Below are 279,780 nucleotides of genomic sequence, written 5' to 3'. Positions count from 1 at the left end.
TTCAGAGTTTCACTTGCATTTCTCTAGTTTGTTATTGAGGTGGTTGAGTCTGCTCATATATGATGCAATGAAATATTGTTATTGTGAAGTTGTGTTTGCTATTGTTGAGTTTGTTGTGTTTGTGCTCTGGTTTTTTTTGTTGTGGCCATGCTTATAATGTGTCTAATGTCTGTAATAAAATAAGAGCTTTTGTCTCATAAGACCTTTATTTGCATAATATACCCATACTACTATATATAGTAATACAAAAGCAGAAACACTTCTGTCACTTAATCACAGTATAGCATCTCATTGATACAGATGCTTTTTAATACTTCACTGTACTGTATGTACTTTAATTCATTATGTTTTATAAGATCAGGATACAGTACAAAAAGCCCACTATTCATGTCAGAAGAAATGTCAAGCCCCTTGGAAAACAGTTTCTTGTAGATAAACACGCACAATGCAAAAGTTGCACACACCCTATGCACACACACCCTGTGCAGCATGTAACTGGTCAGTAGATGTTCTGATGCCTGACGTCAAACACACACACACAAACACACCCACACACACACACCCACACACACACACACACACAAACACACACACACCACTGATAATGTCCAGGGCCAAATCTGAAGCTGCTTTTAACTAAAAGGACAAAGATGAAAAGTCTCTACACCACTGTCCACTTTTCAAAGTATCACTAGAATAACAACACACACTCTCTTAAACACACATGTAAAAACTCAAGAATGCAAGTAAAACTATGTATGCTTGGTGAATAGGATCAGAATCTGGTCTCGTGGGATTTGGCCACGTTGAGGTCCTGCTCGGTGGATGGTCGCTTCGCTTCCCCAGATTTGCGGTGCATCCTGTCGAAGTCTGCGGCGATTTCCAGCGCTGTCTTGTGCCTGGTCTCTGGGACATTGAACCACACAAACAGGCCACAGCCGGTGCAGCAGAACAGGAAGATGAGGAAGCAAAAATAACCCATAGAGTCCTGGAGAGGAAAGGTGTTGACAAGACACTTGTGAGCGAAGCATTTGATCTCAATTCACATTTTCCAGTTAAAAGATATACAAATTTCTACCAGGAAAAGAAAGTGCCTACCACTAAGATAGGGAAGAGCATCCCCAGCAGAAACAGGCCTGTCCAGTTGAGAGTGCAGGCCAGGGTGTATGCAGCTGATTTAAATGGCTGGGTGAAGAGTTCCCCTGGAAGAGGAGCTATTATTCCAGCTGAAGGACAAGAACATTAGAGAGATTTATGCAGCTCATTGTTGATTCAAAGAGGAAATGCTTAAAAGTGAAACCCTTGATAAATAGCTGAGAGCTCCAGTGGGAAACGCACATGGTCCACTGGCGAAACAAAAGATGAAGAGGAAAACGAGGAGCATGCTGCAGTACGGCATCCAGAAGATGTGAGTCTGAGGGGAAAAGAAGGACATTCATGAGTAATGTCAGTGGCTGTCAGTCGTCATCCACCTCTGCAGAGATGAGCTAAGATCAGCGGCTGATTTAGAGGCGACTCACTTGCAGGAACAGAGTGATGGTGAGGAGAACCAGCGTCGCTGACATCGCCAGGTATCCTCTATACAGCAGCACTTTCTTCCCGGTGCTTTCAATAAACATGAACTGCAACATCAAACACAATTTCACCAGCCGACCACACGAGGAAGCTATAACTGCACATTGGAACAGGTTGTCACAGAGGAGTCCCATTACAGCAGAACCCGGAGGGAGCACAGGAACGGGCCTTTTCTTAGAACAGTTCCCCTAAATCACCGAAGCATCCATGTGAGGACGTGAGAGGGATATTTCATAGACCATAAAACTGATGTGGGACATGATGTGAGATCAGAGAAATGAGACTCACGCAGGCGATGGAGGTGCACACCTCGCACAGCCCCGTTCCCAGAGCAGCGTAACGTAACTGCCCTTCTTGAATTCCTGCTGCACGAAACACATCAAAAGAATAAAAGTAGACCTGGAGAATAAAAGCAAGAAAGAAAAGATAACAGGTCCGATCTGCACACAGTCTTTGTTTGGTTTTAGCAAGCAAGGCAAGAGATTCTCTAGTTTTTAAACTTAATCAGTATCAAGCTCTGGAAACTGACGATGGTCATTTTAAAATATGTGAAAATGCTAATTTACTCTGCTTTGTATTTTTTTACTTATAAATCACCCTGCTTGTGTGTGAGGGTTTATTTTTTATGTTTTCTTGATTTCAAGTGTTTTCCCTTGTTCCTTGAACACATCACTTACCAACTTCACTTAAACTAATGCTTACAAATGTAAATAGTATACTGAGAAAAAAGTGTCGGTCGAGATTTGTGATCGAACACGGATCAACAAGTTCTGTCTTTAGCTTCTTTTGACATGTCCCAACTAAATATATCAAATAACTTAATCAAATATCATAAATATCAAAATATATTTGAATTAAGTCAGAAGGAAAAAACATAAAAGTGATTATTAATTCTTCACCCCACATTTCCTTGAACAAGAGGTCAAATGTCAGAAAGTGCAGAAGGATGCTGTAAGTTCACTTTATCATCCACATCTGTATATTACATGTAACTCACTGCATTGATCCCACAGAGCTGCAGTCCAGTGAAGGTAATGAGGATGGTGATCAGCTGCCAGCGGACATTTTTGTTCTGAATCAGCTCCATCACTGAGTGGTTGCGGACGCCCTGGATGGCAGCTTTCTCCTTCATCATCTCCTCCACCTCCCAGGTGTAGTCCTTATCGCCCCAGAGCCTCTTTAAAGCTGAGGGGGGAAACAAATTTAGTTGGTGATAACACAACAAACGTGGAAAAGCTTTTATTTGTAGAAAGGATCCCCCCTGAGGTAAAAAAAAAAGAAGCTCTCTCACACCTTTGTCACAGGCCTCGCGGTCGCCTCTGTTCAGGAGCAGGAAGCTGGGAGACTCCGGCAGGAAGGGCAGGGTGGCGAGCTGGAGTAACGCAGTGAAACCGTTGAAACCGAGCAGCCAGGGCCACCTCTGCTCTGTTCCAAGTAACTCGCTGCAAGAGAGACATCAGCTCGTGTCTTCTCCCTTTATTGTTCATCAACTAGAATATCTGAACACATTTTCAATGCAATCTTTGATATAGTTGACTGATCTGACCACGGCCCTATGAATTGGGAGTCCTCCCCTAACCCACCCATTCAGTAGAACCCCTGAGCTGTTATCTAAACTGACCACCACCTGCTCCCATGGTGATCGACCTCACCTGATCCCCAGCAGCTGACCACTGAACTTGCCGAAAGAGACGAAGGTGGCGACGGTCACTCCCACCATCCCTCGCAGCTTCTTGGGGGCGCACTCAACAAGGTACAGGGTGTGAGCCGAGAGACTCACTCCTGGAGGCGTCCACGAGAGGGAATCATACATTTTCAGGGGGAGTTAATACCGATCAATAACTGGGTGACAAATGGCTGAGAGAATTTCGAAATATAACAGTCGCAGGTATAAATAGAAATGGATTGTTTGAGAGTGATGTAGAGAAAAGGAAAGAAAGAAAGGGCTGTAATGGCTTTCTCCACATAGTAGATTTACCTGCGTTGATGCCGTAGAGTAATCGTCCCACCATGATCATCTCAAAGGACATGGCTTTCTGGCTGGAGAGCATCAACACGGCTCCGGAAATAGCCGTAAAATTGTTGAACAGGAGACATTGTTTTCTGATGGATGAGGAGAAAGAGACGTTTGAGCCAAAAAAATCCGGAAAACAAAGCTAAAAACTGAATTTAGTTTATTCTTCGATGTGACATTAGCAGAAGTTGTGTTTTTTTCTGCTTGTCCCCACTAACCTGCCGTACTTCGACATCAACGGCCCGGCCACCAGTGCCCCCAGTAACCCCCCAATGCAGAAAATGGAGACAGTGAAGGACCAGATGAGAGACACCTGCCCCTGGTCCAGCGAGATGCCATATCTTTGCAGACACGTCTGGTTCACCAGCTCCTTTATAAACTGAACAAACCACAAGTGCATTAAATATGGCTTTGCTCTAAAAGCAGCATTTATCAGGTTTTCTTTCCACAGAAGTGCAATGCAGTTGTGTTTAAGGGTCCAGTGTGTGAGGATAAGGTGAAAGGGATCTATTGGCAGAAATTGATTATTAAATAATCCTAGTGATGTTTTCACTAGTGTGTTTCATCCCAAATTGTACAAATTATTGTAGAATGGTCCTCTCTATGGTGGCCGCCATGTTTTTTACAGGAGCCCAGACTGGACAAACTAAACCATTTGAGTTTTTATGGCAACTGATGGCTCTCTCGCATGTTTGAAAGGGGAGGGGGAGGTAAGGGGTATTCAGCTGCAACACACACCTTCAACACTAGAGGTCACCAGATTCCAAACACTGATTCTTTAAAACCTTTTTCAAAAGAACTTAATGGATGTCTCTTAATTTGTGGACATTAAATCGTGATTCTTGAAAATATTAGTTCTACTTACCTCAGAGGGGGAGGTCAACACAGAAACACTGAATCCATACTGGAACGTTCCTCCAATGCCAGTGATAAAAATGGCAGCGATCACCACAGGGCAGTCCAGCTGCAGAGATGGAGCGTGCGTACGTATGTTCAGAAATGACAAAGCTTCGTACATTCTTATTTGATGTAAAACAAAAGTTCTCCATTTCTATTAACACATTGCCCAAAGCTTAATCACTCGTCAGCGATGGTGTTAAATTATTCAATGTTGATTCAGCAAGTTGTACTACAGCAATCACTCAGAGCATTTAATTTTAATTAGGTGTATTTTTTGCTATTTGTCTACATAATGAAGCGTTCTCCAAACCTGGGCTTTCACACGCTAAACAAATGCAATGTTGAGACCCAAAAAAACGATATTAAAGGCGACTTACCAGGAGCGATAAGTACTGTGACATAGCTGGAGTCTGGTCGTTGTGATCTTTGGAGTGTTTTCAAATCCTTCACATTTTAAACTGACAAACAGGAATTATTAACTTTCTGCATAGACCACATGCAAACGAAGGGCTCAACGCAACCGCCTGGTCCTAGCTCATGTCATCATGAGTGGAAACTGCTTTTTTGAGAGTTAATCTTTGATTTCAGGTTTAGAATTAGAGTTTGGTTAACATAAAGCATTATGTCATTGTACTTGTACTTCTATCTGTGTAAGGATCAGTTTGACAATTTTTTTGACTTGAGTTGAGGTTAGGGTCTGGGTTAGGCATTTAGTTATATTGCTTAAGCTTAGTTTCAGGGGCCAGGAAGTATATTACGTCATTTAGCAAAAGCATCTGTGGATCTGTGGATCTGGGATCTGTTTTCCGGCTGTACTAAAAGAAAGTTATTTATTGTCATGCAATTTATTTAAAAGCTTGGGAAACCAACAAAACAGTAACCACATCCTGCTGGAAAACTCAAATTACTAAGACAATGTCCTCCCTTCCCTTTCCTAAAAATCGAACAGCCTTTCACAAGTTAACTGATCTCTAGGTTCACAGATGAGAAGAATCAGGATTTTTTTATTTTGCGTAGATCACAACAGGAAGGAGTTGATGGATCCAATCGTTCTACATCTATTATAATCTACGCCTATTATACAAAATGTCAAACTGATCCTTTAAGATGCATAAATTCCCCTGATAACCTTGCACATGTCACCATTAGCTGGAAACCTTTGTTGGAGTTTGTCCTTGTACCAAGTTGATGCAACTCTGATTCTAATGAGGGTTTCACTGAACTAAAAACAGGGACTTGCTCAGGTTTATTTCTGCACCGAGCAGAGTGCACCCTGTCACAGAGCTGACCTCCAGGAAGGAGCTGGTGACGGCTGTCCTGCATCGTTCCGCGGGAGGTGGCGGCTTTAAATGACAACATGCCCCAGATACTGAGACACTGAGATACTGAAAGATCTAAAAAGCCAGTAGGGGGAACGATTCCTGCAGGAGATGAAAGTTCCTTGAAGGAGCCAGAGGGGCTCTATTTACAGCTCTACGCGAGCAGGGACGACTGATGATGTAACAACGGAAGCATTTATTCTATCATCTGTATCAGTGTTTACAAAAAAAAAAACCTTTCCTCAAATCAAAGTGGCTGACACTACACAAACATAAGTGCCCTGTGTTACTGAATGAATCAGTTATCCGTAAGCTGTACATAAAGATGTCTCCACTTCTCATTATTTTCACGTCATGTAAAGAGCTATTAAAAAGTTTAACTTACTTTCATATTGTCCATCTTCATATAAAGTCTACAGAGTAATCGCTGATGTATCCACAAAGGCATCAATGACAAGAAACCTAAATGATATCATTATGTAGCAAAATCATATTGCTATATTGTGAAAATATTGTTAAGTTATATTGTTAAGGTAAAAGACAACGCAATAATCACCAGACAAACAATATTAATAATTGAGGATGAATACATGACGAAGTAATCAGCTAATTTCAATAGCTCTCTTGTGTAAACACTTGAATAATTTATTGTGATTAAGAATCAGAGGAAGACCAATTGTGCATCGTCCTTTACTGAGGAGACAATCAATCTTTAATCTGACGGGATATCGAAGACATCCTGGAGAACGAGTGTCACCCGGTTCCTGCAGAGAAAACAAGAGGGGAGGAAGAGAGAAAATTGGGGCACTGCGACAGAGATGCACCTCATTGTGTTTGATGATGGAAAAGTGGACCCAGATAATGTGTTATGAATTGGAGCTGACAAAGGCAGAGGAGTAGCGTGACTGGTTAACAGCCACTGAGATCAGATAGGAGATAGAACAGCCTGAAATTGTATCAGAAAAGAGACAAACTAAATCTCATGGCAGTAGAACTGAGATATAAAACTCCAATCATATCTTTGAAAGACAAAAACAGATGAAGTACATCTGCTAACTGCAGGGTGACATCACGGCTCTGGTATCAAACTTCTTACCCTGCACATGTTACGAAGGTCACTTCAGCAACACCAACGCACACCAGCTGTTCGACTGCAAACCAGCTGAACGCTGTGGACTTTATTGCTGGATAGAAGTTATTTTGAGCAGCTGTGAGTCTATTTGTCAGAGCACACACTGTGAGAGGGTTGTGCTCCCCTCTCGAATGCTCTAATTGCAGCTTCAGCCACAAAACAACAAACAACCCTGTGTGGAAGACACTGAGAGCTGTGATGATCACTGGATTTAAGGCTAAAGTACACGACACAACCAATACTTTTCATGTAAAAAGAGTGAAAGGCTTTGCTGCTAAAGTGTTATTATATCTGATGGGATTGCAGAGGAACTGGGGCTGTGTGTAACTTTGAGTATGAACCCTGCTCATACTTGGCCGTAATCTGCATTACCAGTCTCATGTGAAGTATGAACAAAGTCAGACATCACTGAGTCACTTACCAAGTTTAATACTGTACCTGTGCTGCTGTAACACATTTACTACAGTAGAATACACGCTGAGTCATGAGCAACTTAGCTTTTTGCTCTAATTATAGTAACTGTGGTGAACATTTAGACTGCTAAGCTTAATATTGCCACTTTGACCATGTTAGCAAGTTGACTTTAGAAACATCAATGGCTTCCAAAGGATGATCCTTCATGACTTTGGCAACTTGAAAGTTCCTCACCCCTCACAAGAATATTTGTGAAATAAGTATAATAAGCAACAGTATGTTACATTATCATTTAGATTGTTTAGAATAAAAGTAAATAACAATAGTAACAACAATACTACTACTACCACTCCTACTACTATTAGTACAACTACACCACTACCACTTATATATATTGTTATGATATTTACTACTACTTCCACCACTAACAATAACAATAGTTTTTATTCACATTAAAAGCTTTTCCTGAGCTTCAAAACCCGGAAGTTTGTTGTTTTGACTAATCTGTTGCAAACTTGCAAAATACTGTGGGTGTGACTGTTAAAGGGGGTTGTCCACTGATTAGAAGGTCAGGGGTTTAACCTGTTTTAAGGGTCATTGGGGCAAGATACTGTGTGAAAGGGTGAATGTGACTTGTCCTATAAAGAACTTTGAGTGATCAACAACAGTGGAATAGCGTTGTATGTAAAATACAGTCCACTAAAGAATGAAATAAAACAGTTTCAATTAGTTTTTATCACTGTGGCATTTCAAAAGTATTTTATCCACAGCAGTATTCATATCCAACACAGTTTAATACGACTTGATAAAGGTTAACAGCACTTGGGAAACTTGCCATTCAAACCATTCTATATATATGATATTTGAACAGATTACTTTGTTGTGTTGTCATTTAGCTTTTAAAGGTTCAGTGTGTAGAATTAAGTGCCATCTAGTGGTGAAGTTGCAAGTTGCAGCTAAACACTCCTCACCTCCCACTCCCCTTCCAAACATGAAAGAGAACCTGTGGAAACCCTCAATTGTCATAAAAACTCAAAAGGTGTTTGGTTTGTCCAGTCTAGGCTACTGAAAAGAACATGTCAGCCTCCGTAGAGTAGACCCGCTCGGCGGTGGACTAGTGGCAGAAACTTGGACTATGGACAGAAAAGGTCTCTGGTTCGACTCCACGGAGACTCCACGGAGAAAAAACAAAAAGACGAACCTGGATTGATCTGTCCAAAAATCCAAGAGGATTCTCCCTACCCTGTCTAGTGCCCCTGAGCAAGGCACCTTACTCCCCCAACATCTGCACCCCGGTCGCCTTACATGGTCGCTCACTACTCTGTGTGTCTGCACCAGATGGGTTAACAGCAGAGGTTAAATTTCCCTACAATTGCATGAGTGTGCCTGTGCATGTGTTTGGGATAAATAAATGTATCTTAATCTTAAAGTATTTAAATATAAATGGCTCATTCTAGGGTAAAGGAAACAACAATTCTTACAACTTTAGATGAAACACATTAGTGAAAACATCTCTAGGATTATATTATCTTCACTTTCTGCTCATAGATCCCTTTCACCTTAATCTTACACACTGAACATTTAAATACTCTGTGAACTATGATGAGGTTCTGCATGAAGAACCCCCCAAAATGGAGCTTTGAGTAATGACTGAATCAAATAATCGACCTTGCGACATCGTCACTCTGATGAATTAACGTTAAATTTGCCATGAGGCGGCAGTGACAGTTGCATGTATCCTCTAACAAACGCTGCATGTATCTCTGAGTCTGGACTCTCCGTTACAGGCCATCAAACACTTGGCAGCAGAAACAGACACTTAAGGACCCGAGCCAAACTCCTAAGGTCCTCCCAAGCAGACAGAGAGTCATGGTAACGCTTTATCACAATGAATAATGAATGGCTCACAGGTTCACTTTACAAGGAGCTTTTCAAGCTCAGACACATACTCACTACATTCTCATTATCTGAGTGGGGGCTGCAGTCCGGCAGCAACGTTTACAACTTCTACTCTGATGATTGTGTCCTGTAAGACTATATAAGCTACACTGCACGCTCAGGACATTAGAAATGCAGGTGAAGATACATTTAGATAGAAATTAAGAAATTGTGTATTTTCCGAATCCAGAAAGGCCCATTGTAACAATTATTTCTATTCAATTCAATTTTATTTGTATATAACCTCATAATATACATTATCTTATGGCTCTTTACATAGAAGGTCAAGACCTTAAAAATAATAGAGAAACCCACAGTTTCCACAATGAGCAGCACTTTGTCGACTGTGGAGAGTAGAAATTGGGAGAAACCTCAAGCAGAACCAGACTCAGTGACGGGGGCCATCTGCCTCCACTGGTTTGGGTGAGTAGAGAAAATGAGTATGAAAGCAGAGATCTGTGGAAAAGAGGGGAGAGAGAGATAGGGGGGAGGAGAGGGGGAGAAAGAGGAGAGATGAATTACCGATCAAAACTGTGTATTTTCTGTTTTTACTGAGCATTATCGACTGGACAGGCCAGACATAAAATGTGCACCTGTACTCAAACTGATCTACTGTTATCTGGAGTGGCAAAAATGTTTGAAAGTTAGACTCTCTTCCTAAATACAAAGCTAGAGCCAGCTGGTCATTAGCTTAGTTTAGCAATAAGAAACACCAGGGGGAGAAACAGCTTGTCATAAAACTGGAAACAAGCACAAAACCAGTGTTGTTGAGATGAGATGGGAAAGATGGATGTGGAGGGAAAGGGAACAGGAAGCTCAGGCAAAAGGGCGGAGTCTATAAAGGGGGGTGGGGAGCTCACCTTGGCCTTACTTCCTAAGTCCCACCTGAGAGAGCAGGAGGCCAACTTTAGTTTGGTAGTTGAATTGGTAGGATCCCTTTTTATTTGTTTAAAAGCATGACTTCTATAATGAAACTGTGGAACGTGAAATATATCTTTTATCTCATTGTATCAAATTAAAGTTTTATAAGTGATTGAAATGTGATCTGTTAGATTCTTTCACTGAGACTTTAAGTGAAAGCTGCGGCCTATCAGCCAACAAGGAAATGCTTTCAAATAGATTTTAGACGTTTTAAGATAATACTAACATGTCTAGGTTTACATCCAAGTGGGGTTTTTTTTGTATAAAGGTTGTAACGTTTTCTTTTGTATATCAATGTGATTCGGTTCCTTTTTAGTTTTCAAACAAAAAAGCATTAGAGGAGCCAATTATTGTGGTGCAGCCGTCTCTGGTTTCAGTTTATTCTGGGTCTTGTGAATTGAGTAGCCAGTACTGTCCTGTACTTCGGTTTATGATCAACTTGCAAAACTAACGACATTCCCATGAGCGCTACCTTTAGATAATTAACAAATGTGAGCAAGCTAAAATGTTAAAATGAGATTGTCAACACTGCAAACATTACACAGTAAGTGCATAGTGTATGCTGATGGTTCTATAGCACGTTTGTAGTTTGTGTATGATCATATTTGCGTGCTTCTCCATTTCAGTCAAACAGAGCAACAAGCAGTGTCTGTGCACCTGTTGTCTTGTTATCTTACTGTTAAGCTAAGTCACCTTGAAGAGCATAATTTAACATTCATTGTTGAATCTGACTCTTCTGACAGATGCAGGAGGAATTCTCTTATTTCACCGAAACTGCATCCGGCTGCAGGAGTCAAGAGATCAAACGGGAGCTGAGGTGAGTGATGCAGCTGGTGTCAGACGTGGGGGTAAGCAGTCGTCGGTGTAGATTCACTCAAGGAAGCACAGTGCCAGACTCCTGGGTTCAAGTTGTCTTTGTTAGACGCACACATGACATTTAAGGATGAAACATGCAGAGCTCATCATAGTGCCAGTCACCAGGGTTACGTTTTTTCTAATTCCAGTGGCAGGAATCTGGTGTGGCTAAAACAAGTTTAATATAAGAAGGTTGCAAGCATTGAAGTCAGAGGTTTTTGTGAAATAACAAGTTATTCTTGACTTTGCAAAGTGACACCAGTTTGAAAACGCACTCCTGACTTCGTTCATCCAGAGTCTGAGACCAACGCACGTATAAGGTAACAAGACGGAGAGATGGAGCAATTACGCTGAGAATTCCTACCCGGGCACGCCAGCGTGTTGCACATGCCTCGTGTTACAAATGACAGATTTACAAATGAACCAGCGCAGCAGAAGTCTATCACTCCGCCTGTGGAAAATTGAAACCCGAGAGTCAAAATCCCACATTGTATATCGTGCCATCGTGCCCTTGAGCGGGGCACTTAAACCAGATTGCCAGTAAATCTCCAGCTCAACACAAATGGCTCCTCTGTCAGGTGAGACGCTGGTTAAAAGCCTTCTGGATTCAGGTGTCGGGGACATAAGAGGAGGAATTGGAGTAAAAAAACGGGCGTGGAATTCTGCCGGAGGGCGAGTTTCTAACTGAAGTCAGGTGTCCACTGTCCGTATGACTCAGATAAATCATGTTCAGTTGATTTTCCAGCACAATGGACACGGGTGACCTTGAAGTTTTTGGTGAAACCTGTAGGAAATGATGGATCTCAAAATGCAATTTCACAGTTATACTGAACTTTTGATATAATTTGGTAGTATTTTCTATTTTGGGATATTTCATTTCTTTTGTACCATTTTTGCTAGTGCTGTCCTTGTCAGGTGTTTCTTTGTTTTAAGGGTGAATTCATTTCTCAACAATCTGTCTGTGTCAAAGGAACAATGAACAGATATTGATCTCAGCAGACTCATTAATGCATATTGTATGAAGTGCTGAAGCATTATGAATAACATGGAAACCTTTCACAGTAGTCATTCCAGGTCACTTAGCGTTTAGGTTCTTGATCTCAATCATTGTTTTGATCTGCTCATGCGGAGTCTCATCTGTGCCCTCGGTCACCCGAGGCTTTTAAGTTATTAAAAAGTACTTGAACAAAATGAGACCTCTGCCTATCACAATATAATAAAAGCAATTTCACACCTTCATGGGAAACATGGGAATTCACAAGCAATCAGTGTTCTTCAAACAACTCGGCATTGGTGCAGACAGATACTGATAATTTCCTGAGCTACAGTACATGTGGGTGTGGGACTGAGTTCAATAGGCTGCAAAGGAACAGAGACGACCCTACTCAATACTGTGGACAACAAGTTATTCTGTCTTGTGTCAGTTTGATGAAAACAGTCCAGGATGTGAACACATGGATCAGTGAAGAAAAGTTATGCTGCCTATCTGATTGTGTTGAGGGTCTGTTGTGTTCCCCTTTCAAGGTACATCATAAGGAGAACTGGGCTGCATGGGCTCAAGTCTAACACAATTAAAACAAATTTCAGGAGCCCCAAAATCAACATTTTGATATACATTACCTTCTGAAGGATAAAAAACTATTTTAGTAATGGTAGATTTTAGATTTCTATCTGGCTTGGTTTGAAATAGGATAGAAAATTAAAAATGAAATCATCACGCTGGCCTTTTATGCACAAAAACCTCAGTAAAATGTTTTTCCACTTCTCTTTCAGGTGCTCTGTGATGTATCTTCATAACCGTTTCCACCACTAGGAGGAGCAATAACCAGGTCCACACACAATAACAGGGTATAAATGAATATTATGACACATGCCGTTGTACTAATTACAGTGCTTCGATCATAAGTCTGCAGCTGAAATACATCTATTAAGACATAGTCCAATAGCAGAAGCTCATCACCCATCCTCCTCATTCAGATTCTTCTTTTTGAAACAATTACCTAATTTAATAATCACAATTACCTCTATCAGCATGATTGTATGGTAATTGTATTATGCAATATTGCAGGTCTTTCCCATGGGAGACTGATCCCAGATTTTGGATCCTCCTGAATATTCTGCTCTTTATACTGTTTTTACTTTCAATGCATATTACTGTTCTCCAGTATCCTATATTATTTTTACATGTACTCTTGTATACCTTGAAAATAAAAGTTCCATCTTGTGGAGGCCTTGTACGAGAAATTTGACTTTGAAATGCCATTTTTACAGACTACAGGCAGTGCAAATTATGTCACATATCAAACAGACAAATTTGTAAATCTTATCCAAATGTGACAAGTTTGAAAAGTGCTCCACAGAATATGAAACATCTTTTAATAAAGTTTTGTATTCCATGATGAGGTAGGGAATACTGTGAGCTTGTCACTGATGTATTGTGTTCTAAAAGAAAGAATCCATTCATTCCATTTAAAAAACTACAGATACGATTACAAAGGTGGGGATTAAGGAGCATCTGATTAAATTACCAGCACAATCACGACAAGGAACAGCTCAATAGATAAATCCGGGGGGGGGGGGACTTGTTGCCCCCCCCCCCCCCAGATTGTTGGTGCAGATCCAGATTAACCAGGATCTGCAAGAGAAGGGTCTCATGCTTCCGGCTAATACAATATAGTATGATCACCATTCAGTTTAAATCGAACAGCTCTCCCGTGGTGTCTCCTCGGTTTCCCTCGGACCGGATTGGATACCGTGTCCATCCTGTGGGCGATATGTGCCTTGAATTTATTAGACTGGCGTTCATTCACCAGACTCCACACATACACACAGAAAAAAAAAGAAAAAGAGGAGAGGGCTTCCGAGTGGAGACGGTGTGGGGGGGGGAGGTGTCACGTGGTCCTTGACTCCAGCCAATGAGGAGTAAGTGCGCATTGCGATCCTGTGCAGGAGGATCGTTTTATTAAAGGCTCGCTGGTGATCAATGGGAGAGTGGAGCTGTCCGCGGTGCTGAAAGTTACTCCATGACGGACTGCCCTTCAGCACCGGGGACAGCTCCGTCACCGGAAACAAAAACAAGTGATCCTGTTTGCATCCTGAAATACTGCATTTATGCATTAACTCCAGTCAAAGGAGGGACACAACTTTACTACTTCAATGCAGCTGGAGCGAACTGCACCTCTTACTAGAACCCCACATGCTCAACAAACACAAATACACAACCCAGATTTAGCCCCAACACTGAATTTGTTGCTGCTGTAACGCCGGGACGGGTGGGTGATTGGGTCCCAGCCTTTGGTTTATGCCCCCGAGGCTGCTCTATCCCGGGCAGTTGGCTGGACGTCCTCGGGGTGATATAACTCTTGTGCTCCGTTAATAACGCAGCCACCAGCGGTCACATCAATCTGCGGCTGCAGGGAGTCATATAGGTGCGTGAGACGGGCCCTGCATGCATGCTTGGTCACATGGTCAGCTGCCAATGGGCTGAATGGAAAGGTGCAACTCTGTAAATCAGTGGATGCAGCCGTGTACCGTGTGTGCGTTTCATGTGAAGTCAATACATGGGGAATCAGTCAGGGATTTATGAAATGGGGTTGGCTGATAAAGTTGATTTACATGGGGGAGAAGGGAGCCTCAAAGTGCAGAGGTGGTGAAATGACAGAATACACATGTAGTGAGTTTTAACTCGTATAAGTTTTATTTGAGTGCAATTTGGCAGCAGTTTCTGAAAAGTGATTTTATTGGACATGGCAGCTCAATCAGGTGTAGAAGTGCAGGTAGAGATCAATGTATACAAGAAGCAATGATTGTGTAGTTTTTGTTGATCCTGATGGAACGAGGCTGGGCTTCACGTCCCGTGGTTGCAACCTTTTCATGACGTCGAGCCAGTTGTTTTGGTCCTGCCTGCCCAATCGGAGGCTCCTCTCACATTCTACCGGAGCCGAAATGGGTCTGTCGGTGCAGCAGCGGCTCCGTCCTCCCGTAAGCACCACAACGCCCTTCGTCGGGTGCCGTGTGGTGCCCGACTGCTGCTGCTTTGAACGGCAGCACTGACATGGAAACCCCCCTGCAGCTGCACAACGATTTCTTCCCAGAGCGGCAGCAGTTCCAGCACTGTAAGTACCAGCACTACTGCGGGCGGGAGGATCGTCTCGGCAAGCAGCCGCACGACCGATGCTGCACCTGCAGTAGCTGCACCTGTGACGCGCGGAAAAGCCTCATCTTTCGCGGGACGTCGCCGACCACTGTGGGAACTTTGAGGACACCTTCGGAGACGTCTTCCAAGCAAGGTTGCCAGTACAGCGTGTGCGAGTTCACACCTTCTAGTCATGGTAGTTCATCCAGACACCATCCTCCGCCTCCTCCTCCTCCTCCTCCTCACCACCATCAGCAGCAGCAGCAGCAGCAGCAGCAGCAGCAGCAGTGCCGCGGTCGGGGCAGCCTGGGCAGCGGCCACAAAGACAGTAACTCCTACAATGAAATAGCCATGAGCAGCTGCAGATACAACGGCGGCGTCATGCGTCCGCTGAGCAACTTGAGCTCGTCCCGCAGAAACATACACGAGTTTGATTCCGAGTCCCAGCCACTGCAGCCCATCTCACCCGCGGATGCGTCGGAACCTCTGTCGTCCAAGCCGGATAACAATTCCACCACCCTGATGCCTTACGCATCGGGGGACGCGGGGGGAGGCTGCGGCCACAGCGGCGGCAAATCGGGGAAGAAGAAGAACCAGAACATTGGGGAGAAGCTGGGGCACCGGAGGGCCCTGTTCGAGAAGAGGAAGCGTCTCAGCGACTATGCTTTAATCTTTGGGATGTTTGGGATCGTTGTTATGGTTATAGAGACTGAACTCTCATGGGGAGCCTATGGAAAGGTGCGTATCTTCTCCGAGCTCATGCTGTGCAGTCCAGAGTTAATTTAGTGGCATGTGACTGAGGGAGCACATAACAACTTCTGACTCCAAAGTGTTAAGGAAAAGCCGGCTGTCACTTTTGCAGCAGGAGTCGTTAGAAACTGCATTTAGTCACATGTAGGCCAAAGGGCCCACTGCTGTCCAACCATGAATGGGAACCCCACAGTAGAAGATGTCATGTCAGAATTTGTTGCAAAAGCTAAATTTCTCAACCACTTTTGTGTATTCTTTCCATATTATTGCATATTTTGAAGATTTGTCATGATGCTGTGTGTTGTTTGGCTATAGTGTTATTGCTCTTTTCCAGGAGTCCCTGTATTCATTAGCTCTAAAATGCCTGATAAGCCTTTCTACAATCATCCTCCTGGGGCTGATTATCATTTACCACGCCAGAGAGATACAGGTAATGAAGCACCACTCTCATCTTTCCTCTCTCCACGACTCCTAACATTTAATAAACACTCATATTTCTACATAGCTATAAAAGTGCAACCAAAAAAAAGATATTGATTTGACAATGTAACAAAGTGAAGTGTTGAATTGCAGATTCTCCGCAGTATGGGACAGTGTAATTGTTCAATGAATTTATCTTTACAGCAGGGACACAGTTTTATTTTCATTCCCATCGCTCTTAAGATTGAATGTCTTGTGTTTGTTCCAGTCTCAATCAAGAGGCGGGGGGGGGGGGGGTTTGCTCTGTGCCTTGATCACCTTTTGATTTATTGCCACATTAACGCTTTCTTATGCATTTTTGATACGATTTAGAAACTCCTCACTGTGTTTGGGGGATGAATATGGATTGTCAGCCTCCCCTGAGATGCTCCAACTCTCGGACAGTTTTATGATCCTGCCTCAGAGCACTGCAATACTTACAGTTCTTTCTGCTCAGCACTCGTGTCTTTGTTGAGCAGTCACAATAGTAATTGCACCACTTTCTGCAAGGTGGATGTATGTTACCCTCTCTTTTTCAAATCGTGCTGAACGATTTTCTTACTTTAAAACAAGATGAGGCTTTTTTTAGCTATATCCAATGAGCGGTTTCCTCTGTTTTGATCTCAATTCTTCACTCGGGATGTGGAAGAGGTTTTTGTGAAGCAGAAAAAACATTCAATTTGGATAAAGAAAATTAAAAGGTGGCCTCAGCAACAGCATATATTCATCAGCCTTGTTGGTATATTCAGGATTTGCACGTCTCGGGGGAGTATCAATCATGGAAATAGCCCAACAGTAAAATGTGTCGCCCCCTTCAGATGTCTCATTGTAAACCTTTCTTTTATGAGGAATGTTAGAAAATGCACAGGCATCATTACCATATTTCAATGCATAACAAAAGTGTTTCCATTTTGCTCGCAGTCAGCTCCCAGTAGCCGTTTGTAAATTAGAGAGCCTATACTGTAAGTTTGCATGAGAGTATCGTATTCTTTCTTGCCTCCCTCGGCCTCCGCACCTTTTCCTCTAATCCCGTGTAAATTATTCAGTTCATAAACCCTGTTTTTTCACCTCTTGTTTGGACAAACTTTCCTTGACGCTAAATAATGGAATGATTATAGTTGTGACTTTTAGATAGAAAAGGTGCATTGTTCTCTTCAGTGTATTTTTTATTAATTTAATGAGTTTTATAACAGATTGTGTTCAATTCAGACAAATATTTATGTCCACAATAAACCCCTTAAATTGATAATTGTGATACACACTAAAGGCCACCACGACAGTACATTCTTATACTGGGACACTGAATCACAGGTGAATATATCCACTTTTAAAAAGCTCAGATCATCTTTTTTTACACAGTAAAAATGTGGGTGAAATAGGTGAAATGTTAATTTCCGCTCTAGAACAAGCTTCTTTTCTTTCTGTTTCTTTCATTGTCAGTTGCTGCAGATTTAACTCACAGGAAGGCTGTTCAAACCTCTTTGATCCAAACTCCTCTGACAGTCACGTCAATATCCAAAACATTTTTCGAGAGATAGCTCCCTCCTCCCAATAAAGGCATTTCCTCCTCTGCTGACCTAGAAAACTTAATTTGAAGCCATTGTTTGCCTCAGAGTTGATTACCGCAATAGACTTTTCATTCTCTTCACAATCATTTACATACGATTTATTCAGATGTGGAAAGCCCGAGCACTTGAATGGATCAGAAAACGTTGTCGCGTCACCACAGCCTCGCTCACTTCCTGCTGCATCTCACTAAAGTTGATTATAACGGCCGTCTTCTAGATCATTAAGTCTTTTGACACAAACTATAATCCAGATCCTGGAAACTGACTGTGTCTCACTATTTAACTTCACTTCCTAGTGTTTATATTTCAACTTCCAGCACCAGCTGCTCCTTCGGTCTCCTGCCTCAGGGGCTTCTGTGCCTGTTGTTGCTAATCTGTCATTACTTGGTTCTTACAGACTGACATATACCCACAAAGACACACACAGACACACACAAGCACATTGGCTAATGACCCACACATGCACACACAAAGGTGATAAAAGGGATGTCCCTAACAATTTCTGAGCTTATGCTTGTTGCTGCTGAATTCAGACTTTAAACTGATCCAGAATGTTTGAAAAATTTGTTTTGACGTGACGTGAAAATGTGATTCGACACACATTTCATTTGACTTTGAAGACTGATGTGTCAAATTTAAAGACCAGAACATCGGCTCAAGACCTAAAATACACTGTAACCTGAAGGTAATTTGATTTAGAACCTCAAATTCAAGTCACTGCGGTACAAAACAGAGAAAAGCAGCTTATTCAAACAGACCAAATCCTCAGAGAAGCTTAAAGAAGGGAGAGTTTTGTATTTTATATTAAGCAGTCATAAGAATAGTTGTCAATTCATTTTCTGTTGATTGCCTCATCACTTAATGGACCAATTGTTTAATCCTTTCTCTTTTATCTCCCTGCCTGGTAAACAGTGTCCTTCAAAGCTGCATGCCCCTCAGTCCATAACATCAGTCATTAGTCCGAGTGATGTCGGCTGAGGAGTAATTGAAGTCCTTTTTATCTAAAGAGCCTCAAACATCAATGTTTTTTCATTACGGATTAATCTACTGGGTATTTTCTAAAAGGACCGATTTTGTAAAACATAAGTAAATGGTGAGATAACTGACTCCTCACAAGTCCTGAAATAGACATATCCAAATGGTTGTACATGAACTATAAACTTAAGTACACTTGAGTTCTTTTACTGCATGTTAATCAGATGATACGCCTCTTAAACATTGAAATATCTCTAGTTAGATTCTGTTTCTACCCCTGTTTAAAGGGGGTTTTGTACTTGCTCCTCACTATAGTCGAGGGTTGAAGACAGAGGATGTCTCACGTTGTAGCTCTGTGAATACAGGCAATGCAAATACATTCTGATCGATTGATTTATTCCGCCACTGAATATTTTTTTGTACATTGAATTCCTCTTAACCAAACACAAACCCAATGACTCCTTATTTCATCTCATCACCTGGATGCATTATTGCACCGTCCTCTGAGTTATTCAGTATAAAGTAGCTTGTTTGTGAACCCCCCACAAGGTTTAAAAAAAGAAAGGCACTTTAGAGTTGTTTCCAAAGTGCTCTCCTCCATGTGGAAAATTTTGCCCCTGCAGTGAAATAGATTATGCATGCACATCCATGTGTACTCACAGATGCCTGTCAGACGCACTGTCGAGGCATGAGTCGAGATGATGAAATATTTCCCCAGCACTCCGGGACCCTTACAACTGATTTACTTGTCAAACTCAGTAAAGACTGCCCTCTCATTTTTTCTGGGCTACAACAACAGAACGTTTTTTCTCCTCAGAGTGACTGAAGACTCCAAAGGTCAGGTCACACACGATAGTTGAATTGTTGAGGGATCTTCTGTGCTACGATGGCAGTGACGGCTGACCCAGAGACAAATGCGTTTACACACATAGACGGCGCTTACACAATTTTTTAAAGTTTTGTATCAGCATCTACAATCGAGATACTAAATAAAGTGATGATTTATACTTAAATGTGTTTTGGAGCTGTAATCTAAATTAGATATATTCTTTGATTACATTAACGATGGTTTTAAAATCACATTTAATACAAACTTTATCTCATTGCTCATAATGCCACCTAGTGGCCAATGCTTGCGTAGAGTCAACCGTCTCTACATCTTGAAATTTATATTTTAAAAGTGTGACACCCTCTTATCAAAGGTTGGAGCTGCCCTGGCACCAGTGACCGCTCATGAGTGGGAATCTCAGATCTATGCTGGAACTAAACCCTAGAACCATCACATCGTCCAGCATTCAGAGATATCCCCCATCCTCCCCCTGCCCCCCGGCTGTCTTCACACACACACACACACACACACATGCACACGCACACGCACACGCACACACACAGTGAACCACCACCCACCTGAGCCAGTGGTTCAAATACTTCATTTCTGTCGCAAAAGTGTGTGTGCTGCTGCTGGAGTCGTTCCTCAAGATAAATTTGCTTTATTGAGCTAATGGGTTTGTTGGACGTGTGTGTTTAAGATGTCTTTGTGTTTTTATGTGGGACCGATGGTGGTGTCTCAGCCCGGCCTCCCAGCATTGCGTTCTCAAGGTATTTTTTGAATTTCCAGGGATACTTCAGCCCCTTTAATGTTTAATCCTCCTTTGCATTGTTCGGGAGTCTGAAGCCCATTTCTCTTTATACGTCTTGAAATGTCATCGGCCTGTTATAGTCCCAGTAATGTCGACTGTTGGCAGCTGGCGATCCGCCCAAGGAGGTTCCAGACTTTTGAGCTTTGGTAGAGTCGCTGCGTTGGCAGACAGGAACTTCGGAGTGGAAATGGAGAGGTTAGAGTCTGAAGCTCCTTCCTGACTTTGTTGTGTCATTGTCAGAGTCTGACAGGAGCTTTGAGCCGGAAGCGTCTTGCTGCTCTCACTGCTTAGATGGTTGATGAGTTCACCTTATTTTCCCCCCCGAGCAGACAGAAACTGATATTTTCAAAGTTTTCTCCTCTTCTCACATCAAAGGTTGTTTTGCTGGGGGGGAGGGTGGGGGGGCATTTGTGCTCAGGCCATTACTCTGCTGCTGTGCATTGTGACGACAGTTCTGCAGAGATTCCTCAGACTAATGGGAAATGCTTTGGGGGCCACTCTGTCTTCGATGTGTACTTTTGTGATAAAAACCCTCGCTGATGTTTCACACTCGCACAGTATTACACTTGACAATCTGCGCAAAAGATAAAATAACAACACACTGCTCCGAAGTGTGCCAGTGGATCCTGCCAAAGCCAAACTTGGCCGTGCGCTTCAGACCGCCCCTGGGTGGTGTGTTTGTGTCAGAGATATGGTGTAACTGCAGGAGACGCTCTGCATTCCTCACAGTGAAATCTGTCCTCTACCTGGGACTCCAGATCGGAGTCAGATAACCACCACTGGCTGGTGACCTCAGCGTTTTCACTGAACATGCAGGCATTCAAGGGCAGACACACTCCGCCCCCCCAAGAGCTGGGAATCTTAAAGAATATTTATTGATGGCATTTAGTATATTGTGCCCGGCACGTGGCTTTAAACATGAAGATGATTTTAGTTTATTACCTTGGCTGCAACAGCGATGGTCAAAAGAGAGATTTATACGAGGCCTTTCTTTGGCTCGGAGAGGTTTCACTCTCCCTGAAGAGATGAAACTATTCAAGCAAAGTGAAAACGCAATTTCACAAACAAAGGCAAAGAAAATCTGCAACAGCTTCAGATTTACTCAGCAGATTGGCCTCTTACAGGCTCGCTTTGATATCATAAATAAAGCATTGCATTAATGTCTAATTGCATGGAACCTCTCAACCTATTTCACTAATGAGATTGAGCGATTTCATTCTCAGTGACAAGATATATGCTCCCATCTCCACATTACACAGATTAAATATTGAGCTGGACTCCATTAGTTATATTGAGCCTGGTGAAACCAGTAACCAACCCAGCTGGCGTGGCAGGTGAGCTCCTCGGAGACCGGGCGGTTTAGACGCAGGACGGCGGCGGGCGGGGGAAGACCTCAGGAGAGACTCAGCCGCATTATCTCTCACCCTGACGTGAATGAAGCTTTCACATGCTGAGCGAATGCCATGCACTCCGACTGATAAGACTGTATATACATCCAGAAATAAGCTGCATTTCAAAGCCTGTGACAAGTGGATCTGTCCTCATTTAGAAGTGATTACCAGGATGTTGGCTCTCTGAGATGTGTTTATTGTGTGTGCTCTTGTTCTTATGTTGTCACTGTGAGGATACAGAGGAGAACTGTTTCTAGTTCAGGGGTCCGTTAAATGGTTAAGTTTTAGGGGTGAGTTGAGGACATGTCCCCGTGTGTGCTGAGTCACAAATGTGTCTGAGCATGGCCACGTAATAAATCATGTGTTCTAAAGGCCACATGGGAAACATAAATAGAAAAATAACCTCAAGGGTAAAATAATATGCTATTAGTTCAACATTTTCCTTTATCGGTACCTGATCAAGCAGATAAGTTTTGATTTATTAGGGCCCGAGCACCGAATGGGGAGAGGCCCTATTGAAATTGTTTTACCTGTGTTTGGTTTTAACCACCTCGGTTTTTGTTTGAACTTTTCCAGAGCACCATGTCTGGAAACACACGTTACCCCTGCAGCTGCACGTTTCAAATGAGGAATCTACTTCTGTGGCTTTAGGATTTGGATAATAGGATTATTTAGGATGATAGTTATATCACAGCTCTCGGGTGATTTAGCATGAAATGTAAAGAAATTCTTGTTCCCCAGAGGATGAAGCTCTGCGACTTTGCTGATCCCCTGATGTTTCCTCTGTAGCGCTGCTGTTAGGTTGACCCCGCAGATGAAACTCCATTCAGGCTCAGGTTAGGGAGGAAATATCAGAGACATATTTGTTTGTTACCTTCACCAAGGAGTTTGTATTTTCATAATCTATTAGGGAGCAGAAATACTCGAGATGGTGCATTTTGTCTGTTTCCCAGGGAATAATTAATGGGTCTTGATAAAAAAAACATGCACATTTAGGGGACTGATAAAATCAGTGTGTTTAATTTGGTTTAGCTTGATTTAATTTAAAGGACTAATGGGCCTTATTGGTGGGATGTGCTCTACTAAGTGCCATAATACATGTGAGTGGTGTTATTCACCTGTGTTATTGTTCTGTGGGAACATGAGTTCTGTACAAGGACATTTATGTCTGAAAATAACCCACAATACCTAATATTCTTGCTTTGTAGCTTCAGGAATATTACAGCTCTTGGATGAGTTGCCATGTAATGTCGTGAAGATATACATGTTCCCCAGAGGATGAAGCCCAGATCCCTTTATACTTTTGGTGCATATAGTGCTTGGATGACGCCACAGATAAAACTCTTAATACGAATGCTTCTTTTATAATGTAATCGTTCTTTTCTTTCATAATTTGCTTAAGAACTGGTGTATTGATGCAGTTTTTCAGGTTTTGACAGATGGGATTTTCTCCTCTTTCTTGACCTGTTTTTCTTTTACCTGTCTTTATTATTTATTTATAGTTTCTAGGTTATCTATATATAGTTTGGAAAATCTGCCTAGGATTAAGGTGGAAACTGAATGGGTTTCTGTGAACATCATTTATTGATTTAATAAATTTGAATCGAGCAGAATATCCACAGATTATCACATAAACCTGATTATGATCATAATACTGTAGTTGTTCAAGTTGATTTAAAATCTCACATATCAAAGGACTGGTTACAAGACTGCAGACCTGAATCATTGTAGACATGTGATAAATTCTCATTAATTTGGCTCAATTAAAATGTGACTAATTTAAAAGTTTCCTGGCTCGTCAGCTGCCTGTTTTAATGTCCTGACTCTGCAGTGTCTGTTTCTGACACGGTCCTAACCGCACAGTTTAATGTTTTTCCACCGGAGACGCTCTCTCCTCCACCTCTCCGTCATAACTGCTGCTTCTGTTGCTAGCATGGAATATTTGATGCTCTGAGGTAAAGGGCCCTTGAGTATTGTATTTCAGGTCACCCATTACCATAATTGCTTTTACCCACCAAGTAGGCTTTCCTCATGCAACCCAGCCGCTTAAATGTTTAATTACATTGTTTTGAGGTAACAAACTTTGTAACTGCTTTTGACAGGACGCGTTTGTTGTTTAAAATGTCAGATAAACTGTGCGCTTGTGCTCTGTCTAAACAATAGCTTTAGCCGCGTTCAGAGGCCTGACTCTGGAAGTAAGCAACCGCAGCAGAGTGGAGCCCCAGCTTGCGTTTCCATGTCTACATTACACTCGGCTGGAAAGCAGAACAAGACGAGCTGTGGTTAGGGTTACACACTTCTCTGACAGATGTCAGTTTGTTAAAGGAGCTCGGTGTCGCTCATTTGATATGAACAACTGCCCCTGAAAGTTTAATTCCTGTGTCTTTCTGTGTTTGGGGGAAACTGATTGTGGCTTTTGAATAAATATAAATGAGGCTTTTGTGGGGCAGTGGTGCTGTTTGTCCGGGGACATGTGTTCACTGCTGCTGCTGCTGCTGCTAAGTGCCAGCTTGTTGAGAGTTGATGTTTCTCGTACAGTAGCTGTTGGACACATAATTGGCTCAGAGGCTCTAATGAGTGCACAGTGTTAGCTGTTGTGTGTCCGGGGAAGTTTGTGCGGAGTCTTCAGAGCTGTCAGACTGTAGCATGTGGAGCGTTCATGTATGTCTGTGAGGAAAGTGACAGCACAGCGGAGCGTTATTGATTATTCTCTGCCGCTGTCTTTGTCCTTGAATACACGTTTCTCTTCAATGCGAGAAATGTGACTTTTCCATTTTGTAACATATCGTGGCTAAATTTACAATCTGGGTCACAGATCCCATTAGCCCTCAAGGATTGGGACTTTTTTTTTTGTTTTACTGCTATAATGCGAAAACCTCAAATTAAAGTAAACGGAGACTATTTGGCAAGAAGCCGAGGCATGTTCTGCGCCTCCAGCATTTTATGTCTCATTGAATCAAAACTGCCCTTTGACTGATGAATCAACATAAACAGCATATTTCAGATTTAGATGGTTGGGGGGTTTTAATTGGGAGGAGAGGAGGTTTAAAGGTCGGTGCAGTGGTCCGCCTCACAGCAAGAAGGTTCCTAGTTCGAATCCCAAATCCAAAGACATGATCTTAATAGTCAGTGTGAATGTTTCTGTCTCCATATGTTTGCCCTGCAATACTCTGGCGACCTGTCCTGGTGCCATACCACGCTTCTCACCCAATCAAGCGTGAGCCTCAAAGAAGGATGGATGGAGGGATGTGGCTTAAAACTTATATTTGCCCTATTTTTTAAGTCCCAAGTTATTAATCTTTGGTTTGGATTCTGCCTTTGTCACAGAAAATAGCTTTCTTAATTTAAACCTAAATTTAAACCCAATCTTAATGGAACAATCATTTTTACGAATCCAAATCACAAGTTAGACATTGAGTCCCATTTTCCAAACTTAATAAAAAAACGTATATAAAATAAATTGTTCATTTTGTTATCATACATAATGGAACAGTCATTTTAAACAGACCCAAGTCCGAGTTAGACATTGAATCCCTATTTTCAGAATTAATAAAAACATAATAAATAAATGATGGTTCTTTTTTTTGCCATGTGTTCCAGCTGCTCTCTATTTTTGAACCAGTAGCTATAAAAGCAGATATTGCCATTGCACTAAATAAGTCAAAGGGGCAAAGGTGAGCAGCTTCAGGTCCGTAATATTCTTTGCTTCATCCATTAGTAAAGCAGGTTGGGTGGGGCTGAAACTGCATTATTATATCGCAGGTTAATGCTTTGTAACTTCACCACATGGTGCAGATCAAAGGGAAGGCAACTGCTGGTTAATGTTGTATTCTGCATGTGGCAGGTCTGCTCCTACAGTAAATCCTGCAAGACAAGAAAGAAAGAAAATATAAATCCAGGGCATCAAAAATTTAAAGAGGCCATTTTGCTCTCAATACTTTCACCAAAAGAGCTTGACCCCGTTTCCTGTCAACTCCTGCCCCTAGAAACTAGAAAAGGCATATTAAATTCCCTCTCATGCAATGTAATGCAGGCAGGTATTTGTGCAGAGGACAAAACTGCACACTCTAAAAATGAGCTGAGCTGACGGATGGACAAACCTGAGTAACAATGTTGTTCACAATGAGGCTTTGGAAACATCATGCGTGCATATTTTCTTCACAGGACATCATACACTTCTTTACCCAAGCGTGCGAGGGAGGTTGGTGACGAAATGTAATCATGTGCAGCGTTTCCTTCTTCTCTCCGTTTGAGAGACTTCTGCTCTCACGGCAGAAAAAAAAAAAAAAAACGCAGCATCCAGGAAACCTCGCATGAATTTGCTGACAGCAGCATTTTGTGAAATATCTACTGCCAGTCGTGACGGTCCGTACACAGGCAGAGGACCTCGAGGTGATTGAGTGGAGAGAACACGAGCAGCTGTGGAGGGAAATCAGTGGCGGGATGTCAGAGGGTGGAAATATTTGACAAATGCAGGGGGAAGCTATTACAGTTTCATGGCATATAATCTGCAACTGGTAAATATAGAGTGTAGGGTTGAGAGGCAGCCATGAGCGTGATCAGGGGTCACCGCGAATGAGCTGCTGATGGTGGTCCTGGCCTCAGCCCGTTAGTTCAGGGTGAATGCACCCAGCAGTGAATCTTCTGGCCACAAGATGACTGTGTATTGGAATGAAAGTGATGAAGAGGAGGGAGGGGAAGAGCGAAAGGGACGAACAGCAGAGGTGACTATGTGAGGAGGCTACGGCGTATGACAGAGGACACGGTGCAGAAGAGTGATGAGGGGGTGTTGAAATCCACCCACGCTGAAATCCCCCGTGAGATGAGCTACCTTCTGGTCAGGGCGGCCAGGTGATTGGAAGCTAATGCAAATGTGGAGGCGGCAGATGTTCTCGTCTTTACGACACTTTGAAGTTAAAGACGCTTCTGAGAGCTGATAATACATGAGACTTTTTTTAATGCAGGAAGTGAGAACGTAAAGCAAAACAGAGTGAGGGGTGAATATGTGAATGTGAAATAAGACTATTTAGCTATTAATTAGATTATTTTGAATTATTTTTGAATTAGACTGCTAGTGTTTTTTCATTATCTATTAATTTACAGATTCATTTTTTAGTCTATTTAGTGGTTTGACAATAAATAGTGAAAATATGACTATATCAAAACTCGTCATAGCCCAAGATGACATCTTCATAAGGGTCGTTTTGTTGACAAGAAGCAAATCATCAGTTTTTTCACAATTTTTACCAGAAATTTTTTTATTCTTGTGATGTTTAAAGTAACTAATCAATTGATTCAAATAACTGACTTTTGCTCCCCAGACATCTTTTGTGCCAAATTATTAAAATAAACATGCAGATTTAAGGCTTGAAATAATTAATACTTTTAAATACTTACAGGCATTAATAGTTGTAAATGGTCCCTGCTAGGTAGGAAAGGAACATGTGAATTTAATCGAAATTAATCACACAGCCAGTAATTGTATGATTTTTGGATTTGTTATTGTTTTAAATAACAACTTGTTTATATTATCCATGAATGTACTGATTCATTGTTTAATCTATCCAGTGACATATTAATACAAATTATGACTTCCAAGAGCCGAGGATGACATCCTTTTATGGCTGGTCCTGTTAAACCCAAAGATTCAAATTTTGCTCATTATCTTTTCATTGTTTTTACTTTAAAGATTATTCGTATTGTGCTGATAAGAGAAATTAATCAAAAAACAACATGAAAACTTACAGTGATATTCTTTGGAGAATTTATTCTATAAAAACACTGGTGTGATATTTCAGTCTTATAACCTTCATCAGATAACCTTCAGCACTATATATCATTGGGCATTTTTGGCCTTGAAAAAGCGTTTTGTCCTTTCCTTATCATAGCAGTTATTTATTATATAGGTGGCGAAGGTCTTTATATAAATGTGGCCCAAGAACGTGAGGTAATGACTCCGGGCGATATGTGACTTATTGTTTAATGGGTTTAATGATTTCCTGTAGCGGCCTGTGTCACCGTGATGAAAGTGTTAGCCTGCTTCCTCCCTCCATCAGCCTCACCCTGCCCTTTCCTTGCAGTTATTTATGGTGGACAACGCCGCCGATGACTGGAGGATAGCCATGACGTATGAGCGCATCTTCTTCATCTGCCTGGAGATCCTGGTGTGCGCCATCCACCCTATCCCAGGGAACTACACCTTCACCTGGACCGCGCGCCTGGCCTACTCCTACGTGCCATCCAAGACAGATGCGGACGTGGACATCATCCTGTCCATACCCATGTTCCTGCGGCTGTACCTCATCGCCCGTGTCATGCTGCTGCACAGCAAGCTCTTCACGGACGCCTCCTCCCGCAGCATCGGGGCACTCAACAAGATTAACTTTAACACACGCTTCGTGATGAAGACCCTCATGACCATCTGTCCTGGCACTGTGCTGCTGGTCTTCACCATCTCGCTGTGGATCATTGCTGCATGGACTGTGAGAGCTTGCGAGAGGTGCCTGGATCCGTTTCTCACGTTATGCTGCGCTGCCCGCCATGAAACATAGATAAGGCATAAAAATAGATAATGTACACAGTCCTGAGCTCTTTCTATTCTGAGCGTTAAGATAGAAAGGTTTACACATGCTGCAGTAAAAGATTGGAGCCCCGCAGTTTTCATTTAGTCTTATGCACATTGGATTAAATCTCTATTCAAACATTTAGCACTCCTGAGTTTAACACAAGTAATAAGTATAGTAGGAAGCTGGAGTGCATCAGTTTCTGCAGGTACATGAATGTTCGTCAACCTATTCCATTTATTATTTATTACAGGTACCATGACAACCAGGACATAACCAGCAACTTTCTAGGAGCCATGTGGTTGATCTCAATCACGTTTCTTACCATTGGATACGGGGATATGGTCCCAAACACATACTGTGGGAAAGGAGTCTGCCTGCTGACTGGCATCATGGTGAGAAACTCCGACTGAGCGCTTCAGGGTTTGAATTATTCTTTTTGCTGACAGACTGACAGGAGGCTTCATCACCTTTGTGACTAATATGTTGTTAATGTTTTATGACAAGCAAATGAAATGTGTGAAGATCCACGTTGTACATTTGTTTGGGTCAATTCTTGTTATTCCACAGGGTGCTGGCTGCACTGCTCTGGTGGTCGCTGTGGTGGCAAAGAAACTGGAATTAACCAAAGCGGAAAAACACGTCCACAATTTTATGATGGACACCCAGCTATCAAAAAGAGTACGTGAGCAGTCCACGCTCGGTAAAGTGACTTCGCAGATCTTTCCCCTGTCTGCGTTCTTGACCCGTGTCTTCTTCTTCTTGTCGCCTTAGGTGAAAAACACAGCTGCGAATGTTCTCAGGGAGACGTGGCTCATCTACAAGAACACTAAACTGGTGAGGAAGATGGACCACGCCAGAGTCAGGAAGCACCAGAGGAAATTCCTCCAAGCCATTCACCAGTAGGTACCCCCCCCCCCCCCCCCCCCCCCCCCCCCCCCTCCCCGGCTACTAACCGACCTCCGCTACTCTCGGTTGGTTACAAACCTTCTTCCCCTGCAGCGTGTTCGTATGACTCACCAATGCAGCACAAAGCTGAAATCTGAATTGTTTGACACCTGTAGCAAAAAACATGTGCTTGTACTGTTGAAAGATGTTGTTGCCTCATGACCATGTTTCAAGCTGACGTGACTAACTTTGAATTTTGCAGATGTGGTAAAGAGTTGGCCTCTTTACTCAGCATCATAGGGAATGCTAAGATTTGCGAGGAGCTAAATCCATGTTAATATTAATCCCTGAAACACAAGAAATTCTTGTGATTCTCTCTTTCCTCTGTATGAAGGAGACATACTTAATCTGTGTAAAATGGCTCTTTCTTTGAACGAGGGTTTCTGTCTCCCAGCAGCCTCAGTTTTACAGAAGTACTGAAAAGAAAAAACAATTTAATCTATCTCAAGTTACGGCATTCACAGAGCAGTATGATATTGATCTCTCTCCCTCTCTCTCTCTCTCCTTCTCTCTCTCTCTCCTTCTCTCTCTCTCTCTCTCTCCTCTCTCTCTCACTCTCTCACCTTTTGCTGTCAGATCGGCTTTTGCGTGACTCTTTCGCTGTGAGTCAGATGTCAGGCTGCCCTCAGGGCCGATACATCTGGGTGCCTACTTTTCTAGCTGCTGCTCGGACACTTACCTGTCAGCCAGTCTTCGGCGGGTCCCTGGTGACCCCCTGAGTGCTATCTAACTCCAAAACAGTATTGATTTTAGTCTCACCTCACACTTGTTTTTCTTCCACCTACAGTGCTCACACGCGCGTCTAATTTGTGGCGTGTTTCCTGCGGTAAAGAACTCGATGCACAGTGACTGTTATTATACAAAAAGAAAATGTCCCCTTTTTTGTGTGTTTGGTTTTGTGGTTTTCTGTACGTATATGGGTCGAACATATATATATATATATATATGTGGTCTCCAGTGTACAACTTTGATTTGTTCATGAATCTTTTGAACAGACATTTATGTTTTACAAACATGAAGATTTTAGCTTACAAGTTAGAGAAGCACACAAACCGTCTGCTGATGCCACCCGCATCCAAATTTGTGTCATTTAAAAAGCCTTTTGTCGTGGTTGCTTTGTCGCATCATTTTGTCCTTGCTGATGTATTGTGGCGATTTGTAGCGGTGGTGACAGCGTGTCAGGTCCACCTCCTGTTTTCTAGCACAGCCTGTAAATGAAAATCCCTCTGAGCTCCAGTTAAATCCATGAAGAACTAGATTCAATGAGAAAAAATCACGTCCCGCTCTTTGTGCAAGGACGACGACTCTGCATGGTGCCCACATGCTCCTGTCACAGCTTTATCTTATAAAGATTTATTTGGCTTGTGAGGAATTGTGCTACCAAGTTATCTGACAGAGATAAATCTGTTGTGTAGACTGGGTTATAAAACACCCTGGATTGAGATGAGCGCAGGACAGGAAGTTGCCTGACAGCGAGCAGGAAGTGGATGGCCGGATAAGGACTAGAGCTCGCCTTGACTGGTCATGAGGCGATAGCAGACATCAAATTAGATTTGATTCTTACCTGTTTCCTCTGGTCAAAGCGGGAAGAGAGTGAAGAACGTGAGGTGCTAAATGGAAACGTAGGTGATGTGATCCGCCGTGTGTGTCGGCGGATGTTTACAGATGTTTACAGGAAGGTTGGACTGTGATAACCAGCATTTGTGTGGGGGAGAAAAAGGGATAAGACTTAGAGAGTGAGCTAAGCTGCAGCTTCGAGAAGCACAAACACATGGAGATAAGGCAGCGGTCACAGGAAGAAGCGAGTCCAGGGATAATAGTTGCTGGCGTTCAGAGTTGAGGGGAAAGCGTTAGAGACGAGGGTCACAGCAGCCAGACTTGATCGTGAAGAGATTTCTACCATCTGAATATGTGATCTGATGTTGTAATAATTCATTTGTCTACTTCATGTTTCCTTTTTTTTCCTGTTTGTGTCTACACAATGCAATAGAGCTCGAAAGTAAGTCTTCGCCTCACATGTATAGATATAGACCTGTTGTGTGCATGCCAACGAGAGCTTGTCCTCGAACCCAATAATGTGACCAAAAATTACACTCCCTCATTTGATAAGTGAAATTCATGCCACTTTAAAAAAGGAGTAGTCTGCAATAATAAGTTCCACAGATGTTTCCAGATTAATTAATTTAAACTGCAACAAAGTATTTATTTTTCTAGGAGACGACGAGTATCATGTAAATCTGATGAAAACACACTAGAATCTCACATTCACTCTCATACATGGTGCTTGCAACCAAACAACTTTAAATAACCAGCGCCAACACCTCTCACGCCTTTTCATTGAGTAGACCAATGCCTCGCTTTTAAAATACGCCCACAGATGCTTAATAAGTGAATTTCAATTATCGGTGATGGAGGGTGTTTTTCTTTCCATTTCTGCATGGATGTGATGAGAATTTGATCTTTAATCAGAAAGCCACTGATTAAACTCCAACCAACTGTGCTTTCACGTACCGAAGGATGACGACTAGAGCTCTACAGGAGACAGACCTGCAGTATAGCTCAAGTACATGATTTACAACTATCCCTCAAGTCATGTTACACACTCTTAGCGGTCATGCTCATGCAGATAAGGGCTCAGGGTCGTCTTTCGGCGTGTGGAACCATTGTTACGCCTGTTTACTACATTTGCAGCCGCATTTCCTCCATTTCTCTGTTGGATGACACAGAAGCGAAGACGCTGATCCGGTGTTATCACAGCTTGTAAACAGCATAATAATGAAGGACACGGAGCTGTCATGCATCTCTGCGCTAAGAGGACTTTTGCAGAATTAGTGACAGAAACACTTGAAGCACTCCTGAGGTTATCTGGATTGCGTGATTTACCACACCACTGGCCAGACGTTGCAACGTGTTTTAGGCCACGACAGCTGCTAAGTCAAGCGTCTCAGTGAGTAGAGTTTAACTATCCCCTGCCCCGTGGGAGTGCTGTCCCTTCCCATCCACAAGGTTAAAGTGGGGGAATAACAGGGAGAGGCAGGAGAGTGAGGGCTTGTTAGCGCCGAGATCAGTGGATTGAAACAGGAAAGTGACCTGAGAGGAAGGTCAGCGGAAAGCCTCCGAGCAATCCTGTTGGTGCCCGAGAGGCTGCGACTGTAACCGGCAGCGTGAAGCTGTCACAGCGGGGCAAGGTGGGGGCTGCAGCACGTTCACCCTGTCCATAACACTGAGGAGGAATTAGCATTTCCTTCCCCGGTGAGGTAAAAGGAGGTCACCACAAAGAAAGCAAGACGTGGGGGTAGTAAATATGGCATAGCACTAACTGAGATTGCCATAACAGATTTAGTGAGGTAGTGAAAAGCTTAGCGTTGCGGTTTTCCCCCCTGATGAATAGCGAGCAGATTTAGAGCGCCCATTCAAAAGCACAACTGCCCACGAGGAGTGATTGACCGAGGGAGGGAGACTCACAGAACATAAAAGACACAGAGCATGGTGGACCTTCCTCCCCTTGACCTCCAGCTGCCCTCTGCTTTGACCCCATTCGACAGCTATTGGTCATCCAACTATGAAATGTATAATTCTAACTAAGGTCTCACATCAACTCAAAAAACCATCTAACATTGAATATCTATTATCTCCCTTCATTTTAGATCGAGTACCTCCTTCTTTTCTTTTTCTTGCATCCAACTGATGAATTGAGAAAAGTGATATTTTGCTTTAGCATTCTGCACTTGTCTTCAGAGTCTGCTCGGTGTGAAGCATCTCTGTCCTCAGTTGTCAGGACACATGTTCCTCTGCCTGTAGTTTTCCGTTAGCGCCTCCTGTGGCACCCTCTGTTGGTCTGACCTGTCATCTTCGCTCCACATCTGCCTGTCACCAGGAGACTGAGAAATGATCCTGCATTGCATGAGAATGGGTGAATCACGGCGAATCAGCCGACTCGCCCAGGGGTCCCTCAAATCCCCCCCCCCCCCCCCCCCCGCTCATCATTACTGTAACCCACACGACCTGATGATCACCTCACACTGCATTATTGGCTCCATTAGTCATCGAGTTGTATTATTAGTAGCCGTGTTTTCAAAAGATCTGAAATGTTTGCAACCCTGCCATCATGATGATATTTTGTTTTTGTGCCCAGTGTAATTTAGCATGTGTGGGCGAGGAGCGGAAAAAACCCTCTGCTATTTTGAAACCATTTGTGGTCGACGCTGTTAACAATATGCACAGTTGCTGTTTTTTGTCCCCCTGAGAGAAAAGGTAAAACAGGCTTTAGAAGCCTAATTAACAGGAGATGTTAATTATTAAAGCCTGTTGTATGGATTATTTTATGTAGAAGTTAAAAGTAGAATTTTGGGCTGATGAAAAAGAATAAGTGACGAGGGGGGTGCATATTATCATTTTACCTCACACGTGAACAGCTACTAAAAATTACGTCCTTTTTAAAACAAGCTTTGATTAAAGGGATTAGTGAAGCCCTTGGGATTTTTGTGATTTATTTCATGTTTGTACTTGACAGTCTCAGAGAGAAAATGGTTCATTTAAAAGTGTTTGATATCTGTTGATAAAATATTCATTAACTTTAGATAAAAGAGCCAGGTTGATTTAACCAGTAGGAGAAGTTTAAAGATACAAAAGCCATTTTTGTTTGTTTTATAATCGGACGTGTCGTGCAGCTATTGTGCTTCATATATGCAATTGACATTACATAGGTGAGCTGATAGAACATCTCCTCATTCCTTTAGGTTATGTATGGGTTGAGTAAGATGTAGAGCTGTTCTCATTCTCCCTCCAGTGGCAGCTCCCCCTGCTCCTCCTCCTCCTCTTCCTCCTCCTCCTCCGTGGTCTCCTTTCCACTTGCATGCAGCTCAACCAAACAGACCGACCCCTGCAATCCCTGCATTCTCTATACACACATCTTGTGCATGTCCTGGGAGTGTCCTCCATGTGTATGCCTTTGTGTGTGCACACATTTTTCCAAAAATAAGCAAAGTGTAAAATAAAACCTCTGATAGCGCTAATTCATTGGGTTCTGAATGGTCTTGTGTTCAGATTGAGAAGTGTTAAAATGGAGCAACGCAAGCTGAATGACCAAGCAAACTCTCTAGTGGACCTTGCTAAGGTAAGCTAGACTAACTAACAGTCTACTGCTGCACTGTGCACGAGGACAGAGTAACTATCCTGACAAGCTTCTTTCCTGTGTGTGACTGAATTCAATGCATGCTTGTCCACCCGCTTAACTAGCTGTGCTTTCTACTATAATCAAAGTCTACAGGTGTCAAATAAACAGACAGGCTTTCCAAAGGGTGTCAGAGATACATCTGTGTGATGATTCTGTGGTTGCACTGCACTCGTCTCCACTTTGGATCCTGTGGGTGTGAAATAACATCATTTTTATTCTACAGTTAAAATTACTATCCCCAGGACATGTTCCCCTAGAAAAATTACCAAATGAGGAATAAATATTTTGTGTTTGCGAAAATAAAAAGACCCAGTGCAGTTTTTCCCCTTTTAATACATTCTCTGATATTCGTCTCCAGATGCACTAAACAGAAGTTGACAAACCTTAGGGAAAGACCAGGCACTGCGCCAGCCTGACACAGCAGAAACAGTAACCTGGGAAGGGAGACACTCTGATGTGATGATTCAGCCAGAATTACAGGCAGAGACAGAAGGGGAGAAAGGAGGAGAGGGGAGACGGGCAGGGGGCTGTGACATTCACAAGAACGCCGCAGTCAAACTGGAGTCAGGCCAGCGTGTCACGAAAGGTAGTAGTTAATATTGCCCAGTCGCCTCGTGCTGTAAAACAGTGGCGAGAGGCGGAGGATGTGACATTAGATGAGGTGGCATGCGGCCCAGTGCCACTCAGCTGGCTCTGTAATCGCTGTTGTGAGAGTGTGAAGCCATGAGAGGGCAGTGTAGCTTCAGTCGCCTCCTGCTCGCACTGGGAAGATGGAGCTAAATGGGGTCCAGCATATCACTGGCAGCTGCACCGCCACTGCAGTGCAATGTCAAAATGGTTCTGGCGTGGCCCCCGCCTTTCGGAGGCTGGAAGAAACCTCACGCCCCACAATACTTATCCGTTATTAACAATGACAGGAGAAGCAGCGAATAAAATATGATTCCAAGTTAGATTTTAGTGAAATAAAGGAGAAATTCCGGTTATTTTCCCACCATATTTCTCCCCCGGACAATCGTGTAAATGAAGTGATGCAGAATTTGGTTGAATGCTGTTTCTCTCCACAGATTTTTTCTTCTTTTTCACCTTTCGGGATGAACTTCATGGCCTAAAATTGCATAAATGCCCACAAGCTGCTCCACTCTCCTTTCCCCTCCTTCTTTATAGGTTGATAATGTCCATCATTGGCTTTATTGTAGGGCTGCAGTGGAACAATATAGATTCTTGCTCCAACAGCCGATCCTCTATGTATATTTGCTTCCTCAGTGTGCAAGGTCTCTTTTCATGCTCTGTATTGTTTTGTTTCATGATTTACAGATGAGGTATTTGTTACATTTAACCCAGTGCTACATGTAGACCTTTGCCTGGTTGCTGTAGAGCTCAAAAGGAGGGAAAAATAACATTCATTTTCTGAATAAAGATTTTGATTACCAGCCGTAATGTTGTTACCATCCGAGGTAGACCTGCTACAAGCTACGTCATTGGGACACAATGTTATATGCTCCTGTTGTAGTAACAAGCTTGCATGATAACTGCAAACTACAGTATATTGTAACATTAACGTTACATTTAAGATGAAGCACTGGAAGTCGTGGGAAAGTGGTAATTCGCCTGGGATTAAGGGATATGTAGTTCCTTCCTTCTTTTATCCTTCTATCCATTTTATGGTCAAGGTCATTTTATGGATTAAACTCTTTCTTTATGGATCTTTTGACACCTGATTGGAGAAATGAATGGGAAATCTACTTCCAGAACCAGAGCTGCTCTAATATTGGGCGATCACTGGTATACTGTATTGAGTTCCTAGTAATAAGAAGACATCCATACATCATGTATTATTTGTTCATACATGGCCGCTTTAAATGCTGAATTCCATTTCGAATCCACCGAGTAATCTTCACAGAAACAAAGGATTAGATTAACTGTCAGGTTGAGCTGCGTCGGTGCAACTTCAGCACTCGTGGATTCACATAAACAACCCATCCCATTATTAAAGCCTTAAATCAGAGCAGGACGAGGTAAGTGATGGATTACGGCGTCGCCTCCGCACCGTGAGGAATTATTAGTCCTCCACTGAATAATACTTAAGAGACCGCCCTCCGGAAGCAACACTCCCACTCCTCATTCTCAGTGTGACAGATTTTCAGTGTACTGTTGAAAATTTTGGAATGCTGTACTTTGGAAGTTACAAAACTGCAGTTACGGCGTGTTTTTTCAAAAGTCTGTGAGCAGATGGTTGATGATTCAAAAGAGGAAAAAAGGTGTTGTGCAACGTGAGCAGGCTCCTTTGCTGTCAGCTCCAGGCCTGCGTCATAGAAACATGCACTCTTGAGACATGTTCAATTATTAGCCTACAGACAATGTGTTGGTTCTCATCCTAACATAAAAAATTAACTTATCCCGATGTTCCTCCGGTCCTTTTAAAACATGTAACCAACTTCTTTGCTCAACTCAGTGGAGGAGAATGGACCAGCCACTGGGAAACAGATAACATAGACTCAATGACAGCACTATAGTAAAAGCCAATTTGGACGACTTTTTGCCGGTAACCTGAGGTTCACATTCTCGTCAGCTCTGTCTCCAATGAATACCTGCCCACCTGCCTGTTCTTACACTGTAAGGGCCCTTGTTTGCGGTCATTTTCTGTCCATGATGAGGACAAAATGAGATTTACAATATTACAGCAGCTGCAACAGTCACAAATAGGCATCAGTACGTAATATTAACAGTCTTAAGTGTAAAGATAATACTACTTAAGTGTAAGGAAATATACAAAGTATAGGGAAATATGATTGGAATAAAAAATATATATATATACAGTGTAAAAACAAGATAAATATGTGCAGTGTGAGAATATGTACAGTGGTGAGTGGATTGCACATGACCGATTGCAAGGTCCTGCAACATTGCAATTAAAATTTCCCTCAAAGTTGGTGTGAAGACTCAACAGTCTGGTGTAATCAAATATTGTGGATATCTTTAAAAGCAGTGGTTTTGTTGTTATGTTTTTATTATGTGTTACCTCAGGTGAATTTCTTCAAATCTGGTACAAAACTTCAGTTGACTCAAAAATAAACTCATTAGAATGTTGAGGTCAAAGTTAAAAAATCAAGATCACTGTGCTTTTTTCCCTTTTGTACCAGTTGTCACTTAGAGATTAATTTATTTGATTTCAGTGGTGAGAGGTCAAAGGTCACAGTGACCTGATATGAGTGAATGAAATACCTTGCATTAAACTGGTTGGTGGCGGAAAACAACCGCAGGGGAACAAACTCTAGTTGCCTTTATTACATTCTGTCCTGGTGTAGAAAGCCTTTTCATAGTAACTTTTAAATGCATTTAACACATTATGAAGACTGTGGCTTCTGTCCCCCATCACTATCTGAAATTGTTTCAGACATTGACCTCTGTAAGGCCTGAACATGTGAGTATTGTCTTGAGACAGAGCTGAAAAAAACCTGAACGCTTCCTGTAATATTTGTGTCAGTTGTTGTTGGTATCTCTAAACACATTTATCTTCATCTTTACATTTCTCTGCCGTCTGAACAGGATGTTTTTTGAATGCGAACCTTCTCTTTCCTCTCAGAATGATCTGATAACGCTGAGCACTATCAACTGTACATTTACTAAGGAATTGAAGAAGCTTGTGTTTTTAGTCTTTATTCTTTTTGCTACTAATATACAAATAAGGAAATGCTGTGTTAAGCGTGTTTCCTCTCCCTCATTCCAGACTCAGAACATCATGTATGACATGATATCGGACTTGAACGAGCGAGGCGAGGACATGGAGAAGAGGATTGCCTTGCTGGAGACAAAGCTGGAGACTCTATTGAGTAACTTGCAGGCTCTGCCAGGACTCATCAGCCAGGTCATCAGCCAGCAGCACAGGGACTTCCTGGAGGTGCAGCTCCAGCCTTATGACAAACACAGCCCTGAGCGCTCACAGTCAGTGTCCCGACGGAGGTCGTCCTCCACTGCACCGCCCACCTCCTCCGAGAGCAGCTAGAGTCCAAGGGGAATGCCTCCACTGAAGACTTTTGCCATCATATGGCAAAGTTGCATTTATCGTAAAGCCTTATGGTTTCAATACGTATTATCCAAAATTCTGATGACAGAATCCAAGATACTGGGGACAGATGGATTTTAATGGATAACTTCATGCTGTTATTTGTTTTTTATTACCTCAAAAGATGTTGTTATCCTTGCTCTGGTGACAAGACCTCAAATAATGGCGCTTCCCTCAGTAGAAAAGGCCTATCGATGGGGCTGCGATAAGGACTCTACTCCATCTCTATGCAGAGGTAGCCAGTTTTAGGTGGCAAGGTTTAACAAGTGTGAAACTATTGCACTAAAATAGTGCTTCTCACAGACTTTGTGCTTCAGCGGGCTTGATTCAGTTTCTGATCTCCTCAAAGCAAACCAGTGAGAAATCAGTCAGGGAGAATGATGATGTTGAGGAAAAGTGCTGTGTTTGACGGTCTGGAGTGAACTGATAGCAGGAGAAGATGAAAATCACTCCTGCACACTGTCACTCAGAGATAACTTAAAAAGCTTGAAATGAGGGGGAAAAGAGCATATATCTTTTAGGTTAGAAACAGCATCAACTATAGTGGTTTTCTTTTTGCAGAGTGCCCCTGTAGAATGACTATTTTTGGGGCAAACTTGCAAATAATTTAATCCTCTAGTCGAAATGAATGCATTAAATCTGTACTTGCACTTACTTTTTAATCAATGCACTTCAATGCTGACTGACATATGATATAAAGATGCGTTGCTCATTAAAAAGAAGAACATTTGAGATGTTTGGGCATGGGTTTATTACTGTCAGTTCTCAAGTCGTGGCTATAACGTTGATGATTCAAGTCAAAGCCCTTTTCTGTTGTTTGTTTTTTTTACTAAGAAGCATCAACTTAGACCTGCAGAAGTCAACAGAAATGTATTGAGTGATCACATAATCTGTAATTACCCCTTGTCTTGCCGTGTCTCACCTCCTGTTCCTCCCTCCTGTGCTATTTATGCTCGCTGTCATCCCAGCCGGATGACAACAAATGCTGAACAACAACCCGCAGAGACCGTATCTACCTTTTAAAAAGAAAATGCCTATTTTTATATATTTTGATGAGGACAAGCACACCTCCTACAACCAAGCAGACAACAACAGAGATGTGAGAAGTGACAGATTCAGCATATCTAGCATTTGGTTTCATATTTCCTGGACTGGAGATAAGATACATACATTAAATTGCTGATTTGGTCTTTCCTGAATTATTCATATCTTTAATTAGATTATTAAGTTTGCATTCTTTTTAACATAAGCTTTAGAAGGGCTGAGCTGGATGAGCAGTATCCAAAGGCTGAACAGGTAAATCTACCTATAGTGGCTGGCGTGTTTTAGGTTGAAAGGTTTTACTGTCATAAAATACATCCATATCAACTGTGTGGCCAATAAAGCCCCTGGACATCATGGACATGTAGTTATAATGTAACCTCTTCACAGAGCATATAGAGTGAGTCAAAGAGGATGTGGTGGTCACTCACCAAATCAGCAGCACTGATCCATTTCAACCAGCCCACCCACCATCCCACCAATAAGCCAATTAGATGGTCCAAAAAATGTCCGATGTTCAGTCCACAAACTTCTGCAAATATAGAAACCAATGAGAGATTACACTGTATGCGACTTAAACAATAAAAATATACAATTTGACAGGCCTGTATCCTTTTCTTTAAAATTGGTTGAGAATTTGTACCGAATAGGAAAAAGTGTTTTCGGGTAAGAAACCAACGTTATGTAAATCAAACTATAATATGTATAATGTGTGGTCCAAATCCAGTTTGACCTGGTGTAGCATAATGTAATTTTAGAGATGTTAAAGAGGTGCAGCAATTTTTTTTATCTCATATGCAATTCGGTAGAGTAGCTTGGACACTTGTCTATTTTATTGAACACCTTGCAATATTTATTACGGAGTTTATTAAACGTGTGATTATTCATGATTCTGTTTCATAAAGGTTCATGTCCTCTTATTATATTAAATGTAAGCTTGTATTATTATGGCTCTGTTTTGTGTTAGGTGGAATTGTTGCTGTTAAGAAATATGAACAGCAGGTGGCAGTCGTCTCTCTGATGAGATCTTATAAATGTTATTTCATTATTTAAATAGACTTAAAATCAGCTGATTATTTTTGCTGAATTTATTTGAGCTATCACACATCATGAACAAACATCTGAAATATTATCTTGCAGAATGCACACACAACAAAACCATTGTTAATGTTTAATTTTATTTACAGATATAGCTCATAGCACAGTTGAGTAAAATCCATTCAAAAAAATCAGGCAGATCTTTTACCTTATTTCTTGTCTTACTGTCATCTTTCCTCCTGTGAGTCCACGCACTGGGCGCAGCGTGACGTATGCAAGCCGTGTTATCGCGAGGTTTCTCGCGAACCGGCGCTCGGCGGGTCAACGTGTGCTCGGCAGACGCAACCTAGCTTTTGCTAACTCTTCATGTAAAGAAACCTCCCCAGATTCCCTCGGCAGCGTTGGTCGTCGACACGAATCACCGCCACCATGACTATCCTCGAGAAAATAGCGGAGATTGAGAGCGAGGTGAGTTATAAAAGCAGAGAGAGAAGAAGAAGAAGCGGAGGCCCGGTGAATCAGTCACGTTTTAGCTAGCCGCTAGCTGCTAGCATACGATGCTCCCACAGCTGGGCCTCACACACATATCTCTGTATTCAATTCACTAACACGTCACAGCGTGTATCTGAATGAGCTCATTTAACTTGTAGCTGCATTGTATAAAGAATAAAACTGATTGAATGTTTGTGCTAACCCTCGAGTTGCTGGCTTAGATCAGGTTTAACCGGCTCACAGCTAAACCACTGTTAGTAACTAACTGCACATTAATATGTAACTTGTGGCTTATAAATCGTGTTACCCATGATAAAAGTCAGTGGAATATGAATATTAATCAGTAGCCTGCGTTTTATATCAGTTTCTGGATGTTTCCTTTCAAGGGTGGTTTCCATATAGGGACATTAGAATGAGATCAGACTGTTAGTCCCTTTTATGTGTTGCAGCAGCAGTGGATAGAACTCAGTCAAAGTAATAAACGAGTGAACATGCAATGGAATACAGAAATGAATAGAATTTAAATAACAAATACGCTGTTAAAAGATTATAGTGTGAGCAGAATATGTAATTTTATATATATATATATAGTGTGAAAGCATTTAGCCATTTAATTGCACAGATAGAGATTAGTGTAGCAGATTTAAATGACCTGAACCTGGGTCAGTTTATAGTAATGTAATGTATAAGGTTTTTAAGTGTCTCTGAACAAAAATATTTTCAAAATAGAAATACGTTGTCTATGGTAAGATACGATTCTCCTTTAGAGGTAATTAACAAAAATGACAACCGCACCAGAAAGTAGCAGCACAAGGAGAAAATGTAAGAATAAAAGTATTAATTAAAATAGAAATATTAAAGATGTAGAGGAGTATTCTTCCTTTGAGTAGCTTGATCATTTGAGCAGAAATAGAACAGGAAACTGTATGAGTCAGTCATAAAAGGTAGTACTTTAGTCCATTTACAATTAGCTGTTATGAAAACCAACAGATCCTTGGACCAGCTTTCTTTGTTATATAACACTCATCTGCTCTGTTAATGTCAGATGCAGTTTAAGGAGCAGTCATGTCTCTGAGACATTTCAGAGCAACCCATTCATTGATTAATTGTCAACATAATTGACAAATTTAAAATAATCATTACTCTCAGCCAAAGTTACCGTATTGGTCGCCATTAGCTTTATTATGCAGTAAAAAGTATAGTTTCTGTGCTGCTCACTGGTTATTACAAAACTGTCGTGCAAAGAACAGGTTTGAAACCTCATGTTGTTGATTGTAGATGGCCAGGACGCAGAGGAACAAGGCCACAGCTCACCACTTGGGTCTGCTCAAAGCACGTCTCGCCAAACTGAGGAGGGAACTCATCACCCCAAAAGGAGGCAGCGGTGGTGGAACAGGAGAAGGTAAGACCATTTTTAAATGTTCAGTGTACTTGCAGTGGAAAGACAAGTAAGTGATCCATTAAGTATTAGCTGTAATTGTGTATATGATCAGATGTTCATCTAAGTGATAACAATCTTTTGAGCTGGTTGACCAAGTTAAAGCCTATTCTGCTATGTAAATTATCGTAGCGGGTATTTGATTATAGTATGATGATTATTTTTTTGTGTTTTAGGCTTCGATGTAGCAAAAACCGGGGATGCTCGTGTTGGCTTCGTTGGATTTCCTTCCGTAGGAAAGTCTACACTGCTTAGTAACCTTGCAGGCGTGTACTCTGAGGTTGCCGCCTATGAGTTCACCACTCTCACCACAGTACCTGGAGTCATTCGCTACAAAGGCGCCAAAATTCAGGTACAAGAATTTATTTGTTTAATACCTGTAATCTTTTTTGTATAGGATGTTTTAAGTTGCTTATTTTATGTTCCTGCTTTCCTCCTTTTCAGCTCCTCGATCTCCCAGGAATCATTGAGGGAGCCAAGGATGGCAAGGGCAGAGGCCGACAGGTCATCGCAGGTAAAGATTTGAGACCAATGAAGGTTTTTATTCGCCTGATACAAACGGGTGACCAAGTGTACTAGTAAGTGCGTCCATGGGCCTGTCGAACAAATGTAATATACCACATCATTTATTCTAAGTCTCTGGCCTCTATCGGAGTGATGAAACACTTTTCTTGCTAGTTAAATTCCCTTATTTGATGTTTTGATGATAGTGGAGGTGAGTGCTGTCTTTACATGTCATTCCTTTCTTTTTCAGTGGCTCGAACCTGCAACCTGATCCTCATCGTGCTCGATGTGTTGAAGCCTCTTCTCCATAAGAGACTCATAGAACATGAGCTGGAGGGCTTTGGCATCCGACTGAACAAGCAACCACCCAACATCGGTTTCAAGAGGAAGGACAAAGGAGGCATCAACTTCACAGCCACAGTAATTCTCACAAAGCACAACAGCAATTTAAAGTTTCACGTCTTTAAATCTCACTGAAATTAATAAAGTTCTGCAGGTCTGAGTTCCCTCTAGATTTCAGTGATGAGATTTGTGGCGTTGTTATAAAATGCTGAGTGTTTACTCGTCCTTTAACCAACTGAAAAGTGAGACTACCAGAGCGTGGGGGGATGCTGCCACTATTTCAGCCTGCAGGTGTCTGCAGTCAGGGATTTTTTCTGGCAACCAATTAATTAAAAATAAATGTATGGAATCCATTGGGAACAAATAAGTTGTTTAAAGTTTGTACCGATCTGCAGAAATAAATTAGGTAAATGTGATTTCACTCTGGTACCAAACCCTGATAACCCTCCGATGCTGTCGCCCGGTGGACATGCATGAGATTACACTTAATTTCTGTAACGTGCCAACATTTGGTTTGCAACCGATAAACAGTTATCATTGACTTAACATGTTTTTAGGTATAGATTTTCACGAGAGTACTAGAAGCGTGATGTTCGATGTACAATGTGAAAATATTCGATACTGTCTGTACCTAATATTAGAGCCCATCCCGCAATGGAGTATTGGATCCGATGCCTAAACCAATTTTAGATTTTATATATGTATTTGTTTGTGTGTATGTGTAGCCCAAGAGAATTCATGAATATGCATTCCCCCCAAAAAGGTGTTCTTAGCAAACACCGCCTCCACCTGATTTGCGCAGTCAATTCATTACATTATATGTGATATATATATATATATATATATATAATCTGTGTACATATTCTGCCTCTTTGATGGGTTAATATATATACTTCTATATCAGCTTGGTTTTATTCAACATATTGAACATGTGTCCTCTACCGCTCGTGTTAACAGCATCATACCCTCCCTCTCTGCCCCTCCCTCCCTCTTCCTCCTTAGTGTGTACAAACTGAGCTGGATTCTGAAACAGTGAAGTCTATCCTGTCCGAGTACAAGATCCACAACGCCGACATCACTCTGCGCAGCGACTCCACAGCCGATGACCTCATTGATGTAGTGGAGGGAAATCGGTAAGCTGCTGAAGTGCCAGAATGGGCCCGCCTTAGTCATCTCCAGTGGGTGTGGCCTGCTGGAGCCTTAAAAATCTCATCTGTTCCCACTACACAAATGCAGATACATTAGTAAATGTGTTATATGTCCCCTGCAGTGTTGTGTCTCCACGTCTGAGATATCTTTAGTTAATCATTATCATCACTATCCTAGAAACCTTAAATGTAAGAATACAACAATTGCATTTACATTTTTTTTGTATATGGATGATGTGAGTGTATGTAAAACCCAGAGGTGGGAATTCCTTTCCCACTGCTGAACACTGATAGTTGCGGATTGTGCAGTAATTTAATGGTCAGCAGCCACTTACAGTCTCTTGTCACGACAGGGTCTACGTCCCGTGCATTTATGTGCTCAACAAAATCGATCAAATCTCCATTGAGGAGCTGGACGTCATCTACAAGGTGCCCCACACTGTCCCCATCTCGGCCCACCACCATTGGAACTTCGATGACCTGCTGGAGAGGATGTGGGATTACCTAAGACTCGTGCGCATGTAAGAGATTTTAATCCAGTTTTCACAGGGGGTGTGAATGGAGGGGGGAAAAAACGTAGCAGAAGAATGTTGATATTTTAATTTGTCCAGATTCATTCGAAAATTTGACGAGTTACATACAAGTGCTGTAAAATACATTTGCTAAGATTTGACAGATGATTTTTTTAATTCGCAGCTACACCAAACCCAAAGGCCAGCTTCCTGACTACACGTCTCCTGTTGTCCTCCCTGATGGCCGAACTACAGTCGAGGATTTCTGCTTGAAGATTCACAAAAGCCTCATGAAAGAGTTGAAATAGTGAGTATCATTCTCCGTCTCTGAGCACCAGCTTAGATTTGATAATTTCTCCATTTCTCTTAAATGCAGCTCCCAGAGTGGTAACTGTTAATCTTTTTATTCCATAATTTTCATTTTTATAGTTTTATTATAAAATGCAGCTCAAGGTTAACATGATTAAGATGGTTAAAGAATTTATAAAGATGGTTTTATATTATAATTTATAATATTTTTTGAAAAGAGTTAAAGCAATGTCACATTAAAATAAAAGAATAGACGTGGTTGAATTAATTCAAAGCAAGACTAAGATTAATTTAAGAGCAGTTTTTAGAACATATTGGTGAGTTGTGTGCTTTGTTCTGCATTTCACATCAGTCATTTGCTTTTTTCTTGAAGGTTTTCTTAAGAACAGTCATTATTAGACCACCGTACAACAAAATGACTCGTGGTTATTGAAACAATACAGATTTTAATCACAGCCATTGCCTTGTTAGTGGTGAGATACGCCATATAAGCTTTAATTGGAGAGTTTGGATTAGGATCTCAGATGATGTGTGGCTCCACCATCTTCAAATGGGGGGGAGCCAAGATCGTCAATCAGTCAATACGTTAGTGCTACTAAGCATTAGCCGTCCTCCAGGGAATGAACAGGTCACATATGCGATTAGAGAGCCGAGGTAACTAAAGGATGACATTGTACCCTCTAGGTTCCTTTATAGCTGCAGATCCAGTGTTTCTGCAGCAGAGAAAGAATAAATAAATTTCTGTTTTCTATTTGCTTTGTTTATTAAATAGGACGCTCGCCGGACGAGCTTGCTCATTTTTTACTTCTCTTCAAAATGGTGTAAAATGAATTCATCCTTCACGTACTATAATTTTTTTTCAAATCTTCCTCTTTCAGTGCTCTTGTGTGGGGAGCTTCGGTGAAACATAACCCTCAAAAGGTGGGCAAGGACCACCTTATGGATGACGAAGACGTAATCCAGCTGGTGAAGAAGTAAAAAAGGAGTCTCCGTTTCCCTGCATGGCCGGCGTATCACAAAGTGTTCTGTACAGTTGCTGGGTAAATCGACAAACGGATCCATCAGACCAACTGCGTTGTGTGGTTCCCAGATTCTTTGCTGTAATTTAAAAGCAATGAAATGAATGCGATTGTCACCTTTAAAATAACCTACATTACTTTCCACCATGATTAGTTCATATTGAATATTGGTTTAAGACTTGCATTAAAATCTGTACAATAAAAACTTAAAGGAACGTTGCCTCTGACTTTTTATTAACCCGTCTTAAATTAGGTTTATTAATCACGTATGAATGCTAGCATGTATTGAATAAGAAGTATAACCAGGCACACTTCTTTACTTAAATTGATGTGATTTAATGTGCAACATGCAAACTGCTGCTTAGCACCACAGAAACGCATCATTGAATCTGCTCCCAGTTCGACAGCCCTCTCAGAATCACAGCAGTTCTAAGCAGCAGCGTAACCACGACCACTCAAGTCCGCCTCCGACAGGAAAGGAAAAAAGGTCTCTTTTGAAAGCCCTGTCCAGAGAAGTGATTTATGTGACATTGATGATGAAGGCAGTTATTCAGGCTGTTGGCCCACCCCCTCTCTCTCGTAAGGACGGCCACTCAGGTTAATCAGTTCATTCACTCAGACGCAGTCTGGGGACATCGTCCGCCAGCTGTTCACAACTAACAAGACTCCACAGAGTAAGAATCCAGAGCATTTCATCAGACCCAGGAGCACTGCTTGAGGCAAGCATTATCTTATGTCAATATGTTGCAACCTGTATGAAGTGGAGCAGCCATTTTGTGTCTGAGCAACTGATAGCAGCCAGTGACTGCAGGGGTTGGCGCCAGTGCAAAGCAGAGTAAATAGTACGATATTGTCCGAGTGGAAATGTGAAGAATAAAGACCAATGAGCCGAGCAAAGACTGTTGAGCTGAGCTTTTCCAAACGTGTGTGATTGTTGTACAGCATATTTGATACACTGCAAAGATGCGGTAACAGATTTGTCAGGTGAAATAAACTCACCTATAATTAAAAGATTATGCACAAAATATATAAAACTTGTCAGGGTAGGCATCTTCTTGGAGCAATACAGAATATTTTGTATATAAAAACTTTACCGATCTTGCATGTATCATTTATTAAAAAAGATATAATGGCAAAGAAAAGAATTATCTCAAATCCTGATCCCCAATTAACCTAATCCACAAAATTCATTAAAATGTGTAGTTGTCGAGAAAAACAGCCTTTCATGACCACAAAACCTTTTCCACTTATACAAAAGCAACCATCGATACACTCGGTTATTTTGTGGTTACAAAGGGTCTGATTCTGAACAACGTGGATAACGAACAAGACATTTGTTTTAATATTATTAATGTTATATGTGCAACAGGGTTTCTTTTCCAATGACTGTATGAATAAAAACTTTCTGTTGTAGCTCAATAGCAGTTGTTGAACCTCACTTTATTCTTCAGTGAGGCTGCTTTTGAGAGTGTATCTGATGTTATAGACGATAGTTCTTACTGAGAGAAGAGATGCTTTTTTTTTAGGGGAAAGCTGCAGTGGTGGAGGGTAATGCATGGCTGTCCAGCAGCAGCAGCAGCAGGATCAACCCTCCTCAGACACCGCCTCTTCCCCACCCCCTTTTACCTTGTAAATTATAGCAGCACTTTAGCTAATGAAAGAGTTGAAGACTGGGCACTAATAAAAGCCATTAAGTGAATAAAGCACTTCCCCCTCTAACAAAATTAAAGAATCTACCCATTTGGAGAGGGAGGACTTTGTATTAATATTTATGAAATGCGGAACCCAGCGGCCCCCCCAAACTCCCCAACCCACGTCCAATCCTTGCCTGACCAAGTCCTCCTTGCCATTGCACCTATCCCAAGAGAACATCACCAACCCCTCCTAGCTGGAAGGAGGGGCAGGAGACGGGGACTTGAAGGGTGCCGAGGACGCAGTCTGGACAGTCTGTCTCAAGTAGAGCAAGCTGGAGGACCCCTCCAAAGACTGCTCAGCATCCGACCGCCTTCAACTCTCCTCAGCCGGCAGCATCGACTTTGGGTCCAGCGGATTGAAAGGTGGGTTTCAAGGGAAGACCTTCTAAAGACAGCAGCTTGAGGTTGTCAGTAAAGCACAGTAAGGTATGACTTAAATCTCAAATTTTTATTAATTTCTTGGTGTGTAATTTTGTGTTTTAAATTATTTATTTCCAATGATCATTTATTGGAAACATTTAAACTTTTCTTCAGTCAAATTTAGAATCTGATTCTGAGAATTGTGCATTTTTGACGAATGAAAAAACCCACCAGACTCAAGGTAAGAGATCATCCTTATGTGTCACAATCATCCACGCATTAAAAACCATCTCACCATCCCATCAGCCATCACTTTAAAACATCCCCATTGTTGTGAAAAACAGAGAAATCTCTTCCCATGCCACCGTCCACCATCCTCACCCAACACGCTCCCATTTTCATGCCATTTGGTCGCCACCAAAGGCGGCATTTTTTTTCTTCCATGACACATACATATGCATCACGCTGTAATTTCATCACACAAAGTGGCTCAGTTGCCTGAGCTGTATAAGTTGATTATGGCACCATGCTTTCTCATTGTAGTAAGACGTCCCTTGGGAGCTGAAACAAAACAGGCAGGAGAAGGTAACGAGATTGTCAAAGCCTTTGGAGAAACCGCTCTCTAAGCTTGACCTGACTCTTTAGCATTGCGCCCAGTGACCGTTAACGCAGTTAGGGATAAAATGTCAGGAGTAGCCACGGCTTTAGTCCAAGGAGACGGTGAATGTCCTCAGATGGACAACGGCGATAAAGCTGTTACTGTCATCCTGGAGTTCATTGTGTCACTGGCCGCCAAGACTCTTCTTTATTTTAGTCAATTACAAGTAAAATTTCAGTGACTGGACTCTGCTGCAACGCTTAACAAGATCGCTGATGAATAACCCGAACTTAGTTTCCATCGATCCGTTGAAGAACACCCAACAGACTGATGGAGAACTGATTTGATTAAGCCACCCGTTCTGGGCCTTCTGGGGATCTTTCCTTGAAAATGTTTTTTTTTAAATTAATCGTTTGTATCAAAGGATTTCATTATTTTATTTTTTTCTTCGTGTCTAGTAGGGTTGGGCGCGGAGACCCGGAGGGAGGGGTTTGACGCAGTTTGTGCGCAGGAAGGGTGTAGCCCATTTTTCCGCATTGAGTGTGACCTATGACTAATCTTTTTTTTTTTTATTCTGCAGATGTTCTTAACTGCGACTTTGTTCATTTGCTTCGGTATTCACTGTGTAAACCAGCGTTGCCATTTTTTTTATTTTTTGACAATCAGTCTTAGAGTGCGGATCCCCGCCCTCACACCTTTAGACTTTTTGGTCTCTTGTCCTGCAGACGCCAGCGAACCACTGGACCTTCTTTCAACTGTTAGAACCCAGAAAATACTTCCATGTTTTATTTCTTTCAGATGTTTTGACACTGAACCACATTTACCAAGGATGACGAGCAAGTATAAACAATTTTTGGGTGTTTTACTGTTTATTTTCCTCTAACTTTACATCTTCAACGTAGCCTTCCAGTCTCTCGGATACCTCACACTAAGCTGGATCCTGTGTTGGGTTTTTCGTCTTCGCCCAGGACTCCATTGTGCTTGATCTAACCATGCAGTGTGTCTTCTGTCCATGGTTGTACCAAGCACCTTGGAGGCTTCGGAGCACAAGCTGCCGTCTGTCGTCAACTTACAAGCTATTAATAAAATTCAGATTTCTATTTTTAAGTCACTGATGTAATTGTGCATTTTTTTCTATATTTTTCTATATTAAAGAAATAAACCATCACTACGATAATGTTATAGTGCAAAATAAAGACTGAAGAGAACATAGGCACCAACCATGGACCAATAACCATGAGATATTTTATGTGTATTTGATGTTCTTCTTCTTTCTTCTTTCTTCTTTCTTCTTTTTTCTTTTTTCTTTGTTCTTTATTCTGTATTCTTTATGCTTTATTCTTTTATCATCTCATGATGTCATAAGATGTAGGAGTAGGACCAATAAATATTATCGCAACATCCTGCGTGTTTTACTGGCGCCAATTTCTTTTTTTTCAAGAGTGTGTGTGTTGTGTGCGTGTGTGTGTCGCTGGGTTTAAAGCGTTCACACAGATAAACCTGTCAATTCCTACAAGCAGGTTGGTTCCAAAATGGTCGATTTGTGGAAACGATCAATTACATTAAGTGCCCAGTGGCTTTTAACTAAGGCTGATAATTCCAGCTGGTGGAGGTCATATATTAAAGCAACGAGCTCTCAGTTCAGACCACGGGACACACCACACATCTATAAATCAAACTGTGAGACATTGCGCAATTCCTGAGACAGACAAGCCGACCGGGGTCAGACAGCGAGTTCTTGAAAAGATGATAAAATGATATTGCTCCTGTTTCCATAAAGTGCTTGGATACTTATTTTGAATTCAGTGTGTGGTGTTTCAAAACTTCAAATCCCAACAAGTGCATTCAACCAATAAATTTGAGATGATTAAACCAGACTTGTTTCTTTATGACCCAACTTTGTACTTAACTTTATACAACAATATATAAGATGTTGCCGCGGCAGTTTTTGGTTTGAATGATGAAGACCATTGCTGTCATCAAGTGCATCAAGAGATTGTTTTGTTGTGTTGTATGAGTCAATAAGCTTCCCCCTGGAAAATATATATATTCATACATGCATTCATCATATTTCCTGAAAAAGACGACCTACCTTGTTTGGGAAATACAGTCTGACCAACACCAGAGTTAAAAAGATGGATAGTGTAGTTGTTGGTTTCACCTTCATTTTGTCAAACCGCACTCTGACTACGAATAAGGTTGTTTGTTATACTTCAGCTGCCATTGTTATTATATTTTTGAAAAGGACAGTCGTGTCTAATTACATGAATGTGTTCTATTCTGGTGTCTCAATAAACTGTGACAGTGTGACAGTGAGTCTTCAGGACCTTGAAACTGAAGCAGCGAAATGGAATTCAACCTTTAATAACCTTAGACTGAGCACAAACTTAACCTGGACATAAAAATAGAACACATAAACTACATTTAGAGGAACCTTCCCACTGACAAAACAAAACCTGTGAATTTCATCTACAATAAAAAAAATACTGTAACTAAGTGAAAAATTGTCAAGCTATAGAAGGACAGAGCGGACATAATATGATATACTTGTATGTTTACAAAAAAATGTGATCATAATAGGTTTATTCTAAGGATTTTGTCCTATATCCAGAAAACATACATATATATTCTAAGCAGGTCTTTTAGTGTGTTGAAAATAAACTATCTTGGCAGTAACTATGATGACTTCATGTTAATATATTCCATGTTAATTATTTCATAGGTTTGTAGGTAGTGTTTTATTCTTAAACATAACAGTAACTTTGACTGACAACCAACGTCATGCACATTGCCCTTCATGCATTTAAACATGAATATTAAAATAATTTTGTATTTTTGCTGTATGGAGAGACCGTCAGAGGACAACCCATACCGTATAGAATAAGTATGTAGTGATGCAGCTGCAGTTTTATGTCATTATTTCATCTTCTAAGATCGAGCTGATCAGTTGAGCAGACAGAGCTTCCAGTAAAACCATTCAGCCAGTCACTGACCTCAGGCCCAGACAGGGAATCTAAGGTTTACAGATTATCCAATTAGGCTGCTCAACATCGGCTGCTTTGCACAAACACAAGGTTAGTCACCTTTTTTCTCTACCCTGACACGTTGACAACCAAGAGAGCTCTGCAGACAGTAGGACACACATGAAGGTCAGTTTATTTGATCTGATTAGTAGCACTTCCATTTCAGTAAATCTTTTGAAATCACAGGGTTACAAGTGCTCCAGCACAAAAGAATTATCCAAACGGTTTCTAAATTAATCCACAAACAGAGTAAGAAAATAAAAAACAGCAAAGAAAGGAAGAAACACACAAAAACATTAGACTGATGAAGGTGGCACGCAGGTGTCGACGTTTGACAGATCATCAAAATTCTACATTCTCAAGCTGAACATAGATAAATGTTGAGTCAATGAGATCTCATTAGTGAGTTAGCTTTTTGACAACACACAATTTAAATATCCCAAAACATTTCATTTCCTCCCTCACATGTTCGAGCACATCAAGCACACATTTAACTGCAAATTAATAAAAATCAAACAGCGGTAAAATACTTCACTACAGAACAGATTTGAACATTGTTTTGACAGTGGAGATATATTAATTCTTTATGTGGGACTCAAAGTGGAACCCTACATGCTGCTGACACGTGCAAGATGTATTACACAGATGTATTTCAAGATAATTGCACCCGATTGTCATGCTGTAAACGCTGTACTGTATTAGGCCTTTTTTTTTTATCCACAGCATGTGGTGCTTTTTGTGCATTCAAAAAAACACACCCTGCAAACAGTCGATGGTGAGTTATAATGGACTAAATCAAGGAAGAATTAAACAGAGTTTGAGATGGACCAACGAGTAAAAACCATACAAACACAGTGCAGGAGGAAAAAGTTTCAGAACAGAAAATAAGGACAGGGAGTTCCAGTGGAAGGGTTACAGTTTTATGAATTTCCAAGACCTATTGTAACACAGAGAAAACACAAACATATTTATGTGACCATTGATGTCAACACTGAAATAACACTTTTTTCTGAGTTGATAAATGGTGTGAAATGCAGGCGAATCATTATGTGGCACAAGTGTTCAATGTTTCTTTAACGAGGAGCTGGTTTATTAGAGTGTGTCTGTGAAGGTTTGCCTTGTTGGAAGTGCATTAGTACCATTGCATCAGAGGATTTATTTGGTTGTAATAAGACACTATGCCCCCCATGCTAAAGGACTGGTTTACCTTCAGAAGGCTGTTTTGTCAACACTGGCAGTTTCTAAACAGTTGCGCTGACACGACGAGGTGGACAGAGTGAAACCGCAACTGTGCCGACACCAAAACAATGCAAATCCCAAAGGAGTACTACAGTGGACATTTTCCACTTCGTAGACATGCGTTCCAATAACACCTTCATTTGGATAAAGAGTTTTTTCCAGTCGTGTGAAAAATCGAAACGCTCATGCTGCAAGCAAACAGGAAAGCACTTGCTTTAAATCCATGAAAAGCAGAAACATGTTAGAAAGGATCTCCTGTCCAGGCCTCAGTGCAGGACTTCATCTTGGCCATGGTTTTATGTTGTTGTGAAAATGTCAACCAGAAGCTGGTTGTAGTAACCATTCTACTGTATGTCCACTACTGTGCAACCATTTCCTTGATATCTAGCTGAAATCCCACCACAGAGGCTGATAAAGAGATGTGGCCGCCGCCGGTATGAACAACCTCAAGTAAAGCCTTGTTAAACAATGGAAGACAAGAACAAGAACATTAAATTGAGAGAAACAGTGCTTTTGCAGACAGCATCTCTACAATTGGCAATTTTGGCTCGACCTTACCAATGGTAGCAGGATACACATCATTATTAAAAGGAGGCAAAAATGTCCCGTGGCATTGGTTGTCCAAGGGCAGCAGTCTGGTTGACAATTTTCATGGCAACATTTGCTCCAAAGGACTGTGACAACTCATCTACAACCAATATAACCATGTCTATGGATGGACTTCCAGTGTACTTCTTTCACTGTTGGTTGCGACTTCCATTTGAGTTTCACAGTTTACACTATGTACCAAAGTAGTTGTTGTTGGAGGGTTTGATTTGGCTTCACCGCCCACACACCCCCTTGATCTACAAACTATCCATCTCAGGCATAGATCTGACCAGGGCGTGTGTTTTCTCCACCGTGGCGCTCCTGGCTCGGCTGGCGGTTGGTGTCGCTGGATTTAATGATCCCTACGTAGTCCTGGATCCCAACCTCCAAGTTTCTGGCCTTCAAGGCAGCAGTGTGCAGCTTCTGTAGGAAATCTGGCATACCTGTCAGGGGCAAAGATAAGACCTCATTATCAGAGAGAATACACACACACACACACACACACACGCTGTAGGCAAACATGAAATGTGTGTGAGGAAAGAAGTATATTCTAAGTGTAAAAAGATTTTTACAGGTAAAATGCAACTAATGAGAGGAGCTCACCACTTGACACCATCCAGCTCACACAGTAACGGGGGAAGACGGTCTGAGGGTCGTCACTGTAGGTCAACAGGTAATCAAAGCCATTCTGAGAAGAAAAAACAAAGTCAGACTCAGTGACGACAAAACTAGCTGCAACCTAAACTAATTATTATGTCGACACATTCATTACAAACCTCATCAAATGACTTGTGAGGACGGATGACCATCTTCGACTGGTATGAATGGACTCGCACAAAGTCCTGAGTCTCTGGGACTCTGGGATGCTGCACGGCTCTGTACAACAGAATAATATACAATTTAAATCAACAACAAAAAAATCGAAATTGTTCATTTAATAATGTATCAATCACTACAAAAGTCAGTTATTTATAAAGTCCCACCTGGACACTAAGATCATCAGGTTGTTGTCAACATCAACGTCATAGCGGCGTACGTAGACATAGTCCCTTGAGTACATGGGATACTGTGAGGGGAGATTAAAAACGATTAACAAGTGACTATCTGAAACACAATTTACTCTTGACCAAATGTTCTTCACACTGAACTTGAGTGTTGAGTGTTGTGTATACACATATTTTGGTAAAACAAACACACTAATCCCTTTATGCATGATATCAACCAATGCAAACTCACAGGAAACTGTGTTGCCCAGTGCACAATTTCAGAGCCTGTGCTGAGGTCTCTGTCCACCACTTCAAGCTTGATAACCAGAGAATCCCACTTCTTCCTGTACTCTGTATCCAACTGGGGCAAAGGGGAAAGCATAAGTCAAGGGCAAGGTGCTTAATATAGCGCATACTGTGTTGCAGTTGGTTTTGTACAGCATGTGTACCATGCAAACATGCAGGTTGTGCAAGAGCAGCTAGGTAATGGAATTCGAAAACAAGCCGCCCTATTTGTACAATAAAATCAATCGATAGTAATAAAATAATCATGTATGAAAGTCCCACTGCTATAAATATGAAACATTCAACCATTCATTAGCAGTTACATATACTTGCATAACTACAATTTTATACAATTATTACAAATATTTTATACGTTTCCTAAGTTTAAGAGTAAATTGCGATCTGGTCAATCTGTACCTGTACATTGAAGAACTGTCTCGGTGTGACATCGTTGTAGGAGCCGAACACTGCAAATGAAACACAAGGGAAGCTGACTCTCTGTCAGGAAAACCTTAAGAACGCAAAAAAGCTAAAACTGAATGTGTGACGCATGTGTGGGGAATGTGTGTTGGCTGACCTCTGTATTCAAAGAGGTGACTGTTAGGAATGGGCCGCTTCCACACTCTAAAGTCTTTCTTCTCAATCACAACTTCCCAGCATGATTCCTGCTGTCCAGTCACAGCGCCCAAAGATGCATTATAGTGTTTTGCATCCTCCAGCTCCAGTATCTCCAGCCCACACCTTCAGAAGGGACGCATATATCAGGAGAAGGTTTAGAATACTGCACAGTTTTAAATGCACAACTGCACAAGTCAAATTAATATGACAAACGAGGACTGCACACACAGATGAGTTACCAATTCCAACTTCGGGAAAGTGTCTAGATAGCTTCAGCAACCTTCTTCCGAATGTATGTAAAGCATGTAAATCCCAGCATTATCATACCTAAACTATTTAAGGATCCCTGCATGTGTCACCCAGCTGTATGTCGGAGCAATCAAATCAAACATCTGGAGAAACATTACCAACCTGCGAATTTCCTCTTCCTGAATCTTCTCGCTGTCCCACATGAAGACACCGGCCAGGGCGGCGAAGAGTCTCCCAGTGGGTGCATTCTTGTTCTGAAGTCTCCGCCATATCGACCCCACCAGGCTCCACCTGGTGCGCTCGGAGTACAGGTTGGAGTACAGCTCGCCGATTTGACAGGCACGTCGGAGCCTCTGCCCGGTCACGAAGCTGCAGTGGTCCGCGAATATGGAGAGGAGGCCCTTCCTCTTCTGGCCTGATCTGGTGGCGGCGGCGGCCTCGTCCGCACCTGCCCTCTGGAGCCAGGACAGCAGCAGGCCCACGTTCCTGCCCAGCCACGGCACCTTCTCCAGCTGCCTTCCGCCCTCAGCGACGCTCCGCCGGAACGAGCTGCTGCTGCTCCGGAGCCTCATGGCGCTCACGCCGATCTCGCAGATCGGCCGACGGGGCACGGAGTGGAACATGACGGCGTTGACCGTGACACAATCTTGAAAGGCAAAACAAGACAGCAGCTAGATGACGCTCGTAGCACCTACAGTTAGTTCACAGGCTCACACCCCGGCTGAAGCATGCATTGCCCGCGAACAAGTCTGAAACACGTTATGTCAGTGAGCAGGAGTCGTAGTTTCAATCCGTTCCTGACTTTATCACCGAGCTGCAGTGCTAGCTAATGCTAACGTTATCTCCGGCTAAGTGCCTGCTAGCCCGACCCGGACAAACACCCCCCACACACCACAGCACTGGTGGGCTGCTGATAATGTTCTGACCCAAATCTGACCCTCGGACACAGCGATCTACCTGAGAACCCGAGCTGGAGACGACCACACGCTTTCAAACTCAACCCGCAGGACGTTTGACCTCCCTTTCCTGCTGCCTCTCACACACCCACTCTTGACAGCCCGCCTCACTGCTTCCGGAGCGGCCGCTCATTGGACGACCGTCGTCTCGAGCTAAGTGGGATTGGTCGCGGCGGCAGTCTGTATTAAAACGCAGCAGCATGTACGCCTGTCTCGCTGCTAAAGCTCCCCTGTGCCCGTGTTTCTCCGCTGATTTGAGATCAGATTTCGGGTCTGAGCTGCTGCTGCGGCTCCGGGGGACACGGAGGGTTTAAAATCTTATCCCGGATCAGTGTGTGGAGCCACACCAGGGACAGGAAGTCGTCCTCGGCTGCAGATGTACGTGCACGCCGAGTCGGTGCATCACCACAACACGTGTTCGAGGCTGTTTCACAAGACAGCGGCTTCACTTTGAGTCCAAACAAACCTATATAATTTTCTGCTATTGACTGATTTGACAAAAACAATAATTAGGAATCAATACCTATTTGTTGTCATTGGGAGAGAAGCAGAATTGTCTTTTTTTTTCAGTCTTACAATTGAAACAAAACATTTGGAGGCAGAGGCTAATATATTCAGAAAAAAAGTACTATTAAAAGTTAAAATGTCAAAAAAAATGCAAGTAATATACACCAGGTGGCGCCATTCAACCATGTGGAGAATAGGAGTGTTCTCGTCGACCACTCTGCAAAACTGCAATGGGCGTACAAGCTACAAAATATCAAGTTTAAGACAACACAAAATGAACTCTACAAAAATAATGACATGAGAAATTTGGGATCAATGGTTCTCAACATTAGAGGCAGCATTTTATATCCAATACACTCAGCATAGAAAGTTTAACTTTTTTAACTGAGCAAAGTTATTGTACACTTCATATATTAGTTTTTATTCCAGTCATATTTTTCTATATTTTTTACATTTACTTACACTTAAGTATTATTATCCTTACACTTTAGTATTGCATGTTACTTATTACTAATTATAGATGCCTATTTTTTATTCTTGCTGCTGTAATATTGCAAATTTCCCTATTGTGGGACTGTAAGACAGTATTATCGTATTTTATTCATGGTATCATGACACTCCACAGGAATCAAGGAAGACAGAGGCCTATAGAGGTATCACATTTCCCTTTGTCCAACCCTGTCCCTTATTAAGCCACTCATTCAGTTATCTAATATAGCATAGCTTGTCAAACAACTTTACTCACTAAAACAGGTCTCGACTAAAGAAATAACTACTGACACATTTTTTTCTTACATCCAACTGCAGAAAATAGTTCAATCGAACCCTCCAGCTCTTGTGCTTCCACATGAGGTCATATGTGCCGCAGGTTTCAGGATCGCAAGATCATGGGACGAAGATGTTTTTGAAAACTCGTGCCTCTGAATGTATTTAGCTCTAAAGAAAATATCCAAACACAATCATCATTTTTTTGGACTGCTTGAGCAGAAGATTTGGATACAGGATATTGACAATATTACACTGAGAGAAAGTGCTGAACCCAAACTTAAGACTCTGAATTTGGTCTCTTATTGCCTATTGAAGCATGTTAGAGTGGAAACTATTAATGCAAACACCAGCAAGAGATTCTGAGTCCTTCTTTGACATTGACAGTCCCACCATAATCTAATCTGTGATTAAATTGAGGTCACGTTTTTGTAACTGACCTCCAGTTCCTGACAAGGGAGTAAACAAAGAGTCTGGCTGTTAGCGTGAGACAGTTAGAGTAGACACAGATGTGTTGGTGTTAGTGGTCTTTCTGGAAACTGCTGGTGTAAAACTCTGTTCTGGAAGAGCCATCAGACTGTTTAAAAAAAACAGAGACAATGAGGAGACAGGCCACAAGCAGCCACTCCTTTGTGGAATGCTGCCTTCAGGTGCAAGGATAAAAGTCGTTATTACACGCATCACTGCCTACACCCTGAACATTTCGCCACCGGTAGAGGGGAAGAGGGAATTTTCCATGATGTCCATGAAACGTGACGTCAAGTAGTGGGAGACAAGTGAGCTCGTGATAGAATAATAACAATACAGGCTGCTATTACAGCAATGTCCCATGTGACTGAATAACTGAAGTTTGTCTGGTCTGTTGAAAACTTTTTTTCCTCTCGACACATTTTGTCATTTTAAGCGCCCCCGTTCATTCAGTACAACACGTCTCTCTCAATGAACGCAACAAAAGAACAATCCCCCAAGAGAAAACGACTTTTGTTGGAAAGTGAATGTTGTTGTCATTTCCGTCTGAATGCACTTGAATGAATGGCAATCTTGTAACGCAGTCAACATCATCATCGCCGCCGGCGGCTGTTATTCTGTTTTGATGTGGCATTGTTTCCCTGTAAGCAGCAACTGGTTACTATGGGTAACTGTGACTGTCTGCAGCTTATGTCTATTTACCCACGAGTCTACGTTTGAAATGTGGTTGCATGACAGTTTAAACAGCGCGTAGAGACAATAACACAGGCCTGGATAGATGCCCTAATATGACACTGCGCGTTGTCCTGCACTGGTGTCGGTGAAAGTGTAAATCTGTGTGTTGAATAATCTATATATATATAACATTTAACCTCCTCCTCCTCCTACTCCTGCCTCTCCTACTAATAATAATATTCGTGATAATGATACATTAAAGATAAAGTTGGCATGTCAAACTTAAAAGTCGAAAATTGGTTCTGACAGTATTGTTATCTACATAATTATTACACAAGTATGTACAGATATAGTTAGATGATATACAGTTAACTCTCTTTATTTTTTTAACAAGTGTGCGAGTAAAGTGTATTTGTTCTAATTATAGAACTTAATAATAAACGTTATTTATATCGCACTAAAAAAAAGTTTACAATGTGCGTCACAAATGTAAAAAACCGAAAAAAATAAATGCTTCTCAGACATAAACAGAAACAAATTACACACAGACAGGAAAAAGAACAAGGTTTGATATCATTTTGTTGTCGTGACAGTGTATTTGAACGGATTAAATCGTATAGAGATATAGAGAAAATGAATGCTGTAAAAAAATAGAAAAAAAAAGAAGACACCCATGCACTTAGCGCGTGATGAGTAAAAACGAGATAGAGAGGGGGAGAGAAAGAGAGATAGGGAAAGGAAGGGAGAGAGACAGACAGAGAGAGGGAGTGAGTGAGGTAGAGATAGAGAGAAAGAGTGAGACAGAGAGGGAGAAAGGGGGGGATGATGACAGCTGTGTAGGGGGCGTGGCTTCCGGAAGGGTGTATCCAATAAAGTAGAACCTCCCCGCTCAGACCGGCACGAGCGAGTTCTACACATGCGGCAGCGCGAGGCTCCCATTCAAACTGAGACGCTCCTGAAAACGCGGATCTATTTCACATCGACTCTAACAACATCATTTTTATTTTAGTCTTTTAACTCGAGGCAGCTTTTGGTTTTGTGAGGGGATCAATCTCATAATCAGTTTAGGTCATTATCCCGCGCGCGCTAACGCCGTAACTCTGCGTGCCGCGCTCTCTCTAGCTTCCTGATTAGCACTCGCTCTTCATCCCGGGACCGACAACTGCAACGTGTGGTGAGTTTTTCATCTCTCGACATTTTTCCCGTCACTGTCAGAATTAAACTTCGCCTCCAGCTTCACCCGCCGAAGTTACTCAGGGGAACGTGGCCCCCTTCGAAGCTAATGCCAGCGCTAGCAAGAACAACAAACCTCTACGTCTTCAGAGGTAACAAGCTAGTTACGTTACATAGAAGCGGACACTTAAAGGTCAGACATCTTGCTTTGTCGATGATAGATAAAAGTGGTTTATCTGTAACTTCCCGCTAACGCAAAGGTCTCCGCAGCATTTGGTTCGTCCCAAGGTTAATGGCGCAGTGAAACCCTTTTATTTCATGTGAGCAGTATCGCTTGTGTGTCCACATTTGGCTTGACAACACGACGGAGGCTGCCCACCCGGTCAGTCCGTCCGTGGGAGCCTGGTGCTGCCTAAACCGAGTCACTTCCGGTCAGAAGTTACGGCCCCCTTTTAACGGAAGACCTTGGAAAACCGGCGCAATAAGAGTTGTAATGTGTGTTATTATCGCCTCGGGAGGGAAAGACGCTAAATCTAACCCGGGCCAGTTGTTTTATTTGCTGTTCAGTCGCGTGAGAGCGTGCGAACAGATGGGGCTCGTGCTAGGGGTTGTGTTCTTGAAAGTGATGACGACACGTGCGTGTCGTCAGCAATGCTCATCCAACAGATGAAACCCCCTAGTAGACGAGACACGCCTTCGTTCTTATAACGCGTTATGTTGTCAACGGCGATCCGGGAGATGACGGCAGGAGTAGAAGCGAAGTGTCCGAGATAGAACACAGGACTTTTGGTGTCCCGCGAGAAGCTGGTTGCTTCCTGCGACACACACAAAAGATGGCCACCAATTGCATTTCGAAACAAGGCATCTAATAAAAATCGTCCTTCCGGTACAGACGTTTACTATCTGTAACGTTGTTTTCTTACTTTAAAAAGGCCGAGCCCCCCCCCCCCCTCTGTATATTCTCCCTTACTCCTGAAGGAGGAATGAGGAGGAAGTTGATATTAAAGCAATTCTTCTCTGTCTTTTGTCTCACCAGGATGCACCCCGGCTCATCTGCAGCTACAGTTGCACAATGGCTGTCATGTCACTCTGCTTGATAGCCCAGCGCTCAAAGAACAGCAACAAATCCAGTTTAATTTTAGGATAACAATACGCCCTCATCACAACTGTTTACCTTAGTTGTTGTCTGGCCAGTCCCAGATATACCGTTTACAAGTTTGCACTGCTAAATCTCAGAAATACCCCGTGCAAGACGGTGGAACCTGAAAAGAATCAAATAATTTATTTTGACCGTGTACCTCTTTATTTTATTAGCTGCTGTCTAGAAATGGCATTATATTAATATATTTTTGACATTCATTCCCTTTAAGATTGTGAATCAATTCTTTATAAGCCTGCAATCATGGTTTCAACAACTGCAATGTCAATATTAATGGCCACCACTGCAGCCGTGGTAGTTCACACTCCTCTGACTGAGTACATGTGGCTGCTGATTGTCGGCTTCATCATCGCCTTCGTCTTAGCCTTTTCCGTGGGAGCAAATGATGTCGCCAACTCCTTTGGCACAGCTGTCGGATCTGGGGTGGTCACCTTGCGACAGGCTTGCATTCTGGCCACCGTGTTCGAGACCCTGGGCTCTGTGCTCCTTGGGGCCAAAGTGAGCGAAACCATCCGGAAGGGCATCATCGACGTGAACATGTACAATGGCTCCGAGCATGTGTTGATGGCTGGATCCGTCAGTGCCATGGTTGGTGAGTATCTTCAGCTGAACGTCAATGATCCCTGCAAGCAGAGGCACCTTGGGTTTAGCAGAATGTAGAGAATTGATCTTAAACGAAAATACCAAAAGTACTCTTACAATAACAGATTCCAGCTGATGTTAATGTTTTGGGAAATTGCGCTTTAGTTGTATTAGTTTGTTATGTTAGTCTGAGCCTTTTGTCAATGAGTCTCTTTTTAAGCCTATAAAAGTGTATGAAGTGGCGAGATCACGCCAGCCTGTCAAGTCTAATGTGATCAAATTATTCATTCTCATTAGGTTCTGCTGTGTGGCAGCTGGCAGCCTCCTTCCTTAAGCTACCAATCTCTGGAACACACTGTATTGTAGGTGCTACTATTGGCTATTCACTGGTCGCCAAAGGCCAGCAGGGAGTCAAGTGGATGGAACTCGTCCGTATCGGTAAGTGTGACACGGAAACCACATTACCTAGAAATTCAAAACTAGTTGTTTGGTTGAATTTGCATAATAAAATATAGACAGCGCTTAATCACCAGTGTTATTGTTAAACATTAACATGTGTTATTTTATCTGCAAGGATTTTATATCTAGGCCAACAATTCAATGATGTTATGAACAGGAGTTGTTTGCTCAGAGCTAAATAGTTAGAGGTAGAGACATCTGTCCTTATAATTTTACAGATAACTTTGTGAATGGCACTATACGGATGCACATTTAAAGATGAAACTTAATTCTTGGTGTGCAGTATTTTTCATATTCCTAAGTCGTAAACCAGGACTGTTAGAAAGATTACATAATAATGCTGACATCATTCTCTTTGGTTACATTTTACATTCAGGTCACAGGAAAAACCCGTATTGATTGTTTGAATGAAGTGTTGATGATTCCCTTTGACTCACCTGGGTCAAGAAGCTGAATTGCCAAAATAGCCAAAGTATTTCTAAATGGCAAAGTTGAGTTAGGATATCCTGTTTAGACCCCTACTGAAATAACTGCTTCCTAACAGGTATTGGAGTTCCCCAAAAAGATATGATATTGCAGTTCCCAGGAGATCATTTTCAAACAACATAATTTTAGTTTACAGTTAGATTACAACTAATGAGAGGGGATTTATAAGGGGATCTTACTGACTTGCTGTACTTTCTTTTAATTTGCAGTTGCTTCATGGTTCCTGAGTCCCCTTTTGTCTGGAATAATGTCAGGGATCGTTTTCTACTTTGTGCGTGTATTCATCCTACACAAGGTAAGCACAGCTCCTTCTAAATAGTACCTGTATTAGATTGAGTAAAGCGAGAACCTTCCAGGGCGACATGTCAGTTTCAACACTTTTATCCTGCACTCAAAATGAAATTTGGAAATGTTTGTAACCAGGCAAAAATACTGTTCTGTGATGCTGTTCCTTATCCTCATCTTAGGTTACAGAGAATGGCATCACAAGGGCACAGTAGTAAATAAAACTCCTAACAAAATTTGGTGTTTTTGTTGATACAACTTTTATATCTGACATTGGGCTTGGCTTTGTTTCTGTAGAAAGACCCTGTACCTAATGGACTGAAGGCCCTGCCTGTCTTCTATGGCGTGACTCTGGGAATCAACGTGTTCTCCATCATGTACACTGGAGCTCCGAGTGAGTATCATTGTTTCAGTCATTTTGCTCTGCATGCCTGCCCGCAGTCACAGCTTAAAATAAACTGCTCCCTCAGACAGCCGGAGGCCCACACGATTCCAGACCGAACCAGGCTGTGTTTACCATTTTCACCGAAGCTGTGTTTATTTTAACATGTTTTTTCGGACTGTCTTGCTTGTGGTTGTATGTGGGTCATAGCTGCAATAAAGTTTTAAGAGCAGAGCACAACAGGGAGCTGGAAATAAGATTTCACTTTACTTCTTTTCCTCCTCCATCTCTGAAGGGCACAGACAGTGATGTCAAGAGTTAACAGGGTATTTGAAATGTTCTTAGTTATCTGCTGCCAGTAGTTGTACTGCTACTCAGAATAAGCATAGTAATCCTCTGAATATTTGTCATCTTCCTTAAACAATTTTTTTCTAAACGAGCAACTTTTGCTCCTTTGTTTGTTTTTCTCTCTACAGGACCTAACAGTGCAAGATGTTAGCTGGCCTGGGTCAGTAAATGGCTGCTACAGGCCAGAGTTTGACCAGATATGGTGCGCTGATGTGTGCACGCACATCAGCGCACTCAAAAAGGAGATCACTTGCTGTTCCAGCATAGCCCATAACCTGGCTTAGCGAGGCACATTCTGTACAGTTGTGTGAAGTCCCTGACACCTCAACGTACTGTTCTCGAGGATCATATTTAGACCCATTAACAAACCACTGTCTGCTACATCAAAACATGCATACATTCTATATCCTGTCGATGAGGACAAGTAGTCACCATGTAAATAGTTAAAGCCTCAATCAGTGAAGTCAATTTAACCCATTCCCAACAATTACTGCACCATCAGCCTCTTAATGATTCCTCATCATAAAGTAACTCAGCAAAAAATGTTTAGTACATTTTTGTTTCAAAATACTTTTTCAAAGAATATTCTTCAAAATCAGACAGCCCTCGTTTATTTCATTGCTTGTTTTTTTATATTCAGGACAACATCAGTTTATTGTTGCTCTCTATTGCTGATCTATGCACTCTTATGCAGTATCTTCAGCCCACTGAGAACAGTATGTTTGACTTCCTCTGATGGGACTCCGTGTTCTCCATGGTCAGCATCCTATCATAGTGGTGCGATTGGACACCAGGCATCCCACAGCACATTCCAATACTCAATATATATACAGCAGTGCAAGAGACCTCATCCAGCATTGGGTCAAAGAATTTGAGGGTCAGCTGTTGACCCTATGCGAATGAGGTTTAGTGTGACCTGGGTTCTTCACACCTTATAAAACACTCTGCAGCCCCAGTCATTGTAAAGGGAAAATCAACCATGAATTAGAATTATGATCTTATTGTGAGCCCCTTCAAAATGTCCATCACCTGAATATGAAGATCTACAGCTTCCTAAATCAGTATGAAATCACACTTCTAGTCATCCCACAGATAAAACATCTGCCTTCACAGAGATGTGTCATAGAGGCGAATGAACAGCATGCCCCCGTTTGTTTCATAGAGCAGAATGTCATGGTGACTCTACAGTTTGACCCATTCACACCATTGACAAACTTCAATGTGTTAAGCTGGATGCCCATTTTCTGCCTGGGTAACTCTTTAAAAGAACAAACACCCGATGGCGTTGGTTGCTCTGGGGACATCAAACAATCAGCGATGTAACTAATACTCACATGACAGTCTCCGTTTAACCTGAGACATGGTCCTGAAACAGAATCCTGGACGCCTTCAGAGGCTGTTTTTGGTTACCTGGTATCCTGAGAAAATACTTAAACCTACAGCTTACAGATCCTTTCAGAACCTTTTCATTTATTGCAGCTGACACTAAATCTTAATACCCAAGGTAAATGCTCATCTAGAGCAGGTTCAAGACAAATAGTTAGAGGCTCCCTGACAAGTGAGTCACTTTATGTCATTGTAATTGAGGTTAGAGGAAAGTTGTACACATTAGAATAGGGGGGGAAAAACAACAACCATGTTATTGTGTAATGTAGGCAATGGGATACAGAGGTTTCAGGGAGGGGTGCGGAACGTGGTTAAATTCCATTTCCTGTGCAGACCAATTCATCCCACTGCATGGCTGTGGTATAAATCAACCCCTCTATGTGGGAGTGTTTATCAGACCTAGCCTAGGTTCTGGATTTAATTTTTTATTTTGTAAGACGTTCCCCACAAACAAGCCACAGTGGCAAAGAGTGGCAGTCGCGTTTAATTGTCATTTTCAGGCCTTTGTTCCCTTTACATATAGTGTTCAACCAAACTACACTTGTCTTTGGCCGTCTCCCTACATGTGTGCTGATGCACTCCAGTGAAGGCCCGGAGCCTCAGCTCTTGGGTCACCTTCAAGTTTTTCCTCCTATGCCTATCCTCTCCTGAAGGGAGTGAGCCATTGCATAACTAAATAAACATCAGTCAGGTGCTCCGCAGTCTCGTGCTGCAGCGTGACTCAGTGGAGAGAATGCACTGTGGACTCTGCCCTCAACTGAACATGGCAGATGAGACACTTATCTCTTAAGCCATGGCCCTCATTTCCTTTTTGTTTATCTTAAGCTTCTCAAACAGTCCAATTCTAGTAGACATGTTTTTTCAGTTATGCATGGCCAAAGTCAGCTCAGCAGAGGTCTTGCTGGAATTTTCAGCAGCTCCTCTTTTGTTTTCTCCTAACCACGCTTCTGTATGGTATACTCTGTATGACAAAGAAGACTGTGTCCCCAGGGGAATTTAAGTAGTTGCTTACTGTGCTGCATTGCTTCTACCTCTGCTACACTAGCTTTGCTGCAGTCTTGGCAAGAAGGTGCCTTATTTGCTATAGAAAAAGGCTCCGGTTTATGACTGCCCCTGTTCTCTCCCCCCTTTCTCTCTGATGTTACCTTTTTTAGGAACTCATTGTCCATGTGCAGTTGTTAGCGGGTTAGCCGGAGGTCATTGTGACTTTTTTTTGCTCTTTCACCTATCAGGTGTTGCATAACTGTTCAAATCTAGGGGTACTCATGCTTTCTGTATTTAGTCAATGCTGGCAGCCAATCATGTAATGCCAAAAGATGTCACTCCTGGTTCAGTGTCATTATACTGCATTTTATAAGCTTTAAGTACGGCACAACTTCAATTCAGTTGTGCCGCTATGTTTATAAGAATAAGGCTTCAGATTGACTTGTAAATATCAGCCCTACATTTTATAGATTTATTAAACTGCACATTTATAAACATTAGTTTCTTAGGTCTGTAAGGTAGCACCTGCTGCCTTGTTTTTTAAATTTGCTTTTCTCTCTGCATTTGTGTGTGTTTGTCTGTTTCTATCCATGGCTCATGGCGGTCCTTCAGTGCTGGGATTGGAAAAAATCCCTTGGTGGGTCGTCCTGCTCATCTCATTGGGCTGCTCCGTGCTCACTGGCCTTGTGGTCTGGTTCATTGTGTGCCCTCACCTCAAGAAGAAGATTGAACGTAAGTCACACATAACATTTGACATTTTAGGGCAACCGCATACCTCCGTTTTCAAATCCCAGTGTTCACCAGTTTCTGTTGACCACTGAAATGATGGGTTTGCTGTCTTAAAACACTAGACAATTGAGGGATTTAGCCCTGCACATGTAACCTGAAGCTATTCACACAGAGGGATCATATTAATCCAGCAAATGGAGCTCAGGGATACTTTGTCATTATGGGGTTTTGCTAATGGAAATCATCTGAAAATATTGTCACTAGTTTTGTCTTATAATCCTGGATTAAAGTCAAAAGTACAGAGTTTTCATTTGAATTTTTTCGCCACTGGTGTTGAGGGGAAGCACTTTTCAGTTTAGACATTCATGAATGTGTTGTACTTCCCTCTATTGTTAATAGAGGGAACGGCTGACCAGTCATAGTCCCACAAATTTAGTTTTCTATTTAATGTTACAGAACTCTATATATTAAAAAAATTGTTCAGAGTAGGCTTTCCAGTTTTCTCTGGGCAATGTGGATAAACCAGGAGTCAGAATCATTAACATATTCTTTGATAAATATTGACTTTTCTTATCATGTGTTCTTATACTAACAGAGAAACAGCAGGTTTATCTGTAAAGCATGGTCCATTCAGATCACTACGTCCGGTAGACAAGAAGCCTAATTGGGTCATAGTGATCCTCTAATTGGTCTTTACCTCCTTGACTAAAATAAGCATAGGTGGACCTAAGGCGGTGACTTGCTGTGCGTTTAATGGGAGATGGCCCAGGCTGAAGACGCCTCAGGCTCTGACCACTTAACATGACACAGTGATCGGCTGAGTAAGACTCCGCTTTAAACTCCCAACTGAATGTCTTGTGAGCCATCTCATCGTCTTTCATAAGTCAAGCTGTTGGCGGTTGTGTAAATATGTTCCTTGTAAGGTCGTGATCCATTTATCTGATCCCGTGAACACAGGCGCTCACCTAACCTGGATAACTTTGCAATTTTAGGACAAAAGGTTTTTGACTTTTGTTATGCAATTCTCACAACTCACTTCAGCTTTAGGTTGAAAGGAAACGCATGTTCTGTGCTTGTATTTCTCATGTATGTGTTTGGACAAAAGCCAACAATATCTCATTCCCTACTCCTCCCCTATTAGGAGACATGAAGTCCTCTAGCCCCTCTGAGAGCCCCCTGATGGAGAAGAGAGAGGTAAGAGAGGCCCAGTGTCCAATCCTGAAACAAACTGCCATGGAGACATCGACACCTCTCACCCCGGCTGCTAATCAAAACGGCTCTGATCAACCCCAAGCGCCTCCTGAGGAACGCAGGGTGGCTTTTGACATCGGAGATTCTGACGATGTCGACAATAATAAGGAGCGCCGGGTGGCCTTTGACATCGGAGATTCTGATGATACCGACGACAGCATTTCCAATGGGGGTATGTTTGCCAAGAAACATTGTTAGCACAGTCATGTAATTAAAACCTTAACCAATAAAACTTATATGGAAGTTACACACACTGAACAAGCTTTAATTAATCTTTTACTCTTTAATTAAGCCCTTAAACAGGTTCAGGAAAACACTCAAGTCCAGGTCCACAACCAGCAAACTCAGCTCAGCAATGGTTCAACAAACGCTGAACGCAATCAGGCCCAGTTCAACAGACCAGCACAGTTGCCAAATAACGGTTACAGCCAGTACCACACGGTCCACAAGGACTCCGGCCTCTACAAGGACCTCCTGCACAAGCTCCACCTGGCCAAAGTCGGTGACTGCATGGGCGAGGGGAATGACCGACCAATCCGGCGCAACAACAGCTACACCTCCTACACTATGGCCATCATCGGCATGCACAGTGACTTCAAGCATAAAGAAGCTGACTTCCGTGCCACTGAGGATGGCGACAAGGGCCCAGGGTCGGGCGGTCAGGAGAGGAAGCGGATACGTATGGACAGTTACACCAGCTACTGCAATGCTGTGGCAGAGCACACAACACCCGAGGGCCTGGGAGAGGGTGAGGTCACGGTAGAAATTGGGAAGGAGGATGCAGGTAGCAGCCAAAGTTCTCTGGATGATGACGGCCTGGAGGCCGACAAGCCAGAAGTCTCAACTCTCTTCCAGTTCCTGCAAATTCTCACTGCCTGCTTCGGATCCTTCGCCCATGGAGGAAACGACGTTAGGTATGCTGACTCCTTTTTTAAATGTCTTACTATCGGTAATCTGGAGGATGCATGTTTCTCAAGAATGCCATTATTGAGAATTTGACTTATCAAAGTTCATCTCAAAGTCAGAATCCTGTAATGACACAGTCTTTCCTTTGCAGTAATGCCATTGGACCACTGGTAGCTCTGTGGCTGGTTTACCAAACAAGCAGCGTGAATACAGATTTAGACACACCCATTTGGATCCTGCTGTATGGAGGCGTTGGCATCTGCGCAGGACTCTGGGTGTGGGGTCGCCGTGTGATTCAGACCATGGGCAAGGACCTCACCCCCATCACCCCCTCAAGGTAAAACCCTCAGACAGTGCAGATTCTGTTTCCTCTTCTTAGTCATAAGACCACATCCTCCACAGACATTACCAGTCTTTGAATTTAGCAGACATGCTCAGAGTGTTGTTTTAATTCCCCCACAGTGGTTTCAGCATTGAACTGGCCTCAGCTGTGACTGTCGTAGTGGCCTCTAACATTGGCCTGCCTGTCTCCACCACCCACTGCAAGGTAAGCTGGTCAAACACTGTGGTCTGGCAGGTTCACTGAGACTGTTGGTGTAGGAGAGGCTACAACCTGTCTGGTAGACGTTCCAAATGTGGAACGACTTTCTCCTCGTAACATTTCAAATATGCAGTGGAGGTTGTCTGACGGCGGCTGTGTTTCCAGGTGGGCTCCGTGGTTGCAGTTGGATGGCTACGTTCGAGAAAGGCAGTGGACTGGCGTCTGTTCAGAAACATCTTCGTGGCGTGGTTCGTGACTGTGCCCATCTCTGGCCTGATCAGTGCTGCCATTATGGCCATCTTCATCTACGGGATCCTGTGAAACATTCTGCTGCGCCCCAAGCAGGGGAGGAGAAACATGACGTTGGAAGGTCACAATACATTGCTTACCTCAAGCCAACAACTTTGGAAGAAAAAGGAGGAGAAGAAAAAAAGCGCGTTGAAAGGACTCGTGATATGGGCTTGTGGTTCTCGGCTGCATCATTTTCGATCTAGAATTTGCTCTTCGTTCCAATTGGCCCACATTATTTCCAGTGGGAATCTTGCTTTTTTTTTGTTTGTTCTGACTTGCTTTTCATATCATCATTCTGTAGAGAATATTCTAAAAGCATCTTCCTTTTTTTTTCTGTTTCTAATACTCATTCTTCCATTCTTTTTTTACATTGAATTTATGTATATACAATCATGCTGTTTTAATTTGTGTTACACGTTAGAAAGAATTGAACAACTAAAATGCAGTATTAGCTTTTTGCTGATGTAATTCCCATCATAACACATGTTGAAAGTAATGTAGATGCAAAAGGGGTATGTGTAGGTGGGGAAGAAAAAAAAAAACGAGGTTACTGGTGTGTATGTGTGTTTTACCAAATTCAAAGTGTTTGTTGTTAAATAATTCATATTTTGAATCTATCCCCCAAAAAGGGCATTGTTTCTCTGCTGTTGTAGAACTAAATTGATTTTACACAAAATTTCCAAGCTGGTGAAGATGTTTTTACCACACTCGGCCTGTATGATAGTTGTCCAAGTAATTTGCTGTGGTAGAAGCACTAACTTTAAACACTGGATACCCGGCGGCAGAATGCTATCAATGATCCTGCGTCAGTAGCGTGAAACAGTCGACACGCTTCTGTCAGGAAATGACGAGGCCCTAATTGTTCCAGTGAATGGATGATCTGCTCTCCACTTCTGAAATTAGAATCTCTTGAGGCTCTTCATTCCTGACCGGTGCAGAAATAACTGCCTGAAATATCTTGGTTACTTGAATTTGAGAAATGTAACCTCAGAATGACGACTTAAGCGAAAACGTGCTGTCAGACAAGACCTCAAGTCTCCTGTGAAAACTTGATTGCGTTGATGGTTTAATGCTTTAGACCTGCTTCAGCCTGGTTTGTCAAGCTCACCTCCCGTTGGCTTCTTCCCAGTTTGGTTTTTCTCTGTAGATGCTGCACCTGCCCAAGACAAACTGGGCGGCTCTCGGCCTTCCTCCTCCTCCAGCGGCTTCTTTAAACGCTGAATAAAAAAATGTTTCAAAGTGGAGGAAGAACAGGAACTTGAAACTGGAAGTAAACTGAGTGAGTGGTGTGGTGTGGAGCTGATCTGGTCCCTGTTTGAATAAGGGCAGACATGTTGCAGGCCACCAGTGTGGTGTCATCTGGCTGCAGAACTAAATGCATTTCAGACCTATAGATGCTGTAGTTGCCTTAATTGTTTTATTTTCCCTTAGATACCAAAGAGGTTATTTTTGTTTCCTTTTTTTTAATACACATCAACATACTTTGTTCCATATTGTTGGATTAAAAAAAACAAATGAAAAATAAAAATGGGAAAACTGATGTTGAACTTTTCTTTGATACTGAATTCAAATGTATGAAAAGTTCAGTATATATTGACAAATGTCGTGCAAGGTATTGGAACCTATGCTCAAACAGTTCAGCTGCTCAGGAAAAAACGAACTCATCAGTCCTGAAAGACTAATCCTGTACAACAAATATGTCCCTGTGATCCACACACAAAAGACTACACACAGCTTAAACAGATAGGTGGGATATTTCCCTTTTTATTGACAGTAGGTCCAGTGCTGCTCGGGCACGGGGTGACAAGTGCGTGCCAGGGTCCGCACGCTCCAGCGTTTTCTCACTCCAGCACATCTGTGACGCAGAGGACAGACAGAGAAGATTCCTTTACGCCAGCTTTACATCACAAACACCACAACTCAGTAGTTTTCCAGGGCGCTCAAAGCAAGTGTATGAATCACTTCTCTCCCAGTCTTTTCTGGTATGACTCACTTCCCCTACATTCACTCATGCAGCTGAATGGCGACTGCACCGGTGTGTGATTTTTTTTTTTTTTAAAGCTTTGAGGCTCAAAATGAGGCCTAGTCTCCCCAAAGGATTAGTATTTTCTACTACAGGTTGAATTCATATTCTTTTTTAGTTCTTTTAAACTCCATTATATGAAGGCTTCTCCTCTTGGGGGAATGTGGCTTCAATGATAAGGATGCCTTCTACGCTGCCTCCACAACCTTGGATCGAAAGAATGCGATCAATTTTAAAACAATCCTTTCAGCGTCAGGACAGGGAGAGTGCATCCATGCTCCTAAAATAACCAGAAGTCGATGATACCTCATAAATCAAGCACCATAAGCACCTTGGGACGTGTCAGGGTGCCCTGGATTCTTGTCCCAGATTTATTCGCATACAAAGAGGACTTTTTGAACAAATCATTCTTTAAAAAAAAGAAAAAATCCCTCCTTGCTCTTTTAAAAGCTGCCGGGTTGTAAATGTGTTTTTGCTCTTGAGTCTACTCACAGTTTTTTATGATTAAGGAAGCAAACTATAAAGGTTTTGACACTATTTAAAGCGAGCCGAGCCTGGCTGTGACTGGATCCTTTCACCATCTGATTGCATAACCTACAATTTACACTTTCACTGGGTCGCTTGAAAAACACTTTCACCACATCTTGCCTCAGCAGGTACTTTTGAGTCGGCCGCAAAAAAACGTTAACCACCGTCTGGATGATCCCAAGTAAACAGACACACTCACACTCAGCCCTGTAGGTGGATCTGTTTTTTGCTGCTGGGTGTGTATAAAGTTTTCACCTTGTTCCTTGGTTGAATCCTGACTGACTTCATCTGCAGAGGAGACATGAGAAACTTTACAGTGGGTAGTTAAACTGTGGGAGTTGTAAGATGTGGCCTGATTTAACTTGATCTTACCCAAACTGCTCACAGTCTCTGTAACTGCTTCCTGATGCCCTGGGAGCACAAATAAAATGTATCTTTAGACAGTTGTGTTCCTCCAGACTTTATTTAACTTGTTAATTCGTTTTAAGAAGTCAACGAAAAAGCCTAAATATGATTTGAAGTTCCTGAATATGTGGGAAACCATATTTTCTTAGTGTTTTTCATATGGTGGTTTTGTACATTTACTCACCCCTCCTCTGTCTCCCTGTCAAAAACAACAAAGACAGAAGTCATCTTAGAACGACTCAAGCTTAAATTCAAACTTTAATGTGCCGATAAAAAGTTTTAAAGTCACAATGTCTCACCATCTGCTTCCTCAGAGGACTCAGACTCTGACTCTGTGGTTAACAGAAGAGGGACATCAGTAAAAACAAAAAGCCCATACTCTAAATGTACACAATGTACTTTGAGGTACAGTCCTGGGCCCCAGTTCCTTTCTCATCTCAACTGTCCTCTGTTGCCCCCTACAGGCTGATATCTGAACATCTTACCCTCCTGAGCTGCTGCGTCAGAGTTGCCGCCTCCCTCTGCTGGAGGAGGATATCTCAGTTATGAAATGTTGGATATCAGATTTAACAAAAGAGAGATCATATGATGTCTGTTGAAGCCAGATGTTTTTACACACCTGTGTTGTCCTCGTCCGCAAACTCAACACGCTCCTCCTCTGTAGGGAAACATCTCGACAGCTGACTCTGACTTTTAACACACTGGTTTCAGATTTTCACGTGATCGCTAACTTACCAGATTCGTCCTGAGCAGCCTCTGTAAGTTAAAGGTGTGAAAGGTTTGATTACCAAATGAACCCAGATCTGCGTCAGTGGAGGTCAAAGGTCATAAAGTGCATCCCTCTCACCGAGGTAGTGGACGTCCTGACTCTGGTCCTCGGTCACTTGACAGGAAAAGGTCAAAAAGTTATTCTACATATTGTACATAACACAGTGGATTTTGTATTTTTCAATCTCATTGAGATGTTTGATCTTTTTCAAGGGAGACCTGGGAACAGCAGACATTTTACAAACTGCAATAAACACAATGAAACAAGGAGTTTAAACAATAACAAGAATCATGAGAAACATAAGTATCAAAGATTTAAAATCACTCTGGGGAATGTTAAACAGCAGTTTGCAGCTTGTTCCATTTAAAAGGTGCGTGATACCTGAACCCTGAATTATTAGTGTGGATGTAGGGGACATGTAGTGTGATGTAGTATCTGGATCGTGTACTGCAGTATACTGTGTATTCGTCACAGTGTTGCAGACTCACCATTCATCTCAGCCGCCTCGTTCTTCTGAGCTGCCTCAAACTCCATCTGATCTGGAAAGACAAAGAGGTAAAGTGACACATCGACAGTGTGTGTTATAATGAAAGAGATGATTGAGTCAGATAATTCACAGATAAAGTTTAAAATATATTCATGATTCATACCGTCTCCCTGTTTGTCATTAACTCAAAAATCACAGACCTTAATGTAAAATAAATTAAACATTAATTGAAATGGCGCCACTGCCCTTTACCTATTTTCAGCAGCTCAGTTAGTCCATCTGCATGAAAGAAAACACGACATTTGAATTGAATTATATCAGTTCTGACCCGTGCACGTATCATCACTCCTAAATATCTCCTCTTATTGTTGGTTCTCACCGTTATGAGTGGCTGTTTCCTCCTTCACTGCAGATTCCAAAGACGCTGAAAGAGCTGAAATCCATCGTAAACACATCAGTCAGGTTCATTCAAATCTAATTGGGTTTCTTTGTAAATGTATTTTAAATTATAGTGATGTTGTGATTCCCTTGCAAATAATGAACATATTGATGATTTCTTCATCTTACCGCTGTGAAATGCTGCCGCAGTGAGGAAAACAATCACCGGCCCCAGAGATCTCATCTTGGCTGCTGGTCTGTTGGTTGTGGAAAGTTTCGGGTGATGATCCAGTCTCTGGGTTGTGTTGTTGTCACTTCACCAGCTCCTTTATATCTCCAGCCCCATCACATGTTGTGCATGGACAGGCGGCTCTGGTACCATTGTCCCTCCCTACCTGAGAGGACAGCTGGGTGGCACATCAGCACACAGACGTGTCCTTATTCAGGCCGTCAATGACACCCATTGTTGGCCCCTCAGTCACACTGGCTTTTATTTGGGATGCTTCTGTTTGATTAAAGAGAAGGAGAAATAAATGAAAGCAATGTTTACTTCCTTTTCGGGAGTGGAAACGGTGATTTCACTGCACACAATACAAATGCATCCTGATCTCATTCATGTATCTGTCACGAGGCAGAAAACAGTCAGAAAAATCTGAATTTTAGATGATTATTTGAAATTTTATTGAATTTGAACTGAAAAATCAAGAGAACAGGTTGGATTCTCCTATATAGATAATATTTCCATCACATTGAAGTTTACACATTCAGGAGGCAGTTTCGTCTAAAGCAAATGATATAACTCACACTCCATCTATGAATAATATAAATACAATTTGAGTAGAACCTCTGCCAAGGCCCGACAGCTCCCTTAAATTCAATCAAGCTGCACTAAATTTCCCACACTAGTAAATATCAGTCCCCCGTATGCATCTGATTGTTTTCATCCAGATCCAATGAATTACTCACTTGGAAAACAGTGAAATGGTCAAAAAAACACACATACAGTGCCTTGCATAAGTATTCACCCCCTTTGGACTTTTCTACATTTTGTCATGGTATAACCACAGATTAAAATTTATTTCATCGTGAGTTTATGTAATGGACCAACACAAAATTGTGCATCATTTGGAAGTGGGGGGAAATATTACATGGATTTCACAATTATTTACAAATAAAAATCTGAAAAGTGTTGAGTGCATATGTATTCACCCCCTTTACTGTGAAACCCCTAACAAAGATCTGGTGCGACCAATTGCATTCACAAGTCACATTTGCAAGTCACATAATTAGTAAATAGGGTCCACCTGTCTACAATTTAATCTCAGTATAAATACACCTGTTCTGTGACGGACTCAGAGTTTGTTGGAGATCATTACTGAACAAACAGCATCATGAAGACCAAGGAGCTCACCAAACAGGTCAGGGATAAAGTTGTGGAGAAATATGAAGCAGGGTTAGGTTATAAAAAAATATCCAGAGCTTTGAACATCTCTCTGAGCACCATAAAATCCATCATAAGAAAATGGAAAGAATATGGCACAACCGCAAATCTACCAAGAGGAGGCCGTCCACCCAAACTGAAGAGTCGGACAAGGAGAAAATTAATCAGAGAAGCAACCAGGAGGCCCATGGTTACTCTGGAGGAGTTGCAGAGATCCACAGCTGAGGTGGGAGAATCTGTCCACAGGACAACTATTAGTCGTCTACTCCACAAATCTGGCCTTTATGGAAGAGTGGCAAGAAGAAAGCCATTGTTGAAAGGGATCCATAAAAAATCCCGTTTGGAGTTTGCCAGAAGCCATGTGGGAGACACAGCAAACATGTGGAAGAAGGTGCTCTGGTCAGATGAGACCAAAATTGAACTTTTTGGCCTCAATGCAAAACGCTATGTGTGGCGAAAACCCAACACTGCCCATCACCCTGAGCACACCATCCCAACAGTGAAACATGGTGGTGGTAGCATCATGCTGTGGGGATGCTTCTCTTCAGCAGGTACAGGGAAACTGGTCAGAATAGAGGGAAAGATGGATGGAGCCAAATACAGGGAAATCCTTGAAGAAAATCTGATGCAGTCTGCAAAAGACTTGAGACTGGGGCGGAGGTTCATCTTCCAGCAGGACAATGACCCTAAACATACAACCAGAGCTACAAAGGAATGGTTTGGATTCAGGGGTGGACTGGGACAAAAATTCAGCCCTGGCATTGTCTGTCCAGACCAGCCCACTACATTATCAACGGACACCACATAGAAGTCCACAAATCTCGCGGCGTCTTCTCTCATGCATACTACTGTTACCACCTAGCTCAAAGATGGCAACAAGAAGGGAGGCCACACACAAACCTCTCATGCCAAAAGTAAATTTATTTAACTCCAAATCAAGATAGCTCTAACTACGTAGTGGGATGTGTCAAATATGTTACGCGTCAGTGGTGTAAACAGTGTTTGGATGTGTGAAAATAAGGTGTGATGTATGTTGTAAGGTGCAGAAGCAAAGAAAAACAAAGGCTGAGGGCCCCATGCCCCTGGAAGCAGCCTTTAGATCTGCAGCTGAAGCCCAGCCCAAAAGGGCAGGCCCAGGGTGACGCCCCTGCCAGCTCTACCTGTGTCTGGAAAACAACTCTTCAGACTCTCACATGTCAAGTGGTCAACCTGAGAAGGACATGGATACATTATAATGTCTCTAATCATCACAAATTAAGTATGATTTCATAAAACATAAAACATGATAAACTCACCAGACTAGAGGAGACTCAACAGACAAACTTTGGTACAGTGAAGGCAGAGAGTGGAGGCAGACAGAGAGCAAGTCCTCGAACATGGACAGAGGGGGAACAACTCCTCAGGCTCTCACATGTCAAGTGGTCAACCTGAGAAGGACATGGATACATTATAATGTCTGAAAAATAAAGAAAATGTTTTCCTCTGTCCTGCACCTAGAGTTGAGCACTTTTTGGATGTGTGTTTCTTTTAAAACCTTTTGAAAATTATTATAATAATGAAGTATGAATTTATACATTAAAAAATACATGATAAACTTACAATTCTAACAGTGGTCCCAAATGTCCACATATAAAACAGAGGGAGAACGACTCCTCAAATATATCACAACAACCTGTAATAATTGATAATTTAGTGTACATGATCACACCATTAAGGATCAACACATAAGCACTCTCATCTCTATCTACAGCTCAGAAAGTTTACTGATGCTATGGCAACAGTAAACGACGTTAGTAGCTCTTAGCTAGCTTAGCTAAATCATCTGAACAACAATAACCCATAATATCACAATTCGGCATATTAAAACCAAATCAAAAACGTTTTCTACTCTGTTTTGGACATGTCTCAAAAATGTAGCCTAGCCAGCGCCAGGCCAGCGTTACTTACCATGTCTGCCTCCACTCGCTCATCATTGTCGAGTCCTCCTCGCTCGTCTCCCGGCGCACCTGCTGCTGCTGGGCTGGTGAACCCGGCACCAAACAGGTCCGTCAGTTTGGCACATTTAGCAGCCTCCACCTCCAGAGACTTAGGCTTTTTTTCCCGATGCTTCTCAGCGCCACCCGGGCGTTTTTTACTCTTATTATCCATTTTAAGTTTCTGTCTCAGCAGCAGCCCGTCCCGCGACCCCCCCCCCCAAAATGGAATGAGGTCCCGCCCCACCCTGGTTTGTGTTGTGATTGACAGCACTGTCAGGGCTCTCTGAGCCTGTCAGCCCATGACTGATTGACAATGACAAACAATAGACCAATAATATGTGTCGATACTGGCAACACACTGCTAGCCCTCTGTAGCCAATTGGCCGGCCCAATTGGAGGGAATTTAGAGAGGGCAGTCCACCCCTGGTCTCATGGAGCATGCCAGTGCAGCATCTCATTTTGGTGCTGTTTGGTTTCAGGGCAACAACAACCCCTTCATTGGTTTACATAACACCGACAGACACATCATCCACGTGAAGATTCTTCCACACGGGGCCACCAGGCAACACATGAGACGCATCCCATAATGAGCAGTTGTGAGGGGGCACAGGATTAATGACAGCGGGGCTCCCTGTGAGGCTGAGGGTCATTAGTCCCACCCAGGGGCGTCGTTAGGCCTGTTTTAGGGGGGCTGAAGCCCCCCTAAAATGTGCTTCAGCCCCCCAAAATAATTATTGTGATTTTTTTTTTTTTTTAATTAAACTATTGTTTTACACATGGACAAGTTATTTATAACTCTCACATGCTACATGTCATTTTAAATTGACTTCAGGGCCATGAACATGTCTTCTGATCTGATATTGACCTCAAACATGAATAAATTGAAAAAAATGTGTATATATACAGTAAATATATAAATGATAATGACTTGTTAGTGTGTGTGTGCGTGCGTGTGTGTGTATGCGTGTGTGTGTACGTGTATGTGTGTGTGTGTGTGTGTGTGCGTGAGTGTGTGTGCGTGTCAGATGGGCGTGGTCAGTGTGATGGGTGGGCCCTCAGATGAGATGATAGTATTATTATTGTATTGTTGTCATAATTAATATATAGATTTGACCAAATGTAAAAAAGTTAAGAAACATTGTTTGTCTATGTTCTGCTGTGTTCATATGAATAGTAGCAAACTAAATGAATCACACTGATTTGTTTCACTCAACACTGTGTTAATTGATCAATGAATCCTGTGTGTATATTCAGAAAGACAGAGGTAGATGTTACTATACTAGTTATTTTTATTCAAAAAGTTTAACATATTTACAACACATCATTAGATAATTTAAAATATGTACAAAGGGGGACAGGGGAGGGGTTTGTTTTGAGGAGTAGAAAAAGGGTGAGGGCGGGGGCTTCTCCACCTCTTCTCTCTCCTCCAGCTCATCTCGGCCTCCTCCTTTCTGTAGCTCAGTCCCATAGTTGGAGTTTTCTCCTGCTGCAGTTTCGTTTCCTTTCGGCCCTGAAGCAAGCACCTTCTCGTTCTCCTTCTCCATGTTGACCTCCACCTCACTGCTCACTTGTGCAGACTTGCTTCCAGAATTTTAGCCTTGGCCTGACATTCAGTGAGCTCGGCCAAGCAGTCAACATAGGCCCTGAGGCGAGCATGCCCTTTCTCTACCTCCTTCGTTATGACAACATCTTTGTCTTTCAACTGGTTTTCCAGCTGCTCCACCTTCTCCGTCAGGGCCTGGATCTCATTCTCCTTCTCCGTCTCCGTCTCCATCTCCCTCTCGGTCTCAGTCTCAATCTTAATCTCCTTCTCCTTCTCCTTCTCCTTCTCCTTCTCCTCCTCCTTCTCCTTCTCCACCGCCATCTTTATGATATCATCTCTGTCTTTAAGATGGTTTTCCAGCCGCCACACCTCCTCCTTAAGAATCAAAATGTTCCTGTTGGCTCGGAGGATTTCGACATTGTAGATCGTCACAAGTTTCTCCTTCTCCTTGTCCTTCTCCTTGTCCTTGTCCTTGTCCTTCTCCTTCTCTTTCTCCTTCTCTTTCTCCTTCTCCTTCTCTTTCTCCTTCTCTTTCTCTTTCTCTTTCTCCTTCTCCTTCTCTTTCTCCTTCTCCTTCTCCTTCTCTTTCTCCTTCTCCTTCTCCTTCTCCTTCTCTTTCTCCCTCTCCCTCTCCCTCTCCTTCTCCTTCTCCTTCTCCTTCTCCTTCTCCACCTCCACCTCCACCTCACTGCTACATCCTGTATCAGGCTGGGGTGGCTCCTGGTGCAGCCTTGCTTCCATCAGCTTAACCTTGGCCTGACAGTCAGTTAGCTCAGCAAGGCAGTCGAGATAGGCCCTGAGGCGAGCGCGCCGTTTCTTCACCTCCTTCGCTATGACAACATCTTTCTCTTTCAGCTGGTTTTCCAGCTGCTCCACCTTCTCCGTCAGGGCCTGGATCTCATTCTCCTTCTCGGTCTCAGTCTCAATCTCCTTCCTCTTCTCCTTCTCCTTCTCCTTCTCTTTCTCTTTCTCCTTCTCTTTCTCTTTCTCCTTCTCCTTCTCCTTCTCCTTCTCCTTCTCCACCGCCATCTTTATGAACTCATCTCTGTCTTGAAGCTGGTCTTGCAGCTGCCACACCTCCTCCTTAAGAGCATTAATCCTCCTGTAGGCTGTGAGGAGTTCGTCATTGAGGATCTTCAGAATATCTGGTTTCTCCATGGTTCACCACAGAGAGTAGATGTATCTTTTGAAGAAGCTGTTGGATGAGTTGATGCACTGTTTTCCGAAGAAGTTTCTGCTCTTGTCTGGAACTTGAAGTCAAAAGGCTTTATGTCTGCAGGTGACAGGATGAAATAGTGTGTAAGATTTAGGTGAATTTGATCAATCAAACATTCAATATAAAACAATTAACACAGATAGAGAGACACACGCAGAGAGAATGAGAGAGAGAGAGAGAGAGACAGACTGGCTGGTTTAAGCGAGAGATTGAGATTGAGAGAGAGAGAGAGAGAGAGAGAGAGAGAGAGAGAGAGAGAGAGAGAGAGAGAGAGTGAGAGAGAGAGAGAGAGAGAGTGAGAGAGAGAGAGAGAGAGAGAGAGAGAGAGAGTGAGAGAGAGAGAGACTCCCCTCCTGCTACGTGTGTATCTGGTTGCCATGGAAACTCAACTGAATGCAACTGCTCTCTCCTCACTGGGACAAGAGAGAAATCTAAACTCTGAGTGCACCACTCAAACAACTATAATTCAGAAACTATAAGTCCTATCTGTGAAATAAAGACATCGGGAGAATTCCAAGACTTTGCCGGACACACAGATATATTTGAAATTTGTGAGAGTAAAAAAATGGGGCCGTGTGAGCAAGTTATGCAAGTTGATGCTCCTTCCAGAAAAGTTTTCTCTGAAATAACATTAGACCCAATAGAGAGGGATTGTTTTTTTCCTTAAAGGAGCTACACACCTCATGTAATGTGCTCCTAGCATTAGCTTAAGCTTCCGTCAACTTGTCCTTCAACACATTCAAACTACACATTAACCAAAAAATCACCAGTAAATGTTTTTTTTAAATAAAACTTCCCTCATCAATCACCATGGCACCAAGCCCCTTTGATTTGAATTTGAATCTGAATTTGATTGGCAGTGATGGAAGCTGTTGTTTTTTTACTTTATCTTAAATACTAAAGTTAAACACCAAGGTTAATCTTCCCAATGTTACAAAACACATCGTTTGGTAGAATAAGCTGTGAAATGGGAACATTTCCTGGTGCTACAGGTGTTTTGTCCACAATGCCTCGCTCTGCCTGGCCTCGGCGACTTAAAGCTACTTAGCATCACGTTAACACATATCACTCATTAAGATAAGCAGCAGAAAACACAAAAGAAGCCAGCAACAATATTTTCACATTTGTCATAAAAGCAACAGAAAACCGCACATTATCAACATGTAACAGCAGAAGCTTCATATTATACAGTGGTTTAATTTCAAACTTGAATAATGAGCCTGAATTGTATTGGTTAGCATGCTGGGTAAATACAGAGAGAGGGTGAGACATGACTTACCTCAGTCAAGGTCAGAGTGCAATAGCAGCTGTCATAAAATTTAACAGTATTTAAAGCAATCAACAGCCAATCAGAGGTCTCCTATCAAAATACCAACTTTGATGCTGTTCATCAAAGCATCAAAGGAGGTATTGAGAGTGTCCCTGTCAATCAAAATAATCTTCTATTTCAAATCTTAGCATCTGGTTGCTATGGTGATATAACCACCTACTGATGAGGAAGTTTTGCGATCATTTATTTCTGTAAATAAAAACAGGACGTTTCATTTTGGTGGACTTCTAATTGCGTCATTCTTGCAGCATCTGATCTTTAATTTTTTTAATGGCTCCTGTCTTATCACCTTCTTGTCTTAGTATTTATATATATATATATATATATATTATATATATATACAATATATATTTACATATATGTTTATATACATTAACATATGCATGTAATAAATGAAACAAAATACATTGTTCATTTCGTCGTGTAACTCTTAGCCGCAGTATTTCATCACAAACGAACATGTGAACATTATACAACCCAGCATATCTCCAAACAAAATTCAGACTTAAATAGTTTAAATTTATTTTACCAAGAGGTTCATGTCACACTGTATGGAGAATATTTAAGATAAGACGATTTTCTACAACCACAAATTCCATTGCACGTGTTTTGCAGCAGAAAATACCTTCATAGGTGTCTATGGATGAGAGTAATACAACTCAGAGCTCAAACAAAACCTAAAGAATCACGGAGACGGATGACCAATTACAATACATATGATTAACTGGATATGAAATGACTTCTACAAGAGGATATGACATTTTGATCATTTTGCGCAGCCCTAGTTTTCATTGAAATGCTTGTTCTCTCACATGAAAATACTTTGTTCTTTAAAATGCACAACAATGTTTGTCAGTAGGACTTCCTGATATCTTCCTCAACGATGAATACACACATTCTGTTCATCCACCGACTGCCCTACCTTACACATGGCATGCAAGTATGATTTTGAAGGTCGGATTTCAAAAACATCTCAGAGTTAATTTTTACTGTTTTAGATTCTTAGTACTGGAGATTATTAACATCTTTCTGTCTAAAGTTGATTTTAGGTCTATTTAAGAAGAAGTGTACTGTTTGTAGTGATCTATTAATGCAAAATGCAACAAATTGGTAGCTAACATGGTCTATCAATGAGGCCTAACTGGTTTGACCGCTATAGAGGCTGTTGGAATATATGAACTTCATTTGTTTGGTTAATCTTTATAGTTATTTCTAGTTTCTTGGTAGTTGTTTGTTCTGCCTTAAAAGATATAAAACAAGCACGACGATTTCCATGACTTTTATAACTTCAGACGACAAGAAATAGCAAATAACGATTCAAAGGGAGCAAACAACATGGAACCTCGAACAAACACAGGAGAAATGATACATGTAAAATGATTTAGAACAGTCAATTATATTAATGATTAGATAATAAGATATAACAAATACGATTCTTAGTTTCAAAATGTACTCAAAGGAGAGACATTTAAATGTGCAAGAGTACTGACATTGACAAATGTGACAACTGAAACAATAACATTTGTATTGGAAGCTATCAAATCTGCACCATCAGCAAATGTAGTCATCCTTATAAATCCTAAACATCTCATTTAATTCAATTCAAAAATATATCAGGTAGCACTATTTTGACATGTGACCATCAAATACTACAAATTGCAGCACTGACTGAGCTTTCTCATAGGTTTGACCCAATAGTTAAGTCTCTGGGCTTCAGAAGAGAGTTTCCCTTTAAGTGCCACAATAAGAATCCTTTTCCAACAGGTTGGACATCTCCATCCATGACAGGTCCCACTGCACCTTCGTCACATCCAACTTGGTGGCAGGAAGCACCCCTGCTGGAACTTCCTGTTTGGAAACAGGCCAGCAGCTCCAAGTGCAGAACTTCTGGTACCTTCAAGAAAATACAACAGGCAGTGAATCATTTACTTCACCACCTGTTGGGCTTGTCGTTCATGCAGTAGAAAGTAGGAAGTCAAGACGGATGAAAATTTTATAAATACTAACCTGTAGTGACAAACGAGCCAAACAGTCAAAGGAATGACGATCAGAAGTAGAACCCCACATGAAGCAATGATCCATTTCCAGGAACCTGATCAAGACGACATAATACTTGTTTAAATAAATAAAACTGTTATAATAACAACAACAATTGGATTTCCAATCAACTTGGCAGACAGATGTAGTAAGTGTCAGGAAAGGGCCCACTGTATTTTGGTATTAAGCTGATCCAGTCATTTTTTAACTCTTTCTTTAACATTGTGCTTTTAAAACGTTTTCCTAGGGAATAATTCTTGGACCTTAATGAAAAAAATCTGCCGTATGTAGAGGACTGATATCTATGAGTGTGTGAAATTTGGTGCAGCTTGATTGTATTTAAGGGGACTGCTGGGCCTTGGTGAATATGCGCTCTACTGAGTCCCATTGTAGTTTCTTTCATCTCATTAGATCCTGAGGGATCTTCCTGATGAAATTAGACCTTGATGAAAAGACAGAGCAGGAGGAGAACCAGACAACCAAAAGGCTTCACTCAATAATGGAAAATGTGTTGATTAATATTGAGTATTTCCTCCAAAACAAGTAGATGTATATGAATAAGAAAAATACCAGTGGAGGCTGGAGTCTCCTCTGATGTGAAGTTTCCTAAAAGAAACAACAGTTGATATGTGACACTGATCCACTTCTATAGAACACACAGCAGAGTGGTGATGTTCAGCTGACCTCTGTCCGGTCTCACTGATGACCAGCTCTCTGGACTCTGCAGCTGTCTGTCGTGGGACGCACACCTGTAGAAGCCTTCATCTTCCCGTGTCACATTCTTAAGAGTCATCTTTATGACTCGGTCTGAACCGGACGAACTGTTAGAGTCAATCAATGCTCCGTTTTTAAAGAAGCTGGTTTGTTTGTGTTTGCCGCTCGGATGCTGATAACACAAGGTGACATCGTCATCCGTAAACACAGGGGAGGCTTGGGTCTTCAGAATGATGTCGCCATCTGTGGAAGAAAAATAGAAGGCAAGATTGAACTCCTACTTCTTTTAGCCCCTAAGGATGCTGAATTTTTAAGGGGGCAAACATTCAGCATCCTTAGGGGCTAAGCCCCCCCTTTCTTTCAACCCTAGAAACGCCCCTGGTCCCACCCTCACTAAACTCTCGCAATTAACCCAGACAGGCAGAGCCTCGATTAGCAGAGGACACGGGGGACGAGTCCCATCGCTCAGCGGGGCCACGTCACCCCACATGCACCGTCACAGGCCGGAAGAGGGAGAAGAGCTCTGCAGGTTGGTTCTGTAGGTAAAGTTTCGCACCAAGAATATTTAAGGTTGCATTTTTAGATCAGTATCAGAATAGTTCTTACACAAGCAGTGGATGTTCTCAACCTGCCTGTTTGGAAGGGGCTGTTTGGGCCGGTGCTGATGCTGGTTGCACGTTATCTTGCTGAAATTGAGAAAGAAAGAATGACCTGCAGGAATTGAGCTGTGGCAAGAAAAGTCCGACGAACACAAAGAGCAGTTCACCTGTTTACTCAACGTTCAGTGAATCTCAAACTGGAGTATCAGTTTTCATAAAGTAACAAACACAATCTTCAGACACAAGTTTTCAAAATAAAAGCTCTGTAATTCAGCTCGATATAAAGTATTTTAGCAACAAAATTAAGAATGTGCTTTTATTTTGTGGACAAATTGCTTAAGATAATGATTCTGTGAATGGTGTCGCCATGAGGGAGATCAGCATCTGCGACACACACGAACGCTCAGGTCAGTTTGATGTTGTTAAATAAAAAAAATTCATAATTATCAAAAGGATCTGGCAGAGCAGAAGATAAGTTCATCTCGGTCCACAGACTGAGGCACGCTGCCCAAGCCCCTCTGACCGCAAGGCGCTGTTTATACTGTTTATACTGAACCTACTGTGTGTGCTAATCACATCAAATTCAAAACTGCACATGTCAAGTGTGAAGCCTAAGACACGTGTTCCAAATACACACAGACTTCTGGAATCATCAGCTGAATACAATTGGAGTCGAAATTATATATTTTACTATCAGTTCTGGAAATCCAGAACAGAAAAGTTGAACCTCTGCACTAAAAATACCCAGGGCTGTTTCAGCAGATACTGAGAATCACCGCCCCAGGTTGTATTAGCTGCTGTTTGCCTCCCACACTGAGCAGCATTCAGTTGTGGTGTACTTTATAGACAGGGCATGCGAGTGCAATAGACAAAGGTCAAGCTATTTCATTAAAAACATCTCCTCCTCCTCCACAGGCCACTGGGAGCGCTGCCAAGAGCGAGCGAGTGGAATCCCTCCGACACAATCAGGGCAGGAGGGACAGCGGAGTTACAGCGTCCATATGCATGGCCACATTCATACGTCAGGGGCTGCATTATGACCGATGGACAAAGAAATGCGCTGAAAGAATGTTAATGTCTTAAAATGGCCCAGTCAAAGCCCAGACCTCAATCCAATAGAGAATCTATGGCAAGACTTGAAGATTGCGGTTCACAGACGGTCTCCATCCAATCTGACTGAGCTTCATCTTTTTTGCCAAGAAGAATGGACAAACCTTTCCATCTCTAGATGTGCAAAGCTGGTAGAGACATACCCCAAAAGACTTGCAGCTGTAATTGCAGCGAAAGGGGGTTCTACCAAGTATTGACACAGGGGGGTGAATACTTATGCACCCAACAGATGTCAACTTTTTTGTTCTCATTATTGTTTGTGTCACAATAAAATTTATTTTGCACCTCCAAAGTACTATGCATGTTTTGTTGATCAAACGGGAAAAAGTTTATTTAAGTCTATTTGAATTCCAGTTAGTAACAGTACATAATGGGAAAAAGTCCAAGGGGGGTGAATACTTATGCAAGGCACTGTATCTCCCATCTTATGGGTTCTTCCCGACCCGCAACACATCCTTTAACTAGGTTTAGTGGTAATCTGTACAGTTGTATTTGTGTTTTCTTACGTACAAACCAACAAACAAAGGGATAGGTGTGAAAAATCTGTCATGAGTCAAAATAACAAATAAAGAAACAAATAAGATGAGCTCTCATCCCTTTATTGTGATTGTAAACACTTTTAAAAGCATACAGTATGATCAGGGAGGTTTCAATTAATGTTTGAAATTAGATTCATTTCAAATTATAAAGTATCATTGTATTTGTGCAGCAGAATTTGGGTTTTATTTGGCAATTGCAGATGGCTCTGAAGATTTAAGGTTCAAATAAAGTGCACGATTAATAATCTTGCAATAGTACGACACATAAACACAACCCAAGAACTTCTTTATAAAAACATCTAGAAAAATACACGTTGAAAAGTGCTTAAGAATGAATCAGCAAACAGTAGCGGCCTTCCCGAAGAAGCTAAACAACACATAGGTAGTTTCTTTAAGTGACATCATTGGAATCTCAGGTACAGAACATGTTTCCATTCGTTACAGCAAAAACACAGAAAGGCATCGGCCCCAGTTTAAACTCTGATGGCATTTTGGACAATTATTTCTAAAATCAGAGGCGACTCTTTTAATAAACACGAGTCGATTGCTTCGATGAATTTAAGGCACCACAATAAAGTTGAAGTGGTCATTAGACTGTCTCCAATAGATAGGAATTTAAGAAAATACATAAATTTCAACATCATCCAGTTTGCAGAGAAAATATCTTAGTAGTAAACCTCTCTCGCTGACAGCTGCCTGAACTATAACAACATTTACAGTAGTGTGCTGCGGACTCAGAAAATCCTCTGAGTCTATCAATAAAGGGACAGCATCATGTTAGTCAGTTGTTGGTTTGTGTTATGTTAGCTTTGCTGTGTTTATAACAAAGGAAAAGACATTAAAAAATGTATTTAAAAAATCTACAAATTTGTTCAAGACACTCATATACAGACTGAGGAACGCAGTGCAGTGTAGTTCACAGTGATTACTCATTTCAGCACAGTACAAACCTAGTTCCACCTTTTACTGTGACGTTTGTGCTGTTGCTGGTGATGCCTTCAGGTCTCAGCCCTGACAGTGATGATGTGGCTGCTGATTAGAGCTATTAACAGAACATTTCCTCATTTATTACAACGTCGTTAAAGTAGCATTGCACTAAGTTTACTGCTTTGAATGGAGAGTCATCAATAAAGATGATTTCAGATAGGAAAAGAAATGTTAGAACTCTTAACAATGTGGTCATGTTACAGTCTGGTTCAGGTTTAAACTAAATCATCCTATTTGAAGCAGTTTGCCTGTGGACTAAGGATTATTATCAACTCACTTATTGATTTACACAAAACAACCGTTTCAATTGTTAAAGATTCAATTGTTAAAAACTTTTCTGAACACTTCCCGGTTTGTTTCCTTGTAGCAATGTCACCTGTCAATTATATCACTATGATAAAACTATTAATATATTATTGATTCATGTGAAGACTATTTTCTTGATCAATTGATTGGTCCACAACAGAAAGAGAGAAAACTGTCTAATTAGTGTAAACAACAGTTTTCTCTTTCTACAGACCAAACATAAAGATGGAAACATGAATGATTCCCAAAAGGTTCTTTTCACACTGGTGTTTGTTCCAATGCTCATGTTTCTGGTAAGTCTGGTAAGTGGTTTTAATTCAAATAGGACGAATTGACTGACAGCTGACACCCGATTGGTCGAGTGTGTTCGTATCAGGGATATTTTAGCTTAATTTCCGGATAATGGGAGGGAGTGGAGACGCGTTGTCCATTTTAATTAACCGTCTACAGCTGAAACTGTTGTATATGGAGCATATTTGTTTGAAAATTAACAAATGTTAACATCAAAAACTAATTTTGACTGTTTTTTTTTTTTTACTGAACACTCCTTAAATCGAGTAATGTTGTTGTTAATCTCAGCAACAGCACTTTACTTTCTAGAAATGAAGTTTTCAACAAACCAGGATCTAGGTTTAAGGAGGCCAGGGCACCACAGTCACCTGAAGGAGCATTGGGATTCACCCTGACTGGAGTGATTACAGTGCAGCAGACATGCCCTTGAGCGTCTCTACATACTCTACTCTATTGCTTTCTGTTCTCATCTCAAGTAGTGTTCCCGACTCAGAGTTCCCCTCTTAGTCGGGTGTGCAGGTCCTCCTGGTCGATTTTGTCGACCTGGCTGTGCCAGCGGTGGTGTGCCAGCAGGGCCACGTTCCTGCCGGAGATGGCGTTCATCTCCATGGTGCTCGCCGCCCACTCCACAGCGCTGAGGTAGTACAGCCGGTTGTGCAGGATGAAGGGAGGGGTCCTCCGATGTGCTGGGCGGTACGCAGGATAAGCCATCCGGGTCTCGGACACCGAATCCCATGAGAGGAACATGTTCTGCAGGTTCTCCTGAGACAGCGGCTGTAGCGAGGACACCCTCCAGACTTTGGCCTGGCTGGCGGGGGGGCGTTTGTAGCCAGCAGGGATGTGCACAGGGTCGAGAGAGGTCAGGCGGTGGATGAGTGAGCCCTTGGAGTCAGTGGTGAGGACGTCAGACACGGTGAAGCCAGAGGGCGGCTCTGTGGTGCCGAGGTAGGACATGTTAAGCAGACCGTGGACCAGAGTGGACACCGTCTGGTGGTAGCGCCCAGGGTAGTGAGACGGGATTGGAGGAGAGAAGCCTGAGAAGGTGATGTCAGACTTTCCCTGGTGAAGCGGCGTTGCTATTACCACGATGTCATACAGAGAGTGGGCGGAGCCTGACTCCCCGACATAACTGACCTCATAGTAACTGTTTGTGGGGCCTGAAAATACACGAGAGGCAAAACACACGTTACAGATCCACCAACAAGAGAAAATTTGATCTTTATGGGAACACGAGGTTGTTACCTGACTTGGAAGGTCGAACTTTGACTGAGATGGACGTCACTCTGGCCGGGATCAGAACACTTTTACTGTTGTACAACAGCCCTGAGCAAACTTTCTTGTTGCCTCCTTCCACGGCCCACTGACCTGAATCTGCTCCTGCTAACGACGAGGCCCCTGGAAGACGAGACGCACAAGTTTGAACTCTTATTTACAACTTCCCAACCAAAAAAAAGTATAATTATAAATCAAATAAACCAGCATAAACTTTCAAACATACCCGCAAACCCGTGAATGCGGACACTTTGACCATAGTTGACACGAGTCATGGGTGCAACAACATCATTGAGAAAGATCTGTGAGAATCCTTCACTCCTCATGGTTTCCTCCAGCGTCTGATTCATCAGGGTGAGAAAACTATCGCCGCCCATGGCGTGCAGGAGTTTCTCCACGCTGGAGAATGAGTAACCATACTGCTGGTACTGGTAGATCCTGAGGAAGACAGGGTTTCCACCATCAATGAGAACATGCAACAAAACAAGGAAGAGGAAATCAGAGGCGATATTCCTGGATCTCCCTCCGGAAAAATCTGATTCAAGTGCTGTGATAATTTCTCACCTCATAAATTTGTCCAAAATACTCTCCACCCACATCTGCATCCGAAGCATGTTGAAGCCGTATCGCCAGAGCATGCGTAGGAAATTAATTATGAACCAGTCGCTCTCTTCAAACGTCAGCTCCTTCCCGTCAAAGATCGCCATTTTAGACGAGACCTCTTTCCTTGGAGGGATACCTGAAATAATACAGGAAACCCAGTGAAATATGATGGAGTACATTCTGATGACAGTTTTCATTTTCAACTTGGTATAAATATGACGACATTACCTAATTTTTCAACAAAGTGCTTCATGTGTAGGTTTAGAGGATGGATCATTAAACCTCCCGTCTCATACTCGTGATCCCCGATCCTCACTGTCGCCAGCGGGCCACCGACATCCCCGGATTCAAACACATCGATCTTCACCGCGGCTCCGAACTCCTGCCTCAGGTAAAACGCTGCTGCCGTGCCACCGATGCCCGCTCCGACCACAGCTGTATGGAAGAAGGCAACGACAACAGAGTCAGGAAACGTGCTCCCAGTTGTCCACTTACAATAGGATGGCAGCTAAAACCCCATAGAGCCACAGATTTTCAACTAACCTTGAATCTAACTCTGATATTTTGAGAACCTGAAACCTGACACAATTTCCCAGCTCGAAAATTGATATAATTGATCAGTTTATTACTTGAATAATGTAACTATTCAAGTGTTAGTTTCTGGATAGAACCTCACCTATCTTTTTGGGCTGCTCCTGCAGATCTGGGGCTGAAGCTGAACTTCTGCCGCAGCTGGGACAGAGCCACAGGAAGCACAGAGCTGTCAGTGTCAGGGTGTGAAGACTCATTGTAGACATCTAGAGCTCTGCACCGAGGAACATCTGTGCGGGAGGGAAACAAACACAAGTTCAGCTGATTAGTTCTCATCAGTCTCGGTCAAAGGTCACAGGAGTTCAGGCTCGAGCAGCGAATAACAAAGGGAAATATAACTCTATCGTAAAGCTCATTTCCAGCAGTGATCACGTCTTGTTACTGGTTTTTAACTTTAAATCAAATCCAAACCTTCAATGACACAGAGTGAACTCACTGCTTTCAAAGTGACTGTGGTTGATCCAGAAGTGAAATTCACACAAGTCTCTTCACCGCGACTGATGAGTTAAAGTTTAAAGCTCAATAAAAACTCTTCTTCTCTTTTATTAAAGTCCGGACGAACAGAGCAGAAGTAGAAATAACTCACTGAACTGGTTTCAAGCTTGATTCATGCCGGAGCTCCGTGAACAGCCACAAATATTGAGACACACTTCCTGCTACACTGAAGTGTGCGTTTCACAATAAAAGCATCAAAATCCATTTGAGATTATACTTGAATAATTCCTTGAACACGCGTTATCCTCAGATTGCAGTTTACAAACAAAAGTCACAAGAGGACAGGGGAAAAATATTTGCCCCAGGTTTGTTATCCTTATAATAATAACATATAACTGGGGCTACGTTGTAGCACTAACAGGACCGATATTACAAGAACTTAATTATCATGCCAAATTGACCACTCTATCCAAAATAGTAGACTTCCTGTTGCCTTTTTCATTTGTACATCTGGTTATGTTACACAACTGTCCTCATTTTCGTGAGGATCGGTGAAAGCTAACTGAGGAGCGTTTCCGTAGGTGGCACTGTTGAGCCATTTTGCCACGCCCAATTCAAATTTCTCCAGAATACAGTTACTTTTTGAGGTTTTGAATTTCCTCGCAAACTTTGGTCGGAATTTGAACATGTCCAGGTCCTGAAAAAACACCGTAGGTGATCGGGCCCTAATTATTAGGGCCCGATTAACAGGCTAGTACTATTAAATGACTCCTTTTACTTTTAATATTTTAGCAACGAGTTACTGCTCATAGTTTTGCCAGTTTTGATTAATTTAAGAATATGGTGTTTCCATTTTACAGGAACTGAGTTTTTCTTCCACTACTGTTTAAAGATTATAACCCTGTATAACTATGCCTTTTAAATCAAGATCTCGTGGGACTTATTTTGAAGCCCGACTAACCAAACCGGAAATAGTTTTTTTCTCTCCCTAAAACCGGTTGCGGAAGTAAAGCGGAAATGACGCAATCATCTCTCATCTTGAAGCATGCTTGAATGGAGGTGACCTTAGTTATTGTCAGACAGTAACGTGGAGTGTTGACGGCTTCCGGCGGGTAGATCTCGGTAGTTTGGTGTAGATGCTGCAAGAGTTGACGTTTCCCTGAAGCAGGACGAGCAAACATGGCGGAGGGGCATCAGACACGCGTGCAGAATGTGGTGGAGGAGATGGTGCAAAGCCTGGAGAGAGACAACATCCGGAAAATGCAGGTCGGTGTATCTCAAGCATGAAGAAGTGTGTGATTGTGTGTTTGTGGGTGTGTGAGAGAGTCCTCCGTGTCCCTCACCTGTCACCTCCCTCTCTCCCTCCCCCCTGCAGGGTCGCATGTTCCTGTGCAGCGCAGACTGCTGTGACCGCCCCACCGACTCCATGTCCCAGGTGCATCAGTGCATCGACAAGTGTCACACGCCGCTGGCCAGAGCTCAGGGTCTGGTCACCTCAGAGCTGGAGAAGTTCCAGGTGAGAAGTCCCCCCCCTTTGAGACAACACACTGCACGGTCAGGTCACATGTGAGAAAGACCAGGAACAGTCTCTGACTAGTTGTTATAATGAAAACACTAAGAGTGATAACTATGGACGTAAAGATGTTATTAATGATAGGCGTTGGATACAGCTACATTGACATTGCACACATGAGATCATGTCTGAGAACAGAGCCTGAAACTAGACGACGAATAAGAAAAGAGCTCTACTTTACTGTTCTCTAATATTTTGGGTTTTTACTTTGAAACCTTTCTTTACTTGCAGATATTTATTATTCTTACATGTTGTAGTCATAGAGAAAAATGAGGGGTTGCGTTTTCTTGGATACCTAGAGAGACAAAGAAAGAAACCAACGCAACAATAAAGTTTTTCGAAACTGTACAAATGTAGAACTCCCACATAAAAATCCATATCATCACCTCGTCCTTTTTCATTATGCATTTATAAAAAGAAATGAATATACAGGCCTCAGTTGGAGAAATAATTTTCCGTCATGTCAGGTTATGGAGTGAATAATAATTAGTTTTAGCCTCTTAAACGTGCTCACTAGCAGTTTAAACTCATACTGAACCATGTTTTATCTGGTCTTTGCCATCCCTCCCCCCCCCAGGATCGACTGACCAGATGCACGATGCACTGTAACGATAAGGCCAAGGATCTGTTCGACTCCGGCGCCAAGGACACGGCGGTTCGATCTCTGATGGACCGCTGCGTGGGCAGTTGTGTGGACGACCATCTTAGCCTGATCCCCAGCATGACCCGAAGAATCAAAGAGAATCTGGACTCTTTAGAGCAGTGATGAGGGGGAAGGACGGCGGAGGTCACATCCTGGAGACACACACACACACACTGTCGTCTCAGCCAGTTCGAGTTGTCTGAGTTTCAGTCATGTTTAGAACAGAGGTTTATAATTGTGCTCTATGGGGCATAACAACAGAAGCCCGTCTGGAGACTTGGCGCTGAAAAGAGAGAAATAAATCCTGTGATAATTGTGTGTGATATCAAGAATTTAGCTCGGAAATGCTTGAAGTGTGTTCTTTTAAGAATTGTTTAACAGCCATATTTAACCTCTGAAGTTACGACCATGAGCCTCCTCCTACTGTTTGATTTTGTTTTATTGTGACATGTTCTGTGATTGTCTGATCTCCTCTGGTGAGATGTGTTCATTAAAAGTTCTGTAGATGTCCCGGTTCTATGATTGCATTACTTCCATAGCAACAACACAAGCTCTAGCAATGATTAACACCAGTTTGTTACGTGTATTTTAACGACAGCAAAATGATCAAAGTGAGAAATGACAGCACAGGAAAGGCTGGACTGAGGTGACAGCAGGAGGAAGCTGAGCGCACCGTCATCCCACTACCTGTCCAGTTGATACAAATCCAAAGCACTGCCAATGTTCATTTAGAAAAAGGTTTTACTTCACATCTGCTGAATTGAACAGGACATCAGCAACATATTACATCAAGCCTGTGAGTGAAAGTCAGCCGATGATAGAATTGAAATTCTACACTTCAGTAATGAGGGAACGATGGCATAGTTTTATTACCAGTTTAAAAGGTAAACAGGTAACGTGATTTTGAACATCTCTGATAGAAAATTGATATTATAGGTCCCAGATTAATAAGGGAGAGACTTCAGAGGCTCAAGTCTTAGATAACAACAGTACTCTGGAATACCACATAGAAAGTTATAAATTCTTTAGCAACCAGGAACTGTTTTACATTTAGTGAGGGAAATGACAGGAGCTCTGAATTCTGGAGATGAGCCAAGTGAAAACCGCATTGGTGCCACCTACACACCGATCTTTGAGCCACGCTGACAGGAGGGTGCTGTAAAACAGAGTCTAATCAGTTTCTTTAACGATTCTTATCAAAAACTAATACAAATAATAAATAATTTCTCTTTGGGCTTCTTGCATAACTGACAGGAAAACAGATTTGATTGCTAATCATCAAATCTAAACTTAAAAATAAAAATTGAGAATTAACTTTTGTGCAGATGAGAAAGGTCAAGTTCATCAGCTAAAACAAAATCATAAATGCAAACTTAACTTTATAAAAAACGTGATAGCACCACAGCCCATGTCAACGGGCAGTTTTATTGGAAGTTCGATATTGTGTACATGTTTTACTTTGAAAAAAAAAAAAGGCGATACAAATGAAGTAAAAAATAAATAAATGCCAAATAAAAACAATTTAACCTGATGACATTTGGAGCTATACAGGTGAGTTACATGACAATGTATTGGCTGTACATAATTTACAGGTCTGAAAAATTCCCACATGTATTTGTTCTCAAAGCAACATGAGGTAACAGCTTTCCAAAATCGCCAGCAGTGAAGTTAATCATTTCTCCACAACTTAACTGCACAGATTCTTAGTGTGGTGAGGGGAGCAGCAGAAAAAGTCTGCTCACAAGTTCCTGTACAAGACGATACAGAGTTTATCCCATGAAGTGAAGAGCGAGTGCCCTGCAGAGGTTTGATACTGCAGAATGTCTGAAGTAAATATCTAAGCAGCAGGACATCAGGGAGCTGGTGTTCAAACTGTAAACTGTGACAACGATACATGAAGTCCCCTGAAGCCTCTTGTCTCACGATGAAAGATTATTGAAATCTGGACTTTCAGAAGCTTAACTGTAAAGACAGCTCCCCAAGAGGTCAGCGATGCCACTTCCTCCACTTTACTGAGGAGGTAGAGAACTTTCTGACCTGAAAGAGCTTGAACAGCAGTTGTTGTTGTTGGTGTAGAATAATAACATTAGCAGACAAACCCACATTAAGACTATGAGTGGGCTCACATCAGGTAGATCCGTCCTGAGAGATCCAATCACAAGTGGACAGTGTTGGGTTCGTCTGTTCTAATCTAACATTGAAATGTGTCTCCATCCTGTGACCACTTGTGATTGGATCACTCTGGTGGGATTTTAATACCAGACCTTAACCAATGAAAACAGTAGAGTTAACAAGTTGAAACAGGCTGATCCTGTGCTTCTTCCACATAAAGCAGTTGGATATCTGTTTTTCATCATCAGCTGCTGGTGTGAAATGTTTAATCTAACAGCAAAGGTGCTAAAATTAAGAGTCGGCAATGAGTGGGGCTGCAGGTCTGACTGATGTTGTCTTGCTGCACTGAGCCCAACAATTCAGGTCAATACAAGAATCTAATTAGGAAAAGAAGTATATAACGTGTCGACCCACCTCAAAACAGTGCTGGTGGAGTTTCTAACACACCCATAAGTGGACCACACCTCTGTGCACACCCCGAGTTAAATGTACATATGATCAGAGGAACAATAGACTGAAAACTTCCCGTAGAAGTGAGTGCAGCAACTGCTCTTCTAAAACAATTACACATTTTTAAAGCTCATATTGATCTTACTGATACAGTTATCAGGTTTTCTGAGGTATTGACCTCTGAGCGATGGACAATTTATGACAACCTGTTGTGTTTTCTTTCCCCGTGTGTGTTTACATTAGGACATTTTCTATTTCCCATTAGTGGACCTGAATTCCAGTTGACCTCATGCATGTCCCTGAGTCTCAGGTTTGCTCTGCAGCGTGATGAGGCTTTTATTAATGATCAGTTTCAGCCTCTGGTGATGTTCATATATCCGAGACTGATAATTTCCCCACAATTATCGATAGAAAAACAATTCCACACTGGTTTCAATAATACTGTGAGGTGAGACTCTTCCAGGGTCTTCACAAACACCAGATCTAAACAACCTGAAGTCCAAAGCATCTCATGATAAATGGAGGTTTTCCTTTCTGATGAAAGGCCTGACATCTCTATTCAGACTGTTCGTGAAAACATTCGAGGAGAAGTGAAGCTGCCCTGAAGGCGGAGCGTGGCCTGATCCCTTCCCGGCCACTGTGACGTGTCTCTGTCACACAGTAAACTCAGAATGTGCCAAAACACTAAATACATAGACACAAAACATTTTCCAATCCCACCTCACTGAGGTACAGAGCATGCAGACGATATGTCCCATGTAGAAAATGGTGTTGGTGTTGGAAGATGGTGGTGGATTGTACATACAAGCTTTTGTCAGTGTCTCGGCTTCACCGGGAAGAGTGGCAGTGGGAGGACTGGCATCACGACACACAGCGAGCAGTGCTGTCTTGCTCTGAGGACTCTAGACGGTTGTCCAGGTGTGGCGACGTATACAGGAAGTTGCAGCACACATAGAGGGGGAATGATAACAAGCGGCTGTCCAGGTTCATCACCACGTACTCCTGAAGGGATCGAAGGGAACAGGGGAATATTAAGAACGCCTCCAACATAATGAAGTGACAGCTGAGCCATTTACATCTGCAGCCGTGTATTCACTGACCTGGTCTTTCTCCAGGGTGAGGAGCTGGTAACCCGTCGAGCGACTGCAGACCAGCTTTCCTCGGCTGTCAAAGGAGGCGAGACGCAATCTGCCCACAAATTTGAAGTATAAATCGTTGGACATTTTAGTTTGATGTCAATTTTTAAAGGCTTTGGATTCAGAGAATGTTTGAAGTTTGACTGCACAGCTGACCTGTATGCCAAATGCCTCCGAAGTTGCAGGCTCACAGCCCCCCCACATGGCTGACTCAGGGTATTTCTTTTGAAGACTATGAAGCGGTTCGTGTAGGTCACCAACAAGTCAAAGCCAAAGTTAAAACCTGTCCACCGCCAGCAGTACTGAGGAAAAGGAAAAAACATCTCAGTAAACCTGTGACTGTAAAGGAGCTTCTGTTAGTGTGACAGTGAGAAGACTCACATCTCCATCTTTGGTCAGCTTCCTTCCACACCTCATGCTGCTCAGCTCAAACTCCTCTCTATTGGCTTCCTGGGGACTAGAGACAGATGGATTCTGCTATCATCACAACTTTAACACAATATTCCATATATCTACAGTTACTTGGGTCATTTTGATAACACTCAGTCTTAGGCACTCACCCGTTGTCGTTGTCGAACTCTGTCCGGAGCATTGCAAACCACTGGTTTTTGTAAACCGATGTTAGCCAATCTACAATATAAAATATGACAAGAAAAAAATGTCAGTGCATCAAACACATGGAGCAGGCTCTTCCTACAAATATAGATTAAAGTGTTTACTGCTGTTGCTTTATATCTAGTCTTTATATCTAGTAGTTACATGTCAATTTGTGTAATTCTTAATGCTGCTGATTGAGACAACTTAAGCAACTAAATCAAACATGGAAACAGAATATTGGCATGAGTAACAAGAGAGTCCATGAAAACTAATTGTAACCATTAAAAAACTTAAATAAAATATTTCGCTGTATTCAAAATTGCTTCACTGCTTTGAAACCAGGTAATGAAATTAAAGATCTAAAGAAAGCAATGTCAGAAAGAACCAAATCTTACCAGGGGGCAAAATATTATCTCTCTCCAGGATTCGTGCAGATGCCAGATCGTTGATGATGTACTGGAGACGAACGTATTTGAACACTGAACAAAAAGGTGCACCGTCGTCTGTGTTCAGGAAGGGCTCTCTCTCACACAGGTCTGTAGCACAAGGTTAAATTAAAACAGAGTCAAACATGTGGGTGTGGTTCAATAATAGCAAGAAGGAGATTTAACATGGAGTGATATTTCATAAGATGCAGGTTTTAAAATACCAGTCCTGCGCTTGCACAACCAGGCATCAGCATCAGCCAGAAGCTGCTTGATGGGACCATCCCACGATGGATTGAGTTGCAGAAACATCCACTTCAGAGAGAGAAAATCATTAAAACACGGGTCTAATAAAAATGAAAATAAAAATATGTTGAGTGAAAAGTATATAACATTTCCTCCTACCTTTTTCAGAGCAGTGTAAACATCCATCTCCACCTGCATTACAAACAGATCTGAGGACTGAATGAGCTGATCCATCACCTCAGCTCTGAAATCACAGAGCAGACACAAATGTTATTATCGTCGTAGACAGAGATATTTGCACTGTGGTTTGAAATATTATTACTCAACTCATGACATTTTATTGTGATATAATTTAGAGGAGAAAACAAATCAGAACAGTCACAATTATATAATTTAAGAAAGGTTAGAGACTAGACAAGGATGTAAAAGTTAAAGATTCGTGAGCTGAGGACACAAACCCAAGTTCTTTCATCAGCTCCACATTTTGGTGGGTCATCAGGTTGTTCAGAAGCCACTCAAGACACCTACAGCACGAGATATAAAAACAAATATATCATAAATTAAAAAACACACCTATTAATTATTAATCTGACTATCACTAGATGGAATCAAATCGGACTTTTTCATGACAGAATCCAAGCCGTAGATACTGGCACAAGCGTAGTAGCCACACACAGTTTTTGCACTGATGTTTTCCTTCATGGTTTCTCCACACTGCTGGATCAGACCGTCCTGGAGACAACAACAAACCACGAGATTTGATTAAGATTCATTTCATATGACTCCATTTATGGAAAAGCAAAACTGTGACTTTGCATTTGCATTTGCGACAATAACTGATTTCTTTCAATTCACTGACCAGTTGTAGCATGCAAGCAGCGGCAAGAATACTGACGACTCTGCTGGGCTTGATCAGGACATCGTCCCGGTACAGGGATCCAAACACGACCTGTAGAGCTACAGGCATGCATCAGTACAGCTATCAGTAAATAGAAGAAATGTTCGATTGTTTGCTTTCTGTGACTTATGTGCTCTTACCTTCTGTGTCGATGTTCTGGTCTGGGATCTCCAAGCCAATTTCCATCATGTTTGACTCCTTCCAAGAGCCGCTGAACATACTGGAAAAATATCCTGACTGCAAGAAGCAAGAACGACAAAGAGCTAGTACAAAAAGAAAAGGATGACCCACATGAATGAAAAAATCCCTGACTCTCTCTGAGGTGTTTTGTGTCATCATATTTTACCTGACACAGGTAGACTTTGTGCAAGTTCCACTCCTGCCCCAGAGCACAGATGCGGATGTCGCTGTTTTCCCCGTTCAGGAACAGGGTTTGATAAATGTACCTCGATGTGCATTTGAGTTTCTTCCTGCTCAAGTTCGGAAAAAACCCCAACAAACAACAGAGGAGAGACAGAAGAGACGGTGAGACAAAACACTGATGAGTGAAAGACATTTCACACCGAGCTGATCATCGGACTTGCCTGCGAGGTGTATCCAGTATGGCATCATCCTCCTCTTGTTCACTGTCACAGTCACACGGGGCATTTCTTTTCCTCTTCTTGCACTCACAGCTGCGCTTGCGGCTGGTGCTTGTGCCCTCTACAGCTTCCTCTGGCCCCCGAGAGGGCGACTGGAACCTGCTGCCCAGACTTCCCATCTCTACCCTTTCCACAAGACACGAAACAAACAAAACAACAGCTCAGCTGCAAAGTATCATCACGTGACAATATATCTGTGTTTATCAATATGTCTGTGTTTATCAATATGGAATCAATATCAAGAGTGTCAGGGACTTTGGCTTTTGGAGGATTGCAATAGCTTGTGTTGATTTATATTTTGATTTATTGATAAAACAACAGTAAAACATATCAATAATTGTTGCAGTGTAATAATAATAATAAAGAGGTAAATAAAAATCTATTGTTTGTCCTTCTGTGCTCATAAAGAAGAGTTTAAACACACTACCTTAATTTAGAAGAAGAAAAATATCCATCTTTAACAAAGAAACTTTTGGTATTTCGTGATATACTAACTGACTATTATCAGAAAGGTTATTGAAGTCGTTTATGAATGGACTTGTTGATAAATCATTTCAGCGTGTTGTTCTTTCTTAACACTGCATTAAAATGTGGACATTTACTTATATTGACTTCCTTCACTGTCTTATGCAATTTAGAGATGTACAAGGCAGCATATTGTTCTTCAGATATTTGTTCTAAACGTAAATATTTAATTGAGTTATTAAAGACTTTGCCACCACTAAATAACTCCTCAATAATAACACTGTGTAGTAGAATACTGAAGAAAAGAAGACGAAGGATCAGAACTTGTTGTTGTTGTATCATTTGTCTTCTTGAGTGAAAGACACTTCACATGTGCTCACAGGAGACTCGACAGTTGTATTTACCTGACTGTGCGAGTTTGGGGAATGAAAAACAAAACAAAATGGACTTCGATTAGCTTCCCTTGACAATAAACAGAGTCTGATGTATGAGCTCCATCCTCCAGGCTCTTCCAAACACATGGACAGGGTGTCACACCAACACAGCACCCACCTGGCGATCAGCTCCGTGCAGACGGAGGCAGAGGAACCAGGTTAATTCAACGGTAAACACCGGCTGATAATCCCCCGGTCGCACCGCCTGTCAGACACCGACGAGCCAGCTGAGGAGGAGCTAACCTCAGTTAGCCCCAGAGCTAGCCTCAGAGCTAAGCGCAGAGCTAGCTTAGCGTCCCCAGAGGAAGACGTCTGAGAAGAGGAGCAGTGTTTCTCCTGACGATCAGCTCCTCCACACGGAAACCCCTCCTTGGTTCAGTCACATGTTTCTGAGTCGGAGGTGAAGTAAACACAGAGAGAACAGATGATGTGTGGCTGCCTGTCTGTGCTTTTGTTGTTCTTCTTCTTCTCGAGATATGGTTGTGAGTAGCGTGTCTACGTCAAGGGCTGCTCTGCCTCCCACCGGTAGTGACTCATCAATGCAGTTTAAGCCACCAGTTTAAATCTTGCAATAGCATTTTGTTAATTCAAAATAAATCTTATGTTCCTTCATCAAACCTCTAACATCCCTTAGGACAATTTGAATCTTGGATATATTGGACAGTAAAATTAATAATATCAAAATTGAATTAAATTAAATATAAAAACAATTAAATTAAATTAAATTAAAAAAAACAAAAAAAACCTGCGCGCGCACATTCTGCGCAGAAGCCCATTGCGCACATCATGCGCAGAAGTCCATTGCGCACATTCTGCGCAGAAGCCCACTGCGCACATTCTGCGCAGAAGCCCATTGCGCACATCATGCGCAGAAGCCCTTTGCGCACATTCTGCGCAGAACCGAACTGCGCACAACCTGCGCAGAAGCCCACTGCGAAGAAATTGCGCGCGGTTTTTTTTTCTTTTTTTTTTCTGCTTTTCTATTTAATTTATTTCAATTTATTAAGTGTAGGATATTTAGCAATTAATAGGTCATTAAAATCCTGCCTACCCGGGACCTCCTTGTTGGAGGACGGCCACATTACCGACTAGGCCATACTGCCTGCTGGCTCCATCGACGAACTAAGCACATTAAGACGATGGACAAATTATCGTGTGTGTCTGTGTCATTCTATATTGCAACAGCAAAAATATTTTCTACTTTACTACCTATATTTGAGAGCCTTACTTAAAAGTTAGTTTTATATTTTTGGATATTAGATACTTGATGAGGCTGCCCCCTGCTGATTCTCACTGTCATGCTTATAAGTAAATGAAAACCAAAATGATCACAGAACACCTCAATGTTAAAGTGATGCTGAAAAAAAAAAAGGCGCTTGTCTGATCCACGATAAAACCCTGACAATTACAATGTTCTTTTCATTGTGACTAAATTTGGGGGAAATGGCAAAAAATAAAATCAATGGTTTCATATTATTTCAAATTGAATATCTGTGTCTTTTGAATTTCACCTTCTTAGGTTCTGCTACAAATTCTTAAATCCCTGAACGAACAGCAAAAGCAATATTTACTGCGAAAGAATGCTTCTACTTTTAGTTCTATGTTCAGCTGCTCACGCAACTGCAGTCCTCCTGTGTTAACAGCAGGGAGCAGTCATGCACTTGATAAAAGACAGAGGGCATCTCGATGAGAGCAGCTTGCTAACTTTGCTGAGAGGAACAGAAGCAGATAAAGAACATATTGTAGGAAGATTGTTGGAGGCTACATTGTGATCATATGGAGGTTGTAGGTCAATGTTATAAATATTGTCTTTGAATTTTAAAATGTATGGTGTGTTGACGTTTTTAAAAGGCACTGATGATAATTATTAAAAAAACCTCTTCTCAGTTAAATAATATGCTGATAATACTTGAGCCTTGAGCCTGAGAGTGAAATGCTCCTTCCTAATACCCACATTAAAGTGAGATTCAGAGCTGGATGGCTGCTTTCATGTAACCTCAGATGGTGGCTCTGTGTGATGAATTATAGTTATTATTTGGTTCAGTATTTATAAACTGCAGCCGGATGTGACGTATGAGGTGCTCCCTCTGGTGGGTGGGACTATAGCAGGAACCAGCCAATAAACCGCGAGCACTTCTTTCACAACATTCCAATCCCTCCCCCTCTATCTTCCTCCTCCTCTTCCTCCTCTTCCTCCTCCTCCTCTGCAGTGACCAGTGTGTTTATGCGTGTACGTGCGTGTGCGTGACAGTGACACGTACCTGGGTCTAACTGTTACGAGACCTGGCAGGAGACCTCCACCTCGGGCAGGCTGAGCAGAGAGATCGCCCCACTGCGTCCTGAGATCCGGAGCATTTGGCAGCATGGAGACGAGGGAAGCAGCCGCAGGTGAGGCTGGAGTCTGTGGACAGATCCAGTGTGAGTCTGTGTTGTGGTTCAGTCATTGTAATAACTAGTTAGACCTGCATTCAACCTGGGAGTAGCTGCTGAGTAAATGGTAGCAGTGTGTGGTGTACAAACATGGCTGCATGTTGCAGTTTTCAGACCCTTCTGCATAAATCACATTGGATTTAGAAAAACATCAGACTATTTGACCTTTTACTGTCTCATTCAAACTCCAGGTCTTGTGAGCAGCGATGGGGAGGAACAGGCTGCAAAGAATGAGGCAGCTCCTCAAAAAGACCCCGAAACACCCACCAAAAGCAAGATGGAGCAGATCTTTGGGTTCAAGAAGGAGGACCTGAGCTCCTGGCAGAGCCTGGTGACCCTGCTGAGCCGACCCACTGACCCAGCATCCCTCGGCATCTTCCGCTGCTTGTTTGGTGAGTTCATATCAAATCAAATTATGGCCCATATTCCCCAAATTTCGAAAAAATATATAGAGAATAGTGTGAGGTATTTCTAGGACAATTATATATGTGCATATAAAACAAGGCCTTATTATTTCAGTCTGCAAATAAACAAGTGTTTACATGATGGTTATGTGTCTTTCATGCAGGTTTGCTGATGCTCATCGACATCACTCAGGAACGTGGCCTCAGTCACCTGGACTATAAATACCTGGACGGGGCCCCCGTGTGCCGCTTCCCCCTCTTCAACTTCCTACAACCCCTCCCACTGGACTTGATGTACCTGGTGTACGTGGTGATGTTCCTCGGTGGGTCACACACACACTCCTCCATCTTGTTTCAAATCACACGTCCAACAGATCAGACTCTGAAAGGTTGTTTACGGAGTTGTGGTGAAGGAAGCTGTCCCCCCTTCTCTTTGGAGTTTTCGCTGATGCAGTCGTTTCACAGGAGACAGTCTCTGTGGGGCGGCTGTCTATGGTGAGGATTAAAGTGCAGACTCCAGATGGGAAATCATCCACTTTTATTTCCCCCCAAGGCAACAACGTTACTACAAGATAGTGACATGCAAGAAGGAAAAACAGGCAAACAGGAACACAATGACAATCAAAGTAAATCAATGCTGATGAATCACTAGTGACACAAATCAAATACTCTAAGAGATGGACACACACATTTGGGAGTTTGTAGAAAAACATTTTTGTAGTAGCATTTAGATTGATTTCACCACAGGGAAGAAATCCATAAACTTTTGGTGGATTTCTCAAATTCCTGACATACTACAACCTCCAATAAAACCTTGTGACTGGTTTTTTAACATAGAGATCCAATCAAATATTTATTATATAATCTGTTCAGTGTATTTCCATAAAAACATAAACAAACATTTTGGGGCAAACTAATTCAACATAATCTTAAAGGACTTTGTGCAACTTAGATCTTTGGCGAAATTTAAAGGGGCATTTCCTACAAATCTTCCTTAAAGTTGAGTAAAGATAGTCACATTGAAACCAGGCCTGTCAGATATCAATCTCCTAGATTTCCCATAATGCAACTCAGTAACCGCTTTCATCAGACACTCCCTATCGTCCTCTCTGAACCTCCTGATCTTCAGATTTCCATCGGCGACAAAGACGACATTATATTTCAGTTTTCACCAACTCACCGGGACTCCTCACGGACTAGTTAACAGGCATTACTATGTAAAAAAATAATAAACCAATATTAATATCTGTTGCTATTTGTATCGTAACTCTAGTTGTGTGTCTATGTTTCTAAACGAAGGTGCCCTGGGCATCATGCTCGGCTGTCTCTACCGTCTCTCCTGCCTGATGTTCATCTCAACCTACTGGTACGTCTTCTTCCTGGACAAAACCACCTGGAACAATCACTCGTACCTCTACGGCCTCATCGGGTTTCAGCTCACGCTCATGGACGCCAACAGATACTGGTGAGATGGCGTCTGTTGTGTTTCTGTGTTTCTGTCCCCGTGTCTGGTGATCCGAACAGAGTGAGATGTTTAAAAAACCTGTGTGTATTTGTAGGTCGCTAGATGGATTGCTGAGACCTTCTATAAGAAACAGGCACGTGCCTCTGTGGAATTACACTTTGTTGAGGACACAGGTTTGTACATCAGTACATTTTTACATTTTTAACTTGAATTATTCATGAAACAGAACAGGCGTTAAATGTTTTTTTCTTTTTTGAAGATATTCTTTGTCTACTTCATCGCTGGAATCAAGAAATTGGATGCTGATTGGGTGGAGGGATACTCCATGTCCTACCTGGCACATCACTGGCTTTTTGATCCGTTCAAGTAGGTTTCATGAAGCAGCTCAGACTGAAGTCTACTTCAGCTTTTAATTGACTTCCGTCGGAACCTCAGTGCACCCACTCTGATCTCACTTTACCAAACATTATTTCCCCAGAGTGATTCTTCCTGTGGAGTTAGTGAGTCTGCTGGTGGTGCACGGAGGCGGCCTCTTTCTGGATCTGACCGCCGGCTACCTGCTGTTCTTTGACGCCACAAGACCCTACGCCATTACCTTCGTCTCCTACTTCCACTGTATGAACTCTCAGCTCTTCAGCATCGGTAAGTCTGAGGCCTGACTTCACTCAAAACATGTTGAATATTTAAAATTCTGCCCTTTTTCGACGTTTTGTTTTGTATAATCGTCCTCAGGGATGTTTCCCTTCACCATGCTGGCCACCAGTCCTCTCTTCTGCTATGCCGACTGGCCCAGAAGATTCTTCTCCCACTTCCCGGCGTTCCTCAGGGGGGTGTTGCCGCTCACCTCGCCGGATCCTCAGCCCAGCCCCTCCTGTGTCTACCATGAGATCCAGAGCACCAGTGCTGAACGCCAGGAGACCCCACCTGTTGCCAAATCTTCCAAACTGAGATTCAAGCACAAGCTGGGAGCCATTTTTACAATTATCTACATCATTGAACAGTTATTCCTGCCTTACTCCCACTTCATCACAAAGGTATATCAGCCTCTAGTGATGTTTGCTTTAGCCTAATGGAGCCTGTTATTGTTTCATGAATTGAATTACAGTACATTTAGCTATTGCCTAACTTACCTTCTGCCTAAAAGGACCGAACTTTCTTATCAGCTAAAGCCTCCTGAACACCCTGTGAGTCACCAGACTGAGAGTTGCTCAATCAGAGTAAACAGTCTTTGGTCTACAGCAAACAGCAGCTCAGCTGAGGTTCTCAGTAGTAAAGTGAAAGCACTAAAAAAGCACTTATTGGTCATTTTTATCTGTTACTTAAAAATTTTGGTCAGATTTAATTAAAAAACAGGTGAAACAGCTCAATATCTTTCTTATTAATATGAAATTATCCCGAACCATTCATTCTTCCAGGGTTACAACAACTGGACCAATGGCTTGTACGGCTACTCGTGGGACATGATGGTTCACTCCCGCAGTCACCAGCACGTTAAGATCACATACAGAGATGCAAAGACTGGAGACGTCGGATATCTGAACCCAGGGGTGAGTTTCAGGGGAAAACACCGGAGGAGAAGATGTTATAGAGGATTCTATTAACTCATTCATCTTCTGTAGACAAAATATATAAGTCATTAACATCTAAAACATTATCAGTTTGTAATGACTTAGCAGCCGAACACTCAAAGTGCTTTACAGTACAAGTCACTTTAACCCATTCACACATGTTCACACAGCACTTCCATCTAACAGTGCTTTTACGATTACACACCATTCATACACTCTCGGCACAGGGGCAATGTTTAGTTAAGAATCTTTTCACAAGGACACCTCAGAATGTAGGTTTGAGGAGCCGGGGATTGAACCACCAACCTTCTCGGTAGTGGCCCAAGTAACAGTCACATTGTCTGTGTTCTCCAGGTTTTCACACAAAGCCGGCGGTGGAAAGACCATGGAGACATGCTGAAGCAGTACGCCACCTGCCTCAAGCACAATCTGCCTCGCTACAATATCTCTGATCCAGAAATCTACTTTGACATCTGGGTGTCCATCAACGAACGCTTCCAGCAAAGGTAGAGGAGCTTTTCAGCTGGAGAGAAAAATATGAGTAATGAGGAATAACTACTAGTGTGTGTGATACCAACCAGCTCTGGACTCTTCTCTCAGGATCTTTGATCCCCGTGTGGACATTGTGAAGGCTGATTGGTCTCCTTTCCAGCCAAACCCGTGGCTGATGCCTCTGCTGGTGGATCTGTCTCCCTGGAGGACCAAGTTCCAGGAGATCGAGGGCAGTCTGGACAATCAGACTGAGATCGTCTTCATAGCCGATTTCCCAGGTCAGAAATTTGCTTCCTTGTTCTTTTCTGTTCTGAAAAGTGGAATTTGGCTTTTAGCTTGGTTTGAGTAGATGCATTCATTCTTGTTTGTGCTCACTGACATTACGTTATTGTGCAGGTCTCCACTTGGAAAACTTTGTGAGTGAAGATCTGGGAAACACCAGCATCCACGTGTTGCAGGGCACGGTGAACGTTGAGATGGTGGAGGAGAAAAGGAACGTGACTCTGCAGCCTGGCGAGCAGACAAAGGTACATCCACACAAACGCCATCATCGCCAATAACATTACACTGTGTGACCTAAGCACTTTAAAGGTTTTACAGTCATGTGCATGTGTGTAGGTTCCTGCTGGAGCGTATCATAAGGTGCACACAGTGTCTGAAGACCCTTCCTGCTACATGTACGTCTACGTCAACACTACAGAGGCGGCGCTGCAGGAAAACTTCACCAAGCTGTTTGAGCTGCAGGAGCGTATCCGCAACGGGACAGGTGAAAACATCCGCAGGCAGTCAAAACCAGGGGGGGATGGTCTAATAAAAAATAAGGATCCATTGAAAATGTTTCTATTTTTCTACTTAAACCAAATAAAATAATCTAAAAGATCACGTTCAAGTCTGTCAACTTGCTCAAGACCTCTTAAATCATCAGATACTCACTGGATCTTCATTCCACAGAAACCGAGCCTATTCCTCCCGAGCTGCAGCCTCTCATCGCCGCAGACGACCTCGATACGTCGGAGGTCAACGCCACCGACCCGATCGTGCGGCTGTTCCTGAAAAGGCAGCGTCGCATGAAGGAGGTGAAGAAGCGCAGGGAAGCCGGCATGCTGGAGCGGCTGGAACGATTTGCTGTGAAAAAGTACTACACCATACGAAGGGGGTGAGTGAGACGACGTCCGATCGCTAAATGAATCCCTGAATGAACTGCATCTCATTAACTGGGTCCTCTTCTCTTTAAGATTCTTGATGACGGCCATTGCTATGAGGAACCTGGCGGTGGGCCTGCCGCCTCTGGAACAGCTGACGAGGGAAGTTGCCTTCGCCAACATGAAAGAACCTCAGGCTGACTCCAACCAGGACGAACGACTCAAGGACGAAGTTGGTCACGGAGAACTTTAAAGCTGCCGCTGGCACCACGGCTCCTCTGATGGATTGCGTGCAGGTGATCACACATTCCTAAGAAATGTGTGTGTTATTACTACTGGACTGTTACTGTTTTGAGACCCTGCTGCCCAGGACTCAAAAGATTTTCAAATTTTCTATGCTTCTGGAATATTTGGAATTCTAGATTGTTTCCATAATTTTGTAAAAAAGCATTAGTCTATGAATCTCTAGGTTTGCTTAGGACCCATTTCTTTTAAAGCTGCCATAAAACCAGTTCACTGTACAAGGTGACAGATGTGCACCGCTTTGCCTTGCAGGATTACATTTAGTTTTTTTTGTTTTATATGAATGCATAATGGCTGAATGATATGACCAAAAAGATATCTGACAGTATGTTGAGAATTGTTTAAAATCAAAACACTATGTCGGCTACAGACTTACGTTACATGATCTGCAGGGAGATCATCTCATGACTACATTTATGCTGCTCTGCTTGGAATGAAGATGAAGAGCAAAGGAGGGAACCTGAAGGATGAATGGCTGTACACTTCAAAATGGACGGATTTGAAAGGACAGGAATCCAGTTGTTCGGCTCCTTGGTACGAATTTACCTTTCAGCTCTAAATAAAAAAAATTCAGGCCAAAATATTTTACACACTACATGTAAAGGTTCCACTTCTCGGCACATTTAACCCTAGAATGTGATTAAAAACTGAAACTAATTGTAAGATGGTCAGTTGGCTGCCTTTTTATTCCCTTTTGTAATGAAAATCTTATCCTGATGTTATTTTCAATAAAAAAAAAAATCAGCTGACAAATGGTGTTTTGTGGAAATAATGAATTTTATTGATGTCAGTCTTTTTAACATGTCGCCCATTTTAAAGTGCTACAGCTCAGTGTTCACTGTACGTCGTCACTATGGCACATTAATAATACTTTTCACAGAATCAGAGCAAACTTTACACAATATAAATACATATATCAGTTCACAACATGGATGTCTAGGAAACTGTTAGATCTGCTTAAAACATAAAATCATGATCGGTTTAGTTGAGGTTAATAGTTCAAGATTCATTTCAGTTAAATATGCAGCTATCATTGTGCTGTAGTGGAGGTCCAGTCACATAAGAAAACACTGAAGGCTGGTCGGACAAGTACTCGGTCTGTGAAGTGACAACATGCGACATAATGCTTCACCACACGCGTGTTCACAACAGGAGATGATCTGTAGGTTCATCATTTACAGGGAACAACAACTCTCAAGTGTATTGTTAGTTCATATTGCACAGTTTCTACTGGTTTCAATTTTAAATCATCACACAAATCCCTTTACACAACGGGTGACTAATCACCACACTGAAAAACTGACCTTATATATATTATGTATAAATTCAACATTCAATGCAAAATGACTGGTATTAGTGTTGGACACTGGCCTTTAGGAACTGTTTTCAGGAGACTTTTTCCCTAATTGAAGCTGGTTTTCATGAAAATGTTCACATCTGCCAAATGTTTCATCGCCATTTTTGATCTTTCTGCAACTCTACTAAAACTACCGACTGGATTTCCATTAAACCAGGTTGCCCCCCACCCCACTGTCTTTAACATGGCGAGATAGGTATGCACTCTCAGAGCACCCGTCCAGTTCTTCATAGTACAAGTAGGAGAGAGGTTGTGTGCGGTGTACAGCAGCAGTTCAAACCCTGTGATTAGTTCTTAATGGCTGTTCTTAAAGGCTCATATCTCACTGCTTCTCTTCCTCGTGTTTCATATACGTGGGCAGAGCCACAGCGGGAGAATGATAAGCAAGCTGAGGAAGCGCGGAGGCGTAACAAAGACACGGACGCCACCCTAATCCTCAAATTAGTGTTTTGTCAACATCCAATTTCTGCAACTCCAAAGACGCCCGTCTGGAGCTCAACGTGTCGTTCCTCACTCGCAGGTTGTGCCACATACTTCTGATACATTTCACAGAGACTGGCTCTGAGCCCTGAACCTGGAGATGGTCACCAGATCAAAGTGAGCAACATCGTCCAGTAGCTCCACAGAGTTCACCACCAACAGCTCTGTCAACACAGGCATCTCTGCCACAGCCTCCGACTAAAGCTCGAATCATTCCCACACTGCTGTCTCCCTGCACGACCTCAGCTGGCCCCGTTTGGCAGCTAAAAACAGATCCAAAGGTGACATCACTGGCAGAGATGAGGGGGAACCTCCCTGTGTGCGGGCCATGATCCAGCTCCGCTCTCCGGCCCTGTGCTTTAAACTGACCGGACAAAAAAAACACTCCTCTGTCTGTGGTAAATCTTCAGTTCGTCTGGTTCCCCAGAGACGGAGCTTAGTAACTTAACTCTTTAAAAAAAAATACAATTCTCCCTTACTTCAATCAACCTTTGAGTTATATTTCCATTTGTATCCTACATTTGTATTAAACTCTTTGCTTCCTTAAGAAATCTCACGAATCTGCCTTACGGATTAACACTTCTTTTTATAGCTGAAATAAATTGTTAACTTAAACAATTTTTCGAGGAAGAATCAGTCAAATTCATTGAAATACGGGTCAGTACTAGGATAACATAATTTGTCTGTGTTGAAATGTGGTGGGTGTGATTTATTGAGAGGTTAGGCCCCTTTTTAACATCTGGATTTTTTTGTGACATGCTTGTGGAAATACAGATGAGGCTCAGTGCACCTTCCCATGTTTCGTCCTCGATGATACACACCGAAAATGGTGTGATAATGTGGAGCACCCATTTGTGGGGATGCGTCGTCAGATTCGGCTCTGCGACTCTACCTCGGCTGGAGATCTGGGTAGAAGACTCCATGGATCACACCTTCGATCACAACATTCGCAAATGCATCTGAGAGTGAAGAAGAAAAGAACGTCTTTAGATTTGTAGTTAATTTAGGATAAGATATTAGAATTACTGTGATTTTAAAGAACCAATTTTATGGTTTTACAGTGCACAGACGAAGCTTGAGCTCACCGTGTGCAGATGGCAGCAGGTAGGGGTCTCTCAGAAACAACATGACCGGCTGATGGGACAGTTTACTGAAAAGAGTCCGAAAATGGGACGTGACCCAGTTGGTGAGCAGTTTCATGCAGCGTATAAATAAACAGTATGAAAACACAGAGGCCGTCACTGTCATGCAGGCTGAAGGCCACGTGCAGAGCAAATAATGACTGAGGTTTGCACCTGGTCAAAGTACAAAACGAGAACCTCTCATACAATAGTTCAGTTGATTAAAGAGTACAACAAAGTGACTCACCTTGATTCCTCTGATTCGGTATCGAATGACCTTAAAGAAGGATAATAAAGGTTTAGACGTTCCGCCTTTCAGCAGCCTGGGAACAGATCACTCCTTTACTTTATAGAAAAGCTACAGTTTCAACTCACCCGCAGCTCTCTGTTTTTGGCACTGAGGGATAGTGGCGGATATTCAGGAAATCCAGGAATATCTTTGGAATAACCTCATTTTCCATGATTATAGTCTGAAAAAACAGAGAAAACAAAAGCAAATTGCAGCGTTTGGTGCATAACTGCACGTCTGTTTCTTTGTTGGTTTGAACTCTACGACAATATGTTTATACAGTTACTCTAGTTTAGACATAACTTGTGTTTGGAAAGACTGCATGCATGAGTATTTGTTCTTCCTGTGGGGGAACAGTCCCAACAGGCGGAGTGAAGGTATCACTGTACCTGCAGGTAGAGCTCCAGACCATGTCTCCTCTGCTCCACCACTTTGGGAACCCAGTTTCTAACGTGTTTCGAAGGAATCTCAGGGGGTTTGATGCTCTTCTTCAGCTGGAGGAATAACAAAGCATCATAAAAACATGTAAATGACACAGCAGATAGTATGTTAGCAGCTCCACGAAGCAGCACGGAGGTACTGAATTATTTTTTTCATAATAGGCTTAGCAAATAGTAGAAATAATAGATAAAAGTCAAACTGATAATGCTAGAACCCAAACAGCGAAATGACATTCCTCTGTGATTCATCTTATTATTCATCATTGTGCCCTATTTACTGTGATATGTCAAACTCTGAAAATCACTAACATGAAAAGGTTGTTTCAGTCGAACAACACGTGGGCGACTGAGCGGTTAGAGGAAGAGGAACTCCTCTCTGAAGCTGCACAACTACCGACTCATTTAAATGGTTCACATGGTTAACCACCGCCACCACATCTGCTATTTATTGGTTGATGAGATTTATTGTGCAGTCATTTATATAACTAGTGTTTCGATGAATTTATGTTTTAACTACTAAATCAAATGTTTAGTCTCTGAAATATCCAACATTGAGGAGGAAACTCAAAGAGCCAAAGGTTTCATCTTCAAACTGAACAACAGCCAAAAGTCCAAACAGGTTGTTTGGACTTTTGCATCATATCATATTGAAGATGATGGAATCTGCAAGTAATGGACATTTTCATTTGATAAACTATTTTATATTATAAATGAACTGCAACATTTCTAGTGGTTTGACCTGTTAGTATTTTCCCCTATTTAAAGGCTATAGACTTGAACTGCTGAACAAAAGGAGCGCTGCACCACGACACGATGGCTGAACCGAATCTCACCAGTTTATGCAAAGCGTGGAATTCGCTGTAGCGTTTCTCCACAGAGTGTTGTCTGCCGTTCATCAGCACGTCAATTCTAAAGACCTGAAAGACAGAAGCAAATGAGTGAGTGCTACGTTCAGCGTCAGTTGGATTTATCTCCAGAGTTCCCCCAGCCAGAAACGTCCCTCCCTGTCCATACAGCCAGTGTGTGAGTGACTGATCAGCTGTCTGTGGAGCCGTCAGTTACTGTGGGTGTCAGCTAGTTACCGAGAGGAAGCATCTGGCTGCTGCAGTGGAAAAAAAAAAGAAAGATCTGAGCGAGTTCCTGCTGACATCCCGAAACAGATCGTCTCCCACTTCCCTCACTTTACTGGACTGTTCCGTGAAAACGTTGTTTCTTACTTCACTCATGTCATTGTGTTTGCCTGCGTTGTGTAAAGAGGGAAACTGACTCCTGAATGACGCCAGTGATGTTCATGTAACTCTGTGCTGCTTACGTAAACACAGAGGACTGCGCCTTCGGAGACAGACAACCAGTCATAGTTATTAACAAATCCTGAAACGGCTCAAGAGCTGGAAATTAGATGACAGCACGTCATGAACATGACCACGAATGGGATGTGACAAATGTCCAAAAGAGAACAAATAATGAAAATATGTTGTTTGTTCATAATGTTTACTTCTTATCATCTATGTATTTTATGAGCTTTTATATTATATTATAGAAATTCTTCCCCCAAACTGAGCCACACTAATACACTGGTTTCTAATCTACGGGTCGAAACCCATCTACGGGTCCCATGATAATTCTGAAGGTCACACGATAAATAAAATGCAAAAAATAGGTCTGTTCAATTATTCGTCCTTTTCTTTCTTGTCGGGCCTAAATCTGATACACAGACAAACCTTCCTTATCCTTAAAAACTCCATAGAGTCAGTCCCAGCAGGCCGTAGAATCAGTTCTTAGGAAGACAATGACGTACAGGAAATGTATTTATGATCATAGATGAGATGTTACTATTATGTCTGAATGGAAAATATGAAGCTAAGACTAGCAGCTGGTTAGCTTATGAAGGGGAAAACAGCTGGCTCGAATTCAAAAAACAAATATACGCCAGTGGTATGGAGTAAGTGCCCAGTATCAGCAGGTTTCATGAGTGGAAGCATAAAAAACCGGGACTGGTTGATGACAGAATGAAGCTTTAACAGAAATGAGTGTTCAAAGCATTAAAGCAAATGACTTTGACCTGATTTCTACTTCTGATACGTCTGTAACGGTTTTATAGAAGCCTATACTAAATTGAAGGGTTTAAACCTATACAGTGACATTAAAAGGTTCACTAACAGCTAAAGGAGAAGTTTAGAAGTTTCACGGTTTCACAGTCATTCAATATAAACACTGACACACTGAAAACCTTCCTCCATGTCGGATCTTAGTTTATTTCCCCCTAGTACAGTAACAGAGGATAACTTCTCTTATTTTATGCAAATAAAGGTAATGAAGTTTACATGTTATGAGGTAACATGAGGTATAAAACTCCCTCTGTGTGTTTCCATGCTGAGCTGCAGTGATAGAGGTAAAAACAGAGAAATGTCCTCATATCAAACTGCTGCAGATTCACATAGACTCTTTACTTTATCTGCTGCACTGCTGCCACCAACACTTACTATAAAATACCATAGGGAACCTTTTAGTAACAGAGGAAATGATCACAGCAAGAAAAGCCTGTTTCAATGATCATAAACAGCGAGGACATGCGACAGCCTTTCTTTAGATAGGTTTTTAAAAAGTGTGAACCTTTGCTTTAATACGAGCTGACTCCATCAAAGTTCTTCAAGCAGGTTGTGTTCATGTCAGACAAGTGGAATCCTCTCATCTGGATTCATAGAAAACAATGTAAACACAACTTCACGGTCAAGAATCTCTCGTATTGAATGTTTGACCAATACATCTGAACAGTGTCATAGGAAGATGAATTCAGATGATCTGAAGCTTTAAATCCCCAGACACATGTTGTTGTTATATCACACACACACCCACACACACATAGACAGACAACACACAGACAGACACAGACACACGCTGAGCTTATTGTGATGATCGGAGCTCACCGTGTATCCTCTCTCGATCGAGTTGTTTTCTGATCGAAACGACGGGATCGATACGTTCACCGGATGCATCTCGACTTGAAGACGCGTTTAATCTACTGAATAATGTTTAATCCTGTGTCACACACTCTCTCACTCACACACACACACGGATACAGACACACACCAACACACACGCACACACTCGCCGCTGCTGCTGGCTGGTGAGCTTCTCCAGTTTCTCTGACAGCCCGATAAAAATCACTGGATTTAAATAGGATGAGAAAGTGTCAGTGCTGCCCCCTGGTGCAGAGGAGGACACAGTTGCAGACAGGGTGTTGACACTGCGGTTTATTTTAATCTTGTGGAGAAAAAGAATAGTCTCCAAGTGTCTGTTTGGAGCTAAAATGTTTAATGTTCAGTTGTTATTTAGTTGAAATAAAGGAAAAGTCATAAGATCAATAATTTTCTCATTAAAATTTCTCTTTTTTCTCTATAATTTAACTGCCATTATGGGTAAAATGACACATATCCCCTAAACATTGGTGATCCATTATATAATCAATTAATAATCTGTTAATCTAAATGTGGTAACACTTAAAATCCACCCATTTTCCTTCATAAACCATATATCAACATTATATACTTATATAGTATTTATAAGCTAAGAGTTTATATTGATGTAAAGTACTTGGCAATAATTATAAACAAAATTATGAGGATATATATATGTATTATTACATATTACTTCAACTGTAATTTACTATATTCTCAGCCACTACAGGAGAGAAATATAGTTGCTGATAAAAACATTATTTAACAGTTAAATCTACTTACAACTAAATTATAATGTGTTTAAGACCATTTATTAATGGCTAAACATGATGAATATGGGACTTAATATGTAAAGTGTTTCCAACCATTTCAAGTTCCTGCCTTAAGTTATTTAACAAAAGGGCATCTCGTCCAAATTTAGATATAAAGATAAGTTTACAGATGGCACTGAGTTTGCTTGTGAAAACACTAACAGGAGTATTAATAATCAAATGTCAGGAAATCACAGCCACACCAGTCTCACAAGTCATACATCTTCATCTCTGTGAACTTCTCAATTACTGGAGAACTTCTTCGGCCAAAAAGGAAGAAAAGGAAAAAAACATCTGGCTCCAGGTTTTCTACTCTGACGACTGCTTTTTCGCTTTTTCTCTGTTTTAAATCATTGTCAGATGAATATTTTGGGTTTCGGTAAAGCAGCCAACATGAAGATTTTACTTTGGGATTTAGGGCCTTAATGAAAACAATCACCACGTCGCACTTGTGGTCTTTTACATTAGAATCTTTTAAAGGTCACCAATCCCTATCAGTCACTCTGCAGTCTCCAATTATAATGATCTAATTGTGGCGTGCCCTCACAATGTCAATCGAACTGAAAAGGTTAAGAACCAAATGAGAGAGAGGTCACTGCAATCTGATCAGTCCATCAAAAATGATACAATATCACAAAGTTTTATTCAAGTTTCATCAAAAGCTTTGGATTAAAGAGAAAGAGTTTCTTCCATTGCATATAAATACGACACATACATTTAGCTTTAAACAAGTGGTTCATTCAAAAAGTGGGATATAAACTGGCTTATGTGTGTGTGTGTCTATTTCGGCCTCTAAATTTCATAGATTTTATTCTAGAGGGGATACGAGAAGCAAGCATAAAGTAAAACGCACCACAGGTAAGAAAAATTAAAAAAGAATAAAGGTGAGAAATCATTATATTTTTCAGTAGCAGGAAGAAAAAAAACTACACAAGCAGAAAGGGATTTAACATTATTTGCCACTATGATGTCAGATTACTTATTTTATTCTAAATTGAGATTATTTAAATTATAAAGTGAATGCAAATTTTTATGTTTTTTTTATATGCAGTCCTCTTCGTTTTCATTTCTGTCTCAGCTGAGGTGCTGTGAATGACTGTCGACTTTTAATACCTAAAAGAAAAAAAATACAACAATAAGAATAAAAAACACGATAAGGACATTTATAATAATATTTGAGACGTGATACTTACCCTGACATCTGACAACCTGACACGTAGGCGTAGTTGCCAGTGTAGCGGACATCACAGCGCACAATGTTGTTGCTGTAGTCTGATTCTGGGACGTGATAGGAGGGATTTACACTGACCTGTGGAGAAGAACCACAAAATACATTACATTTAATAATCAGTAACACAATGGAGACTTAGATCAGATGAGCATGACTGCAACCTGGCACCAGAAAAGGTTTAACGGCAGAGTTTTAAGGAGTCTATGGAGGACGCTAAATTCATCTGGTATTTCTGACAAACCTTGAGGATGTAGTTCCCAGGTTTCGCATCTGTGATGTCGATCCACTGACAGTCGATGTCTGCGTTGTAGGTGTCATAACATCCTGGGCTCAGGCCCTGCACATTAGACAGCATCAATATTAAACATTATACAAACTGGTTCCTATTGAAAAGTTCAATGTTATTGTCGCAGGATTGAAAAATTCAAATAAAAAGACAAATCGTGATGGTGTTTTGGATGTAAATAAAAAAATAAAAGTAAAGGAACATTTTTGCCGATCAAAACAGTGAAAAAAAAGAGCGGGATGGAAAAAGAGAACATGTGCAACACATTTGATCTCAGATGTTCAGGCAGGTGGGGCCATCTTGCTCCGGAAACAGGAAATCATTAAATCACCATCACCACTGGCTCATGCAGAAAACGAAATATTTGAACTGTGCGCTGAAAGACAGGCTTCAGGAAAAAAACACATATTTATCGTAGGTTCTTTTTTTTTGGCTGAAATTTATGAACCACAAATCCTATGACAAAGCCATTAAGTGAAAAACAAGTCAAGTGAAACAAAATTTACAGCTCTCTTTATGGTCGCAAGTGAACTCGACTTTGTTTTGCAACAGTAGTGATTCAATCTGGATTCTTATATAAGAGATTTCGACATGTCACAGTAGGAAAAGCTCAGATGTGAAGATAAAAATGAATAATGACTGAATTCTGTTCAGTCGCTTAAGTTGTCAAGCTGCTCAACATTGAATATTTGAACATATATGAGCAGATAAGCCTCTTGTCCCTTTATGGTCATTTTCAAAACAGAAGGCTGTTCTGTTTTGAAAATAAACATGCAGGCCTAAAATGCAGGAATACAATTTGTGCTGCAGGAGTTATCTTGGACACCTGGGTATGTGCGGTGCAGGCATATCGCCTGTAGTATCCGTAGTCGCAGGACGTGTCCTCCAAGCAGAAGCTGGCCTTGTGGCCCTCAGCCACCGAGTGATGAGTGCTGGCGTCCAGCAGCTCGTAGTGGCTGAACTCATCCATGCTGTGGTAGTGCCTGTGGATCAGCAGCACAGTGTTTAACTTTTCTATTCATTGTCACTCTCGCATATTTTTAGAACAGCCAGACACTGTTTGTCACCTCGAGACACCCGACAGGGATTGTTGGCTTCGAGTTATCACGACTAGACTTGTTGACTTCTTTCCGCTGGCAGGAAAGGAAGGCAAAAAGTCTGGGATTCGGACGCTGCCATCTTGTGCATTTGGAGTCATGGTCTGCACAGTAACAATCAGAGGAAGGAGCCGTGGTACTTTTTTGTTTGGTCCATGCCCCATACAGTAACATGGAGGAAGCAGGATTTATGACCTTTAGCCACCAGGGGGCAATTGAGATTCTTTGAGGTTCACTTTTGGGGAGCTGACCGGCCTTCCAGCTGTATATACAGTCAATGGACTAGAGACATCACAGGCGTTTATTTTATTTATCAGTTACATGACTGCATATGGACCTAAATCTGGTTTCACTACATTATCTAAAAGAAAGCGTTTTTTTAAATGAGCCTTAACAGTCTGGTTTTTAACTTCAGTTGACTTTCAAAACACTGACAGATCTATACCGCCTACATCAACAGTTCACGGGACTGCTGCCAAACACGATCCATCTTGGGGATTAGAACAGTCGGCCGCTTGTTTCACAACATAACTATGGACTGATGTCGTCTCTGTGGAATCAAAGAAGAACTGGAGGCTTTTCCAGAAGCGATGAAAATATCTCCGGTTTCTATTTTAGACTCTTTCTCCTCGTCACTCGATTTTGTTTTACGACGTCTGGTTTTGCAGTTGTTAAAGAGCTGAATCCAAAGGTCGTGTGAAGGTCAGTGGAAAACCCAAAGTAGGCTTTACTGCGTTTGTGAAAGTTGAAAATGTCATCTTTCAAAGTTTGCAGACACAAATAAAACTTGTTGTTAAAATGTCAGCTCTGATATCAAAGATCTCCACAGCACAATATAAACAACAAAAGGTAACACAGCTGTGGCTCAACAGGGGGTGCCATTTCACAACTATACTGGAAGAGACCAATAGTGATGATGATGATCAAATAACCGTTCAGGGATTTATATTTGTAACGAACTTAGCTAATGATTAAAACAACTACAAATGCTTCAATCACCAATCCATACTCTTATTAAAGATGTTAATTTAAATACGCATTTATAGAGCTATCCAATTGAGGACTGGTTTATATATTCATTCAGCTTTTTTAACATATCATGTAGTCGAGAGCTGAGAAAACACAATCTATAACCTACTATCTAATTTATGTCTGTAGAGCAGTAAAAGACAAATTAAAGTTATCAAGATTTTCTGTGGTTGACAGACATACACAGATCTTCTGTGAGAAAGAATGACCCAAAAATAAATTAACTTTGAATGTAAATAGTCTGAATCGTAGTTTTATTTAATATTTTTTCACTGTAGTTTTGTATTTAAACAATGAAACAATATGTTTTATAACCTCATACCTGTTTTTTGATATTATTGTGAGTTATTATCACTAAAGGCACCATTCTATAGGCACCATGTGTCATTCTCTTGTGTTGCTTTCCTGGCGGCATCGATCGATCTGAAATCAGACTTATGGCTGAGTTGGTGCTTAAAAAGGAAACATGTGCATTGACAGTTAAAGGTGTTAAAAAAACGAATTAATACAGACAGGTGAGTGACGGGACTTCACACTCACTGGTGACAGCTGTGCCACTCCCAGGAGTAGCGAGGCCTGCTGGGGAGGAAGTCGGCCGTGCCCTGGTTCTTGACTCTCTGAGGAAACCTCAGCAACATGCGGGTGTCGTAGTCTCTGACATCGCCTCTGTAGGCCGAGCTGCAGGAACACACAAGAGAAAGATCACATTTGGACACAATGACATCACCAAGATTGTTTTTTTTCATGCTTCATCTCATCCCCTGCAGTGGAGCAGAGTCCTGTCTGTGTGTAAATAAATGCTGGGTGGAAAAAAAAGAAAAATTTGGGTAAAGATGGTTGTTTGAGTTTAGATTTCAATGTGTTTACTGTTCAGGCTTTCTCTTCTCCGGCAGGCTATCATTAAGCTTTTACACAAATCCGCCCCTCTGCACCATCAGTGGCAGGATTCGGTTAATTCCACCTCCTCTCCTGCTTCCACATGGGCAGCCCTCACCCACAGACACTTGAGGTGGTTGTTATGGCTCAAAGCTTTCTGAATCACACTCACACTTGGCTGCACACCCAACTTTTTTTCTTTCTTTGTTACTCCCCGCGGATTAAACCTGACAGCACGACGAGTGTATACCTTGACAAACAGTTCTCCTCAGCTGCACATCTCAGGTTATACATGGGGACTCTCTGGACATAGGCAGAGGCTTGGATATAGTACGGGTCAGGTACGAGATCAGGGAGACCTACAGCAACACAACAGGGATATGAGCATATAAGATAATTAATCATCAATCAGCAAATTACCTAACAAGCAGAAAACAGAGGGTAAATAGGTTATTCACATGCAGAAGTTTCAAGGAGACAGACCATGAGCAACTGATTAGTTATTGAGTAACTAATTAATTGATTTATCAATCGATTAAAGTCACTTTAGCATCATAACCATGACTTGAATGCAGATTGCTCCACTCTTACCGTACTGATTGTACATTGTGCCATGTCCAGGTCTCGATCTGGGCCTCGGTCTCTCGTACACGTCATAATGATTATAATATGGATTATCACTATCAGTGGACTTGTATGGGTCGTAGGGATCGTCACCGGCCATCATGTCTTCTCTCCTGGGCAGAGGTGGACTCACAGTGACCTTCTCCTGGGTCTCGTTTGCCTTGTTGCTCCCCTGCGTCCCCGTGCGCTCACCGGTCCGGTCATGGTGATGCTCGCGGTGCTCTCGCCCTCTCACCAGCGCAGTCACAAGGCTCTGCTGGATGGACGCTGGCTGGGGGGGAGGCTGCTGCTCCTGCTGCTGCTGAGCCGCCTGCTGGCTCTGGGTGTCCGGGAGTCTCACTTCCCCATCACGGATGATGGTGACAGTTCTCTCCTGCACTTGCTCCTGAGGTGCGCCCCTCCGCCTCGGTGGCTGATACTCCGAGCCCTGGCTCAAAATGCTAAAAACCTGCCCGTTGTGGGACCACTGCAGCGTGTTCCGCCGAGCCAGTCTTTGGTTATTTCTTACTTGCGTTTCGGGATTTCTCTGAGACTGGGTAGTTTGCAGGAAGAACACAAATAAATAGACGCACACATATGCGTAAAATGGCGCGCCAAGTATGCGTAATCCCATTCTGAACGCGGTTCAAGGAGGCTGGAGGTGAGAAAGCGGCTATTTCTAATGAGCAGGGGGTTTCCACTTGTCTTGCACTTAAATATCACTCATGTCTATTTGAAGGATTTCCAGTGAGCAGAGAGGATAAGCTAAGTTTCAGTGTATCCGTGTGAACTCATAACGCTCTGCTCCTGCAGATGCGCACAGAGAGATGATGATGGTGGTGAGGAGGAGGAGGAGGAGTTCAGCATTTGGAGTTTCTGAATCTGCTATATAAGTCTGGTGCTGCTGCTCATGTAACCACTGGATACGTGCTGTCTGGTCGAGCTCAGCCAAATGTGTGTTTGATAACTGCTCTCTCTGACCCTAACGAGTCTTTACTGTGCAACTCCTCTTCTTCATCCATTGCACATTTCACTCACAGTTTTATGAAGAACAGACGGACACAGGCAAACCTTCTTGTGAAATCTTTCCTACTTAGTTATGAAAGCAAATAAATATTCGGGGCCACTTCACAGAATTTTTTTTTTTTCTTTCTCTGCCAGGTCAGCAAAGTGAAATGATAAATAGCCTCTTCCTCTGACTGTTGGATGATCTCCCAACCAAATTGCAGCACAGTCTGCCAGAGTTCTCTGCGTTCTCCCACTTATAGGAGGATCTCAGAGAAACCTAAACATGACTCTATGATGGCTTTGCAACATTTTCTCTCTTCTCTTTTCTTCTGGGAAACCAGCTCCCACATCACCTCCCTTTAACCCAGCCGCGCCTCAGTCCTGTCTGCATGGAGACACACTGCAAACGTGAAAGACTCATCACATGCATCTCACAGTCTGAGGTCACACTTACTCTGTTCTGAGTTAGGAATAAAATGAGGCAGGGGTGATACTTGATATCTGTATTACTGCGTCTGGTGGCACACTGGTGACCCCAAGCTCCTCTCCTGATTAATCTAAATCGTTTGCTGAAGTCCAGTCAAATCACTACCCTGCTGTTAACACCAGGGGGATAATGCATAGCTTGGGAAACTTTAGCCCAAGCCACTCATTTTGCTCTTTCTTTACACCAAACCAGTCCTTTCTAGCATGCACACAATTCACCACAGGCCGACTGCTGCCAAACCACAGCAAAAAGTCACAAGGACTTTTTACAGTTTCCCAAATCACAGTTTTATGAGAGTGTAGACGTAAAAGAAGCACAGTGTGGATTATATGAGATGGATTTCCTCTAACGTGTATTATTTAAGAGATGTTGTGAGGCACATTAATACAAGCACATGGATTCTGATTAAGAAATAGAAAATTATTCAGCAGTAGAAGCTTTTCTCAACACAAGACCATATCTCCACATCCTAGATACTTCACTGTTCCATCTCCTTACACTAGGGGGCAGATATCTGCAAATATATAGTCCGTTGCAAGTTGCAAGGCATTTTCTTATCAGCACCTGAGGGAGTCAGTCAGGAGGTGATGGATTATTGAATTTCTCACACAAACTCTTAGTTATTTCTTCAGAATTATGTGTAAAAATACTGGAGAAGCCAAAATAGTGTTGAAGCCAGAAATGGTTACAGTCACAATGATCTCCTGAACTTGTGTGTTGTTCAACGTCACACGACTGGGACTGAGTAATGATCTAAATAGTTAATTGTCTATATTTACATTGTGCTTTTGTAGTGTTGAGGACAACTCACCATTCACACGCGTTCATACGGTGCATCTATGTTCAGCACTTTCTCTATCATACATCACTCGGCTTGCGGAACCGGAGAGATGGGGATTACACCTGCGACCTTCTGGCTAGTGGACGACCCGCTCTTCTTCCTTGATGGCTATTTTCTCTGACTTTACTTTGACTGCTAAACTTGATCCATTCAGTCCAACATTTGATTTGTCCATTCACAAGCCTGCTATTCTAACCTTCAGAGGAACATTGACATTTTGAGGGAAAGGCTCATCACAAGCCAACGACAACGTCTGATCCACAGCAGTGACTATTTTGTGAGAACCCCTTAAAGTCTTTTACTGTATGGAGACTGCATCGACACCATGGTTGGAAAAACCCCTCAACTAGGCCTCATACCACTAAAATCTTAATATTTGTAGAGGTTTGGTAACAAGTATAGTATGTTTCATTGGGCGTTGGTTTGGTTAGATGTCTCCCCCCACAGGTGCCTTTAGCCCCCAAAGTCCTTAAAAATACTCCTGCAGTCTGAGATTTATACTCACCGTGCACCATGATTGGCCATGTGGGGGTGAGAGAGAAGGCACGATCGGAACGTCTCTCTCTCTCTCTCAAGCTCTTTTATTTTCTTTCGTCATAATACTACTCCTGTTACTTTTTAAACATCCATACTAAGATGCCAGCACTCGTTATCTTCCCTTCAATACCAATTTCTGTGTTTGTTTACACTGCATTAACACATCAATTATTGAAGTGAAAGTGTTGATAGCCACAAGCTCAGGTGCTGCAGATAGTGGTGCGAGCAGTCAATCATCCCACAGGGCATTGCTAACTTTTATTTCTGCATATGTTGTTATAATGAAATAGAGAAATGCTCCAGCTTTAAAAACACAGTGTGAGGGTGTTTAGTGAACTAACCTGATGTTTACTTCCAGGCAAAATCTGAGGAAAACATCAAAACAAAGAAGGACGGACAAAGAAAGACTTTGTCACCTGAGAAAGGGTTTCTATTCTCAACTGATCAAATCCTGCTGTGAGTCCCAGTTACGTTAGCTGGGTTGTTCTTTGGCAATGGGAGAGAGAGAGAAAAATCTCGTGCCACATGAGGTTTCTGTTTCAGCTTGTGTAAACTGTCGGGGGCAAATCACAGAGCACAGATTCATGAGCTCATGAAAATGTGTCCGTTATAGGAGTTATTAGAGTTGTTTTCAGGAGCTAATGAAACAATATTTAACACCAGAGACCAGTGGTTCATTGATACAGACGAACTACAAGATGTGTTTGTGATATGAAGACGGATTTTCTGATAATCATTTCCTGAGGATTAAAAGATGAAAAGAAATTGATAGGAAAGTTTTTTTGAATCCTGAAACTTTATCAGCTCAACTTCTCTTTTGAAATGTTTCCTGTTTTGTCCTCAGATATGCAGTACTTTCTTTGTTTCCACTCACAGGTCTGGACGCACATTTTTGGCCAATAAGTGATTTCATGCGCTAAGAGGATAGTTAAAGTACACTTGTGTGATTCTGCATACCAACATTTCCCAAGGGAGTGAAAACTATGTGTCTGTTCCTGGCCTCGCTCCTCTCTCTTCCCTGGAACAGCAGACAGTCAGAACCAGCTGGACTCGGTCACCGATGTTTTTCACTCATAATTCGTTCATCCCGCTCCGAGCAGAGCCCTTTCTCTCCTCGGCGAGGGCAGCACAGTGTTCCCTCCGAACCGCTCGGAGACACATCTGCAAGGAATTAGCCAAATTCTTTTGTCCACGTTGCTGGAACTCAGTCTCGTCCCTGATTTTTTTGGGGGCATTTCAAATGAGTTGAAAGAATTTGAATACATCCACGTCTGGGTTGCAGAGTAGGGAGGTAAAGTAGTGACACGGCCTCCTGCATTAGTCATGTCATAAAAAGGAGAAAAAAAGTGCTCCATCCTTTCATGATGCTAAATTTACCATAAAACCAACACCAATTCTTTTGCGCCATCACTGAGTCAACATCTGGTAGACAGGGTTGAGATTTGAAGCCTATATTTAGGCAGCCATTAAGGTAAATATAGATATTTTATTAAACTTACTTTATTAGCATTAAAGCACTTATTGACATGGTATCAAAGCTTTTATGCAACATTGGTTGCTCTGTTTTCCTTAAATGAGTTTTAGATGTATCAGTTTAAAATATTTGATCTTTTTAGCCATACTTGTATTGTTTTGCATATTGGCTCAACCAATGTTGTTTGTAAATTGCTAAACAAATAAATCTGACCTAACTTATTTTCTCCAGTTCTTCTTTTGTGGCCATTTGTATTTAATTATTCCTTTATATGAGCTCATCACAGTGAAACAGGACCACAAACATCTAAACAAAAACACCCTTCTCTCATCTGTTCCCAGAACTCCCACATAAAATCCCTATTCTTAAATACCACAAGCTTTAATGATTATATCTCCGCTTCTGTTAATCTCTTTTTCAGGTTTGAACCCTCTTGGATTTTCATTCTTACATTTCCTTCAGATACTACATTTCCCCTCGGCCTCACGACTCAATGACAGAAACAGACAATTCAAATATTTTCTCCTCTTTCATAAATACTGGGTTTCCATTACTCTTGGATCACCAAGTTGGGGCTTGCACCACACACACACACACTTTCACTCCTCATACAAACACACACACACACACACAGTCTGGTGGACTACGTGGCACTCTGCACATGCACTGTAGCCTCGACAACCAGCAGGAGGAGGAGGAGCACTTTATCTGGACACAATCCACTCAACTTTACGTTTTTATTTTTCAATTCTCCACAAATCCAGTGATAAAAGAGATTTCTGAATTATGTTACTGTGGTTCTGTATGTTACAGTGGTGATACACAGAGTCTAAATATCCCTCTGTTTACCAAGACGACAAAAGAATAAGCTGTGTCTGCGTTGACTAAACACATAAATCAGGGTTGTTTGGTTAAAGCCTTGAAACTCGACCTGACTGCTTCAATGTTTGAATTGAAATGAGAGGTGGACACGGTGCCTGTGTAAAATACTCAAGTCACAGTGTATAATTATGGGATTTTGAATCTGCAATATCTTTTGCGCCACTTGGAGGCAGCAGAAACAAGCTGTAAACACCCAAGCACATCATCACTGTGTAAATTGTAAACTTTTTATCATATTTCTTGGCATCCTGGAAAATGAAGGTTCATTATGGGCATCCTTTTTTTGGTCTCCTCCACCTCTTGAGGGAAATATCTGGCCTGTCATGCTGCACTATGTTCACCAGCTATAAAACGCTCCCTGTTGAAGATAATGTTTTAGTCCGGAAAACCAAAACGTGCTGAAAGAATCGATTTAGACCTGAAGAATCTGATAATTCTATGCTAGTGGTAACTCGATTTATGATAATCTGTATCCTATCATTTATTGATTTTTGGAGGATTTTGGACAAACTTGACACTGTGCAGGTTGTCTTATACAAATTTTTTGAATTTAAGTGAATCACTAAAGTTTTAATATCAGACAAATAAATAATCGTACACTTATCACGTCCCAACAAAAAGGGCATTTTTAAAAACTCTGCTGTCAGCGCTCTGCATGATTTTGAATCTCACTCTTTTCCTGTTGGCACGTTTCATCCCACGTTCACCTCTGCTTCCTGTGGACACTGTGCCTCTGCAGGGTGAACACATGCAGCCCAGGTGGGCCACACAACAGACACTCAGTCGACCACAGGTGTAAATGTTAGTGTGTTCGTTTCTCGGTCCTTCCCGCCCACATCCAGTTCATGGAGTGTAGCCTCTGTTAAGCGTGTTCGTTTATCCTAAATATGAGAAGATGAGCCGAACTCAGTTTGTTCAATCAAGTATTTATTTAGAAAGCAATGAAAGGTAACAATCAGCAAAGCAATGGGCATCCAACAAGTCGCATCAGAACGCATCAAACAGCCGGCGCCTGTCTATTTTATAACAGTAGATCTTGGTTCTTCCTCCTCGAAAGGGCGCAGGCGTAGTCCCTCCTTCTTGGCTTTGGAATAAGGAAGTGACAAGTCTCAAAATGTTCATCTCTTGACCAGCCTTGACACAGCTGATGGCATGTGGGCCAACGGTGTTGACAATTGGAAAGAAGATTATTGTGTTCTTGCTATAACAAAACAATGTTCTGTTTGTACAGACATTCAAAACAATTTAACCAAAACAACGAAACAGCATTGTGACGCAGACACGTTCTAATTTTCAAGATTAAACACTTGGAAGGAAAGGGTTATTATTAGTCATTTGCGTGAAGACCTTATCTGGCTCAAACTACTTCTATCTTTATTCATTTAGAGTTGAGTTAGACACAGACTATAGCTAAAATATTGAAATCCTAACACCTCCCATCAACTTTAACTGTTAAGACTGATGATGGCAATGAATGAAGGAATTCCTATCCATCAGCATTTTCCTTATGAATAAAATTTGACATTTTAAAGATGCACAGTAGTTAAGAATACAAGATAAAGTAAACAAACCGATTTGTTTTTTGTTGACGTTGTTTGAAACGTTCATTTAGCTTGAAGCTGGGGGACAGAGACAGAACATCAGTGCAACAAACTGAGTTAGGATCAGTGTGTGATTCTGATTACAAATGCATCAAATGCACCAAAGAATATTGGTTAGAATGAACCAGTTATGTCACTTCTTCATCCATCTCCAAAAAGAAGAGTGGCTCCATCTACAGGTGACATCCAGTACATTCAGTTTTTATTGTTTGCTTAATAGTTCTAACAGCAGGCTCCAAATCAAAGCAAACCAAGTGTGTCTTTTTAGACTAATATACATTTGATAAAAAATATATAGTTTCGTATAGGTTGCACTAATGGAGCTGAGGCCAGTATACTGTGTATGTTTGTCCTGTCCTTTTCATACTGTCCTATATACAATTTTAAAGCAATGGATATATTTTAAGGTCGTGTTCTTCTCTTTGTGATCTCTGTGAAGTTCATTTAGTCACTACTGATCCTGTCTTGTTAATAAGAACATGTCGACACACTGGTTGCTGAAGCTTCACTTCAAGGTTTTGTTTATTGAATGCTAAGTACAACAGATCGTGAAACAAACCTTGCAGACAAAGCCCCACCTCGATTGCATCTGAGCATAAAATAATCATAATAATACTGGAAATTCCCACCTTCAAAATTGTCTATAAACGAATATCTTGTTCCAAAAGACTGCATGCAACAAAGTATAACATCTTAAGTTCTTTAAGCTACTTGCTCATATGTAATCTTTCAATTACATGTATAAAGTTGTATGGTTTGGCCCAAGTCTAGAGGATGAAATATTATAAGACTGCAAAAAATAACAAAAGTTCAGTGCATAGAGGCAGAGTAATTAAAACAGATCCCACAGCAGACAGACCACAGGTGTGTTGAAGGCGTTTCAGTCAGGAGAAGAAGTTTTTGTGTCACATGGTGAAGAGCAGGTGTCCTGAGAAGAATCCGATGGTCCTGTTTCCAGTCTCCAGCCACACTGTGTCTCCATTCACCAGCTTGAGCACCGTTTCCCCAGAAGACAAGTATTGACCCCCGTGATAGAACTTGAAACTGTGCAGCACCGGCTTACTGTTGCGCATAAGGTCCACATCTCCAGCGCCGTAGGCCGTGTATCCTGTGTATCCAGGGCCCCTTTTGGTTCAGGCGGCCCTGTGTGTTCAGGCGGCCCTGTGTGTCCGCGGTGTTTGAGCGGATCACAGCCTGTGGATTATCAGAATGTATCATGTTTTTTGCAAAACTGCTTTATAGACAGGTTGTTTCCATGTGTTTACATCTCATAAATAAAAATATGTAATTCTAAAAAGAGATTACCTCGTTCTCAAGGAGGCCTTGTGTGTCCACACAGGGCCTCCTTGAGCGCGACCTTGGTCCACGCGACCCTGTGTGTCCAGGGCCCCTATTTCTCCAGGGGCCCCAGTTGGTCCAGAAGACCCTGTGTATCCAGGGGCCCTTGTCCAGGGGCCCTGTTGGTTCAGTCGGCCCTGTGTGTTCAGGCGGCACTGTGTCTACACTGTATATGACCGGATCAGAGCCTGTGGATCGAGAAGATGTAGAAGTTAAAACACGTTCAGTGTCATAATTTAAGTAATGATTTCTTTTTTAATAAGCTCGGTGAGTACAACATGAATGGTTTGGAGTGAGGACCACCTTCACCAAGACGTCAAAAAGTTTAAGTTAAGTTAAATGATTTATTGGAATGTGCAGTGGTAGTACTTGTTAGTGTTTAAACCGACCTCTTTTCCACTGACTGGAATACAGCTAACCACTGAGCCTTAACATCAAACACCACAAATGAAGAAGGATTTTCATTCAGGTTTTTAGAGAAGAAACAAATACACCAGGTTAAAAAAGTTGGCAATTATTGTTGTTTCACCTGAGTTGTCGCTCCACGCCGTCAGGTCCACGCCTCGGATGTTGTTGCAGCGGACGAGCCGGTTCTTGTTTGAGACGACGTTGAAGGCGTTTGCCGGTACGGTTGTGATGCCGGTGTTGTCGCAGATGATCTTGGACAAGGTGACGGAGGACAGAGCGACTCTCTGTCTCACGGTGAAGATGCCTGGGTTCTCGTGCCACAGCCTGACAATTTCAAAAGAGACAAGAAACGAGAAGGTGTAGTACCCAGGTTAATTAACCGGGTACCAGGCTACATCTTGTGAAATGAAGAGCATCGATTACATGCATTCCATTATTTATCCACAAACCTGTCACCCTGGCGGATAGCCCGGAACTGTCTTGCAATGAGACAGGCGAACAGAGGCCCCACACGGCCACCCCGTACGAACGGCTCTGCCACACCTCCCATCCAGACGTCGATGTTGTTGGGCGAGCCGTAGAGCTCCAGCAGCCTCCGGGCCAGATTGCTGTTGTTCAGAACCCGCCCGAGCTCCGCCTGGTTCCTGGGCTGAGACAGGCCACAGAGCCTGCGATAGGCGTTGTAGCCTGGAGGAGTAAACAACAGAGCAAACAAATGAGTGGAATTAAGGCATGGATGAAAGGTTAGAGTGGGAATGGGTGGAGGAGAATCAGTGTGAGTGATGTACCAGGCAAGCCGTGGTCACGTCCTCTCTGCATGTTGAGAGCGCCCAGGTCCAAAGCCAGATGCTGCGCAAACTGGAACAGCCGCTCCCTCAGAGCATCCACCAACATGTGATCCTGAGTGTTCAGCTTGGCGGGACGGCCGATCAAACCACGCAGCAGAGGGTCAACACCACCTGGGCAGATCAAATAAATGTTAGGTTTGTTATTTTAGACTGAATCCTAGAAGTTGTTGCTTGAGTTTCCCTCTGTGCAGCTCACCCTCAAAGACGATTCTCCAGGGGGTGAAGAAGGCCTTGTGCAAGGACACACTGGGGAATTGACTATTCTCCCTGTAGTTTCCATCCAGACGGACTGACATTGGCTGTATGGCCAAGTGGGCAAAGCGATAAGCTGCTGTTGCAAAGACGTTGGATATGCTGGGGTCCACATCGGGATTGTAGCCGGGGTAACGGCCGATCTGTGTCCGAACTGCATTGTCGCCCAAAATGTTTGTCAGGTAGTCCCTGAACACAAATATCTGAGAGAGACAGAGAGAGGGGATTTCAAACACAGACAATGGAGATGCTATTATACAAGCTAAAATAATAATACTACTAATACTAAACTCAATATAAAGCACTTTTCAAAACACAGCTACAAAGTGCTTCACAATATGCAAGACACAAATCAAATAAATTAAAGGACCCATCGTATGCCCATTTTACCACAGTTGATATGGTTCATTGGAGTCTTAATGAAATGTCTGTAACATATTTTTGTCAAAATACCACAAGGATCATTTAAAACAGCACCTTTTTTACCCAGTCTAAAACAGTCCTCCTCAGATTGACCTGTTTTGAGTGCCCCGGCCATTTCCATCCTCCCTCATCTGCTATTCTCCCCGCTGCCATCTTCCCTCTTATTCTTCTCCCCCAGCTGTCTCTCCCCGGAGCTGGTGAGATGATGGTGGGGGGTGGTCCAAGGCCATGTAGCGACTCCTCACATGGGCATGGTTGGAACATGACGTATTTTTCGGTCTTAATCCCCTTCGACGCCATCTAGCGTATCGTTTCTGACATAGAGGAACCACAACAAATCGCGGGAGTGGTTTTTTCCCGACTTTTTGGGACGGTAGACATGCCAGATACCCAAATTAACGTGTAGAAGCACTACAAAAGTGGAATTTACATAATGTGTCCATATTATGTAAACTCCATTTTTAGGAAGGGACTTAACAAAAACACTGGTCCACCAACCTGTGCATGAGCGCCCATGATCTTGCGCGCCTCCTGGTAGAGCGTCTCACTGTCCCAGTGGGGGTTCAGTCTTTTCAGGGCGCGGGCCAGTCGGTTGTGCTCACGCAGAAACAGCGTGTGAAGCGATGTCAGTGCGATGTTCTCGTCCACACGCACCTCACCTTCACGGCAGCAATGAAGCAAACATGAGGTGTCAGATTCAAATGTTCTCACTGGGTGTAAATGAGTTAAAGTACATCTTCCCTTCATATTAATGTTTGGTAGATCAGGAATAACACATTATTAAGAATTGTGTTTAATGCAATAAACACACATTTTACAATTCACATCCCAAAAAGTTACAAAATTACCGTTTTTTCACCCTAACTCTAAAATCAGATCAATTAAACATGAAATTACTATTTATCCTACAAACTAACTTAGAAACAAACTTGCAGCTTGACTCACCTGCAAAGAAACAGGGCACCTCCTTGGCGTTTGTGTCGTTGGTGATTCTTTTGCGCGTGGCACAGATGTTCGCCTCCATGTGATCGAAGGGCAGCAGCTCACGTCTGTTGTCTCTGAACTCCGTGTTCACGCGCAATAAGCCGTCATTGTTAGTGAGGTCCCGAAGAGAAAGGGCGCGCTTGTCGTCAGAGCCGTACACCTGGCTGAGGTCCAGGAAGGCCGTCAGCGCGTTGATCTGCTCCCTCTTGTTGGGCTCTCCGCCGAAATTGTAGGCCGAGAATCCTGTTCCGCAAGCAGGGGCAGACCTGAACGCAGGGATGCAGGTGTCGGGGCGGGAAGGAAGCCGAGGGTCACCCCGAGGAATCTGTGTGATTGCAAAGGGAGGTCAAAGGTCATGAAGCGAATCTTTTAGAGAGAACAAAATCTGGATCGTTTCAGGTTGGAAACCCACTGGGATGGGGATGCACGGCTCGCTCTTCTCACAGCTCTCATCACAGTTCAGCCCGTTGCTGAAGGAGCGGATGCTGGGGGAGAAGGGCGTGAAGGTGAGATCGTGGTCGATCCACTGGCCAAACGTGGTCACCATGTGAGTGAACTCTCTGTCGCTGACCACGGCTGCATCTGTTGTGCTCAGGATGTTGTTGGACACCTGTCGTACCTGCGAGCGGAGGAGGAGGTCATTCATTTAAGAAGTGTTTCCATTTCAAATCAATGGTTTGAGAGCAGCAATCGAGTTGAGCGAGTGACGGTCGTACCAGTGGGAGCAGGAAGTTGTTGAACGTGCGGTTGTTCCAGCCTTTGGGTTGGGAGATGCCGTCGTCGTATTCAGCAGGCAGCAAGCGGGAGAAGGGGGTGTTGGAGGCTCCGAGGCGAGGGTTTTTTCTAAAGGCAAACAAGAATCAGAATCAGAATCAGCTTTATTGGCCATGTGTGCGGACACATACAAGGAATTCAACTCCGGTTTTTCCTTTCCGAAAACGTCCCTGTTTGGAAACGCCGCTTGAGACATCCTACGGAAGTGTATACATCCTCTGTGGTGAGTGGCCCAAGATGTTTAGGTGCATTTCACAAGCATGTAAGCAGCAGTGTATTTTCTAACCTGTCACAATAGTCATCTGATTCCTGCCAAGTTCCTATTCAACCAACTAAAACTGCCTTTTGGAAAGAAGCTGTTTTTTTTTTTTTAATTTTATTTAGAAAACTGCTGAAACAGTCAAAACCAAAGATGATGCTGCAGAAACTTTGTGTGAAAATCCTTTTAAAATGTGTGTTAATAGTCAATTAAGAAAATCTGCAGGTAAGAGTTTAACATGTCACGAAAAAAGATGAAGGAAACGTAATTTCTCTAAATAACTCACAAGTTGTTGCAGACGCTGGTGATTGTGCGATACTTGTTGATGTTTGCTGTGCTGCGGCATTCTGGGAGGCGGATTCGAGACTCACATCCAGTTATCTTGGCGAGATCTTTCAGTTCGTCTCCACTGAGCAAGTCTGGAAAAATGTGAAAGAGACGTTTCATGAATCCCCGCGGTTGATGTGCACGTGTCTGCCAACATCACATATCTGGTTTTCAGTTACATCTTTGAAGTGCTGAACTGTGACCATGTTATGAAACAGTAGATCTTAGAGCCTCTAAGAAAACCAGGAAAGGCTTTCAGAAGAACACTGCTGTGTCGTCTTTGTGTCTGTGTGTAGCTGCTGCCTGTCAGACCTGTTGCGTTGAGCGAGCGCTTGTGCACACGATGCACCCTGTCATGCAGCAGACGAAGGGTTTGGGCCATGTAGTCTGCAGACCTCACAGCTGAGCGCGTTTCCCCTCGAGGCTGCTTCAGGAGACGGAGGGTGTCGTGAGGTCTCACCACGTCCTTGCGGACTCGCCTCAGACTCCTGGAGGAGGAAAAGGTCAAAGGGTTAAAACCATCAAGTCAAACCTGTGGTCTGCATTAGAGATAAGGGGGATTTATTGACATATACCACATACATTACACATACATTTATTGACTACACCACATACATTCCTTTGACCTCTTTATTACACTCTGCAGAACAGTCAACACTTTGTACCACACATCCCAGCTCCCTGTTTCAATTCATACACACACAAAGTAGAACACCAACAGCAGATAATGAGCAGACCTTGGCCTAAAATCTCTCCCTCACAACACACTAAGGCAGCTGCTTTGAGGCAGGAACATTATGACCTCTGGTAGCCACGACAATGGAGTGCACGTACGATATCTTCATCACGCGACATTCCAAGAGGATGAGGCACTGACCCGTCTAGATGCAGCGGCCTCCATCTAGTTTTGACCAATCCAAGACGAACCCCAGTCACGCCCAATATATCAATATATAACCTATGTGCGCACTCTGTTTAAGTGCCTCTTTTCCTGTGCAGGCTCCTGTGTAGAACTAGAGACCCATGCATGTTCAATTGCTGGACGCCGCGTTTTCCTGACCTGTGACCTCTGAATAAACTTGCTTAATTTCAACTTGAGAACGACGACTCCTCTCCTTTGATTTTCCACCCGCAACAGTCTGTCGCGTGTTCTTTTATCCCAAATATGAGAAGAGGCGGTCTCGGTTTGGTTCAATCAAGTATTTATTAAGAAATAATGAAAAGGTATGAAAAAGTTACAGCAAGGCAAAGCACAACCCCGGCCCTCTAGCGGCACCGGACAGTCACGAGTCGCATCGAACAGAAGTCGGTTGTAATATTTTGTAACAGTAGTTATAATTGTATTGGTCAATAACGGTGTTGTTGTTCGTTGGAGTAAAGAATATTGTGTTCCTGCTCTATCTATCTGTGTAAACATTTGCATCCTTCAAACCAAAACAACGCCATTCTACCTGCCCTCCAGAACCTGGGGCAGCTGCTTGAACTCTGTGTGATATTTAATAAATCTAAGGGGAGCTATGCTTTAATATAAAAAGTTAGAAATGAGAACAAGATTAAGTACAGTGTATTGAATGTCACAGATTCCCAGTCTCACAACAGGCAGTGGTTCTTATCAAACCTCTTATCAAGAAAGGTGTGAGACTGACCAGCGATGTGACACACATTTCCACCAACTTCAAGATTAACATTAAGCAGCAACAGTTATTCTAAGTCAATGTGAAGGCCATATATCTGACCCAAACTGCTCCTGCCCCCACCCTCCTGCTTTTGTCTAGAGTACTGTTCTATTGCCATCTACAGACACACAGACACACATAGACAAGCAAACATTTTAAATCCCAACAGGTCCTGTAACTTTTTCCTACATTTGAAAGTTTAAGAAACACTGTAATGAATTGGCTTAAGAGTCCTTCAACGTAAAAAAACATAAGAGGCGGGTGTAATTCGGCTAAAAAGCGGACTGAGGAATACCCAAAGTTAATTGAAAGCTGTTCTTGAACCATTTGGAGTACAGGCATGGTCATGGTCTCTTTAGACATGTAACATTCTGATCTTTTCCCCCCCCCAACTGTCAGAATCACTCTAAGTGCTTCTGGCATTGAGTAATAGCAGTGGGAACACACTAAAGTAGAAGTTTTTTTTCCCGCCTGAATAATTGTTGGTAAACAGATGTCTGCAGATGACTTTAGCTTGCACTTATGAGCTGGAAAACAAAATGGGACCCTGGCATGAAGTCTAACCTAGCCCAGGTTCAAATTGGGGTGAGACGGAGAAAGTGGAGAAACAGACGAAAAAAGTGGGGAGTGGGATATAAGAGTGGAAGGAAGTGATTCTAAAACTGTTCAATTGTTAAGATTTGTGGAGATTTATTATCTGTAAAATTGGTGGAGACTTTTGAGTCAAGATGTGAATCAGAAAAATTTAAATTATAGCTTTTGCTCCCTTTATTGAATTTTTCTGAAGTTAAGCCCTTTATTTGAACATGCACAATTTTCACATTTTATTTATTTTATCTTATTTTGAAATGCAGCCCTACTTTTATTTAGTTAATGAGAGAACATTATACATATCTGCAGTCATCCATATATATGTTCAGTTCTACGTTACGTGACTATAAATACTGTCAAAACGTTTTTGAATCGTACTGAATTAATTTGATTTGACAGTCAGGTAGTGAGTACATGCAGATGTGGATACAACTACGAGGCTACTTAAATATATATCACACTAAATAGGTAGACATTAAGATCTTCCGGACCTTTGCTTCAAGAAATTTTCTCTGACTGGACCTCTTTAAATTTTAGTTGAATACCTTTGGTCTAGGCGGTTTCCATTTGGAGACGAGTGATATCCATTTTGTTGGTCTGACTGAGACCTTGACATAGTTTGCATCGTTCGAATCACAAGAGTCGTAGCTTTCCAAAGATATGTTGCATCAGTACCTAGCTGTACGAAGCAGTTTCGTAAATAACCAAACGGAAAGAGAATCCAGTATTTCAAAATGAACTCACTCTTGTCTGGAGTACAAATACGCATCATCCACAAGTTTCTTAGCCTCCTCAAAACAGTGCTGCAGGAGAGGACTGCCCAGATGTTCTCCTGCAAAACAACAACCATTTCACCAAAGAATTAGACTTTTAAGTGAAAATATTTTGGGGGGCGAATTAGAAACATGTTTGTAGAGTGACGGACGCAGCATGTACCTGTGGGTTGGGGCTGACCAGGCACCAGGCAGAGGCCCAGCACAACAAGGACAGGGAGAAACATCTCTGAAACAAAATAAGAAAAACTAAATTGACCTAATTTGTCCAAATGCACGTAGGTTTTTTTTCTTAACCAGAGTGTAAATTAAGTTTTAATTATGTTTGCAAAAGAAATTCTGAAAAAAAATTGAAATAATAATCTCGTTACCTGTTTCTGTGAAGGTTCCTATGGAGGTTGGTGTGAAGCTTGTGAATCTCTGTGATTTGTTTTTGTCTGGTGTTGACATGCTCAGTCTGTACAGAGTGGCATTGCGCCAGGGCCGTCCAGTTGAAGCTACTGTCAGTAAAGAGCGGTTCCTTCTCCCTGCTCTCTGCACCGGGGGAAATTCTCGACGGACATTGGTCGGTGTCTCTGGCTGACTGATATTTTATAACAGTCAACCAGAGGCGTTTCTACATTAGGGGCACTGCCCAGCCATATCAAGATGGCGCTGTTGTGCAGAAAGCTCAATACATCTGTACTTTGTGGCAAAATATATTTTATTTTATTTTATATGCAAAGTAGCGTGAATGTGTGTGTGAATAAACTTGACAAGCATTATAGTCTTGTTTTGGAGTCATTTGATTCGTGTGTGATTCTGTCTGTGCTTGCTCTGTGAAATGAGCTTCTCTCTTGCCGTCCGTCTCTGCTCTGGGGGCAACGGCCCAAGCTTAAGACTGTTGCCATGGAAACACCAATGAGCGTGAACCACGCAGGCTTAACATTGGGTGAGTGGGCGGAGCTGGTGCACTTTCAGATGTGCCCCACGAAATCTGCCTAGCAACTCGACTCGAATAATGCGAAACGCAACTCCAGCTCCGAGCCTGTTGACCTATGCTGTTGTCTGCTCGGCTTCACCTGAGCTAACAAGCTAACAGGCTAACAGGCTATTCCCCCTCAGTGAACACTGACCGGGGATGTGGACAGGTTTCACTCACATATCGGATGAATACTACGGTTTGATCTGCGGTTTGTTCTCCTGACGGAGAAGCTAGAGACGTCTGCGCTCCCGTTTCTGTGGTGAGTCAAGTTTAGTATTGTATTTATGTGTTATTAGTGATGAGCAGGTAGTTTTACATGGCTTGTTAGTTTAGCTCAGCTAGCCTGCAGGCGATGCTAACGGGACATACGGAGTTATTGACCCGACATGAACCGACATGATCCGGTCCGATCCGGTTCCGCCCAGCTGGGAAAAGCGTTTGAGTTGATGAGGATCAGTGTGTCTGGAGAATAAGCTCCACCACACAAGATATCTAATGGAATGTATTGACATATACCACATACATTACACATACATTTATTGACTACACCATATACATTCCTTTGACCTCTTTATTACACTCTGTAGAACAGTCAACACTTTGTACCACACATCCCAGCTCCCTGTTTCAATTCATACACACACAAAGTAGAACACCAACAGCAGATAATGAGCTGACCTTGGCCTAAAATCTCTCCCTCACAGCACACTAAGGCAGCTGCTTTGAGGCAGGAACATTATGACCTCTGGTAGCCACGACAATGGAGTGCACGTACGATATCTTCATCACGCGACATTCCAAGAGGATGAGGCACTGCCCCGTCTAGATGCAGCGGCCTCCATCTAGTTTTGACCAATCCAAGACGAACCCCAGTCACGCCTGCATGTTCAATTGCTGGACGCTGCGTTTTCCTGACCTGTGACCTCTGAATAAACTTGCTTAATTTCAATTTGAGAACGACGACTCCTCTCCTTTGATTTTCCACCCGCAACAAATGTAAAGTTGTTTCACTCGCCAACCCATTTGACTTGACTACGTTACACAGATAATTATTCTGCAGAAACAGATTTAATGTGATCAACTGAAAAGTGAGTATTTAAAGTCACATCTGCATTTTAAGAGCTGCTGTTTTAAGTAGCGTTACGTCTCCTAAAGCTCTTTATTCGGAGTATTGATGTTGACAATGATGTGAAGTTATGTGTCTGTCTAAACTTTTTACTTTTTTTGCAATCATTTTACTTTAATGCTGTATTATAGGCAACATCTTTGTGTCGCGCTGAGCGATAAAGCATGTGAATTGTATTTGAAATAGGATTTCTGCTCCTTGCTGGCACTCAAAATGCAGCCTATAGCATATCTTACTGGTCTTTATAGGCCTACTGCTTATAGTAATCAGCTACCTCTATTTTTGTGACGGTGACATGACGTCATACAAAAATCCCCCACCAGAAATTTCAGGCTAAAATCGCCACTTCAACAAAAGCAGTTGTTAAAGGGAGTTTGCAGGATTGTGGTTAGGTTTGTTTGTTTAATCTTCTATTTGACTTGTTTATCTTTGTTATGAAATTAATAATTACTTAAATGTATTATTCATTATTAAATTGATTCAGATATCAGTGTGTTTAAGCAGATTTCAGACTTTAATTTACATTTTAATGTTGCATTCTTCTTGAAGCCTCATCTTTGTCTCTTTTCATGACTAAAAGACATGACTATATAGCTACTAGATATTATAGTATACATATAATATTTATTATATTTCATTTTCTTTCTAAATATTTTGGAAAACATTTGATCCCATTAGATATCCAACAATAGAGAGATGAAAGTCAAATGAGTGCAATGAATTGTTAAAAACTCTGCTGTCAGCGCTCTGCATGATTTTGAATCTCACTCTTTTCCTGTTGGCACGTTTCATCCCACGTTCACCTCTGCTTCCTGTGGACACTGTGCCTCTGCAGGGTGAACACATGCAGCCCAGGTGGGCCACACAACAGACACTCAGTCGACCACAGGTGTAAATGTTAGTGTGTTCGTTTCTCGGTCCTTCCCGCCCACATCCATTTCATGGAGTGTAGCCTCCCAACAACTTTAACTGTTAACACTGATGATGGCAATGAATGAAGGAATTCGTATTCATCAGCAATTTCATTATGAATACAATTTTTACATTTTAAAGATGCACAGTAGTTAAGAATACAAGAGAGAGAAAACAAACCGATTTGTTTTTTGTTGACGTAGTTTGAAGCGTTCATTTAGCTTGAAGCTGGGGGACAGAGACAGAACATCAGTGCAACAAACTGAGTTAGGATCAGTGTGTGATTCTGATTACAAATGCATCAATTGACCAAAGAATATTGGTTCGAATGAACCAGTTATGTCACTTCTTCATCCATCTCCAAAAAGAAGAGTGGCTCCATCTACAGGTGACATCCAGTACATTCAGTTTTTATTGTTTGCTTAATAGTTCTAACAGCAGGCTCCAAATCACAGCAAACCAAGTGTGTCTTTTTAGAATAATATACATTTGATAAAAAAATATAGTTTTGTATTGGTAGCACTAATGGAGCTGAGGCCATTATACTGTGTATGTTTGTCCTGTACTTTTCATACTGTCCTATATACAATTTTAAAGCAATGGATATATTTTAAGGTCGTGTTCTTCTCTTTGTGATCTCTTTGAAGTTCATTTAGTCACTACTGATCCTGTCTTGTTAATAAGAACATGTTGACACACTGGTTGCTGAAGCTTAACTTCAAGGTTTTGTTTATTGAATGCTAAATACAACAGATAAGAAAGTGACCGTGAAACAAACCTTGCAGACAAAGCCCCACCTCAGTTGCATCTGAGCATGAAATATTCATAATAATACTGGAAATTCCCACCTTCAAAATTGTCTAAAGATGAATATCTTGTTCCAAAAGACTGCATGCAACAAAGTATAACATCTTAAGTTCTTTAAACTACTTGCTCATATGTAATCTTTCAGTTACGTGTATAAAGTTGTATGGTTTGCCCCAAGACTAGAATATGAAGTATTATAAGACTGCGAAAAATAACAAAAGTTCAGTGCATAGAGGCAGAGTAATTAAAACAGATCCCAGAGCAGACAGACCACAGGTGTGTTGAAGGCGTTTCAGTCAGGAGAAGAAGTGTTTGTGTCACATGGTGAAGAGCAGGTGTCCTGAGAAGAAGCTTTTGTTGTTCAGGCCGATGGTCCTGTTTCCAGTCTCCAGCCACACTGTGTCTCCATTCACCAGCTTGAGCACCGTTTCCCCAGAAGACAAGTATTGACCCCCGTGATAGAACTTGAAACTGTGCAGCACCGGCTTACTGTTGCGCATAAGGTCCACATCTCCAGCGCCGTAGGCCGTGCAGAGAAAGCTGAACTGATAGACACCGGGAATCACACATGTGAACAGGCCTGTCTGCGTGCTGTAGTGGTGCTGGTCATTGTAGATGGCCTGACGGAAATGAATTATTTTCTCAACGGATGGGTTGTTCACCCCCAGGATGACAGAGAAGGCAGATTGTGGGAGTGTGGCATTTTGGTAGAGTGATGGTGGACCAGGGGGGCCTGAAGGACCAGGGGGGCCTGGAGGTCCTATCGGGCCTCTCCGGCCCCTCGGGCCTCTACGTCCTACTCCACCTGAAGACAAACACAATTTTATAACACTTAAAACTTCAGCCAAAACATACAGTTTATCATAGATTTTTCATTTTCATCTTTACATAGTTTTTGGCAAAAAACATTTCAGATTTTCTGAATTGCCGTACTGTCTTTTTAAGCACTTTTAATTTGCCCTGTTTTTGCCAGCCTACACAAATGCCCCCGCCTTCATTGCTTTGATTTTCTTTGAATAACACATTTTAATATTTCAAATTTTCTGCCTGTTTTGCACAGATCCAGAATCATGCAGCCAAATTTTTACTCATAGTTCAAATGGGGGAAGTACTTTTGTGTTTATAATTTTTGAAATGATGCATTACAGCTCATGAGCTGAGTCAAGATATAAAGCAATCTACAGGTCTAAGTAGCAAAGCATAGATTATGCTTTTAGTCAATATTTAAAGTAGGCATCCTGTGGTGTTTCAGCTGTAGACAACATATTCAGAATAAAATATTATCAGAGTGTATCATAGTCTTCGGTTTACAGACAGTTTGTTTCAGTGTGTTTACATCTCATAAATAAAAATATATAAATATAAAAAGAGATTACCTCGTTGTCCAGGAGGCCCTGTTGGTCCGGGCGGCCCTGTGTGGCCAGGGGCCCCTGTTGGTCCGGGCTCTGTGTGTCCGGGTGATTGGAGGGGATCACAGCCTGTGGATCAAGAAGATGTAGAAGTTAAAACATGTTCAGTCTCATGATTGAAGTAATGATTTCTTTTTAATAAGCTTGGTGAGTACAACATGAATGGTTAGGTTTGGAGTGAGAACCCCCTTGACCAAGAAGTCAAAAAGTTAAGTTAGGTTCAATGCTTGATTGGAATGTGCAGTGGTAGTACTTGTTAGTGTTTAAACCGACCTCTTTTTCACTGACTGGATTACAGCTCACAACCGAGCCTGTAACATCAAACACCACAAATGAAGAAGGATTTTCATTCAAGTTTTTAGAGAAGAAACAAATACACCAGGTTAAAGTCAGATCAAGAATATTCCCCAGGTTAAAAAAGACGGCAACCATGTTGTTTCACCTGAGGCGTTGGTGCAGGGTCTGTCCCTCCACGCCGTCAGGTCCACGCCTCGGATGTTGTTGCAGCGGACGAGCCGGTTCTTGTTTGAGACGACGTTGAAGGCGTTTGCCGGGACGGTTGTGATGCCGGTGTTGTCGCAGATGATCTTGGACAAGGTGACGGAGGACAGAGCGACTCTCTGTCTCGCGGTGAAGACGCCTGGGTTCTCGTGCCACAGCCTGACAATTACAAAAGAGACAAGAAACGAGAAGGTGTAGTACCCAGGTTAATTAACCGGGTACCAGGCTACATCTGTTGAAATGAAGAGCATCGATTACATGCATTCCATTATTTATCCACAAACCTGTCACCCTGGCGGATAGCCCTGAACTGTCTTGCAATGAGACAGGTGAACAGAGGCCCCACACGGCCACCCCGTACGAACGGCTCTGCCACACCTCCCATCCAGACGTCGATGTTGTTGGGCGAGCCGTAGAGCTCCAGCAGCCTCCGGGCCAGATTGCTGTTGTTCAGAACCCGCCCGAGCTCCGCCTGGTTCCTGGGCTGAGACAGGCCACAGAGCCTGCGATAGGCGTTGTAGCCTGGAGGAGTAAACAACAGAGCAAACAAATGAGTGGAATTAAGGCATGGATGAAAGGTTAGAGTGGGAATGGGTGGAGGAGAATCAGTGTGAGTGATTTACCAGGCAAGCCGTGGTCACGTCCTCTCTGCATGTTGAGAGCGCCCAGGTCCAAAGCCAGATGCTGCACAAACTGGAACAGCCGCTCCCTCAGAGCATCCACCAACATGTGATCCTGAGTGTTCAGCTTGGCGGGACGGCCGATCAAACCACGCAGCAGAGGGTCAACACCACCTGGGCAGATCAAATAAATGTTAGGTTTGTTATTTTAGACTGAATCCTAGAAGTTGTTGCTTGAGTTTCCCTCTGTGCAGCTCACCCTCAAAGACGATTCTCCAGGGGGTGAAGAAGGCCCTGTACAAGGACACACTGGGGAATTGACTATTCTCCCTGTAGTTTCCATCCAGACGGGCTAACATTGGCTGTATGGCCAAGTGGGCAAAGCGATAAGCTGCTGTTGCAAAGACGTTGGATATGCTGGGGTCCACATCGGGATTGTAGCCGGGGTAACGGCCGATCTGTGTCCGAACTGCATTGTCGCCCAAAATGTGTGTCAGGTAGTCCCTGAACACAAATATCTGAGAGAGACAGAGAGAGGGGATTTCAAACACAGACAATGGAGATGCTAATATATTAGTTAAAATAATAATACTACTACTAATAATAATAAAAGTAATCATAATCATGGTAATAATAATAAGCTCAATATAAAGCACTTTTCAAAACACATCTACAAAGTGCTTCACAATAAGAAAGACACAAATCAAATCAAAGGACGGAAATGAAATAGCAACAACAAAAAAGGTCTTTCTAGTAGAAGTCTGTTCTGAAATAAATAAAATTAAAATGTGGTAGAAGTCCATTTTTAAGAAGGGACTTAAACGAAAATGCCGGTCCACCCACCTGTGTGTAAGCACCCATGATCTTGCGCGCCTCCTGGTAGAGCGTCTCACTGTCCCAGTGGGGGTTCAGTCTTTTCAGCGCGCGGGCCAGTCGGTTGTGCTCACGCATAAACAGCGTGTGAAGCGATGTCAGCGCAATGTTCTCGTCCACACGCACGTCACCTTCACGGCAGCAATGAAGCAAACATGAGGTGTCAGATTCAAACGTTTTCTAAATGTTTGATAGATCAGGAATATCACATTATTGAGAACATTTGAATTGCTATTAATTGGATGTAGCATAACATGCTTCCTCTTTTTAACCAGATTGATCACTTTACTTTGAATTTCCTGACTGTTTTAAAAAGTAAATAAAGCAAAATAGGACGGGCATTTTCCATTTTTTTTTATAGGTTCATCAATATTTCTGAATAATTACAATTAGTGCCATAAAGATATATTTTACATTATTCCCCAAAAGTTACAAAATAAACAGTTTTTCGACCTAACCCTGAAATCAGATCAATTGAACAACTATTTATCCTACAAACTAACTTAGAAACAAACTTGCAGCTTGACTCACCTGCAAAGAAACAGGGCACCTCCTTGGCGTTTGTGTCGTTGGTGATTCTTTTGCGCGTGGCACAGATGTTCGCCTCCATGCGATCGAAGGGCAGCAGCTCACGTCTGTTGTCTCTGAACTCCGTGTTCACGCGCAATAGGCCGTCATTGTTAGTGAGGTCCCGAAGAGAAAGGGCGCGCTTGTCGTCAGAGCCGTACACCTGGCTGAGGTCCAGGAAGGCCGTCAGCGCGTTGATCTGCTCCCTCTTGTTGGGCTCTCCGCCGAAATTGTAGGCCGAGAATCCTGTTCCGCAAGCAGGGGCAGACCTGAACGCAGGGATGCAGGTGTCGGGGCGGGAAGGAATCCGAGGGTCACCCCGAGGAATCTGTGTGATTGCAAAGGGAGGTCAAAGGTCATGAAGTGAATCTTTTAGAGAAAATCATAAAAATCTGGATCGTTTCAGGTTGGAAACCCACTGGGATGGGGATGCACGGCTCGCTCTTCTCACAGCTCTCATCACAGTTCAGCCCGTTGCTGAAGGAGCGGATGCTGGGGGAGAAGGGCGTGAAGGTGAGATCGTGGTCGTTCCACTGGCCAAACATGGTCACCATGTGAGTGAACTCTCTGTCGCTGACCACGGCTGCATCTGTTGTGCTCAGGATGTTGTTGGACACCTGTCGTACCTGCGAGCGGAGGAGGAGGTCATTCATTTAAGAAGTGTTTCCATTTCAAATCAATGGTTTGAGAGCAGCAATCGAGTTGAGCGAGTGACGGTCGTACCAGTGGGAGCAGGAAGTTGTTGAACGTGCGGTTGTTCCAGCCTTTGGGTTGGGAGATGCCGTCGTCGTATTCAGCAGGCAGCAAGCGGGAGAAGGGGGTGTTGGAGGCTCCGAGGCGAGGGTTTTTTCTAAAGGCAAACAAGAATCAGAATCAGCTTTATTGGCCATGTGTGCGGACACATACAAGGAATTCAACTCCGGTTTTTCCTTTCCGAAAACGTCCCTGTTCGGAAACGCCGCTTGAGACATCCTACGGAAGTGTACACGTCCTCTGTGGTCAGTGGCCCAAGATGTTTAGGTGCATTTCACAAGCATGTAAGCAGCAGTGTATTTTCTAACCTGTCACAATAGTCATCTGGTTCCTGCCAAGTTCCTATTCAACCAACTAAAACTGCCTTTTGGAAAGAAGCTGTTTTTTTTTTTCATTTTATTTATTTAGAAAACTGCTGAAACAGTCAAAACCAAAGATGATGCTGCAGAAAAGAAAATCCTTTTAAAATGTGTGTTAATAGTCAATCAAGAAAAATCTGCAGGTAAGAGTTTAACATGTCACGAAAAAAGATGAAGGAAACGTAATTTCTCTAAATAACTCACGGGTTGTTGCAGACGCTGGTGATTGTGCGATACTTGTTGATGTTTGCTGTGCTGCGGCATTCTGGGAGGCGGATCTGAGACTCACATCCAGTTATCTTGGCGAGATCTTTCAGTTCGTCTCCACTGAGCAAGTCTGGAAAAATGTGAAAGAGACGTTTCATGAATCCCCGCGTTGATGTGCACGTGTCTGCCAACATCACATATCTGGTTTTCAGTTACATCTTTGAAGTGCTGGACTGTGACCATGTTATGAAACTTGAGTTTTTAAGAAAAACACTGCTGTGTCGTCTTTGTGTCTGTGTGTAGCTGCTGCCTGTCAGACCTGTTGCGTTGAGCGAGCGCTTGTGCACACGATGCACCCTGTCATGCAGCAGACGAAGGGTTTGGGCCATGTAGTCTGCAGACCTCACAGCTGAGCGCGTTTCCCCTCGAGGCTGCTTCAGGAGACGGAGGGTGTCGTGAGGTCTCACCACGTCCTTGCGGACTCGCCTCAGACTCCTGGAGGAGGAAAAGGTCAAAGGGTTAAACCATCAAGTCAAACCTCTGGTCTGTATTAGAGGTCCTGTAACTTTTTCCTACATTTGAGGTTTTAAGAAACAATGTAATGAATTGGCTTGAGAGTCCTTCAACTTAAAAATGATGCTTAGGAAGAGAATCCAGTATTTTAAAATGAACTCACTCTTGTCTGGAGTACAAATACGCATCATCCACAAGTTTCTTAGCCTCCTCAAAACAGTGCTGGAGGAAAGGACTGCCCAGATGTTCTCCTGCAAAACACCAACACATTTCACAAAATAATTAGACATTTAATTGAAAATATTTTAATTGAAAATATTTTAATTGAAAATATTTTAAGGTGGCGAATTAGAAACATGTTTGTAGAGTGACGGACGCAGCATGTACCTGTGGGTTTGGGCTGACCAGGCACCAGGCAGAGGCCCAGCACAACAAGGACAGGGAGAAACATCTCTGAAACAAACGACAGTGTTAATTCATTTTTAGTTATGTTTGCAAATAATTCTGAAAAAAATTTGAAATAATAATCTTGTTACCTGTTTCTGTGATGGTTCCTATGAAGGTCGGTGTGAAGCTTGTGAAGCTCTGTGATTTGTTGTGTTTGGTGTTGACATGCTCAGTCCTTATATACAGAGTGGCCTTGCCCCTGGGCCGTCCAGGTGAGGCTACTTTCAGTAAAGAGCAGTTCCTTCTTCCTGCTCTCTCCACCGGGGGAAATTCTCGACGCACATTGGTCGGCGTCTCTGGCTGACTGATATTTTATAACAGTCAACAATAGCAGTTGTTAAAGGGAGTTTGCAGGATTGTGGTTAGGTTATCTTTACTTTTTTACTAGATCTTCTATTTGACTTGTTTTTCTTTGTCATGAAATTAATAATAAGTTAAATGTATTATTCATTATTAAATAAATTCAGATATCAGTGTGTTTAAGCAGATTTCAGACTTTAATTTACATTTTAATGTTGCATTCTTCTTGAAGCCTCATATTTGTCACTTTTCATGACTAAAAGACATGACATGACTATATAGTTACTAGATATTATAGTATAAATATACTGCTTATTATATTAAATTTTCTTTCTAAATATTTTGGTGAACCTTTTATCCCATTAGATATCCAACAATACAGAAATAGAAGTTAAATGAGGGAAATAGCGGTGGTGGGAATATGTTATGGTTCGTGTTTGCTGACCCGAGACCGTCTTTTTTCTTGATTTGTGGTTTTTGATCATAAGATGTTTACGACGCCACGCTCATTCATTTTTTTAAAGCGGATTTTCATAGATGTTGTCATGTTGTGGCTTACGACCCGCAATGTTGTAACATAGCCGCTGGTAAACTTATGAAATTCTTAAAAAAAAGAAGTTTCTAAAGTCAAGGAAACAAAGCATTTTTCAACCTCTGAGAGTTTTTTGCAAGAAATCCCTAATCATAGGTTCGAAGTGAGTGGATTGAGGTCAAAGTTCAACCAGTGCAGAGAAATTTGCTGCAGGTAAATAAGTTAATCGATTGTGAAGTGTGCTACACCCTCGTGCAATGAGGAAAAAGAACGATCGATGTACGGTCAAACATTACATTTAAAGGAAACCTAATGTGTGTTTGGAATCGGAGCCTGGTGGAGAGAGGCTAAGAGTGGCTGGGAAAATGCCCAAACTACCTGTAAAAGAAGTGACACACAATAACCAACTTACTGTTACTGATAACAAATAAGTTTGTCTATGAAAAACCAGCATCACACACTGAGTGGCAATGATGGTTATTGATTAACACATTTAATTCACAATCTCCTGGCCGGCTGATCCGTTATCCCACGGACCAACCGGTTTAATCACTCACACATTATTTTAACCAGCTGAAGCGTGAACATTATTTAAAGTGGAAATGAGAGGTTGTTGATTAATAAATACATTTGTTACCAAACTATTTATAACAAATGTTATTGTGCAGACTGGTTTCACATTTGTTTGCTTGCAAGCAAAAATTACAGAAAGACAACTGACCGGATTTCCACAAAACCTGTTCACTTTGTTAAACATTGCGAGATGATTAGGACATTTTCTTTGACATTTAACAGGCACATTGAGGGAACTTATATATATGTGTGTGTGAAATTTGGTGCAGCTTGACTGTATATATTTATATATATATATATATATATATATATATACATATATTATTTTTTTATTTTTTTTTGCAGATTGAGGGGGCTGTCTTGGTGGAGGTATGCACTCTACTGAGCCCAACATAGGGTTAGATATTACATGCACTTTACCTCTTTTTTAATTTGACATTTATTAAAACAAAAGTGAAATTGAAGTGAATGCAGCTTCAAGCACACTGAAAACTGAGTGGTAGGTTGTTATAAATTACTTGCATTTCCTTTACATCTACAGTATATGATTTCTCTAGAAACCCCAACACCCTAACTAACTTAACCCTGTGTGAACATAGTTGTTTCTTCTGCAATCAGTCTCTGTATGGGTGACTGAGTGTGTGTTACCTCACAGGCAAAGATACTTTAAATTGAACAATAGGTGTCATGCAGAAGAAAGACACGGTTGAATCCCTTGTTCCAGAGTTCAGTTTGTATGTCAGATTTAATAGAACATTTTTCTGTCAGCACATGCTCATCATGCTTGCAACATCAACAAAGAGGAAATAAAGAAGTAGAGGTAAACAACAGTGGCTGAAACTGTATTGGTCAATCTCAGGCTTGGGCAACAAATCACATTTCCCCAGTGGGTTAGTTATAGAACTCTCATGTGAATTTGCTGAAAGCGCGTTGTGGGGAAATTCTGCTGTGACAATCAGTTAATGATCCTGCATCGTCCTTAGCATTAACATTTAATCATTAATAACTGATAATAACTCAAATGTCGGAGCTCTGGTGTTTACAACCCCTCCATCCTGTGTTGCTAGATATTGTAATTCCCCAGGAAGCAGAGCTATTTTGTAGAAAAGGTCTGAGTCATTTATGACATTTATGATAACAATGACTTAGTATTGAAAGTTGAGGGGCAAAGACCTTTCTGCTTTATAAACACAATAAGGAAACAGAGGACTGCAGACAGTAATGTAGGACATCATCCCAGATCCTGTCAATGGGTACAGTAGTTTCAACACCCAAACTCTGTCCTATTGCTCATCAGATTATTTTATATTTGATAGTTGTAATATTATATTATTTTAATCATATAAATCAATTCAAAAGATAAGGGGTAATCAGAGGATATATGGACAGGATTTACACACATTGAGTTACAATATCTTCAATAAAAAGTGGAGTGGAAGTTCAAATTTGATTGGAGGTGTTTGTTTTTCTTTAGCTTTGTATTGGTATTTTTGTTGAAAGGACAAAATGTGGAGTTACTTGATAGAGAGATATGAAATAGGATTTTATAAACATATTAGATATACCATGTACATGTGCGAGTACCCTGATCAGATATGAAGATACTGAGGTTCACACAGTTTCAGGATGTGTGGGGTAAATTTGTGTTTTATTGCCATTCGTTTTGTCATCTTGTTTTGAATTACTACATTAAATATTAGCAATAACCTGGTAAGGATTTTTGTACATGTAAATACAGATTGCTTTTGTCTAGCGTTCGAAGCCAATATTCCAAGAGCAGCAGAGCAACACAAAGCGTTATTCGATTTTTGTTTACGAACAACTGGTGAATAATAATATTAAAGAGACTCTAAACACCATTTAACAGTAAAGCCTGGTTAGAGACATTCTACACTTTGCTATAATGTGTATATTCACATTTTGGAGCCAATCCCAGCTGACATTGTGTTGGAACCTGGACGGGGGGCTAGCGTACCACAGGGCCAACATGGAGACAAACAACTATTATGTCTTGGCAGCAAATGTTTGTTTGGTTTTCGTGTTATAATCAGTGTTGTTCCCGGATCAGCGTCACTTCAGTATCGTTACTGTTATGGGTGAATTAAATTGTGCAAAAAAATGATGCACCTTCAAGGAACTGGTTTTTTGGAGGAAGCGGCCCCTGGGCAGATTACCACAGCTGATTTCACAAGTTGAACACATGGAGAGAAAAAGTACCAACTTGACAAATGAGCAGAAGGTAACTCACAGCGGAGCAAACAGTTTCGCCGTGTTATGGAATCTCCCCTTCAATAACTGTGACGACAGGTATTTGGTTCACTCAACTGCACAAGTACATCACGCTAATGATTACTATCATTAGTGTCTGTCAGCGCCTCTTTAGTTTTTTTTTTTGCTTCCCCATATGTGCTATGGTCCATTGTCCTTGCGATACACAAGGAAGTTCTTTTCCGTAAAATTCAGCCCTCTTCAAATTGAGCTTGTTTACGATCAGTTCACATTTCCACCGAGGCGTAAATAACTAGCTGCTGCAGACTTGAATTCCTTGAAGGAACCACACTTACTTACAGTCATAAAGATAAGTTGAGAGTCAGGTATGGGAAATAATAAAATACACAGTGGCCAGCATTGTAAGAAGATAGCGTCGTTTTCAGCTTGATAGTTCTGGGATAAACAGTAAACTCTCAACCTATAAAACTAGAGCTGGACTGAACCCCCCACAAAGATAAGACTGTGTTCTTATTTTCACTTTGTGGAAGATAAATCAAGCTTAAACCCGAGAGGCCGGCAGTTAAATTCATACACGCTAAACATAACATTGTACAGGACATAAGGCCACAGTGGAAAAAATGAAAATGTTTTCCAATTTAAAAAAAATGCCTCAATGAGTATTCAACAACTTCAATTACTTCAACTCTCAAACTAAGATTTGTTCCATATTAAAGTCAGCACCTGTGTCAACTTCTTAACTTAAAGTTGAAGGTATTCACTTGTGAGCGAGCAATTTAAGTTAATTGCTGTATTTCAACTTTATTTTGAAGAATCTTGTACTATGTGTATTCCTCACTCTTATTTAGGGTCAAGGACAGATACAGATACAGATACACCTTATTAGGCCCTATGACACAAATTGTGACTTGGGAATATGGGCTCTACAAACAAAATTTGATTAATTGATTGATTGATTCATATTATTTAATAGCAACAAGTCACAAGAAAATTCAACATTTCCCAAAGTACAGAGGAGAGAGCCTCTGGGTTCTTCACAAATCAGAAAACCTCATCTTATTACAATTAGGAAATTGACACCGAGGGAGAAGTTCTCAGCTTTAGAAAACAGACAGAGGTCACCGCTGAAGAGGCCATGATGACTACTAAATAACCACTTTCTACAGGTCAGCGGTCATGATAGTTGCATAACTACGCTGCGGAACAATGAGGTAACTTGACAGATGAAAGCAACAGGAGGAGCAAACACATGATGACAGAGAAATGAAAGTCAGTAAAATGATGAAGCAGTTTCTCAGGCTGGCCGAGCACAAAGACGGATATTTTATATGTTAAAATTCAAATGTGCTAAATTCCTGGACAGCCAGGAGGAGTTTTCCTAGATTATGTTGCAGAGGGATGGAAACACCCGATTAACATCATCATTCCTTCTTCTGTATAGAGTAGCTTATGTTCCACAAGCTTCTCTATACAGATACACTAATCTATGTTCTGGTTTCACTGTAAAACAGAACACCAAATCAATTCTACAAATTACAAACAGTTACATGCTTAATTTGCACTAGATGATGACCCCTGTGTTATAGAAATATATAACATGCAACAAAACCCTGTGCAAAATTGCTTAAAGATTAAACCACTAAAACTTCTCATCTTGCAATACTTGTAGCTGAAGTGCTGGGTATTTGAACTGATGTAAAATTGTATAATATATGTATAATATATGTAGAACATATGGGAAATATAACACTACTTGGTTAGACCGACTATCTGCATCAAAAGTGATAAAACTGTAATTTGTTATAAAGCACAAGTGCAGGAACTTGCAGCTTCCTCAATTCTGTCTTGGTTGTTTGGTAAAGCCACAGGGTTTTATAAATTGAGGAAGTGCACAAGTAAGAAAGCAGATCCAGAGGCTACAAAATGTGGTGTTTACTCAAAGATGCTGTGTGTGTGTGTGTGTGTGTGTGTGTGTGTGTGTGTGTGTGTGTGTGTTTGTTTGTCTGTCCTGAAGACACTCACCCAGATCACTTAAAAAATTATTTACATGAAGTAGTGAAAAACGAACCTCACAATTTCCAGCATGGTCGTGTCTTTGAAATGAAACTATTTTGTCATAAAACCAAAGTTATTCAGTGCACATAATAATGATGTGAACAAGAGGGAAGCAGCAATTTCTCACATTTTCACACGAGAAGCTGAATTCAGTGAATGTTTTGAATAAAAAGTTATATCCCTTATTAATCTTTTTTTTTTAAACTGTTGTGATATCAAAAGCAACCAAATAATCAGCACAAGGAAGCGCTCATACGCCCTGTATGATAATGTGTCTGCCAAGGTAAATACTGCATCACAAATTAAAAAGAAAGAAACATCAAATTAAATGTCTCCATATTGAATATTGAGTAAAACTCCACAAAAGACAAGCAGCATTTCATTCGAGGGCAATGACACAATAGACAGCCGTAGGCCCTGCTGGTCACTGAGGCAAATCTCGGTGGAACAAAGCAAATGTGTTTGGAAACTTAAAAAGAAAAGAAAGCAATGTGTCGAACAAAGACACCTTAACCTCTGAGAGATTACTGGCAATGTCAGGGCCGTTTCTCAAGCTGACAGGTACAAAGAAGGAAGCAGGGTTGTTTCATGGAACAACCCTACTGACGCAGATCTGTACACCTGATTGTAAAAGGACAATGATAGGATCATGTGGTCCTGGCAAAGATTGTGCTCATTGATGATTTCCTTGAAGTTTTTTCTGTTGCATTTTGGTTAAACGGGCAGGAAGACCTTAGATAACAAGAAGAAAACTTCCAGGCCTGGTTGTGCACCGTCACGGATAAAACAAACAACGATAGCTAAGAATTTGACAAAGGACACAATCAGTGGTCTTCGATAGAAAAGGGAGTGAAATGAATCTGTATCGCCGTTTCTTATTTGTTGTTAACACTCAGAGACTGATATGACCACTTCAAGAGAGACGGTTAAATCACATCAAACACTTCCTCTCCTCCGTGTTGTTTGACTAGTTGCTGAGACAGTTCTATGAAGTTGAGAGAGCGGTTTTAAATTTTGTACCACTCAGAGACGATAAAAACATTTACATTTGAACATTTAGCAATTTGTTAAGAACTTCCTAAAATACTGGAGCCACGTTAATACATTTTCTTGGACATTTTTGTTTGGTCCATGTCCAATCTGCTGACATGGAGGAGGTTAGATTTATGACTTATACACCAGCCAGCCACTAGGGGGCAATTGGGGACGCTTTGTCATGTCGTCAATATGTGTAAATGGTGTATTGTAGCAATCAGTTTGTGATGTGAAAGTTATTAGCTTCAGTGTGGGCAAAGGGTGATGATTATACATTACACTGACATTAAAAGCATTAGTATTAATATTATTATTAATAAAAGATTAAAATATACAACAGGTTTCACGGTTAATAAACTAAACTAAACTGTGCGTCTGTGTATCTACAGAACACAAGCGAACATGTCTGAGGTTTTCAAATAAGGCTCGTCAAGTTGTCGCACCTTTATTTTGAGGAACTGAATGTGAAACTTGACTAATATAAGCATATGAAGAGTGAAAGGAAACAATGTTCTGCTTTGCTCATAACAGCTCTAATCAAAGTAGTATGACTGGCAAGTGGGTCACGTCAAACACAAACTGCACTCAGAGGACGTTCAAGTAAAAAGCCTGAAATTAGCCAAGGATGGCCGCGCTGCAGTTCATGCTGTTCCTCTTCATCGGACTCCAGAGCTTTGGTAAGACAACGCAAAGTTTATCAGTTGCAATAAGAAGATGAATTAATGCAGAGAGTGTAGAGTGAAAAACGGAAGGTATGAAATAAATAACAGTGAACATTCATCTCCACAGCTCTGAATGCAGATGCCTTGCAACGTGTTCCAGACGCCATGAGAGCCGTAAGTAGTGATTCCTCATTTCGGGTGACAAAATGAAAAAGTTATTCACATACATTACACCTGTCTTGAAGGTAGACAGTTGCTAACACGTCAATATGAATCAAACGCTATTAGTCTGAAATACCTGCAGTTACTGGCACCTAATTAAATCAAAAGCAAAAGATGAACTGTAAAGAAACATAGTTCATCTACTTCAGAAGGAATGGACATTTGCATTTGTTCAAAATCAGGAAGTTTCTTCATGTACTTCCTCTTCGCCAAAAATAACCTAAGTTAGTTTTTCTAATATTTCAGTTTCGCATCTTGAGTAACTGACACAGCCGCAATTTCATTTCTTAAAAAACTCAATATAAGAATATCGAACCAATTTCTGACTACATTAAGTGCCAGTTGACAACTAAACAAGACCTAATCAGTTGAAGTATTAATAATATTTTCATTATTTGATTTTGATTTTATACTCAGACCGGGGACGTCTGCAAGGACTGCACACAAATGTTTGAACTCCTTGAGGACCTGCTCTCCAGTGCAGACCTGCAGGTGAGAGCAACAGTGGAGCACAAGCTGGACAATTCATATTCGCTAACTGATAATGTTGTGTCCAAAGTTCAGATCTCAAGAATCTGTGGTTGAATAGTTTTTTCATTAGGTAAAAATTAAATATCGTCCCCCTGGTCTTTCATCAGATCAATACTCCACATTCAGTCATGCACACAAACACATGATAAAGGAAAGGTTGCCCCAAAATGTATAAATTAAAGAGATTTACTTATTGACCACTTGTGAAAACTTGGATTTAAGTAATCAGATGAAAACAATTAAGTAACATTTGATAAATTAAACAAAGTTTTAACGTGTGGTGTTTAAAAATACATGCACGATACAGGATCCTGTCTCTTTCATTGCACCTCATGCTAACAGATGACCAGGTATCTTCTGACCACTGAGATGGAGATCTGGAAATACAAGAGGCTGGAAACACCAAAGTTATCGACGTGTATTTAATAAGGGGCTTTCTGCAGAAAGAATCAACACCCCGAGAGTCCTAAGGATCTCAGAGTGAAGATAGAGAACAGTCAAATACAAGGGTCTTATATAGGAGGACTGAGGGCTGTCTCTCTGAACCAATCCAGACTGGTTCAGTAGGCGCGGGAAGGAGAGGAATCGAAACACAAACAGTTGTTTCCCATGTGTTACACGTCTTTAGATAAGGCTGTAACAGCTTACATTCCAAATACAAAATAGTTTCAACCACACTTAGTACATTTTCCAATACACCACTCTCACTGATTGGTTCCTGTTTCTCAGCCTCTTTTTGTCCTGCACGTTTAAAAATCCAGATTAAAAGAATCCAGAAAACAATTTAGTCTACATTGCTTCAAATGTCTGATCTGTGCCTGTCGTTGGCAGAGGGGGATAATGTTGCAACTTTCCTAAAAATAAATGTGTTTTTTTTGTCTTCACTTAGAAAAAGATGATAGATGGCATTGAGACTCTGTGTGACCACCTGCCCGGCCCACCCAGCATGGCCACTCTCTGCAAGAAAGAGGTGGAGAAGATGCTTCCACTGGCCTTCACCTTCATAACTGGAATGATAGTAAGTTCATGGAAAGTACCAGGACTGAATCACTAACAGTTTGCTGTCAGAGGTCTGCACTACCGTCACGTCTCTATCTCTGTAGAAACCAGCGGAGGTCTGCAAACGGATTGGACTCTGCGGCTCGTCTTGTGACAGACGGGAGAAGATGCTCAGCTATTTTGCCGAGCAGGCCCTGCAGGCTGCTGTGACGAGCCAAAATGTCAGTAAAGTACATGTTTGAAAGAAACACTATAATGACTGATGGGAAACCTGAGCTCTTTGTGCTTTACGCTCTTTGTGTCTGTGTATCAGGGGCGGCCCACGTCAGCGTGCTCCTTCTGCCTGTTCCTCCTCAAAACGCTGGAGGACCTGCTGCCTATGGAAAGGACGGAGGTGAGTCACTCTGCTGCAGGGAAGGGACACGTGTGTCACAGTGTCTCTTTGTGCTGCACGGAGACTTTCAAATGCCACCAGACGCCATGTGTGCGCCATCAAGGAGCTCACTCATATTTTACATCCTGCTCATGTACACAGTGACGCAGTGGGAGGTTTGTCACGTCCCCCGTAAGGAATGTCTCACAGATATTAAAGCAGTATATTAGGTAGAAGTATAGTTTATACACCTTATGTTATTGGTTTTTTAATATAAGATTGCATTTTTTTTAAAGTTTTGTCTTAACAAAGAATATTTTATGGTTTTTCATTGTCAGCTATTTTTTGGTTTTGTTTATTCTTGGCTCAGCTGTCAATGGTGAAGAACGTTGAGCTGGACCAACCCGTATGAAAGCTGCTCTGCAAATGAACTTAACTGACTGTTGTCCGTCCCGCCCCTCTAACAGGCAGAAGTGGTCAAGTTGCTGGACGAGATTTGTCACATTTTGCCTTCTGCTTACCACGACGAGTGCGAGTCCTTCATAGACCGGTTTGGCAAGACGGTGCTGGACGCAATCACAAGATTTGCAACGCCCCGGGCCATCTGCTCCCTCCTCCACCAGTGCGAGTGGCAGGACGCTGCCGTGGCAGGTCAGTCAGTTTGGTGTCAGCACGACCGCAGCTTAGAAACTTTTAAATTGTGGGTATCTTTTGCGAGTGAATGATTCACAGCTCAGCCAGTAATTTGGAGAAAAAACTCAACCAAACAGCCCAAAGTAATAAATACTTTTGACCAGGGCCAAAAGTATTTTGACCCTGGCAATGTTGGAGCCCTAGGTGAGATTTCATATTGGCCAAGTTGCCTTGAAATATGTTTGAAAAGTTATTATTGCACGAAATAAAACCGTGTGCTCTCTATTGTCTCATCTTTGATCAGTGTGTGGGTATTAGGAGGTTAAAGTGAAGCCTCAAGACTCTTTAACAGGACATCAAATACTGGGAAAAAAAGTAATATTTTTTAACAATAACTTTACAACATCTAAAAGAAACAGGTAGTTTGACTGAACGCTCTAACATGGATCCCTGCAAAGCCTCTATCGACCTCCTTCAACAAAACAGGGAATAATAATTATTCGAATGCACCAAATCAGTTCCTATGGGATTTAATTTATTTTTAGATGAATAATGTAACAATAAAAAATTGTCTACACATGAGAGAAAACAAACATATGTATGGGTTAACTGTATGTGTACATGTATGATCCACAGATGAGACATCACTGTGAACAAGTGTCAGTTATTTTTATATTTCTCATTGCCCGTCAAAATATCGAATCTAAAAATGATCAACTTTTTAACATCAATTTTTTATTAATTAATGAAATGATTTATTACCATTTCCTTATGACATGTGCTAATAAATGAATCATTCATTGTCTCTTGATCTAGTCTCAGACCCGTGCACTGTGACGGCATACAGGTGCAGAGACGTCTCGACTGCCCTCAGATGTGGAGTAAGTGAACAGCGATTCATGTGCAGTTGATTAACTTGTGAATTCTCAGTGATAACCACATTCTTTACCCGGTTCACACAGACTCTGTTCTACTGCCAGAGATTTGCCTGGAAGCCGCTCGACAGCAACACGCTCTAAAGTGTGAGGTAGGTAGTTTGCTGGTGAATTTAATAAACCTACAACTGAGTGTTTGAGGAGCGGGGATGTCGCACCTTGTTCAGCTCTGTGAGACACATTGTGATTTGTGAATATGGGCGGTACAGATAATATTTGACTGTTAAAATGATTGACAGCAACATTAAAGATCTCTCAAAACTGCTCTTTTCAGGACGGGACTGAAATATGAGTCATCGCCCCAGTGAATGATCTTTCAACATCAGACTGTAACCACCTGTCACAGTCTGTACTTCTTTCACATACTGATTTAGGACCTTACTGTAGATTTAGAGTAGATTAAGAAGAAGACATTTTATCACCAAAATGATGTGAACTTCAGTTGTGAGGAATATTGCAAGATAAACAAGATCAAAATGTTAAACGCTTACATTTAAACAATGGATCTGTAAACTTTTCACTGTTTTCCATTTTAATTAGGGTTTCTGGTTAGATTTTTGTACTGAGTAAAATGAATTGTTCATCTGCTTTTATTAAAGATATCAGGCAAATGATCTCAATGGATTTTGTTAAAGGAGGTGTGTTTATTATGGGCTATGATAGACCACTTGACCACAGATTGCACTCATTAATAAAAAAAGGATGTCAACAGTTTTCAGATTAATCCACACTGAGGTCCAAAAAGCAAGAGAACTCGCTGCGAGGGTTTGGGGTAAAACATGTTGCAAAAACCTTCACTAACTAATTATTAAGAGTTCTATATATATATATATATATATATATATATATATATATATATGTATAATACAATAAAATAATACATAGCTAGAAGCCCAGCCCATTAGTACAAGCAAGTGTGCACTTTATTTGAGGGATTTAAAAGAGAAACACCAAATCCGACTCTGCCGTATTTAGAGAGGAAAGTCGCTGCCTCAGGGGAGAAACTGGGGGGTGGGGGGTAAATAGGTAAGAAGTCAGATATTTGGGGACATTGCAGAAAAGGCACTTTTACACATTCAGCAACCACAGTAACGGATCACTTTCAATAATTAAAACAATTATTAACAGTGAAAAAAAAAGGTTTTCCTCTAACCCACCATCAACTTGTAAACAGGCTGGTTTCTCTGTACAACACCAACCAGGCATTAAGTTGAGGAGGATGTTGAGGATCTCACACACACATGAATCTGAAAAGCTCCTACAGCGCCACCCTGTGGTTCATACGGGAGCTTTCTTTGGAGTACTCTCGATGAGCCACAAGGTGATGCCAACATAAATGGGATATCAGTGTTGAGTGAGTAGAAAACAATCCTTAAATTCAGTTTTATTAAAGAAGACACAGTGCAATCTTTCTCTAATAAAGATAAAGACCTTTTAGACAAAGACTCAGACCAGTGAATAGTAACTTCACTTAGGTTTACAGCTGTTTTAGCCTTGAGCCTGTTACTATGCTGTGTTGACCACTGGTGAGAGGATAGCGTAACAATTACTCACATTACTGTAACAAAGTAGTTTTAGTGAACATGTACTTTTCAGAGCAATTTTAATGGTCAGTATTTTAGCTCTTAGGCCCATTTCCATTTTTTGCCTCAATAGAAACAAGTAAGATGATGGAATTATTCAAATTTTGAGAATGCAACAAATGAAAAGAGCCATATTAAACTGGCTGCTGCTGATTCGATGCAACACCTGGTGACTGCGTCCAGAAGAGCGAATCAAAGACCTGGAAGGTGCATGCTGGGTCGAGCCAAACAGTAAATGCTAAAAAAAAAAACAGTGGTCCCTTGGGCTGGAAGTAGAGCAACTTATGGACGACATCACGGTGCACAGGTGGCACAGAGCGCTTTTCACGACGGGTGCGTGCGACAGATGACTAATGGTCGTCAGTCACTGCGCATGAGAGCATCAACTACTGCGTTACCAAGCAACCTGAACTATCTGAGCACATTTTTCTATTTACTTTAATCAAATAACAGTTATTTTACATCAGTGTAATTTTCCAGTGACCTTTAACTGTTTTTGTTGCCACACATCGAGGAGTAAGTCAAAGAACATCTGGGGAAGCAAAGGCATGTACTGTTTGCACCACATCCTGGCTTTAAAGTAACAGGTAGGAAAAGGTTGGAATTTTGGACTACTGCCATTCATGACCCTCAGAGTTAATATATGTCTAAAAACAAATAAATAAATTTATAAAATAAACGTAAGTTCTAGGCTCAACACTACTGCACACGTAACATTGAAAACAGAAGTATTTTCCATTTTGGGTGTACTTGAGCTAATGTGCAATTCCAGTGGAAGATTCAAACTCCACGAGCAAACAGTTACAAATCTGATCCCAGGTTTGAATTAACTCTGCTCGAAAGACCAGATCAGTCATGTCTTACATTCACTAAGCTGATTGTGCGCAGCCCCTCATCTCTTTGTCTGCTCATTTGCTTCCATATCAGTTCTGTTTTGAATATCATGTGCAGACGGTAAATCGTTTGCTCATCAAACATTATATAAATTATTTCAAGTACAATGTTGCCATGGGATAAAGGCAGCCCCCGTCCAAAGGCAACTGAGCCTGGGTTTCTCTGTAGCTACACCCAGAGTCAGTCTTAAGGAAGGGTGAGGACTGTGCCATGCCTTTTGTTTTGTTTTGTTTTTGGTCGGTAGAACATTTACACATTTATCATCTGCAACACTCGCATGACATTTAAACCAAGAAAATTTACAAATATAGAGTGATTTCACTGTGCAGCCCAACAAGACCACAAGGTCATTAGCAGCTTCTGACTTCTCTGTAAAACGTCAGAAAAAACATGGCCTGAAGGGACTGCACAGAGAAGACAAACAAGCAGGTTTTAGATCACTCCGCCCCAATTGTGCCTTTCAATTTTCAAAACCAGACAGGATGTGTGCTGTACGGGAAACAGAGCTGATGCGACACTAAATGGCTCCTAACACAACGCAGTTAGGGGACACTGGAAATGACATTTAAAGAGAAAGCAGCAGAGGACGACAAGCTCTGATTGATTCTGCAGCTAAACTGCAATGAGACTCAATTTTTAAACTGAGTGATACTGGAAATGTTTCCATTACTGGCATGTCTGCACATGGTCCTGTTAACAATAATCAACAATAAATATGGTTTTTATATAAATTGTCAATGTAAGGACACTAAATAACTTCACCCTGCAAAAAGTACGAGTACGCCAAAAGATTAATAAAAGTTGGCAGCACTGCTCAAATCTAAATGTACCATTTCTCCAACACTGCTCAGTTGAATATTTTGACAACCGAAATACTTCTGTTGTCTCTTCAAGGATGTGTAAATGTCTAACAGGTGGGAAAAGGGCATGTTTTTGTGTTGTAGAGGTTGTGATGATGTGGCTGTGCGTGCAAGGAGGAAGGGGTGAGAGGAGGAGGAGGAGGAAGGTGGGAAGAAGACGAACACAGGTTTATCTGTAATACACCTAAGGCCTGCTGGGATATCAGAGGAGGGGTTCAGTATTTCAGCTTCTTGGGCACCTCCCAGGAAAAGACGTCCCGACCAAAGTGGCCATAGGCTGCAGTGCCCTGGTAGATTGGCTTCTTCAGGTCAAGCTCCCTGCGACGGAACAAAATAAATACATTGTATAAAAACTGTGGAAATTTGTAAAATGGGTACAGCGGGAACTTTAATTACGTCATCAAAATCAACAACTCAGAAATATGACCTCACACCATACCTCACGATAACCCCTGGACGGAGGTCAAAGTTTTTATTCACGATGTCCAGCAGGTCCCTCTCACTCTTCTGGGACGTCCCATAATGGAAGATGGAGACAGAGAGGGGATGGGCAATCCCGATAGCATAGGAGACCTGAAAGAGATGTCAACAATGCAAAGAAAATTAATTTATCTGATACAAGAGAGCAGGTGGAGAGAATGGAAAGCATTGTGTATAAACTGTCTATTTAATATTGAAAATATCTGATCTCTGAAAAGACAAGTACTGAATTGGGAAAGGGAATGTAAAAAAAGGTCATGGATAAATCCGCCTGATCAATATATAAATATACAAATTTAGCACTATACACAACTGTGCACTCACCTGGACCAGCACACGCCTGCAGAGCCTAGCTTTTACCAGAGATTTGGCCACCCAGCGGGCTGCATAGGCGGCGGAGCGGTCTACCTTTGTGTAGTCTTTCCCAGAGAAGGCTCCGCCTCCGTGAGCTCCCCAGCCCCCGTAGGTATCGACAATGATCTTGCGACCAGTAAGACCAGCATCACCCTGTTGGGAAGGAACAGGCACATTATACATACAGGGGAACATTTCAGAAAAGCCTCTTACAGGAGCTACTTTTTACTTTTACTTTCTATTATTAAGTTGAAAAATATCATAAGATGTGGAATCAGGCCCATTCCAATCTTTTTCCAAATTCCTTCTATGTATCTGTTGAATAGAAAATTGCAGTAATTGTTTTTGGTGTGGCTAAAAAGATGTTAAAGAAGTTTGAGGCTTACCTGAGGTCCCCCAATGACAAAGCGGCCGCTGGGCTGCAGGTGGTAAATGGTGTTATCATCGAGGTACCCACTGGGAATCACGTCTCTCACCACCTGCTCCTTCAGACAATGGCGCATCTGGTCCAAACCTATGAACTCGTCGTGCTGCACAGACACCACGACGGTGTGGACACGCAACGGCACCATGGCACCTCGGTCCTGTCTGTACTGAACGGTCACCTGAGGGAGACAAAACATGATTAAATAAACATAAATATTTATAAAGTGAAAAAGTATTGTTAACTGTTCTTCTTCAGATCAGTGTCAGTTTCAATCATGAAATCAAAGACATAACTTTGGTTTGTGGACAATAAGTTGGACAAAAAAAGCTGCCTGAAGAAATCATGGTTGGCTCACTGTAGGTGAAGCTCTGATGGGAAGTCATAGCAAAATGTATCTATGTGCAATCTTTAAAATGCATGAATGGAGATAAACATTAAAACAAAGTATTACAAAGACAGACTTTCAAAGCAGTGCAGATGGACCTTCTGGAAGTTGAGGTAATGTTTCCTTGTCCTACCTGAGTTTTGGAATCAGGTCGGAGCCACGGCAGCGTTCCATTTCTGCGCAATTCAGCCATCTTGGCATTGAGCTTGTGGGCCAGGACGATGGTGAGGGGCATGCACTCCTCAGTTTCATCAGTAGCATAACCAAACATCAGACCCTGTCAGAGGTGTAGCCACAACAACCAGCATGGGAACAGGAAGACAAGACCACAAACTTTAAATCACCACCACATCTCTGGATCCAGTTAACAGTCGTCTGTGGATCAAACCCAAAACATAAATGTAAGAACAGTCCCACCTGGTCACCGGCTCCTACGTCCTCTTCATTTCGGTCCAGGTGAACACCCTGAGCGATGTCCGGGGACTGCTGCTCCAGAGCCACCAGCACATTGCAGGTCTTATAGTCGAAGCCTGTAAAACAAAACGTTTCACAACTTTTTACCATCTCAGTCCTCACCACTGAGCTTCCTTTAAATGGGGTTGGATGATGTTCTGCTGGGGGAGGTTGTACACATTCACCAAGCTCGGAATGTAATAAATTAAAATATATGATGAGCAGATACCAGATATTAGAAAACTGTGATGGAAATTTAAAAAAAAAAAAAACTCACCAGGACATGACTACTCATAAATCATAGGCAATAATTATACTTTCCATGTAATAGAAGATACTGGAATTGTAGTGTGTGTGTGTCTGTGTATTTGTGTAAGTGTGCATGTGGGAAGGGCAGGGTGTGGATCACAGTTGAGACAGTATGCACCTTAATGTAAAAAACACTGCCCTTTGTGACTTCATTTGTCTCATGACTTGTGAACAAACTGTACTGAACAGGTGTCGCTGGATTAGTCAAATGTATGTTAACCTCATGTCGAGGGATGGGTACTGAACCAGGTATTAAACTGCCCTGTAGATAATGTATTGATTGACTCAAAGTATTGTAAAGTATGCGTTAATAAACATATTCTGAAATGGTCAGAGCAACATACAGACATTTTCTGCATTCATGGTTTTTTTTTATGCGCGTCTTTATTCTAAACAACTGTAACGTTAAATACTCGATGAATGAGCAGAATCAGTAAGACAAGAGTTAAAATCTTGACGCCACCCATCCCTTACAAATGTGGCGTCAGCCAAGGCGGCTTCATTAAAGCAGTTTAATCTGATGGGTAAGACACTGCAAATCTGCAGGAGAGAACATCACCTGGGAAAAAACACAAAGCTTCTGAACATGGAGCCCAACCGAGTTAATCTCAACCTGATCTAAACTCACAACCAGCAACTTTCATCACTGTACCTTTGGAGGAGTCATCGTAGCCAATGTTCTTGATTGTCTCTCTGACAATCTTCTGATAATCGACGGTGGCTCTGGAGGTGATCTCCCCGGCAAGCAGTATCATCCCCGTCTTAGCAACAGTCTCTGAGGACACAAAGACGTGTGGTGTGAGGGGTGAGGGGGGGATTTATATAATAGTTCATTGAAAATACAAAGGGGACGGGGAAGATACAACACAGACTGGCCTACTGAAGCAGTCTCAAACATCATGGTGACCTTACCAACGTACATAATGACATTTATTATCAAGATTAATTCATTCTCGCTTTTGAGAACCAGTTATTGTAAAGCATTTGTAATTTTTCACTTGTAAATGTTTAAACTGATTTATAAACCAAGTGTTGCAGCTTTATTATCATCATCATCTAAAGCCTTTAAATCTTGGTGCAGGGCATGAACTCTTAGTCCAGCCCCCCTTGTGAATGATGCATCAGATGAACCGGTGGCAGATGGCCTTTTGTCCGGCAGATTCAAGTACGTGTGGTAAGCCGTCAGTGGTTGCATGTTGTCAAACACGGCAATAAACAGCTCAACTTGGGTGGAGACGTTCCATTTGAAACATCTTTTAATTGAAGTGATATAGATTGGATGCAGCTGTCCTGGCCCTTCAACGCTCGTCTTCCCCGCTCTCTCTCCCCTGCGCTCTCTCCCCCTTTCACACTTTACAGTTTAACCGATATAGGGTTAATGCCAAGAAATTGCTAAGGACAGATCAACACTTATAACTGGTTAGACTGGATAGATAACCCCATTCTGAGGATACTAAGTGGATCAACTTTCTGCACCACCCCCTGTTTCGCATGTCTATGCATGTATACGGAGGTTAAGATAAAGCTTTACCTGTGATGCACTATCTAATATGCATGCAATTATCACAACCTCACCTTGATTTTGCAAAAGTCTTCCTCTTGCATATGCACATTTCAACAACAAATACTTGGTAATCGACGGACTAACCACATGCTACTTTGGCATCGGGGTCTTGTGAGAGGTGTGCATCCAACACAGCATCACTGATCTGGTCACAAATCTTATCTGTGGAGTTAACATGAGAGAATGTTTCAGAAACCTTGAAAACACATTTCAAATCATTTGAACGTTTCAATGTATCGTTAAATCTACACAGTAGTAGAGCACAAGTTCACCCCGATCAAAGTATTTTTGGCAAAACAGGTTAGCATACTTTGAAAATGAGATGCAAGTTGGTTAAAATAAAAATAGCTTTACTAGATCAACAAAAATCCTGATTATAATATCCTGGTTATAATTTATTGGAAGCTAAAAAGCCACAGTTACCATTGTTATACTGAACTTGCTCTTGTATTTTAAGATCTGACTTCGTCTCATGGGCATTGATGATTATCTGATGATTTAGTGATAATCTCAACCTCAATGAATATTCCTGATTACTTCTAACATCTCCCGGTTTACTGCCTCACAACTTGAAAACATTACTCCCTCGCTCATCCCTTAGGGACTGGAGACGTCCCTTTGGTATTCTCTGAGTGTGCTCCAACACTCACTGACCTGTTTGGCAGCATTCTAAGGACGGCTCGAGCCGTTCACACAAGTTCCAAATGTTTTACCTGCCTCACAAAATAGGACCTTTAAAGAGCGTTGCTACTCGTGATCTCTGCAGGTGCTTCTGCTGTTCTGAACCTGTGGAGTGTGTGGTTGTGACGACTTTACACCCACAGCGGAGCAGCAGCCCCTGCAGATCCTATATTTAGGTAGAAGTAATCCTATTATCCGTTTCATTAGAGCTGCCCCCACTGCCTTAGTGCAATTCTGAAAACTGCAGTGCGCTCTATGACAACCGGCTGAATAGCTTTTAAATTAATATTTAATGTTACAAAGAGCAAACTAAAACTAACAGCTTAATGGAACAGCCCTGCAATAAGTCCTAACGACCTCATGGGTGTGTTTATGGGGGTTCCACTGTTTAGTTTTAGTCTAGGAACCTCTTAATGGTCAGTGTTGGGGATGGAACATATAGTTTATCACCCTCGCTGTTAAACTGAAACCTTCAAAACACAGATACACTAAACAGCTGCTGCTTAGATGAACAGTGACAGCTTTGGGAAAGTGTGATTCATTGCAGGGCTCTTGTATTAGACTGCATTAGTATAAATAAAATGTACTTTATTAGAAGGGCCCTCCAGGGACAAATAAAGTTGTTTTGAATTATGCCCCATCAACTGAGAGTATATTAGAGATGACTAGAAATCAATAACTTCAGTGTATTTCTATGCATATTAATATAATGTGCTTGCTTTTAATGTGTGATCATGATGTGATTTTATATTTTCTTATAACTGTGCTCCTCTGATATGACCCGTTTAGAACAGTCCCAGCCATGGACCATGGGTGACGCAGCCTTTTCTGTCATGGCTCTCACAGAAGAAACCTCTCAGGGACAATTATCCTCTTTCAAATCTCTCTTAGAGAAAATTTGATAAGTGTGCTCTTCTGACTGTCCCATCTGTTTTTCATTAAATAATGTATTATTTCATTATGTTTTTACTCTTCACTAATCAGTAACTTTTCTTATGTCTGTGCTGTAATGCTGTGTGATCTTCAAATGTCTTTTCTGATTGTATTACAACTGTTTAATATAGTTTGTATTTTAACCATTTCCTGTTTAACTTTTCCCTATTGTATGCCTTCAAATTAAAATGTTTAACTTGCTAAACACAAGGTGGTATCTAAACTAAATCTATTAATAGTATCATTGTCATCATCATAGTGCCTTTGAGCATTGTTAAAAGTGCTAAATAAATATTAACATAACATATGCAACACTATGACCCTGGGAACTTTATAAAATTCAACATTAACACAATAAAGTATTTAAAAGGAGGCTTGCCAGGAGAACTCGAGCATGTTTATAACTGAGAAGACAAATGTCTGATTTAAAATTAAGGAATTAAAGTCTTATATTTGCGATGTTTGTGGTCCTCTGGCTCCTGAGGTGTAAACATGCTGTAAATCCATGTCGCTAGCTTACTTGTGGAGCCACATGACTGGCAGGCGCTAACGGGATGTTAGCTTGAACAGCTAGCCGCCGTGTTGTCAACTCTGTAAATAAACTAAACCCCGGAGTTTTCTTCGGTGTGTCGCCGCCCCGTGCTTCTCCGGGATGTGGAGCACGGGTTGTGTTACTTCACACGGTGTGTGCAGGCTGAACAAAGTGTGTTCACGGAGCTGAGCGGAGGATGAACGGGCTCCTCGGTGACCGGGCTGACGGACAACAACACGCTAACAGCATCATGCCGCCCGCACGACCTTGTGTGAAGCTAGCAGGATGCTACCAGGCTAATCACAGCGCAGAGGCAGGCCACTCACCCGGGTGTCCTTCTCCCACCGACTCGGAGGTGAAGAGGAAGCAGTCTTCATCAATGTACGAGTCGCCGTGGAAGCCGTTCAGGTGGTCGTTCATTTTAGTGGGTGAACACACTGTCAGCTAACCAGCTAGCAGCTCTCTCACACACTCACACACACACACACAAACACACACAAACCTCCTGCTTCAACTCAGGTTGTATAGATATCCTCCTCACACACACAAACACACAATGATCAGCTTCAGCTCCCTGCATGGAATGTAAAGAACTGAACTCCTCTTTCTCTTCTTCTGCTTCTTCTTGGACTTTATGGAGCCTTCAACTCATCTCTACGCAGCCAATGTTGATGTTGAGCTGAGACCACGTGGTGCGAGAGGGCGTGTCTGTGTGTGGAGAGAAACAGCACGAGGGGAAGGAGGAGTGTCAAGTCCAAATGTTGACAATAAAGTTTAACAGTATCAGGTGTATTCTTTACATTTAGCATTTCGAGAATGACATGTTGAGAATTAAGCCAATGCCAATCTAAGTTTTTCCTTTAAATAAAATATACAAATTCAACGATATATGTATTTTAATTTTATATATCAACAATAAATAAAAAATGCTTAGATTAAAGTCAGTAAATGAAAGACTATCGCATTTCGAGAATTAAGTCAAAACGTTCAGAATAAATTCAAACTATAATAGATAATTTTTGTTGTTTGTAAATTTCAAGCATAAAGTCGAAATGTTGACGATAGAGTCAAACTAAATCCTTTAAAAAATGTATTTACCAATTGAAATTTCAAGATGTAAGTCAAGCTTTAAAGAATACATGAAAAAACTTTAGAGCATATAATTCCTCTACAATAATTATCTGATTAACGGATGAAAATGAATAGGTTAAACGTTTTTTCTCTCTTAATTCAAAAACACAGTGTGGTAATCAATATTCGGACTTTGAAGGGATTTTGCTAAAAACTGCATTGGTCCTGAAGGAAAAAACTTCCCAAGCTTGAAAGAGGTGTTTGCATTGGTGCTTATTGAAACAGTGGGTTTATTCAAGGAGATTTATCGACCTTAAAGGTGATGGAATCTCGTATTTAACATGATGAATCGAGCCTGAGAAGACTGAAACTGTGCAAATATCAAATATTTTTAATACGTAATCCTTATTTCGTGTCTTTAAGTTTTGTCAGAGCCAGACTTGTCCACACTTAGGCAACAATTTTCAGTCACCTGAACAGGTTTAAGTATGACTACATCAGTTATCTTGAGGATTATCGTTGACCTGATGGGGAATAGCAGCTAGAATTGACTTATGGAAATATTTGGCGTGAAGGAATGGAAAGTATGAAGCATATGACACAAAAAAGAAAAATGAAAAACAAACGATAAGAAATTTCCTACTGGAATAACCTTCTCCAAACAAAACTTAATATATATAAATATCATCATATCCACAATCACTGTATCATAGAAATGAAACCGTCCAATGGAATGTGTTTGGAGTCAGTGGAAGTTGTGGATCTGCAATGATGGTTCGGGCTTCAACTTTCTGCAGCCAACTTGCGATTTTAAAAGAATTTCTAGAAATAGTGAACACAAAAAGGGAGCTACTTTACTTTAGTGCTGTTATCAGGTGCCTCACTCGTCTGCCCATCTGATTAAACCTAATACTCATTGGAATGTGCAGCTTGTTTCACCCTCGCCAGCGTCTCTCTCTGGTTTTAGATGTGTTTGCTAATCCAAAAGAGATTAACTTGATCACAAACATCAGGACGAACCTTAAGCTGTGTACACTCGTCTCTGTGAAAACCTCAAGAGCTTCTTTGTCTATATTAAATGGATTTTGTTTTGTTGACTGTATTTGAAAACTTGATACTGGGTCTTTTTCTTGGTCTTGTCACGAATAACCTTTATCAGTATATGACTGATTTTCATCTTTTGTCGTCCTGTCTCTAATCTCGATTTTGACAACACTGACCTTTGCAGTGCAACACGTTGGTTGTACACACGTGCAGAGGTTTGACATTATCAGTGTTTAGTCACAATTCACAAGCACAGTATTTTGTTTTGTTTTTTGCTATGATGTCCTCAGGTGCCATTATAAAAAATTGTTCTCAGTAAAATTGAGTTAAAGTTGAAATTTGATTTGCTGCACACAAAGAGGCTGAGAGTTAAAGTGAAGTTTGTATCTGATGTTAAAATGAAATTACTTTTGTTTTTCATTTGATCAAATCCAGTCGAAACTCGTCCAAACCATGACTCCACCATGTGCCCCCCCCACCTCTGCACACATGCAAAACAAACAGAACTTTTTCGTGTTTACATTTCACTACTTCTTTTGTTTTTAGTTTTTTTTTATTCGCACACTCACACAGATAAATAACAGTTTTCCTTGAAGCAAACAAACCACATTGGTCTAAACATCCACTCACTGAGCTCTATAGAACAGGGGCTGTATCCACAAAGCTTCTAAGAGTAAGAGCATTGAAGCAGGATTATTGTTGAAGTCACTTAGTCACATGAACACTTCAGGTTGATTGCGTTGGTAAAATGCTCTACCTCTATTCACGAGAGGTTCATTTCATGAATACAGACCGAAAACTATAGAGTTAAAATGTTTAAACCACCTTTTGGTCCAAAATGCATATTTCACAAATTTATGTTTTAACACAACCCACAGACACACAAACACACACACTCTCCCTCCACGGTGAACCATGATACCGTCAGTGTTTCTGGTCTGGAGTCATTATGGTAGGAGACAGTTTACAAAGATCCATATTGCTGTCAATAATAACCGCTCACATCCATCACAGGTTTGCTCTGGTTTCAACATGTTGTTTACGTATGATAGAGCTTATGAGTCTGATGTTCTTGGGGGCGTCTGGACTCAGCTTCCAGTCCGAGATACACACAGTGTATGAGATGATGGTCGATTCAGAGACAGAGCTGCGGGGCTACAATGTGGAATGTTTGCAAACTACGTTAGGAGTCATTGCTTGTGCTGCTTCTACGAGCACAGAGACAGTGTGGGGTCACATCAGACTGTACCTGCTTTCAGTAACTGATCTTTATGTCCGTTTCCCCGGCCTTCCCGATGTGCCTGACCCCTGTGGGGCTAACCTGAGCTGGTCTGTGTTCACCTAAGATGGCAGCGATGAGGGCCTCTGGTGCAGTCACTCCACTACCTGGAGACACAGGACTGCGAGGACTGAGCGGGCTGATGGACGGAGACTGCACAGTGTTGGGGGACACCAGCCGTTCCTTCTTAGCAGCGGAGCAGGGTGAGCGGCTTGGCGTCTGTCCGTCTTTGGAGCGAGGGCAGAGGCTGAGGCCCTGTAAGGAGGGGAGGGGGTTGGAGGAGAGTGTCGGGACCGCCGGGCTGCGGCTGCGCCGGTGGCGATGATGGGCTTTTCCTGTTTTAGGACTCGGGCTACGGGAGTTTGGAACCAGCAGGACGAGGGTGCTGTCGTCCTCTGAGCTGACTTCAGAGCTGTCGGAGCGATGCATGGTGGGACTGTGGACTGGTATCCTGATCTGCACAGGATGGAGGATTCAAAGGGAATAAACTTCATGAGCAGGGCTGCTAACAGGACGTAACAGAAGTCGTCACACAATGTAGAAAAGTTACAAGCTGAAGTCAACCTTCAAAATATCACATAAGTATAAGTACAAATTAATTATCACCTGAACGGGTGTTGACAATCCCACGATACTGTTCATATTATTGCTGTAGTAACCCATGAGGTATTCACAATCGTCTCTGGGCAAATCTTCCTCTGAAAACGTCACCTGGAGAAAAAGAGAGAGGCAAAGAAATCAGCATGAGTTCCGCTGTGTCACAAAATCCATCAGAGAGCTTCAGTATGTGACCAACCTGTGATACGTGCTCTCCCTTGGCCCACACGTACGCCTGGTAGTCTTTGTGATGTCTGAATCTGACCTGTGCAGAGAGAAATGAAGAACATAACTGTAACATAACAACGATGTTATGTGGGTGAATGTGGATTTGAGTGAATGAAAGATCACCTTATATATTGCAACCCAGTCCCACGAGCTGCGCTGATAAGTAGATGCATATGTGAATCTGACTGTAGCATCGGAGACCTTACACCACTCCTTATTGACCTGCAGCTCCACCAGGGGCACAGCCACCTTGAATGGGAACTAGAGGAAAAGGGGATAAAAAGAGGAAAAAAACGTGAAGAAGAATCCAACTGTGCAAAGTGAAGAAGGAACTGAGACAGTTGATTGAGAAAATGTGTAAAACAGTGTCTCACATGCAGGGAGAACAGGGCAGAAACAGGCTTGTGGTCGCTGATGGTGTAGCCCATGTGACTTCGGTACGTGTGCTGCGTCACTTTGGTGGCCCCACCGAGCCACGAGGTCAGACCCCGCTGTAGTGCTGCATTGTGGGAAGGGACCGGGGAGCCGGTGCGTCGGAGGCGCCAGAGGATGCGATCCGTCCAGGCAGGTTTCCTCTTCTTTGTACTGACACACACGGAAACAAGAGAGACAGACGCTCTATTAGGCCTCACCTTTAAAAAGAAACCTACTAATTAGATCTTGTGATGGAGGTGACTGAACAAACCTGGTGTCGTACGTGTGAGTGCCCACATCAAACTTATAGGTCGGTGGGAATTTGAGTGGCCCCTCTATGAAGCCCTCCAGGATGGGCTCTGTGTTTTTAGCCATGTTGAGCTGTGGAGGTTGATGACAGGGGGGTTAAATATGCACTACAGCAGCGCCCTCTGTTGGTGGAGGTCTGTGAACAAGGGGGATGTTTCCTCACCTGATCCCGCTCCCACAGAAGAGGCAGCTTGTTGCTGTCGATGGCACATTTCACCACATGGATGTCGTAGTCTTCGATACGGAAATTTAGATCTCCAAACCAAAACACCACACTGGAGGCAGGAAAAACACACAAAGAGACGTTTTACTTACTCGAGATGCAGGAAAAACAAATAGGGAGACCTTTAACCTTTATTACATAACATGACCTCCTAAGATTCATTAAAAATTGGTGAAGGCAAATTCAAAGAATAAAACGTAAGTAAAACATTGCAGCCTTCAATTAAATGCCAATTTGTGTCAAGTTATAATTAAGGCTTGTTACCTTATTGAGCGACTCAGATTTCTCAAACCTTACAAAACATGAATCATTTAATGTGCTGGAGTCACACTTTAAAAATGACTTTCTTCCCTGGCTCACACCAAATCTCATGACTAAGTTTTGTGGTAATCCATCCATTAGTTTTTGCATAATTCTGTTCCCTAACACACAATGAATGACTGTCGGACATGTATTTGTCAATGAAAAGCTGACTAATGGTGTGCTCTTTCTATGGGTGGTAAAAAGATTGTGTAACATTGTCGTCACCCACTCGTGGTCCAGCACACCAGTGGCATTGCCGCCTTCAAACTGCTGCTGCTGCAGGATGCTCTCAAAGTCCTCCATCCGCTGCTCCAGGTTCCTCATGTGAGCCGGCAGGTGACAGTTGAGGAAGCACAGCGGGTGGCCGAACACCGTCATCCTCGCGCTGACACCCCCTTTATTCCCCTTAGAGCGAGAGGAGAGACACAAATACATCCTGTCCTTATTCACATTTAAATAAACACTGATCGCATGTATCAACCAGATCTGTGTTCGGGGACAAGGTCGTGTTTTCATGTTTTGCTGCCGTGTGGAGTCAAAGAACCGGAGAGCGAGACAGCCCGCTGCTGCACTGCCCTCAAAGAGAAGGAGACTGCACCAGCAGCAGCCAGGGGTGATGCTGACATCAACACGCACAGGAAGGTCACACGCTGACATATGCACCCACACGTGCGTGCGTCTGCCGGCAGGAGGGGGCGCGCACGCCACCTTTCAACACCCCATCCCTCCCAAAGCCCTCTTACTGAACCCACCACACATGTACCGACGCAAATAAATCTCTGAGTGGCTCGCGTCGATGTGCAGCACCTACCCAGTATCCCCCAAGTCCTGTGCGTGTGCTCTCCGTCTGCACGCCTCGGAGGAACGGAAGATGGCAGAATTTAGAGAACACCAGCAGCAGCACTCCCTGCATTCGCTGGGACGCCACCTAACAGATGGGAGGGATGAGAATAACAAACGAATGAGCATTCCGTGGCACAAAAACAGGTCAGGGTGAAAAGAGATCTAAGATATGGGAGATATGAGCAGCAACATCTTTAACTGACCAGAACGTATCCGAAAGGGCTGAGTGTGTCCATGCACAGCTCGCTCCACTGGTCCGAGAAGAGAGCATCCTTCAGCCTCTTGTTGATCATGGAGTTCACCTCCTGGAGTCTGGACGGTGCCAGGAAAGCAGAGTCACGTCAGGAAACAAGTGAGGATGAAACTTTGGTGGAAAGGACAGTGACGTGTAACGGGAGCACAGATGACTGAGTGGGCACCGTGTCCCTGGCACCGCTGAGTCTGCTGGGAATACTTGCTTACCCGATGATAAACACGTCGACGCTCCCATCTGAAACATTTGGTCCGAACAGGGAGGTGATGTCATCCGGCGGGACAGCTGAGCCCACGTTCCATGTGACGATGTACACCCTGTCAGGAGAGGAGATGGTGGAAATTGCTGCATTAGATTCAAATTGTGTAGAGGCTGAGAGAGAGAGGACGTAATCCTTAGGGATGAAGCTTTAATCAGCCTCTCTGTACATGGAAAAAAAAAAAGATAAGCACAATTAAGCACCTCTCTGTACCTCGATGATGACTAAGTATTTCACGTGTGTGTGTGTGTGAGTGTGTGAGTGTGTGTGTGTGTGTGAGAGACAGAGATGGCTCTAACTCTCCTACAAAAAGGACCAATCAGCTACTCTGTAATAACACATATCAGGCCTGTAGCTTTTTATTTTTATTGGTGATTAATCCGTCCGTCTTCTCAACTAATTGTTTTGTCTTTAAAATGTAAGAAAATTGTGAAGAGGTGACATTTAATAATCAATTCACTATAGTAAGCAAGTTAAGACCTGTTTTATTTGTTATTGTCCTTTATCAATGTTATGGTATATTTGTGTCTAGTTTTTGCTGTTTTCAGTTTTATTTGTTTGATTATTACAGTTTCAGCTTCTTCATGACTTGTGTGTATTAATCTAACACAGTTTTACATTTGTACTGTCTTACTATCAGCTTGTCAATCATCTGTAGAGCACTTCCCTTGCATGTGGTGCGGTGCTACACTAATAAAGTTTGAGTGTATTAAATGAAACCCATTGTTACTGGTCTACAACTTTCTATATTAACCTGAGACATACAGTATGTGAAGAGAATGTGTAACAGTCGGAAGCGCAGAGGGTTCTGCCGTCCCGAGACCTTATTCGAACATTTTCACCTTCGTATAAACACAGGTCTATGAATTCAAAAGGTTTTTACAAGCTGACATTGTTTATGGTTGAGGAACAACAGAAGTATAAGCCTCTGGGACGGCTGCCAACAAAATGTGGCCCTGTCAGATTCACAAGGCCTTATTGAACTGTGCCGCCTTGATTCATGTGTCATGGTCTGGCTCACATCAAAACATCCTACCCACCGACTGCAGGGCGGCTTCTGTAGCTTCTGTGCAAAACAGGGATCGGCCCAGTCTCAGGGGTAAAAGCACAGAATCGTTTAATCTGACAGGAGCTCCAGTAGGTCTGATAAAGTGCTTTAATCAACGTGTTAATATTTGCCTCACCTGAAGTCGTTGTTCTCTCCTGCCGGCTTCTCCGGCTGCACTTGGCTCTGTGTTGGACACACGGGTGAGGGGCTCCTCTGTGACTGACCACCGGGGCCTGGTTTGGGGCTGAGGCAGGCGGATGGGAGAGGGCTGGGTGAGGGACTCAGGTAAGGCTGGCTGGTGTAAGACTGAGGACTGTGGGGACTGTGGGGACTGTGGGGACTCTGAGGACTGTGGAGCGGGAGGGAGGACTCAGTCTGCGGCAGGACGTTGGCACTCTGAGGTCCTGGGATGTAAACAGGGATCAAATCTATTTCCTTGGAGGGGTCCGCTGAGATCCTGGTCGGCTTCGGCGCAGGTTTAGTCCCAAGGGCGGTCGGTCTCGGCCGGCTTATGCTCGTCAGCGTCGGAGTGGACCCAGTGCTTGTGTGGCCGGACTGTGATGGTTCTGTCACTCTCACGGGTGGAACCGGGGACTGGACGGGGCTCACTCCAGACTTTGGTTTGCTGACGACCTCTGGTGGGCTGATGAGAGCTGGCTCCTGGACTGCAAGCTGTGGAGGTAAACCTGGACCGGCTGCGAGTACCACACAAGGTCCAGGCTGCACTTCGACCCCACATGGGTCAGTGCTGATTTGTTTGTGCCGCATGCGATCCATCGATCTGAAACATGAAATAAGTAAAAGGATTCGTTTGATTGCGAGATAGTGAAGCTTGCAGCCAACAGGACAGGAATGACTTTTGTGTAATTTTTTTTCTTCTGCTGTCACAAAACCTCTTCTTTTATCACTGCAACCATGAAGGATGTGGTCTCTTTCTCTGATGTTCCAATGAGCAGGCAACAGGACTGAGGAACTAACGTGAAACCTTCCTAACCTGGGTTACATCATTGTCGCTCAGCAGCCTTATTCCCCCCCCCCCCCCCCCCCCCCCCCCCCCCTGACCCTTTCTACCAAGCAGGAGAAAGGTTTGGTCCTTTTGGGATGATATGAGCTTGATTGTGGTTTGATCTCTTTCTCTCACTTCAGAGAAAGGGGGGGGGGGGGGGGGGTGGATGCGATTGGACGATGGGAGCTGAAGATAGACAGAGGACATCAGACAATGTCAACAGATCCTGGATAGGTCACAAGATAGAGGATATGCCTCACATGACAGGAGGACATGGAGCCTCCCACCATTTTGTTTACCTTCCCCCCCACAGGGAAATTAAACACCTCTTTTAAAGTATTCATGACATGCAAATGAATAAAAGCTCTTTGTGTCTGGAAAATCCACCTGACCACAGTTCTGAAATAATCTGCAAATCAAAAAGCAGGGAATGGTAACGGTTCAGGGTTTGGTATTAGATCTACTTTTAAAAAGTGGGAACTTTAGAGCTTGAATACCTGAGGACATGTGGGCCTGATTCATATTTTAGAACCCAGTGCATGAGCCTGCGAGTCTGAATGACAGCTCCGTTATCTACAGTCTGGACTGAGCGGCACCACAATGAAAACACGAACAACGGGACAGGAGCTGCGGTGTCTCACAGGTCTCCTGAAAACACGTCTTACCTTTCATGCGTTTTTCTTATTTCCAAGGTGAACCGCAAAGGTGATCTCACAAGCGCACCGAGGGGCGAAGCATCAGTCTCCCCCCAGTCAACGCGACAGCACGGGGGAGAGAGCGAGCGAAAGAGAGAGGGAGGCGAGGGCAGGGTCGGTTGTTTTCCGGACCGGGGACACACCGGGTCCGGGGACGGGTGGCAGGGACCCGTCGGTGCCGTGGACAGCGGTCGTCTCCGTCACGGTGCACGGACCCGCTCCTCCGCGCCGCTCCGCCGGGCTGTCAGGACAGGAGGAGGCGCTCGCTGGTGTTGGACTCGTGCATGTTGATGTGTGCGCCACGACCCAGCAGCTGATTATTCCTCATCCCACTAATCATGTGCGTCTACGGCAGATGGACGGAGCGGCGTTGCGCTTTTCTGCCAGCAGCATCCCGCCCGCACTTCCTGCACACCGGCACCGTACCCACAACCCACCGGGCGCGCTCACGGTGCACCCCCATCCCCCCTCTCTCTCTCTCTCTCTCTCTCTCTCTCTCTCTCTCTCGCCTTCACATCACACACTCACACACACACACACACACACACACACACACACACACATGCACGTCTCTCTATAGTTGTGAGGACACACGTTGGCATGATGCTTTCCTAGCCCCTTACCCTTACATCCCAATTAAATGCCTAAACTTAACCCTAAACCTTGACCTGAACCTTATTTTAACCCTAACCATCACAACTAAATGCCTAATCTTAATCTTAATCTTAACCCTTGCCCTAACCTTAACCTAAAGCGAATTCTAAGCCTAACCCCAAAACCAAGGACCAGCCAAAATGTTCTCAAAAGGATAGTATTGAACAAAAATTTGCCCTCACAACTATGAATAGACACGTTTGTACTTCTATTTTAGCAAGGACACTCATTGGCATAATGCATTCCCTAGCCCCTAACCTTAACCATCCAAACTACATGCCTAGCCCTAACCCTAATTCTAACTCTGACCCTTAATCCAAGTCTTAACCCTCAACTCGCCCAATGAAAAATTATGGACCAGTCAAAATGTCCTCACTCTGCAGGGTCTCTATGCCTAAAATGGTCCTCACAAATATATAAGTACAGTAACATACACACACACCTATTATTAGAATGAACTGATCATCTGTCCCATATCAGTGACACATCAATCTGGTATCGGTGCGTCACTGATGGGGAGAATCGATCAGCATGAGTATAAATTAAGCTTCACTCTGGCGAGGCGCTCGCGGGGCGCAACAACACAGACACCATAAACGATCTAATGTGATCAATAAAACAACACAATAAAACCATCAGTCGTTTATTTGCATTTGTGCTAGTACATTGTAAAATTACCTTTTGCAGAGATTGTGTTGAAAGTATGTTCATTAAATGTATATTTTGAGGCATCATGTTAATATGGTGAGTTTTTTCCTGATTCCTCAAGTCCCCTTGTGATGCAATGCATGGTTTTCAGCCTCAACATTTATTGGGCTACTATTTAATGCAGTGGCTCTACTCAATATACGCAAGTGTTTTTTTAGATCCGCTTATTTATAATTAAAAGTCTTAAAATAATAAGTTATTGAGCAGGATTTCATTGTAAGTTATGCATATGTCCATGAGTCTGTGTCGAGAGAAGCTGGTGCAGTAATTCCATGAAGCCGTCCTATTAAAGGAGCATTCCAGCTGATAAAGTTGTGGGCCCCAGAAAGGTTTGCAAGACAGGATTTGGGTTAAAATTCTAAAAACCCCTGATGACGACACAAGGGTCATCATCAGAGCCTCAACAACAACAGACACAGAAAACATCATAAAAAGGACAAAACTAGAAAGTGGAATTATGAAAGCAAGTTTTTTCAGGCTGTGTTTATTCACCATGTTAGTGAAGTGCCCATTCATTCCTCCCATATTCATTCGACACACATTTAAACCACTCACACAAGGTGTTTGTGGATATCTTTAAAATAAAACAACAACATCTATTCCCTCCAAAGTTACTTTTCTGACTATATTATGAATTATGAATTTATCAATGAACATAACATCTGATATCTCAAGAGAAACTGCGTAATAATGAAATGGATACGTAGTAAATCTGTCTTGGCCCTAGGGCATCATCATAACATTTGTTCCCAGATGCTCCATGGCCCTGACTGGGATTAATGCAGATGTGTAATCTCAGTGGAATGTACTGATCCTAAGCACCATCTGTCCACTGAGAGCACACAGACAACCATAAGTCCCTGCTAACACACACACACACACACACACACACACAGACACAGACACACACACACACACACACACACACACACACACACACACACACACACACACACACACACACACACAGTACAAATACGTTAGGCACTTTACATTCATGTTCGTATGGGGCATCAGAGCTGAACACTTCGAACACTTAACCTTTTACCCCTTGGCAAACTGACAAGAGTGCATGATATAATCTTTTGACCTCATCTTGTGCTATAATGTGTGTTTCGATTGAAACTCCATCGAGTCATGCATGGCTGTGTCTGAGTGTCCCGGGAGTCTACGGCTTCTTTTTGGTTTTCACCAGGCCTTTCTCCACCAGGCAGCGGTAAAACTCCTGGATGTACGTGTACACACACTTCCAGTCGGGCTCTTTCATCCGGACTAAATCATCAGGGTCCAGCAGAGGGGGGCAGCCTGCCAGCCTCCTGCAGGCAGAGAGCGAGAGTCACTGACAAACGACTCGAGGCAAACAATGACACAAAACTGTAACGCCACTTTGTCCTTATTTGTGATTTACTACCGGAGCTCATTCCAGACAAGATACTTCTCAATGGTCATATAAGGAGTGAGCGCTCACTCTGCAGTGTCGAAAGCCAGCTGGAAGTTTTCCCTGGGCTTGTTGGGGTTGAGGATGGAGTACTCGAACGCATCGGGGAAGAACCGGTGCACTAAGGCGCAAAAGGCTATACCGTCTTTCCAGCTTGAGGAGAAGTTCTGGATTTTCACCCCCTGTTTCATACACCAGAGCGAAGTCAGTTTAGGAGAAATAGAATAGTGGAAAAGAGTGAGCCATAAGGGACAGAGCTATGTATAGCTCCACAGGGCAATAAGAGAGTCTGGGTATATTTACCTCATATGGCTCTGTTTTGGCCCTGCACCAATCCAGAAGCATCTGTTTGACATTTTTAGCATTGGGTACTGCAGCAGCAGCTGGACATGTCTGGACCGGGGCTGCAGCAGGACTGGTCTTGCTGAGGAGAGGACACGAAGATGTATCTCAGATAGTCAGGATTTAGCAAATGTTACTTTAAGCAGAATAAATGTCCCCCCCAACCTTTTGGGTGAATTAGGTCACTAAATAAATATACAAGACGACTGCGATGAATTAAATTTGCAATGTAGTAAACAAACAGCTAAGGCAACAACTTCCATTTTAAAAGTTACCAAACAATGAAATTCATGACATGGAAGAATACATTTTCCCTCTAAGACTGAGTAATGATGGAGAGATTGTCAGAATGAGAAGGTTTAGTTTTCCAAGCTGGTAACAAATCAAGCATTGCTGTAGATAACCCACTGACCAGATTCAATGATGCATATGTCAGTCGGATGGAAGTTGTATTACACAGCAATTGGTAATTATCGTTGCTGCAGTACCATACTTTTATTTTTGTTTGTGTTTGAAAAAGTGCTCAAACATTGTGTTAATAAAAGTTGTGAAAAGAAGTTGAATTTGTAGGAGCGTCTACACGAATCCTTTCTCTGTGCACATATGATTTTATAATCATCCTTTTTACAGTTAATGCAAAAACTGACCACGCAAAAATGTTCACGTGCTGAAATGTGACTCACCTGCCTCCCGTCCTGTTGAAGGGAGCGGAGGCTGATGGAGAGGACTGACCTGTCGGTTCTAAAAAGAGAATATCAGCAAAAGTAAAACATTGAGTATTACAAATTCACAGGCAACGGAGGTGTGAGAGATTATTTGTATTAACCTGACTCACTGTTTGTTGATGGCTGCTGGTTCATGGACGCTCTGCCTGTGCTAACTGCTGAGCCGGTCTTCGCTCCTTTGCCGAGGCCCTGCTGCCTCAGGTCCTGCTGCCTCGCCCCTCGCTCCTGCTCCCGTTTATCTGATCACAGATGGTTGGAGAGTTTAGAAAACAGGCAAAGCCTCAGGGGAGAATGTGGCCCACGGCGTCCTCAGCTTTTACCTCTCTTCTTCTTCAGCAGGTCTCTTAATGCAGCACGAATCATTCGTCTCTGGTCGAAATCTGCTGCGTCGTCCAGCTAGAATATATAAAAAAAAAGGAAACCTCTAGAGTGCCAAGCTGTTTATTCTCACCGTGCCCTTCAAACACTTTGGTCAAATGATCACCACGTTTCCATGACACTCTGGTGAGAGATCAATCGTTGGCTCACCATCTTGTTGAGAACCTCTTCATCTTCAACTGCAGCCAGTTCCTCACTGGTCACTGCAGCCGACCCACCGTCTGTTTTTTCCTCCATGTCTGAAAGTCAACACATAAACACTCTTGACGTTTTAAAAAGTGGACTCTGACTTTTCAAACATTCAAATGGAACGACTTGGATTCAGAAATCAAAACATCCATCAGGACTGGATGTGTCTGAATCACTTAAACAGACCAGATAGTGCTCCGGTGTTTACACTGAATAACCGCACAGCATAAAAAGCCTGCAACTGTTCAAGTCGCAGTCTTCAAATATAAACAGTTGTGTGAGTCTTGACAGAAACATACTGAGCGTCCATGCAAAAAGAAATGTGTTTGTCTTAGTGAAGTAGTGCTCAGTGTATCGCAGCAACAGGCTGAGTGCAGCAGAGACGGAGCAAAAGCACGTACAAATATAGTAATGTAGTGGAACGAGAGCATTACGACAAGCATCTGATAACAGCGTGAAACTATGTGCTCAGACACAGAGGAGAACGAGATGATTCAAAGCTTAAAAACACAAGATTTGGGACAATAATGCAACATAGAATGTGGATTTAATGGTTGTGGTTTTGTTGGCCCGGTGAGGTGCAGTGTCACTCACCTGTTGATGGGGTCTAGTGAGTCTCTGGGCTCCTCAGAAGTCTTCAGCGCACTTGTCTTGCAGGGCTGTGAGAGCTGAGGTCTGACATCAGACCTCTCACCACAGCGCGGGATTCCTGTTTGGAGAGCGAGAGGAGGTCGCACACAAGAACCACCCAAGATGGGAAGAAGGTGCAGGAGGAGGAGGAGGAGGAGGAAGGAACACATCAGGTCCAGGTCCATCAGTCTCGCCTCCTCTGGCCACTGCATCCTGGATGGATGATGTCATGTGAAACTTTATCGGGCCTTCCCTCAGCTACACTCTGTGTTTTTTTTAGTTGTTCACACATTTGGCTTGGTCACAGTTCGTTTGAAGGAGTCGGCTGCAGGAGAATAATTTAGTGAGAAATGAAGGAGTTAACAAAGGGAAAAACTCTGAGCGCTGCCTTATTCAGGCAGAAATACTGACCAGTGAACTTTGTTTAGAGACAAAGGAATTTGTAAAAGTGAGCACACACGCACACACACACACACACACACACACACACACACTAGCTATAAGTCACAGAGTGTCCTCAGGACAACCCCCCTCAGTCTGTCTATGCAGGTGGTGAAAAAGAACATTTTGTCTCTAGAGATCTCGGGACATTGGGTCTGTCCTGTCTGTCTTTTGCCGCCTTTGTAGACGTTAGTATTTTCTCCTGTTTTATCATCTGTCCTCATCTCAAACCACAGTGACTAGTGGCCCTAGGTGTCTTGACCTTAATGACACTGTGACATTTTCTTAAGTGATTGCTTGAATAAGGCAGAACTCTTCACTCTTCATGAGGAAGACGTATGAAAGTATATGATCCAGCCCAAGAAATAAAAGTTTTCTGAAGTGCAGGGTTCCTGCACACATCATCAGTCCTGTCTTTAAAGCAGAGGAGCAGATAAATCAGAAATAAGATAAACTGTGCCACCCAGTGGTGAAAATGCATAACCACTTAAAAATAAACAATTGAGCTTCAGTGGGCTTTTTTCTCAACATTTCACTTGTCACATTAAGAAAGAGCAAATTACTCGATTATAACCAACATAAACAATTCCAGGATCATATAACTGGAGAAGCTCAACTGGATTCAGTCAATTTTGTTTTTTTCATAATTTTCTACCTGTTCTGATAGGAGAAAATGTATTCTGTTTCAAGATATGATTAATCATATCACATTATGAATTAAATATGAACAAAGATGAAATCCTGCTTTTCTGTGATGATTGTTTTTTTCTTTTGTACTGTTGGTCAGACACAACTGCTATTTAAAAGATGTCATCATGGGCACCCATACCATACTATTTGCTATTATTTTAGACATTTTATATACAAAACAGTTAATAATTTGATAAACTCGCTGTCAATTTTTAAGACAATAATTGTAACTTGCAGCCTCGAAGGGAACTTTAATCTGTAATAAATGTCATCGAAGCGTAACTGATGCTTTATGTACAAATTCGAAATTGCTTTGAAATGTCAAGATTTATAAACATTGGTTTAAGACATTAACAGTAATAAGGTGTGAGACAGTGGTGGTAATTCATGTAAAACTCAGTTATGAGGTGTTTGTTATTGTTTATTGTACCAGTCAGTTTATTTGTATTCAAGCAATTGGGGATCATGTGAATCGTCCATATGTTGGCCTCTAATCAGAAGCACACTCTCACCTGCTGTTGGCGTTCAAAGTATTCCCAAACAATTCAACAAAAAAGAAAAACAAGAGATTGGTTCACTCTTTCCTCTTCTACAGTGTGTCCAAATAAGGCATGAGGCAAACGTTTCATTCTTGAACCAGTGTAGCTTAAACCAACCATATATTACTATAAAATACATAAATATCATAAAATAACTATTTACATCCAACTAGCTTTGCAAACAATCAAAAACCAATATATATATATACACAGGAACCGTAGGCTCTGAAGACACAGGCGTCTTCTCACCATGTCAGTGCAACTGTCCCTTCGCCCCACACTCATTATTTCCTCAACATGAAGTCCTTGAGACTTGCCCGACACCAGACTGAGAGGGTAAAACTGAAAATGAATTTAAAATCTGTTTTAAAATATGCTGATATCTGCGCTCAAGTGACTCTGTTGACACATTATAACCAAACATCCACAGGCTGGTTTAGTGTGGCGGTTGAAAACCTGCTTGCTCTTCATCCAATAATTAATAATAAACAAACACAGGGGCATGAGGTCATATTTAACAGATGAGGTATTCAATAATGTTAAACCCACAATACCAATCATCAAACAGCAAAATAAAAGCACTTCATATCTTTCTAACATTTTCAACTGACTGGGGATTAATTAAAGAAAAGGTCCAAATATTAATTCTCAATTACTAACAATGCTCAGGAAAATGAAATTTTAAGAATGGCACTATTGAAATACATTTTAAGTCTGCGATATATATATATATATATATATCAACTAAAGATCTTTCACTATACAATCCTACATAGTTATTCTTATGGCAAAGTATACAGAGGGTATGAAAAGTGTCCAAAACAAAACACATTTAGAAGTATGGCTTCGTTGTTGTTGTCGAAATGAACTCGACATGAGTGACGACCATGTTCCCTCACTGAAAGAACCAGTTATTACAACACTGATAGAACCAGCATAACAAAAAAATAGGTTTCAAAGTAAACATTTGGCATACCATATATGTTGGAGGGAGTATGAGGGGCGTCATGCTTATCATACCTGACTTGTTCTTCTAGAGAGGTATAGAAGAGGCTAGAGCAATCGATAAATTCACGAATGCATGTAAAAGACACTTGAGAACAAAAATGTACGCATTATTAAGCCAATGATTGCTATATTCACTCAAAAATAAATATTTTCTCCCACAGAAATATTTAAAAGGGGGTTCAAATGAAAGCACATACAGAGAGAAAACATAACACTGTCCAGCAGGAGTCAGCCTTTTGTCAAGATGTGCTGTTAAACCAACTTTGTGTCGCTCGCAAAATCTACACTCTACAGACGAGTGGCGGGGATGGAAGAGGCTACCTGAAAGGTCAGCTCGGTCGTCTCTTTTCTCGTCACCCTCAGGGGAAAGAGTGACAGCTAAAGTGGAGTGACACTCCTTAGAGAACTCGTGGAGCTAATTATCGAGCTGCGGTAAAAGACTGGAGTAATTGGACTAATTCTACTGGGAGAGACCTTCCTCTCAAGCTGGGAGGAGCAGAAGATCTCGGCCTTAATTGGGCAGCGACAGGCGAGGTTCAGAGGGGGAGGACAAAACACAGAGCTCGGGCCTCTTCTTAAAAATGTGCTTCAGTGGAGGAGAAGAGGCGTCTCATTGCACAGGTATGTTGGCTTTGACAGTCGTAACAGCAACAGCTGCAGTGTCCTTATTTGACAAGCTTCCTGCATCACATACCAACAAAAACATGAAATCAAATGTTTTTAAAAAAGCTGCCAAACAACCCCGGGTCCCCTACCATGACAGGGCCAGGTGAATGTCAGGTAAAAGTACCATATATATATATTTTTTTCTTTCTTACTAAAAATAGTGCCCACTCTGAGGCTAACAATGTCCACGTCAGCCACTGAAAGTCCTTGATTAGAGCCCTCTGTTAATGAGACTATTTCACAGTGTAGTGTGAGTGATGGTGTGGATACCCCGTGAGGTGCTGAACAGTTTAGTGTGCTCTTGCATGCATATACCGACACAGGTTAGGTACAGATGAAGGAGGGAAGTTAACCATCACCGCGAGAAATAAAAGGCAAACTTCTCTTCTCTGAGGCCTGGAGTTCTGTGTGACCAGAGGAGAGATAAATTGGAACAGTGTGGAGGTAAAAAATAATAAAGTTGAAATAAATGATCTGTAACATCATCAGTGTTAATGGCCTTATAAGGTCACACTCCCTCCAGCCAGGGTTTTTAGCTATTTTTTCCCCTTCAGCATATTACTCTCTCCTTCATCCTTTCACCTCAGTCCATCTTGTCTTCTTCTTTGCCGTCTGATCTCTGCTGATGATACGTTGGTTCAGACGCGCAAGATTCCTCTCCACATGCACCGTGACCGTCCACCTGTCCGGACACTTTCGATTTGGCCTTGTGTGCGTCAAAACAGCTGACGATAAGCTCAGAGTTCTGATAGATGAGCATGCCGGACAGCGTCAACACCACTCCCGCGCAGCTGAGGGCGGACAGTTCGCTGCCGAAGAGCAGCTGGGACAGCAGCAGGTTCCCCACCACGCTCAGGTTGCCCAGGATGTGCAGGGTGACGGCAGAGGTGAGCGTGATGACGCAGGAGCTGGCCAGGTTGTACATGACTGAGCCCAGGCAGCTGAGCAGGATGAAGACCCACAGGTGGCGGTCGTAATGCATCGGCGATTCCATCAGAGTCCAGTTCTCTAAGGCCAGAGCCGCCACGGTCAAGATGCAGAAGCTAGGAATGGACATCAGGTAGAGCAGGAACACAGAGTTGATTTTCTCCTCCTGAAGTAGGATGCCTGATTTAACAAAGGCACATACACAGAAGTTATAAACATGAGTGGAATGGAATTTTTGAGACTTACAAAACACAAACACACTCTTCTGGGTTGAGGTGATGTAACAGAAAGTTATTGTGTTTTTCTAGTCAAAGTAACAGCAGCAGACTTCAAAAAGGTGAGAGTGAACTCCGGAGTGGACAGATAGCAGGAAATGGAATTATGCAAAACTCCTGTTTGAAAAGTATAAAATGCCTTCATGTCTGGACACACATCTTCATATGAAGGTCATATATATATAAGGTAAAGTGGTGAAGCAGCTCTAACGCTGTTCACAGACTGTAAACACAGACCGAGGCATTGACTCCTTTAACCTTTAAACTAAACACATCTGAAGTGTGTCAGAAAAATTGCCCGAGGGGAAACTGTTAACAACAACAAGCGAGAGAGGGTTAAAATAGCTCTTTGAAACTTGAGAAAACATCTCAGAGCCAGATTGGATCCTCAGGATTGATTTTAAGTGTTGGATTAAAAATAAAAGAAATGTGTAGCAACTTTCCTTTGCTGGACCTTGTTTTAAAATTCTGCTCCAAAGAAGATCATAATCTTCCCTCCATGTTCTCTCATTAAGGCTTTGTATTAAATAAAGCAGGTAACTTTACGAACTCATCTGCTAGTAGCCATAGTGAAGTATTTGAGGATTTAAAAAGATAAACCTATGGTAACAAGCTCTGTACCTCGAGGTCCGAAGTCAGTAGCTCTGAGCGAACACGAAATATCTGCTCCTGTATTATCTAACTAATTAAAGAGGGGGCCTCATTATATTTTTAGAAACTCATATCTCATCTTTCTTCTCTGACATCTACAGTGTTATTAAGACTCATGACATTAAAGAGACTAATCCACTGCACAGACGCACATATTAAAGCAACTACGACAACAAATGCTTCCCTGAGAGCGGAGAACATTCGCTAAATGAGAAGTGATGGCAAACCATGTGATATCAATTCAAGAAAGTCTCTTTCCAAGAAAGGTTCACTTCAACTGTGGCCACATCTTCAGTCTCACCATGTTTTCAACCTCTGCCTAGGAGGTCATGTTTTCCTCCCTGTCTGTTTGTTTGTCTGACAAAGGGATTTCCATGAAACTTGGTAGAAGGATGGGACATGGGCCAAGAATGAACTAATTCAATTTTGGGATGGATTTAGACAAATGGCTGGATCCAGGAGATTTTTACTTTCTTTAACTTTGCGAGAATTTTCATAGATTCTCTAGTGAATAATTCATGAATCTTGATGGGGAAAAGTTGGATATTTATGGAAAACAAGAGTGTGCAAGTTGGTGTGGCTTGGTTGAATTTAAGGGTGTTTGTGGAGGCTTTGGCAGAAGTATGCACTCTACTAACAATACTGCACTCTATGGAGTCCTGGGTACATATAATTAACAACAGATAAACTGTCAATGAATTTCAAGATGAGGTCTCTGGGCCACTCAGTTTATTTGGGGAATTTGAAAACCGGAAAATTAGTCGGTAACAAAGAGAAACTTGAAAAATATGCTGGCTTCCATGAAGATTGCTTCATGGAAGCAGCTGTAACAAGAAGTTCAGGCCTTCTAAAGACTCCTGTCCCTCAACAAACAAGAGAAGCATTCATGCTCAACTGATCAGCATGTAATTTGGATATACAGAACCTCTGGCAGTTATACCTCATAAACACATACACATTTTTTTATTATGTTTCCTAAGTAACCAGAAAATGTGCAACTGTGATATTCCAGCGTAATGTGTGGGTGTTACTGGACCCAAGAGTGATTCACCGAAACACTAAAAAGTTCCAGGACCACAGACCGCTGTGGCGTCCGGGGGAAAACACTAAAATATCCTCTGATGTCATGAGGAATTTTTCCAGTTTAAAAATAATTTGAACTACCTCGGAGGATTAGTTTCTACAGCCTGGTGTTGACCTACAGGAAAGAAAAAAGGGAGCTGGCCCAGTAAAGAGGTACTCACTCTGCTGAATGGACTTGACACCCCTCAACATGGTCGCAGCAAACACAAAGAAGCAGCCGGTCTGGTCGTACTGGACCTCCCCCATGATGCTGAAGGAGGCTCCCAGGCAGATGGGCATCATGGCTGTGTATTTGAGGATGTGATGGTGCTTGCCCAGTATCAGGGCGGAGATGGCGAGAGTGAAGAGCGGAGTGGTCGTGTAGATCATCTGTGCAAACGACAGCTGGACCTGGTTCAGGCCCATGTTCCCGAAGGCGATACTAGCGCAAAAAGTCAGACTCAACAGGAACACCTTGCACTTGGCGTTGGTGGTCAGTTCCTTCTCTGCAGCACCTTTCTGGTGGATCACCCGCAGCTTAATGAGCCCATAGTCCACCACTATGGCCGTGAGCATGTGCAGGGCGGACAGCAGCAGCGGGTACCTGAAGTTGTACACGGCGAAGATCCATTTGTTGAGGCTGGAGATGGTGGTGCCCGTCACCAGCCACACGATCACAGCTGTCAGCAGATGGAGCATCTCCGCAGGGGGCCGCCTCCTGCCTCCCTCCCGCAGAGTCGCCTCGCATTTGGAGAAGCCATCGGCGCTGATCATGTTCGCATCATGGTCCTCCCTGAAAGGCAAACACATGTTGAATCACTCGGCTCTCGACCCAGACTGTGAGGTAAACATCGCAGCTGGTTTCCTCCTCCTCGAGGCTGCGCCGCTTTGTTGTTCAGCAAACCTGCACCAGCTCGGCGCCGCCCACAGACACGTGTTTCCAGTTTGCATGACGGACTGGTTGTGTAACGTAGCCCAGGTCGTGCAGGAACAGGAAGAGAGCAACAAAGGAGGGGAGGGAGACGTTTGGGGCGGGTTGGACAAATAGAACCAAAACGCGCCTACCTCTCCACAGATTGGTTATAACAGGTTATTACCCTGGTCCGCTGCGATGGACTGACGGTGACGGGACGATGCACCAAACACCACCCGCAGCAGGGTAGTAAACCAGGGGGCAACTCCTCCACTGTAACCAAATACCACACACACGACTGGGTGCAGTTCAATGGAGTTGTGGTTTGAAGCTCCGCTTTAAATAGCAGCTTACTTCAGGTCCGGAGATCCTGAGATTCCCATTTCCCAGAAACGACACAACAACACGAACACAGTGCAGCAGAAGAGGCGGCGGCGGCTCACACGCGATGTTTTCATTCGGTCACACTTGCTGTAAAACGGCGGAGAACCGGCATTTTGTTTGTTTGCTAAAATTAAAAGAAGTGGTGAGGCGCGTAAAGCTCGGCTGACCTCTGCCGCGGACTGCCACCGAACACCGGGCAGCCGAACCCGCGTTTCTGCTTCACGCTAACGTTAGCAGCTAGCTCCCGTCCGGTTGCTACCGCTCCAAAACATGCTGGCCAGCGGCGGCCGTTACTCCCGGTCTGACCCGGTGTTAGCTCCCGTTCGACGGGCGACACGTGAGCAGTCTCCCCGCTGAGCTGCATCATCTTTACCTTGTTCTCTGACGAGTCCATTGACCGCACTGACTGCAGCATCACCCCTCCAAAGGAACAAGACTCCGCCGCTCGGTCACCGCGATCAACTGTCAACTGTCAACCGAGCCGAGCCGAGCGGAGCCGAGCCGGAGCGATCGCACCTCGCTGTCATTGGCTGGTGCAGTTAAAGAGCCACGACCCTTCAGAGACGTGCAGCGGAGTTTGGAGCCTCCAGCAGATCTGGAAACATCATCATCCAGCGACACAATGTGATCCGGTCATCACTCAGGTCGAGAAACTAGCAGCATGTAGCACGATGCTAATGTTCCCTATAAAAAAATGCGAGACTTAAAGGGATAGTTCACCCCAAAATGAAACAAATCCCTCATTATCTGCTCACCACTGTGCCCATGGAGGGTTGGTGAAGTGGTACGGTCCACAAAACACTTCTCAAAGTTTCAGGGGTAAAAAGTGCCAAATCCAATACAATTGAATTAAATGGTGACCACTTCTTTAAACGTAATAAAACATGTTATATTGTATTCGCCTAAATGTCCTCTAGTAAACTCAGCGAGAGTAGATGAGTGAATTTTCCTTTTTTTCAGTGAACCCCTTTAAAGTTACACTTCAATAAAGCACCAGCTAACCAGCCAATTGGAGACTTTCAATTTTTAAGGCTCATGTTCCCAAAATAACTGTCAGAGACATGTGACCCCCAAAAGAACATTTATTTGAGCCAGTTCACAAAAACAATCACCCACGTGCACATGAATGCAAACTAACTGTAAACCAACCTGTTACAAGTGAAGCTGTCTCAATCAACTCTAGAGTCGTAGAGACAAAGAAAATTAGAAGGTTGATGATTATTTGCATGGTTTATTTTAAATTACCTACTTTTTAAAAATCTTTTGAAACATGTATGGATCAAACATGACATTAAGAATTGTTTTTATTGTTGTTTTTATTATGGAAATAATCTTGCGACCCTCTGGGCCCCGACCCTAGTTTGGGAAACACTGCTTTAGTGCACCGGCTTTACTTACTACACATTTTCGAGACTCATTTTCACTTCCTTATAAAAGAAAAGAGGAGCTGTGGTTCATTACTCATAACAATTATAGACATGTCCAATATGGAAATGTGGACATGGTTTATGTATGTATGTCTGATTCAATCAAGTGAAAGTATAAATCATCGTACATGAGGAAGTACTTGGAGGTAAAAGGAAAAAGTTGAACAACTCATTGTCAAACCGGCTGATCTAAATCAGTCTCATCCATTGCATCGTCCATAAAAAACTATTTAACCTGCAGATTTTCTTTAGTGAATTGTAAAAGTGAGTTAACAGCAGTTTGGAGAAGACAGAGACAGTTAAGATTGGTCCTAAGTACTCAGGACAGACACTGACAGTCGGAACGTCTTCTGCATCATCTGTCCTTGGGGACTTGAAAGATTTGACAGTAAACAACCACACAGTGACAAGTTAATGTTTTTATTTGAGCTCAAAAAGTTTTCTCGGCCTTTGGGCCCAAAAGGTTGAGTTCACATCATGTAGTCCACGTTACAGTTAGCTAGGTGAAGAGGCTTCTCACTACAGAGGCGCTAGAGCACTCTTATACCATGCATAGCTATATATTGTCATGGAAACCTTGGAATTTATGTAGCATTTAATGACACCTGCATGTAAACATGATGTTGTGCTTATTTGTATCATCAATATTTTATATTCACTGTATCTCATAAACTCAAGTTCATCATTTTAATTCCCCAACATCGCAGGAACTTGTATATGATATTGATAGAGTTAAAATAGTGACCAATGATGTGAAATAATACTTTCTTACAGTAATTTTAATGAGGTGATTCTATTTCTATTATATTCTTGCTATATATAGACCAAATGAACCCAGGTAGTACATGTGTGCATCATGCCCTATTATACACAACAAGCTGAAAAGGATGAATAAACAGCTTATTATTGTTTATTAAGAGAATGCATATTAACTACTTATGTACAGTGTTTATCAGCACACAAAATCTGAGCTAATGTTCTGCTAAACTTTCTCTTAATAGTTTTCTGGCTCTGGACTGATTTAGAACTATGATTCAGCTAAATGACACTTCTACTATATGACATGTGCTGCATAAAACACCTTTCTGACTTGGGAGTATTTTCTTCTCATGTGTGGTTTTACTATTACAAAAGTTGTAATAGTAAAACCAGCCAATTCTGAGTGTTTTTAATTAGAGAGAATATGTTTGTTGTCACTTGATATATGATAAACCCTGATATTCTGAGTAAAAATAAAATGAAATTCACCCTGAAAAATACATGTAAGTGCCTTCAAAGGAAATCATTGTCTGTCCGACTGCAATAATCTGCTCCAAATCTCAGAGAACATGTTCACAGGGTTTTGCTACTTTATTACATAATTAAGGCTAAAATTACCAACAAGCACCAAACAGCAGTATAATCCCTGGCTGGAGAAAATCCCCCTGGTTTAGCAGATTATACTTCAGTGGAACTCCTATGGTAGAGTCTCTGAGATATTAGAAGTGGTTTAGTGCTGCAGGAAAAGTCGTGGAAACTGCTGCAGCAGAGGTTCAGGACATTATGTCAATAATATGCATCAAGCTCCAATAAATTCTGTGCAACTCAGCCTGAGTGTCCAAACCCTGGAAAAATGTCCCCTTTAAGCAGGTTTGAAATGATGTGCAGCCGTACCTGTAAAACAACATGGTCTTGTCATCCGTTGTCCATCCAAAGAGAAAGATGTCTACTTTGGGTTTCATTACAAAGAAGCTGCTCTCCAGCCTGTCACAGCCGACTGTAACTGCAAATCCTTGAAAATACAGTTTGTGCAATTTTAAGAAATAGACTAGTAAAAAAAAAAATCTCCAAGGATCAGTTGGATCAGTGAATGAAGTTCAGCTGTGAAAAAATCCTTCTCTGCACATAAACAATGCTTCATCCTGCAGCGGTCCATTCAAAGTTTTATGTCTCTGGCGCAGCCCAGCGTGAGGATCGTGTTCCAGCTTCGAGGAGAACAAGACATTCAGTTCTTGTACCAAAACATTTGCAGCACTCCTTGCCCCCTAGGTTATTCCCTTACACATACTCTCACACCAGGAACTGGAAGTTTTCTTTACAGCCTCACACGCACATTCACACACACATAAAGAACTCTCTGCTGAAGTGAGGCCCTGCATTATGTAAACACAAGCTATAACAGAAGGGATAAAGTAGATCAGTCACTTGGAGTTGGAGCTTTGTGCAGGAAATTCTGCAGCTGTGCACACACACACACAGTCACACACAAGGGCACACACAAACACACACACACACACACACACACACACACACACACACACACACACACACACACACACACACACACACACACAAACACACACATAACTCACAGAGATTCCTCACATCAGAAGGAACCACTCAGCAGATTTGATGCTGTGGTGAAAGGGAACAATTTGTCTTTTAGAAAATCTCGGGGCATTGGGTCCAGTCCTGGCTGTCTTTGGCTTCCCAGTAGCCGCCCCTGTAGGTGTAAGTATTTTCTCCCGTTGTGTCATCTGTCCTCTTCTGAAACCACAGTGGCTCGTAGCCCTCGATGTCTTGTTGCCCTATTGACACAGAATCACGTTGTTTTAAGACCTGGCATGAATGTGTACAATGTCCTACTTTCTCCACACTGTGTAAATACTGCACTCTTCGTGAGAATGAACGCTGTCTGGATAAGGAGAGTAAATACTGTCTGTGTTCCACCCCAACATATATAAGTTAGGTTCTAAAGTCCAGTGTTTCTCCACGGTCTCCTGTAGATTACTTTGCAATACAACTAAACTGCAATAATACATTGTGCAGTTACCATAACTGATATCTGGTTAAGTTTGTTATTTTCATAATGAGAATATGCTGCAGATTTATGGATTTGTCAAGTCGCAAATATGCTGAATATAAAAGGTTTATTCTCTATCTTGTCCTATGATCAAATATTTGATCATAATTAAAATGGAAAAAGTTCTTTAAGCCTAAACCTAAAAAAAAAAAAAAACTGGCATTATGTTTTCCTGCACATTGTTTGCTTTTAAAAGTTATTATTTGTACAGAGCCAAAATTATCAGCAGCCTCCATTTTTGATTCAAATGCTGTCTTATAATGTAATGCAGACAAACAAACTCCAGCCACCGTCTACCTAAATTGATCGAACCATCATCTGTCTGGTAATGTAAACTGTATATGAGGTAAAGCCAAAATCTCTCTCTCTCTCTGTCTCTGTCTGGTTCTGGTTTCCTTGTGCTCACCCTCCTCCAGTGCCTGATTGGCTTGCACGCCACGTTTTTTCCTCTCCACCCTCTGACGCTCCTCCAGTCGCTGCTTCTGGATGTTGGCTTCATCCCACAGACCGGCCTCCATTAGCCGCTGGTCCTGCCGCAGACGACTGTCAGTGGGTGCAACCCCCTCCTCCTCTTCGTTCAAAGTCAAAGCCAGGGAGGAGAAAAAGTGCATGTTCTCTGCATTGTCTCTGGAAGGTGAACGAAAGAGGAGAGAACACATGAAGACAAAAGGTCAGATGCAGGTCACAGAGGGGGGGGGGGGGGGGGGGGTGGGTTGAAATGCTGCTCTAATCATGGAAACGTACGGGAGAGGGTATTTCTTCCAGAGGAGTTTGGGCTGAAGCGTCTGATAAACCGTCTTCTGTTTGCCTTCAGAGCCACCACAGCCTTTGCTGCTGTCCACTATTTTGGCACTCTCCATCTTGTCGTCCCAGGTCCCTGACAAGATGTAATGAGCCGTGCCCTCCCTATCCTCGACCACGCCTGTCACCTGGAGACATCAGAGAAGAAGACGAGCAGGAAGAGACCAGTTACATGCATGGTCTGACCTCCATGCAGTTTCACAGCAGTGCTATTTCTCCAATTTTAGTCTTCCAATTGTTGTGTCCGCTTGAAATATTGAATAATACTGCAGATTGGACCATTTCAAACAGGAGAAAAGCTTTAGAGAGTGAATATATGCTCAGGCTACTGCTCCTTATTAGCTGATAACTCAATAACTAAAAAAGACGGCTGTCAGAGGGAAAAGGCAGAAGGAACGTACTTTCCGTGGGACATCTCTGGAGAAGTAGCTGTAGGGGGAGAATTTGAGACGGCAGGTTTCCTTGGTGGTGGTGTTCACAATGTCAATGTCCCCCGACTGCCGAAAGCAGCAGACAGGAAGACAGTAAGAAAAATAGAGGAAGACCTAGATGACTTTTTGTAAGATCTATATAATACGTTTTTATTTTCACAGTTTTTTCTGCTCTTAAATAAACTCAAAGTCAGAAACTGTCTGTGTGTTTTTTTGGCCAATTAAAATAAGGAATTATTCGAGGGCAACAAACCTGATCAATCCAAAGTTTTCCCACAATAATGTTGTGCACCGTTGAGGTCACTTTGCTCCACACATAGCGGTTTCCACTTGAGTGGAACTGCAGGTGTATGTTTCCTACAGGGAACAGAATGAAGACACACATTAATAGATTGTGGCAAATTATTCATGTGCTTACAAATGTTTTGGGTGTGGTTACAGATCATATCTGGTTTGTAGTTGTGTCTATGTATTCACTGAATTATAGCACTATTAGTTTAATGGTAAGTGTGCCGAGCAGTAGAGAAGAGAAAGGTTAACCTGTCCTACAGGATCATAAAGTCCTGAGGAGGTAATTACAGTAGAAGCTTGTCGAGACCAAAAATGAGACATGTGCACTATTGTTCCAGTGGAGAACCACCACCGCTGATTATTAGGAGAGTCTCCTAGCAACCGTTACAGTGATGACTCACTAATATTGTAGAACTAGACCAGACAGACCATTTCCTGTGTAGCTGCACCAATCAATAACATTGCATGAGCCTAGCAGGAGCATGGAGTGAGGGGGTCAAAGTAACATGTCAGGAGAGGAGATTCTGGATCTGCAGTTTCTAAGCATGTCTGATTTGTTCTGTGTTCTCTGCGTGTCTTTGATTTGTTTCATACACACCTAGAAGTGACTGTTTGATGGAGTAGAAGGAGACTGTTCACTGACCGTCAAAGTGAACTACCTCAGTGCTACGGTTAGTTTGAAGTTCTTACCTAATGGCACGACAGAAATATATTTCCCACGGAACTTGCTGTCGATGGTGATGTGCTGCCACAGCGTCCATCCCTTCTGTGACATCACGTGGTGGGCGGCGGCTGGTGGGTGGTGACTCACCTGAGAGTAAATGGCATCAGCTGGTGTCAGCAGAGGCAATGGACACATCCTATCGTATTCATGTTCCTGTTTGTAGTTTGTAGTTACCTGTTCACAAACGGAGCGGTAACCGTACTCCTCCAGTCGGTCCAGCTCGTAGGTCTCCCCCAGCAGAGGGTTGAAGGGCTTGGCTGTGCGGTGGACTGTGGTGGAGTACGAGGAGACAGAGAAGGCCGCCACCAGGCACATCTGCTCCAGGGTGGAGTCGCAGCGAGCTGCTCGGTCCAGGAGATCGCTGTACTCCAGATCCTCGGTCAGACGCTGCAGCATCGAAAGCGGCTCGTTGAAGTTTACCTGCAAGCGAAGATACACAAAAGGTTTCTTGTATATAATCCAAAAGATTCCATATCCTGTTAACTTGAATCCACATGTAATAACTAGAATTACACCTGTGTTTTTGGTTACAACCAGTTATAAAGGGCACATATTATGCCCATTTTACCACAAGTTGATATGGTTCCTTTGGGTCTGAATGAAATGCCTGTATTATATTTTGGTCAAAATACCACAAGGATCATTTAAAACAGCACCCATTTTACCCTGTCTAAAACAATCCTCCTCAGATTGACCTGTTTTGAGTGCCTGTTCCTTTAAAAGCTAATGAGCCCGTGTAATAATCTCGGAGACACGGGGGTCTCTGAGTGATGGAAAAGCGACCCTCAGACAGTCGTAGCCCCGGGAGGAACCCGGGCCTACCTGGGCGCACACCAGCAGACCTTTGCCATTGCCTTCAAATATGAACTCAATCCATTTGGCCCTTGTGTCCTCTGAGGCTGGGTTGTTACGTACAGATCTGTGCGGATCTGTGCCGCCGACCACAACGCATCTTGGGTGCTCATTTGCTTAATTTGCTGCTAGCTAGCTATTCCAGGTGTATCCGAGGTTTGCAAAATTTCCCATTTCGCTTGTAACGAGAGAAGGATCCGGAAGCAGTCACTCAAGCATGGTGTTTCTGACTTAGAGGAACCATAACAAATCGTGGGAGTTGTTTTTTTCAAGAGTTTTTGGGTCGGTAGACATACCAGATACCCAAATTAACGTGTAGAAGCACTACAAAAGTGTAATTTTCATAGCATGTCCCCTTTATTGTTTTTTCTTTACAGGCATTGGTATCTTGGACAGGTCTTTGCCAATACAGTTCTTCATGATGCTCCAGAGATTGAGGGAGTAATTTGGTTTGTCAGGAATACGGCTGCGTCTTGTTCTTCGAAGCTGAACCTGGTTTGTGCCGGATGTCTCCTGAAAAGAAAAAAGACTGAAGTCGATTCTTTGTTTGCAATAGACAAACGAGAACAAGTTTAATCTACAGCAGTGAACTGGGGACCTACATTCTCATTGTGAGTCCAGTCATTGGGCACTCCTCCGCTCATCATACTCTGATTACTCCCCGAGCGCCTGAGAGAAAGCATCACACCTTAAATACAGTTCTGTGGACTGATCGCAGCTCTGGTATTATGATTCACAGACGTGATGTCTCACTTGTGCTGTACGTTGTCGCTGGCTGTCACGGTTATGAATCCAGTGGAGTCCTCCATGGCATCGAAGAACTCTGCGTCATCATTCTCATCACTTGCATCCCCCTCCTGAGACCTAGCCACACCTGCAGCCAACACAGGACGAGGACAATGCTTAGCCGGTCCTCCACCATTAATACACAGTATATATAGATCATAGATAATGTAGTGCTGATATTCAAGAGGTGATCAAATTACAGAGACATTGTAACATAACTCACAATGGTTAAAAGGAAATCATATTGTGATAAATAACTCTTCAGTACAGACTGCAGAAACTCAACAGTTTAATTTAGACTTGATTATCTTTACCTCCTTCAAGGTTCGTTTTTTATTGCTTGTTTGTCAGCAGGATAACATAAAAACTACTGTACTATTTTATTTATTTTTTAACTTGGTGGAGATTTTGTAATTACTTTAAGGTTATTCAGTTCTGTACGGTAACAAATAGTCCTTTCAAGTCAATCCGAGAATGGATTATTTGGCTTGTGCACATTTAGCGGAAAACCTCATGCTGTATTGTGATTAAGTGGCTAATTTGCCTTGGCGGTGTATGAGCTCTCTGTGTGCTCTTTTAGTTTAAAGTGATGCAACAGCAGTTTAAGCAGCAAATATTTAGCCTATTTATAGCTTTGTAACGTGAACTCTGTAAGATGCTTAATGTCGTCATGAAAACGCATTCATGAGAAATAGGAACTTAGTATACAGAGCTGGTAATTTCTGCTTGAGTCTCTGTAAATGTACTACACAGTAGTTGCTGCCTTGCGTATTAAAGAAAAAAAGAAAGACATTTACACTCAGTTTTGTGGTAATCCGTCTGGTTTAGTCAAAAAAACTGTTTAGGGGGGGTATTTTGGTTTCAGGTGTTTACTTCCCATGAGAATGCATTTAAAATGATAGAATTGAGATATGATAAGAAACGATAGACTGAATAATCTTCATATCTCTGACAAAAATGCATCACTCCTCCTTTCTAGAAGGAACAGTGTATGTTTATTCTGTGAGACCAACCCTACACTGAGGAGGACGTCTTCGGGGACAGACTGTGATGTTGTCTCACCTGTGTACGAGGTGGGATTCTCTCTCCAGGCTCTCTCCAAGCTGTTGTGCTGTTTGGCTAACTGCTCGATGGTCTCCTCCAGATGGTGGCGCTGTTCTCTCTCATGCTGCAGGGCCTTCTGCCACCTCCGGCTCTGAGATTCTGCTACGTCCAGAAAATCCCGACAAGCCTGACAAGTGTGAACACAACACATGTGAAAAGACGCAGGCGGCGCCCTCATGCTGCGTCCCACCCCCCGTTAAAATACTCGTTTGCGACGGAGTAGCAGTGGTGACATGCTGCCTGAGGCGTTGCACTGTGTGAACTCACATTGATCATAGCATTGGAGGTGATGCGGAACAGGGTGGCTCGCTCGTTCACAGCTTTCACTCGGTCCGGGCTGTCTACGGATCCACGCAGCTCCTCGAGCTCGCTGAGGGAACGCTGGAGAGCGGCGCCGTGCTTTCCAATCAGCTCGTTGCAGGTGCTCAGGTCGTCCAGCTTGCCGGCCAGAGTCTTGAGCACCCCTTGGGTTAGGGCACGGTCCTCCTGAGGTACGGGGCCTTCATCTCCTGAGTCATCTTCACGCAGAGAGAAGAGAAAAAAGACAAAGGAAGGAAGGATACAACAGGGATTATTAGACATTATTAATGTATAAGTAATTTGGATATTTATGGTGAAATCACATCTCATCTCATCTCATTACACTGATTGATAGAGAGGTAGTTCAAATACTCGACGATAATAACACTTCACTCCCCGATCCCCCTCGACCCCCCTTCCTCTATAAGATCTGAAAACTGTGAATGAACACGGTTGCCCTGGTAACGTAGTCCTGTGCAATCAGGAGGCGAGGCTATTTTTAGAGGAAGAAAAAAAGATGACGCACTACCCTTTTCCTCCTGTCTTTCTCTTTCCCTCCTTCTCTCTGCCCCTTATTGACTGAGCGCTCATTCTCAGGGATTATGAAAGGAGAGGAGGGAGACTGGACTCAGGACCAGGGGCCAGAACATAAAAACGAGGACAAGGAAATGTCGAAACCCAAATTTTAAGTTGTCTTTATCTACAGATGTATTTTTTGTATGTGGCTGCATCCGACATCGAATGTGAACCTTTAACCACTATATATTTTCATATTGATATATATATTTTGTTGTTTTTAAATTTATATAGTTATCTTTTTGTAATACTCCACTCCAGCAGCACACGGACACTTTTATACTAGACACTGACACAATCACATCATTGCATTCTGTAGCATAGGGTCAGACCCAGTCATGCACCTGTATCTGCAATGTTCTACCTATGTATACATGTTTTATGTATGTATGTCGGTTAGGTGTATAAACTACTGGATGACCTAAATTACCCACGGGATTAATAAAGTATCCATCTATCTATCTATCTATCTAAACCTCAGTTATTTTGTGCAAAACCTTTCTGACACATTTCCTTGTGACTCAGCCACACAGCCCAGTCGTGTTAATCCTGAGGATCTGAAATAGAGATTCACTTTGTTGTTATTCACACCACACACAAGACAAGCGCACAGTAGAATGAAATTACATCGCATCCAGAATGTTTAATGCTTTGGTTTTCCGAGTTACCGAAGTATAAAAGCGTTCTAGTAAGTAAAAGAATAAATAGATAAATAAGATGAAAACAGACATGACACATTATATCAAAGTAAAGAAATTAATTCTGAGGCTCAAAATAGTGCTTGTATGCATTATCTGTGTTTGTAATAATACACCTGGCAAACAGCCTCTGGTCTGTGGAAAGACTCTGTAAAAGGAAAAACATTAGTTTATAAAGAACCTATAGTTGTAAGTCACAATAAAAAGCCAGAACAATTTGATCATGTCTGGTTTCATGCTTTAGACAGTTATCGACCCAAAGAATCCAGCAAATAACTGCCTCCATCATATGTAATTGAATTTCTAGGTCAACATATCGCTACAGGAAACGCTTTTGTGTATGTGTGTTCACTCTGCAAACTCCTGAGCTTGTTGACAGAATCTAGGCCAGTGTCTGCTTCGCTTGTGAGAACCAAAGCAGGGAGACACGATACGACACTCTATTAGAGGGGGAAAGAAATTAAAAACAACTAGAGCGAACTGGATTAACAAAGTCTCAGGAGGAGGAGAGTGTAAATTAGAGGATGAAAAATCTTTCAAGCATCTGAAATGATTTCATGACCCATATACAGCAGAGAGAGAGAGAAGGAGAAACGATCTGTGCTGTGGATGGAGATTACAAATAAGAGACGCGGGTCCATTTGCCGCCTAACCATGCTTACGCTTATGGATGTGCACTTCTCCGTTCACCCGCTTCCATGGAATAACAATGTGCTTCTACCAGAAAGGAGCACTCGGGTGGTCTCTGTGCACTAATGAGCTCGTTTTCACACAGGACACAGACAGAGCGGTGACTCACTGTCGAATCACGGGAACACACCCACAGGTGATAGAGGCAGCACCAATGTGGACTCACAGTGTGGGAAGAGAGGACAGAGAGGACACAGCTAATATCGAGCTGGAAGATTTGCCGAAGCAGAACCTGAGCCGCACTGTGTTCTCTCTTTGTAAACATTTCATCAGATTCACGCTCACACCCACAGATACTGAACTTTTGACTCCATATTTAAGGATTGTCAGAGCAGTTTGAATTCTGTCACACTGACATTATACACATCATTATTCGAAAGGGAAAAGCCTGTAGTGGTCAAATTATGCCTGTTACAACATGGTGAAACATCCATTTAATGATTGATGTTCTAGTCCTGTTTAAGTCAATCAATTGGCTCTGCTATTGTTGCCACTATGCCCTGGACCATCCATCCATCCATCCATCCATTATCTGTACAGTCTATCCTTCTTGGGCCAATCCCAGCTGACACTGCGCGAGGGGCGGGGCACACACAGGGCCAATATACAGAGACATATAACCATTCAAGCTACGGTCAAATTAGCGTCTCCAATCAACCTCTGTCTGCATGTCTTTAGACAGTGGGAGGAAGCCAGAGGAAACTCACAGAGACACTGGAGAACCTGCCAACTAGAACAAAGGCTCATGCAATAATAAATCGTGCACATACATTAGCCTCCGTGCTTGCACATATCTAAAAGCACATTAGGTGTCATGCTCAAACTTGTGTGAAACAGACAGCTTATTAATACAGCTTGTTCAAGAACAGTACATTAGATTAGTAGGATATTAAGATACAAAGTAAATTACTGCAAAAGAGAAAATATAGCCAAAACATATGGCGGCAGCACTTTCAACAAAATATCAGGGAAACCCTGGGAAACCTCAGAGAGCAAATACCAATCTTCTAAATGGGCTCAGCTCTTTAAATCCTGTTTAATATGATAAGTGTAATCACTACCAGCGCGTGGCTGTACAGCGGTAGATGCAGCACAAAAAAATCCCACATCCATCATGGGCTTGTTATGCCAAATGGTGCCACAGCAGCAGAAAACACTGATTTGCATCTTGCGGGGGGAGCAAACCTTTTACACCTCATTAATGGGAGCTTACAGACACACCCCTCTCAGAAATGATTCCTCTGACTGCAAACAAATGAGATAAATATGTAACACGTGACCGAGACCGACTGTTAAATAAGGTTCTGCTGTTCGGTCGTCACTTCATGATGCCATGGAGTTCACTGAGTTTCCATCGCCACATTTAGAAAGACAGTTGCACAGAATACAGTATTTTCGTTAATTGCAAACTTAGTGAACTCCAAAAACACAATTACAATCCCACATGTGCATGCAAACAGGCACAAACGCACATACACACACACAGCATTTAGAATGCTCCTTATTTTGTTGTCAGTAAATTATCAACAAGGATCTCACTTACAAGGTGTCGCTCACTGAGAAGGCTGCACTCATGTCTCCCTATAGTCCAGTGAGAGTGTAGTGAAAAATATTTTCAATGAAAATTTTCCCATCCTTCTGCTCTCTCCTCCTCCCTCTCTCTCTCTCTCTCTCTCTCTCTCTCTCTTTCTTTTTTTTTTTACTCCTCCTGCTACCAGATCGGAAGGAGGAGTCTAAAGGAAGGTCATTTCATTCAACCCTTGCTGTCGTCATACCGAAGGAGACAGGGAGGAAGAGAGGAGACGGAGTGGGAGGGAGGAGGTAGCTGTGTGTGTGTGTGTGTGTGTGTGTGTGTGTGTGTGTGTGTGTGTGTGTGTGTGTGTGTGTGTGTGTGTGTGCTTGTGCACATTTGTGCAGAAAGAGGGAGAGGCAGAGAGAGAGAGAGAGAGCGGATAAACGTCACCGAGCATCTTTGCTCCTGGTTTGTTCTTATAAACAGCCACAAAGAGGCAGCAAACAGACAACGTCCCTCAGCATCATATAATAGAAAACATATTATATTATATTATATTTCATTATACTGTGGTGGATGACATGATTGAATTCATGGATTTTAAAATTGAATAACTCAACCATTCCTTCAACACGTCTTGAACAACACTGCCCTCTTGTGAGTTTTTCTTTCAATAACACAAGGACACCCAGAACTAAAAAAAGGATTCAGGTAAGTGGGTCTTGATTGCAGCAGGCTGCAGACAGGATGCAGCTGTTTTGTCTCCCTCAGACTGCCACAGATGAACCAGTTTGTTCCCTTTCAGTACATATTCTGGGATGTTATTTCTTGAAAGAAACAATGAATAAGAATCTACAGCTCTGAAAGAATCCCACTCACCAGTGTTCCTGCTTGTAAAGAATGCCTGTTTTAAGAACTCGCATTGTATCTTGGCAGAAGGGCTAAAAACCCATATTGTTCCTCGCTGAAACACAGAGGACACACAAGCATAAACTGTCCTTCTTACCTGAGTGAGGCATCAAGAGCGTGGCGTTGGCCTTGGCTTCCTCCATAGCTGACACCCAGCGCTGACACTCTGCCTCAGACGTGGCCTTCAGGTGGTAGCTTCGGCCTCCGCTGGTCAACACCATGTGGCAGGTGTCACCCACCTCGATGTGCGCTGTGGCCAAGGGGATGGTGCCCCGGCAAGTGTGTCCCATCTCTGCCTTAGTCCTGAGGGAAAGTAGCAAACACAGGGTATATGTCAGTGTATGACAGCAAAGCAGAAAGATAGGGTTTTCATGGGCTGCATTTATGAAAGGGGCCAGAAGTCGTTTATTGTTAAAATAGCACCTTTAAGATATAACATACAAGAATCACACTGTACTGAAAGGTTTTTCCAGTATAGTTTACTGATTTCACACGAATCAGAGAGGAGATCCACACTTTATTACACTGCATGACTTGTTTGTAACTAACATTAGGTATATTACATTTTTGTCATTTTTCCATTTTGATATGGACCCATGACTCTATAATAAATATAAGCTAACGATGGTTATATTATATCATATTTAAAATGAATAAGTCTTTGAACTTGTGACCTTTATCGTGATGATTATTGATATGCCTGATTTGCAAAACACCTCAGTCATGATGCAGGAAGCTAATGTAACCAAACAGTTTTCGTGTCGTGTGAATATATGGCTGTAAACAGGATGAGGTGGAGTCGCAGTGCCAATTAGTGATGTTTAGTTCCGGTTAGTGACGTTTACTTTTCGTTCGGGACGTTTAATTCTCCTTAGTGCAGTTAGTTCCGGTTAGTGACGTTTAGTTCTCATTCGGGACGTTCAGTCACCATTAGTGTCGTTTAGTTACAATTAGTTCCTGTTAGTGACCATTCATTCTCGTCAGTTCAAGCCAATGACAATTAGTTCCCGCTAGCTCCCGTCAGTTCCCGTGTGTGAGCGTCGGTCGCCGTCGGTTACCTGTAGTAGGACACGAGGCCGTTGCTGAGGACGAACCAGCGCCTCTGGTAGCCCTTCAGGTAGTTGGTCCATTTAAAGAGCCAGCCCTTGTAGGTGCCCGCGCACGGCAGGTGGAGCCCCGGGAGGCTCGGGGACGGCAAGCTCCGCACCAGCTCGTTCATTAGCTCCGCTCGGCCGCGCACGTTAGTCCGGTCAGGATGGAGGGATCCAGAGAACAGCTGTTAGCTAGCTGCGTGAGAGAGAGAGAGACAGCTGCAGTGCACTGAGTCCGGAGCTAAAGCTGCTGTTAGCCTGCAGCTGTGTGATGGTGAGGATGCTCCGGTAGTTTCTAAAAACACCTGCAACCAACCACATCAGTACGGGAAGCTGCTGAGGCTGCACCCTCACTGCGTCCAGGAATAACACAAAACATCATCACAATATGAATACAGCCTGTGGATATGAGAGAGAGAGAGAGAGGGGGGGGGGGGGGGGGGGGGGTCCTATGATGACGTCCACATCACAGGAGTGTAGCATATGGGTGCAGCTCTCTCTCTCTCTCTCTCTCTCTCTCTCTCTCTCTCTCTCTCTCTCTCTCTCTCTCTCTCTCTCTCTCTCTCTCTCTCTCTCTCTCTGTGTGTGTGTGTGTCACATGGCATTTACTGCAATTTTCATGCAAGAGGAATTTTTTTATTTAAATGCATCACATCAATATCTATGATAGGGCAATAAGCAGTGTGGTGTAGTGCATTAAGTACTGTGTTGCAGTTTTGCACTTGTATCTCAGTTTTTTATTTTTCATACCAGTTTCAACTTGTATCTTGCTAGATTTCCCGAGGAAAACATCAAAGCTTTATTTAGATAAAGTAATTTCTAATATGTACAATTTTCTTACTTAAAGTTGTATATATTTGGTTGTATGTGTACATGAGCAGTGGTGATATGTAACTAAATAAATTAACTGTATACTGAGTACTGTGCTGCAGTTGCCCACTTGTACTATGTACGTTACTTACCTTAATTTTCACTTATAATGATTATGTTACTATAGTTTTATGCTCATATCTAGGATAAATAAAATAGTCGTTTTCTGAAAGCTTGAGTGACAAAAATTTGTCAACAAATTATTGAAAATCTGTTTTACAATTTTTTAATTTGAGTGCAAATTCGCTAAAAAGCTGAAAACTTTAACTGACTTGATTTCTCACAAGTGATGTTGTTCAGATTACACAGCAGGAAAGATTAAACCCTGAACCTCTCAATCAGGGGAAGCAGCTGAAAAGTAATCTATTATTTTTTTTAATCAATAAACAACTTTCCTCTGAAATAAAAGAACGACAGAGCTAATAAAATGGCATTGAACACAAATGCTTTTATTTGCTTTGCATTTCTCAAAACAACACATCAAAATGGTAAAATATTTGACTCTTGTACAGACGATAATTTAAATAAATACAATGAATAATAATCATTATTAAAGGTTATATATACAATATTCACTGCCACTAGATGTCGCACTCCCTTTGTGTTCTAATGATGCAGTGGCCCGTGAAAGCAGCAGATTAACACACAAGCAGAAGCACAACTGAGTAACTTTTCCCTGTATACAAGAGAGTTAGCAAACAAACAATCCAGCTCAAGTTGGTGATCCTGTCAGTGTCTGAGCCTTCGGGTGAAATAGTTCATTCTCTGCTCATTAAGCCATTACTCCTCTATGTCTTTACTGCTATACTCATATTAAAAACCTTGTATATATAACCTTTAACAAGTATAATAAGTAATATCACCAAAGAAAGACCAAAGCATTCTTGACTTGAATCTGGAGTATCTGGTATCGGTTACAGGGGAGGCTCCATTTAAATCAACGCATTAATAAGTAAAGAAGCAGATTATTTTCATTTGGCATCATCACAGTCATTAGTGAAAACTTGAAATTGTACAATCATTTCTGCAAAGTGCTTTGTGACAATATGCCTCAAAAAGGGTTGTAATGGTTTTTAGTTTTTTTTGTATGTTGATGCCCGCAGCTTTTCCTTCACCACGTGGAGGCGCAGTTTTATATAACCCAGAAGCATCCCCATATCATCATCTTCATCAGAAATATATCTATGGCACTACATGAGGATGCTTGATATGGTCTCCGGTAACATACTTAATATTAGCATCGCACCGTCTAACCCTTCATTTTAAATACCATGTTGCAAATAATACAGAACCAGTTTTACGCAGCACGATGCAAATGAAATATTACAAATTGAAACCCAACTGGTGTGAGACGTGATGCTGAGCGATGTCTCACCTCGAACTCAAAGTACAGAACAAACTTTTTGAACCTCTGTATACTCAGAGGTCTGCTGGGTACAGTAGTAAGGCAGTCAGCACAGCCGATACGATTTTAAAAATTGTCGTGGTGAAAAATGTTGCTACAAGAGTGAGTTTCAATCCATCGTCTCCCAGGTTTGTTGTCACAGTGTGAATTGTTCCAGCTTCCAGCGTCTGTCCCGTGGATATTGTCTGCTCCCGACTCGTATCCAGCACTTTGGAGTCCTCTCTTTTTAAAGTAAGCCATCTTGCTCAAACACAGAGGGCAGGAGGGAGAAGTCGAAGGGAATGAACTTGACGCCGGTTCCGTGGTAGAATTTGTTCTGAAACTCCACCCTGAGTTACGGAAGCAAGCATGTATGATTTAATGGAGGCACAGTAAATGATGGGGAATGTGAATGCAAACAGGAACAGTGAATAAAGTGGGTGACAATGGAAAATGAGCTAAATCTAACCTTCTTAACTCAATATGTTAAAACTGAATGATAGAATTAGGAATCATTGAGGCTCACATTAAATACCATACTTTATAGACATCTGTTTAGATAAAACCACAGCTACAAGGTCAATAGCTGTGTCCCAATTCAGGGGCCGGCTCGAAGGACGCAGTCTACGCAATCAATGCAATCAATCCTGGGATAGATTCAAGAAGGATCCACCCGTTGGAGCCTCGGGGATGAAAGGACACATTTGTCGGTCACGCCACCGTCGGTCTTCAATGCAGCGTCCGAGGGACACAGCTAATATCTAGTCTCATATCACTGTTTTCATATTATATCACCGAAGTCAAAAATTATTGCTAACATCCAGATCAGTCGTAACTCATGAGACTCACCAGTGGAGGCGGAGAGCATGGAGGAACGCCGACAAGCCTTCCATGACGAGCAGGATGGACACGGTGAGCACGGCAAAGAGGCCAAACACAGGCACCAGGACCAGGACCCCGAGTCTAGTGGTGACCCTCAGACCCAGACGCATCACCATGGACCACAACACCTCTGACAGCTCTGTGGAAACCAACGGAAACAAAATCCATTCAGACACAACCAACACATATGAGCATGTATTAGCAAAGAAATGCAAAGTAGAAGTCAGTAGAAACAAAGGCTACGCCCATACTACGTTTTTGTTTTTAAAATGGTGTACACATACTGGGCACCAGAGTAAACAGGAAGCAGATTGTCTTCGCTGCTGTTGGTTGCTTGTATAAAGAAAACACTTACGGGCGTGAGCCAAGCTGAGGGCCCAGAGACGCAGGTAGGAAGCAGTGTTGGAAATGCAGCCCAGGCAGTACTCTATGGTGTGAATGGCCTGGTGCAGGAGCACATCTGCGAAGTCAAACTGTAAACAAATATTTCAACAACACATAAGACAACACACTTCAATAACAATGAACTGTTTGGTGATTCAGAGACTGTATATAAAGATGGGCGACAAGACTGCCACCAGGTCATAAACCCCACCTCCTCCATGTTAGCAGATGGGACATCGAACAAACTAAAATGCAAAAAGTACAAATCAATGTTTGTTCGAGTGCTTTTCTAGTAAGTTTGCTTTTAATTTGCTATAATTTATTCTGATAGGTCAAGGGCAAGTATCTGTGGAGCTTAAATAACGAGGCTCCATCCCCTGATCGATACTGCGCAGACTCTTGATCCAAAGGATGTCATCGGTGGATGATGGTTGTGTTTGAAATTAATATAATATATTTTGGCTTCATTTCTCAATAATGGGAGGAGGTGGAGACTTGTCGTCCATCTTTATATACAGTCTATGGGTTTTCTCTACTTCTACAACCACTAACCTCATCTTCATAACCACAGCCCATCGCCCCATTAGCCGTGCAAATAGCCCTCATGCAGCACACACTCCTCATAACGTCACATGCAGAGTTCTATTCACAACACAGCAGCTTGAAATGTAACATCCAACACGAGGGGACAGGAGGATACTGGATCTCTGACCTCTTTGGGGAGAGCTTCTCTGCCGGTGATTTCGTCAAATCCCTCCTCTTCATCATCTTCATAGGCTGGCGCTGTGGAATTATCATCCTCACTGACACGCCTCACCCTCTCATAACCCTGAGGTGTGACAACAGATTTTCATTAAAACCACAAACGGCTCGAGTAGGAGGAAGACGTATGATAGTGCGACGTTGATTTATTTAGCTGGACTCACTCTGCGTCTGCGCAGGCCTTTGCCTCCACGATACAGCCAGTACAAGTAGAGAGGCTTTCCTAACAGCAGCACAGGAACCGACAGCAACGCTACTACAACCAAGAAGATCTGCAGCCCGATCTGTGGAGTCGTGTTAACAAGTAGTAAACGTTAAGAAGGATTGAAATAGTGATAAACACATGTCATTTAAGAGGAAACAGTAAACACACACTCACCTGTCCTGGGAAGAGAGGAGCGATATCATTCCCCTGCATGACGAACATGTTGATGAAGTGGATGAGGATGCTGGGAGCCTGGCTGGAGTCCCGGGCGCCGAACGCCAACCACTTGTAGATGATCATGAAGACCAGGTAGCCAAAGAGACAGAGCAGGAAGAGCATCTCCGGCAGGAACAGCAGATATATGTTGAATTTCTGTCGGAAGTGCCTGAAGGGAGATAACATAGGAAAGTGGTCAGTGTATTGATTGGACCTTTCAAAATAAAATACATTGTACAGACGTAGTAAGTATTAATAAATTATTAGAAATGGATGAGGGTGATGATGATGATAATATTGTCATGGACATGTGTTGCATCAAGGCCAATATTACACTGTAAAGCCTGATCATTAGTGCATGATTGTTAGTATACCACATTCGCTGCTGAGACACAGACATTCCATAGGGCAAGGCTCAGCACTGCAGCTCTTATCAGGTTGTACTTTTTATACTCCTCGAATCAGAGAATATTAACAGCGCTTTGGCCAGAGACTATTTTCAGCCGTGGATTTGGTGCACTGCACTTGTGAGTATTTCTGGCTGCAGGACGGTGCACGAGGGAATGATTCAAAATGAATTATTGTGGCCTGTGTTCGCGGCGATGAAGGAGCGTTACCTGATGTGCAACCGAAAGGCTCATTGATGTGTTTGTTTTTCTTTCCTCTAGTGTGTTGTTTTGTCTTTCCTCTAGTGTGTTGTATAGGGCTTTGTATTTGTAAAAGTTCTGCAATGTTAAAAAGCCCAAGAAATCTGAGGCAAAGCAAGCTTCTCTCTGCCAGAGAAAACACGGAAACTCCTTGTCAGTAGAAGTCTACATTTGCAATATGAACATGAAGCAGCTATTCTGACAAAACAAGGTAATGTGAGAGGGGAGGCCGATAAGAGGAGCTGCAGCAACGGACAATAAGAGGAAAGTGAAGCGGATTTTCTGTATATTAGAGCATGCACACCTTTTCAAGTAATAACATAAATTGTAATCATGAACCTGAATATGTGGAATTGTTCCTGGGAACTAACAGGCTGTGGCAACACAAAATGCTTAGCAAGCTCTATTTATTGCCCCTTTTGTTCTCTTATTTTTACAGAAACCCCTGTTCAAGTTAATTTATTTCTGATTTGAGTTAAAAACACAAAGCAACTATCAATATAATAGCCGTGGAGAGAGTTTCAGTTAAAGCCACTGATGATCAATCAAATAACTGTTTGTTTTCCTTTACTCTTTCAAAATAAAACCCATCCTTTCCTTTGTGGTTTGACTAAAGGGGACAGAGTTTGATGAATGAAGACTCTGGAACGATCTACCTGAGGAAATAATCTCTTTTAAATCCCTTCTTAAAATAAACTGTGATCAGAGAGCCTTTCCTGATTATACCTGAATTTAATTATATTTATTGAATTTTACTTATAAAAATTTAATTTAAAAGAATGTAAATGTCTTTTAGAGTTCTTTTAAATGAATATTGTCTTTTAATATTGTGTTTCCTTATTTTTTTGGTTAGCTCATGATTTTAGGACCTGAGTTTTATTTTGCTGGCCTTGTAAAGCTCTTTGTAACTCAGATTTTGAAAAGTGCTCCATAAATAAACATATAAGTTATTTGTAAAGGTGATGAAAAAACGACTGACACAGATTCTGGAGGCACTCACAAGTGATTGAAGACACTCAGCACCACTCCAAAGCTCATGTGGATGACCCCGATGACAACAGACATCTTCATCTTGTATGAGTTGAGGAAGGACAGTCGGTTCACCGCCATGTTCCATATCTGATTAAACATACAAAAAAACATTTCAGTGATAATGATACGACAGTGAGGTTAGTCATATTCATTTTCTGTTTAAGGGCATTTACTCACAGGGTCAATTCCAAATGGATACGGTCCAACGAAAACACCACTGACGTTTGGATCCAACGTGAGCAAGGCGTTAGTTCGGAGCGTCTTGTTTCTGTAATGTAAGAAATTTAGTGTCACTTACCAAAATGTATCGAAATAAAGGACCAAAGAATTATGTTTGGATTGTTTGTATTCGTATATTGACAACTTACGTCCACTGCTGATTTGTGAACATTGCCTTCACACTCCAGCCGGAGCCGAATATGTTGAGAGACTTGGAGAAGCAGTCGTTGTAAATGAGCCCGGTGTAGATGGAGAAAAGCCCCATCATCAGGATGATGTAACGCCCGTTGAAGAACGTCGTCCAGATCTGGCAGCGACAAACACAGGTATCAGCCAAAGACGATTCACAATAACACCACCTCTGCATTATGGATGAGAGGAAGACTCGGCCTCGCCCCCACCCACCTCGTTGTTGGAGCGTTTCTTCTTCTGCTTTTTCTCCGTCAGCACCATCCACAAGGCAAAGAGGCTCATTACCATCCCGTGTCCAAGGTCACCGAACATCACGGCGAACAGGAAGGGGAATGTGATGATGGTGAAGGGAGCTGCGGATAAAGAGACACGCGCTCAGTGCACCGACTCAGAGCTTGTCCTATGAAGAGATACTTCCCTGTTCTTTTAAAAGACCTAGCAGGAGCTCTTACCTGGGCTTACCTCGCGATAGTCCCCCACCCCATAAGCCTCCACAATGCTCTGAAACCCAGATGTGAACTTGTTGGTTCTTAACATGGTCGGTGGAGGGTCGCTGCTCGGGATGCGGTTCACAAAGGATGGTACAGTGGCATCACCTTTTCTCTGATGAGGAAAAACACAGATACAGTACATGTGTGAGAATGGAAGTATGTGAGTATTACTTCTGCTAGCATTACTACATCAGCTAGTATCGTTAATCAGGGTCAAAACCTCAGAAGTGGTTTGTGGACTCACACTTCACCAACATCGACATAGTGCTGAGTAGATAATGAGTGAATTTTCATTTTCGGATGAACTATCCCTTTAAGGAGGCCGTGTGCCATATGTTTCACTCACCGCTCCCTCCTCTAGCGCCCCCCGCAGGTTCGCCAGGTCACTGACGGGACACCACACTTCAGCGATCAGACACTTGTTGGTGACGTCGAAGCTGCAGATGTTAAGGATGTGGTAGATGGCCTTCATCTTTTTCACCTGCACCACCCAGGTGTAGACCGACTCTGACGCCTTCTGCAGAACCTGCCTCAAGTAGTCCTCAGTGCGGTGCAGCACCTGGAGGAAGCACCACGTATTAACTCTCTGTGTGTGGACATGACACATGTTCCTGTTTGGATCTGAGGCTTTGATGCTGCTGTGTGTGTGTGTGTGTGTGAATCCTACATTGTTAAGGTCCTGGATGCGTGTCTTTAAACTGTCCAACACATCTGCCCGCTCCTCGTCGTTCTCAGGGTGTGGGTAGAGGTGGCAGTGGTAACTGAGGACAACAAAGACAGATGTTTGTGGATATAACGAAGCAGAAGACATCAGGTATTTAAACATTAAACAGGTTGATGATGGCGTTCTTACCAGTCGCAGATCTTTTGAACTTTCTGTCCGATCTGGTCTCCCCAGAAAGAGATGAGAAAAACAACACTTTTGCTTATCTCACCCTGAAACAACACAGAAAAGACAAGCTATTATTTAACTATTGCAAAAGCCATGAAGAGACTGACACACTAGGTGGTGGACGCATTTGTGGACCGATTGTATCACAGCGGCACAACTAGGCTGTCACGTTTCGAAAAGCTTCTTCAAATGTGTCCTTTCCTTCCCGAAGAACAAAGGGAATCCAACAGACAGATCCCTCTCAGGCCCAACCTATCCCAGGATTCATTACGTGCCAATGACACAGCTAATGAGCAAACTACGCTTTATGCAGTAGGTGCAGCTGCTCTAAAGAGCTGAAGACGCACTGGTAAGAGCTGCGATGCAAATAGGAAATCCTCCATAGAGACCAGGCTTTCAGAGACAACTCGGTCTATGGAGGCCAAGTCTTTGTAGATCGAGTAAAAGACAGAGTCCTCTGAAGGATGCTTCCCTGATTTGGGACACAGGTTGTAAGGTTGACCCCTTTCAGCCTTGGTATTAACATCCATCCTCCATACCCGGTGTGAACCTTAACACCTGTAACCCGGATGTTAATACCAGGTCTGAACGGGGACGTTACTGCGCAACTTACCGTGTCGAGATCGGTGAGGTTCTCATCCAACTCTGCGTAGCTGAGGATGGTGTAACCTTTACACACTCTCCACAACATGCGCTCGAAGGCCTCGACCTTCACCCGCTGGATGAGACCCGACACAAACCTGCGGACAGGAGGAGAGTCAGATTAGGATCGAGGCTCGTTTCTCTCCGATAACGGCAGCGTTCAGACGATGACGTGCTGCAGCTCACCCCAGCTTGGCTCCGAGTCTCTGCATACCGGTGCATCCACTCACCGAGTCGGTCTCCATGGTGGGGAATTCTTCATACTGGGGACCAATAGCCTCGTGCTGATTATGAAAAGGAACATGTTTCGTTGATGACAGCTTACAGTAACAGCTTTTATGTTTATTTACTCAAACCCCTCTTGTCACTGATGCTCTTTTATTCCCCGGGTCTCTCTTAAACACTGCAGCCTGGGTGAGTCAGGTGCTGCTCCTAACGGCTGCAGAGCGACCGCGTCATCAATTAAAGCCAACGCTACCTCTACCTCCGTCACCAAGGGAAACAAGACACGTCAGCAGCGAGAGCACAGGATGCTGCTGCCGCGGTGGAGGGAGGCCTCCGGAATGAGATACAAGCACAAAGACACTCACTCTGGAGCGGCTGTGGACGAAGGTTCGCGTGATCTTCAGCATGTGCGTGTACTCGGTGAGCTCCAGCAGGTTCCGCTGCAGCTTCTCCTTGTTCTTCGCCACCTCGCTGAGCTCCATCTCCAGCCGCTGGAGCTGCTCCTGAACATCCCATAAATCAAGACTGTGTCACAGCTGGTGAGCAGCGGCCACCGGGGTCATGACAATCATGGGAACAACTGTTTACCAATGTCGCTAAAGTGCAAAGTGGTTGTAGACATCGGCAGAAGAGAGAATGAGTCATGACAGCAGATAAATGACTCAGTAATGTCTTTGTACACCAACACTTACCAAGGTTTGTTAACATTAGCTACAACTAGCAATTATATTTCACTGGTCACAAGAGACCAAGTAATGCTGCAGCTGCAGCAACACTTTAAATTCATATAAGGAAGAATGTATTACTCCAACCATTTGTCTCTCTATATGTGTGTAAGCACATGTATTTATGTACTGTGTAGTGTGTGTTTACATGTGTGTGAGTGCGTGTTAATATATTTTGGTAAATGCAATAAAATATAAAGGTGGAAATAAATAACTGAATAATGAGAACTAAAGCCCAACCAATGTATGAGCCTTTCACAGATATTAATATCGGCGTTTATGTTTGCCTATATGAATACTTTAATTTTACAGAATAACCAATGCAGATAATATGTGAATTTATCTTTATATTTTCATCAGTACATTTAAATTCACACAATTGTCCTTATTATATAATATACTGTGTTATATTTGGTTTTGGGGAGCATACAACTTTTCAGAAAAACCTGGATAGGCCCTCAAGCGAAATTAAACCATATTAGTGTGGTCTATAAAAACTCATCTAAAGTTTCAGGTCATTCTCAGACAGAAAGAAAACCTAAACTTGTGTTATGTAGCCGTTCATCATAAAACATTAAAAAGAAGATGACAAAAGTGAAAGTCTGGCAATGCAGTGATGATGATGATCACTTTTATTGTCTTCGTCTTCTTCCATTACTGATGATTACATGGAGAAGCTAAAAGCAGCAGAGTCAGGCAGCCAAAAACTAAAGTGGGCTTTCAGCTGCTGAGGTGAATCAGTCTGTACAGAGATCACAGACACGCTGGGTGACCTCCTGATCCCACTGGGAATTAGATGAGATTTCCAGCCAGGATTCATTAAGAATGTGGTCACACATTGAAGAACCTGCATCATTTCATGGACACTGCGATATTGGTGTATATATAAACTTACTTAACTATATGTTATGAGACGTGGGTGCTCGAATGGGGAAATCAGGTATAAATGAAACTTACCATGATCTCCAGGACTTGTCTGGGAGGGGGAGCCAGTGGACCCTCATCCTCCTCTGGAACAGCTATATGAGCCTTCTGGATTTCCCTCAGCAGATAACCTGTCGACAGAAACACGCTGATGTGATGGTTTGTTTTCGTGGTAATTACACGATGGCTGAAGTGTCAGAGCTGGCTGTGAAATCTTAATTCTCCGAGGGAGAGTTCTGCAGAACACAAAGGGCCTCGAGCTGCCTGCTATATATGATCAGCTGTGGGGGTGGATTTATGGGCTCCGGCTGCATGCAGAGGAACCAGCCCAGGTGCGCCGCTCTCTTACCCAGAATCCTCTCCATCTCATCGCATCTCTTGATTTCGCTGACGAAGCGCCGCTGGAACGAGCTGACACTTGGGTTGAGCTGAAACCAGAGCAGCATCACAGGTCAGGTGGTGGCGCATCAGTCGATGCACGTGCATCGATAAATAGTCTTCTACTGGTAACATACAATATGAAAATGTTGCTTAAATACTTTTAAAAAACTGTTTTCATGTACATGTACCTCATGACACAATAAGTACAACTTTAAACCAGTTATCTGCAGATTTTTTAGATAGATACATTTATAGATTTATAGATTTATAGACAGACAGACAGACAGACAGACAGACAGAGAGACAGACAGACAGTCAAATGCATACAGACATAGATAGATAGATAGATAGATAGATAGATAGATAGATAGATAGATAGATAGATAGATAGTCAGTGGGAAGATAAATGGTGGGGTAAAATTAAATTATAATGTTGTAAACATGTAATTAATCAAATACTTCTAGCTAAGAGAGATTAGTGTGTGTCTGCATCCGCCTCTTCATCCTCCTCGTGTATCTACTCACATCTCGGAACTCGACCAGTCCCAGTTCTCCCAGCTCACTGATGCAGTCATATTCAGAGCCGGACTGCAGGAACAGTTGCGCCAGACACATCTCCTCACTCCGGAACACCATCTTTATTCTGAGCCAGACAGTCCGCTCCGCTCCTTAGAATAAAACCAGACAACCCGCAGCCGCTCACTGCGAAGCGATGTAGGGCATCACGAATTCAACGAGTCTGCGCTTAGTCGCGTAAAACCCCCTTAACCAATTAACATGGCCCCCGAGGGATTAATTGTTATTCTCCATCGTTATGGACGCTTCTCGGGAGGGAACGTGTCCTCGCTCTGGGTTTGTTTGGTTCTTCTTCTGCGCCTCTCGGTGTCTACGGCAAAAACAATAAGAAAACAAAGGCAGAAACCTCCCTGATGCACCTTCTGCGTCGAGCGACCGCAGCGACAGGCGTCATCCCGCGCGCTCCTCTTCCCCGGGAACACCTGTCATCCAGGCGCAGAAACACGCACAAGCACGCACACACACACGCGCGACGACGACGCAGAGAGACGAGCGGCAGGCAGCAGGCTTCACTCCGACTCAAAGCGTCAACCGGACCAAAGAGGCCGGACGCGTTCAGGGAGAGAAGCGGCGGACACACTCAGTCTCCGGCCTCTACTCGGAGCTGCGTCGCCCGGCAATTGACACGGTTTGCGTCTCTGGGGTTGCCAGGTCTGGTCGCATCCCGCGAAATAACCCGAGAGTGGACGTGGCATTCACAGACACTGGCTGGACAGGAGGTAACCCGACAATAACAACAACCATTATAATAATACTACTAAGAATAATAACAACTGTTATACTACTATCAATAACATAACAGCAATAATAATGATACTATACAAATACTAGTAATAACAATATTGTTATTTGTTGTAATTCAGTATAAAACGGTTAATTTAATCTCTTGATGTTTTGCAGCTCAAACCAAAGTCTGTGTGAGACAGAGACAAAGTGAAGATACAATATCCACAATCACAAATAACGACACATCTTAAAATGTATAATAAATATAATACAATATATTCATTTAAAAAACTGACTCCTAAATCAGTATTATAACACAAATTTAAAAAGAATTGTTTTGGCATTCTTTGAAATTTATACTATTATCCTATATGTATATATATAAAACATATTAAATAAATAAATAAAACACTAAATGACATGTTTTACTTAAAAATCAATGAAATAGCTGTACTGTGTGTTAAGTTGTAATATTTTTTATTCATCTACCCAGTAAACAAGTTAGTTCAGTCCCTTTGTCTCCACAATGTCATGTTTCTGTTTAAAAGGGTTTTTTTGTACCCAAACCTGGCAACCCGCGCATCTTTTTATTCTGTTCCATCACTGAAAGCAGCCCGACCATCTGCCCCTCTTTGTGTGAGAAATCCTTTATTTAAGCTGCTGGTTGGGATTGATCATTTTAGCAGTTTAACACAAAATATTCCCCTGTTAATAATTATTACTTTATGCTTTCATAAAGACGTATTTCACATGAATGAGCATCTTCTTGGTGAGACGGACTACACACTCAAGTGCTTTGAGAGCAAAAATACACGACTCGACACAAATTACTCGAGAAATTTGAATATCATCGATTTAGCTGCATTTAAAAAACCATGTCCCTGATCAGTGTTCGATTCAGTGTTTCACTCTGTTTTATCAGTGCAACAATCAGTTCTCTTTACATTGTTTTAACAGATGCTTTTAACCAAAACAAACCCTCGGCTAGGATTTGCTCCAGCCCCCCCCCCCCCCCCTACACACACAATGCTCAAAGTACAGGCGGTATAAATAATGGACGGCGTTTAATAGGTCAACATTGAAAGATGTGTAAAATGGGACCAGATAAAAATAAATACTGACACTGGTGAGAGCAGCTGATGTGGTCACCACATGTGCAGCAGACCAACTGCTGTGGAGACTGTATGCAAATCATCGCCATTCGTGCGTAACTTTGAATATAGTTTGTTTGTAGGTTTTACATTCACACATTTCCATTTTTGTGAATTCTTCAGTGGGTTTAAGCCCTCAGACTCTGAGCCAGTCTGTTGAGCTCCTGTGACAGAGCTGTGACTGTGTCTAGGATCCTCTTCTTGTCCTTCTCCTCTAACCGCGCCTCACATCTCTGAGCAAATCTGTCCGGATGCCACAGCGTCTGCTGCTTCTTGAGCATTTTACGGAACACCGGCACGTCCTTGCGGTCCACACCGTGCAGCATGAGGTCCACCATCTCCTGCACTGTACCTTTGGGAGCTGGCCAGGGGATGTCACTGTAGCTCAGCTTTGTGCTGCTCTCTGAGGAGCCACTCTGGAAAGTAGCTGCACACTTCTCGTCGTACCTGCGCTTCTTGCCCTGTCGAGTCTCTTCCTCTTTACGTGCCGCTCGAGCCAGATACTCTTCATGTTCCCTCTGCAGCTTTTCATGCAGCTCCTTGTAGCTTCGCTCCTCCTGCTCTTTATCTTCTTTACTCTTCTTTCTTTTCCATCCTGAAGACGACGCTGCCAGTCTTTGAGCTTCAGCATTCTTTTTATCGAAATATTCTCTCCTAATACGACTGGCCCAGTCCCCAAAATCTTCCTCGTCTTCATCAACAGGAAGAAAATCATCAGCTGTGAAAGAAATACAGCAGCGCTGTTATCATCAAGTAGAGAAAGTTGATGTATAGGATGTAACATCGAAGAAGGAGACTGAGCTTTACCGTCGTATACTCCAAACATTTCAGAGAACTCATCTTCACATTCACCAAAGAGCTTCTCCTGCCACTCCTTCTCAGGGTCTGCTTCAGGTGGACGGCTCGGGTTCGCTGCCCTCTGTGAAGAACATAAAGACAAGAGGCATAAATATGATCCAACACGCACAACCACCACAGATCTAACTGTGTTCTACTAACTAAGGATGCTTAAGAAAAATGCCCAAAGTTTATCAATGATTCAATAATCGTTTGACAAATTTCTACATTGGCCATTTGCTGAGTTTCTCTGTTTTATACTTTTGAGTTTGTTAAACCTAAAACAGACATTTGAAGACGTCTTCGATGAACGATGGCTGACAGACATCGTCCATCAGCCCGAACCCTATGAGATAATGATAATTTGTCAAAATGAAGCCAAACATAAAGTATCATTGTCTCTTCTGCTGCTGACAAAACATTTCAAACTGTCACGCCTCTTCAGTGGGATGATGTGCTACGTTAAACCCACTGTGACTGTAAGTGTAGTAGTATTTATGTGGGGGGAAAGCTAGTAGTGGGTATTTTACACCATATTCTTATATTTCGGATTGTTAGTAGAAACCGTGCAGTTTATGGTGAGAGCTTTGTTCTCCTGTTTACCTCTGGGAGTCTCATGAAACCCAGCAGGTCCTCGGGTGTGACTCCAGCCCGGTTCGGGACAGTCATGGCCTCAGGACAGTTCTGCTTCAGGGGCACAACCAGGTCATCGTACGCTGAGGGAAAAATCACAGAATAAATATGAATACAACAGCCAATCAAATTAAAATTCTACACCAGTCTCCCCCTGTCCCGCTCACCTGTCTTCCCGTGTTTGAGGGCCATGTTGGCCGCGGTGTGCAGCGTCGTGTCTCCTTTATGGTCTCTCTGGAGGACATCGGCTCCGTGCTCCAGCAGAAGCCGCAGTACGGCGTCGTCTCGCCGGCAGCAGGCGAGGTGCAGCGGGCTCCTCTGCCTCTTGCCCTGGGAGAAGTTCACCTCCAGGTCCCGGTGCTTCCTCAGGTACGACTTCAGCTTGGGTAGACTGCCCTCCTCCACGTACCTCCACACCCGCTTCTGCTGGCTGGACACCATGCTGCAGAAAACTGAATGTTGTTATTGTTATTTTTATGAGTTAGCTTGAATATGATAGCTTCAAATTGCCGTTTAACTTCCGGGTTGTTTGTGAAATAACTCCGACGCCAGCAACGGCTCGGTCGCAAAGGTTCCGGGGACGAGAAGGTTCCGGTGCGGGCACTAGATGTCAGTATTGACCTATTTCTAAAGCAGAAATACATTGCTAAAATAAACATGTGTTTCATGGCAGTGTGCAGAGTGAAAAACAAACAGAAGCTGGTCAGGATGCTGTGAGATCAAACTTTTACTCTTTCCCCTTCTTTAATATAGGAAAACAAAGCCCTTCTGTTCTGCCTCTGAGTTCTTGACTTGCTGAAAACTGAAGCGTTTGGCACCACAGGGATGTTTTTCCTACTTTAATGACCCCGTTGACACTTTCTTCATGACTATTAGCTCAGTATTCATCAGCCCTCCTTGCTCGCTGAGGTTTTCTGGGCCTCGGCCTCATGTCAACACCCCTCCTGTCAAGTGAAGCTACGTCTGTTTATCTCTAAATCATCCAAACCTCTTTTTTGTTTATCGACCCTATTTGATCATACATTTTAAAGTTCCAGTTATAATATTTCTTCACAAACTACTTGATGATTTGTAATGATTGTTGCAATATTCGTTCCGTCTGTGCAATACAATGGTTCGTGTGCAATCTATCCACTGCAAATGTTTTTCTTGTTTTTACAGTGTATATTAGTTTTCATTCCGTTCATATTTTTCTATATTTACTATATTTACTTACACTTAATGTCACTTGCTGCTCTAAAATTGCAGATCCCCCCCCCTTAAGATAAGACAAGATGAAGGATCATCTTGTCTTATCTTAAAAGTGTAGCTGCACAGGGACACATCTGTTAATCTGCCTGCAGGAGGAATGAAGAAAAACATTATCGAGATGCACATTTGGACTTTGAATAAACTTATAACCCACAGGGATTCGTTTCCTAATTTGAAACAAGTACTTTTATATAGTTCACTTACTTCTATTTTCTTGTCATGCCTTGTCTCTATCTCCACAGCTCACAACTGAAAATAGTGAACTTACACAGATACTTCTCTGATGATGCATGGGCAAATTCAACTCTCCAGAAAATTGATTTCATATGCACAGTCATACGCGCAATCTTGTTGGAGAACGACAACTCTAACGACTAGGTCACACCGCCTGCTCATTCCCGTGAAGAACTAAGCACCTTAGGAGGATGGAAATTATTGTGTGTGTGTGTGTGTCTGTGTCATTCTCTGCTGCTTTTTATACACACTTCAGAGAAACCATTGTATTTTCTACTTTACTACATATATTTGACAATACTTAAAAGTTACATTTTGATTTTTGGACTTTAGATACTGGATGATTTAACATACTTTAACATGTTAGAAAATAACCCAGTAGTTTCCAACCTTGGCTTCTGACGCCTTACAAGAATCACAGTGTGGGACACAGTTAATCTAATATAATTCAGAGAATTCATGCAAAACCTTGTGGTTTATATTCGGGGATCAAATAAATGACATATTGTTCCCATCAACTAGCAGAAGGAGTAACTACTGCCTCACTACTGCACGAATCTACAACAACTACAAGCAGTCTACTGCTGCTTGTATCCATGTGATGTCCTAAGGCTGCCCCCTGCTGGCTGCTGGGTTCCTCTACTGCTCTTGCTCGGTTTGTGCAGCTTGTGATTAACTAAAGTTGTCCATCAAAGAATATCTGTATTATCCTTCAAGGACGATTTGATGTAAACCAGCAATCAGTTCAGGATGAAAATAAACCAACAATGTAAATAAAACACAATATTAAAACCCTATAGTCTAAGTAGCAGGGGAAAATTAGCTTTTAATTAATTAATTGATAAGTCGACCAACAGAAAATTACCTGTCAACTATTTAGATATTCTAGGAACATTTCATTCTAATTTTAAAGCAAAAAATTCCAAATGTTTGCGGCACCCATTTTTCAAATTTAATTTTAAGAATTTATTTAACATTTTTAGGGAATAAAATCAAGTCCGATACAAATTATTATAAGATCTTTGAAAAATTAAAGAATTCAAGATTTGATTTGATCCATATTGATTCAATTGAGCCCCAATCCTCAGAACAGACATTTTAATATGAGACATACATGTTTAGATGAACTGACTCACACACACATACACACACTAACACACACAGCGCAATGGCAGAAGACAGTTGGAACATGACTTAGATACAACGTACTCCTCTGTGCTGTGCTTTCCAGTTTCCAACTAAACCAGTGAAAACTGTACCTCAGAGCATTTCTTGGTGATGTCCTTAAGTAGGATGCACACAGTGATTTCTTGCTTGCTTCTGTCGGCAGCGTTCTTTACCTGTGATGCCTACATCAGTGCAGCTGAGCCTCTGAACTGGCTCGGTCCTGCTGCAGAGGACAGGGCGCCCATTTAGGCCTGAGCGAGTGAAAGGATGCACAATAGAGAGGATAGAGGAGGGAATGAAGGGACGCACTGTGCACTGTGAAGAGGATGATCAAGTCCGAGTCTCACATAAACCAAGATCCGGAGTCTCCCAAAGCTGGGGCACATCCGCTCTTTTTTTTTGCTTTCGGAAACGACGTGTCTCCACTAACGATGTCCGTCTTCTGTGAAACGACAGATAAAGAGAACAGAGGGATGAGGGAAAGAGAGAGAGATGTCTCAGTTGTCATTTCAGGTGGTTTGCATGAGCTGCATGTCTGCCACTATTTTGTACACCTTTATTGTCTTATTTATGGAATCTCTTCAGCTCAAACATGATTCTGACTGATTCCTCACCAACTCAATACAGAAGAGTCTCTAAAACAAGTAGCCATGTCCTCCAAGACCTCAGGTGGAGCATGCATCTCTTGCAGAGGGCCCTAAAAGGAGGGAGATGCCTCTGAAAGACAGGATTTCCCCGACCAGGAACCTCTACCTTGCCCACCCTCCCTTTGTCTTTCCTGCCTGGCCTGCGGACTCCTTTCCTGTCTGTGAGGTCTTGTCGTCCTCCTGGGACTCTGCAGGGAGGAGCGCCGAAGGACCAGGCAGCAGGAAGCCTGGGGTCCTCCAAGACGCTCCAGGGGTCAGCATCCCATCCTACCACGCTGCGGTCAGACCAGGCTCAAGGTCCGGTCTGCTGGCTGCGTTTATCCAGCCTCCATTGTTAGGAAAGGGGAGAAACGTGTTCCGACTTCCTCTGTCTATTTTCTGCTCGACCTGGTTTATTGGGTTTACAATTTATTACATGTCGACTGGTGCTTCTAACAGAAGCAACGCCTGGCTGCAAGCGGGGATTTACAATAACACAAAGACACAAGCTATTTGTCAACCATTGATATGACAATGAGTGGGTTAAGGTGGGCCCCTCCTATAGAAACTCTCCCTTCTTACGTCTATCTGTCGTTTAATTGAGTTACATCATGTCCCTGTCCAGTGGAGAGTTGGGGTTTCACCTTTTTCTTTGTCTCCTTGTTGACTGAATGTCTGGAGGCACAGAGTGTTTCAAGTTCATCCAAACCTGAAGGGTCAGTTGGAAAATGCAAAAAGAAAACAAAATAATATATTTATCTGGTTCTGTAAAATTACTAATTAAGTTATACTAGTATGATTTGTACATCTTTAAATACTCGAATGGATAAAAATGGATCAAAGTCAAAAAAAGTGTGGCCAGTGACGGGGAAATTCCATATTTTCCTTAAAATGGAGGTGAAACGAATAAATAATGTAAGCTAACGCGTCTAAACAGGCATCATAACAAGCCCTTCTTTCAATGTTAATGCACCAGTACTTTTTATTTAATTAATTTAAAAAGTAAAAAAAAAGTGCAATATGTTGAACCCACATCTGTTACTTGTGCATTAATGCTCAACTGCCGGCCTCCTCGCATTTTATTTCTTAATCCTCCAGATCTTCCCTTTAACTGCCATTGAAAACCATATAATCACATTTTGGAAGGTTGTGATTTGGAGCTGGAAGAGCTCTCATCTTTCACAGCCTTCAGTGCATCTGTCGGCTTTATTTTAAAACCTCTGACAGTTGCTTCGATGAACATTTTTCAATAAAGGCTTAAAAAAATAACTAAATATGAAATATTCTTGAACTTGCACACACATTTTTTTGAATCAAATTAACATAACTAATTATTTAAACCTGTAATGATCTTTTTAATGCTGTGCTGGTTGTTTTATTTAGTTTAGGTTGTGATATGACAGAATCAAATAAATGTAGTACAATTAAAAGTGCAGTATTTCCCTCTGTAATAGAATCAAGGTATTTAGTAGTTGTAAATGAAAGTCTGTAGGCGAAGTACTTAGTGAAGTATACAAATATAAAAAGAACATTAAAAGTTAACAGCGACTTGTATTTGCAGGAACTATATACAGCCTATCTTGTGATGTAGGATTATCTACACAGATTTACAGTTTTACATAACTTCTGTTTGATAAGGATGATTTCCTTAGAAAGTTTAGAAGTCCACAGAACTGGTTCTGGACGTTCTCCAGAGGTTTCCTTTCACACATGAGCCATGCAGAGAGAGGTTCTCCACTCAGGGTCGGTGCAGCTGACAGAGGAAGAATGTTACAAATTAATTCTACTGCAGGGATCGTGTGTTTGTGTTTACAGCACATCAACACCAGCATCGGCCCTCATCACTAAAAGCTCTCTGGACATCTTCCAATTTGTTTTACATGTTTGGCTCCGCTTTTTCATGCATGGTTATTTGTTTTTGGTTCCTCCGGACTTTATACCCGGGGGACTCGCCGGAGAAAGTCTGGAGGCTCTCACTGGGCCATTTGCAGTTCCACATACAACTCCTTCCGGAGAAGATCCAGAGGAGATCAGTGCATGTCTGAGAACAGCTTGTATCAGATGTTAACCGTTGTCAACAAGATACTACTATGGACGTCATTAGTGGTTTGAGTAGATTCATTTCATGGAGCCTTAATTACCCCCCCCCCCAGGTATGTTTTCAGTCAACAAGAACAGTTGTCTTTGTACAGACAGTGTCCAACAATCCTAACCACCACATTACCAATACAGATATCAATGTTATTTACTAAATATTGCTAAAAGAAAGGGACACGTCATGTTTTAGGTTTGTGATTGTTTCCTGGAGATGTTCTTGTTGTTTGTCACTTCTTGGAAATGGTGCCAGGACTGTTTATACCCCACGGCAACGCTGCTGCCAGTGTAGACACACTTCATTTTCACACTCTGTTATTACAGAGGAATGAAAAATATTTGTGAAATCATTTCTGAACATCCAGTGCTCTCTGCAGACAGGCACCCGGCCTGACGAGGACCAGAGGGTATAAATCTTTTCCCTTCTCTCTCACGGGACAGCTTTGGCTTGGCAAAGTTCGTGCCATGAAATCTTTGGTAACACGATCACATCGGCTTCATAAAACTTGAAAACCATGAAAATAATCTATCCAGATTGTCTTACCGAGCGGGCTTTGACTTTGATGCTGACAGGTGGAAGATAATGTGACATGTCTTCTTGTAGAAAAGAAAAAAAACTAGCCGCTGCATGGCATTTTAAAATGTACTGTATGTTGTTTCACCAATAAAACATGTGCAGACTCCAGATGGCTGGACCGAGCTTATTCCCTTCCCCTCTGCCTATTTTGAATGCTTAATGTTAAAGTGTTACATGAAAACTTTCTAGACCCAGTTCTATTTAACACAGGTTTCTGCTTTGCATGTCTGTGTTTGCGCCTCCCGGCTGGGATCAGATTAAGGCGAGCTGAGACCGTGGTGATGAAGGAGGAGGAGGCCGAGGGAATGTCGCAGCAGCTGTTGCATTTCTCTCTCTTTCACGTGACGTGAGAACCTTCAGACGTCACCTGTCCCAGCGTTAAAGACGCAGATGCACTTCTTCTCTCCAGCAGGAGTTCAGCGTTGGTCACATTTAGGCCCCTGGGGAAAAAAAATATCCCTCTGTAATTGTACTTCTGTAATTGTGACTGATTTAAACTAAGCCCCTCTCATCAACAGGTATTACACAGGCCCAGTGAGTCGACTCCCACTACAAATCAGTGGGCGAGGATTTATCCAATCCCCCTGTCTCCCTGCTGTTGCTGAATATATCCTGTAAAAAGCTCATTACTGTCCGAATTGGTTAATCACTGAATTCTAATTTAAAGCTCAACAACCTGCTGTGGTTTCTGTTTGCTGAAAACAATACATTTGATTGACACACAGCAGAGTGTGATGTTTGAAAGGTGGGATGGGACTCTTTCTAGAGGCTGTGGTAATTAACCCTAAGACTTCTGGGACAAAGCCAAACGACCCGTGCTTGATCCAATTTAGGAACTTTTGTGCTCGCTGATTGTCGGGAGAGCAGAAGAAACAAATACATCAGGAGGAGGAAATAGAAGTCCAACGTGCATTTCCTGCAGAGACGCATGCTTTGATTCTCGGGCCCTGCAGAACACAATGGTTGTCGGACCGCCTCCCCCCCTCCCCAACACAAACAGGAAGAAGTACATTCACTGAGTGGGAGAAAATGCATTCCAGCGACCAGACTTAACCATCACAAGGAAATGAGGGACACCAGAGAGAGGAGTTTTTTGTAAAGCACAATTTTTTTTCTCAGTTTTATTATAAAATCATAGACATTGGATTCAAAATACTGTGTATTCACAAAAATGCTTTCATGTATTTGTCAGGAGCAAATTCATTGTCATTCTGACGATCAACACACACACACATACACACAGACAAGCAAACTCATTCCTTCACACACACAGAGACACACACACCAACGGACTGTCGAAGCAGTCACCTTTTAATTGGGCCCTGCACCAGCCTGAAAACATTTGTCAGCTGCCATCTGTCTGTCTGTCCGTCTGGGGACTCCCACCCCTTCCCCGTCTCTCCTTACAACACCCTTATCACACTCGAACACCTCTCACCGACTGGCACATCCTTCCTACACACACACACACACACCCACACACACACACACCCACAGACACACTCTCTAAACTGCTGGCTGTGATGCAGATACTACAGACTGGAGCTGGAGAGCGGGACGGTCTGGTGGGTTTCACACCTCAAGTGCTTACAAATGAAAACACGAACAGCAGGGGGGGGGCATATGTATTGACGGCAGGGTTTTCATAGTTCAAAGCTCAGCACTTTGCTTCAAGTCCACATGGGAGAGCCGAGAGGAACTCATGAGTGTGTTGTCCTTTTTTTTTTCAAAATACATTCCACTTTTTCAAAAAAATATATATAAATCATTTCATCTCTTGGTCCCCTGGTAAAGTTTTGCCTCCCTGCAGCTGAATGTGGGAGTTGGAGTGTCGCGAGACCCAAACGCCACAAGCCTGAGGGTCACCTTGTAGTCCACAGAGGGGGGGTCGGAGGATGACTCCCTGGACGACCTGGAAGTACACATCAGCTGCACAGTTCTGATTCACCTGCATTGTCCTGCATCGTTCACCTCTTCCCCAGCATGCCTCTGGGCCCCCAGCAGACGTCACACCTTGGTGGCCAGGGACTGGGCCTCTGTCTTCTGGGAGGACAGGGAGCTGGCCGGGCTGGCGTGCAGGGACTTCTTCAGGTTGAGGAGGCACAGGCACTGGGACCTGAAGCGCAGGTCGAAGAAGGCGTAGAGGAAGGGGTTCAGGCAGCTGTTGATGTAGGCCAGGCAGGTGGCGTACGGGTGGGCCAGCAGCAGGAAGCGCAGGAAGGCACAGGTGGCGGGGAACAGGTCCAGGTAGGAGAGGGCGTCCGCGCTCTTCACCAGGTGGAAGGGCGTCCAGCAGGCGGCGAACACCACCACCAGCGTGGTGATGATCTTCAGCAGCCTCCTCTTGCGCTGGTCCTCCTTGCGCAGGGTGTTGAAGTGGCGGGTGACGGTGCAGCCGATGAAGCCGTAGCACACCATCATGGCCAGGAAGGGCAGGAGGAAGCCCAGCGCCGAGGAGGAGATGCTCAGGCCGGCGATCCACAGGTTCTCCTCCTTCTTGGCGGTCAGCACCAGGCTGAAGTCCATGGCGCAAGAGGTGCGGTTGCTGCTGGGGTCGTCCTTGGTGGTGCGGAACACCAGGGTGGGCGCGGCGAGGAGCCCGGACAGCAGCCAGATGCCGATGAGGCAGCCGCGCGTGTGGCCGCGGGAGCGCAGCTGGGTGCTGGACAGCGAGTGCACGATGGCCAGGTAGCGGTCGAAGCTCATGCAGGTGAGGCAGAAGACGCTGGCGTACATGTTGAGCAGCACCACGTAGCTGCTGATCTTGCACAGGGCCACCCCGAAGGGCCAGTGGTAGCCCATGGCGGTGTACACGGCCCACAGGGGCAGCGTGACCACGAAGGTGAGGTCAGCCAGGGCCAGGTTCCCGATGTAGACGTCCGCCGCGCGCCGCTTGCCCTGCGCCCTCCACACGGTGAAGATGACCACCCCGTTCCCGGAGAGGCCGAGGATGAAGATGAGCATGTAGAGCACCGGGATGACGGAGTACGAGGGGGTCCACTCCGAGTAGTCACACATGGTGGAGTTCTCCGACTCATCGTAGTCATAGTAATCATAGGTACCTTCAGTTGGCTTCATGTCCATTGTCTGCTTATAAAAGTCTGGTACGTCCATAGTGGTTGACAGCTCGGAGCTCTGTGGCTTCATGTGTGATGTGTGGACCTTTATATACCCCCTCCCCTTCACTTGTACCGTCCCAGGATGCCCCCCTCCTCCCCTCCCACTGCCCTCCTCCTCTGAGGAACATGCTCTGTCACTACACACACACACACACCCACCCACCCTCCTCTTATCATTAATATTCACCACCTCCTGCTAAGTGAAGCCACTTTAACATTAAAGTTAAAAACACCAGAAGTTATTTTTCAGGAATAATTTTTTCAAGCATGAATTATGGCTCTCAAGAGAAATACAAAACCACAACCATAATTGCCAAACTTTTTTCCCCTCTCCTCAATGGAATGAAAGTTAATTATTAGACATGTTTGGACGGTGGCCCAGGAGTCAAGTCCGGGCACGACAGGTATCATGAGGAGCAGTCAATTGTCATGACAATCGAGAGTCGTTCTAGCACCGGAGCACTTTGCTGAGACGGACGAGCACACATTTACATCTCTATGTGTTTTGTTGTCATGTCCCCACATGTCCAAACAATGTGTAACCACCCACTGCAGACAAGAGTTTGTGTTCAGCTCTGAGGAACTGGAGGTTAGCCAAAGACAACTTTGACCTCACACCCAAACATTAAAATATACAAGCTTTAACAAGAAGAGGAGACAGATGTGTTACAGCCTTAATTTAAATACTTAATATGATTTCCAATCTATTCAAACGTTTTAAGGCAAACTAGCAGGATATAAAACTAAAGACATGAAGGCAAGGATGTTTTTTTTAAAAGAAATGTTACTTAGTTTCATAATGTGGAGATAATCATTAACATATATTTTGGTATCACTGTTCAAAGCCATGTTTAAACATGCCCCATAAAGAACAACAGTCTATTTGCTATGCAAAATGAGACATTAATTAAGGGCGGGGGTCAAATATGATATAATCACGGAGATATAACAATAAATGACTTAAAATTTAAGATCTATCATATGTTTATGTGCTTATGTTCTGGCTTTGGCTTTATTATCAAAGCCTTAACTTTAATTTGAAAACTCAAACCTATCCGACAAAACAAGTACAACAATGTGCATAATGTAATTTAGCACGTCTTCCTCATTTTTATCAGTATTTTTATCCTTTGTGGTCAGAGTATTTTTATCAGTACTAGCATTTCTGCTTTTTATATTGATTTACACAGAAAACAAATGCTAGGCTATGAACTGCTTTGCAGAACGATGCATTTTAATCATTTAACCTCACTCAAGCTGCTTTCAGACATGTGACAACGCAAAATGTATGTTTGATTTGGTCTGGACATTCTGTGGAGTTTTTCCCGGAGCATGTCCGAGAGAGTAAGTGTGAGAAAACTGTAGAAGTTGGGAGTGTTAATTGTGTTTCTAACAAGCACAAAAAAGAAAACAAACACAGTATCTCGGAATTAGAAAAAGAAAGGTGGATGCCAACTTGGAAAGACAACAAGATTGTTGGTGATAAGGGCCGACAGCGGTGACAAGGAGCTATGAACAAAAACACATGACTACCGAAGCTGAATTTGAGTTTTTCATATGTGAAAGAAAAGTAAAGAAAGTTTCTGGAAACAGCACAAAAACTCAGAATAGACTCATAAAAGTTTATTAAAAATTGTTGGTAGAGATGCAAAAGTTGGGAAAACGTTGAATCAGTAATATCTTTGAATGAGTGGATGGTGGCTTTAGCAAAACATGGAGTCTTGTTCTTGAACCTTCAGCCGTTTTAGCACGATACCGTCTGTGTGGCATAAGATGACTTTTCAAACTGTAGAGCTACTTAAGGGCAACTCAGTGTTGAATGGTTAAATGAGTCACGCTCCTCTTTTCCCTTCTCTTCTTTCCCGTCTCTCGGGCTGGATTTGTCGGCCCAGGTGGGAAGGCTCACTCTCCAGCCTGCTCCGTCTCTCAGCAGAGCGGCAGCAGTGGCGCCGGGGCACCAACCAATAGACAAAACGTCTGCATCACTCAACAATCCTTCCCCCCCCCCATCTCTGCCTATTCCATCCTCCCCTCCCCGCTCATCTCCGTCTTCCTCGGTTTACCAAGAAGAGGATTGATTCCCGTCCCCTCTGCTCCTGCCAGCGTCATCGACTCTCAGAGAGCGGTTTGTTGTTGCCAGTTATTGTGATGCGCTCGGCTGCTGTTTGATAATCAAACTGATGTGTTTGTGTTTGTGCCTCCACCCAAAGCTCTGCCCACTCGTGCTCCGCCTGATTGTCCGTTCCAGCTCTTTGTCCGTCCGGCTCCGTGCCGCAGAACAGGAAAAAGGCAAAGTGAAGTGAATCAGGCGAGCTTCCTATCTTCAGCCTGGCGGGACCCAGGTCTGTTTTTAGCTGCGTTCGTTGACAGGGGATGTGAAAATACAGCTAAATAAAACAGAAGGCCTTGATGAAAAGTCCGCCCACACACTTAGTCCAAAATCCCCTCATCAGGGGAGTTGGGGAAACAACATAGTATCACCATTTTATATCTGATGGGGACTTTTTTCATGCTCAACACTGTCATGACAGTAAGCATAAATTTGTCTCACTTCTCCTTTAGAGTCGCATGTTCCAATAGGACTGACCTGGAGCCTCTTCTCCCAGCACCAGAGACCCACAGCATTCACCCGATGTTTGCCCTTCGGTTCCCACCTGTGTCTCAGGCCGATTGTTGTTTGTGTTGTTGTTGTCCTCTCATGTGTGGTCCTGCGCTGTAAACCACACACTGTGATGTTCCTTGTACTTTGCGCAACATTCAACCACAGCGAGGTGTCGTCTATCAGCGATGAGTGAGCTCCAAACTCATCTGGAGAAAGACGAATACTGTCTTCTCCAAGTATACACAACAGCAGAAAAGTCACACAATCCCCCCAAAAGAGACACACAAACTACAGTGACAGTCTGTCTGCAGGGCTGCATAGCATCCTTATGATCTTTCATCGTGACCTTGTGTGTTTATTGGCCTGTTTTGGGTGATACTTGCAGGGCCAAAAGAGCCGTGAGGTGTGTGTGTTCTTGTTGTTTAGGTGTGTGGGGGTCTGGCAGTCGTTTGATGTGTGTGTTAAGCTGTTGCAGACCACATGCACAAGGGGAGCCCCTCTGTGACGAGACAGCTGGTTCCTCGAGGCGTTTTACTTACCGACTCTGACTCCTACCCCAGGTCTTCGATGACACTGCATGTCAGAATGCATCAGCTCCTCAGAGCAGCTCGACAGCGCCGATGATAGACGGACCCTCGGGCCGACACACACCGAGTCATCAGCATCACCAAACCAATCGTATCAACCGTCTGATCTGAACTTTTAATTATCAGGATGCGCTGTCAAAGCTAACACTCAGAGCACAGCTGGGGAGCTGGAACAGTTGTTGTTGCCGCCTGCTCCTCTCCATTAACCTCCCTCGGCTCCTTTCAGCAGGGACCACGAGGTGATTGACACCAGCTTGTCAGACACAAAGGCCACCGGGACGGAGGATGTTCACGCCTGCTCTCACCGCTCCAGTGAAAACTCAACTCACTTTTTACATCCATCTGAAAACTGAGTTGAACAGATGGGTTTTTGTTTTCTTTTAGAGTTTTGAGATATATCCAGACTGCAGGGTGAAACTGGAGAAACTGCTTCACAGGCCAGGAACTACATTTTTGACTGATTGATTGATTTGTGTGTTCCTGTGGTTTTGGATCAAGATCAGTTCATTGTTCGTTGAAGGAGATTCAAGCTTTTTACTGTCACACTAGTTATATCAGCACAGTCAAATGGAAAAAACTACTTTTGCAGGGAAACACCAAGGCCCAAAAGTCCCCTTGACTTCAGGTAAGCTGCCCCAAAGTTAACACACTAATAGATATCACTCCCCTGAATGTTCCTAATTATTTTCATCGAGTTCCACTGTGAAAATGTTGAAAAAGCTCTATCTTGCAATGTTAAAGATCTGCTAGAAACTTTGATGAGTTCCTCTTATCCCTCATCCTTTCACCAGGCTTCAGGGAAATCTGTTCAGTTGTTCAGTTGGCAAAACAAAACATGCAACAAACAAACTGACAGGGGTGACAACTATCAAATATACAATAATTTGATAAACATTTGTATTTATCTGCACAAAGAAAACAAATAAATAAGAAACAGTCAATAAGTTGAACAGGGTATTTGGGATGTAGTGCATCATTGCAACACCGTCATTCTAATTTAATTTGCATTTTGGTCTCGGCATTGGAGTTATTGACAAACTGAAAAATTTGCAGATAAATCCTCAAAACCACATTAAAAACAATCGGTGCACCACAATTTCAACGTCTGATGAAATGTGAAAACATGATAAATCTGCTGCTTTGCCTCCTCATAAATTATTGATTCTAATTCTTTTAACCAGAAAAAAAGTCCTATAACTATAACTTTATCACACAGCTGATGAACTTCTTCAACAATCCGAAAGCAGCCAGGGTGCAGACTTCTTGCTGAGCTTGTGTCTCTATTATAACGGTTCCCTTGTTATCAGCTCACATGCACTGAGTTTCAAGATATTTCCATGAACTTAAAGTCACAGATGACCTTACAGCCCAGCAGCATATTCCGAAGTCAGAATATCAGCAGCTACAGACACAGGCACGTCTAATTTGAGGTCTGTGTTTGTGGGTCAGTTGACCGGGAGGCTCTGTTGATACGACTCTTCCTGCTTTCAGCCTTCAGTTGTTGTCTTCCGATTCGGGAGCGGCAGAGCAGAAATATTTATCAAATATGAACTTAAGGACAGGAGAGGGATATCCCAAAATGTTTTCACCGAAACAGTCACAAATAGCTCGGACCCGCGCTCGAGGTCACCAGAGGAAATATGAGTACGAGGAGAGAAAGGCAGGAGGAAGGGGGGGGGGGGGGCTCCTCCTTGTCTTTTACGTAGTGCAGCTGAGAAAAGGGAACAAAAGGGAGAGGATCATTTTTCATTTATAGCAGCAGTGAGGTAACCCTGCCGCTGCGAGTCCTGACAACCGTCTTCTGTTTACACCGACAATGACTTTGGTGTTGGGAGTTTTTTCAGTGTTAGTCAGCTGATGAGTTAATCATGAGGTTTAAAGCTAAGAGACGATGTAAAACACTGACAGTGACAGTGAGCTGCACCAACCTTCTTCTCAAAGATGGTGGGATAATTTATGTTGGTGTTGTTCTCGTCTTCAGGTCTTAACGAGCAAATGTTCATAGGTCTCTCCACTGTATTTATTATCTATAGAACTCATTAAATTCAGAAATGTATAATGAGGAATCTTGGGATCTTGTTCAGCACCAGAATTAGTGACTTTTTTTGTTATATAATGAATGTGTGGCTTCGCATTTTGTTTTAGAGTTGTTTGTCTGCCAGCCAGCACCTCACGATGTGCAGGCATGCAAAAATGTATATATATAAGATATTGAACATGAGACACCTTCTAAACATCTGTACAGTAGCATTGTCATGTGATCATTAGTATGCTGATGTTAGCAACCAGCACAAAGCACTGTCGTACTTAAAGATGAATGACGTGACAGCTCCCCCAAAAGTGAAGCCGAATGGTCTTGATCGCCACCTGGTGGCTGGCTGCAGTAAAGGTCATAAATCCCGGCTCCTCCGTGTTGATAAATTGTACTTGGACTAAACTAATAGGTGAATTTCTCAAAGAAATTGAGGTAGTTCTTTCCACATTGATGAATTTAATTAGTTTGATGCTATAATTATTTGAATTTTAAAATACGGTTATTTCTCCTTTTATCATTTGAAGCTATCAGAAATCCTGATGAATTTTCATAAAAAATGTGCAGTCAGTAAAAGTGGTAAAGTGCGTATTTGATATTTTGTCCTGTTCACTCCTATGACGAGGACAAAGCAACACATTTACAGCTGCACGGCTGGAATCCCACACTCTTCTGCTTTACTGCATGACACTGAGTTTAAAAACCTCGTCACTGAACTCAACAAACCCGTCCTCACGACATTTCAAAATAGAAATAAGGTCTTCCCTGATGTATAAACACAGACAAAAGAAAACTGCAATAAAACCGGCAACCATGTTTTCCTCTTCCTGTACAACCTGCAGGCGGGAAACTTTCCTCTGCTGCTGCGCTCCTGCTGCTAAAGAGGATGTTGAACCGATATTATTCACAAAACCGTGTGAAACAGAGATGAGTCAGAGAACAGGAGGTACCGAGGTCTCTGGGCTGTGTGAAGGACTCCGCTGGACTTTATCCCTCACATGTAACAGGAACCATTTGAACAATTTTTTTTTATGGCTGTGCAGACTTCACAGAGTCCTGAAACACAAGCCTTACTCACACACACACACACACACACTCAAAAATCCTACATGTCCACACACACTGTGTAACACCCATGACTACACTGGATGCAACACAATCAGCTATTGTAACTCCAAACCAAAGGTCTTGATGCTCATATGCTTTTGTCATTAGTCTCAATTATAACAGGCTACGAGGTCACGAGCTGACACACACACACACACAATGCACGTATTGATGAAGAAATTATATTGTATATAACTTCTTTGTTGCAGCTGGTCCTAAAAGTTGCTCCATTAAATACAAATTTGGTTTACTGCTTTAGAAATAATACAAAACCTGGACCACTTGTAAGGCTTGTTGTTAACACAATGCATTTACACTGACAGAAATTCCCTTTTAATGAAATAATAAAGTCTCTTTCTCTTGGATATGGTGAATTACACTTTTTAGTAGTCGTCATACTTCTGTTTTCACAGATTTCAACATATGCCGTTTTGTGAAAGAACAAAAAAATGTGTTTAATTTATTGACATAGACCTGAATTTATGCTGAAAACTTTAAAGCTCAGTATCTCTAACTATCCGGAAAACAAGTAAAAGATCACTAAGTGATTCCTAGATCGTGTTTTTGAAAATTGGGCGACTTCATTTCTGTCAAGCAAAACCTCCAAATCTTTGCCTTTGTGCTGTTTCAATCCTGCAGACGTTTGTGTTAGCATTACCATTCACTCCCCATCAATATCTGCTCGTCCCAGTAAAAGTCTGACCGGGTTTATCAGGAGTAGAGCCGGTCTCCCACTTTATCTCGCAAGCACACACATGCACACACACACACACACACTAACATACACACACACTAACATACACATCCCTGTGTATCCTCTCTGCGCACCCGGTTTCCTTGCCAGGGGGGAAAGAGAGGACTGGATGGACGGGAAGAGAGGAGACAGTGGGGATGTGACACAACAATGGCAGGAAGTGACTTCAGATCAATACAGATTAGGGAAAGACACCAACACAGCAGCACAGAGCGAACAAACAGCCCCGGTGAAGAGATAAACATGCAACGCAAACAAGTAAATGCTGCGAGACACAAAGGCACGAGATCCAGATCCAAAAGCATCATCAACAACCTAATATGAGTTGTACAATAAAACACAAATTTGACAAATTTTACTGAAAGTTACACTCTAAAAATGCATTGTAGGATAAATAGACCACTCAATGACAATCAAACATTTCCCAGTTTTCTTCTCAATCTCTGTTATTGTACTAAAAACTGCAATGGTTACACACTATCCCATAGAGAACCGCCGCTGTAGTTATTTGATAAAAGTTATGAAGCCTATCTCTGTATTTCAAGTGTGCACATTGTCAATAATTACCTCCACCAAGGAGGAAGCGCTTCCTTCGCTGTTTGTTTGGAAGTTAGTAGGATTACGCAAAAAGTACAGCACTGGTTACCACGGAACTTGGAAGGAATGCGATATTGGGTCAGGGTAGAATCTATAAACCTTAGTGATTTATTTTTCACCCTTTGAAGTATTATGCGATATGGTATTTTTTCTACATTTTCAAGGAGGGGGGGGGGGGGGGGGGGGCATCTGGCACATTTATAGGACTGATATTAACCAGTTTGGCCTGTGGCGGATGTATCTGCCATTCCAGTTCATTATTTGAAAGCTCCAACAGCAACAACTATCAGTAAATTGCTTATAAGGTCCACTTTTCTGAAAGAACACTTTCACAAACTATTGCAAATAAACTGTGAATAAAGTGTTGAATCGTTATTTCAGAGCATTTAAACTTGGGCCAAAGTGAATAGAGATTCTACACAAAGCAAACAAACACACAAAGAACATGCACAGGAACACAAAGACAACACAACGGGTCTTAAATCCTACAAAATAAAACCCGATCGCAAGCAGGAAGTTGAAACAGTCAACAGTTGGGGGGGCCATTGAAGAAGGAGAAGAGCCGTTCAACAGTTCAAAGGTCATACCAAGGTCCCCGAAATTGAAAACCTGAGGCCTGGAGCTTGTGTAATGTGTAACCAGGAGCCGGCTCGACTTCAAACATGCTGAAATCGAGCGGAAAGTGGCCTGAATAATTGGACGATGTGATCTTTTGCAGCCAGAGGCCTGTGTGCAGCTCTGTGTGATGGATCAGCTGCGAACAGGGAAAACTGACGTGGGCAACACCGAGGAACAGAGGGATGCAGAAAACAAGATTTAACCTTCGCCTGACGGGAACAACAGCTCGGTCACTGCTCTGGAGTTGTTATGCACTAATGAGTATTATGATTCATAAGACATTCAGCTGCTACACAAGGAGTAGGGGGGAGGGGGGGGGGGATCCCCAGCTGGAGCCGAGCATGTGTGTGTGGGTGTGTTTTCATTTCCTTTAATAAATCATAATCCAGAGTCAGAAAATAAAGCTGATGGATCTGAGATCATCATAGGGCCGCACGTCCAGCTACTGTTATCCCGAGGAGAACCATAAAAGGACACACACACTTCCTGACCACCGTCCATTGAACGGGCATCTGTCCGACCCCTGACACCTTCCACTCCAACTCCGCTTCCTGTCCCACACGTGCAGCCCGGCTACTTGAGGCTGTTCATCAAAGCCTGTTCCCCCAAAACAGGGAAGAATCCCAAACAGGAACATGCATGAGGTATCGGGATCAAGGGGAACTCCCTGCAACATAATTCAACCTAAAAATATAAAATGTACACATAATAAAACTGTAAACTTTTACATCAAGGTATACATTTAAACCCTTCCCACCCAAAGCCATAGCAGCTCCAATCCAATAAAACTATTCAAGCTACTGTCATTCAAACAGGTCGCAGTGGAGTTTTTTTGTTTCGTGGCCCTGACCTCTACCCCTTCTAATCCAGCTTTGGGCAGAGGGCATGTGGGGGGCATGTGGGGGGCTGGTGGGGGTGTTGGTGGTAGAGGGCCGGGGATAAAGGTGCAGACCATCAGCCCTTGTTACCAAAAAGCTTTAGAGGAGCTTTGCAGCTCATGAGGCCAGACTTTAATCTGCCAGACGCTTCACACATATGGCCTCATGAGATCATCCAACCCTCCCCCCCAATAAACAGCTACAGTGTATAAACAGACATCACATGTGAGAGATATCGGTTTTCACACCTACTATAGATAGGCTTCGATCCACAAAAAAAAGGCGTATGAGAACTTTGTCATCTGGACTGACGAGAAGTGTGAATGACAGAACGTTCTTAAGGCTGCAGGAAAGGGTTTGAGGTTTTGGAAGAAGTTATATGTGAACTTTCACTTTAGCATATCCATGATTAATATTGATAAATATCAGCTTCGCCACACACAGTTGGTGGCTGGTGAGGGATCTTTTCAGCCAAACAGTGATCAAGGCCAATTTAGGATTTACCATCTTGCTGGAGGCCCCTTCGGCCAGCGGGAGCCAGGGATTGAACAAATGACCTTCCTTATAGCGGACGACCCTCTCTACCTCCTGAACACGCAGACGCCCATCACATTTTTTTCAAATTGTGTCTTGAATACTGACATCACAATAGAATACAGAGACAGTTTGAGCGGTGTCGGATAGACAAAACTGGAATTTCTCAGTTACACACTTTTAAGGACAATACAGTATTTTTTTAACTAAATTTATGTTATTTTTCCTTCCACAGTTTGTGTGTTGGCGCCGGCTTGACAGCTTGGTTTTATGGTGGAGTGAGATAAATATGAACACACATGAAGGCACCCAGCAGATTATGATGTTGTTCTTTTGTCTTGTGTCATCAAACGTTTTCCAAGATTTTTCAGATGTCACCCAATGTGCCAACTGTTGCCCAAAAACATGATGCCATGTTAAAGACAGGAGTTTGTAACTTGTGAGTCTGGCATGTCCCACAGGGAGGCCGACCGTTTTTCAGTGATTTCAGTGACACAGCACGTATTCTGCCACAACTCAATGCAACAGACTGAACTGGTTCATCAATTGTTGATTGCAACCGTGGCAATATATTAATTTGTCGTTTAATTGTGTCACAGTATCGATGACCACTGTGACGCAGATATCAGAGGCTGATGAGTCTTAAAGGTCATGGATGCACCGTTTTTCTCAAACCGGACTGGATCATATTTCCTTTTCTCACCAACATACACCCTTGTGTTTATATTTATAACAGAGTCTTATCTTCTGTGTGAACGTGGCTTCAGATAAAAACTTGGTTCTAACAAACAGAGACGAAAGGGAAAGAGAACAAAAAATAGCTAAATATTTAGATTTTCTCAATAAGATTATTCCTTAAAAGCTCACTATGTTCAAATGTTGTATAGTTTTAAATTAGCAGAGCAACGAAAAAGAACGGACTTGCGAGAGATATCATGTTTTTGCACACAACGCCAAAGAAGCAACAAGCTATTGTTCTGCAAAGGCTACAAATCTGCTCAGCTCTTTTCTGAGTGTGGTTATGGGGGCACGTCTGGGTCACGTCTCCTCCTCCTCCTCCTCCTCTGCAGATTAGCCATAAAGCCAGTCTCCCATTACACCCTCCCTATGGTCTCGGCTCGGGGTCTCACGAATGTCCCCCAGTGCACCACCAGCAGAGTGACGGACAGACAGGTGGGGTTGTGGGGTGGATGAATTGAGCTGAAGGGGGGAGCTGGGGTTGAATATTGGTGGACAAGCTGACGTTTACAGGGAGTGAAAGGCACAGAGGAGATGATTAGAGGAGCAGAAGTAGAAAGAATGCTCTAATGACAGGCACCGTCCGACGAAACACACGGAATGCGTCACAGAAATAGACAAATCTGTGGAGGCTGCGATTCTCGGGGTCGTAGAACTGAGAAGTGTCATGTCATCCGGTTGTTGGGAGCAATATAAATCTTTGTGCATTCTCAAACGATAGAAGATGAGCGGAAGCAGTTTGGTTAAGCCATTAAAATTCTATTATATCCAAACATATCCATCTTAAATCAAATTAAACGGTGTTGGGGGTTTCTCTGCTTGGGTAAATTAAAATATAAGGGAGCGCATTCTTGGCTGTCATGTTCTTGGACTGCAGCTGAACCTTGTCGAGGAAGAAGGAGGCCTGTATGCACTCCATTCAGTCACCAAAGGCAAATGGCTGGGTGAGACGCTGTGGGAATTCGACCTATTTGAGATGCAAATTCCTCAAAGAGCTGAAAGAGCCGGAGAAACAGGTGTCCGAGGAAGTGTGCTGCAGTGTGGGTGCGTGAGGGCGGGTGCGAGGGCGCTGAATGATAACACAGGGTGTATTGAAATCCTGCTCGGTCAGCGCAGTCTGTGTGGCACTTCATCTCTTGTCTGGTTTTCTTTGTTTCACAGAAGATGAGGGGAAAAAGAGAGGAAACCGGCTCTAAAAGTGGGAAATATGACAGATATGCAAAATCCAAGAAATGTATTCATTCATTTATTGATTTAAATGTAATTTGGTACAAAATAATATCAAATCACAGAAAAAAAGTCCTATATACTGATTAAAACAGCAGAAATTTCAAATGTACGAGCCCCTAGCTAAATCAGTGTTATACTTTAATACAAAATCTTACCAAGAAAATCTAAGGTTTTGGATGGCAAAGCACATCTGTGTATCCTTCATAGTAACTCAACAGTTTTATAATAATCTCTGGATGAAGCTCAGTGGCACCATCTACATGACAGAGCAGAAAATGCGGAGTAAAAACTCTTAAGAGTGCATGTTGTTTAAAGAACTAAATGTTTTAAATCTAAATATCAAAAGCTTCAGAAAACATTGTAGAAAAACAGTGCTTCCTAAACCACCCAAAAATAAACCCGTAGCATATATTTTTATTTATAAACAAAATATTTTTCAAATCAACACATAACCATTTTTCATTACTCATAAAGATTTTGACAACTGAATTTCCAGGAAACAAATTATTAACTTCTGAGTGCATATGCATCCACTTCCTCTCAAACCATTTCTTCATTTGGTTATTAAATCAAAGTGTATGGCTCGGTGACGTCTTCACAAAAGCCCTTTGCATGAAAGTGCAGAGAAAAATCCAACAAATCATATTGAGGCATGAATATCACATAACCGAGTCTGTAAATCAACTATAGCTTAGGATTTTTAAAATACTTTAAATATTTGAGATATTTAGGTTGCAGATTTTTTCAATTGTTGAAAAATGTGGAATTCTTGGTGGTTTTAGGACTAAAAGTAAAAGTATGGAAAATATAGAACTTTTTGAGCATTAAAAAGTTTAGATTCTCAGACCGCGGCAAAATAAACAATCTCCCCATACCATCATATATCGTCAGATAAATCTAATTATAAAAATACGCTAACCCTTTTACAAGATTGTACAAAACAGCTCTGTCTTAGCGTTCTTCAACATAGCTCATTCACAACATAAATATAAACCTATGAGCTCTCCCAAATTGACAAAATTAAATACTGTACGACAATATAATTGAATAAACTGTTTAGAAAATATACATTTAGAAAGATATGCAATAAAAATCTTTGGCTTAGTGGCATAAAATATCCCTGCACACTTTTTTCCCCCTTCATTTGAGAGTCACTCCGCTTTTCAACAGTTCTTCTTCTCATTCGATTTCTGCTGGTCGCCGCTGTGGCATCAGAGCTAATGTCACAGCACCCTCAAGTCTTCAAACTCACAGATGCATCAGAACAGTCACCAGACTGTGCAAAACAGACGCGCTCTTAAACTTTGCATCTGCAAATTAGTGAAAAGCGACAGCGTCTGGCAAAGCCGGATGAATATGAATCTCTGTGTTGGCAATTTAGCGACTAACACAGGCAAGGAGGAAGACTCGAAAGGCAAAGTGCTCCAGGAAAGACTAAATCAGACTTCATTTATGTCACAGGAGATAATCAGAGCTTTACTTTGAGGAGGAATTAGCAGCAGTAGCTTTTAATGGGGGGAGATTCTGAGTGTAATCCTACATGTTCAGTCATATGATGCTGATATTCCCACTCAGTTAAACCTCACAGACGTGTTGAAAAGTGCACACAGTCGCCACCTGCTGTTGCTCCCTGGCACTCATGCTGTCTTGAGTGCCACTGGGTTTTAAAATATACAGCTATGACTGTACTACTAAAGTAAATATCAACCTTTATTAAAGCATTGTTTGTCATATTTGAAAATGTAATTTCTTTACGTTTACAACCGTTCAAAAAACCCTTTAAATTCAAAACTTTTCTTGGAGTGTAATGAGTGTAAAATGTAAATGTTCTCACACTAAGAGATGGAGGTTTGTCATGTCTCTATGCCTGAAAGCTGCTGAGTCAGTGAAGGCTATATGGAATGGTTTGTGTATGTAAACTGGTGTGAAACTTACCCTGCTACAGGTAAGTGTCATGCTCTGCGCTGCTCAGACTCTCTTTGGACTCTTGTAAGGTCAAGTGTTTGAGCAGAGGTGAGGGGTCACTGGGAGGAGGATATGGATTATGCGTCTCCTCTGGCGCTGGGATCGTTTTTTTCTGCTGTTCCCTGTTAGCCTTTCTTCTTCCCTTTGCGTCCTGGGCCTGCCCCTTGTCTGCAGTGGGCGCCAGCGGAGACTCAACGATGATCGTGGGCCTCTGTCTCAGGTCCTGCCGGCTCGGTGGCTCGGCAGTCATGATGGCCTTGGCCCCGTGCATCCTGGGAGGGGACTTGCAGTGTAGATCTCCGTGACTCTCCTTCCAACGCCGCAGCTGAGCGTGGTGCTCCCTCTCGATGTCTTTCTCAGACACCGATAGCTCTATAATCTGAGACACGGGGACAGAATCAATGTGAACGTGAGGCGATGTCTGGGTTTTCCAGCAGATCACACGTGAACGTTTTTTATTCACCATTAACACAACAACGGAAGGGCAAAGTCCAAGAAAGACTCCTGCACCGACAGGAAAATCTGAGTGTGTATTAGGTGCTGAGTCAAAGCAATAAAATGTAAAACAGATGAAGACAGCAGGTTTAACCGTACCTCGTGCACCAGGAACCTTTCTTGCATGTACTGCGGCTGTATGGCTCGGAGCAGCTCCATTGTTTCATAGAGACCTTGACAGGACTTCAGCTTCTCCTGGGATCCCAGCATGCATTTCAGGAGAACCAGGCCCACCTTGAACACGATCTTCACTCCTGAGAGAGACAGCAGATGCAGCTAAAGAAGGGGTTTGCTCTTATATTTAAGGACCAAATTGTAACACTGTTCATGCTCTGCTGCTTTGCAAGTACAACTAAAGGGGAGGATGATAAGTACATGATAAGACCTTGAGAACATTTTAATACCTATATTGTGTATTGAAGTAACTAAAACACTAGAGTCACACTTGCTGTGTCATCTCACCCTCAAATAGCAACATGTCCCAGACCCGCAGCACCGAGGCCCACGGCAGAGTGCGAGAGAATGCGCACATGAACCACTCGGTCATGCACAGGATGGGCTCCAGCTTGTGCTTCTTCAGGTGACCGTGGGCCGCAGGAGACACCCGCCGCAGCAGAGCATACAGGATCTCCCCGTCCAGCTGGATCGCCTCCTGTGGAGACGACATGGAACAGCGACCATTGAAGGAAGAGAGAGAGAGAGAGAGAGAGAGAGAGAGAGAGGGAGAGAGAGAGAGAGAGAGAGAGAGAAAAAGGGAACAGACTATTCTCTCTCTCTGCCTAAGCTGATTGTGTGATTATCTCGTCCTTGTGGCCTGGTCACCACCTCCAGTTGTTAGGTTGTTGGTGTATCATGCTGAGACACACTGGTCCGAGAAATTCAAAGATTGAGAGGCAGAAATGTTGTCTTCAGAAACCCTGTGTCATTTAGCAACAAAATTGTGTATTTATACCTACAATATACAACAGATTCGTTTTAGAAAGATAAATAAGGTTCATGGAGGTGACAAGTGACATGTTTCAACACTATCAACGTGTAATGTCAAGTATTACTCTCATGTTCAAGCTCTTCTCATGACATACCAGCCCTGTACTGTAGTATCCTGGAAGGTACTTTTCACACATCTGGACAAGAACCCAGAATGCATCCTAGGACAAAGAAAGGAAAGAGAGCAGGTATTTATTAATATCAAATATGATATTTAAAGATAAAAAAAATAATGATTGATGTTTAAGTAAGTAAGTTTGAAACATCTGGAGAGGTTGAACGTTTAGTGTGAGCTCACCTCAGCCGGCATATGCATCAGGAGAACAGCCGCTATGGGAGCCTGGGCCTGACAATAACCCTCATCAGGACGATGCAAAGTGTAAGCCTTCAGAACCCGGAGCAGGTCCTGCTGCCTACATGCATGAACATAAAGAGATTAATATCATAAAAGTCTGTGTATTCATTAACATGAATACAGTGTTGGGAAGTATGATACTTCCGATGGAAGAGCGTACCCATGACCTCCTCTTGCTTTAAACATTTCGTGGAAGGGAAACTGTCGATGGAGGTCCCTCTCGATGATGTCCACCCATTTAGGATCTCCTGACTGATCGTCAAGTTCCTGGAGATACAGATGGTTTTTTACATTCAACTTTTGAGTGATTTTCTTTGGGCTTCACTAAATGCCACTAAAATAAAAGCAGCTCTGAAACTCAGTAAAATTATAAGTCTTGTACCACACATTATGTAATGCATCTATACTTTACGTACATGTAATATGGGAATAGATTGGAAAATTCTCAAAACTGCGACCTCAAATGTGTCACTGACCTGGAATCTGCCTTGGTTTTGCTCCCTTTTCACCTTCGCCCCAGTGAGGTAGAGCCAGGCCCGGCCACGCAGCGATGGAGGGATCCCCTTTTGACAGCGCTCTTTCACCTGTCATTCAACACATGAACAGCTAATGTAGAAAGGAACACAAACTTTTCCTTTGTTTTTCCCCTTGACTATATGAAATATTACATGAACTTCTAATATTCTCACAGTTAGTATAAACCCCACAAGGTCAAAGTAAACACAGTGGTAAGTGTTGAAGTTAACAAAATAAACATTTACAAAAACTGAAACATGGCACATAAACTATCTTCATTGCTCTTTACCATAAGTGCTAATATATAAGACACATCATTTAAAATCACTGCCGACCTTCCTGTGTTTTTTGGCCATCCACTTGTCCCAGTTGTTCAGCATATCCAGCCATTTTGCCTCCCTCTGTCTCAGCACCTCTATGGGGATTGCTTCTGCACTGTGGTGAAAGGAGAAAATGTTATGACAGAGACAAACAAATTAGTTGTCATGCAAAGTGACAGCAGTCGTACTTTACTGTGTCACCTCCCTGTGCTTATGACAGGGGACTCCCAGAGGGTGGCGTGCAGTGGCTCTTCTCTTCCTTGTCCACACAGGAAACATAACCTCAGACCAAACACTGGAACACTTGCCCATCGCTACGAAGTACAAAGGAAAACAGGAAGCTATGGGAGAACTTTCCCTTAGTTCAGTTCCCTTCAACCTTCTGCTCGAATACCTCATTTAACAACAGCAAAACTGAAGATCAGAGCTGGCATTTCCTCAGCTGATGTTGAACACGAGCCTGGGCTGCATGTCACACCTTTCAATACAATAGCTCGGGACGGATCACAAGTTGTAAATCAGTTTTAAACAGGGAACAATGGATCAAACTTTTGTTACTTTCATATTTATATTTTGCCAGCAGGAGACAAATCAAGTGCAGCTCAATTTTCAAGCTTTAAGTTAAAGATCAGCTGTATAGGAACAAATAACAATGCAGGATGTTGTCCAGGTCTGAATGTGAAAGCCTTAAAATGGCCTCTGAGGCAAAAGCTGAAGTTTCCTTTGAGAGGGAGGCCGGACCATAACCTCTCTGCCTTAAGACACAGCAACGTCTATTCACTACCCAACATGCAATTCACTGACTTATATCCTTAGATGATTCATATAGAAACATCTGAAAAATAAACATGATTTAATTATCGTAATTTGCCTTGATTGTTTCTCATTAATCATCTCATGACCAGTCAGATATTATTTTTAGAGCTACAGGATCAGAACTATCAGGTTGGCGACCACAGACCAAGAAAGTGGAACACCAAACAGGTTTGGTCAGAGGACTTCAGAGTCCAACAGGAAACAAGTGACAAGAATCGGTTGAACCACTTGACCAATTGATATAGAGTGTCAAGCCCACGATTAATGTGGTCTCTCATGTTTAGTGAAAGAGAAAGCTTGAATAAGGGAAGTGGGAACAATGAATATTAGCTGATACGACTTTAAAAGGGAATTACAGCAGTGTCGGTCCCTGGTTTCCAGCCTGAGGGTTTCCAAATGAATTAACACTGGAGGAAAGATAACAAACGAACAGATAACAAATTTTTTTGTAAACTTGTTCCTCTTTTCTTATCTTTTCCATATTAAAATAACAAGTCCCTTCCTGCTCCTGAAAAAGAGGGAAACACGAAGAAAACTGTTCTCCTATGGGCTCATAACTGATACGTATGGAAGTCGTGACACGGAAAGTGGACTTTGATTCATACATAAATAAATAAGGTTGGTCCCGGCTGGTCCAGGTGACAAGAAACGAAGCAGTGACTTATGGCCAAGATCATGTCAAGATAAAACTGTTCATATCAGGTGACATCGATAATCATCGCCATAAATGTCACGTTATTATTTTTTATGTTTAAAAGCTGATTTTGGCTCCTAAGTCAAGGTGATGGGTTTAAACTTTACTTTAAGGGCAGAGAATGAGAAAAACATTTTTACAAATCTGAGGTAGGAATATGAATAATATGTTGAGATTGGACTTGTGTTCTGTTATCGATAAGAAAAAAATAGATCATTAATTGATTAATATTGAATTTAAGCCTGTCCTTCTAAATATTAGGATAATCAACTAAATTAAGCCACATTTAAAATGTGGACTGATCTATCTGTTAGTCTTAATCGGCACTCTGAGTATACTGAATATATATGAAATGACAATCTGTTGGTCCCAGTAATAACAAACTGGTTTCATGACAGTGAGTGAATGTGCCTGAGATCCAGAGACCTTCTACCTGTGTCCAGCTGAGTGAAAGAATGACACTGCGGCCATGTGGCAACCGATCACTTTAATGTGTGTGAAACTCCACTTACGATTCCTCGGAGTTCTGCTGGGCTCCCCCGGTGAATCCGTACTTATCCACCCGGTCCTCCCCCTGGATGGCACCGCCGTTTACCTCGGCTCCAGCCCCGCCGCCCTTCCCGTTGTCTGTCAGCTTGTCTGTGGCGGTGTCCAGCCCATTTCCCCGCTCGGTCTTTGCCATTTAACCAACATTTACCTCACAGTCCGTTCGCATAACATCGGGCTAATCCCTGGATCTCAGCCAGCAGCTCGCAGCTCTCCATGAAGACGCCCGCCTGTTTGCTTAACCCGCTGTCACGGCTAGCTAGCTAGCTCGCTGCGGCTGCTGGGAAGGACTCGCTTCCTGGCTGCTAACCTGCTCGCGTTAAACAGGTAGTCGCTATCATGGCTCCACTTCCTCCTCCTTCCTCTGGCTGACTGCTGTCTCTCAAAGCGGATTTCCACCTATTCGCCAAAGCTAAAGAGCCAAAGCTCCGCGCGTCTCGGTTCCCTTTTAGGGTGTCTTCCTGCTAGCTGCTAAGCTAAAACGCTAGCATCACATTGGTGTCAGCTGACCCAAGCAGGGAATGTGTGCTGTCAGCGGGAATGCGAGTTAGCGGAGTGTTTAGCTGGTGTTTCGCTGAGTTGGCACAGATAGCTGCTGCTGAGGGGAAGGTGAGAGACCATCAGTAAACAAAACACCCACTGACCCTCCAGCGCCACCAAGTGCTCAACTCAGCACATACAGGGACAGGCTTTATTCATACATTTGTATTTATTTCTAACAGGGAATTTGTATTGAGAGGCATCCCCTTTAAACCGAATTCACCAAAAATTATGAATTCCCCTTGATATTGAATTCTTCCATCCCCTCATCTCCTATGATAGATGGCGAAGCCTGTGCAAACTCATGCAGGATTGAAGTCGAACCTGAATGGCATCTCAAAGAACAGGACATCGCCCTTTGCCCGGTTGACTCACGTTCTTTCAACCTGCCACAAGTCTCTATTGTCTCACATGCACAGCTGCGTGTGACAGGTGTTTTGTTAGATCCATTTTTTGCTGATACTAGATATGAACAGCATCAAGTTACAGATACTTGATGCTGATGTGGTGCGGTAAAGGTATGAGGCAATAGAGCATGAAAATATTCATAGAAGTACCTCAATTTGTACTTCAGTAAATGTACTTAGCCACCCTAATTTTTACCAAAATTAGTTATTTCCTTTAACCTTAGATGTTAACATAAAGCATTTGCTCTGTTATTTATTTCACTTTATTCAGTATTTGCACTGACAATAGAGAAACATATCAAACAAAATGGCAATAAAATATTGTAAATGTTAATCAGGTCCTGAGAAAAACGAATTTGGTTGTTAAAGAAAATATAAAACCTACATCAATATTGAGCCCCCCCCCCCCCCATTTTCCCTCCTTGAAAAAGAACAAATCTATAGCTGTCAAACATCTTTGTTGAAACATGAAATAAAATCACGAAAACGCAAACAAATTCAGTATAAATACTAGATTCTTTATTTAAATATTGTACATATTTTAAAACATATTTACATAAATTAGACCTGCATTGCTACACTGCATGTACGCTGACATGGGTGTGTCTTTCACACGCACAGACATCGCTTGCTTGAGAGATGACAATCGTACCATACAGACCGCAGAAGCACCTTTGAGAACGACTTTACATTGACAATAAACACAATGTGGGGGAGACGAGACAAGCTTGCAATGACAGGAAAGGCCTCTTGATTACAGGTCTAGCTATTTGTTAAGGCTGAAACTGTGCTCACACACCCACACACTTTAAGTTAACAGCACCATTACCCATCTCTCCACCCCCCCTCCTGCATATAGGTTACATCTCTGTCAAATGTAGCTCCATCTTTACCGTTAATACAAGGTCATAAAAATATGTGACGTACAAAAACGTCCTCAATACGAGAGCAGGATGCAAACGAGTGACACAAACTGACAGAGAATCCACAGAGCAGGACAGAAAATATGCAAATAAGTTGCCACGAATTTGGATTAATGTAAATGTGGTCATTTGTCGCACTTCTGATCCCTCACATAAATGAATTATGAAGTTTGTAGCATCCCGCTTTCACAATGCAAGATACGATTTCTCCCAAGACTATTTAAGAGGAACAACACAGTGACAATTCTGGCCTCCACCATTGAAATGTTATCCTTACAGCCGGGCTGAGCAGCGACCTTATCTGGTATTTATATATGGCTTTCCTTCTTTGGTTTATAAACCAGTCTTAGACTTTGTTATAGACAACCACTCACCTATAACTTAAACCAGACATATGATGCAACCTTAACTCTCAAACAACTTTAAGCATAGAAAATATACTTCAACGTCCCTCTGAACATCTCCACCCCCACTTCTGGCCATCACACAAAACTCAGAGCACAGGAGCTTTACAGTATTGCTGCATGATATTTATAACAACTAAGCATGATGACATACACAACGGAATTGTGTCTTTGATGCACCTGCTTTTAAATTATAAGACATTGTCCAAACCAATGGGGCGAGGTGTTCGACACAGGGACAGGCTATTATGGGCAGAACAGTATAATTAATGTCTTTAATTTATGTCATCAGGTGGAATCCAGCACACACATCAATCATTACGACCATCCAGACATCTGAATTACGAAAGAGAAGCAGCAAACAAATGTAGAGGGAAAAAAGAAATGGAGAAACTAACTCACTTTAAGATATCTGGATCCTTTTTTTGCATCCATCACACAAACCTCATGTCAGCAGACACTTCAAACTATTTACTTTTAAAACTAAACATTAAAAAAATATGTATTTTCCTTAAAAATTCACGCCTGACCTATCATTGCAATTGCAAGCATTCCCAGATGCTAGCTTTAGCTTTGTGAGAGAACAAATATCAACATCGAATAAGTCACATATTCAAACAACAATTCCTCACATCTATACCACACACTCACACGCGCACATTTACTCCTTCCTACCACACAACTGAAGCAATCAATCTCAGCAATTATATTCTTGTTCATTTCAGCAAGTGGAAGAGTGGGATTGGTAAAGCTCACTTCAATATCAACATCTATACAGGAAAAAGTATATATTTATGAATGCATGTGTACCTCTTCCACAACAGTAACAAAACAACTCTTTGCTTTAAAGAAAAACCGAGCAGGGACGACAGAAAAAGGCGGAGCCCTGAAAACACAGAAATATTTACAACTTATCAGGATGTGCACACCGACGGATCCCACGACCAAGTGACCAAACCTGATTAACCTTCGCACGGGAGCTTTAACATGGGTTAGTATCTCTTTACTTTGATCTGACCAAATTAACGAACATTCCCAAAGCCACCAATTACTTTTCATTCCCAGTTAAGTCTCCTCCACTCCCAGCCTCAGCCTCCTCAGTCCGTCTGTATGGTCCGTTCAAACATGTTTACAACATGGAACAGATTAACAAGGAGAACAACACAGACAGATGTGTCCACAACTGTGAACAACCCCAGACCATGGCTTACTCCTCTTAAAATATCACCTTTTTTTTTTATCACGAGGGCCAGCAGATTTCTAAACCCCCAGTGACTGTCACTGTGGGACATGGGAGACTTACGATGCATCCCTCAACCCACTGTACTCGGCTCCTCCTGCATCATGATCAACATGAAAGTGGCCTAGCTGCCTGCTTCTTCTTAAACCGTTCAAGCACCCAAACGAAACAGAAGAAGAAATCAAAATGTCGCACAGGGGGACGTCCTGCAGCAGGGAGTGTGTCTTGTTAGCGGGGCCTCCCCAAATCAGCCCGGCGGACAAAGTGCATTTTGGGAGGGCTGCAGGTGGAAGACTCAGGCAGATGGTAAGGAAGGATCAGCCCCCCCAAGAAGCGTGCACACACACACAGACAGAGATACACACACTCTTTTAGTCTGTATATTCAGCCACAATCGACAGCAGCACCGTGATATCATCTGGCTTCCCTCCTGCAGAAAAAGACACCATGAACAAAAATCATTACAGGTTTACACACTATGTTCATAACGGCTAATCATTTTTTATTTTATTTAACTTCGGCGAAACAGATTTTAGTAACTTCTCTAATACATGTACTGTACAAAGAATACAAGTGAAAAGACAACAGGAACAACTTACCTCTTACATTCAGACCATTGTCACAGGCAAACTGTGCAAAAGGAGACATATAGTTGGGGTCGTAGGCAAGATCGTGAGCTTGCTTTGCAATGCTCTGTGCAGTCTGCAGGATGCTGTCATAGTTGGCAGTCTGAAAGAAAAGAAAAATCAACATAAAAAGCATGTCAATTTCATTGAAACATGAAATAAACTAACTTTCTGTACATGTGTAAAATGTGTCACTAGACACACACCTTCAGTTTCTTGAGCTCTTGAAGAATCATGTAGTCGGGCATGTTGTCAAAGAGGCCGTCGCTTGCTGTCAGGATGATGTCACCGAGCTGCACATCAAAGGAGGAGCTGTCAGCTGCATCGGGACTGGAGGAAACAGGAGAAGGTAGAGTTCAGTCACAAGTGAAACCGACATGCGACGCCTGAGCTGCCCGCAACACTTTCCACTACGGAATTAAGCAGGACACGCTGCCAAATCTTATCGGTGGACGCGGTAGGGGTGTTTAATCTGACAGCTGACTTGGAAGCAGCCGGTCCTGTGTGTCCTCATCGGACACTGTAAGGCCCCCCCGTTTGCTGGTGCTCCACCAATACTAAAGTTTTATTTCCTGATAACCTTTAACAGTATGATCCTCCCTGATCTGGGGGGGCTGTATTTTAAAGTGACATACTACAAGGCCAACTTGAACTTTATCTCACACCATAAGAAAAATAATTACCCAGTGGGAGGAAGAAGAAAAAAAAGACCTTGAGACTGCTCTAATGGATTACAAAAGATGTATCCCTTGCTAATGAGGCTTCCATTGTCAGAATCAAATAGTGACACCTATCTGGGCAGCCTGGCAAGTCTGTTTGTGCGCACCACTGAGATAACAGCTTTATTTGAGGCAGTTGTCTGCAGGCAGAAAGAAACAGGTTTTATAAATAGACGATATCTATAAAGAATGATTCTGCCTGAAGAAAGCCAATTATAGAGACTTGTATTTTTGTATCCAAGAACCCAGCTAATAAAAGCCTGCTTATTATTATACTATTATTCTTTCCTGCAGAGATGCATAATCTGACTTTTTCAAAGATTGTTTGAAAGGCACACAGAGAAAAAGAGAGAACAAAACTGTACATCCTCTCTATACTTGTCTTGTCGACTTGTGCGAGTCAGCGAACCACCAATACAACAAGCATCACCTAAAACACAAGTCTGTGCAGAGAATAGCATTAACTGATGATGCTGTGCTTAAAGTACTGATATACTTTCAGCAATAAATTAGTTCATGTGCTTATAAACTGGGGTCACTGTTTATTACAGAATTAGTTCACTCCCTGGTGGTAGCTGCCAATGGAGAGAACGAATCAGAGATCGCTGCAAACAATTCTGCAATTAAAATAAAAGGTTCAAAACCCAAAGTTACAGTTATTATGAGTGTGTATAAAATGCTTTTGTTCATTATGAAACTGTGACATGAAAAATAAGGCTATGGCCAGTCACCACAGTCAAATTCATTTATGTTGGAAAATAGGACACGGGGATTTTCCATGTCAGTGAAAACAGGAAAGATGATGAACTGGTTCAAATGGCAGATGCACAGTCTAGTTTGTCAGCAAACATGTCGTGTGTACACCTGCACAAACGACTGTGACGCCAAGCCGCTCAGATCTTGTTTATTCTTCAAACATTTGGGGACAGCTTGTATTGCAGCCACATTTGCTCAGTCATGTCTCTACCGCAAAGCACTTTTTGTTCTTGTTCCTTAAATAATGCTCACATGACTTGTTATGATGCGTCCAAGCATGAGCTACTGACCTGTCACTAAGCACCACCCCTTCTGCCCCAGGGGGAGCGATAGACAGCTGGAAGGGCGTGTTAAAGTAGTGCTGCTGCTCGTCCGAGCGATGGACCACCTCTCCCTCCCGGACCACCAGGAAACCAGAGTCACCGAGGTTACACGTGTGTAGCCGGTGACTCTGTCTGTCCAGAACCACGATGCAGGCTGTGCTGCTCCCTGCAAACAGGAGGAGAAACAAGTGTTAACTTATGGATCATGTAGCACAACAAAGAAAAACATCCAGGCCAGGCAGACATGAAGCGGAGCCTTGATGTGTGTTTGGCTTCACTTTCAAGAGGTAGAATGCTGCACAACCAGTATATCACTGCCTCTGCGTGCACCTTCCTTGTGAATGTAATGCTGAGCGAGAAAAACAAAAACACACATCTGGGTCACATTCTTTGCTTGTCCCAGATCCCCAGAGACTGCAGCTTTACCAACCAATCGTCTTAGTAACCTTGGGAGAGGAAGGTCAGACACCGCTCCTCAAAATAAAACTAGGTCGTGTGATAAACATGGCGACACGGGGAGGAGGTTAACTTTTGGCGTCTGCTCTGGCTGTGGGTCAGAGATACTGAGTGTCAGGAGGAATGCGACCTTGGTCACATGTTTGACTCGGTCAGGCGTTTGAAATCTGAACAGCTCTCCGGCAGTGTCTGTTACAGATGCACTCAAGACCTTTTGGAGGAATCTGGTATGAGGCAAAATATTCCCCCTACGCTGAAGGAAAATTGTTTAAGGTCACTGCATCTCAACTTTCAGGTGGCGGCATAACAAAACACAGCTGATCAAGTCTGTTGGTTACGTCAATTGCATCAGTAAGTAGGGTACAGGTCAAAGCCTGAAGCAATGATAATTAACAGTCCTTACATTAACAGATATGTCATAAATTACTTGTTAAATCAGCAGTTCTGTGTTCAAACATATGCAAAACCTGATCTTTATTATTTGTATCATGTTGGTCTAAGGGTTTTGCAAATTTTGCCATCCTTTTTGCAATTTTCTGGTTAGTTTAAGAAAGTCTGATGTGCAAATGTTTTCACTTGAGTTGAATCATCCTGTAGCAGTGTTCTTTAATTCTCAGAATAGAGCTCTTCACACAAGAACCATGACTAACTCCACCGCAGGACGTCTGTGTGTACTCACCCAGCAGGGGAACTTTGTTCTGTAGAAGCTCGTAGTAGCCAGAGGTCAGGATGCCCACTGGGTAACTGGGAATGAAGCGTCCCTCCTTCACCAGTCGCTCACAGGTTTTCATTAAGGTGGCGGAGAACTGAGAGGGGTCAACGCCGTAGTCACGCCAGCCACCTACGCCATCCGCTACACCTGATGGACGGGAATTAACAAAACATTGGTCAGATACCAAACATCTTACACTTCTCAGTCCTGACTCCATGCTCTGAACCTCACCATTATAGGTGTTGGTTAGCTTCCAGGTACTTTCAGGTGAAATTAACTGGAAAACATCCTTTGAGATTAATGATTCCATTAATTCACAAGACTATGACAGGTCAGACAGGCTTGAAGTCAATTTAATTGAGATTTTTGAAACTGGCTAGATATCAGGCGACAGTGTACCGGTATGATGCTGGATGACTTCATTGGGTAGCCGCTAAGTGCTCAAGAGCAAACTGTCCTCTAATTTGGATGCAGCTCTGCACTAACCAAGATCCAGAAACTAACAGAATTGAGAGACTTTGTTATTGTGGGGATTTCAGGACAGTCTACAGAGGAATTACTTAATGTGACGGTAATATGTTGTGACATTATTGATCAAAGCAATCTTTTAAAAAAGGCTCCCAATGGACCCCTTAACTAACTCATTTTCACACAGAAAGTAGTCAGATAAAGCCATAAAGAATTATTGGAATATCATTTCTATCAATATAACAAAGGATATATATATATAACTATATTAGTAGTATATATCGCCCAAGCATACTAAATATTGACCACTGTTTATTTTGTTATAGTTTTGACCATATCCTCCAGCCCTACACGAGATTGTGAGGTTATTGTTGTTTAGAAACATCAACGTTATTAATAAATGTTGTTTCTATTCCGTAAGTTCCTTTTAAAGAGACTCTGGGAACTTCCAGATATTTCCAGGTGTGCCTCTGGAAATAGGACAATCATCCTCTTTTAGTAAAGCTCCATTGAGGGGCGACCACAGACCTCCAGCACCTCTACGTTGTTTCTGCTTACATTTGTAAACACGTGAAGCCCTCATTCCTCTGAGCTGAGCTATTCTAACATCACATCACCAGCACGTCACATTGAACCCGAAACGTAGCCTGTGTAAACACACAACACGTAATATCAATGTTGACAAACTCTTGCTGAGTCGAGAAATTCACTTTATTTACCCTCAAGTCAAACAAGCGGTGAGGACAAAGCATTGACGTTGAGCTAAGCTAACAGGCTAACGACGGGTATTAGCAACATGGCTGCCTCCATGCTCTACCATTCTGACCTTTGCAAGACATTGTAGATTTCGGTCGGAGAGGCAGGCATCCGCTCTTTAACAACTCAATCCGCCTGGACGTGTAAATATCTAAACATCCTGACCAAACGCGACCGATGTGTTGAGTCTGCGCGGAGTAACGTGCAAGTGGAGCTCATCTGGGTGAAAGGTCATTTGAGTTTCTTATCAAAAAACGTCCACATTAAAGAAGCTGCGTCAAACAGCTCGATCAAAGGTTTAATACGCAGAATGTTCTATAAGAGGAACCTGTCCAGCTTCCTGTTATTAAACTGAATGCTTTTAGCAGGGGAGGGGGGGGGGGGGGAGTTGTGGCTGTGTGTATGCAGGGGGTGATGGGGTGTTTTCATCCGAGGGGTCGCTACACGTGAGGGCTCACTGAAGGTCACCCGGTCGCATAGTGCGTGTTGTGTGTCTGCCCGGTGACGGTGCTCCGTGTGCCCGCTGCAGCTTACCCAGTACGTCCGCGGTCTTGTGCCGCGCTATGAAGCAGGCGTCGTCCCCGTAGCACATCCCCTTCTTCAGGATCCCCTTACGAAAGTCTTTGCCGAAGCCGCAGCTGGCGCTGATCAGGCTGTAGTCCCGGCCGTCCGTCTGCGACAGCCCGCCCAGGACAGCCCTGGCTACCAGTCTGCCATACGACAGTACGGATAACATCCCCGGCTAGGAGCGGCCCCTTCTCGGTTCGACCCCCCGCACACACCGATCCTCCTCCCCGCTGTCTCGGTGTCCCTCTCGCCGGCCCGGCCGCCTGCCCTTCTCGGCTGCTTCTTCTTCCTCTTGTCTTCCCCGCTGTCTTGCCTGCCTCTTATCCGTCCATGCGACACAGACTACGCCGCTTCCGTGAAATCGTCTCTCCCACCTCGCGCAGAGCTCCACCGTCCGTCCCCCGGGGCTGTTTATGTGTGAGAGCCGCTCATGGACGCAGATCCTCGGCAGGGCTTCCTCCTTCCCAACATGATTCCTCACTTGTACCGGAGCCAGAGCAGCGAGTACATACGGGTCCTCGGCGGTTTACAAGCCTGACGTCACGGAGAACCGCCATCATCCAATGAGAGTGCTGCTGCGCAGGCCTCCTTTGGTGTGCGCTCGTTTTATTCACGGGGACGTGACGGAAACAGAGCTAATGTTAGCAGTATTTAGCATGCCTATGATATAATAACACTATGGTGCACAGTGCTGCTTATGCAAACCATAATTGTATCGTCATTTTACAGGCTAAACCTAACCCTATCTATCTATCTATCTATCTATCTATCTATCTATCTATTTGTAAATATTAAAAGAATATTTTATGTCATGCTAAATTTCACTTTCACAAGTGCAGTGAGGAAGGAAGCACCCAACCACCTAACTTGAAAATACAAATTAATAGATTAATACATACTCAAATAATGGTTCTGCATGTGCATGAATACAAGTAAGGGAGTACTTTCTTTAAAGTAAAGTACGAAAACTATAGAATGTCACATATCCTCATGTGCAACAGTCCACCAAATCATAAACTGTGCCGACTGCATATTTATTTTAATGCAAGAGTAATAGAGAATCTGTCATAATAACAAATAATGAAGAATGCTGCAGATCATGCTACTGAAAACCTTTGTCATATCTAATGATGGCTTGCTCAGCTGTGGCCTCTTGTAAATCTATGTTATGTGTGACACAATAATCTGTAAAATGCAGTGGATGGGAAAGTACTGATATTTGCTGATATTTGTAATGAAGAAAAAGTTAAAAGTACCAAAAAATAAATACATCACAAATGTAATTAAGTACAGAAATTAAGTTAAATGACTGTATTACACCATACAACTTTACACATTTACATTTTCAATGAAGAAATAAAAACTAAATATTTCAATATCTTTGGCGAGAAAACAAACATGCTGTTAAGTTACGTTACATTTATTTACATAGATAATAGCCTATATCATATATAACAATCTCACATATAAATATAAAAACAATTCCTGACGTCTATATGGGTTTTATCTTCGATGAGGGTCGAAACAATATTTCCACTAGTATCTCCACCTCTACCGCCCGCAGTGGAGTCGACGTGCATCGAAACGAGCGCACCCCGTCCGGACAGACCCACCCCGAGCCAGGCCTCATAACGGAGCAGAGGGAGGACTGAGCATAACAACGCAGCAACAACGAAGCTCTCACACAATCCAACAATTCACGGTAGGAATTGAGCGTAAATTGAATTATCCTTACTGCTTATGTTACGTTAGTCTTCGTTTATTAGGTTAGAGAACAAAGCGGCGCACGTAACCCACATATAAACCTATAATTTAATTTAGTGAATATATTTAACCGGGCGAATAGGCTGGATGATAATGATGCAACGCTTGTAATTCACCGATTTAAAGATCAAAAAACATGTTGTTCATTTATCAGAGTGTGCGAATGGTCCGTTGATATAATGTATTTATTTATTTTTGTCTTTAAAATGAACCAAATGATGGAATTATGTGCTCTGGATGCAAGTGGATGTTAGGACACCGATTTAAGTGATGGAACATAGAGAAATATTATTTGGTGTTTAATTCTGCATTATTTTTCATGTAGGTCGTTATGAATGAAAAAGTAAGGCCAGGCCATTCGGCATGTCATGCTAATAGATGATGCTGAAGGAAGAAACATGGAAAGCAATGTTTGTTCTTCTAATGTTGTCATGTTTTTACAATAATCACCTTGAAACCCTTTTTTCTGTGTAGGGCCACGATGGGGAGGTTGTGCGAGGTTGCGGTTGTATCCTTTCTTGTTGTCTTTCTCCTGAGCACTGAATCTACATGGGCTAAAAGAGGAGGCGGCAGCAGCAGCAGCGGAAAGAAGACCTCATCATCCGGCAACAGGGGTGGGACACAATCCAAGCCTAGCTCTCAGCCAGGAAGCTATCCGAGGCAGCCTCAGAGTCCTAATCGAAACCCCAATCCATATCCCGCCGGGGGAAGTTACCCTCATCCTGGAGCAGGCAACACAAATCCAGGAGGAATTCCCAGACAAAACCCAGGAAGTTATCCAGGAGCTGGAGGTTATCCTAACCAGAATCCTGGTAGAGTCAATCCTGGAGGCTATCCGAACCAGAACCCTGCTGGAGGTTATCCAGCAGCAGGTGGCTACCCAGCAGCAGGTGGTTATCCTAACCAGAATCCAGCAAGAAATTATCCAGGTGCAGGAGGATATCCAGCAGGAGGTGGTTATCCTAACCAGAATCCAGGAAGAAATTATCCAAATCAGTATCCAGGTGCTGGAGGATACCCAGGTGGAGGTGGCTACCCAGGAGCAGGTGGCTACCCAGCAGGAGGTGGCTACCCAGTCAGAGGTGGTAATACAGGACAAGGTTGGGGTGCGCCTGCCGGAAATCCAGGGGGTTACCCTGGTGGTTATCCTGCTGGTTCCCCCAACTGGAACCCCAATAATAAGATCCTCAGTCCCCGCTTCGGTGGGGGAAGCTATGGGCAAGGTGGTTATGGGACGGGAGGGTCTCCATTCTCCCATTCTGTACAGAATATGGGATACAAGCCCCAGTCAACAGGTTTTGCCAAAAAAGCCATGATGGCAGCAGGTGTCGGTGCTGTGGCTGGAATGGCCGTTGGATATGGACTTGGGCGGTTCCCTAGACCGCATTTCAATTTCCGAAACCCCGAAGAGGAGAACTCCTACAACAACTACATGTACCGCAGCTATGGCTCCCGCTCCACTGATCAAAAAGACTATGGCCGTGATTATGTCTACAAACCTCCGCCCCGAGCGCAGACTTATGAGAACTTCATGAGAACCTGCATGAACAGGACTGATCTTCTGAAAGAGCAGAGCCGCAGCTCCACCACTACTCAGATCGAAAGCGATGAGGATAATGACACCGTCAGCATTGAGGAGATTGGATACCCGGCACTGATTGAGCAAGTGAGGTCCAAACGCTGCGTGGAAAAGTACATGGAATATTCTCAGCAGTTTCTCGTTGAACGAAAGGCCGAGCAACAGTTGCAGCCGAGTCGCGGCGACCCCCTGAGCTACGGCGTGGTTCAGCTTGGCACCTCCCTCTTTGTGCTACTCTCCAGCATGCTCCTCCTCCAGTGAGAACATTTCAACTTCCTTTCACTATATACCCCGAATGGGTTTCTACTTTGCCCAGTATACTTGCACGTCTACTGTCTACTTATGTCACTTTGTTCCCACATCACAAACCTAGCTGTACGCTTACTGTAGAAGCTCTTCGAGTCATATTTAGTCGACTATCTTGTACTGCTGCAGATTAACAAAAGGTAACAAAATGTTTATGTGTATATTGTGACAAAAAGGAGTACACTTCAAGAGGCAGCAGTCAGTTTGGAATCTTTGTTCGATCAGTTTGTCGCACGAACTGCACTTAATTTTCTTCTGTCAGTTTTTTTTTCAATGATTGACTTTAAAAGCTTAGAAAACTGATTCAGGGCACTTAAGTTAATTTAATGACAATACATGTATCTGCTACTGTGTAAAATAGGAATGTTACTAAGAGTTTTATATATGTACAGATTAATCAGATCTAATCATCCCCTCATCAGTACTGGACGATCAAATAGACTGACTGTGGCAAGATATGCTTAATCAGAAGAAAATTTTCATTTGATATAAAAAGAATTGAAGTCAGGGTCCGAGTATTACATTTGGATAGATGCAAAAGTTACTATGCTACGACTATAGGCATTAGGGCCATACAAAGTGGAAAAGTTGAGATAATATTTCAGTATAGTTTTAGGGTTCATGTTTTTTTCGAGGGGGAATATCAGAAGATCAGCCCTGTTGCCTGCATGAAAATGAACAAGGTGGAGCATCTTGTTGTGTTGTACTTTCAGAAGTGGCACATTGTGTACATAGGCAACTGGACTTTCTTGTTTCTTCTCTTCAAGGTTCATTTGGTTTATTACCCCTATGTTACAGCTCTAGTAAAATTATGTCCAAGAGTACAATTGACATGTTGCTTGATATTATGATCTCTATCCGAAATGTACGACTTTTTTGCCTTGTGATATTATGGCTTTTTTCAGGAAATCTCCCATTATTTTTTTCCCTTTAAGTGGCCCTAATACTCTGTGGTATACAGTTTTCATTCTGAGATGAATAATTGATTTAAAATTGGGCTTTTAAGGAGCATCACTGCTAAATGCTGGAAATTGATTTGGCAGTGGGAACAAAGTTAGAGACATCTCATAATTATGTAGGGCCAGTTGTGTTCTTGCAACAGAATCAGCCTCTGTATTAACGTGGGGAGTCGTCCATCGGGAGTGATGAGGTTTAATGTTGGCTCCACTCAGGACAAAGCCACTAAAAGCTTTCAAGACTGGCCCATGTTCAAATTTTGTCAAAAGCACATTTGTTGCAAGATGATAATAGCCTGAAGGATTTCTTGGAAATGTTTATTAAGTCAAATGTCCCAAATGGCCTCCAACTTCGTTAACAGATTGAATTACACTGGAAGAGGCTGGAGGCAAATTTCTTTCTTTTTCAAAACTTGAGATTTTACCATTGACATTATTGCCAATGAATAGTTTAACACTGTTGAAGGAAATCAAAATAAGAAGACATCCTCCCGTTAAGGGGCGATCCGCCTCGTCTCAGGTTCACGGCACTCACACATTGTTAGTTTGTTGTTCAGCCGCCTGATAACAACCGAGATTGCATTTTATAGCTCTGGAGAAAGGAGGCTTGATGCCATTAGTGCGGCCTCTGCCCACTGTTGAGAAGGAAATGGGAGCATTTGTTGATGCTTTTACTGTGGGCAGTGATTCCATTGTGGTTTAGATCAGAGGAGGTTCCACAACGTTTCACCAACTCTGCTGTATCTGTGCACCTTTACCTTAACGTTGTCGCACGGCTTCTTCACAGTTGGGACCAGATTAACTGGGGAACTAGAGGCGCTGACTTTAAACCGGCTGGAAACGGGGTCTAGCTCCACCCCTCCATCATGCATGAGCATCACTGTCCTGGTTCACTCTCGTATCTTGTGCCAACCTTGGTTTCAAGTTCATGTTACCGGAGACTCTGACACTTGCTTCCCAGGCCTGAGCTGTTCAGTACATCTCCGTGTCTTCCTCTTACCTTTGCCCATGAGATAAGTTCGATGCCCGACTCCAAAGGGCCTCCCCAGCTTTTCACTACGTGTCTCTCCAGTGTGTAAATGTGTGCTCTTCTTTTTGCCAGTTGTGTTTAGTGATTGTTTTTGTGATTGTTTTGTTATTCTAGCCTGTTTTTATCATCTGACTATTTTAATTCTTACCTTCTTTTACTGTTCATTTTAGTCTGCTGTTTGGAGAGGTTGTATTCAATATACTAACACAATATTCAGTGTCTAATAACATATATATATATACACACCTATATATAGAGGCAAAATCAAAGAGTACAGTCAAAATAATCGCAAAGCAGACTGTACATCTGGAAGTGATCCTATATGGACTTTTTATTGATTGTTTTCTAATTGCTCCTCCTCCCAGTAAATTTTTTTCATTTTCTCCATCTATACTTTTGTCCATTTTCTATTATTGATTCTGACAAAATGAAATGAATTTATTTGAAAAAATTAATTTTAATAATTTTGACCACTTCATCTTGTCTGTGCTGTAGAATATCTGTAAAGTGCACTTATTTCCCTGTAGAACTGGATCTTTTGTAACTGCTGGAAATCTGTGTGGATTTTCTGGTTCACTTTACTCATCTAATTTTAAGATTGTTCTGATTTTGTATTGTTATTGGATGTTTGTGTGTTAAATAAAAAATTAACAACAATTACGGTTTCTCTGCCTTAAATATAATTTCACAAACACTTTACACTTTATTCTCACAAATGATCTTTCAACTAATGAAATACTTACATTTAATCAAATTGTCGAATTAACTTTATTTGTGGTTACTTGTAATTAATCTTTCATTTTTAATAATATGTGATTATTCAGACTCTGGATCAGTAAACAAATAATTGCACATGCTCGACAAGGCTTTCTATCTAAATATGATGTTTTGAGCAGTTTAAGCTATTTAGTTGAATGGAAAAAATGGTCAGAATAAGCGGCAACTTAAAATGAATGAAACTATAAGAGTGACAAATAATTTTCAAGCCCAAATAACTAAAACTTGCTCCTTTTTTGGAACTTGCAATAGTGAGTAATTGAATATCGGGCATTTTTAGCAAAAAATAAGATATTTGATGAGAGAAGAAAACACTTGCACATATAGGCATTTTCCCTGTTTTTCAAATGTTTAAGATATTAAATTATGAATTGAGGACATATTTGGTGGATAAATTGAAAATTAAAATCATTGGTTGTAGCCATATAGTCTAAACATATTTGTATTCCCCTAAGTAAAGAGTTGTATAAGCACTTATATTGATACCAAGTCAATGTTCCTTATCAATTTATTTGTTGCCCTTAAAGTTTTAGGGCTTAAGTGAATCAATAAACAGACTGGAAGCAGCTGGTAAAATAACCACCACAGTGCATTTTTAATGGCAGAATGTATCCTCCCCCTGACATCCCAGATAATTTACTGCAGACATAACTTAAGTAGCTATGGGTCTGAATTCACATAACGCATATATAACTATTTTAAGTTTAAGCTTGGACCAATTTAATCATCTCATATTAAATCAGAGAAGACAGGGAGGATAGCTTATCCAAACAAGCTTTTATTTGATTTGATCGGACGATTCATCCCAGTGATCCGAGGTTAGATTAAATATCTGCTATCCAGGCTGCAACGAGGAAAGACGCCACTTGTCCGACTGTGAGAAAGATGTTAGTCGGGTGAGCGGGTGCGGCCGTGTTGACCAAGGCCTTCCACAGGGACGGGTTCTGACGTCCTCGGCCTTCGTCGTGATGAGGCCGCTGATCCTTCTCAGAGGAAGACTTGTGGCCGAGATGACCCCCATGATGCTTCTTCTTGCCCAGGAACCCCAGCCCGTACCCGGTGCCCGTGCCCCCCAGGATGCCGGCTGCTGCTGCTGCTCCTGCCAACTTCAGGCCCTGCTTGGAGAGGCCTTTGCTTTTGGAGGAAGGCGGTTTATCGTCATCGCCTTTTCCTCGACCCTTGAAGAAGCCTCCTCGCTTACCGTCCGCAAGCTGCGGGCACAGTGCTGCCATAAGCAACAGCAACACCCACAGGGAGAGGAGCTTCTGCTGGACCTTCATGACTGGGGATCTGCACCCTGCAAAAACATGCACGTGCTGATTAAAAAAGTGGAGGCAGAAATAATTCTCTCTTTGCCTAAGCTGCTCCCCTTTTATATTTACGCTCTGCTGGTTCTCATTCAAAGTTGCATCAAAGCTTTTAATTTTGCTCCCCGCACAACCACAGTCACATGCTCACCTCCAGCACGGACACAACAGACAACCAGAACAATCCACACGCTCCCTGTGTCAACACTGGGATTAACTGGGCATTGTGCATGTGATCACGTTTCTCCCTTTCATGAGGCATCTGCTTTTCCAAGCTGTAATTGGCACCATACATATTTACAGGCTGCTGCAAAACACATGAATGATGTTGTATCATCATTTACATTGTTAGGATTCATTTGGAAAAACAAACAGGTAAAAAGTGCTGATTGGAAATGATTGATTGATCAAAAACCATCTCGCTGTTTATAATAAGGAAAGTAAGTCACACCTACCTTTGAGAGTAGTCACACTGAGGTGATGGAGGTTTGATGATGGAGCGGCCGTCCCTTTTCGAATCACAACACCCACAGGGCAGCACAGTTGGGTTTTCAGCATCATTCCCATACCAACCAGCACTAAACACGCAGCTCCTCCCCAAAACAAACCCTTCACTACGATTGGCTCCCGATCGATAATACAGATACAGGTTCAATGATTTTTGATGACGGGGGGTTTTTCACATACAGTTGTGACGCCTCGTTTTCTCTCATTATCCAGCAAATGCAACGGCAACACATAACTGTCTGCAATGACTGGGTATTTTCCAGCACAGGTCTGTAGCTCCCACAAAATATGTCTGCACTTCATTTGATGGATCATAAGCCCACTGGTTTTTTGGTGCATGACTCGAAGGCTCAAAAATGGTGAAAGGGAAATTTGTTTGGTTGTCTTTTTAATTTCAATTTGTGACCATAAATTTGATTTGGATCTTAAAATGGAAGGATGTTCTGTAGAGAGAGGGGGTCGGTCAAAGTGTGCAGGTCTTAATTGCAAGTTTAACCGAAGAATATTTATTTTTAGGATTCATTTTTGGCTCTCTAATGCACAATTAACAATCGATATATATACACACTTGCATTCATTTGCAGTGATATCGGTGTTGAAATGGAAATAAATCACCTGTATCGCCATATTGCCCAGGATAGTTTGATATATATGGAAGCTCTTACAGGGAGGATTCAAGGATCCTCTTTAGCAGCCAAACTGCAGCTTTGCATGAAAACAAAATATATTGGTGTTGCTGTGCTATAAGTATGAATGTATAAAAACAGAATACAGATCACAACCAATTAAAAAAACCCATTTGAATGTACTGATAGACTATGAGAGAGTGTTGATGCTTTTGTCGCTTTGAAAAGAAAATATGGTTGATTTAGTTATTGTTGTCTGTGCAACAACAAGTTGAAGACATTTGGTCGAGAGGAACGACTTCAAGTCCGTCGCTCAGAACAAGAATCCAAAACTCAACGCTTGGCACAGAGAACAAAATGAACACGGCCGCCAGGCTTTAAGAATCTGAACTTTTTTTTTTTATGTGTGAAATGTCAAGATGATGATGTAAATATAGAACGAGAAGTGGAACAAGAGAGAAGATTGTTCATTTTCACCAAACTGGTCAAAACAGGAAAAGAATAGCCCCGAGCAAAATCAAAGAACTAAGAATTTTTTTCGTTGTGTGTCATGGATTTGAAGGATCGTCTGCACACAACAAATTTATACAATTGCTCATCTGTTCATCCTAACTCTGCATATTACTAGAGACATGGAAACACAATCTTACAAGTGTAATGCAACACATTTGATGCAAACATACGCTGAAGACTTGTTTGGTTTTATTTTGAAATATACCAGCCATGTGTATTCTTATCCCAGTGAAAAATAGTAACACTCTGCACATGTGTATTTAGCACATTCACATCCTACTCTCACATTTCAGATGGTTTCTCTAAAAAAGAAGATGCATGCTGGAGTGGACAGTGATGGCATACATTTATTTCAGCAGGTTTTGGGTCAACATGACAAAAACCGAACCTCAATCTGAAGAAACACAACAAAAAACGGGACTATTTTCCTTTGCAGTGTGACACAGTAACAAAGTCTCATCCAGCTTCCGCCAGAGTTTCAAAGTGGTCAACAACAAAACTCCCCGTGGTTTGCATCACATGCTTTGACTGGTGGGGCAAAGACTCATGCTCATACAGCAACGATGACAAATCCTTTCTGCTTCATGTGCAAATAATAAAGTGAAAACTGTCATGCAAAGAAAAAGGGCTTCGGGTGATTTAGGTGGATTCTGCACATTTCTCTGCATAACAGTTTGTCTGGAGAAGTACGAGTGTTTGGCTGTTTCAGGGTGAATTGATTTATGAATTTATTTCAGACCCGGAGGCTTGTAGCTGGAAGCACTTTGCCGCATTACTGACTCGTGTCCGCCCAAAGACACTAGATGACGTTTTCAAAGAGCTGCATTGAAGCCATTATACTTTCATCCTGGAGAGGAGATTAAACAGAAGCACCAGCTCAGCCAATCGCCTTTGTTTAAAACTTCGGTTGTATCACGCCGGTCGCTTTTATGGATACTTTACCTTTTGGCAGGTTTCTATGAATTCATCTATTGTCACCACTCCGTCTCTGTTACGATCCATTTTCTGAAAAACGTCAGACATGCACAGGAGAAAAGACACTTTGAATATTTAGTTGTGTAAGTGTGGGAAATACTCTGTGTGATAAACAAACATTAACATTTTGTTGTGAGGATCCAGAGATGACACACGCTGGACATGACTGTTGAGAGTTTGTTTAGCATGTTACAATAACAGGTATTAAGTAATGTTTAATGAAATCTTTCTCTTATCTTGCATTTTAGTTAAATTGTTTACAATGCTATTTGGACCATTTTCACAATTTACCACATGGGCTACATCCAGATTACACTTTGCCTTTAGCACCGCATCTTTTCCACAAAAGAGCCACATTTGTTTTGGAATATTTGGGCAACATATGCTATTTTACAAGTGGGCGACATGAGGCTCACATCCATTTAGCCCGTGCCACAAGAGGAACAGAAGTGCTGCATCACTGCCTGAAGTGGGCAACATCCGCATGCTGTCTGGGAGGTGCAGTAATGCAGGCTGTGGATGTAATGATATCTAATTAGATGACCAGGACTGGGCCGTGCAGTTTTGTGGATTCAGAGATAACTCACCTGGAAGAATTTCTCCACGTGGTCAAAGGGGGAATCGTCTCGCACACTGGGCAAAGTGTACCTGCCCATCATGTCGTAAATCGATGTCATTATTGCCAACATCTCCTGCAGGTGAAACAAATAAAGAAGAAATAAAAAACATCCACATCTCACTGCAACAGATTTCGATATTTTACCCATGGCAATCAGGAGCGTACCTCCTTAGTGACGTAGCCGTCCTTATTGATGTCGTATAGATTAAACGCCCATCGCAGTTTCTCTGTGACGGAGCCTCTGAGCAACACAGACAATCCTATCACAAAGTCCTGGAAAAAAAAGATCGTGGTTAAATTCAAAACTAAATGTCCCTCTTGATTATTGACCGCAGGGAACGAGACATCAACCCGAGAGCAGACCTCTGTGAACTCACTTCAAAGCGGATGGAGCCACTTCTGTCCATGTCAAAAGCGTTGAACAAGAAATGTGCATATGTGGTCGCATCTGGGAACAAAGAATGGACACACGGGGATAAAAATGAACATGCACAATTTGTAAAACCAACATTTTGACTTTGAGAAGCAGTTAAAGTAATAGGGACTGATACACACTAAACTTCAGGAGTCCTGGACCTTGTGTTCAAATATCACACTTTACCTCCTTGAGGGAAGAACTGTGAGTAAATGGTCTTGAATGTTTCTTCATCCACGAGTCCGCTGGGACACTCCTGTGGAAAGATAAACAAAAAAATGACTTATATGTTTCCTATAGTGTACGCCAATATAAATACATAAACTGTCACGTTAAAGATTCTCCAGTATCCTGTTTTATTTTGCAAATCATTAACACTTCTTGTCTTCTGGTCAGTTCCTGGTTCCTATTACACACCTGTCGCCCGATTAGCTTCCTGTCCCTGCATTGTTCCCCCAAGAAACCCCTTTTAAAAATATTGCACTTCCCTTTGCCCCCTGCCACACTATTTGCGATAAACACTGAGGATTAGGAAATGAAGGCAATGATACCATCTGTAAACCATTGGGAGCCTGGGGCCTGTTTCACTTCCACAAACACTCCCTTCTCCCTCTAAGCAGTACCCGAGGGCCGACCAACAGCACAGTGTAGTGTCTACGTTGAGGGACTTTCATATCTAACTCAGAGGCTCAGACAGAGAGGCACCAACTCTAACTGTTGTGCATATTTCACCAGTGGAAAGGACACAACATGATATAGAAATGCATATTTAGTCTTAACTATCAAAAAGGATGTGAACACCTACGTAACATAGAGAGTGACAGCTATGTTAGCCTTTCACAGATGTGCTGTTGGAATGGGTGACGCAAGTAGAGGGAGTTATACTGGGATGCTGTGGGAGATGTATTCAGACTTGTGGGTGATGATTGCTTATTGTTCCACCTTCTGGTCTCATTGATGCATCAAGTCTACATTAAAATCTTGTCCATAAGACATCAGCTGCAGCCTGAGTTCTCCTTTCACCAGCTTCCAGACAACTGCCATAACAACAATAACCAAGTGACCAGCTGTGATAGAACACTGGCAAAGTATAAATACATAACTACACCCATACTGTACGTTTGTGGGCGACAGCTCAAATATTGTTCTGTAATAAGTATTCTTCATAAAAATAATAATAACTTTACCTGTCTAGCATTTTTCAAAACAAAGTTGCAAAGTGCTGCACATAGAACAGAGCAAAACAGTAAAAGACAGGAGAAAGAAAAACGACAGGGAATAAAAACAACATGGCCTATTTCGATTATATGAATTAAATGAATAAAACACAGTGACCAAATGACTCATCATAACCATCATAAAATAAATGAAACAAGTATCAGCTTTGTACAAATGTGTTTTAAGGATTGTTTTAATATGGGCGACCGGGTCAGAGCTCCTGATCTCGATACGTTCCAAAGTCTAGAGGCTCTGGCAGAAAAAGCCCAGCGCTGCATCTGAAGAATCTCTTTTGCTTCCTCATGTTACAGATGCTGATATTTTAAAATGCAGCAAATCCCTAACTGCAGTGCCAGGATGTGGCCACGAGAGGGCGAGGAAGGCAGGATATCCAATACACAGAGAGAATTAAGAAAATTGCCTTAAGGCCTTTTGAGCTTTTCATCAATCCACAGAATGTAGTTACACGGACGTGGTACAGCAATGAGGAGCCTGGTCTATGAGCTAATGTGATGCAAAACAAGAGCTTGGTCTCTGTACAACAGGAGCACAAGTGTCAAACTGTTAATTTGGCCCATTTTCCAACCCTTTGCTCTCAGTCTGCTGCCAAATACCGTCAGGAATAAATCTAACCTCACAGCCCAAAAGGGTGATTCACATGCGATACATATGTGTTTCATACAACCTGCAAACAAAGGTTTTGAGCAGATGAGGAAGCTGCTAACTGAATCTTTCTATCAGTGACATAGCAGAAAAAATATTGTTGTTGTTATTAATGACGACATTTCTATTCCTGCTATGATGAGTCAGAAACGTCTTATTATTTGACTCCCTTGAGACCTCGGGAGGATTTCCTTTTAACCACTTTCTTTACCACAGTGTTTCCTTAACGTCTCACAAACCCCATCAAACCTTTTTAATGCTACAGTTTTGTTTACATCAGCTCCTGGTCCTCTCCCTCTCCTCCTTAATGGCACATTGCTACCTTTAATGGCACATTACAGCTACTGACTGTCGATATGCAATTACCTGCATCTGTGCTCTGCAAAAAAAACACACGTCCCGTCATCCCCATGCTTTTCCATGTGTTAGTAGAACACAATATGTGGGAAGAATATGTCCAAATGGCCCAGCTGGGCCACTAAAGGTCAAAAGATCCTCAATCTGCCTCTTTTAGGTCTAGGTGCTAATGTTACCGAAACAATGATTATTTAAAGATGTTCATGAAATGTAACAATTACACAGCCAACCGACAACATAGGACGAATGTGGACACCCCTGTCTATATTTGTGTTTTTCATGATTTTGGAACGACTCCACAAAATCGTTTCAGTTGTTTTTGAGTAATCTTACATGAGTGGCGATGAAATAACAACCTCCTACAGAACATATCGCACAATAGACTGTCTTGCTGAGGTCAAGTGGAGATGAACAGAGGCTAGAGAGCCAAGGAGGGAGTGGAGTCTACATGCATTTTGGAGTTTCCACATACTTTTGACTATTACGTTAAGGAACTATAAATTGTGCCTGGAAGTTGACTGCACCTTTAGCCCCAGTTGCTCTATTTAAAACGTCCCTCGCGTTCTTCTTACATTTTTGAATCCTCTGTAAAGCGACTGCAGTTCCTTCCTGGTGAACTTAGTCTGGACTTGCAGCTGATCAAGACCCTCCGGTTGGTGACGCACCATCGAGAGCTCAAGGTCCCCGTCGTTGCTCTCTGCCGGAGGGAAACAGAGAAATCGAGGGAGGTGCGATACAGGAGGATAAGGGAGGAATGAAGGAGGAAACTAGGTAAGACAAGAAATAAAGAAAGAAAAAGAGGGGAAAGGGGCGGGGCAGGAGTCGAATGCGGGGAAATCTAATGGATGGGAGACAAAGAATTAAAATAACTGAATATAACTTGAAATGCTCACCATCTAACCACAAAGAAAACAGAAAGGAAGAGGTGAAGGAAGAGAAGGTGAGACAAGGAAACGGGTGGGAGATAAAACGTGTCAAGTAGAATGTACAGAATTGGACAAATATGAGAAGAGAAGATGTGACAGAAGTAAATATTATATTTGACAGAAAAGTAGGAAAATTATGAGTAAGAGTAACTTGTAGCTTGTTGTAAAAAAACCTGGAAAGAAAAGGCAAAGAAACTGTTTATTTCCATTTCCATCTGAGCAAATATGCAGATATACGTGCTAATTTTTATATTTTTGCTATTCTGGGCCTTTCTCAGGTCAATATTCTATAAAAAGAGCAACTTTCCCAAAAGCAGCACTTAAAAAAGAAGAAAATAAAGTAAATAAAAGGTGAATTTAAAGCGCATTTCACTTAGATAATGTTATTGTAAGTCTAGATGTCCTTCATAACAAAAGTTTATCACAACAGCCAGAGGGACAAAATTGATGAGTTTAGTTTAAATTAAAAGAAAAAATATGTATATTTGGGAAGACAGAGACAAGTTTGCAGAGAGGGCTTGGATGAAGTCAAGCTACCACTGGAGCTGTACTCACCATCTTTACAAGAGTGACATGCAAAGAGAAAGTTGAGGAAGACGAGGGAGGGATGGAGGAGGGGGGGAGGGGGAGAGAAAGTCACAGGACTGTTAAAATGTTTAATTATACATTTCTTCTTACCAACACTGATGTAAATACTGATTAAAGGACAAAATGAAGATTTGAAGTCTATCTTAAAACACTCACATGCCATCATGTCTATTGAAAATACTGTAATACTGTAAGATATTGAGACGTGAGTATATATATATTGTTTTTACCAGTTCCTTTCCGTCAACACATCCAGCCTGTTTTCGTGACTACATTCAACTTCTGCATTACAATCCACTACATCGACTCCACAGTGTTTTTTTGCTCCATTGCTGCACAGAACGCCAAATAAACTCACGCCACTGATGTCTTACCTTCCAGTGACAGCGGCTCCCAGATCCCAAACTGTTTGAGCACGACATAAAACAGTCCAACAACAACCACGATTGCAATCACTTCCATGCCATCCAGTCCCATTGTCGCCTTGCATCAGATATGACCTGTGCAGAAGCTTCACCTTTGAGAACTTGTGTTTCTAAACGGGTAATTTGACCGAGCGGTTTGCATCCACAAAATATCACCTGCTGTCAGTCATCTCCTTCCTCCAGGCAGCTTCCTGTTTGATCAGTGTTTTTGTTCAGGCATCAGCAGTTTTAAATCACTTAAAAGAAACCCCTGACTTCAACCACTGACCAGGAAAAAAAGGAAAAGGTTCTATTACAGTGAGTGGAGAGCATCCTCCTCTATGCAAACAAATCCAAAGTCCAGGGTGCGATCCTGCAGAGACGTGTGGAATTCATAAAGCCTTAATCCCCCAAAATGATCCGAGGCTATTGCCGCTCGCACACGATCCATCTCTGCTACTGCGTTTCACCTCCTGGCCCAGATCATTTTAGGATCTCTCCCACAACTCCCATCAACGCAGGGGCTCCACCCCCCTACGCACTCCACATCCTCCATCACTCTGGCCCGAGCTGTGCGTGTGTGCGTGTGCGTGTGTGTGGTTGTTACTGAAGGAATTTCTTTACTAATAGTCTCTGATTGACAGTTTGACCCGTCTTTATATCCTTTGGTCATTTCGAGTACGCAGAGCTGTAAAACTAAGCATTGATCCACATCCGCTGATGACTAGGATATGAACTGCACTTAGAGCGGAGGAGTGTGCCCTGCCCTTTGTGGCGCTGCTCGTGTCTACCGGGCCGTTCACAGATACTCCGGCTCAATAGCTACTCACTACGCACCGTTTCTGTGACTGCAGAAACGGTGCTTTGTTTATTACATTGTAGTTAAGAATAGTAAAGTTGCACTGCTGCGATGCACACCTCAGAGGTCCCTTTGCAGCTCCTGTTAAAAACGCTCCTCGTAAAACGTTCACGAGCTCTGGCACAACGACAACATGTGTTTGTGGGACTGTGCCGCGCTGGAAGACAATGAGAGTGAAGAAGAATGTGAGCATAGAGTCGGCACAACTGATGACTTAGCACAGCGTAATGGACTCGGTTCAAGAAGGAAAGGGGGGTGGGAGGGCAAATCAATTGTGGAGAGATAAAACATTGTTGCTGGAGCGGGGGGGGGGGGGGGGGGGGCAGAGATGCATCCGACGGCCGGGCAGGGTTTATGTAAGTGAGAGACTCCAAATGGGCTCTTCCTGAATGTCTGAGTCAAACAGCCACTGAAATAACTAATGAGCTGAGATGATGCCGAAAATACAGAGAAACAGTATCGATGAAAAACTGAACAAGAACCGTGTTATAGGTGTAAACAGACAATTAGAATTGCTGCCCTGTGGTTGCATGACTCAGCCAAGCAGAGCAGTTCCAGTCTAATGTGACCTTTGACCTTTACGGAATCTAATCAGTTCATCTTTGAGTCCACTTGACAACTGATCAGTTATTCCAAAGGGAGAGTTGAGGCCTCATGTTCAGGAGGTCAAAGACAGGCCACCATGACCTTTGACCTTTGACCACCCAAATCACATCACAAGGCAAAAGGGCAAGTGCATGATCACGAGAATGGGACTGAGGGAAGGACTGCCCTTAAAAGTTCTCACTTAAGAACAACACTTAGTCAACATAAGGGAATTAAGCTACAACCGGTTTTGCACGGGAGCAAAGTATCAATGGGTATAAAATTATAATAATATGCTTAATTTGCCTTTTCTGAGTGGAAAGTGTGAGATCATCGTCGAGCTTATAAAACACTTCCCTTTACATACGGCGGCAGAATTAGTGAGACGTGCGTAGCTCGTTTCCTCACCAGACAGAAGCCATTACCCCAACATGCAAGATGCATGAGCTGATGTGGATGTGGGAAGTCACCTGCCATAAAAAATAATGCAACATAATACTGTTTAATGCACCTTAAGTGCTGATCTGTCCACGTACTTCTATTAAATACAGACAAGAGTGAGGTGGCTTAAGCCTGCGGAGATGCAGGCAGTGCAGCCATCACCATCAGCCTTTAATGACTGCAGAGAGAGAGCAACATTACAGCTCCCAGCTCCAGCTCATCAATCACAGACTTCCACCCGCTCACGTCACACAAGTGAACAACATTCACTTTGTTCTCTGGAAGTAATTTCTTTGCAACTTTCGAGGGGGCCATTGTTTTTTTTCAGGTGTTTCAGATTTTGTGAGATATTATCTTGACTTGTTTTTATTTTCTACTGTGACTTGATTTGATAATAATCTCATGTCATTCATTTTTAGAGATGATTTTCACAGTTATGTGAAGATGGTCACATCATTTTAAGTGTTTTGCTCTGTACATCGTGTACGTCAGTATAGAGTCAGTGCAGAAATAGGTGCTATGATTACTCTCGACCAGCAGATGGCAATAGAGTTGCAGGAAACATATTTAAAGCTCAATGAATATTTTCATATCAGTAGGTGAAGAAAAGTCGATATGGATAAAATGATTGATAGATATAATAATATATGTTAAAAAATTAAGCTTAATTTGAGTTCACTGAATGCAGAGAGGACAAGATTTTAGCATTTCACAACTTTACATCTAATGGAGTCCTGATGTATATGTAAGTAAAGAGCTCATAAATAAATGATCGAGACCATTTCCTTGCTGATGTCCAAACTAGGGGTGAGACACGTGGATGTATAGTAATTGTATAATGTTTCTGCATCACAGTTAGAACACATTGAAGTAAGGATTTCTTTTTTTTAAAAAAGCTGTTAGAGCATTTGCTCTGTCACTGTTTTCCTCAGTGTTATGTCGAAGGCACACGGCCATCTGTCTGCCGGCAGAGAGCGGAGTCAGCCGTGAGTGAATGAGGTCATCTCTGGAAGCAGGTCACGTTTTCTGCTTATCATCGTGGTTTCCACTGAGGCAGATTTAAGCAGAGAACAAGAAGAAATATTCCATAATGGATGAAAAACCCTGTTTGCAGATTAAAGACAACATGTGATATTGGCAGGGCGGAATGTGAACGGTCTGTGGAGCGTGTTCACACAGCGGCCTGCCTGCTCTGTCTGCTCACACAGGAGGGCACTGTCAATAATTCAGATAGAAAAATTGGGGTGTGTAAGGGCAGTCGGTGGAAAGGTCTCAGCTTCTCCTGGAAGAAAAACACGGTGAAGGGGAATCCAGATATATAGTGTTCTAAATTTTATCTCCAAATCACTATAATTGATTATTTAACATGGAAACCAGTAGATGAAATCATTTCCCAGTCTGTGTGCAGAGGAATTATTCGACGGGGACGGAGGAATGTGGAGTGGATCAAGGTTAAGCCTGCGAAGCGGAGCAGGAAATAAAGTGGCAGCCATCCGATCACTAACTGATTAAGTGTTTGGATGAGGTGTCGTTGAGGTATGTGCTGTAAACACTGAGCAGAGCAGAGCGGAGGAAGTGTGACAACATTGAATTCTAACTGTAGATCTCTGCTGTAAATGGGGCAGACGCTTTAAAATTCATGTATTCTGTAATGCCGGAGGTAGAAAGGTCTTCCTCCCTGCGCTGGATCTGCCACCTCCCCTGCCGTCACACACCATCATGTGGTTACAGGCCGTGGTTCTGTCTCTGTATCTGCTTCTACCTGGGCCCTGTTGAGTCGTGCTGGCGATGATCCATTTGACGAGACAGCACTTCATCAGAGATTTACGCGTGAGCCGCGGCTTCTGCCACTTGGGGCCCTCGGTCTGCCCGCTCGGGTTGGGATCTTTTCCATTGGCTTCGGGCATCACACCGCCGTCAAACACCTTCTCGTTGGCCTGAGGAGAATCACAGAGAAGAAACCAACGTGGCTCATTATTCACTGAAGATGGATTTTTATGCTCCACTGTACAAGAATCACATGACCACACCTCAGACAGGGAGGAGAAACCAAGCATCTACCTAGAAAAGGAGCAACTTCAAGGCTTCAGCTCCATTTGACTCCCAGCTGCGTGTTTAATAAACCAAATTATGAATTTGGTTTAAAGGTCTACAACTGACCTGTTTAGATTCTTTCACATGGCTCTAATCAGCACAGGTTATTTTTCTCTTAATCTCTTAAACCCGACAGTACACCTCCATGGTCAGTTATAGAGACGATAGCTAGTGAACATAGTCAGGTTTTTAGCAGCATTTCCCTTTTATTTAAACGACTCTGGTTGTACTTCACCCTCAAACCTCTTCCAATTGTATCCAAGATCCTTGAATAATAATAATTCAAAAATATTTCAGTCTGGCGTTCGCTCTTTCCACGGTGCAAAGACGACTCTTCTTTGTAATGACCTTCTGTTTCCTGAGGATGTGGCTGATTGCTCCATCTCAGTTCTTCTGGACCTCAGCATTTTTTCTTTCAAAACCATAGATCACAATGTTCTATTTGACAAGTCGGGAGAAGTGGGCAGGAATCTTTGATTAATTCAGGTCCGCGGAACTGGAGAAACTTTATTTCCTCTTGTCTCCACTGCTTGTAATCCATATGCACCTGCCTGGGAGAAATCAAACAGCTATAGTTCAAAGTGCTACAGGTCAGCTCCCAAACAATGTGTTTGTATCACCGCTGTCGATACACGTGCTTGACCAATCGTGACTCAGTCTCAGCTGTCAATCATGATGTTTCTTCTGTTTTTGTAGCATCAAATAATGAATTAAAACCAAACTTTGTAGAAACATGAACACTTGACTGCTGTGACGAGAACTACCTTTAATTAAACCATCCATGAGAAATAAATATTTGACCTTTCCTTTTGTCCCATCCACGCACATGAAGTATGCAGGATTTGTGACCCATACTGCAGCCAGCCACCAGGGGGCAACCAAGGCACATTAGCCTCACTTTGGGGGAGCTGTCGTGTCTTCCATCTTTGTTTATATGTCTTTTATATAAACCCTGTATTCGTGTCCAGGACCTGACTTGTACAGAGCTACGTATCAGTTTACGTAGTTCTGTACAAGTCAGGTCCTTTTTCATGTATTATACAAACAGGAAGGAAAATCTTTAAAAGAGTTTTTAATGTGCTCACTTGCTGGGCAGAATTGGAAAAGGTCTAATATTCCAGTAACAGGAGCTCATCTGAGATTAAGGAAACACAAGCTCGTTCATTTCCAGATATTTTCACCATTGCATCTTCTCATCATCCAACACTCAGTCACTGCTTCTGTATTCAGATGAATATTTCAGTGAACACGAAGCCTGACATTTTTAAACATTTTCGATACAACCATCCAATTAATCATGTATCATGAGCATCTTTATGATGATTGATCAAGACAGTTGTCTGAATAGATCTCTGTCATCTTATTAACTGTGATTATCTGAACCTGAATAAGATCTTACTCAGAATAAGCTAAGATTAAATGAATGCATCAGTCAAATTGAGCAGATATCCAGATGTGTTAATGACATAATAAGGTCACTACGGAGTTTTCACAGGATTTTGCTACATCGACCTACTTTAGCAACCGCTTCCCGACGCGTGCCCTGGGTTGGAGTGTAACATCGGACGTATGGACATGATATTGACGTGAGACATAATCAGACTTCTGCTCTGTAACATGTAAACAGGTCTATGCATAGAATATTCTATTAGCAACTCATGTAAACCTCACAATCGGAGTAATGTCAGAATAAGGTCAACAGTCAGATTATTACCTCTGCAAAGGAGGTTGTGGTTATATCTGCGTTTGTTTGTTATTTAGAAGGATTACACAAGGATGGATCAACACGAAACTCGGAGGAAGGATCCAGTCGGTCCTAGGCTCTCTCTGTCCCCGCGGTCTTTCCCTACGTGGAGGTGAAGCAGCAGTATGAATAAAACAACTTTCTATAAGAGGCTGCTGAGGATGCAATGTAAAGAGTTTGTTATCGAAAATAGACTGAAGCACTGTCGGGGGAGCTCCCCTCCCCCCCCCCCCCCCCCCCCAACCTCCTCTTTGAATATGAAAGGAGGCAAAAGGCATACAGAGCATCGAGAATGTCGCTCAATAATTCACACTCCTTAAAACGGCATCAATAAAATATCAGAGTTGGCCGCCATGGTGAGGTGAACGATGACTGCGAGTAAAACGGACTGACACTTGATAGACCGTCCAAAAGCCACATAAACAACCCAACACACACACACACACACACACACATACTTATGCATCCATGCCGCACACACTTGCAAACTGAATATGCCTGTTTAATCAAATGCATAAAGAAATTTCATTCACATATGCAGCTAATATACTTTTCGAGCATTTGAAGCAGTTTTCTCTGACTTTGGTGACGTCAAGTTGTTATAAGAATGTATTTGTTTAAAGCTTTACATAGTAAAGTGTGATAATATAATGAAAGTGTACATCGAGCAAACTCAAATAAAATATCAGCCAGACTCAGTTCTCTGTGATCCCGTCAGAATTTCTGAAAAGGTTGACAAACCGTTATGAAAGATGAAGCGTTGCATTATTTAAATGAAATAAACCATGTGAGCCGGTGATCATGAGCGTCATGAGGAAGACCATCCTCAGTGCACTCATCATCATGTTAACACACACACACACACACTGACACGAGACACACACAAACTGAGATTTGTCATGAAATCATTAGTTTTCCTGCTTGGATCAAATTTTTACCACCTGTGATTCTCCTATAATAACCTGTTTCATAATCTGCTTTTATTTCTGTTGTGCAATGGAAATAATCAACATTTAACCCCACAGTCTTTATACTGCAGCTTTAGTTACTGTTCACATCTGTGTTTTGGATAAAAAACACATGCTCAACAAATGAAACAACCCTTTTTTTATCTGTGAAACTATGATATAAGTAGAGATGAAGTAGTTGAAGTTAGACCTGCATCAACAAACCACATCACACATTACAATGGGTTAATAATAACATTGTCCAATTAGTATAATAATACATTTCTAAAGGGATACAAGTATATTTTTCTCACCTATACTTGCACTTTTGAATGCTGCACTTTTACTGTACTGCAAACGCACACAGAAATAGCATTACTGTTAATCTCCCTCCATGTTGTTAGCAACTCCTCTAGCATTAGTCAACTAACGCACAAAACAATAAATGTTTACTGCACCTGCATTGCGCCTGGGGTTGTGTTGCTGTTTGGGAGATAAGCTGCTCGGTCCTCCTCCGCTCGCGCTCCTCTGTCAAGCCTCAGTGAGCTGCAGCTGCCTGCAGGGACGCACAGAGAGAGAGAGAGCATCTGTGTGAAGGAGGAGTAGAGCTGCTCCGGTCCCCAAGGCTCACACACACACACACACACACTGAGCTGAGGATACACACTGTCAACTCACTATCATCATTAACATCTTCATCTTCATCATCATCATCTACGTGTTGCATGTGAGCAAACGTTCCCACCTGAGGAGTCAGGAGGAAGGGATGGTGTCGGCGATGTGCAGGAGAGTCGTGATCCTCAGCTGCTGAT

General features: G+C 42.5%; 26 protein-coding genes and 2 long non-coding RNA genes across 37 annotated transcripts; 7 read left to right on the top strand and 21 right to left on the bottom strand.

The window, feature by feature from the left end:
• Positions 1–775: 775 nt before the first annotated feature.
• On the bottom strand, positions 776–4,890 carry slc2a11l (solute carrier family 2 member 11, like). Its single transcript, XM_053411513.1, has 12 exons — positions 4,867–4,890; positions 4,455–4,553; positions 3,808–3,968; positions 3,554–3,678; positions 3,228–3,357; positions 2,869–3,017; positions 2,573–2,760; positions 1,864–1,974; positions 1,521–1,622; positions 1,339–1,414; positions 1,099–1,226; positions 776–988 (listed from the first exon to the last, which is right to left on the bottom strand). The coding sequence occupies exons 1-12, from the start codon at positions 4,888–4,890 to the stop codon at positions 776–778; spliced, it is 1,506 nt and encodes a 501-aa protein (XP_053267488.1).
• Positions 4,891–15,122: 10,232 nt separating this feature from the next.
• kcnn2 (potassium calcium-activated channel subfamily N member 2) lies at positions 15,123–38,676 on the top strand. The gene is made up of 9 exons (XM_053411418.1): positions 15,123–15,941; positions 16,288–16,383; positions 28,067–28,485; positions 28,803–28,944; positions 29,120–29,230; positions 29,324–29,451; positions 31,488–31,496; positions 34,544–34,613; positions 38,401–38,676. Exons 1-9 carry the CDS (start codon positions 15,123–15,125, stop codon positions 38,674–38,676), a joined length of 2,070 nt encoding a protein of 689 aa, XP_053267393.1.
• A 2,434-nt stretch (positions 38,677–41,110) lies between these two features.
• Positions 41,111–46,794, top strand: drg1 (developmentally regulated GTP binding protein 1). Its single transcript, XM_053410961.1, has 9 exons — positions 41,111–41,283; positions 42,586–42,709; positions 42,922–43,097; positions 43,190–43,259; positions 43,500–43,669; positions 44,594–44,724; positions 45,093–45,260; positions 45,436–45,558; positions 46,439–46,794. Exons 1-9 carry the CDS (start codon positions 41,245–41,247, stop codon positions 46,536–46,538), a joined length of 1,101 nt encoding a protein of 366 aa, XP_053266936.1. The 5' UTR covers positions 41,111–41,244; the 3' UTR covers positions 46,539–46,794.
• A 5,575-nt stretch (positions 46,795–52,369) lies between these two features.
• Positions 52,370–57,266, bottom strand: stard7 (StAR-related lipid transfer (START) domain containing 7). The gene is made up of 9 exons (XM_053447576.1): positions 57,177–57,266; positions 56,382–56,865; positions 55,930–56,093; positions 55,770–55,819; positions 55,318–55,428; positions 55,065–55,147; positions 54,858–54,957; positions 54,685–54,769; positions 52,370–54,524 (listed from the first exon to the last, which is right to left on the bottom strand). The coding sequence occupies exons 2-9, from the start codon at positions 56,840–56,842 to the stop codon at positions 54,355–54,357; spliced, it is 1,224 nt and encodes a 407-aa protein (XP_053303551.1). The 5' UTR covers positions 56,843–56,865; positions 57,177–57,266; the 3' UTR covers positions 52,370–54,354.
• Positions 57,267–60,418: 3,152 nt separating this feature from the next.
• On the top strand, positions 60,419–72,092 carry slc20a1b (solute carrier family 20 member 1b). Its single transcript, XM_053447575.1, has 11 exons — positions 60,419–60,764; positions 61,800–62,514; positions 62,802–62,942; positions 63,659–63,744; positions 64,032–64,128; positions 67,447–67,566; positions 68,705–68,986; positions 69,107–69,728; positions 69,872–70,057; positions 70,183–70,267; positions 70,427–72,092. Exons 2-11 carry the CDS (start codon positions 62,166–62,168, stop codon positions 70,580–70,582), a joined length of 2,124 nt encoding a protein of 707 aa, XP_053303550.1. The 5' UTR covers positions 60,419–60,764; positions 61,800–62,165; the 3' UTR covers positions 70,583–72,092.
• A 2,924-nt stretch (positions 72,093–75,016) lies between these two features.
• LOC128425031 (uncharacterized) lies at positions 75,017–75,610 on the bottom strand. Its single transcript, XR_008333081.1, has 3 exons — positions 75,332–75,610; positions 75,144–75,197; positions 75,017–75,043 (listed from the first exon to the last, which is right to left on the bottom strand). It is a non-coding gene; the product is annotated as an uncharacterized LOC128425031 (long non-coding RNA).
• An 8,302-nt stretch (positions 75,611–83,912) lies between these two features.
• LOC128425021 (uncharacterized) lies at positions 83,913–85,334 on the bottom strand. The gene is made up of 2 exons (XR_008333080.1): positions 84,656–85,334; positions 83,913–84,542 (listed from the first exon to the last, which is right to left on the bottom strand). It is a non-coding gene; the product is annotated as an uncharacterized LOC128425021 (long non-coding RNA).
• Positions 85,335–87,691: 2,357 nt separating this feature from the next.
• pcyox1 (prenylcysteine oxidase 1) lies at positions 87,692–93,390 on the bottom strand. 2 transcript variants are annotated; one of them, XM_053411810.1, is made up of 7 exons: positions 92,284–93,390; positions 91,783–91,927; positions 91,335–91,541; positions 91,068–91,242; positions 90,730–90,941; positions 90,474–90,626; positions 87,692–90,388 (listed from the first exon to the last, which is right to left on the bottom strand). In XM_053411810.1, the coding sequence occupies exons 2-7, from the start codon at positions 91,901–91,903 to the stop codon at positions 89,721–89,723; spliced, it is 1,536 nt and encodes a 511-aa protein (XP_053267785.1). In that variant the 5' UTR covers positions 91,904–91,927; positions 92,284–93,390; the 3' UTR covers positions 87,692–89,720. The 2 variants fall into 2 exon arrangements, with proteins under 2 accessions (XP_053267785.1, XP_053267784.1); XM_053411809.1 differs by having other exon boundaries at positions 92,134–93,389.
• Positions 93,132–94,858, top strand: fam136a (family with sequence similarity 136 member A). The gene is made up of 3 exons (XM_053411816.1): positions 93,132–93,398; positions 93,508–93,648; positions 94,283–94,858. The coding sequence occupies exons 1-3, from the start codon at positions 93,312–93,314 to the stop codon at positions 94,469–94,471; spliced, it is 417 nt and encodes a 138-aa protein (XP_053267791.1). The 5' UTR covers positions 93,132–93,311; the 3' UTR covers positions 94,472–94,858.
• Positions 94,859–95,190: 332 nt separating this feature from the next.
• gmcl1 (germ cell-less, spermatogenesis associated) lies at positions 95,191–102,258 on the bottom strand. 3 transcript variants are annotated; one of them, XM_053411813.1, is made up of 15 exons: positions 101,723–102,258; positions 100,793–100,974; positions 100,559–100,678; positions 100,353–100,449; positions 100,174–100,271; positions 99,934–100,046; positions 99,773–99,838; positions 99,474–99,558; positions 99,293–99,383; positions 99,039–99,179; positions 98,607–98,676; positions 98,428–98,503; positions 98,203–98,348; positions 98,011–98,098; positions 95,191–97,912 (listed from the first exon to the last, which is right to left on the bottom strand). In XM_053411813.1, exons 2-15 carry the CDS (start codon positions 100,970–100,972, stop codon positions 97,772–97,774), a joined length of 1,512 nt encoding a protein of 503 aa, XP_053267788.1. In that variant the 5' UTR covers positions 100,973–100,974; positions 101,723–102,258; the 3' UTR covers positions 95,191–97,771. The 3 variants fall into 3 exon arrangements, with proteins under 3 accessions (XP_053267788.1, XP_053267787.1, XP_053267786.1); XM_053411812.1 differs by having other exon boundaries at positions 100,793–100,979; positions 101,871–102,258; XM_053411811.1 differs by having other exon boundaries at positions 101,871–102,258.
• A 1,681-nt stretch (positions 102,259–103,939) lies between these two features.
• On the top strand, positions 103,940–111,933 carry ggcx (gamma-glutamyl carboxylase). 3 transcript variants are annotated; one of them, XM_053411807.1, is made up of 16 exons: positions 103,940–104,170; positions 104,374–104,574; positions 104,751–104,909; positions 105,886–106,051; positions 106,146–106,224; positions 106,311–106,417; positions 106,530–106,693; positions 106,784–107,085; positions 107,467–107,598; positions 107,974–108,125; positions 108,220–108,389; positions 108,508–108,638; positions 108,730–108,877; positions 109,063–109,267; positions 109,347–109,549; positions 109,949–111,933. In XM_053411807.1, exons 1-15 carry the CDS (start codon positions 104,116–104,118, stop codon positions 109,504–109,506), a joined length of 2,331 nt encoding a protein of 776 aa, XP_053267782.1. In that variant the 5' UTR covers positions 103,940–104,115; the 3' UTR covers positions 109,507–109,549; positions 109,949–111,933. The 3 variants fall into 3 exon arrangements, with proteins under 3 accessions (XP_053267782.1, XP_053267783.1, XP_053267780.1); XM_053411808.1 differs by having other exon boundaries at positions 103,940–104,140; positions 109,347–111,933; XM_053411805.1 differs by having other exon boundaries at positions 109,347–111,933.
• On the bottom strand, positions 110,315–116,401 carry snx24 (sorting nexin 24). The gene is made up of 7 exons (XM_053411814.1): positions 116,171–116,401; positions 114,077–114,160; positions 113,193–113,297; positions 112,890–112,984; positions 112,762–112,791; positions 112,479–112,543; positions 110,315–112,352 (listed from the first exon to the last, which is right to left on the bottom strand). Exons 1-7 carry the CDS (start codon positions 116,237–116,239, stop codon positions 112,282–112,284), a joined length of 519 nt encoding a protein of 172 aa, XP_053267789.1. The 5' UTR covers positions 116,240–116,401; the 3' UTR covers positions 110,315–112,281.
• A 1,235-nt stretch (positions 116,402–117,636) lies between these two features.
• Positions 117,637–123,132, bottom strand: loxa (lysyl oxidase a). The gene is made up of 7 exons (XM_053411228.1): positions 122,123–123,132; positions 121,782–121,890; positions 121,196–121,333; positions 119,356–119,512; positions 118,485–118,580; positions 118,206–118,321; positions 117,637–118,125 (listed from the first exon to the last, which is right to left on the bottom strand). The coding sequence occupies exons 1-7, from the start codon at positions 122,766–122,768 to the stop codon at positions 118,119–118,121; spliced, it is 1,269 nt and encodes a 422-aa protein (XP_053267203.1). The 5' UTR covers positions 122,769–123,132; the 3' UTR covers positions 117,637–118,118.
• A 6,326-nt stretch (positions 123,133–129,458) lies between these two features.
• On the bottom strand, positions 129,459–138,094 carry LOC128425242 (eosinophil peroxidase). The gene is made up of 15 exons (XM_053411773.1): positions 137,989–138,094; positions 137,781–137,846; positions 137,589–137,676; positions 134,890–135,065; positions 134,537–134,669; positions 133,934–134,060; positions 133,630–133,836; positions 133,179–133,542; positions 132,732–132,892; positions 131,755–132,013; positions 131,499–131,669; positions 131,160–131,397; positions 130,832–131,034; positions 130,332–130,490; positions 129,459–130,072 (listed from the first exon to the last, which is right to left on the bottom strand). The coding sequence occupies exons 1-15, from the start codon at positions 138,065–138,067 to the stop codon at positions 129,870–129,872; spliced, it is 2,634 nt and encodes an 877-aa protein (XP_053267748.1). The 5' UTR covers positions 138,068–138,094; the 3' UTR covers positions 129,459–129,869.
• Positions 138,095–142,087: 3,993 nt separating this feature from the next.
• Positions 142,088–147,949, bottom strand: LOC128424919 (eosinophil peroxidase). 2 transcript variants are annotated; one of them, XM_053411364.1, is made up of 16 exons: positions 147,765–147,948; positions 147,616–147,681; positions 147,392–147,479; positions 147,035–147,210; positions 146,713–146,845; positions 146,120–146,246; positions 145,816–146,022; positions 145,361–145,724; positions 144,800–144,960; positions 144,216–144,474; positions 143,960–144,130; positions 143,621–143,858; positions 143,278–143,495; positions 143,109–143,146; positions 142,803–142,904; positions 142,088–142,231 (listed from the first exon to the last, which is right to left on the bottom strand). In XM_053411364.1, exons 2-16 carry the CDS (start codon positions 147,677–147,679, stop codon positions 142,223–142,225), a joined length of 2,355 nt encoding a protein of 784 aa, XP_053267339.1. In that variant the 5' UTR covers positions 147,680–147,681; positions 147,765–147,948; the 3' UTR covers positions 142,088–142,222. The 2 variants fall into 2 exon arrangements, with proteins under 2 accessions (XP_053267339.1, XP_053267338.1); XM_053411363.1 differs by lacking the exon at positions 142,088–142,231 and having other exon boundaries at positions 142,249–142,904; positions 147,765–147,949.
• Positions 147,950–154,867: 6,918 nt separating this feature from the next.
• LOC128424572 (prosaposin) lies at positions 154,868–159,374 on the top strand. Of its 3 annotated transcripts, none has more exons than XM_053410814.1 (10): positions 154,869–155,076; positions 155,189–155,235; positions 155,701–155,775; positions 156,710–156,832; positions 156,918–157,034; positions 157,127–157,207; positions 157,654–157,837; positions 158,636–158,700; positions 158,782–158,846; positions 159,029–159,374. In XM_053410814.1, the coding sequence occupies exons 1-9, from the start codon at positions 155,025–155,027 to the stop codon at positions 158,836–158,838; spliced, it is 801 nt and encodes a 266-aa protein (XP_053266789.1). In that variant the 5' UTR covers positions 154,869–155,024; the 3' UTR covers positions 158,839–158,846; positions 159,029–159,374. The 3 variants fall into 3 exon arrangements, with proteins under 3 accessions (XP_053266790.1, XP_053266789.1, XP_053266788.1); XM_053410813.1 differs by having other exon boundaries at positions 154,872–155,076; positions 156,704–156,832; XM_053410815.1 differs by lacking the exon at positions 155,701–155,775 and having other exon boundaries at positions 154,868–155,076; positions 156,704–156,832.
• Positions 159,375–159,659: 285 nt separating this feature from the next.
• Positions 159,660–168,911, bottom strand: mat2aa (methionine adenosyltransferase II, alpha a). Its single transcript, XM_053410811.1, has 9 exons — positions 168,536–168,911; positions 166,148–166,225; positions 165,152–165,274; positions 164,155–164,267; positions 163,871–164,014; positions 163,312–163,530; positions 162,896–163,078; positions 162,531–162,664; positions 159,660–162,409 (listed from the first exon to the last, which is right to left on the bottom strand). Exons 1-9 carry the CDS (start codon positions 168,627–168,629, stop codon positions 162,307–162,309), a joined length of 1,191 nt encoding a protein of 396 aa, XP_053266786.1. The 5' UTR covers positions 168,630–168,911; the 3' UTR covers positions 159,660–162,306.
• A 2,668-nt stretch (positions 168,912–171,579) lies between these two features.
• On the bottom strand, positions 171,580–176,857 carry LOC128425241 (inositol polyphosphate 5-phosphatase K). The gene is made up of 12 exons (XM_053411772.1): positions 176,217–176,857; positions 174,983–175,090; positions 174,724–174,832; positions 174,489–174,605; positions 173,907–174,082; positions 173,315–173,426; positions 173,114–173,223; positions 172,803–173,013; positions 172,552–172,689; positions 172,400–172,465; positions 172,210–172,314; positions 171,580–172,059 (listed from the first exon to the last, which is right to left on the bottom strand). The coding sequence occupies exons 1-12, from the start codon at positions 176,855–176,857 to the stop codon at positions 171,580–171,582; spliced, it is 2,373 nt and encodes a 790-aa protein (XP_053267747.1).
• Positions 176,858–179,079: 2,222 nt separating this feature from the next.
• smtna (smoothelin a) lies at positions 179,080–182,974 on the bottom strand. The gene is made up of 8 exons (XM_053411771.1): positions 182,810–182,974; positions 182,177–182,265; positions 181,969–182,044; positions 181,759–181,887; positions 181,607–181,664; positions 180,885–181,005; positions 180,612–180,763; positions 179,080–180,459 (listed from the first exon to the last, which is right to left on the bottom strand). Exons 2-8 carry the CDS (start codon positions 182,261–182,263, stop codon positions 180,312–180,314), a joined length of 771 nt encoding a protein of 256 aa, XP_053267746.1. The 5' UTR covers positions 182,264–182,265; positions 182,810–182,974; the 3' UTR covers positions 179,080–180,311.
• Positions 182,975–184,376: 1,402 nt separating this feature from the next.
• slc35e4 (solute carrier family 35 member E4) lies at positions 184,377–190,908 on the bottom strand. The gene is made up of 3 exons (XM_053411626.1): positions 190,775–190,908; positions 189,287–189,897; positions 184,377–187,296 (listed from the first exon to the last, which is right to left on the bottom strand). The coding sequence occupies exons 2-3, from the start codon at positions 189,876–189,878 to the stop codon at positions 186,773–186,775; spliced, it is 1,116 nt and encodes a 371-aa protein (XP_053267601.1). The 5' UTR covers positions 189,879–189,897; positions 190,775–190,908; the 3' UTR covers positions 184,377–186,772.
• A 1,814-nt stretch (positions 190,909–192,722) lies between these two features.
• Positions 192,723–205,564, bottom strand: osbp2a (oxysterol binding protein 2a). The gene is made up of 14 exons (XM_053411770.1): positions 205,404–205,564; positions 204,443–204,648; positions 199,927–200,177; positions 199,618–199,786; positions 198,523–198,643; positions 198,372–198,438; positions 198,145–198,282; positions 197,092–197,337; positions 196,884–197,004; positions 196,156–196,259; positions 195,873–195,968; positions 195,415–195,599; positions 195,077–195,297; positions 192,723–194,395 (listed from the first exon to the last, which is right to left on the bottom strand). The coding sequence occupies exons 1-14, from the start codon at positions 205,562–205,564 to the stop codon at positions 194,250–194,252; spliced, it is 2,232 nt and encodes a 743-aa protein (XP_053267745.1). The 3' UTR covers positions 192,723–194,249.
• Positions 205,565–206,811: 1,247 nt separating this feature from the next.
• atp6v0a2a (ATPase H+ transporting V0 subunit a2a) lies at positions 206,812–217,395 on the bottom strand. The gene is made up of 20 exons (XM_053411086.1): positions 217,035–217,395; positions 216,478–216,556; positions 216,162–216,259; positions 214,845–214,982; positions 214,441–214,538; positions 214,226–214,352; positions 213,574–213,656; positions 213,388–213,481; positions 213,067–213,279; positions 212,682–212,832; positions 212,443–212,582; positions 212,187–212,344; positions 211,996–212,086; positions 211,787–211,905; positions 210,098–210,308; positions 209,883–210,002; positions 209,669–209,785; positions 208,928–209,045; positions 208,540–208,711; positions 206,812–208,040 (listed from the first exon to the last, which is right to left on the bottom strand). The coding sequence occupies exons 1-20, from the start codon at positions 217,143–217,145 to the stop codon at positions 207,938–207,940; spliced, it is 2,541 nt and encodes an 846-aa protein (XP_053267061.1). The 5' UTR covers positions 217,146–217,395; the 3' UTR covers positions 206,812–207,937.
• Positions 217,396–218,858: 1,463 nt separating this feature from the next.
• nfkbil1 (nuclear factor of kappa light polypeptide gene enhancer in B-cells inhibitor-like 1) lies at positions 218,859–220,950 on the bottom strand. The gene is made up of 4 exons (XM_053411272.1): positions 220,600–220,950; positions 220,403–220,515; positions 219,770–219,881; positions 218,859–219,680 (listed from the first exon to the last, which is right to left on the bottom strand). Exons 1-4 carry the CDS (start codon positions 220,871–220,873, stop codon positions 219,091–219,093), a joined length of 1,089 nt encoding a protein of 362 aa, XP_053267247.1. The 5' UTR covers positions 220,874–220,950; the 3' UTR covers positions 218,859–219,090.
• Positions 220,951–227,469: 6,519 nt separating this feature from the next.
• LOC128425326 (apelin receptor B) lies at positions 227,470–229,532 on the bottom strand. Its single transcript, XM_053411886.1, has one exon. The coding sequence runs from the start codon at positions 229,526–229,528 to the stop codon at positions 228,389–228,391; it is 1,140 nt and encodes a 379-aa protein (XP_053267861.1). The 5' UTR covers positions 229,529–229,532; the 3' UTR covers positions 227,470–228,388.
• An 11,648-nt stretch (positions 229,533–241,180) lies between these two features.
• Positions 241,181–248,538, bottom strand: LOC128462294 (TBC1 domain family member 10A). Of its 2 annotated transcripts, none has more exons than XM_053447615.1 (9): positions 247,838–248,538; positions 245,831–245,930; positions 245,456–245,563; positions 245,140–245,246; positions 244,923–245,037; positions 244,720–244,785; positions 244,100–244,289; positions 243,737–243,891; positions 241,181–243,521 (listed from the first exon to the last, which is right to left on the bottom strand). In XM_053447615.1, the coding sequence occupies exons 1-9, from the start codon at positions 248,005–248,007 to the stop codon at positions 243,117–243,119; spliced, it is 1,416 nt and encodes a 471-aa protein (XP_053303590.1). In that variant the 5' UTR covers positions 248,008–248,538; the 3' UTR covers positions 241,181–243,116. The 2 variants fall into 2 exon arrangements, with proteins under 2 accessions (XP_053303590.1, XP_053303591.1); XM_053447616.1 differs by lacking the exon at positions 247,838–248,538 and adding an exon at positions 246,004–247,827.
• Positions 248,539–249,315: 777 nt separating this feature from the next.
• LOC128462293 (protein phosphatase PTC7 homolog) lies at positions 249,316–257,307 on the bottom strand. Its single transcript, XM_053447613.1, has 6 exons — positions 256,736–257,307; positions 254,945–255,124; positions 253,777–253,975; positions 252,218–252,341; positions 251,985–252,114; positions 249,316–251,815 (listed from the first exon to the last, which is right to left on the bottom strand). Exons 1-6 carry the CDS (start codon positions 256,935–256,937, stop codon positions 251,757–251,759), a joined length of 894 nt encoding a protein of 297 aa, XP_053303588.1. The 5' UTR covers positions 256,938–257,307; the 3' UTR covers positions 249,316–251,756.
• Positions 257,308–258,331: 1,024 nt separating this feature from the next.
• Positions 258,332–263,060, top strand: LOC128424957 (FHA domain-containing protein FhaA). The gene is made up of 2 exons (XM_053411409.1): positions 258,332–258,470; positions 259,007–263,060. Exon 2 carries the CDS (start codon positions 259,014–259,016, stop codon positions 260,370–260,372), a length of 1,359 nt encoding a protein of 452 aa, XP_053267384.1. The 5' UTR covers positions 258,332–258,470; positions 259,007–259,013; the 3' UTR covers positions 260,373–263,060.
• A 2,430-nt stretch (positions 263,061–265,490) lies between these two features.
• On the bottom strand, positions 265,491–279,514 carry LOC128424960 (calsenilin). The gene is made up of 10 exons (XM_053411412.1): positions 279,427–279,514; positions 275,946–276,120; positions 271,862–271,864; positions 270,953–271,077; positions 268,329–268,398; positions 268,105–268,175; positions 267,893–268,000; positions 267,696–267,800; positions 267,076–267,138; positions 265,491–266,980 (listed from the first exon to the last, which is right to left on the bottom strand). The coding sequence occupies exons 1-10, from the start codon at positions 279,430–279,432 to the stop codon at positions 266,933–266,935; spliced, it is 774 nt and encodes a 257-aa protein (XP_053267387.1). The 5' UTR covers positions 279,433–279,514; the 3' UTR covers positions 265,491–266,932.
• Between the last annotated feature and the right edge of the window lie 266 nt (positions 279,515–279,780).

The sequence above is a fragment of the Pleuronectes platessa genome, chromosome 19 (assembly GCF_947347685.1).
Source record: "Pleuronectes platessa chromosome 19, fPlePla1.1, whole genome shotgun sequence".
NCBI classification, from domain to species: Eukaryota; Metazoa; Chordata; class Actinopteri; order Pleuronectiformes; family Pleuronectidae; genus Pleuronectes; species Pleuronectes platessa.
Note: the sequence above shows the minus strand (reverse complement) of the source record. Positions and strands in the feature narration are given on the sequence as shown.

Bases quoted from the DNA above. Each gene is read 5' to 3' on its own strand.
- atp6v0a2a (XM_053411086.1), bottom strand. From the start codon at position 217,145: ATGGTGTTCCGGAGTGAGGAGATGTGTCTGGCGCAACTGTTCCTGCAG. The intron at 214,539-214,844 runs GTGAGTGTCTTT...TTTCATAATCAG, and splicing joins TCGTCCACAGCCGCTCCAGA to CACGAGGCTATTGGTCCCCA. The intron at 213,280-213,387 runs GTAGGATTCACA...TGCTTCCTCCAG, and splicing joins GCATCCAGGACCTTAACAAT to GTGCTGCACCGCACTGAGGA.
- gmcl1 (XM_053411813.1), bottom strand. From the start codon at position 100,972: ATGGGAAGTCTGGGCAGCAGGTTCCAGTCGCCCTCTCGGGGGCCAGAG. The intron at 99,384-99,473 runs GTAGGAGGAAAT...CTCTCTCTGAAG, and splicing joins TTTACACTGCTCTGAAAAAG to TGGATGTTTCTGCAACTCAA. The intron at 98,677-99,038 runs GTAAGATTTGGT...TTTATATTGTAG, and splicing joins AGATAATATTTTGCCCCCTG to ATTGGCTAACATCGGTTTAC.
- LOC128425242 (XM_053411773.1), bottom strand. From the start codon at position 138,067: ATGTCAACACCAGACAAAAACAAATCACAGAGATTCACAAGCTTCACA. The intron at 135,066-137,588 runs GTGAGTTCATTT...TTCCTCCTCCAG, and splicing joins TATTTGTACTCCAGACAAGA to GAGTCTGAGGCGAGTCCGCA. The intron at 131,035-131,159 runs GTTTGTGGATAA...TGAAATTGTCAG, and splicing joins GCTATCCGCCAGGGTGACAG to GCTGTGGCACGAGAACCCAG.
- osbp2a (XM_053411770.1), bottom strand. From the start codon at position 205,564: ATGAACGAGCTGGTGCGGAGCTTGCCGTCCCCGAGCCTCCCGGGGCTC. The intron at 200,178-204,442 runs GTAAGAAGGACA...CTCTGCGTGAAG, and splicing joins GCTCTTGATGCCTCACTCAG to ATGACTCAGGAGATGAAGGC. The intron at 199,787-199,926 runs GTGAGTTCACAC...CACACTTGTCAG, and splicing joins CCTCCAATGCTATGATCAAT to GCTTGTCGGGATTTTCTGGA.
- smtna (XM_053411771.1), bottom strand. From the start codon at position 182,263: ATGGAGGAAAAAACAGACGGTGGGTCGGCTGCAGTGACCAGTGAGGAA. The intron at 182,045-182,176 runs GTGAGCCAACGA...TATATATTCTAG, and splicing joins AAGAGGTTCTCAACAAGATG to CTGGACGACGCAGCAGATTT. The intron at 181,665-181,758 runs GTGAGTCAGGTT...TTCTCTTTTTAG, and splicing joins CCAGCAGCCATCAACAAACA to AACCGACAGGTCAGTCCTCT.
- mat2aa (XM_053410811.1), bottom strand. From the start codon at position 168,629: ATGAACGACCACCTGAACGGCTTCCACGGCGACTCGTACATTGATGAA. The intron at 166,226-168,535 runs GTGAGTGGCCTG...TTAACTCCACAG, and splicing joins GGTGGGAGAAGGACACCCGG to ATAAGATTTGTGACCAGATC. The intron at 162,410-162,530 runs GTATGGTGTGAG...GTTCCGTCGCAG, and splicing joins CGTCCAGGGGTTATCGTGAG to GGAGCTTGACCTGAAGAAGC.
- LOC128424572 (XM_053410813.1), top strand. From the start codon at position 155,025: ATGGCCGCGCTGCAGTTCATGCTGTTCCTCTTCATCGGACTCCAGAGC. The intron at 156,833-156,917 runs GTAAGTTCATGG...CTATCTCTGTAG, and splicing joins CCTTCATAACTGGAATGATA to AAACCAGCGGAGGTCTGCAA. The intron at 157,838-158,635 runs GTCAGTCAGTTT...CTCTTGATCTAG, and splicing joins GCAGGACGCTGCCGTGGCAG to TCTCAGACCCGTGCACTGTG.
- LOC128462294 (XM_053447615.1), bottom strand. From the start codon at position 248,007: ATGGCAAAGACCGAGCGGGGAAATGGGCTGGACACCGCCACAGACAAG. The intron at 244,786-244,922 runs GTGAGCTCACAC...TCTTTGTCCTAG, and splicing joins TGATGCATATGCCGGCTGAG to GATGCATTCTGGGTTCTTGT. The intron at 244,290-244,719 runs GTATGTCATGAG...TCGTCTCCACAG, and splicing joins GATACTACAGTACAGGGCTG to GAGGCGATCCAGCTGGACGG.
- ggcx (XM_053411807.1), top strand. From the start codon at position 104,116: ATGGAGACGAGGGAAGCAGCCGCAGGTGAGGCTGGAGTCTGTGGACAG. The intron at 107,086-107,466 runs GTATATCAGCCT...TCATTCTTCCAG, and splicing joins ACTCCCACTTCATCACAAAG to GGTTACAACAACTGGACCAA. The intron at 108,126-108,219 runs GTAGAGGAGCTT...CTCTTCTCTCAG, and splicing joins AACGAACGCTTCCAGCAAAG to GATCTTTGATCCCCGTGTGG.
- nfkbil1 (XM_053411272.1), bottom strand. From the start codon at position 220,873: ATGGTGTCCAGCCAGCAGAAGCGGGTGTGGAGGTACGTGGAGGAGGGC. The intron at 219,882-220,402 runs GTAAACAGGAGA...TGTTCTTCACAG, and splicing joins GTTTCATGAGACTCCCAGAG to AGGGCAGCGAACCCGAGCCG. The intron at 219,681-219,769 runs GTAAAGCTCAGT...TTTCTTTCACAG, and splicing joins AATGTTTGGAGTATACGACG to CTGATGATTTTCTTCCTGTT.
- stard7 (XM_053447576.1), bottom strand. From the start codon at position 56,842: ATGTTCCACTCCGTGCCCCGTCGGCCGATCTGCGAGATCGGCGTGAGC. The intron at 55,148-55,317 runs GTGAGTTTGCAT...CTCCCCTCACAG, and splicing joins ACTGGGCAACACAGTTTCCT to TATCCCATGTACTCAAGGGA. The intron at 54,770-54,857 runs GTTTGTAATGAA...TTTTCTTCTCAG, and splicing joins CTCACAAGTCATTTGATGAG to AATGGCTTTGATTACCTGTT.
- fam136a (XM_053411816.1), top strand. From the start codon at position 93,312: ATGGCGGAGGGGCATCAGACACGCGTGCAGAATGTGGTGGAGGAGATG. The intron at 93,399-93,507 runs GTCGGTGTATCT...TCCCCCCTGCAG, and splicing joins ACAACATCCGGAAAATGCAG to GGTCGCATGTTCCTGTGCAG. The intron at 93,649-94,282 runs GTGAGAAGTCCC...TCCCCCCCCCAG, and splicing joins CAGAGCTGGAGAAGTTCCAG to GATCGACTGACCAGATGCAC.
- drg1 (XM_053410961.1), top strand. From the start codon at position 41,245: ATGACTATCCTCGAGAAAATAGCGGAGATTGAGAGCGAG. The intron at 43,670-44,593 runs GTAATTCTCACA...CTTCCTCCTTAG, and splicing joins GCATCAACTTCACAGCCACA to TGTGTACAAACTGAGCTGGA. The intron at 45,559-46,438 runs GTGAGTATCATT...TTCCTCTTTCAG, and splicing joins CTCATGAAAGAGTTGAAATA to TGCTCTTGTGTGGGGAGCTT.
- slc35e4 (XM_053411626.1), bottom strand. From the start codon at position 189,878: ATGATCAGCGCCGATGGCTTCTCCAAATGCGAGGCGACTCTGCGGGAG. The intron at 187,297-189,286 runs GTGAGTACCTCT...TTGTTAAATCAG, and splicing joins TGTCAAGTCCATTCAGCAGA to GCATCCTACTTCAGGAGGAG.
- loxa (XM_053411228.1), bottom strand. From the start codon at position 122,768: ATGGGATTACGCATACTTGGCGCGCCATTTTACGCATATGTGTGCGTC. The intron at 118,581-119,355 runs GTGTCCAAGATA...TCTAATGTGCAG, and splicing joins CCTGCACCGCACATACCCAG to GGCCTGAGCCCAGGATGTTA. The intron at 118,322-118,484 runs GTTTGTCAGAAA...TCTTCTCCACAG, and splicing joins CTGGGAACTACATCCTCAAG to GTCAGTGTAAATCCCTCCTA.
- LOC128425326 (XM_053411886.1), bottom strand. From the start codon at position 229,528: ATGAAGCCACAGAGCTCCGAGCTGTCAACCACTATGGACGTACCAGAC.
- slc20a1b (XM_053447575.1), top strand. From the start codon at position 62,166: ATGGTTTCAACAACTGCAATGTCAATATTAATGGCCACCACTGCAGCC. The intron at 62,943-63,658 runs GTAAGTGTGACA...TTTAATTTGCAG, and splicing joins GATGGAACTCGTCCGTATCG to TTGCTTCATGGTTCCTGAGT. The intron at 63,745-64,031 runs GTAAGCACAGCT...TTGTTTCTGTAG, and splicing joins GTGTATTCATCCTACACAAG to AAAGACCCTGTACCTAATGG.
- LOC128424957 (XM_053411409.1), top strand. From the start codon at position 259,014: ATGGGGAGGTTGTGCGAGGTTGCGGTTGTATCCTTTCTTGTTGTCTTT.
- snx24 (XM_053411814.1), bottom strand. From the start codon at position 116,239: ATGCATCCGGTGAACGTATCGATCCCGTCGTTTCGATCAGAAAACAAC. The intron at 113,298-114,076 runs GTGAGATTCGGT...TTATTCCTCCAG, and splicing joins TCCACGCTTTGCATAAACTG to CTGAAGAAGAGCATCAAACC. The intron at 112,985-113,192 runs GTACAGTGATAC...CTGTTTTTTCAG, and splicing joins GTCTGGAGCTCTACCTGCAG to ACTATAATCATGGAAAATGA.
- LOC128425241 (XM_053411772.1), bottom strand. From the start codon at position 176,857: ATGGATCGCATGCGGCACAAACAAATCAGCACTGACCCATGTGGGGTC. The intron at 175,091-176,216 runs GTGAGGCAAATA...CTCTCCTGACAG, and splicing joins GGAGAGAACAACGACTTCAG to GGTGTACATCGTCACATGGA. The intron at 173,224-173,314 runs GTGAGGAAACAT...CAACCTCCACAG, and splicing joins TTCTGTGGGAGCGGGATCAG to CTCAACATGGCTAAAAACAC.
- pcyox1 (XM_053411810.1), bottom strand. From the start codon at position 91,903: ATGTCTACAATGAGTCTTCACACCCTGACACTGACAGCTCTGTGCTTC. The intron at 91,243-91,334 runs GTAATGTCGTCA...GTATTATTTCAG, and splicing joins GCACTTTGTTGAAAAATTAG to GTATCCCTCCAAGGAAAGAG. The intron at 90,389-90,473 runs GTAACAACCTCG...GTGTATTTTCAG, and splicing joins AGTTCGACCTTCCAAGTCAG to GCCCCACAAACAGTTACTAT.
- kcnn2 (XM_053411418.1), top strand. From the start codon at position 15,123: ATGGAAACCCCCCTGCAGCTGCACAACGATTTCTTCCCAGAGCGGCAG. The intron at 28,486-28,802 runs GTGCCTGGATCC...TATTTATTACAG, and splicing joins ACTGTGAGAGCTTGCGAGAG to GTACCATGACAACCAGGACA. The intron at 29,231-29,323 runs GTACGTGAGCAG...TTGTCGCCTTAG, and splicing joins ACACCCAGCTATCAAAAAGA to GTGAAAAACACAGCTGCGAA.
- LOC128424960 (XM_053411412.1), bottom strand. The intron at 268,399-270,952 runs GTAAGAAGAACG...ATCTTTCCACAG, and splicing joins TTTACAGAGGATTCAAAAAT to GAGTGTCCCAGCGGACTCGT. The intron at 267,139-267,695 runs GTGAGTTATCTC...GACGTTTTTCAG, and splicing joins ACGTGGAGAAATTCTTCCAG to AAAATGGATCGTAACAGAGA.
- LOC128462293 (XM_053447613.1), bottom strand. From the start codon at position 256,937: ATGTTATCCGTACTGTCGTATGGCAGACTGGTAGCCAGGGCTGTCCTG. The intron at 253,976-254,944 runs GTGAGTACACAC...TCCTGTTTGCAG, and splicing joins GAACAAAGTTCCCCTGCTGG to GGAGCAGCACAGCCTGCATC. The intron at 251,816-251,984 runs GTAAGTTGTTCC...CTTTTTCTGCAG, and splicing joins CAATGGTCTGAATGTAAGAG to GAGGGAAGCCAGATGATATC.
- LOC128424919 (XM_053411363.1), bottom strand. From the start codon at position 147,679: ATGTTTCTCCCTGTCCTTGTTGTGCTGGGCCTCTGCCTGGTGCCTGGT. The intron at 146,023-146,119 runs GTACGACCGTCA...CTCCGCTCGCAG, and splicing joins ACAACTTCCTGCTCCCACTG to GTACGACAGGTGTCCAACAA. The intron at 144,475-144,799 runs GTGGGTGGACCG...TGTCTCTCTCAG, and splicing joins TCATGGGTGCTTACACACAG to ATATTTGTGTTCAGGGACTA.
- slc2a11l (XM_053411513.1), bottom strand. From the start codon at position 4,890: ATGTCACAGTACTTATCGCTCCTG. The intron at 3,018-3,227 runs GTGAGGTCGATC...TCTCTCTTGCAG, and splicing joins GGTCAGCTGCTGGGGATCAG to CGAGTTACTTGGAACAGAGC. The intron at 2,761-2,868 runs GTGTGAGAGAGC...TTCCCCCCTCAG, and splicing joins CCGCGAGGCCTGTGACAAAG to CTTTAAAGAGGCTCTGGGGC.